At 40.9% G+C, this 288,358-nt stretch overlaps 6 protein-coding genes and 1 long non-coding RNA gene across 22 annotated transcripts; 3 read left to right on the plus strand and 4 right to left on the minus strand.

The window, feature by feature from the left end:
* Positions 1–21,304: 21,304 nt before the first annotated feature.
* rapgef2b (Rap guanine nucleotide exchange factor 2b) lies at positions 21,305–136,349 on the minus strand. 8 transcript variants are annotated; one of them, XM_040119572.1, is made up of 31 exons: positions 135,819–136,349; positions 108,378–108,448; positions 104,972–105,028; positions 93,813–93,896; positions 78,886–78,961; positions 75,106–75,273; positions 68,033–68,050; positions 51,363–51,494; positions 46,260–46,437; positions 44,648–44,784; positions 43,587–43,745; positions 42,692–42,844; positions 42,321–42,485; positions 41,978–42,085; positions 41,686–41,889; positions 39,838–39,946; positions 39,242–39,518; positions 37,994–38,151; positions 37,124–37,138; positions 36,364–36,604; positions 35,510–35,893; positions 35,044–35,255; positions 34,064–34,187; positions 33,563–33,586; positions 31,814–32,037; positions 31,288–31,455; positions 30,783–30,932; positions 28,670–28,871; positions 28,040–28,554; positions 26,912–27,333; positions 21,305–24,379 (listed from the first exon to the last, which is right to left on the minus strand). In XM_040119572.1, exons 1-30 carry the CDS (start codon positions 135,885–135,887, stop codon positions 26,960–26,962), a joined length of 4,956 nt encoding a protein of 1,651 aa, XP_039975506.1. In that variant the 5' UTR covers positions 135,888–136,349; the 3' UTR covers positions 21,305–24,379; positions 26,912–26,959. The 8 variants fall into 8 exon arrangements, with proteins under 8 accessions (XP_039975506.1, XP_039975504.1, XP_039975510.1 ...); XM_040119570.1 differs by having other exon boundaries at positions 28,025–28,554; XM_040119576.1 differs by having other exon boundaries at positions 27,043–27,333; positions 28,025–28,554; positions 135,819–136,348.
* A 2,662-nt stretch (positions 136,350–139,011) lies between these two features.
* On the plus strand, positions 139,012–142,566 carry LOC120785149. The gene is made up of 3 exons (XR_005706558.1): positions 139,012–139,059; positions 139,735–139,795; positions 142,259–142,566. It is a non-coding gene; the product is annotated as an uncharacterized LOC120785149 (long non-coding RNA).
* Positions 142,567–143,743: 1,177 nt separating this feature from the next.
* On the plus strand, positions 143,744–151,345 carry ppid (peptidylprolyl isomerase D). Its single transcript, XM_040119937.1, has 10 exons — positions 143,744–143,945; positions 144,687–144,827; positions 145,397–145,503; positions 145,820–146,008; positions 146,369–146,491; positions 147,070–147,176; positions 148,323–148,464; positions 149,078–149,164; positions 149,292–149,334; positions 150,721–151,345. The coding sequence occupies exons 1-10, from the start codon at positions 143,861–143,863 to the stop codon at positions 150,807–150,809; spliced, it is 1,113 nt and encodes a 370-aa protein (XP_039975871.1). The 5' UTR covers positions 143,744–143,860; the 3' UTR covers positions 150,810–151,345.
* etfdh (electron transfer flavoprotein dehydrogenase) lies at positions 151,229–166,835 on the minus strand. Its single transcript, XM_040119936.1, has 13 exons — positions 166,592–166,835; positions 165,698–165,856; positions 164,569–164,798; positions 164,093–164,174; positions 163,332–163,450; positions 162,546–162,623; positions 161,385–161,531; positions 160,233–160,373; positions 158,620–158,763; positions 156,196–156,364; positions 154,940–155,122; positions 154,175–154,396; positions 151,229–151,964 (listed from the first exon to the last, which is right to left on the minus strand). The coding sequence occupies exons 1-13, from the start codon at positions 166,620–166,622 to the stop codon at positions 151,801–151,803; spliced, it is 1,869 nt and encodes a 622-aa protein (XP_039975870.1). The 5' UTR covers positions 166,623–166,835; the 3' UTR covers positions 151,229–151,800.
* Positions 166,836–168,785: 1,950 nt separating this feature from the next.
* On the minus strand, positions 168,786–232,673 carry rxfp1 (relaxin family peptide receptor 1). 9 transcript variants are annotated; one of them, XM_040119931.1, is made up of 20 exons: positions 228,551–228,600; positions 228,319–228,450; positions 227,728–227,765; positions 226,023–226,160; positions 196,295–196,378; positions 190,948–191,053; positions 188,967–189,038; positions 188,305–188,376; positions 186,579–186,650; positions 186,189–186,260; positions 185,944–186,012; positions 185,759–185,830; positions 185,453–185,524; positions 183,343–183,414; positions 182,174–182,245; positions 181,595–181,666; positions 179,548–179,777; positions 174,566–174,976; positions 174,122–174,340; positions 168,786–172,540 (listed from the first exon to the last, which is right to left on the minus strand). In XM_040119931.1, exons 4-20 carry the CDS (start codon positions 226,093–226,095, stop codon positions 172,128–172,130), a joined length of 2,253 nt encoding a protein of 750 aa, XP_039975865.1. In that variant the 5' UTR covers positions 226,096–226,160; positions 227,728–227,765; positions 228,319–228,450; positions 228,551–228,600; the 3' UTR covers positions 168,786–172,127. The 9 variants fall into 9 exon arrangements, with proteins under 9 accessions (XP_039975865.1, XP_039975864.1, XP_039975860.1 ...); XM_040119930.1 differs by lacking the exons at positions 227,728–227,765; positions 228,319–228,450; positions 228,551–228,600 and adding exons at positions 232,316–232,424; positions 232,578–232,673; XM_040119926.1 differs by lacking the exons at positions 227,728–227,765; positions 228,319–228,450; positions 228,551–228,600 and adding exons at positions 231,801–231,939; positions 232,316–232,331.
* Positions 232,674–269,868: 37,195 nt separating this feature from the next.
* On the minus strand, positions 269,869–277,440 carry tmem144b (transmembrane protein 144b). The gene is made up of 12 exons (XM_040120375.1): positions 277,205–277,440; positions 276,936–277,103; positions 276,675–276,797; positions 275,718–275,817; positions 275,386–275,466; positions 275,217–275,295; positions 274,933–275,012; positions 274,172–274,290; positions 273,669–273,788; positions 272,090–272,187; positions 270,828–270,881; positions 269,869–270,544 (listed from the first exon to the last, which is right to left on the minus strand). The coding sequence occupies exons 1-12, from the start codon at positions 277,293–277,295 to the stop codon at positions 270,461–270,463; spliced, it is 1,197 nt and encodes a 398-aa protein (XP_039976309.1). The 5' UTR covers positions 277,296–277,440; the 3' UTR covers positions 269,869–270,460.
* Positions 277,441–279,518: 2,078 nt separating this feature from the next.
* On the plus strand, positions 279,519–286,764 carry gask1b (golgi associated kinase 1B). The gene is made up of 4 exons (XM_040120373.1): positions 279,519–280,431; positions 281,680–281,897; positions 283,024–283,250; positions 285,509–286,764. Exons 1-4 carry the CDS (start codon positions 279,543–279,545, stop codon positions 285,714–285,716), a joined length of 1,542 nt encoding a protein of 513 aa, XP_039976307.1. The 5' UTR covers positions 279,519–279,542; the 3' UTR covers positions 285,717–286,764.
* Positions 286,765–288,358: the final 1,594 nt, after the last annotated feature.

Genomic DNA, 288,358 nt, shown 5'->3' on the forward strand with positions numbered 1-288,358 from the left:
CAAGTACGTTTAATTTGAAGGAGCATTTGACATTGATCTTAATGCTCATTTAGCAGCCACTCCAAAACACTCCTAGACCAGCATCTGATACCACAGCTTTCAATTACCTATCATCTACTCGCGGCTCGAAACTCTATCATTCCACAACAGATGCACATAAACCTGAATCAAAAGCCACATCTCAGTTTTCTATAGATTCCTTTGTGGTATTGTCGGGCAATTGCTTTGTGAAATGGAAGAGAGACCCTGAATCAATTATATTTCAATCAATACGGTGGAGAGGCTACAAACGAGTTTGCCCAGAATTGATGTAGCTGTAAAGTTTTATTTCATAATCTGTGTTTAAGGCAGCAACACCGGAGAGTTATTTTTAACTTTGAATGGTAAATGACTTTCTATTTAAAAAAAGAGGACCCTGCCACAAACCCTAACCACACTGCTGTGTATTAACGTCAAAACCGAAAAAAGGCTCTTAAATTAAGTACTTGCTTGTCTGCTGAGAGAATGCCACCTTACTTTGAAAACGGAAATCTACCAGCATCAGACAGATTATAACAGTCAAGGCTCAGTTACGCTTATTGCCATCTCAGTGGCCCCTGCAACTGCGGCGCTTGCGCATTTATAGTTGCTGCGGGGCCCCCTGCAAACACTTGAGGTAGATTTAAATTCAGCGTATTTCCCCCTTTCCTCCCACATCACCTTTTGTAACTACATGATACATGATTTTTGCAGTCTCTATAAACCTTAAAAGAAGTAATTCGGCAATTTTGGGAAACGCGTAATTGTTCTCCTGCTAAGCGTGATAGGATTGATATCACTCTAATATCTGCACAGCGGCATCAGCAATCGCCAAACAGCAGAGCCCGACCAATGTTTTTCATCATCGCTGGCAAATTCAATCATGCGAATTTAAAGACTGTGCTGCCGAAATCCCACCAATATGTCAAGTTTGCTACAAGAGGAGAAAATACACCGGACCTTGTTCACATCCAACTTGAGCAACCCTGTCTCTTAGTAATGACATTTCTATACAATTAAAAGCAAATACGTCGCTGTAGGAAATGTGGTCACTGGCTGGATTATGTTCAGGGGGCAAGGCATTTTGTTTAGTCAACGAAGCGCTAAATTTATTAACAGCAGTGGCGTCACTAGGAGGTAGGTCAGAGGCTGGGATTCGGATTCAAAGTCCCTTCTGTGGCTAACAACAAAAGCACTTTAGTTAGGGAAAGATAGTAGTTTTTCTGTTAAATGTAAACAAACACGTTGTGTCTGATATCACCGTGAACTCTTTCTGTATCAAACCAGACCACAATCGCTCCCTTGACGAAAAAAAGTTTATTAATGCCGTAGCCGCAACGAGTGGATACTGTTCTGCAAGATCGCACACTCTGACGGAAATCAAATACGTTGTCTGTGAACATACTACTGATACGTTCAGGTTCAACGTATTTGCGACCTGCCAAACGGGTAAATTAACAATATTTCTTCATCACGTTTGTAGCAAATTTAATCAGGTTCCAATGACGTTTCTTAAAGTTTAGGTGTATAGAAACGTAATTTGTAGGTGATGAGGGAGTTTTTTTTTCTGCACTCTACTAATGAAGCACGATTGCTCTCCTTTATCCAGAAAAACAAACAAACCAGTAAAAACAAAACAAACAAACAAAAAAAAACAAACATGAAAGCTGTGGCCATGGGAAGCTGTCAGCTGGTCAGACTGAGGTAAATGCAAAAAAAAAAAAAACACAATAAGAACTAATGGGCTCTTTTACACACTCCCCCCTTACTGTGCAATTTACCTTTCTTTAATGATCACAACTGACAGCAGCAGTAAAGATTAAATGTGCTTTTTTTTTTTTTTTCCCACATGCCTCCACCCACAACGGCAGAGCGCGGTGTGTTTTTCTGTTGTGGTTTGTACATCATTAGGTTCAGTAGGGGCATGACGGAATCAGAAGCGTGCTGAAAAGGCATCAAATAACATTTAGGTCTGTCTGTCTTTGCGAGTGTGGTGGCAGGATCACATGCTGGTTTCTGCTGCTGCCCTAAAACAAACAGGACCACACTCCCCTGCCACTGTGGCAGAAGCCCAAAAGGATCAAATACATCCCCCGTCTTTGGAACATGGCAATAAATTAAACTTTGCAGATGCTGGCCGCATTTCATTTGTTCACAGGACAACAATGTGTCACTAAAACGTCTACTGAGTTATATATGAGCCCATTGCCTGCGAGCGGTTGTATGGATTGTGACTACGTTTTTAAAATGAGTCACAAATAGAGTTACGTGGACTGCAGAGATACAGCAAATGCCTCCACAGCCTCCCACAAAAGCCCAAGTCACCCCTTCGTCATTTTTAGTAGTTTAAACTTATTCTACAGATGGCAAAGGTCACTAGTCATCTGAGTGTTTTTATCCTGTTCTCTGGAGCAGCATTTCTTTCTGCTAGTATATCTCTGCCATGGTCGTGTTTAGGTATTATGTTCCACCTCTTTAACGCTCCCCTAATTAGATTTTTCTCTACGTTGAAGCTGAACCAATCAGTAGTTTTTATATGAGCAATCGATCAAATGACGGCATGAATTTGACAGGGTAGCTCGTGACGAGCCCAACTTTTCAGTCTTCCTCAGCTCCACGAAGCTTTTGTGCCTTTAAGTTCAATATTTTTGCTTTATGGCGTGCAACTTCACTGTTTCGATTCACTCGTTCTGCTCTGTTACCAGCTGTTTTCAGCGAAAAAAAACAAAAACAAAAAAACAAAAACAAAAAAACCAAAAAAACCTCTGACAAACCCACTGTACATTACGTGCCCCGCTTCAAACTGAAGACAGACTAAAGTAGGAACTAGCTGGTGAACATAGTGGAGCATGAAGCTGTTAAAGAGACCGATTTTATATATATCCATCAGAAGTTGAAGGAGACCGAAAATGGAGCTTACAGGAGAGTGAATATTGGACTTACATTCACCGGCTGTCCAGACACACGAATATGAATGCGAATGTTGCTCTGTGTCTGCTGGTGTGAGAATAGGCAATTGTCTGCTAACAGCCATTGCAACTTTAAAAAGGTGATATGCCAGGATGTGTTTTTCAGCTTGTGGTGGGGGGTACTTCTGCTCCCAAGAGGCCAGATCAAATCAGTTCACGCAGCTTTACATTTTGGAGGCCTGCTAGGATTACAAAACATATTAAGGCATTAGCAATTTAGAAATGTCATTAGCAGGTTAGGGACCCAAAACAACATATGGCCACTAGGATTTGGCAACCCTTGTTGATGACACGGCTGGATCACACTGGTCCTAATAGCCACCGAGTCGGTGCCTTGGAGACCTCGCCAACAGAGTAACCTAGCTGCCAATGTTAACATGTGTCTGTGACTAATGCGGCACATACATGAATACAGAGTGTATGCCCTTCAGACGGGTATAGCTGGACACAGTGAAGATCAGCTTGCAAAAAGGATTAGATATACCTCTGCTGGAAATAAAAGTTCATGGGGGAAAAAAAAGAAAAATCAACCATATATATTAATTTCTTTTCAGACAGTGAAGCTGTGAATTTAGAAATCTAGTCGGCTTTTCACAGCCACTGGTGCTGAGGAGCAGAGCTCCAATATGCCCACCAGACTGCCGATTCATAATGTCTCCTTTGCACATAACCACAGAGTTAGCCAAAGGCATTTCAGTTAAATATCAAGCTACTTGGGGCACAGTAGCCATTAAGGGGAGCACGACAATATGAATCAAAGACTGAAAAACTGAGAAGACATAACACCTGAATCCAAACCAATAATTACGTCATCACCTTTTTTTCACAACCATAATAAACAGGCAACAGCGTTTTACCCTTCAAACACTGTTCAACGTGATCTCAAAATGCCCTATGAATGGAACTGATACTAATTTTAGCATTTCTGACATTTAAAAGCCACATTACTGTGGCGTCTTGCATCTGTGGCTAGTGGCATTAAGGCGGGGGGTTTATAGAGGTGGCAGACGGCAGCACTGGTCATTTACACTTTGATTATGGGCACACAAAACAATTCACACTGAGCACTGAAACCTAATATTAGGACAGAGTCAAGGACCTATGCTCTTTCAGAGGCCCCCTACCATTCGGACTTACAAAATTCCTTTGTTTAGTGTCCACAAACTATCCTTGACTTGGAGAAACCAACAGATGCCAAATGGTATTCCATTTGAAGTCGTCAGTGAAAAAAAAAAAAGAGTTCTGCTTTTCTCAGCTAAAAGCAAAAATGATGATCTACACGACACTAAAATGAGTTCACAGCAGACTGGGGGCCTTCACATATGTTCCATTACCGTAATCACTTCACTGATTTTTATCCATTCCATTATTTGATAAGGAATTTGAGTCACATCACTTCTGTCAATACAGTCTATTTAAACAGCAGCATCCTTTTGACTGTTAATTAGGGTTGGGAACTGAAACTTGGTTCAAAGTTGGAACCGAAGCCATAATGCCAAGTACCAGGTAGCCATAAAAAAAAAAAAAAACATTTTGGTTCCGCTTATGGGTTTCATAACACGACAACACTTTATTACTGCAAACGAAGGCCACATATCTGAAAGGACGTACGTAGCTATCGGCCAGGACCTATGTACGTGACTACATCATAAATCAACGCAACAGCATGCCCATTTGTTTAGATACGAGCCAACGTGCATGGCTAATGTCACTACAGTGTGAAAGACAGACCATGGTCAAAACTTCACTTTCGAAAAGAAAACGACGACAAGGCAAAGTGCAATGCATCCCAAGAAGCTAATCGGCTGCAAGTCGGGTTGCACATCAAATCTGACCAAACATTTTGGGAAGCACGGCATCTGAAAGACTGCAACGAGTTTGAGATGTCTTCCGGTCTCCGAGGCCAGAGTGTGTCATCAGCCAGCGCTGGTAGCACCTCACTAGCACCTCCAGTAGAGGAGGGACAGCTAGCCACGACAAACCTTTCTTCTTGGCAATAAAAGGAAAAGCTGACCAAAGAGAAAAATGAGTCGCAGAGCGGTTATGGCATTTGTGGTGAAAGGGCTACATCCCTTCTCAGTTGTGGAATCTCCTGCTTTTAGGCATTAAAAGGTTAAAAAAAAAAAAAAGTTTGTCCAATCAATCAATAAATCAATAAATAAGGTGATGGTAGGGCACTCGCACAGTAACAGCTAATGTTATGTTTAATCTCTATTTGCAGGGAGGTGACCAAGGCCCTAAATCCAAAGTACGCACCTCCCTCCACAGACAGTCTGACCAATCAGCTGATTCCTGCCTGGTACGAGGTGGAAAAGTCTGAGCTCAGTGATGTTGGCAAACATACCCCAAGACCATTACCTTACAATGACAGCACACTGAGTCATTGGGGAAAAGATAAGACAGAAAGTACTCAAAACAAAAGCAGGCCATACAAGCAGGACCAGTGGGGGCCGGAGAAATTAGTGACATTTTGAATGAATTTGGCACAATTGATAAAATAGTGTCTGTCGCTGTTGACAATGCCACAAACATCGATGTGGCAATAAAAAGGCTGCAATTCACTGAACTAGGCCGTTTAGCGTACACACCTTGATCTCGGGCACAAAATGTCTGTTCTGTGGCTTCAGCGGCAAAACGGACAGACGAGATCAGGGATGCCGTCGTCTGGATGAAGAGGTCATCAATGGCAAAGACTGCGCTCCAGGAGAGGCAACAAGCCCTGGGGAAGCATTCCTCAGCTCACTTCATTTGACCCTTTTTACAGGACAGCTCATTAGAGCAATATGTACATTTTACAGGTCTAAAAATTTGTTGACAAAATGCAAGTGACACAACATAAATCTCACGTCTTACTATGTGACTACAACACACGAAAGCTGGATTTGCTCATATGGATAACTTTTTATTCTGTCACAAAAGCAACAGAGATTCTCCTTTGACAAGGCTCAACAACAAACGAACAATGCACATTTAAGACACACACACACACACACACACACACACACACACACAAGTAGAATAGGACTAATGCTGGCGGACCGACTTGCTCAACTGACAGATGGCGATTTCGGAAAGGCAGAGGAGTTCATCCATCTGATGAGTGTGTCCTACACATCCACACTCTGTGTTCCATCTGAAAAGATGGATGGTCAGATGGGGTCGGATCTCGCACCGTTGCACATACATAGGCTCTACTCGGGTGGCCCGCCCAGTTTAGGTAAATCTTACAGTCAAACACCCTCACTCTTTTCAAACTAACTACGTTTTGGCCAAACACCTGTCTGAGTTGCATGCGCCGCAGTTCCTGAGTGGTGCACAGCCACCTGGCTAGGTGCTACCGATAGCCTGCAGCAGGTGAGGCGTTTAGGGGAAACGAGTCTCCGCGTGCACAATGGTCACACGCCGCGCCACCCACCACCACAAGTACAAATGCTCAACCTGTAGGGTCCTGCCAGTTCTTCAAATGCTTGATTAGCATTTCACTGTTGAAGAGGGAAACACAGTGTGTCTGTGTGTGTGTGTGTGTGTGTGTGTGTGTGTGTGTGTGTGTGTGTGTTTGAAACCTTAAGGAGGCTTTCTGGGTAAACCCGACTAAGCGGCACCACAGGGATGGCATCAGACACTATACTAATACTTGTCTAATACCACTGCATTAGACCCACGTCTCAAACGCAACGTGGAGGACGGCACCGTGTGGGACCGGGGCAAGGAGAAGCCAACAGAGCACGACCGTGGAGAAGATGGCGTAACAACAGCAGTCAGAGGAGGAGAAAAGACAACAAAGAGAGAATGAGGAGGAAGGAGAGTAGAGTGAGGAAGACGAGGTGCAGCCTCCTCCCTACATATATACATACACGCATTTCATCTTGGTTTGATTACAGGCCAACTTAATCACCTGTCAGAAAATCAGACATGACTAATTCAGGTGATGATGCTGTGAATGTGATATTTTCTGAATTTGGCTTAATGTCGTGTGAAAGCGGTCGTCTACATGCTAATGGCTCAAGATAACCCAAGTGGACACCATTTAAATGCACATGTCGACTCCGATATTTGGTGGGCAGCTGGTGAAAATAACACAAGGCATGATACAGGAATACTAATATCAGGGAGCTGATTAGGTGTTCTCCAGAGAGCGCTGCGGGGCGCGGGGGGGGTGGTGGAGATGGTGGGCGGGGGGGTTGCAGTCTGGATGCTGTCATCAGCCTTCCACTTCCCCCTGCTGTATGATAGATCGCATGACATCTGTGAGGAAGTCCCTCGAATTCCAGCCCCAGCACCTACGGCTGAAGACGACTGTGGCGGTGGAGGCATGTGAGAAGAGCCAACAGCTTTTCGGTGCCTTCGGAAAATACGAGAGCTGGCCTCAACCCAAACAGTAATCACAGCCATGACCATGCAATCACCACCATGCTCCCATGTTCCCAGTCTGATAAAAAAAAAAATACCTTGCATCCAAAAGGACTCTCTGCACTGTGGGTACTTTTATGTGTAAGGGCACTACGCTTCTCACCGGCAAAATCTGTCAAAATCCGATTTTCTTTAACAGCTGATGGGGGATAATGGTCTGTTCATTAGATGCTACTTCAGTGGTTCCTACTTGCCCATTCAAGCAGCAAACATGAAAGGAGACAGCAAGAAAGGATAGAGTAAAAAAAAAAAAAAGCAGGGAGCGGATGGGCAGCCTACAATTTCTGTGTTATTACCAAAAGCAGGAATATGTATGAAGGAAGAAGAAAAAAAAAAAAAAAACCTTCACAGAGCATGCTAAAGCAGCAGTAATAGTAGTGAAACCTACTGAAGAAATGATTAAGATGTAGGACAGCCAGTGTAAAGAAAACAGAAAATTATTCATAAAATAGCATTAGATAGAGAAAACCATAGTTGCTCGCATCAATCGAGCTTTTTAAACCACATCTGGCAAACGGGCGAAGATTTGCTTATGTGCATTATTGACTGTCCACTAAAAGTAAAGCTAAGTTTAAAAAAAACTATGTTAATATATATTTTACTTGACTTTAGACTGACCAGACAGCACAGTATGTGTGACAAGTTGCCAAGGATGCGTTTACTTAGTAGAGTTTTAAATACAATTCTGAAGAAGCTCTGCGGTATTTTATACAGGATGTCTGCTCTACTTCGGGGCCCTTCTATAGGTCCAGCATCCAAGCCATTTGATAAGCGTCATGAGATATGAAGCTTTGCTAGAGCTTCCGCTACCCCATATTACATACATTTGGTCAGTTTTCAACATGTCACCCCCACCACCGAGAAGACGTCGCTCACTGCCCCGCTCATTTTCATTCAGCCACCTCACCTCAAGGATCAGGTCTCCACATAAAGTCATACTGCGTACAGAAGCCCGATGACAACTAATTATGTGAAATCTACCACTTAGGCCGGGCTACAGGGCTGGAAGCCGGCTGCCGCGTGGCCGTGGCCCCCACGACACGACACACCTCCGCAGGGACCGGGAATATGTTATCCAGTGAAGAAAGGGGGACCCAGACCTAGAGAGGTCTGGGTCCCCTCGAAGCTGGACGAGACACATCAGCTATGCGGCAGATCATTAATAACTTGCGCATTATAAAAAGCCAAAAATATCCATGGCCCTAAATGTTGGGTAAGAGGATCAGCAGACGACCAGCACACCAGGGCAGTCGTCGTGGTTTAATGTAGCAGCAACTGGAAACCAAGAGCAGCTCAGTATTTTAGATGTAATTATGATGTGCAGAGTAGTGAAGCAGAATCAACTCAGCAGAGTTGATTTTACTGCTGTTATATTAAGCTAAATATGAACTGTGCGGTGAAAATGTGAAGGTGAATGCTTCTGTGTGTGTGTGTGTGTGTGTGTGTGTTACATATGTTATTCTGGGATTTACCAGGACGCCAATATTACATGGAAATGATTATATGAACAGGCTGTGAGCAAGACAGCTGCCATGTTTCCCTAAAAGCCAATACACAGCACAATATTAGTCTCTGCAAGAGACCTAAGCCTGCAATGCACCAGCCGCTCAAAACAATGGCAATAACCTAGAGGGAAATGTGCAAAGTCAATTGTGTTCGTGATACTCAAATATGACTATTCGTATTTCCACTATGTAAACAAACAGCATGCAAAGCATCACAATGCACCTGCCAAACAACCCCCAATGAACAACGAGCTTAGCCACAACAAAGTGTGCTCATTCATAATTAATACCAATGCAAACAAGCACAAATAGCAACAGCAGCAGCATCCAGACAGAAATTAACAGCCAATATATTGACCGAAAAAAAAAACGAAACGAAAGGAAACGGCCGCAGCTTCAGCAGCCATCACAACAGCCCACATGTATGTAGGAGCAAGCAGCCAAGAGAGCAACAGGTGACAATCAGCAACGGCAGCAAACACTTAGCTTGTTGAAGAACAGCGGTGATCCCGGGACAGGACACTCCGGCTGCCGGCTCCCGGCTCCAAGGGCGCCCTTTGTTTGAGGAAGCTCGGCACTCAAGACTGTCGCAGGGCCAAACAATTTCCTCCGCAGTTTCCCCCCGCGAACCGTCCCGAGTTGGTGTTCGAGACGCAGCGGGCGTTTACAGCGGTTGTTGGCCGGAGAGACGAGGCCAAAGTTAAAAAAATAAATAAATAAATGGTTTCAATAAAAACCGCCATCAATAACTGCAAACGGCCTTCAGACAGCCCCCCCAGGCCAGGCCAGGCCAGGCCTCGCTCCACTCACGCCTCAGGTGTTGGAGTTTGGAGACTTCTTATTGCTTTTGAACAGTAGTAGAGTTGTTGTGGGGTTTTTGGAGTTTGACGCGAGAAAACAAACAAAAAATCGTGAATTCATTCACGAATTTGAAACACAGCGCGATAGACCCCGTGCAGAGCTGCTTCAGCCATGGGTGGAGTTCCTGACGCACGCGGAGGTGAGTGGGCGGTGGTCAGGTGCCGGGGGGGGGGGACGCCTACAGGTGCAGCCGGTCGGGTTGACGAGGAGCACGTCTCCGGCGAGGCAGGGCCAGTATGAGTCCCTAGAGGGGGTACGACCGGAGTAACCTGGCCCGCGGCTGAGGTCCCGGATCTTGGACCTCAACCTGTCGGGCCCCAAACCGACCCCCCCACTGTACGTGGTGGTTTCATCATTTCCCCCGGTGCCCAGAAACCGACCAGTCATCCGGAGCCGAAATGTTTAGTGAATTCAATTCGATTCAATTTCGATTGACAGAAAAAATGAATTGGCGAGAATTTTCATGACCGATTAATCATTGAAATCGTTTGCTTAAGTGAGAAAATGCCTCAAAAAATGAATCATAATAATAATAATTCACTGGTACCAGCTTCTTAAATGTGAATATTTGTCAGTTTCCCAGTTTTTCTGTTTCAGGAAACTCAACATCTTTGTTTTTGACTGTTGGGAAGAAAACAGCATTTTTTTTTTTTCACCATTTTTTCTGACATTTCATAAACCGAACAATCAATCGATTATTCAGGAGAGTAATCGTCAGATGAGATTCGATAACAAAAAAAAAAATCACCGGTTGCAGCCTCACAGTTTTCTTGTGGTGGAATGATAGGACCTTGCTCGAGGTTTTCCGGGTGTCGATGACTTGACACGCAGAACACCGTATTTGCATCCCTCTGACCGCAGGAACAGTTCGGCATTTTTCCAAATGCGCTCGATTCATTTCTTGCCGAGAGTTGCCGAGCAATACGAAGCTACGGCCCCCAGCTCGGCGTAAAGTCCGTAAACAAAGGGACAGTGCAACTCTGAAGCTCGTTCATTGACGCATGATGTCTTGTTTGTTCAGCGCGAAAACGACGCACTGCGGTTTAACGGTTTCTATGTCTCGGCCTTGTTTGCACCTCGAGGTGTCACAGCAGGACTGCAGCCTTTGTGCTAAGCTAGGCTAACCGTGTCCCGCCTCCAGCGCGATATTAATCGTACCGATCTGAGAGCGCCGCCGCTCCCGTTATCAAACCCTCTCAGCATGACAGCAAACTGAGGGGACCGTTTGTCGGTCACCGGGACTTTCAGTGGACCGACCGATCGATTAACCGATCGGTCGTCTCGATGCGGCTGCTTGCGGCCTCTCGGGCAGCGACCGCTGCACAGGGAGAGCTTCGCCGCCGCCGTCTTGGACCTTGTGACGCTGACGCACGGGGGCCGCCGTGGGTCTGCGGCCCTCGGCCCACCGCCTGGGGGGTGGGGGGTTGGGAGATGTTGCTGAAGACTGCGTCCGGCTCAGGCCCTGTCCTCCCCGCCGCCGCCCCCGGGCTGTCCAGGGCTGGCTCCCGCCGGCGCAGCAAAGAGAGGGTTTGAGAATGCCAGTCAAATTAAGGAAAGAGATGTAAGACGGTGGGGGTTTTTTTAACCTAATTAATCTGACCACATGCCCGTACGCGGCCAAGTCTTTCTATCTGTCAGGTGGAACAGGACTTTTTTTTTTTTTTAGGAAACGGCCCCAGTAGGAGAGCGGGAAGAAAAATAAGTATGCACATGCTGATGCACAGGTTATACTGAGTCCCGAATCTGCCAGCGGGCAGTGTGAGAAGTTCAGCAGACCATGCATGCTCCTCTACAGGTGCATTACTCTGGAAAAAAAACCGCTCAGCTCCCCTGTGAATATCCAAACCCGCCGCAAGCCCTCTGACCTTCCGAGCCCACTTCTCACCCCGCCGCTTGAGCAGCGAGTCGGCACTCAAGTTATGCGCATCGCATCAACTTGGTTAAGTGGATGAAATTCGGACGGCGCTCCGTCGCCGCGCGCGCCGCTAATGATGAATTATTGACCGCCTGCACGAGGAGCCTTTGAAGTACGAAATGGGCGCATAATGAGAAACTCGGTTCGGAGGCGGTTCCGGCTGCGCCCCTCGCCCCCTCGCGTGGCCGCAGCGGTGAATCAAGATGACCCCTGACCTTTTTATTTATTTTTTTTACCTGATCCGGTCATTGGCACGAAGTGGGCCTGCTGCGTTTCCTGCTCAGCGCGTGTTTTCCAAAGCGTGTTCCGCATGTCTTGAACCCGGGGGGGGTTTAACAAAAACCATTTTACTTGCTAATTTGTGCGATTGCGCCTCAGGTGATTTTTCCAGGCAGCGGTTATTAGAGCGGCGTCGCCGAAGCGCTGGGCGGAGATATCTTCAAAAGCGGGTCATACATGTTTAATTATCAAACCGTCTATGTGTTAAGCTCATTCTGCGCGGAGTGATTCATAATTCTGCTCATTAGCCGGCACATCTATTTATCCCCAGCCCGCTACTTTCCACCTCAAAGGACGACTGGGATAATAAGCCTGTAATTAAACCTGGCTGCAACGGCGTCTTTTTTTTTTTTTTTTTGGCGTCCACGGAGTGAAACCGAAGCGGCGGCGGAACCGACGCCGGCCCTACGTCGCGCAGAGAGAGCCGCGGATGAACGTGGGGCCGCCGACGGACCCTCGGAGACGACGGCTCGCCCGCGGCTACGCGCTCACTCGACCTCGGATCCGAATCCCGCCTTTACCGTGGGCCCCTGTTTATTTAAAGCACTTGAGGAGCGGTTGTGATCACGTGGTCATGCTGTGTATTGAAAACCGTTGACCCAGAGCATAGTAACAGTAGCTGGACAATAATGCAACGACCCCCCCCCCAAAGTGCCTTCATTATTGTAATTACAGTCACGTTTAAACCCACTGGTGATGTCGTAGTAATGGTGAATTTAATCATTCAGTTCATGAACTGCTGTTGTTTATCACATTTATAGTCGACATTCTTATTACATCCCCATTAAATAAATGTTAATCCAGTGCTAGAATGTTTAACGCCACTGGGACTGCGACTAATGATCACTATCATCATTGACTGACCTGTTGGTTCATTTTCAGATTCATCGATTGTTCCTCTAGTCTTTAAACATCCAGAGGACTGTAAGGATGAAACACCCATCACAATTTTCCAGAGGCCAAAATAAAGCCTTCTTTTTTTTTTTTTTTTTGTCCAAACAACAGTTCAAAAGATATTCTGTTAAGAATGAAAAGCTGAAATAAAGCGGCAAATCCTCACATTTGAGAAGTTGCAGCCAGGAAATGCGTTCTGTTTTTTTTTTTTTTTTCCCTTGACAAACAACTTAAATGATTATTTGATTGTCATAATTGCTACCGTTAAATTCTCTGTGGAGCAGCTAATCAATCAGATATACAGGACAGTCACAGAGCAGCAGCAAAACACAAACACAACAGAGGTTTGACAGGTTTCCCCACATATCCCCAAATGACTTGTACTACAAACATTGACGAGCATGACTGTCCCCCCCCCCCCACCACCACCACCCACCCACACACACACACACGTGGGCACTTGCCAGAGCCGTTAGACGGTGTGTAGGTGAGCCGACCTATCAGAGGTCAGACGTGATGTGGGAGCGAAGTGCCTGTGCCCCTTCAAACCCAGTTAGGCCTAATAGCCAATTAGTGGTTCAGAAGGGAGGTGAATGTCAGCTCATTGTTTTCACGACTGTCACAGCAGCTGGATAACACAGTGCCTCAGCCCGGGGGAGGAACACTGAATTCTGGATTTCAGCCGTGGCGTCTAATTGGGATGTTGCCATCAATAAGGCACCGAGGAGGACCTAAAGGAGCCGTTCAAATTTATACACTTATTTGCTCTCTTGCCGAGAGACGGACGTGAAGATCACTGCCGCTCTCGTGTCTGTGCAGTCATTTTTGAAACTACGGCCAGCAGCTGGTCAGCTTAGCCTAGGATAAAGACTGGAAAAACCGGTAAACAGCTAGCCGGGCTTGTCCAAAGGTAACAAAATCCGTTTCCCCAGCATCCCTAAAGCTCACAAACCCAATTTAACCTGTACAAAAAATGATGTGTAAAAAGGATCCAGTGTAGTTCTTATGAGGGTTTTTTTGTGCCGGACTCTCTTGGCTGGGTAACGGCTAACGGACAACGTGCGCTCGCCGAGCACTTCATTAGGAACAGTTGTACAGGTGTTCCTGTGCAGGCATACATGCAGTTTTCCATTTGGCCAAACATGCGGCAGCAGGTCAGTGCATAAAATCATGCAGATAGAAGTCAGGAGCTTCGGTTAATCTTCACATCAGACATCAGAACTAGGGAAAGCATGTGATCTCAGTGACTTTGACCGTGGCATGATTGTTGGTGCCAGACGGAGTCTTTTTGAAACTGCTGATCTCCTGGGAGTTTGACTCACAACGGTGTCTAGACTTCAGTGAGCAGCAGTGATTGGATGGAAACGCCTTTTTGATGATCAGGTCAGAGGAGAAAGGCCAGACTGGTTGGAGCTGACAGAAAGGCTACGGTAACTCAGATAACCGCTCTTTACAACTGTGGTGAGCAGAGAAGCATCTGCGGGCGCACAACACGTCGAACCCTTGAGGCGGACGGTCTACGACAACAGAAGGCCGTGTCGGGTTCGGCTTCAATCAGCCAAGAGCAGAAATGTGGCTCAACAAAACTGGACACCTGACGACTGGAAAAAAACGTAGCCTGGTCTGATGAATCTGGATTTCTGCTGAGGCACACAGAAAGGTAGGGTCAGAATTGGGCATCATCAGCATGAATCCGTGGACCCAACCTGCCTTGTGTCAACAGTCCAGGCTGGTGGTGGCGGTGTAATGGCGAGGGGAATGTTTTCTTGGCACCATTTGAGCCCCTTAATACCAATCAGCTATGGTTTGAATGCCACAGCCTGTCCGAGTGTTGTCCCTTTACGGCCACAGTTTACACATCTTCTAACGGCTACTTCCAGCATGAAGCACGAACATTCTACACGTTTCAGTTGTTTTCGTCAGACTCTTCGATATCCGCCAAGTAGTTTCGTTCCTGGTGGTCCACAGTGAAATCAGGCTGCTCAGGTGTTATTGACTAACTAACAGTACCGTTATTTGTGAGCCTTTACCCCGAACGGTACAGTATCTGCTGGTTCCACCGCCTGTCTTGCCAGTGGCGGTTCAGCCAGGGACATCGTCACATTTAGCTGTTTGAATTCCACTCGGTGCACGCAGAGAGACTTGGACACTGAGTGTCGTTATTAGCCCCCAGTTTTACATCAAACCAAGGTGAAACTCTGAAAGGGCTGTTTTATCACAAAAACTTTGGAACAGTGAAGAATTCAACATCACACTTTTATGACACTTCAGTAAAATATCTGCCAGTAAAACCAACACAAATCCCTGCAAATTTAGTTTTCCGTGTTCCCATCTATAAAAAGGGTGGCTGATGTAAATGTCACTATGGATTATCATTGAAGTCAGTAATAAATTAAAGATTTTTGCATACATTGCAGTAACATTCAAAGAGAAGATGGAGAAAGTGGATATTATGACATTAACTGTTTTACTTTTGACATTTCAGTGTTGATCCCTGGATATTGTTGAAATGTTTTAATATCCATATATTTTAAACAGCTCTAAAACATAGAAAATTCACAACTCAGTAGACTGTTCCCAGCAGTAGGTCAGGGCTTATTACTCTATAATAGACTCCGTGAATCATTTTTTTGCGTTTAAAGATTCTTCAGTAGGTTGAGACCTTTTAATCACATGCTAACACCCCATCGAAATGGAGGGCTAGCCTTCTCCCTCTGCATGCCAACTAGCTTATTGTGAGTCCGGTTTGTGAGCGAGTCCATGGGTGGTGGTTCCCTGGAAAGAACCATTTGAACTCAAAGCATCCCAAGGCACGGCTCTCAGCTGTATTTAAAGCCCCGACGGTGCTCAAATGGGATCTTTCAGGGTCAGTGAAAAGGAGCAAGGCACAGGGTGTGAAAACACGAACGAGTCACTCATTTTCCATTACAGAAAATGTGTATGTTTCCAGCATTTCATTGCTTGGCTAAATGTAAAGCTTTTGTTTTTCTGCTGATATGGAATGTGTTTAGTGGCCGCGCAGGACGCAAATATATGAGGGAACATAGGTGAGGGGGACTTAAGAGCTGCATGTTGTCATGTAATGTGACTGTGACTCAAGTCCAGGTGAATCTAACTTTAAAAATGAATTCATGTCGGCCTCTTCCTTCAACAGATATCCCCAGATCCGATCTGTATGTTTTTATTAATACGGCGACATTCCTTTCTTCACAGTCTTAAAATACAGTCATTAAAGGCATAGTTCTGTGTTTTGTTTTGTTTTGTTTTTTTTTGCCAAATTATGCTTATTTGCTTTCTTGAGGAGAGTTAGATGAGAAGACTGATGCCACTGTCATTTCTGCACAGTAAATATAAAGTTAAAGAGATGGGGAAATGGCCCGTCTGGCTCGATCCTACCAGCACCTCAAAAGCTCACTAGCCATTTTTTTTAGCTTGTTTGTTTAATCCTTCCGAGCGGAAGGTTAGCTTAGCTTAGCATAAAGGCCGGAAACAGAGAAACAGCTAGCCTGGTTTGAGCAAGAAATGTTTGCACCGCCGCCAATGACACAACAAGAGACGAGAGCACACAAATCTGCCAAAAAATAAACCCGCTAAGCAAACCAGCCATTGTACACTTTGGTGTACGTATAGCTTAAACAAACTACATATGACATGCGGATTAGTGAGTTCTAGAGGTGCAGGTAGGTGCTGGATTTTGTTGCCCCCAGACAGAGCCAGGCTAGCTGCCCCCCCCCCGGTTTCCAGTCTTTGCGTTAAGCTTAGCTAAGCTAACAGCCGCTAGCTGTGGCAGACGTGAGAGCAGCATTAATCTGACTCTCAGCAAGAAAGTATTTCCTTTCTATTAGTTTACTTTAGATTTATTTGCTAATTTCTAACTTCTTGGACTAAAACTGTGGTACATCAATCAATCAGTTGAACTTCATTACAGTCTCAAGGTCCAGTTAAAGGAGAAGAAATTACATTGAATAAATTATCATATATATATTTGTATATGAATATTTAATGGTTGGCTCTGCGTCGTCTCCATAGTAATTCCAGACCTTTATTCTGCTCCACAGCAGATGCTGAGAGGACGTTTCCCCGCTCTGTGATTTCTTCTGCAAGCACCATGAATGACAAGAGATTCATTACTACAGGAGGCAACAGGTTCCACCGAGTCACTTCTCAGAGGCAACAGGGAGCAGGGAGGCACAGATTTATTTATGAGACCAGTGTGTGTGAGACGGTGGGAGCATCGGGATAGATAGATAGATAGATAGATAGATAGATCGATAGATAGATAGATAGATAGATAGATAGGTGACTTAAAGACTTCAACACATCTGAACAACTTAAAAGAAGAAACACTGACATAATCCTGTATTATATATTCGCAGAGACAGTCTCAGAGTGATGTAGCTGCTACATGGATGGTTTTATTCCCTGTGTATAGGGTTGCTGCCATTACCTCCGCACACTTTGCAGTTGCTCTGTCAGAGGCAGACCTCACTATCTGCTATTCTACCACAGCAGCAGCAGCAGCACTAGCAGCAGCAGTAGCAGTAGCAGTAGCAGTAGTAGTAGTAGCAGTAGTAGTAGTAGTAGCAGTAGTAGTAGTAGTAGTAGTAGCAGTAGTAGTAGTAGTAGTAGTAGTAGTAGTAGTAGTAGCAGTAGTAGTAGTAGTAGTAGCAGCAGCAGCAGCAGTAGCAGTAGCAGTAGCAGTAGTAGCAGTAGTAGTAGTAGTAGTAGCAGTAGCAGTAGTAGTAGTAGCAGTAGTAGTAGTAGTAGTAGTAGTAGTAGTAGTAGTAGTAGTAGCAGCAGCAGTAGCAGCAGCAGTAGCAGTAGTAGCAGTAGCAGTAGCAGTAGTAGTAGTAGTAGTAGCAGTAGCAGTAGCAGTAGCAGTAGTAGTAGTAGCAGTAGCAGTAGTAGTAGTAGTAGCAGTAGCAGTAGCAGTAGTAGCAGTAGTAGTAGTAGCAGCAGCAGCAGCAGCAGCAGTAGCAGTAGTAGCAGTAGTAGTAGTAGCAGTAGCAGTAGCAGTAGTAGTAGTAGTAGTAGTAGCAGTAGCAGCAGCAGCAGCAGCAGCAGCAGAGCAACAGTAGCAGTAGTAGTAGTAGCAGTAGCAGCAGCAGCAGCAGCAGCAGCAGCAGCAGCAGTAGCAGTAGTAGTAGTAGTAGTAGTAGTAGTAGCAGTAGCAGTAGCAGTAGCAGTAGCAGTAGCAGTAGTAGTAGTAGCAGTAGTAGTAGTAGCAGTAGCAGTAGTAGCAGTAGCAGTAGCAGTAGCAGCAGCAGCAGCAGCAGCAGCAGCAGCAGTAGCAGTAGCAGTAGTAGTAGTAGTAGTAGTAGTAGTAGTAGTAGTAGTAGCAGTAGCAGTAGCATAGTAGCAGTAGTAGTAGTAGTAGTAGTAGTAACAGTAGCAGTAGCAGTAGCAGTAGCAGTAGTAGTAGTAGCAGTAGTAGTAGTAGTAGTAGTAGCAGTAGCAGTAGTAGTAGTAGTAGTAGTAGTAGTAGTAGTAGTAGTAGTAGTAGTAGCAGTAGCAGCAGCAGCAGCAGCAGCAGAGTCGTGGGGAAGAGCAGCCCCGAGAGTGGAACAGAAGAAAACGGTTCCTGTCTGAAAAATAACCAAAGGGTCGATACGAGATAATAACAGGTCCAAATAGTTTGGAGTCTCTTATCTAAAAAAAAAACTGTAGGTATTGTGCTGATTTGTAGTATTGATTTTTGAAGGTGTCATGGGATATAATAAATGTGTTGATGTAGCAAAAAATGTTGGGTTTTTACAGTGGCAATGGCCACTTGGAAATTTGTTTTTGGAGGCTAGGATCCTAGATTGAAAAGCTGAAAAGACAGAGAAAGGGTCATACTGTATGAAGAAACAGGCTTTAATCCATTAGAGGAAAACGTTTGGTGGCAGTAGCTCGTATTGACTATGTCTATGATATGTAGCCGTGGTATAGTAGAGGTTGTTCCTAATGACGCCCCTTTGGTAATTAAAGACCTCCGTGCTGATATCCCATTACAGGCTCTCCTCAGGAGCTTCAAGAGTCCCTTTATGAACCACGTTGAATGGTTTTCTCAACCAAAACAAAAAGGAGGGAAATCTGCCTTAAACCCGGCTCCCAACCTTGACTGGATTTTACCGCAGCAAATTGCACGGGAAAGCACCTGGGCAGAGGAGCGTACAGCTTTTATTAATCTTTCCCATTCTCAGTCCTTTGACTCTGACAGCTTTTAACTGAATTGCCTGCACGGCCCGTGTAGCCCAGTGGAGTCCAGACACAGGCCGGGGAACGCTGTGACATCTCCACTCCCCACAGCTCTAGTGCTGCTGCCTTCATCCAATTTACCATGAAAGGGATCCAGACAGTCCCATAATATGACCCACAGCTGCCTCGATTGAACACGGTCGACAACTCTGCGCCCGGGCTTTACGCACATAACCAGCCGGCTATCTACAGAGGACCACTGGCCGCCTGCTACCCCTTGATAAGGACCATTGCCCAGGGAGAGAGTGGACAGGGCCATGTGGCGGTATTTCAGAGTGAAGAGTGCCCCCTGCTGCCTCTGAAGGAGCAGCACACTTCCAGAGCCAAGTCAGCAGTAAACACTGCCTCTAACTATAATCAGGGGATGGTACAGCAGTGTTTTCCTCTGTAATTTCATGCAGCAGCCTTTCTTGGGGTATTTTTTTTTTTTCTATCTTCTTATCTTTCTAATGCAGGCGACTGCATTGGGAATATTTTTTTTTTTCAGATACTTCATCACAATGAAAACATGAGCTTTGTCAGCGTTAGGGCTGGACCTCCATTTGTTTTTAGGGGAAATTAGTTAATTAATGACACTTTTTTTCTCGCGGTCGTTGTTTTCTTGCAGTGATGCCACACCTCTGAATAATGAAACACTGGTCAATTCCCAATCCGCTGGTTGAGCTACAGGTGTGAAAAATAAGTGTGTTTTACTAACAAATGAAATTAAGTCGGACAAAGACTGAAAGCTTCACTGATTTCATTTTTATCCTTTAAAAGTTCAGACTGAATGTGTCCACAGATTGTCCATAGAAGTCAGAGTTGGGAACATTTAGTCGCCCTTCACCTTCTAGGAGAGGACAAGAGAATGTGTGTCTTTTGTCCTTTCAACATCTGTTCATTTTCTGCTGGTGGGTCCAATAACACAAAGCTGCAAAAAAAAAAAAAAAAAAGAAAAAAGGAGCTTTAGTAAAACTGCAAACCAAATCAAACAAATTTTACAGTTGCATGACAAGGGTTTTTTTTTCTAGTCTTCAAAGATTAACAATAATAAAACAAAAATAAATAAAAATAGTTTTGGCACAAATTTCCTGCAGCTTAAAATTCAAAAATACTCTTTATCTCCCAAATCCTCGTGTTTCTCCCAGAAACAGAAATGGAGAAAGAGACAGTTGAATCGGTATTTTTCCTTGTATTTACTAGGCTGAAAGTCGGTGTATGAGTGTTTGTGTGTCAGTGCAGCGCCTCATTTCTCATGGTAGGGGGCGCGTATCAATTTTTTAGGGATTGTCACGAACTGGGGCCCTCTCGGCTCCGCGATGGAGGAAACCCGGGGCCCGTCTGGCCTGCATTATTCACGAGGACCGGGAGTGTCGAGCAGTGAAACGGTGTCGACCAGCGCAACAAAAGATGCAGTCCGAGTGTCAGATTTTATGGCCAACGGGGAATCTACCCATCTGAACACACACTCTCGTCAACGGGAAAACCAAGGCATTATGGCACCAGCCATTGAGGATGATGTTAAAGCCAGAGATAGAGCGGCTGTGCAACGAGCTTATTCTCTTTTTGTAATGAGAAGAACACAGGTATCGGCAATTTCTGAATATGTTTAGGCCAATTAGAGTGAATTTAACACATTATAATAAACACTTTTAGATGCCGACTTACTGTATTAAAGAGTGTGGAGTTCAGATCTTGACCACTGGCGGAACAGCGCCACCCTGTGGTCTGAAAGCACAGATAGATTTTTCAGAATGTCATTAAAACCACGGTACTGCAGGTCCCTTTTGAAAAACTTACATTATTTATGTAGCATAGAGATTTAAGACATAAAAAAAACGATAACAATTCATTTCAGGCTGCCTGCTCTGATTATGTTGCTTAATCTAATACAAACGTTTCCCTTATGTTTTATTTGCAGTATGTTAATCTCTCTCAAGTTATTAAAAACATCTCGGCAATTATGTTTTAAAAATGAGACACAAATTAAATGTTTTACTTGCAGGAGAAATAACTGTAACAGCATGTATCCCCTAAACACTGGTCAGAAGTAATACGTTTGGTATCACTTCATGTTTCTCATAATGGAGATCCGGTGCACAGCAAGTTGGAAATGTAGAATTTTATTAGAAAATGAAACAGCTAGATGAGCTGGAGAGATGGGAATTGCGCCGTTCGCAAAGTTCTGGGTAACAGGACAATACAAAACAAGTCAATAAAAGCAAGGGGGAGACTCCAATATCTCTTTTTTATTAATTCTGACACACTGTGGTCAGATAGAAAAGTATGAGAGTTACACTTTTCAAGTTGCTTCCATGACTTGTGCAAACACTAGACGGTATCTGGGGGGAAGAAAAAAAACAAAAAACAAAAAGAAAAAAAAACCTCTCAAAGAAAAAACTAATTAGAAAAGAAAGACATGAAAATGCTGAAGAAATGAATAAGTGCATTTAAACCTAGGTGTTGATTCTTTATGCAGTATTTATTGATTCCCAGCTTCATATAAACTGGATGTTGAGGCATAAACATAGTACATTTGAACAAAAATATAACCAATATTTACAATTATTGTATTAAAAATACAAAAACAACTGATACATACTCCACCAATTGTCTTTTTAAAAGACATACAGGTCAAAGTAGTACAAGAAAGAATGAAGAACAGAAGGTCATCACCAGCTAAATGTACATTTCTCACTGACATCACACATCAAACAGAGTAGCAGTTCTACCTACTACACTTATCTTTACGCTTGTACATTTTTGTGCAACTTTTTGTTTTTCGAAATAGGTCTCGGCCCGCTAATATGCACATTATCTTCAGAGTTGAATGAAAGTGAATGATGCATGTCACCACTGGAATACAAACAAATTATTAACAATCTATCCGCAGCCATTACAAAAAAGTTACAATAACAAAAGAAACCAAGGAAATTATTTGTATGTAGTCACAGAACACAGTGGAAAACACTGCACTCATTCATCTTTTTCTCAGTCTGTAGTTTCCAAGACTGATCAATGTGATCAGTGCGAATCAGTGATAGAAGAAAAAAAAAAAAAAAAACAACATTATTTTTCACAATTGGATTTCTAATTGTTCTGAGTGGCAGCCTTGAAAAAAAAAAAAAAAAAGCTTCTTCATATGTCAGCTTCCCCACCGGAATCAAAGGAAAAAAAAACAAACAAAAACAAAATCTTCAGTCACTTCCGTTGATGGCGAAATACGGTGGAGAACTGGATGCAGGCGTTAGCGATATACATACAGCATCCACTGAACTGACATCTGTAAAAGGTGAGAGGTTTTTTTTTTTTTTTTTTTTTTTTTTTTAAAAAGATGAATCTGGTAGCAGTACAGCAGAGGAGGAGGCGCGAGGTCACCGTGTGTAGAGAAAAAGATCTACTACACTGTAACACGTGGTGGCCACAGCCAAAGTCTGATGATGCTGTCTGAAGCCACGTAACAATAAAACAGAAAGAAAAAAGCTCGACTTCATCTTGTACTGAGTCTTAATATATTAATAAAAAGTCAGGGGGAATTCTCTTGAATAAGGCATTTCACTCCACTATCGCTTGATTCAAGACCGCTCTTGAAACAAGGTGATTCACGATGAGAACAACCATGCAAAGAAATGTATGCGATCATGGCATCGTAAGGCGCTTTGGACATTCACAAAATGTGGCATGTGTTCAGGTCGGGAAAAAGCCAAATCTGAATTTGTGGGAACGTTTATTTTGAAGGGAAATATTCATATTATAAGACTCCGTACAAGATCGTTTGTAAAAGTAGATAGTTAGAGGTACACGCACAATTTACACACTGGCAGCTTCTGAAATCTGCTGACGTTTACTACCCTGGTTGGTCTATGTTCCCTTCATAGCAAAATAAAGGGTCAAGAGGCAACTTTTCTAATGTCAGTGAGTGCACGCTTACTGCTCGCTTACCGTTTGTACTTTGATTCATAAATTATAAGACTTCCCGCCAGCGTCCATACCCGACGCGAGCTTTTCATTTGGGCAAACGGGGTGAATCTACAGGCTTCCGTCTTCTCTACTGCTGCTGCACTTTGTGATTCAGTTTAGTTACCTTGCCTCTGATGCACCGCAGAGACCAACGCCCCTTGCCCCGCTTTCAGTGGGTGGTCAATCACCTATGTGCTTCTGGATTTCACCCTACAGGCAACCAACAGAACGGTACGCTCCCGGTGTTGAGGGCAAGCCACGGGGATGAGGAAAAGACTCCGATACAACCAGACACGCTCCGAGGTGGGATGACAGTAAGACATGGTTCACTCATACCCTGGTATCCTGGCCAAATGTCTGGTAACATCTAGGATTGTGCTGAAAGTGCTATTTTTTTATTTAAGAAATGACTTGTGTTTTTTGTGTATGTACTGGTACAAAAGATGTGTGTATGTGTGTGTGCCTGTAGGTATGTTGGTACACTGTGCATGTTGATTCTCCCGACTGAGCTCTCCTCCTAGCTTTGATTTGAACAAACACTTGATAAGCTTTCACATGTGAAACATGAGATAATACTGGATATCGAGTTCAAACACTCAACAACAGATGGGTTGTTTCAGTCCAGACAGAGAAATGATGGGCTGACTTGGTTTTTCTCTTTCCGGCCCCCAGAGTGCAATCAGTCAAAGAAAATTAAAAAAAAAAAAAAAAAAAGGAAAACAAAAAGAGAAAAGAAATCTAGAGGGAAGTTGAAAATTAAGTCAAGTCAACCGTTGTCTCTCTCTGTCTCCAAACAAAAGTCTGTTTTGCTGTTTTTACTTTGTTCGGTTTTTAGAAAGTAGAAAATGAGAAAGTGCAGATGAAGCTCAACACGTCATGATGCTGTTGTGTCAACAGGTGGGTTCGGGGTTCTGTCGCTGGGCAGGGAGCCGGTCTTAAGGATCCGGCCCCGTTTTCTAACAGCAACATCTATGTGGTTTTGTGTGTACGTGACCAGGTCGAGCCCCCCCGGCGCCAGTTAGGTTTTTTCTGAAGTCTTTTTCCAAAGTGCCAGGCATTTTGTCATCGTCTTTGACCTTCTTCCTCTTCTTCTTCACAGTATTTTTTGCATGCAGGGTCATTCAACCCCCCATGATGCTTTAAGGCAGGGGAGGGAGCAGAGACGAGCAGAGGAATCCACCGATCAGGAGGGAGAGCCAAGTGGAGGAGGCAGGCACGTACGTAACTGATGATGAGTCTATTGGTCTGTCGGTCTCTTTAATCCTGCCCACCCCGAACCAGGGGGACTTCAAGTTACTGCAAGAGGACGTCCACTGTTGTCCCTCACACCGCTGACACCTGTTCATCCTCTGTGGAAAGAGAGAGGACAGTCAGAGGTTACCATGAATGTGGACATGCCACATAAACACTTTTTTTTTTTTTTTAAGTTCAAAAAGTAGTGAAAAGTTTACTCCAGTGAAAGCTGAAAAATGATGAGACCAGCTGACACAGTTTTTTAGTGAGAATGAAAACCTGCCTTCTTTTGGGTCACAGACGCATGAATCACCTAAACTTTACTGCCAAACATTTTCCCCGAGCACGCATTCATTTTTCAGATTGATGTCCTGCCTTCCATTCACGTCAGGATAATATGAAAATCAACTTGGAGCCACATGAAACTCGACAGAGACAAAGGACATTTTGTCAGCTTTATTTGTTTATTTGTTAAGTCACTGACACACAATGTCACTGGCGTTTTGAAAGCTCCCTGCTGGTTCACACAAGGATGCTCCGACATCAGATACATTACCCTGAATGTCCACTGCACGCAACCGCACACCCACCGTCGGGTCGTGCCACGGCTCATGTCCGCCGCAGTCCCCGTGTCCACTGGAAGCGGACGTTTGCAATACAGTTTTCAGCTGATTTCGTGTTATACGAGGTTACTGAATACACACTTACAGCTAATTTAGATATGCTTCTGTGGCTGTGCTTTACTGTTGAATTCCGACTCCATCCTGTCTTGTGTCTCAGATTCCTGTATATTAGCAGCAGAATAACTCTGCCCTCCTCCCTCTGCCCCCCTCTTGTCTTTTCCCTTCTCTTTCTCGTTCTCTCTTTCTCATTACTTACTTACAAACAAGAAAAACGTCAGCAACCCTTAGAAGCGAATAGCTTTGTCTCTAGCAACTGTGATGGAGCCAGAACACAACCCCCCAGCATCCAGTGAACATTAAGGGTCAGAATCGGCTGCCCAGCAGCAACCTTTCATTTCAGAAACAGCAACATTTATGAACCTCCTTTTTTTTAAAACAAAATCCATGTTGCTCAGCGTTTGTCTTTGGACAGATAATGAATGTGGCAAAACGTTCACTGTGATGGTTTACGTATCTCCAGGATGTTTCAAGTCTGTTATTTGATTTTCATCTTGTACTGAAGCGAACAGAAATTCATTTGGTAGGAAGGAAAACATTCTAGAAAACGGTAATGGTAATACTTTCTATTGGTCTGCACGCTTGTACCCTCTTTCAATAACTGTTTTATGTTTATGTTCCATTTTTAGGTAACATCTGTCAAGGGACAACAGATGACAAATAGCCCTTTGGCTCAACCTGGTACATTCGCAGTAGTGTTTGTTACAGAGCAAATAGCTGTATTGCGGGGAGGAAACCATTGTAAATACTCATTTTCACGATTGCGTACCTGCCTTGCTAAGAATGTGGAAAAACCTCACTTTAACCACTGAGTTTTCTACATAACACTGACAGGTCTAGACACATTTAAATCTTCCTGTTCAATACCTGGTAACTACAATAATACAGAATTCAACCGGAGTCACTGTAAGCGAGTCAGCTGTGTGTCGGTGCAGGAGAATGGAGGTGCATGTTTTCAGGCATTGAGTTTGATTGCATGGGTGAGAGGATCCTAGCAGCACTGTGCCTGCTGATGGAGGCTGTTCGGCACAGTGTGGGAGACAGTCAGTACGTTTATATGCACGCTATTATTCCACTATCATTCCGAATATTGTCATATTCGGAATTTGATACGGGGCATGTAGACAGCATGGAAAGAGCACTGGATATTCCGAATTCAGCATTTTCCGATCGAGACCTGGGAAATGCTGATATTATTCGGGTTTTGAGAGCATTCTTTGGACATGTATACAGCACATTAGGAATATGCCTCTCAATTTGGGTTTTTAACGGCGGTTTGGGGCAGACGGCCCCTTGCCTGTTAAAGGTCAGCTCTGTCAGTTTGAAAGGTTGAGGTAGAGATGCATGCCCGAAAGAAAAGCCGACATTTCTGGACAGAAGGGGGGAAACACACCTATTTCTTAAACATTATGTAAGACTTGAATATCAACGGGTTTTTGGATATGCGCATACATCCCAAACGCCAGCCTTTTCAATACCGTGGTTGAAGGAATGAAAGAGGGAGGCGTTTTACGTTAATCGGAGTATGCGCGGCTGCACGTAAACGGGAATATTAGTGAAATATTCATTTTTATCAGCCATGTAAACAGCTTATCAGGAATACTGTCTTTTTGGGGCGAAAGCCGGAATTTTTTGTGCACGTAAACGTAGTGAGTGAGAGAGAAGAGCAGAATGTGTGGTGGCAGAGAAGTGGTGAGTTTCTGATCCAACTAGTATGACTCATGCATGATGACATATTGTGAGTTAAAGTTGAGGGTCCAACTCCAAATGAACAATTCCCAGATCATACACACTAAATGCCTGAAATTCAATTGACAGAAAATTGTCATTTGAAATGGGACCGATCCTACTGGTGCTGTGTGAGGTTGTGTGAAGGAATGGTCAGTCTCAGTCCAAGTGTGTGTTCCTGTTCACATGCAGGTTCGTTGGAATGAAGAGGGGGGGGCAACCTGATAAATCAGTTTTTACCTGCCTTGGGGAGAGGGGCCCTGCCTGTTAACCCCCGTACACACACTCTCATGGTCTGGGAGTCTCAGGTGTATGCTGTGCCACTGGCTTTGGCTTCCTCAGAGCGACTAGTTTGGAAGACAAGGACTCACCCTCCTCTTCTTCATCGGGCTCTTGCTCCTCGGCCGGTGAGCGAGTGCGGTGGGGGCCGCCCGCCCGCTGTTTCGCCCCCTGGTGGGCCTGGTGGGAGTCAGGTGACTGGGTCACCATGCGCGAGCGCTGCAGAGCTGTGGTGTAATCTGGTGGCCGGCGGCCTGTGTGGGTCACTGTAGTTGTGGGAACAGACGGGGCCGGGTGTTGTCCTTCGGTGAGGTCTGAGATGGTCAGGGCAGTGTAGCCGGGGGGAGTCGGGGGGGGCTCGCGGTAACGGCCTTCTTTCCGTGCTGAATGGACAAAAAAGTGAAGATAATGATGAAGGCACTTGAAAATTCCTTTAGAGCACCATCCATTGAAGATGTGTTTTTGGGGCATTTTTGATAGCGACGGTAGAGAGATGACACGAAATGAAAATGAGAGGAGCTTGAATTGGATCTAGGACGTTGTAATTACATGGTCAACATCGTGAACTGCTCTACTGAGGAAAAAAAACAAACAAAAAAAACAACACAATTTTGCATCATTAAGCAATTCATGAACGATTCTGTATTTTCAAAAGGAATAATTCAACATCTGGAGAAATGTGTTTATTTGGTTTCTTATGAGAGAAGATCGACAGCACTCTCATGTCTGTCTGTTTAGCTTAGCTTGGCATATAGACCGGAAACGGGGGAAATGTGTTAATCAGCGAGCTTTAGAGCTGCTGGTAGGCGAATTTTGTTGCCTTTGGACAAAGCCAGCCAAACTTATTTTATGGTATGTATGCTAAGCTAAGCTAATGGCTGCTAGCAGTAGCTTCAAATTCGTTGTACAGACACAAGAGTGGTATGGATCTTCTCATGTAACTCCTCTGCTCGTTTTCCCCAAAAGTGTCAAAGTATTCCTTTAAAAATCACAGTATCCGGCTAAATAGGTTTTGTATAAAAACTCAACAAATCAGCCATTAAAGCAACTGGACTGTGAAGCGCAGTCACTCACAATTGAGGCCTTTACCCCCAGCGGTGATGGGTGATGGAGATGGCCGGCTGAGCTGCTTGGCCTCTTCGGACCCGGTCGATGTGATGCTACTTGTTTCTGGGTCGGCACTGACGTCCTTCCCTCCTCTCCTCTTGATGGTGCCGGTGTCGCCCTCTGAGTCCTCTCCCCAGTACGCGGCCGAGGATGAAGAGGAGCTGGCAGACGCCCAGCTCCCCCTGGCCTGTGCTGCCCACAGTGCGGCAGGTCCTCCTAAAAAGGCCTCTGGTCCGCCAGGAGGGAGCCCTCCGATGCCACCTCCGCCTCCACTTCCACCGAATGCCAGAGTCTCCCAGCTACGTCCCTGCTGCATGGTCTGGATGTTGTCATGGGACCCAGAGGAGCAGGAAGTCCAGGAGCCGCGACCGCTATCTGCTGCGTCGAGAGAAACACGATCGCCCTGATCCTGAGTTAGCTCCTCTGAGCTGGGGGAGGAGAGCACTGTAGGGCAGCCGGCGTAAATACCCCGACAGTCCTGCATCGATGAATATGACCTGTGAAATGATTTTAAAAAAGCTTTAAAGTGAGACAAATAAAACAAGACATAAATTCACCACAGAAAAAAAACAAACAAACTGATTTTTCTAATTGAGGTCTTAGTGCTCCTACCCAAGGCTGTACTGGTCAGGGTCAGTAGTGGCTCTTCGTTCCAGCCGCGGTCCCCCGATGTGAGATTCCCCGATTCCTCCGGAGTGACGGAGTCTCCTCTCCTCCTGGGCCATGTCGAAAGAGGAGTTACTGACAAGGCTGGAGCGAGAGGAGATCTCACTGTGACCAGAGTCTGAGTAGGCGTCTCCCATCCTGTTGTAACCTGGATAATGAAAGAAGAGAGCAATTTGAATTTTGATTCTGTAGAAATTTTAAGCTTTGGAGAAGTATTGTGAAAAATGTTCAACTGAGCATGTGTGCCTCAGTCCCACCAGACAAGACTAAAATCACTCAAGTCTCGTAAGTGAATGTACAGTGCTACAGTGAAAAACTGTAGTGACATTTCCAAGTTTGCCAACTAGCTCTGTAGGGACGAGTGCATTAGATTCTTACTGAAAGAGCAGTTTACTATGACATTCAACACAGCACTGAAGAGTGTGGAAGAGTTGAGAGAAATAAGGACGATGGGATCAGGATTTGCACAAAAACGTGTAGAGAAATCACTGGTGCTGACCACTGAGCGATATACACATATTTTCTAGGTATAGGCGACTGTCAGTGTCACCGTCATCTCAGTCTGAAGAAAGGAAGGACTGTTTACACCATCTGAAGGAAGATTTAAATGTAAAGATCTGGAAGAAGAAAATGTGCCGACTGATCAGGTGAGCCCCCTCCAGGTGACATAACTCAGGCCGAAGGGGAGACACATGAACTGACAGGACCTTTGAGGTTTCAGAAATGACAAAAAACAATGAGAAAAAACGGTTGTAAATCCTTTTTGAGATTCAGTTCCAGATTAGCAAAGACAACAGAGGTCTTTCTGTAAAGCCAGATTATTCAGACCCTGAGTCCAGAGTCAGACTCAGAGACCCAGAATGTACAGCCAAACCACCCTGCTACAGACAGCTCTTAGCCAGAGGCAGCTGCATGAAGAAACATTTCAGATGCTTTCAATTGCACATTAACTTTTTTGGATCAAATTACGCCATTTTTACTGTTTTTGTAACAGAAAACAATATTAAAATTATGGATTATTATTTATGGTATTTCTGATATATTCATATGTTTAGCTTTGAATTTTTACTTTAATGTATGTTGTTTTTATCTTTTGTATTCATTGTATTTTAATACGTTTATTGTACATTTATTGTTAGCGTGAATTCAGCTGTTTGATGATTTAATCATACAGATTAAAAGTAGTTACAATCATCACACAAAAAAATCCATCCATTGTGGTCTTCCACACGTAACAAAATAGCAAGACAAGAACAACATAGGACACATACATACCAACAGTTACAAACAATACTTACAATGGCCTACATGTTCTGATCTGTTTACAAATTACTCTGATGTGATCGCCTTTAAGCTAAAAGGAAGGTTGTCTTAAAATTAAATTTGCTGACCACTGAAGATGTTGCCAAAGTCCTAAAACCCAGAATTCTTTGCATTACAACAATACAACGTGGGTTTTAGTGGTAAGACTAATCTTGATCTACATTTAATGCAACTGACTCCAGACCTGCTAATGCCAGAGTTTTCAGACCACCAGACCAGTACTAGTTTACCTGTGGGTGTAGTGGTTTACGAGGGGGGGCACACATTATTGAGTCTGTGGCCTGCTAATGTTCCAACCTGTCATGTTTTTGCCTTGACTGTGATCAAGGCAAAAACATGACAGGTTGGACACTTTGTAGACTGAAGCTGGGTGGGAATTTGGCAGCCTTTGTGTGACTGACAGTTCTGGTTTTTTGTTGTCTCTTTTATGGCGAGGCCCACTGAGCAGGAACTTGCCAACTGCTTCTAATTATTGCATGCTGACATAGTGGCATATTTCTTTCAGTTCTTGATCCGCAACAGTCTCTGAAATAACAAAAAATGACCCTGGGTTGCAATAAGGTGGGAAATAAGGCAGGTCTTATTTTGGAGGAAAAACAGACTATGCAACATAGCTGAAACTTGACGCAATTCACGAAGGTCACCACCAGATGGCATTTGTGGCACATCATGAAAGAGAGAAACAGCCTGGAGATTGGTGTGGGAGGGAGGGAGGGAGGATAATTGGCTTACTTACCCTTCTTGGGTGAGCTCTGGGGGGAGGTGGGCGGGGAGGAGAGCTGGGAGGAGGCGTTGGACACTGTGTCCTCTGGCTGCCTCCGGTGCCTTTCGCTTCCCTCCTCTGACAGAGACAGGATCTTCTTCAGAGACTGCGGGGAACTTGTGCCTGTGGACATTTGCAAGAAGAGGAGCAGAATTAGCATGAGGAGCACTGCCATTCCCCGAGGGTGTTGGGATGCTAAGCTGCTTTGTCTGGGATTTTATTTAATTTATTTATTTATTTCTTGCATGTGCTTGTTACCAGACAGCCTCTAGGTGGCAGCACCGCCCTAAAGAAACTAGGAATAGCGGCGCAGAAACGGGTCTGCTATTGTCTACATGTAGCAGGATGTGGAAGAGAAAACAAGGGAATGGTGGAAGGTAGTCGCACAAGTGAACAGGTGAAATTAATATATTATTATTACTATGGTACCCAAAAGTACTGGTTGCACCAAATTCATAAAGCTTAATTTTAATCTTACCAAAAGGCGGCAGATCCTTGACTGGCACTTTCTTTCGGGATGGGTAAAGGGCCACGGCGGGGACCTGGAGAGCCTGGTTTCCTTTCGCTAACTGGCCCCTCTGTTGACTGGCAGCTCTGGACACAACTGGGGAGGTGTCTGGTCGTTTCCCACCGGCATTCTTGGGCACTGGGTATGGTGGGAGAGAAATATGTATGTCAAAAAGACTCAAGAGAGGGCAGGGATTTGCTGTCTAGTTTAAGAAAATTACATCTGATGAACGGTCAGGTCTGTAACATGGATCAAAACTGCAGGCTGCAAATGGCAAGTAAAGCTGGCATTAACAATGAGAAACTGGCGTAGTGCTTCATACATTTTTTATTCCTTGCCAATGAGTCTTTAAGCAAGACTGTCTTGCTACTACAGTTGTCCTACCCTGTCTGCCGGTGGGCTGTCAATCCTGGGAACACGTGTGTATCGCATCGAGAAAAAAATGCCTTCATCATATTTATGTATTCGTGTGTACAAAGCTGTGTCACAAACTCACGCGTACTGATGGAGGGTTCACACTGCAGCGAGAGTGTCTGCAGACTCTCCTCGTTCGTCTCCAGACTGAGATTGGACAAGTACTGTTTGACCTTCCTGGCCATCTGGGCGTCCTCGTAAAGCTTTTTGGCGTTCAGGAAGGAGCTGCGACGCACCCGCTTTTTGTGCCCGCCTGTCTGGGTGACGTCGAGCACTGCCGCATTGGCACTACCCTGGCTTAGAGACCTGGTTGGACACGAAGGCACCCACACAGACACATGCACATAAGCACACGGAGGAACGTAGATTTGTAGGCACAAGCGGAGACAAAGACACACAAAAACAGAGAAGAGGGTAGAGAAAGACTTCGTAAGATATTGCTTTATATTGTAAATGAAACTATAGTCAAGTATGAATGTATAGATATGCTACTGGGGTGCATGGAGGGCATGGTATTTAAACTAGGACATGCAGAGAGCGGCTTTAGGTATTCCTTTCAACACCAATACATTCCAGACATTCCAGGCAACATGGGGGTGAGGGTGGGAGGGTGGTTTTAGTCAAACAACAGGGGAGTAGAAAAGGGGAGTTCTACTAGTGAAACACGGTCATAGTTTACATTTCTGTGGCTTGAGTCAGAGGTGGTTGTAGTAGTAGTTAAAGCCTTTTTTTTTTTTTTTGCACATGGTTTCAGCCAAATAGTACACAGACAAAAGACTTTAGATTAGTCAATGAGAAGCCATGTTTGTGCTGGTCAGTGGAAAGAAATTGATCAAGTTTCATTTTCCACATGGTGTTTTCGACATGGACTGGTTTTTTTTTTTGTTTTTTTAAAGTGTCATTTAAGTGATATTGACTGTCATGACTCTCAATTTCTGCACACTGCATTCAACAAAGAAAACAAATTCTAATAATCATGACTTCAATGTTTTGTGATTACAACTAAGGATCTCATATTTCCGAGATTAAGGTCCCATTATTATGAGAAGATGATCTCATAATTACAAGATACAGATCTTGTAATTAAAAGACAGTTTTGTCATAATTACAAGATGCTAAATCATAATTATGGGATACAGAAGTGAAAACTTTTCTTTATGGCTCAATGTAATGCGCATCCATATGTTTCCAATCAAATACTCAGTATCCACAATGATGTCCCACATTTGACCACAAGAATGTAAAGCATGATAAAAAAAAAAGGACTTTTTATCCAGAATCTCTGGCTGTTTGGAGGTTTGATATACACATAAAACCTCAAAGAAAAGTTTGTGAAACTGAAGCTGCATGCATATTGTTAGGTAAAACAACATATAACAACGGGTCACGTTTGCAAGATCCCTTAATCAGTAATGATTTGGTGCATGTTTAGGATATACATACATACATACATTACACACACACACACACACACACACACACACATATGTATGTATGTATGTATATGTATATATACACACATATGTATGTATATGTGTGTGTGTGTGTGTATATATATATATATATGTATATATATGTATATATTTATTTATGTGGTAAAAAGCTGTGTTTTCAGGAAACATTTGTTGGTAGAATGTAAAATAGTCCAGCGTAACCTAATTTTAGCATAAGTGACCTTTGTTTAATTCATGCCCTTTGGTCAGGCAGTGTTAGGGGGAGGATTCTAGTCAAACTGGTTAATGGAAACAAAGAAGAAAAGAAGCACACTAATTGGCAGAATAAAGGGTCGTTGTGCAGGGAAGGCAAAAGGTTGCAGGGTTACCAAACTTACCCTAAACTTCTCCATTTCTTCTTCCTAAAGGGTGGGTGCCATGAACAGAGAAGCACGGGGGGCAAAGGGTGGATGAGTAGAGAGAGAAAGAGAGAGGGGGACAAAGCTTAGGACAGGAAAGACCACCGAGATCACCAAAGAGAAGCAATTTCACCAAAGACCCACATGAAAGTCAGCAGAGAGGAAATCAAATGGTGACACTCCACTAGGAACAGACATCATCAGACAAAGACAAACTTTCACAGGAGCACTGTGCACATATTATGCCAACAATGTGTATAGGGAAACAGTTCCCAAAGGAGACAGTTGCCAGAGGAAACAGATGCCAGAGGGAACAGCTGCTTGAAAGAAAAGCGTGATGCAGAAATCTTTACTGAATCTATGTGAACCGGCTAACCCCACAGAGTTTGGTTAGTCAGAGGTGTGCTGACTGGTCCTACAGGGAGGGTGAAGGATCATTAATAATCTGAAATCTGGCTTTGTTTTTGAAAGTTTCCTTACCTTGTTCGGAACATGAGGGCCGGGTCCATGTTGACGGACGCCATACGACCAACGTGGCGAATTTCTTTGGCAATCATCCTCAGCTTCTCAAAGTTCACCAGGCCGTCCACTTTAGAGTCATTGCCTGAGAAATAGAGGGAGAGAGGAAGTGAATACGAGTAACTCAAACATTACACAGCTGACAAAACTAATACCGATCATAAGCACAGCAGGAATAAACACCTAATATTGCCATACAAAGCCACAACTCCAAATATTAGTTCAATTTAAGTTTGGAATTGAATCTGACATTTTCTTTGTTTTGATACAAAAGCCAGTCAACTAACTAGACAGCTAACAATATTATGATTAAAGCTATCTTGATGCTAAAGCTAGCTTGGGAGATAGCCACAGCTAGGGTTAGCTAAATCTACATTTATCTACTCTTTCCTACTTGTTGACCGTATCTAAAAATCAGTTTTCATGGTCCTACATCTTAAAATGGGAATTCACTTTGTTATACGACATAAATAAAACAGTAGGAAGCTCAATTCAACAACAGAGGGAAAAAAAATAAACACAAGCTAAACTTGTCTCACTAAAAAGGCAACTTGCTTAGCTTAGTGGAGTAGCCTGTCTAAAAACAACAGAGTGCAGTATTTTTGTATTATACAGGGTCTATGCTTATGCGTTTTGTGTAAAATTACATACAACTGAAGTATTAAAACTTATTTTTATGTTACACAGTTTCTCTAGCGAGCCTAAGACAATTAAGACATTATAGCTATATACAAATGTGTACCATTACCAAGAAAAGAGTTTAATTCTACAATCTGACATTCATAATTTAACTTATCAAATGGCTATGAAAATTAGAAAATATGAGATACATTTTCAGTCACTGGTTAATTTTACTGCAAGCTTTACAAAATGCTACCGTGTTGGAGATGCAATCAGCTATATATGTTTCTACAAAGACACATGAATTCCATATCATCTACCTTCATGTAGGAAGGTAAGGTCCTTCTTGATGACAGGGAACAGGGGGATGATCGGTGGCTGGAGGTTTTGATTGTTGAGGACATTCCTGTACTTGGCCATATTTCTGGAAGGGTCGAAGAGGTCCTGCAGGTCCCCAAACAGCTTCTCATACTTGCTAGGTAGCTTTTCCCATGTTCCCCTCAGTCTGGAGACTGGAGCTAGGTTCAGACCACTGCAGGGAGAACCACATTTTAAATGAACGGTCACAATTTACCCGTTTCTGGCTTAGTTGATTGCTGTCTTTTATGAGTAGCTATAGCAAAAGACATGATAAAATAAATCATTTTTGCATGTGACAAAACCTGAGGCACTTGGTCTTACCACAAAAAGAAGATGTATATAACAATAAATACATGATTAAAAAAAAATTAAAAGGTAAATCAAATCAAAATTGACTCAGTGAAATGTGGTCCAATGTGGTCTCACCTGATGATGGCAAACATTGAGTTGAAGTTCTTGCACTCGCGGCAGTGCAGGGCGATCTTGATGAAGTGCTTGATGGTCTTCATGCGCTTGAGCTGGTTGGGCTCCCGCGTCACCTCTGTGGCCACCCAGAAGGTCTCGTGATTGATGGCCTCCTCAAAGCGCTTCAGGCTAGCTGAGCCTGTCTTGGAGCGCAGCTTGAACAGGTCATCTATATATTCAGTGGGTTCGATGGCACAGAAAAGTTCAAAGGCCCGCATTGAGAGCTGAGTAGCCACCTCCATCGTACTGAGTTGTAATAGAGAGATCTGGCCTTCTCGAAGGAGGTCCTGGGCATCCTCATCTGAACATAACGTCTCTGTTTCCATGTTGCTCTTTAAGTAGTATCTGACGATGGAGGAAAATGTGATTTTTTAATTTATTTTAGTTCTGAAACGAATATTCAATCACGTAAACAACAGGAAATTAACCATTTCAATAAAAGATTGTTTTAATCAAGCAAAAATAACAAACACTGATTTCAACTTCTCTGATGTGAGTCTTTACAGCTGTTCTTTGTTTTATATCATTCTAGATCAAATAACCTTGGATATTTCAGTGCTGCCCTGACAAAATAAGCAATTTTAAGCCATCACTTTGGGTTCTTGGAAAATGCCATTTCTGACATTTTTACAGACTCATTTATTTTTATTTGACCTTTATTTAGCCAGGATGGTCTCTTGAGGTTAAAAATCTGTCGTACAAGAGGCCTGGCCAAAATGAAATGTAGGATAGAAGGATAAGGAAAGGAAGGAAAAGAATATTCCTAGCAAAAAAAAAAAGGCTGTGTTAGCACATCAGACTAAAGATGTCATTACCTGCCGCTTAGCTGAATCCTGTCGGCTAATTTAGAAAGCTGGTCTGGTAATCGCCTCTGTTTTATGACGCCCTCTGGTGTGACGGACACCTCACACAGTGAATAAGCCTCCGGTGCTGCAGTCAGGGCAAACTCCCTGATAGCCTGGGCCACCACCTCCTTAGCTGTTGTGTCCTTCCCGATCATGATGTACCGAGACTGCTGGTCAGCCTTGAAGACTCGCAATACCTGGTCTGACATGTCTGTGGACAACACATGATGGTAATGAGGATAAATGCTCACTAATTACCATTCTTTTAGTGCGAGGTAAAAGCAGATTAAATTTCATTATCACAAAGTAACACCAATGTTTTTTTGTTGTTTTTTCCAGCCAAGAATTTTACAAGAGTCATTCCGTCTTCCCAGCATTTTCCTTTTAGCAAAACCACACCACCACCTTTGTGATGTCACCCGCAAACCACATTTCCCATCATTCGTTAGTTTGATCAGAAACACACCGCCACAAATCGTATGATCCCAAATCTCCATGAAAAAAATCCCCCCCTATGTGCCCACAGAAAACTGAAAGGTCAGCACTCAGTGCAATGCTGTCAGTACTACTAAGTTAGCGTTCGCAAGCATGAATGCAGATTAACTGAGTTTATGTTACATCTGCAAACTAGAGTATAGCAAGTTATTACGTCTGAGAAAGAGGCTGACAGCACTGACAAAGACTTGGCTGTGCTGGGAGAAGAAGGATCATGGGGAGAGAAGATACTCACTCAGTATGACTGGAACTGGAAAGACATAAACAACGTAATGGACAGGAGTTAATAAAGAAAAGAAAATATAGGGTTTGTAGTTCTACCACTGGCTCGATACAGTTGGTAGAGTAACAAAATGTAGGATTTTTGTTTTTGTTTTTGTTGATTGTAGGACTGGATGATGTGACTAAATCTACTGAGATGAAAGAAATTTGTCAGTCATCACAATTTCTTTCATACCATTTAGGTAGCTATTCCATTAATATCCCTGATTTCATCAGCCAATGTTGTACATCAGTGAATAGGACTTAAATTTACAATTGAAACCATGTGATAAGATATCTTTATCAATCAGGTGTCCAATACAATGGATTACCCCGAACACAGACATTAAACCTGGTTATTTTATCTATAAACCGTGTTTTCAATTGAGTTTCAAAGTTCATTTTTGACCTTGGAAACCTTAACCTTAGCTCGATTATTAGATTGATCATATCAAAATATGGCAGTATCAATATAATGATATAACATAAAATATACCATGACTTAGTGTTTTATCTATATTACCCCCTTACAATATCATGTCTTTTAACATAATGTGGCGCCCAAGCTTAAAAAGACCCACTTTTCAGAGTTCCTCAATATTAAAATCTCAAATTTCTAAACTAAAAAAAAAAAAGTGAAACGCCTATTAATAGAAGGTTTCAACTCATGCTAATGCCAATTAGACATAAAAACTATTTAAATAAAGGACATAATCATAATTTTTTAAATCTTATTTGTAAATTATAATATCAAATGTTTAAAGAAAAAAATAAAAGTGATTTTTGTCTAAAGCTTCCCAGTTTCACATTATATCCACATGACAAATCTGAGTTAAAAACACACCAGGCTGGTTGTTGAAGTCAAGGATGCGGTGGTGAGACTGCAGAAGGTCTGGGTTTGACGACGAGAGGTTTCCACTGACAGGCAGAGCCGGTGGGATCTGTTTGGACTGTTTCATCCCCACAATGCTGTCGTCCTGCGATTGGCCCACGCAAACGTCACTATGGAAACAAGAGGGAGAGCAGAGGAGGGTTGAGACAGCAGTTCTGTCAACAAAATGCAGAGGCTGGTGTTTGTGTTGGCAAAAATTGGGAGGTGTGGACACCCCTTGCTATACAGAATATATTAAACTTGAAATACAGTGTATCCACATTTCACAACTAATACTGGTTGACTGGTGCTATGAAAGGTTCACATTTGGTTCAATGAACAGAAATATCATTTTGAGTCCTGTACCTGGTGCTAAATCCTTAGAATAGCAAACTGGATGACAGACCTATTGCCATTACCCACGTGGGCTTCAATGGCATCAGTATCTCTAATCTTTCTTCTAAAAATTTAAAAATACAACTTCTATTCACCTTTTCTTACAACATGAGAATAAAGACCAACTCTGTTAACGTCAGAAGATTTTATTGTATTGTGACAAAATATAATATTAGGCTTATTAAGCTTCAGGGAAAACAAGAGGTGGGACAATATCACACAGCAGAAGCCACGTTTTATCAGTGAGGTGACTGTTTAAACTATCCTGTAGTAACTACTTTGATAACGATGAGATGCATCATTATCTTTCAGATTCAGCCTAGCAGGTGACTGATTGATCATATCATAAATTTGTTTCGCATAAATTACTCAGAGTAGCACGTTGCAATATCAGAAAAAACAAAACCTTCAGAGATTTTACAAATTTGGGAGAGCGGAGACAAACAGCCCAGGATACCCGAAGATATCCAACTGTTTCCACTCTGCACAAAGAATAGGATCAATCAATACTACGGAGGAAAACGCAAACTGTCCTTCACTAACCCACATGGGATTTTTTTCGCTGTCTCGCATGCTTTCAGTATCTTTTTAATATAAAACAATCACAGACCTGCTAGTCTGGTGAAAAGACATGCTGTGTGCAGTTTACCAGCGCCATCTAACATGATCATTGGGTATCGCAATGAAAAATCTCAAACATTTAGCTCTGATTGCCTTCTAGAACTGTCAACATAGAAAGCTATTCTTGCACAGTTTTTACAAGTAGCCCACTGACTTTTTGTATGGTTAGTTTGGTTTGTAATAAAAGTCAAAAGGTCTTATTACTTGTAGGGTTTAGGAGGCAGGATGCTGGTGAGTGTCTTGTCGAAGATCTTCTTCAGCTTGTTGCGTCCCCCCACCGTGTTGCTCTTGGCTTTCTTGCTGACCTTCTCCAGGCCCATCACCTGCTCCACGTCCACCGCGAGGTCAGGGATGGAGTAGCGGCTGGCCTTCTTGATGTCTCCAATCTTTGGAAGGTGGGGTGCCCCGTTCTTTCTGTCATGTTCCTCCTCACCATCCAAGTCATGGTCTTGTTCAGGCCTCGTTAGAAGCTCTTTAAACACTAGAGAGGAGGAGCAAAGAGACAAAAAACTGGTAAAGGGATGCGGCATATTCTTGGTGTTACTGAAAATACAGCAAACATCATTTAGAGTAATGGCTCCCTTACAACGTCTTGTCAGTCCCTCTCTTTTATTTTAGTTTTTGAGCACTTCTGTGTCTTTCATTAAATAAATGCCAACCAGGCCTCTCTTTGGTTTCCGATCATTGAGCTCAGCTTTATTTATTTTAATAGGCTTTAATTCTCATATTTAAAGGACATATAACAAAGGGTAATAACATCTATAACTAACAAAATGTTTAAAAAAAAGTTAAAACCTTACCTAAGAGGTTTGTTTTCACAGTTATGGACAAGTGGGTGTTGTTCTTCAGAATCTCATTGGCTTTGCTGAGCTGGACATTCTCAAAGTTCTGCCCATTGACCTCCAAGATCTGCAGAGAGAAGAAATCCATCAGATACATTTTCCTACATGCCCATCATACAGGTGCAGATTTCTTAACTTACTAACGATAACATTATTCCGAGCATCAGAGTTGATTATGCAGTGTTTAACTCTGTGGTTCTGACCCCTGAAAACAAAGCAATGTCTGTTAATGGTCTCATACGTATACGTGTTGTGCCCAGTTAGTCAAAGAGTTATTTTTCCCTCTCAGAGTGATTTATTTGAGTAATTTCAGAGGTCTGAGCAGGTAAGATTATCCATGTTATATCCATGCTATCATCCTAAGTCTACAAAAACCATAATTTTGTGTTGCAGAAATATATTTTCTTGTATTTTCCTATCTTGTTGATAGGGATTGACAACCCCCAGAGTCTTACCAGAACATTGACTTCGTATCTTTCCAATACTGTGTTGCACATCTTTTAATCACTTTGTCAGAATAAAGCAACATTCTGAGGTAAGTGGTTATGCACTAATGCAAGAAAGTACTAAACCTTGAAGTAAAGAAAATGGGGATGACCTCTGAAGTATATTTTATCCCATGAACAAAGGCAGGCAATAAACTTCCAAACGCTGCCTTGTTGTACATCGTGACATTTAGTCCAATGCGTTGTTTTGACATTAACATTAGCCATGTCACCTTCAAATTGTCTTGTCTTTGTCTTTACAGCTTGACCTCTATGTAAGGGGCCGGATATTTGCATTTAAACACAATCTGACAACTGGGCTTTGCCACTTCCTCTTTAAGTGGAAGAGGAAGTCACCTTTGACTGTAATGTAAGTACAGGCCATCCTCTGCCGTTGTTCTGTTAGCAGAGACCGACTAACAAGACCAAATGTCCGTTTTGGGATCAGCAGCAATTAGTGAGATGCTGAACTCTGCTATTCAGGGACTACTGCTGATGTCCCACTGACAAAACAATTGAGATTAATACTAAAGCTCTGAAATGATAGGTCCTGAGTAAGTTACGATAGTAACTGAAGCTGAAGCTGTTAAAAAGTGGAAGGTGTGAGCGGGTATGAGAGAGTGAATGCATCCAAGGATGTCAGCTTCTCTGCTTCCTTTTGGGGAAACAGCTGCAGGGGATGTTTGGAGTCAAGAGGGCTTAGCTCGCATCCAGACACTCTCAAGATGGTTTCAAGGATTAAGGGACTTTGCCTAAAGCCCTGAGGCCTGCCGAGTGTTAAAATGGTTGAGAATTCAAGTTGCGAGGAGAATGCCAGCACCGGGTGCCCGCAGATACTGGCAAGTTCAATTTTAGACTTTTTTAAGTTAGAGCTTTTAATTCAAGTTATAGCGAAATGTAAAACCAATTTCACAACAAAAATGAACTTGGACAGAAAAAAAGATCAATTCAAGGGCTGGTCTGTCTGACTGGGGGGATTTCTCCTCACAAATCGTAGCCTAGAGAGAGAAAAATGTTTGTGAGACTGCTTAACTTGGAGGTGATTTGCAGCTGCCTAGTTTTTATCCCTAATATTCATGAGGAAATCCCAAGATTTTAACAAAGTCCATACACTTTCTTATAGCAGAAACAGTAGCAATGTATGCTGTCTGACAAAGGACACTGCATAACCGGGAAAAATCATACCCCAAATACTGTATATAATCACAGATTAGGATGGTGACATAGAGGACGTTATGGAGGATGGTGGGAAAATCCTTGAGTGAGACACAAAACATATCATGCGATGATAGCAAATCTCGTAAAGGTGAACATATCTTACCTGATCTCCACGCTTAAGGCCGGCTTCTGCTGCCTTGCTCCCAGGCTCCACAGCATCAATAAAGATGCGGAAACCTTTCTCCTGCCCTCCGAGAAGGCTGAATGCCAGTGGGGAGTCCCTGGACGGCTTGGTCAGTGTCACCAGCCGCGGCTTGGCTTTAGCAGCACACGCTATATTTAACAGTCTGAGGTGCCCACACATTTTCTGAAAAAAATAAAAACAACACAAAGATGTGAGAAAGGGAAAACAGAGGAACCAAATACAGTTTCGTAAGTGCGCTCAATACACTTACTTCTTTCTCCAGATTGTTTTCAAACTCCTCCAGAAAGTGAGTCATGGCAGGGTCACCCTCAAAGTCATTGAAGTGATTGTTTACCCACAGCAAGACTACCCGTGTAACCTGGAACAATCACATGATCAGCGCAGGTCAACATACAGTTTACTGGTGAACTAGTTGTGTAATAATGTTCTTTACTTCCTGAACAACAGATGTCCAAAGGTGTTTTAAAACCTATATTTTCAAGGGTATGCAGGCAATCTATTCTATTATGAAACTGTCATTAACTGTATCTTCATTAATGTTTGAATTATTTCATCAGTTCATGCAGGTATATAAAACATCCTTCTGCCTGTACCTTGTCCCTGAGACTGGGGTCGTGGAACCACTCCAGGAGCTTCTTGCCCACGACCATGGGGCTGGAGAGGAAAGTCCTGTAGGTCAACAGGAAGTCCTCGATGTAGGTGGGGTCCACCACTGAGTGCTCCTCCACTAGGTGCATGGTGAGACGTTCCGGTGTGCCCTGAGGTTTAACATTGTAATATTATTTTTTATAAAGAAGGGGTAGTATATTATTTGCATAAAATAATTGTTCATGCAATGTGATTTTTTTGAAGAGATCTGTTCAAATATTTCAACATAATAACTAGGCTGTCTGATGCTTTACTTAGCACTCCTGACTCTGTTTTTGGAAGAGAAATGTAGATTGACTGAATGTAGATCTGTCACCTTGATTACGATGTGTCCTTTCCTGGTGCCGGTGCGGTCCAGTTCGCGGTGCTCCTTCACCATAACGATCTCACCTTCCTCCTCGACCTTCTGCATGTTCTTCTCCACCTGGTTGAGGATGCAGCAGTAGTCCTGCTGGGCTATACACACAAACTGGACAAGACCAATCAAAACAATAGTTAGAGACAGATTTGATTAATTCCGACCACAAACTTAGAAAATATATTTATCCTACGTGCTTAACAGTATTGCAGTTAGGTATATTTTAAACATGTATGATATTTCTGTTACTGGATCCCCTTAATTCTTGATCAGTTAGTGTCATCACTTTATCAGAGATCAGCAAATTTCTTACAGAGCAACTGACTGGGACTCAAAAATGAATTGCGAAATGGAAGTTAAAATTAATGCAACTGAGACCAGCTGACTAGAAATAAATTCTGCCTAGCAACTAAACTACTATCCCCAGTGATAAATTATGAAAAATCGGCTTTCACCAATTAGGAGCAAAGATTTTCTCATCCCAGTCACATTGGAGCCCGATGAGCTAAAAACATTTCAATGTCTTTACTTTCACTGTTTGGTACTTCATTCAAAATAAACACATGATGCAAAAGGTGTGATCTTGCTGTTTCTTTATACAAGCTGCCGTATTCTCTTTCAAAATGGTTGTTTCCCACATTTACAGGGATGCTATTGCCAGAAACAACTTTGAGTATCATGAGTGCAAACGCCTTCAGCGTAAGTGGGTCACAGTGGGAGTTAATATCATACGATGGCAGGGTTTGTGCCATGCTTTTCACACTGAAGTGCTGAAGAAATGGACCCGTTAACCCTAGCAGTGGAAGAGCACTGCTAAACTCAATGGTCCTAAGCAAGAACATGATAATCCCACCTGGCAGTCGTCCACCTTGGTCTTCATTATACCCTTCATGTATTCCTTTTCCATGGTCGGTGACACCCCAAAGCTGTTCCCCATACACAGGATCTCTGTCCGGCCGTCTGGATACGTCACTTCCACTGAACCGTTCAGGATCACTGACCAGGAATCCAACTGGCCAAAACACATGATTTTAGTAGTGAGATGTTGGAAAAGGAAAACAGAACGCTAAAAGAAAACGAACAAAAAAAATGGAGACAGAGAAAGGAAAAAAGACTACTACAACAATGATTTGTCGATCACAGTAAGTTCAGGCGATTAATATTCTCAACAGCTGTTGTCCCTAAAAAGTTATTTATGAAAAAGAACCATATGCAGTAACTACAAGAGGACTGCTGCATCTAACAGATGGTTTCTTACTTTCCTCAGAGGGATACAGTAATAGCATGGGAATATTAGAGCTGCCCAGCAAAGCACAACTAAAATAATACCTAATACACCAGACTTATTGTTACAAGTAGTAATTAGTGATTAAAGTAGCGATTAAAATGAAGACAATCTAATTCTTTTTATCTTTTTGAGCGATCAAGTAAAAATAAGGATTTTTCAAGCATTCCTGAAAAGCTGACATTTTGTTGATTTACAGCTTTGAGCCCAACAGCAACAATATGCTCAATGAACCTTTAATTCTCTCTGACTGGACATTTTCTAAAGTAGCCAGGCCTTCAAGGCAAGTTCTTCTCTCTATTGTTTGACTACAATATAGCAAAAAAAACAACAACATAATTGTCTTCATTGAAACTCATGTCATGTCTTGACCAGAGTGAAAGAGAATAAGTGGTGCCTGCTTTAGTTGCCTAAGGGATCCTAGAGAGGCCTGGTGATAAGAAATGTCCGCCATTCAGGTTTAATAGAGCAGAAAAAACATCAAATGGAAAAAGAAAGATTCATTGGTGTGAAAGGGTGAGACTAAGGTTCAGTTTCCTGAGAGACACACACATAGATAAGTATAATTAAAGGCAAGACAAAGTCACAAGACCAGGTTTATGTGTGGATGAATATGGACCAACACACACCTCCTCTCCATCATTGAGAACAATGGTGCCGGCGCGCTCGACCACAGCAAAAACCATGACGGCGCAGAGTTCCCTCCTCACTGACATGGTCATGTTTGCAAATGCTGGCAGTTGATGCATGAACTCCAGTAATTGCTCTGTGTGAGGGATAGAGGAGAGACAGCGAAGGAAGTGGAGGAGGTTGAGAAAAAGAGCAAACAGAGTCTTGACACCCAGAAGAGAGAAAGAGGACATGCAGTGCTCTTGGCAAGCCTGTACTGCCCTCACTTCCAGCCAAGAGGGCACGAGCTGGAGGCTGAGCATCAAAACGGATCATCACTACAATGAATAGCCGACAGTGGAATCATTATCTGGAGAACATAAAGCCAAATATCAATTCCACAGATATAAACTTGCAAGGCGAGCCAAGAATAATCGCTGACACTTCACTCAGTGACCTCTGCGTGAGTTCACTGGAGACGCTGAACCTCAGCTGAGATCATATTGAGTGCTCTGTCAGCGGCGATCAAGTTTAAAGGTTCTATTCACCCAAATTACCAGAAAACATATTTTCTCACACATCTCTGGGAGGTATCTAACAATACAAATAGCTGCATGGAATTCCCTCTGTGCTGCTCAAATCACTGAAAAATGAGCAACATACCTGTTTCCCAGTTACTCTGGATAATCCTCAGACCTTAATGTGAACAGTTTTTACAAGCAGAAAAGACTTCCAGCGATATCCACACATACTAAAACCCATGGATTGTGCAGAATAGTGTTTCTGTTGTTTTTTATTCTTTTAGATTTATTTTCTCTCCCCATCTACCATCCACCTCGCCTTCTCTGCTGGCCAGCCACAGTCTGGAGTTCAGGCTGACCTGTGCCTGGCATGGCAACAGCGTCGTGTGTGAAGCTGCGGAAGCACTGAAAGTTTAATGTGCTGGGAGAGGTGAGGCGAGAGGATGTGCCGGAGTGACCTAGAAAAGCCTGCCGGCAGAGGGAGGGGTGTACAGCGGGGAGATCAGTGAAAGGGGGAAGGGGTTGGCACTGGTTCTTATTCTCTCTACATTCAATGCATCATTCTCCCCCAGTCCACATCTGTGGCTAATCTCTGAGAATATGTACTTTTTAAAAAAAACAAACAAAAAAAAACCTGCCTATCATTATCACTGCAGTTGAGTCATAGCTTTGAGGGATATGATAATGCAAGTCTGATGTGGCTTTGAGAATTACTCGAAAGCTTACATTGTAAATGACAGCAATTCAGACTTCAGACAAATGTAAATTTGCCGTGACCGATTTAAATAAGAAGGGAGGGTGTGGCGTTTATAGAGTACTGAATTAATCTAAAATTGGGGCAAGTACTATCCCAGCTGAGAACAACTCTGTTTTACACTGATATCTTCAAATCTCGCCATTCTCTGAAGTCTTGCAAACACCAGACTCAGGTTTGCGCAAAAATAGATTGTACATATTTAAAGTAAACTGCACTGCACAGTCAGATAACTGCCTCTGAACTAGTGTTATTCATAAGATGCATCGAAATGCAAACACTGTAGCTTATTCAGTTTGCTTTGTTACTTGTAGCACAAACAAAAAGAGACAGCAAAACCCCTGACTGGCTGCTCACCTATGTCATCATCAGTTCTGTCCATCGGGTCCTTCTCCAGGCAGTCGCGCACAATGTCCCGACTCATGAGGGGATCCGACGCTCGCTCGATGTCCTCTTCATCATCGTCCTCCTCAGAGTCAACGGCGGTCTCTGGCAGGCCACTCAGGTCCATGTCACCTGGTTCGTTCTCTGTGGCCTAGAAAGAGGAAACAGACGAGAAATCAGTTATTGCCTAGTGATGATCGTTGGAAAGGACGCGGAGCTCCATCCAACATCAGCGGTTGGCAAAGTACAGCTGGCGGTCCCATAGCCATAAGGTCAGAGTTCGAATCTGTGCAACAGCCAGCGAGTCCATCGAAAGCCTCGTCTTTGAGCAAGACGATAAATCCCCTTCCTGCATGCTCATTATAAACACTGGTAGCTAATGTACAAACCAGTCACCAAACTCATGTTCAACTTTTAAAACTCAAGACAGAGTAGACTCATTTGTGAACAGCCACTGTAAAAATTCAGCAAAAGAAGGATGCAGAGGTGCGAGTGGCACAGCGCATACACACTCCTGAAATCATTTTGCGGTACAAATCAACTGTGACACATTGCATTTCCAACCAAAAGCAAAATACAAATGTAGACCCTCTGTAAAACTGTGTGTAGATTTGACCCATTTCATGAAATGGATTAGAAGGTGTTCAGTACAGTATGAGAAAGACAGGCATCAACGCTGCATACCAAACAGTCTGCTATGCATAGCACCAAGCTAATTAACTCCCAACTTTCCTCTCCTCTCCCCCTCAGCAAACTCAACTGCGTGCCTCGCAGCCAGATCCTGTTCTTTGAAAGCACAAGATGAAATATGTGTGGAGCCAGGAAAATGGACTCAGATGAGGAGCGAAAGTAATCGCTTGTGCATGAGCGACACTAACGGAGTTCCTCTGCTATCATCATCAAAGAAAATATTTCTGCAAATGACAGAGAGGCCACATTGCCTGGTTCAAGCTCGCACAACACGAAGCCTCACAGAATAAACCAAAACAGTCAGAAAAAAGGACTAAAATGCATCAGCCCTTATATATAACCACAGTGCAACAGCGAACCCTCTTACCTCAGTGTGTAGCTCAACCTCAAGCTTCTTTACAGAAAGGGAAGAAAAGGTTGCCTTTGCGAACTGTCCACAAATTCCCAGAGCCAGACGCATCCTCACCTCCCAGACTGTCAGTCTGCTTTTAATTTTTCAAAGCTCAGGGTCCCCGTCTCTGGTCTCTCACCAAAACCCTCTGTCATTTCTCCTCAAATGCCATGTGGAAAAAGCTCATTAATGATTCAGGCCAGTGTCTGAGTGGCCATTTGGGCTTCACTGGCGAACACACCCTGGAGGGTGGGGTCTGCAAAGATGATGTGGGTGTGTGTGTGTGTATGGCCTTTTGACTTTGGAAATTCGCAGATTAAGTAAGGATCAGTAAAAAAAAATACAAGCAGTATTGTATATCTGATCATAAAATAAAACAAATGACCGAGAATACAGGGACAAAAAGATATGTAGTACCAAAATATCTGCAAAAAATACTGTCTTTCCAGAACTGAAAATTGAAAGATTTCATACGTAAATCTGAAACACTCCCTGAGCACTCTTTGTTTTAAAACCACAGAAAGTTGCATATTCCTTGCCCATTTTCAACAAATGGACACACTAGACAGGTTCACCGTTTACCTGCAGACAATATATTAAGGAACAAACATAAATCAGCAAAAGAGAAGTAAGGATGCATATTCCTTTCCAGTTGCCAAAATGGCTTCATTTGATTTCAACAGGGTACAAAATAACGCTCGACACGCCACATGGACACAACTTGTTAAAATCCGTGAGCCAGCATGCTGTATTTAAACAAAGGTTGCCAGTGTGGCTTTGTATACGTGCACAGGCTCATTTTCGTATCGTGTGTGCATCAAAAATCCATAAATGTGCAGTAAGCTTTAAGAGTCAGTGGGGAAGACAGGTGCTGTTAATATTTCATCAGCGCTATTCTTGGATCAATGCTTTCAAAGTTGTTCTGAAGGCCCGATTTCATGATTTATTCAAAAGCAAAACAGTGCGCCATGTTGGCAGTGACGTGAGAGTGATGTGGTACTCTTAATATGGTGCTTCAATTGTAGAGGCCAGCAGGGGTTGTGGAGATCGGAGCAGCAGAGTAGCCCAGCGGTTCAAGTATTCAGTGCTTTCCATCAAAAGTCTGCCCTGCTAATCTGCTCAGAAACTCTTCACACCAGCATCAGCTAAACGTTGAAAAATGTAATGTAGACTTGGTTTAAAATGTAATACCACAATGTTTCTATGTACCATCAACTTCCTGCGGTCGCAGGTGAAGTGTAAAGAACCATGCTTCCCATGATGTGTTTATTCAAAAACAATCCCAGTGAGGACTGAAAACATGACTGGTGATCTGCTATGCTCTATTATTAATTCTGAAACCTGCAGCGGGAAACATTATATAACGATAAAAAAGTAATGTTGCCTAAAACAAACAGTTTGATGAGTCATGGCGGGATGTATTTTTCTCAATTTTGAATGCTTGTAAATTTTAATTAATTTTGTGTGCTGAATCCAAGCGGTCTAAAAGTTAGGGAAGGGGCATTGTGATCAGTTGTTCATCCCTGCAGACTGGTAAAAGACCAGGGATCTTGTTTATTTAACTACTACCACTTTATCCCCGACTGGTTTTAAGATAATTGTGAGGATCCAGGAGGTGATTGAGAGGAGAGGAAAGCAGGCGAGACATATTTCTGCAACATAAAATAATATTGCTTGTTTAGACTTTCTTTTTTCTGTGAATTACTTCGTAGCCTTTCCTCTCCAGGACACTAAAAGTGATTTATATAAAATAAGAAAAAACAGGATTTTGAACTTTTTCAAGACATATGCACAAAGTGACAAAGGGTCACAAGAAGACGCTGTGTTTAACTAGTCACAAGCTAAAAAGGTTGCAAATAACTGCTCAGAAGGATCTTCCTCTTGGCACGTAGACTGTGGTTGAATAGGACTAAGGATGCAACTAATGATTATTTTCAGAATTAAATCGATTAAACCTTTTGTATACAACATGTCAGAAAATACAATTTCCCAGAGCCGAAAGTGACATACTCAAGTAGCTTGTTTTGTCCAACTAACAGTTCAAACCCCAAACATATTCAGTTTACTTTCATTAAAGACAAAGAAAATCAGCAAATCCTCAAATTTGAGGCACTCCCACCAGCAAATGTTTGGCATTTTTGCTTTAAAAATGACTCAAATCATTACTTGACTATAAAAATAATTTCTGATTAATTTTCTTTCAACTGACTAATCTTTTCAGCCCTAAATTGGACAAAATGTAGGCAAGACTGTGAAGCAGAATCCACACAAAAAACAGCTGACATACAGTCCTTGACAAAAACTTTCCAGGTAGAGGTAACACAAGCAGACAAATAAGTAAATCACTAGTGAGCTGAGCAGAGAAGTTTGATCACCTGTGACAAGAGAGAAAGATTAAGACATTGAGACGGAACAAAGTTACAGCAAGGTGTTTGAGTAGATCCGGTAGACAAGGAGAGAGGAGTTTTTGTTATACGTAAGTGAAAAGCTGTATGTGTAGGGATCCAGCATATGAGGATAAAGAAGGTGAAGAAAGAAGAGAAAAAAGGACGGTGTGATTCAGAGAGAGAGAACGAGATATCAAAAGACTGCCAGAGAGCTGCTAGCAGATGGCTCTAAGACCAGGATCACAGACTGGGGACAGTAGAGCCTGTTCAACCTGCCCCAGCCAGCGACAGCATGTCCAAACACACACACACACACACATTAACTCTACAGCGACACTCGCTCATTCCAGGCTCACACACAATTATAAAGCCGCATTCAAACAATTTAATGCCCCTGCACACAGAAACACAAGCCAGGAAGAGTTTGGAACAAAACAAAGAGATTCTGACTGATGCCCCTGAGCACAGTCACAAGCACACTTAGAAACAAACACATATAAATAGGCGCACAGCAGGTGACAGCACCAGGAGCCAATGGGGTGGGTGTGCTATGTTAAGAGGATTAGTTGCACTGTTTGGGGCACGTCCACAGTCACAAGAATTCGTGTATATATATATATATATGAGTGTTCTTTTGAGCTGAATCGTGTTTTTTTTTGTTTGTTTTTTCTTTCCCCTGCGGGGGGGGGGGTGTTGAAGCTGCTGGACTAGTGTCTTTCTCTCTGTCTGTCTTTACTCAGTGTTATTTATTCATTACCACTCCAACGCCACAAAACAAATTCATTATACCATGAAACTGCATGTCAAGAAATTGGTCATCAAGCTCCTTATCACATGATATTAGTATATTAGAGCTCCCCGTGAGTTCTGCTCTTCTGCTTTGAGGTGACGCGAGGCACAGCTGGATTCAGGATGTAGGCCGGACAACCTGGTCACAGCCACCAGCCTGTCTGCTCGTCACCTGCTGAGCAGTTACAGTGTCCTATTAGTGTTTCAGAGCCTCTCCGGCTGCCTAGCATTTACATTCTTTGCTAAAATTTGAGACTAACTCCAAGAATATATATTTGTCATTTCACTTTTACCAGGTAGGAATAGTAGGAGCTGGGCTTACTTAATTTATTATTTATTTATTTATTTGTTTCGCTCACTACATATTCCACATTTGGTTAAAACCCTGTCCTGAATTTTGGTTCTACCTTAACAAGCCAAACATTAACTACTTGTTCAGAGTTTAAAATTTACAAAGGACAAGCTACACCTACTTTCAACCAAGCTAAGATAAGCTAAGATAAGCGAACTGGCTGCTAGTGGTAGCTTCTGATTTGCCTCAGGCATTATTGGTATAAATCGTCTAGTGTAACTTTTAGCAAGAAAACAAATAAGCCTATTTCCCAAAATGCTGACTGATTCCTCTACGTTTTTTTATGTTTAAAGGTGTAAATAAATAAAATCGGAAACGAAACCCTAGCAACACTGTGGGAGGTTTGATCTTAAATCCACAACTTCATGACTTCATCCACTAACTAGTAGTTAACAAACCGCCGCACCTACTCAACTATCCAGGGGAGTCCAAGCTGGGGATCCAGCGCCAAGGTGGGGAGGCCTTACCTGGTAAATGTCTGACAGGCTGCTGCTTCCAGAGTCGCTGGTGATACTACATCCTGAGTGGCTGGAGGAGACGTGGGTCACCTGTGGGTGCAAGCCGTCGGCCAGGTGAAGTCTGCTGAAGTCTGCGGGGAGCTGCACATACACACACACACAACATACACACAGATGGTCAGTATCGGCCAGCCCAGCAGCCACCACTGGTCACTCACACTAACACTCATGCTGACTGCCAGGCGCTTGGAAACACACTTAGCGGCACGTTGTCCTTCAGTTTGTCTGGAAATAAAACGTGTAGACATTGTCTTCTCTGCTTTGATATTATTGCATTTCTTTCCTATTCTATATTTTAAAGTCGACACACAGTAGTCCTTGGCCTTCTTATTATCGGTTGACTATATTTTTTAATGAATCGAGCAGTCAGTCAATGGCTGTTTTAAGACTATGTATTTTTTGCCCTTGATTTATACACCAACTATAAAAAATATGGCCCATTAAGTCTTAATTGGAATATAGCCAAAAAAACGTTAAAATAAATGGTTGAATAAAAGGGATATATCTTTGTCTTTATTCCAAATGGTGTGATTACCCAATGTGAACCTAACAAAAAACATTAATTAGTCCCACTGCAAGAGCTCAACTTTACACATAATCTATTATTCAAGCAAAGTAAAAGGCAGAAAACAGTCATTAGTTAACACGTCCAAATATATGGAATCTGTCAAAAACATTATCAAGTCTAATACAATATGGGACTGAAAAACAGTATCCTCCTCTTCCCCCAAGCTCCATGTGTCACAGTTAAAGAGCTGTTGGGTAAAACCACGTATCAAATTCTGACATTATCCTGCAAGCGCGCAAAGGGGAATCTAAAGGGTCTAAAAATCCTCAGGGTTTCGCTTTATGAGTGACAAAGTAAACGCTTAATTGACATAAGAAAAATGCCAAAACTTTAGTGACATGTATTTTTCACTCTTACACACCAGCTGTTAGCCGTTAAATCAAATGAAACTCCTGTCATGAACTGAACAAAAAAAAAAACAAGAAGAGCTGCATATATCAACTTGGAACCATGCCACTTGGATAATCTACATGAACGCCAGGCAGAGATGGGGGGAAACCCCTCTGAGTAATTTACACTGTATAAAGTACTAGAAAGCCCCACCGTAATTAGCCATATTTTAAATGAGCCAACCCACTTCTCTATGGAGATGACCCTGAAATGTAAAATACATCGGAAACCTCCTGCTGAAGTTTTAGCAGGGAGCTGGATAAAACAAAAACAAGTATAGCTGGCAGTAATTAGTACAGTGACAGTTTTGTGTTGTTTTTTTTTGTTTAGAAAAAAAAAAAAAAAGAGCTGAAATGATTAGTCCAACGACAGAAAAATAGTTGCCAACTATTTTCGATCACAAAATGTGAACTTTGTCTGTTGTTTTCCTGTTTTATGTCATTGTCAAATAATATCTTGGGGTTTTTGTCAAAAGATATCACCTTACACCCTGGAAAATTATACAGGGCATTTTTCACAATTTTCTGACATCAAAACAGATTAACTTTTGGATCATTTACCACCTCTTAATATCAAGCAAATTTTATAGTCAACATTTAATTTCAAATTATATTTTATATATTATTCTAAATGTGTACAATATATAGTGTTTTCAAGTGAAATTCATCACATCTGACTAGAATGCCAGAGGGGTGAATTATGAATTTAATCAGATGCATAAACTGGTTCACGGGGTCCATAGACGTGAATATTTTATGGCAAAATGTTTTATTTACCAATATATATTTGATACTCAGCAGGGAGACCGCTCTGAACCACTTTAAACTCCACTTCTGGCCGTGGCAGATCATCAATATTGAATTTTTACACCTAAAAGTCACATGTGGCTGATTTAACTGGGTTGCTTCATTCATCATACTGTTGGATATTAGAGCCAAATCTAAACATCTTGAGAGTGCGTTTACAATTTTTTATACATACTGATAATTTCAGATGTAGATAATAAACAAGATTTGGAATTTAATTTATGTGCGGTGATTTGAAAGTCTTCCTCTGGATAGTAAAAACTTTTAACCGAGCTTTGATAAATGCCAGTAAATAGAGGTTAGTCTATGAATTTCAGAGAAAAACAAACTTTGCTCCAATAAATCCTGATGTAGTTGTGACATTGGACAGATTTTGCAGTCATTAACCAGGCATTTGGCTCTTTTCATCTGAACTGTAAAAGTTAAAATGGTCTCAGAAGTACCGTAAATTTGGGTGTCAGCATCATCCGCCTAAAAATGCACTCTGGCCTGTGAATAACTACACTGCCTCAGATAGCTTTGGAAATCGCTCTCAACAGCGGAAACAGTGTGAAGTCTTACTTGGATGACAAATGGAATAGACGGGATAGAAATACATCTTGGGAGGTTCATTTGCAAGTAAATGGGTTTGAGCCCTCATCTGCTCTTGAACATGCTCTAAGAAAAAACGTCCATCGTCACAGCCTGTGAAGCACTCCTTTGCATTATGGCTTAATTATACAGTTTGCGAACTGGGAGGGAAAGTGTTTTGCTGCCAGAATTATCAATGTGGAATACTGGAAACTGGTTTTGACTAAAAGACTTCTCAATATTCATGATCCACAATAAAACTGAAAAACTGAAAAAGTATTGAGGCACCGAATTGATTTAGCACAAGGTCTTGCAAGTTATTTGAAGACATTTCTGAGCTGTTTGTGAGTGGAAAATTACAGTATGAGATATATCTATTCACAAACAGCCTTTATGTATCAGTGACAAGAGACTACGAGCCAGACAGTGCAGCTCCTGTGGCACTGAGGTGTGATGTGATTACACTGTCAAAGATTGCCATCCCGTTTAATTATCTGCCTGGCTGCACTAACCAAAATGGTCAACCGGAGGGGCCAGTCAGTCACTAACCCCCCCTCAGGCTACTATTTCCCAGCCCCTTGTCTGGTCGACTTCACCCTGAATGCCTCCAGCTGACTTCCAGGTTATTATTACTGGCTGGACAATACTGTGTGTTAGTGTGATGAATGTCTTTGTTTATGTTTGCAGTGGCAAAGCCTCATCACATTTTCTTTTGATGACTTTTAGGACCAAAACTGATTATGGTTTAGCGCATCATTCTCGTGTAACACGAACCTCAGAAGTGTATATGTATGAAGGACCTGCCACCGCGACCGTTTATATTTACTGAGACATTTGCTGTCAGAGTGCTGTGGCTTTGAGGCTCAACTTCAACTTTACTTTTATGCTGAAGGTAATTTGGTTTGCAATCAGGGCAAAACACTAACTATGAAACGTCTATAAACAGTATATATGTTAAAGAATAATTCTGGTGTCAACAAATCCCATGGAAATCCCATGGAAAGACTTTAACCAACAATGAACCGACCCTACAAACAAGTATCGTAAATGTGTATTAATCTGCAGCTGAAAGTAGTCCCTAAAGAATACACTATTTATCCTCCTGTTTGAGTAATGATTGTTTATATATATTAACAGATATAGATATATTCATGACTTGTTTATAAAGATTTACATCTTCTGTATGAGAGAATAGGCTTGGGCATGTGTGCCACAGACGGTTTGGGAAAATCAAAACTATGGTTTTTTTGGTTTTGGTCTTTTCATAGGTTTGCCGACAATAAGAAAAATATAGAATCTAACTAGCCTTCTCCCTTTAAGAATACATTAGAATATACATTAAAAAAGAAATACCTCTAGCCAGAAACATCACCACTTCATATGAATCCAAATTCATATCAACGTCAAGTAAATCCCTAACTGTTACGTATTCTTAATATTTTGGTTGGATACTCAATAAGTGGGAGTGCACTGGGCGTAAATGAATGGAATATTCTCATTATTGAGAGTACAAGACCAGTCATGTGGAGTTCGTCGATATGGCCTTCCAGCCAGGCACCGGAGTGGTCTACATGTCAATAATAATATTCCCACTGGTTTCCACAACCAGCGACAAAAAGGGTCCCACCTTCTCCCAACAAACCCCCCTACATACAAGCCCCTCCCCCTGGAAAGAGGGAGAAATAAAGGGAGGGCAGGGAAGAGGGATAAAGGGAGAGGATAATAAACACTTAATCCTTTCTCTTCACTCATTTAGGTCATCCGTCTGTTGGTCAATAAGCCAGGGTCCATTCAGTCCATAAGCATGTGGTCCACTGACCTCTTCAGCCCAATGGCATGCAAGAGGTCGGGCCAAGATGGACGCCAGCGCAACAATAATGACACGCACTCATTAAGTTTTTCCTATCAGTGGCACGACAACAGCAGTACATGCACTGTGTGTAGTTAACCCCAAATGATTTGCGGAGTTTTAAATAAAATGCTATTGTTTAAATCTGCTTGAAATATACTCGACAGCAACCACCACGCCAGAGTGTGATTATTCTCCTACCTTATATAGGCCTCTCTGTACGCCTCTGCTCCAAATTCAGTGTTCTATCACAAACAAATGAAGTGAGCTCTGCAGAATCGCGAGCCGAAAATACGTACAATCGGCTGTCACAGGAGGATTAAGCGTCGCCCTAATGCTCGAGCCACAACATTCAGTTCTGCCTACATGTGAGCAGATGTGGCGCTCCTTAAATTACACTGTAGACCTAATGACCTAGATTGCTTGGTGGAAGCCCTGGGTGGAAGCGCTGGCTGGCTCTCAATCTCTTTACCGCCTTTATATGCTGGGGGTGAATCTGTGCTACTACACTAGATCTCCAAAACTCTGCACCGAACACCAACACCCTGCGTGGTGTACGAACCATCAAAGAGTCTTAAAAAGAGTCCTACTTTCACTGAAGACAGTCAAATTTAAATTGGTAGTTTAAGAGGTTTAAATTATTTAGCAAAACACAACAACAAAGATTTTTCTTTCTGAATTCAAGCAGCTTAAACTGCCTAAAGCTGTGCTGTTCCTTTAAACATTTTACATGTGGTTTTAACTTTGTCTGCTTGTTAAATAGAGAGAAGGCATGTCCCTGAGTTTCCCCTGACCATGGTGGCAGCTTCTCGCTTTCCTGAGCCTCATGGATGAAGAGATTAAAACCCTTTCAGCGGGATGTCCGATTAAATGGGCCTGATATGCTCTCTGGGCTTTCCTCTCCCAGTTATAGCTCCACCAATGAGCACCACACAAGCGAGAAGTTAAACAGGGGGAGATGATTACCTATGATGGAGGAATACAGTCCCCTATAATGCTATTAAAATCACAGTTGTTCCAGATGTCAATGACTGTAAAAAGTATACTGGTAGAAGCAACAAATCAATAACTCTTCAAAAAGTATGTTTGTTTGCACAGTGTTCATATTACTGACAGTTTTTAACAAGATTATAAGAGATATAGGTGGTGAACTTTACATTTTCAGGTAAATAATGAAACGGGTTATAATAGCGGCAAAAACGATGCTATCGGTGTAAATTCCCTGACTGCAATTTCCATCTGATTTGCTATCCAAGCCCATCAAAAGCTAAAACATCTAAGCACAGGTCTTGAGTATATGGCCATCAATTTCACAAATGTTCGAAGATAAGGAGACAGCATTCATGGCCAAGCTATCACCAAAAGATGAAGCCATGAAGGTCCATAAACGCCTGATAAATCAAAATGAATTGTACGGTGACGGTGTAAGTCAACATGTGCCTCGTTGCAGTAAAGATAAGATGTAGCTATAAGAATGGAAATCACAGGTCTCCCGAGAAAAGATAAGCAATCTGGGAATTAAACATATTGCAGCAAATGGTCATGAGCCTACTTTGGTGTTGTTACTCTAATAAGATCTACACCCATGGTGGGTTCCCTGTTAGGCTAAATGAATATTTACAAAAGCCTCTATTTATATGCTAAAAACATAAGAAAACGAAAAGGAAAAAAAAGAAATGAAGGGGATGGGAGAAAAGATAGAGAAGTACGAGAGAGATAAGGAGGATGAACATGCAAAGGTCTAAAGTCTCTTTCCCAAGATTGTGACAACATCCAATTAAAAATATCAATGAAAAAAAATGTTAGCCCTGTCTGTCCTGATTGCAAAATATGTAGCCAATTTACACATGCTGAAAGACAGCCAAGTTTAAAATGAGCCAAACTGAGATTGTTCCACTCATGTTTTCCAGTGTTTTACATAATTGCTATTGCGTTAACTTGCTGGCTTCCCTGCTGGCCCAAGTCCAACCTGAGGTGCATGTGTGTTTGACTTTAATTATGTTTTGGCTGTAGAAACTACTGTATTCGACCACTAAGGATTTCTGAATTAGAGTGATGTGCCACTTGAAGGCACATGTGCTGTTGTGCCTTTCCTTGTTAAAAGCAACTATAGTAGCCACGTCATAATTATTTCAAGGATGTGTTAGACGTGTAGAGTGGCTATCACTCACTTGGTTCTGTGCTTTTGAAAAATTCCTGGAAAACCAGCCAAATCAATGTTGAAAGATCTATTGAAGTAAGGAGATTACTCAAATGACACAGCACATCTTTATGTCTATGGATTATAAAGGTCGAAATATATCGGCCATAGAATGCCCCAAAATATTATACGCTATAAAAAGGTACAGTCAGCATCAAAATGCAAATTAGCTGCACACTCTGTGTATGCATATTGAAACCTTAGAGCCTACTAAAACATTTAGTTTTGGCAAGACAAGGCAATGTATGTTTATTTGTATTTCACCTTTAAAAACAAGGCAGGTTCTTAACATAAGACATTAAAAGCAGCAAGACAAGTACACAGCATTACTAGCCTCATTTAGGGAGAGTTGCCTTTGGCTACATATGGCAGGTAAACAAATAGCTTTGTGCTGATAAGCATCCACTTTAGGTAAAAAACTAAAAAATGAGAACATTTTTCATAAAAGATGTTTAAATATAAAAGTATATAGATTAAGAAGTTATAGAAATTGAGGATGCTTCCATCTGCAGAGATTCTTTGTGGCTCATAGTATCCTATAAGGCCTCACTGAGGAAAGCAGATGAAATATGTCATCAACAATGACACATCTATGACTATTATAGGAATATTAAGGTGATTTTTCGTGAGGCATCTGTGCTCTGTGATCCAGGAACCGTCCATCAGTGTGATTTACAACGCCGCCTGCATGCGTGTGTGTGCGTGTGTGTGTCTGTGTGTGCGCGGTCCCGGCGTGTGACTGATGCCAGCGGCGCTGACAGTCGATCAATCCGTTTACCGTTCAAGTGCAGATCGGCCCAGGCCTCCCGAGTGTCTGCTGGAGCTGCCGGCTGCCTCTAGCACCACGGACAGCGCCACCGGCGAGCGGCGGTAAATAAACCGGTGGGTCGAAACTAGTGCTTCAGCTGGTTACCGTCATAAAACAGAAAACAAAAAAACAAAAAAAAAAGCAAAAAACAAACCGAATAGACACTCAAATATATCAAGGCTATTCTTGCAAAGGGTCGATTTCTCGGCTTTAAGATAACTCACCTTGCATAATTTACTGCAATGCTACCAGGGCTGTGACAGCTCCCTGAGGCTAAAAGGTGGGATAACTGAATTTAGGGCAGCTCCATGTCTGCACACATGACATCACCTCCCATCAAACCCATCTGATCTATTGCTTATACTGTTTTTTTTTTTGTTTTTGTTTTGTTTCCCCCACCCCTTCCAATGCAGATGGCACCTGGTGTGGTTGACTGGTCGGGCTGGTTCATTTCACATGCACGTCTTATGGACCTACGATCCAGCATTGTCACCTCAGTGCGCCGTAAAACATAATGAGGGCAGAGACGTCGGTCGTTACACACATACATCTGCACCACCGGGTCTGTGTGTGTGTGTGTGTGTGTGTGTGTGTCTTTAACCAAAGGAAAAATCATTATCTGGGTGGATAATTATAGTGTGTCTTATTTGCAACATGTTGACCTGGTACTTTTAATAGGTTTCACTTCTTTAAAGATATGTTCCGAGGTTTTGTTTTTTTTAACAATCTTGCCTACTGTGTTATTTAAACGCACTGGGCCCGTGAAATCCATAGGGTCCGTAAGATTCACGCGAGCGTGCGCGTGTCCGCGCGCGTGAGTGGCAGCGAGCACATGGCGGCCGTTTCTAGTACAACACACTGACACACATCGGAGGCAATAATCAGCCCCCCGATCAACGCGTTCGGGTTTCTGTCTCGTCCTCGGTCTGCCCTGGCAGTCGTTCATCCTCTGCAGGGCTCGATAGAAATCCGATGCGCGTCCATTAAACGGCCGGTAATCATATCTAGTGGGGCCATAAATGAGGGAGAGAGGGAGGCGAAATAAAAAATAAAAAAAGGATGGAGAGAAAACGTTGCACGTCGATGGGCTACTTACCGGGGTTTTATCTTGCTGGCTCGGGACTCCATTGCTGTCTGACGCTGCTAATGGTTTCATAGTGAAAAAATGTTCGCCGGGCTAAAATCTAGCATCCCGGACCGGCTCTATGCTACAGCACAGACCCCCGTCTTCATACTAGCCACCTGCCCACTCCCCTCCCTCGGCTGCACCGTCTCCCTGGAAGGAGGCGGCGGCTTGACAGTTTGGGGAGTATCCGCTGTTCCCTCGGCCTGATTAGACTCTCCAAAGCGACGCCGGCTCCGGCGTTTATTCCAGCCTCCCCGCTGCTTCCCACGGAAATATCTTAAGAGCTCAGGCGAGAAAAATATCCCTCTATCCCAGGGAAGAAAAAGCCAGCTCCCTCTCTCCGCGCACTTGACAATCGCATCTCTAGACGGAGAGCAGCGGCGCAACCATAATAAAGCGGAAAACGGGGGGAAAAAGATGAGAAAAATGGCTGACAACACTTTCACTCACGTTTGCTCCCTCCGCCTTCCCTCTCTATCTCTCTTTCTCCCCTCCCTCTCCCAAAAGTAAAGCTACAACACACGAAAACACACGCACACACAAACGCCTTTATGCACCATTAGATTATTTGAAGAGAGAGACGCCTGCAGCCTCCGCCGAGGTACTGTACGTTGAACCCAGCGGTTTGTTTGTAACGGGAGCAGTGGGATGTGTGTATGTGTGTCAGGGGGTGGAGGAGGGGAGGGGAAGGGAAGGGAATGGTGGCGATGGTGGGGTGGGGTGGGGTAGTGGGGGGGGGGGGGGGCAGTAAGGACCTCCTCCCTGCCTGACAGTGACGCTGTAAGAGAAGTCACTATGGCCGTGCTCCTCTGGGGGGCTCACAACACCCCCAGCGTGGACAGGGAGGTGGAAAGAGGAGAAGGGCGGACGAGGAATTGGAAGTGAGGAAGAAAGATGGGATGGAGAGGTGAAATGAGACCACACTCAAAGCAAAACGACAAGCAAGAGTTGCAGACAAGTGGTGGGAGGATAAAAAAAAAAAAAAAATGAAAGGGGAGAGAAATGGATGGAGGGGTGATAGAAGGATGGAGGGAGAGAGGGAGGAGAGGAGCACGGTGCGAGTAATGCCATTATCACGCTCACTTCGGCACAAGACAGAGGCTGGAGCCGGTTGGCATAGTAACGGGAGGAAGGAAAGCCATTTCCTGGGCGGTGAGACAGAAACGGAGACAGAAGCACTTCCTCTTCAGAGAGTGAGTAAAAGAGGTGGACAGACAGAAAGACAGAAAGAGAGAAGGAGTAGCATCATTTCTTGGGTAAAGGAGTAAAAGATGGGGCTTCAACGGAGGCAGGGGAAGAAGAAAGTGCTCAAAATGGGCCCACAGCAGCCAAACACAGGGACTGGCAGCAATGATGTCACTCTGTCACCGTCACTCAGCTGGAATAGCCATGGCAACTGGGTGAGCACGAGCACCCCCCCCCCCGCCAATCCCGCACCCAACTAACCAACCACCCACCCACCCACCCACCGAGCCCCTTACACACCCTCCAGGGCCTTCGGTTGCTGTGGCGACGGGAGCAGCGAGACATGGTGAAACGGAGGAGGCAGTGTGTTTGTAAAAAGGGACGGGGACAGGAAAAGTGGCAATACACTCTGCCACTTCACCTTCACTCAGCTGTGGTACGACGAGCAGCAGCAGCGTCACTGACTGAGCCTCAAATAACAAAAACAACTCGACTACACTTCTCTGCTTTGTGAGAGCAAGAGGGAAAACGTGTGTGTGTGTGTGATGCATGTGTGTGTGTTCAGGTGGCAGGCCATGCCTCGGGAGACTCTGGATATTAGATGCATAGAAGGTCCCACACATGGAAGTCGCCTGACAGACAGAGATATGAGGAGGGCGACACTTTAAATGACAATACGAGGCGTCACAGGGAACAATGAGGGTTAAAAGGCCCAGCGAGACAATGACCGACAGACCCGCAACAGTTCATATCCACATCACAAAATAACCAACAATTCAGTTCACAACCAAAGCACAAATAAGGACTTAATATTACCGACTGGAGCTGCGAGAATTCACTCTGGAAGATGAAAATAAAGCAGCGCATCACCAAGAAGTGTCACACCTCAGAATGTACATATGACATTTATTTTTTTATTTTGCTGTCAAACCATTGTCCTTTATTCCTGACAGTGTCAATCATTTCCCATCGCAGTTATTTTCTTGTCATTTTGATGTTTTGAAAAATAACAGAGACAAAACCGTCAGTGCCTTTCAGGACAATACACTAACTGCATAAAAAGCAGCTAAAGCATAATTTTAGCACTAAAGCTACTGGTCAGTTTATCAGTAGGACTATCGACAGAAAATTAAACAACTATTTTGAAGAGTGATGAATTATTTAGGTCATGTATTTTGCAAAAATGCAAAACAAACATTCACTGGTTCCAGGTTCTCAAACTGGAGGATTTGCTGTTCTCCAGTTTAATTTGTTGTATATTGTATATTTGGGTGTTTTGGACTGTCTATTGGACAAAACCACCACTATGAAAGGTTTCACGTGGGGCTTGTGATGGGCAATTTTGAGTGTCTTAAACAATTGATCATACACTTTTTGACAGGTTAATAAAAAAAAAACGAACGTAATCCTCGGTTGCAGTCGTACATTATTTGCATTCATAAACAAGAATCATGATACTATTTCTGAGCTTCATACTTGATAATCAAGTTTAAATTCTGCAAAAAAACCCCAAGACACAGACTCTCAAATATAAAGATAGTTTCTCGATTAATGCACAAATGAAAACAGCAACAGCTAATCCAATAAAAACCATAACACATCTGAAACATGAATTTGTTGTGCTGACAGCCGAGGCTGGAGCTTTGTGTTATGGTGTGTAAAGAGCCTGGCTGCTCTGCCTCAGACAATGCCTAGAAAGCAGCGCACTACTAGCCGGTTTTGGAGCTGCCTCAGTCAAAGCAGTGGGGAGGTGAGTGGGAGGCGTTGGTGGGGGAGGGAAGCTGGAGACCCGCTATGACATCACCTCTCCTGCCCCGAGCCATGATGTAATGTATCCAAACAACAAAAAAGCTCAGGTGCTTTGCTGTGCAGCCCCGTCATTAACGTCGCCGGCAATCGCCCGGGGGTGGGGACGGCCGGGGCATCATTACATCACCGCGGCAACGGGGTCGAGTCTGGGGAATATCAGACCTTCCTGCTCGACCCCCATTGTGCAAAGCTTTCTAGGAACAAACAAGCCTTTTTTTTTTCTACTGACTAATCACATTCTAAATGTAAAGGGAGAGAGGCAGGGGAGCATCAATCTTAGAGGACTGCGACAGTGATGTGAAAAACGCCACTTGAGAATAACATAAATGCACTCATGCTCAATTGCAGGGTGTCCTTAATGGACGAGGTGGAGGGGGGCGGAGCCTCATCTGCCATTTGTAAACAGTCTGTGAACCTGGCATGCCCGTAACTGTTCCATGCATTTAGAGCGTAGGCCATGTGATGGTTTTGTTCGCTGATGTGTAGCATTAGAGCCATAAAAACCTCATTACGCCGCTGGTTGACACACCAGCGCACACACGCACGCACGCACGCGACTGTTTCAAGGGTGATAACAGAAAAAGTGCTCATTACATGGCGACATCTTTAAATGTATGCCACCTTCTTTAACACCTTAATTCAGCTCTTGACATTCATGTTCAGAAAAACAGCAGAAGACACTCACATTTCAATCATTTCAATGGTGATTTTAGTAGGTATGTCTTACAACAAGATGAGCAACATGAGATTTTTCTGCATTTTTTTCTGCAATACAATCATAACATTGCATTGTAAAACATTCACTTAATTACATTTACAATCAGATGCGCACTCACAAGTAGCAAAAGAAAATTAAAAAAAAACAACCAACTTTGTCATATCTGGACTGCATGTCTGAGGCTCAGTTCCTCACCTGATATATCTATACTAGCTCGATGGCAAGAGGGCAGAGACGGAGTGAAAGACTGTAATAGTACACACTGGCCAGAGGAATGCTTTGATTTCTCTCCAACTGAAACATGAAGTTTTTCAGAGAGGAGTTTTGTGTGATTGATTCATGTAAGTGTTTTGAAAGTGAAAGTTTTTTTGTCCACTTCGCTGATATCAAGAAAGCAGAAAGGACACACAAAGCCAGAATATCCCACAGCATATACAGAATCAACCAGCCTGAATCTTAACAAATAAAACTACATCTTGCACCACCAAACACTGAGACTTCAGTTTCCAATCTTATCTGACTTGCAGTGACTGCATGGGTAGCTTTTCAATAAATCGCTCAAGAAAACGTCAACAAGACACATGCATATTCATGGACACGAGCCTGCGATCACAGGGTGAAACCCAACATACTCTCATTTGTCGATCTGTGTCTAACCTTGTTCGCTGACTTTGTATGTAAGCCAACAGAAGGCCACATGTAGAGGAAACACAACGGTACCGACTGCCAGCTCGGTGCATTAATCCTTGACGTCGCTGCCATTACAACACCTCTAAATAGCATTGTTAGAACGAGAAAGATGATCTAATAAAGAGACTACATTTCACTGTTGCCACAGCCCGAGGGATTATTTCATTTATTAGGCCGTTGTCACCTGCCCCCTGCTTTGAAAATAATTTGGCAGAAACACATGCAGCCAGGCACGTTTAAAAGATTATGGTTGTGGGGGCAACACATCTGTCGTACCCCTCCACCTGCTACAAGGTGCATGAATCAAAATTGGGAATGAAAAGAGATGCTTTAGAGAATAAGTGTTAAAGTAAGATTTTTGGTAACTGAGTGAAAAGTTGATAATTAACTAGAGGTTTCCGGATCAGGTTAAAGACTAACTGGAAGGTTATGAACTGGAAGTCTTTAACTTTACAATGCTGGTTGTTTTGTTTTTTTTGGGGGGGGCTGGTCTTACTGTGTCAGTCAGCTACAGGGAGCTAGTTTCTCCTTTTTGTTCCTTGCCCAATTTTTCTGTTTCTCTCCATTCCATATCAAAAAGAAAGGAGGAGAAAGGTAAAGGCAATCTTTAACAGTAAGGTCAAATGCGTGCGGTAAACTAAAAGTACAGCATTAAGAAAAACATATGATGGAAACTGTCAATTCAATTACTTGTCAGTAAAGTCCGAAATTAAAATGCAGCCAATTAAGTACAGGTGGGCTGTATCTATAGCTATAGACTTAAAACTTGACTCGGACATGGTCAACAGACCAACATCGCCATGCATTAAGCCATCTCGCTAGCACTATTGCACTACAGGCCTAAGCAGAGGGGGCTGTTTTTCATTTTTTTTTGCTGATAAATGGCCATATGGAGCCAATTTGATATTACTGAATGATTTGCACCACCTTTCAAAAACCATACGGGATGAAATTCATCACATTAAAAGCCGGAGAGAAACATTTCTGACCAAATAACAGTAGCCCTAATATGATAGACAGTAAACACTATTTTTAGGGCAGCAGCAATCACAGACTCCCTCAAATACCTACAAACTACTCAGCTAACTAGCTGTATTTAAATAAAACCACGAGGGTCAAGGGGTGAAGGTTATACCAAAAAGTAAATAACAATTTTTCATTATGAAATACCTTCCGTAATAATCACTAACTCTGGATGAGTAAGTGGAAAGGATCTAAGGCTGAATATTTCCTCGATGAGACACACAGTCATTATGGCAGGACTTAAAACCGGTTTTATACTCTAACTTGTTGGATGGTGTGACAAGTCAGATATAAATGGATCTCAGGACGAGCATGTGGAGCATGCTCATGTGGAATTTGATGCATTAACTGATACCATCTTTTACAACTTAATAGTTCACACATCACACTGTGTAACTAATGTTAGAAGATATTACTTCGAGCCCCTTTTATTCTCATTTTTACTCTGATATACTAATGGACAATATTAGTACTGACTCAGTACTAATATTGAATACAATATTATACGGAGGTTTGATGAAAACCTCTTTTTTCATGCCTGTATACCAGAGTATTGTCTCAAACTGAACTAAAAACACCAATTCGATCTCAGTCTTTTATCACTCTTATCACGGTCTTTCTCAACATTAAGTTTCGTAAGGGGACTGTGCACCCAACATGAAGCAAGAGAGCTGTATTAAGTTTATTTTAGACTCATGGAAAACATAGTTTAACCAGATCTATCTATCCAGACAAGTAGACTAGGCATTGTAATGAATATCTCAAGTATCTCCTGCTGTATCGAGCATTGTCTCGGCTCAACCCCGGCTCAACGCTGAATAGATCTAACAATTCCGTTATCAATTGTTTAGTGAGGCTCTGATCAAATAAAAAAAAAAACAGTGTACTTTGTTATCCTCGCCATGCAGGCTCATCACCATCTAAATAAATGTCATCTGTCAACCCTTTTGAAAATACTCAACGTTCAAAAAGGTCTTTGAATGTCACAACTGACATGAAAAGCACATCAAATGTCAGTAAGGGTGTTCTTTAACACTGGCTGAAAAAGGAACGACAGCAGGTTGTAAATGAGTAGCTCATTCTCCTCACTGGCACAAGGCACAATTTCAGCTGTATTATCGACTATGAACTCTGCCCAAAAATATCTGTTCTATTTCCGTCAAAGAAAAATGTTTGATATCTTGCTATAAATAACTATAAACGCAGATTCTGGTTGTGGTGTCTGTGCTAAAAAAAGAGATATGTGGGAGCTCAATTCAACGAAACAAAGGAAGACTGGCTTTAACTGCATATTTATTGCGTTAGATACTATAGAAAATAAATGAACCATGCCGTCTTTCATCAATCACAATGACCATGTTTGACAGTCACGTCATCTCACTGTCTTCACTAATGTAAAAAATGATAAAAAAGCTCTAGAGCCGAAACAATTAGTTGATTAATTGGTCAAAAAAACAATTAATCAGCAATGATTTTAATGACTGATTAACATTTAAGTGACTTTTCAAGCAAAAATGCTAGTTATTCACTTGTTCCAGCTTCTCAAATCAGAGTATTTGCTGTTTTTTTAGTCTTTCAGTAAAATGAATATCTTGGGGTTACAGACTGTAGGTGACAAAAAAAGCCATTTAAATATGTCAACTTGGGTGCAGGTAAATTTGTTTTTTATATTTTATGGACCAAAAGATTAATGGATTCACTGAGAAAATAATGATTTGATAATGAAAACAAACATTAGTGGCAGCTCTAAAAAGCTCCTCTGAGTAATTTTGAGCTCGACTCCCCAAAGATGAAGGAATGCAGGAGGCAAGAAGGTGATAAGAAAAGTATACAAACGATCCGTTTCTGCTTTCACCACTACAGTTCCTACACAATGTCTATTCAAAACTGAGGCTTTTGTATCTCCGCACAGCTGAAGCAGAGCAGGTTGTCACAAAGGACAGCTCTAAAAATAGGAGCTCGGCTTTTCCTCGGCCGAGAGTGGCAGGTTTGTTCTCTCCCCCCTCGCATTTCTCAGCAGGTGTGACTGCTCAACACCTTGAGCTCTGATCTTTTCAGCCTCTTCCTTGCTATCCATTTCTGCCTGAACACTGCAGGACACCGTGATGAAGTACTGTGATATGACATACTGGTTCCAGACCTAGCAGGGAATGGTGATACTATGGTGATATGCACTGTAACTGAATTCCATGGTGCACAAATATTAGATATGTCTCGGATAAGCACCTGTCAAAGCCATCACAAAAAAAACGCTTAGCACATCAACATTGCCATCGGGAGATCATAGCGACACTGAGGCGAGACCCACAGGAACCATTCCCATAATAATCAAAAGAGCCTAAAACAGTCAGAACCATTATCAAACACATCAGCAGTGATTCATATACTCTATGCACCTCAATCGGCTAAGCTGTTGCCATCATGTCAGTTTACAGGACCGTAGACTGCACCAGAATTGATGTTTATCATTTCTTTATCGTCACTTGGTAACATGATGAGGTCCGTTGTCAACCAAGCACGCTTATTTCCAGATCCAAGACAGGATAACATATATATGGAAGCAAAAGATGGAGACTTTTTTTTTTTTTTTTTTTAAATCAGGGCTGTTCGATTCATATTGCAGTTGAGGTGATAGAATTGGAGTGTGGTGCAGGCTTCCCTCTTTGCCTTTATCAGTCTCCATGCCAGCACATGGAAGGTATTTATTAAGGAAGTCTACCAGTAGCTACAGACACAACAAACAGACGCAGATAAAACCACTAACAAAAGTACAAACACAGACAGCTAGAAAATGCGGAAAAGCAGACAACACACACACACACACTCGCACTCACATATAGTAAACACAACAGACAACATTGTCAGGAGATACCGTACCTGAGGTTTATTGCATTCCTGGGAGCCAGGTTAAGGAGAGAGCCATGAAAAGAAGAGAAGGAGATGAAAGTTACCAAACATGCCACTTGCCAGTCGAGCACGTGAGATATTGTGGATGAAAAATTCACTGACATGTTAAAATGAAAAATTCTGCACCAAACTGAGAAAAAATGTCCAACTCAAACACAGACTGGTTGCAGCTACATGTGACTGTATCCTAAAATCTTCCTAAAACTTCCTTTTCTCTCAGTCAGACTAAAAAATTTAAACATTTTTCTCTTGTTGTTTATGATGCTTACTGCTTTTTCTGTATCAATAATTTCTATGAAGACAAGTCACTGCCTATGCTAACGTAAGCATTCCACTCTTTTCCCTGTTCAGCAAAAAACTTTATTTGTTTCGAAAACAAAGATTACATCGCCTGGCAATCTTTTTCATTGTTGCAGGACTCAGCAGATTCATGAATATTCAAGGTGAAAATTCAACTTTCTCGGTGCTCTTGGCCAAGGACAGGTAGAGAACAAACAGATACATGCATTATTATCCTGGTTTGTATGCACACCCTTTCATTGCAGCATTGCCGGCAGATTAAGGAACAGATCACTTTAACTTCACAACCTCCTCATTACCACTGCAGGACATTTTCAACCTCCAACCAGAATATAATACTCAATAAAAAATGGTATTGTTGAAGGAAGTGTCCTACAGCTTGGGAAATACATTCAATTGATTTCTTCTTCCGAAAATTGGATGAGAAGATCAACTCCGCTGTCATGTCTATAAGCTAAATATGAAGCTAAAGCTAGCAGCTGATATCTTTCACTAGCTGAAAGATTGGAGATATGGAGAAAGACCTAGCTTGGCACTGTAAAAGCACAAATTGTTGTTTTTACACTTTGGTTTTGTATGAATTAGCCATTCAAGATCTAATGTGTTAATTAGTGAGCTCTAGAGGTGTTGGTAGGCAGATTTTGGTACCTTTTCACCGGAGCGAGTCCGTTTCCCCCTGTTTAAAGTCTCTATGCTAAACTAAGCTAGCTGGCTGCTGCTACAGACAATGATGGATTTTCATCTTCCAGCCCCGACAACCTGGAGGTTCAGAAATCTTCCACATACACTTGTCAAACAAATACTTTTCAGAGAAACTGAAATTAATTTTCAATTAAAAAGTTGTCAGTAGATGAGTGAGCAATTTCAATGTCAAGGACACTCCAACCGAGCACATGATTGCTAGCGGACACATTGGCTGTTGCAGGGATTAAACCTGTGACCTCTGATTACAAGGCGGCCTTGCTAACCACCGGGCTGCCTGGGTGGAGGAAAAGAGTAAAAGGAGTATTGATTTTCTCCCTCCTGCTGCTTGTATAATTATACAACAGCTGTTTGGGGCCTTGGATGCCCTCCTGGCCACTGAGTAAACCCATAGGAGGAATATTACTCATATGGTCGGAGAGTTTGGGGTGGTGTCTGGGGTTGAGGAGGAGTTAAACGAAAGGATAGGGGTGGAGAAAAAAAGGGGACAGTGCATAAAGGAGATAGTGGAAATAATCGTAATCGGTAATGGTTAGAATCAGGAGTGTAGCGTTCAGTAAACATGAGGCCTTAACAGCAGCCACATCGACATTGCATTTCAAGCTGAGTGAAAGAGAATCTGCGCAAAGACTAAGTTTGTGGCTGAGCGAGAGATCAGACAAAAAAATCTTTGTGTGCATGTGGGTGTTTGTGTGCACGTGTGTGTCAGGTTCGACAAAACAAATGGCTGCTGATATTAGAGGAAGAGATAACGTGCTTGAGATAAAGTGAAAAATGGAGATGACAAGCCTTTGCGAGGGATACAAAGATCAAGTGTGTGTGAGTGTGTGTGTGTGAGAGAGAGAGAGAGTGTGTGATGCTGGAAATAACTGGTGTCCACGGTGAACAAGGCACCCAAGTGTTAACCCACTGCTCTGAGCACACAGCGGACGTGTTGAATTCTAAACACTGTCCTCTTTCACTGCCCTGATTTATCCAGGAAAAATTTATGGAAACAGAAATTTATTTTTATAAATCTATCCTTAGCCTTTTAAATCCCTGGATGTCTTCTTTGCTTCTGATGATGACAAACTAGAAATTTAAGCTTAAACCATATCTGTGTTCCTTTTCAGGTATTTAAATGAGAGCTTCAGCTACATTCCTCAAGTCAAATGACATAATACTGAGCTAAATTTAACTGGCGCAAGAGCATAACTTCCTTTAGATATGTAGTGATAAGACTTAGCCCATAGTGACATAGAAGTAAAAAGGAGGAAGAACTTACATCATACCGTATATCAGAAGCTTTTAATGTTACCCAGCAAGGAGAAAAAAATAAGTGCGGTCTTTGACTCTGACAATAAATCTGAACAGAGCATTAGAAGCGCAGCCAAAACTGCCATCTTTCACCTCAGAAATATTGCAAAGGTCAGCCCATTCCTCTCTCTGGAGGAAGCTGAAACACTAATGCACACTCTTATCACAAGTAGCCAACTTTACTGTAAATACACTGCTATCTGTGTGTGTAACCCTAACTTTAATTCCTGCCAAAATCCTCTAATTTTTCAGTGAGTTACATAGGTTGGGAGTTGTGCTCACTGACAGCTGTTGCGAACACAACTGAGTCACAGCTTTGTAGGCAGGATTGAGAATGGGGGGACGTTATCTTCCCGCGCCAGAGCCAGAAAAACAGTGAGAAACAAATGGCAACAAAATTGGCAAACACAATGGCTGAGATGAGCGCTGCCATACAGGCTGTTAAATCCACACATTTCTTTGACTGACACGGCAAATGTTAAGATAAGTGTTCCTAACCCCTGCTAGCCCTCAACCACTTATTCGTCGCCTGTAAAATGCTGACAACAGGACTGCCACTACTGACTGGTTGGGGCAAAACAACATTCTCAGTTGCCACTACCATGAACGCAATTTCAGGCTAAATAATGATGCGAAAACAAAATGGCAATACGGTCTGGTTATAAGGCTTCTTTGTAGATGCATTTCACACAGGCCCCTCGTGTCTTCTGATGACTTTTTCTTATCCATGCCAAAAACTACAACGGAAGTTCATTCTATGGGCTCTGAAACGGTCATACAAGTGACAAGTGACCGGCTGATGCATTAAACTGTTGGCAGATCCCAAAAGATCAAAGGAACATATGTTTTCATTGCCCTACTTAATCTCTGATCTCACATGGTCTGGGTCTGTGTTATAATTTCGCTTAACTGTGAAGCAAGCCATGCTAATTCTCGCTCATCCAAATATTCCAGGTGATAGGAATTGTCCAAACAGATCCAAATGATCCATTTACGGTATATGAGAGGATATTGCAGTTAAGGCCAGATTGCATTTAAAGATTCAAGACGGAACTTGCATTGAGTTTGAACCCAGAGAGCCACATAATCCTCTCTTCATACAGATAATAGCTCTGCTTCAGATCGTGGTGGAGAGTGGGGGCTGCCTGTGTGTGTGTGTGTGTGTGTGTGTGTGTGTGTGTGTGTGTGTGTGTGTGTGTGTGTGTGTGTGTGTGTGTGTGTGTGTGTGTGTGTGTGTATGTATGTTTGTGTGTGTGTGTGTGTGTGTGTGTGAGCACTCCCACTGGGAGTTTCACTACTGGGTTAGAATTACATTTATATTTTAGGTATTAAGCTGGCTCTCTCCAGAGCAACTTACAATGACTGAGCATGTTCAGTCTGTTGCTCTAGGACAACAGCAGCTCGCACATCTGTTCACAGACAGTCTGGTCACTACAGGGGATCGAACCTGAGACCTTGTGGTTAAAACCTGATCTTGTTACATGCGAAGGCCGTTCTGCTAGCAGCAAAGATTACTTATTTCAGGATAATGATTTAATGAAGCACTGAGGACAAAGCCTGGCATTGGTACGTCACATCTCATCATGCTCAAAAAGCCATTAAATTTTAAATGAAGAGGTTCACTCCACTTTTCATAATAAAATAGATCTCTTCTCAAATAATCTCATCCTCACAGAGCTGAACTTCAAATTTGTTTCCTTAATGATTTTTGCTTTTATAGCAGTAATTACATGATCAGAGCAGAAATGCCTTTTATACAAACGGTTGTTAAACCATTTTGAAATGAAACAATGATCAGAGCAGAAATCGCTTTTTACAAACAGCGGTTATACCATTTTGAAATGAAACAATGCAGTTGGTTACTCTGTAAGCTAGGAAAAGCATCATGTTGTGCCAGGATTTTCATATCTGTAACCTGAATTACGGTAAAATCCCGTTTGATACGACCTAAATAAAACAAACGACGAGGTTAGTCTAGGGCTACAACTTACAATTATTTTATGTATGGATCAACTTGCTGATTATTTTGTCAACTGATCGATTACTTGTTTGTCTATAAATCATCAGACAATAGTGAAAAATTAACATAATAGTTTCTAAAATTCCAAAATTTATGTTTTTAAAAAGCTTTTTTTGGTCCGACAAACAGTTACGAAGTTGTGATGGACACGTTTAATTATTTTCTTACATTTTATATACTTAACAAGTGAAAAAATAATCAGTAAGTAAATCAAGTATGACAATAATCATCTCAGCCTTAAATAAATCTGTTTTGTCTACAGAATTCATTAAATTGAAAGAGCTTTGATGCCTTCAAATCAGTGATTCCTCTGATTTTTTCATACCTTGCCTCACATTTGCCTTCACTAGAGTGACTAAGCTGAATAAAAACCTTGCCTGCTGGAGAGATTTCCTTTCTTCAATCCCAAGTTTCTCCTCGGTGCATTTCTCACCTCCTAAATATGCCTCGGGGTAGGAGGGAGGAAAATCTGAGCGGTGCCTGGCATTCTAAACGCTGGAGATTAGCTTGCTATGTCAGCTTAGCATCCGCCCAGATTCATTTCTCTGTCGCTCTGCTCGCCTCCTCCCCTCTGTCAACAGCAGCAGCAGCAGCAGCAGCAGCAGCAGCGGCGGCGGTGTACTGCACTCGCGTTAAGTTAGATCCCTTCCCTACTGTATTTGTAAGATCACTCGAGCAGAGCCCATTTGGGACTGCTGGTTGCCATGGCGCCGCTCCATCCTTCCCACAGGAACGATACTGGAGCGACGAGAGTTGAGTGTGTGACGGAAGCTGTCAGGCCATGAGAAAGTTCAGTGCAGTCTTTTGAATCAAAAAACACAGCCAGTCTAAATTTAGGAAACAGGGTGGGGCTGCGTGGAGGCGGCAGGAAGATGACGTTTGCCGCATTTTTCCTTTTTAAGCCCGATTGTTTCACAGTGTTCCAAGAAGAACCGGCACGCTGACAGAACACCCAAGGGAGCATCAGGAATGAAGGAAATGCAGTGAAATTGTGCAGAACAGGAAAACCTCTGTGCAGCCACTGCATGCTGTGTATTTACATCATTAGTGTGAAAATACTTTGCTTCCTATTCCCAGGGAAAGAAAGCACAGAGGGAAGATGTCCTGGTGCAACGCGACGGGCAGCTAACTCTTCCCTCAGCTGGAGTCAAATCCCTTCACATGAGTAAAGCTAATACTTTATATCGCACTGTGACTGGATCAGACTTCAGAGACAGTCAGAGCACCAAGTCACATTCCTGCTTTCATTTTTCACTTGGCATTGTCTAAACTGTTGTCCAGTCTCCAAAGTTTGTTGATTTGTCTGGCCTCTAACAAGCTGAAACAGCTCTTAATTACAGGAAGTATTGTCTGAGAACTGTCTCAAACATAAAGCATCTGGTGGAGGATTTGTAAAAATGTCCATCATGTAAGAGTAGAAGAGCTGTATGATTCATGAAGAGAGACTCCTGCAACATTCTACTTTTTCCCAAACTCTCGTCTTCTTCCATTTTCTCTCTACACAGCTCTATGACTAACAAACCAGCCACAATAAATTCTCATCTTTAACAGCCATTCTCTGGTGCACTGAATGTATTGCAAAGAAGCCAGTCTTGCAAACAATTAAAGGCGGTGCTTCTTCATAAATGAAATCTGAACTGATGTTGACTACTGTTCATTTTTCACAGATACCCTTTAAGTAAATGACACTTTTATAGTACCAAAATGGCCAAACGTCTTCTAAACTGTGACACGTGTAGAAGTGGAAATAGATGCCTCTTAAAAATGACAAAACTGAAATATTTCCTCATATTTCATTAACGAACAGTCAACTTGGTAAGTGTATTCTGAGCAACCGTTCACGGTGGTCTGCATTATTGGTGCTGAGATGCATCGGGAGACAACATGCTATGCAGTTCTTTAAAACAGTGCTTGCCATCCTTTTTCGGTTGTTGGGGTCTGGACCCCCCAGGTTGGGAACCACCCCTTAAAAAGACACAACTTTCAATCTAATTTAATTCCATTTCCATTAGTTGGATGATCAACACACAGCAACATGCTTTTTGAGAAAAAGATGGATTCTCCAGTGCAAATTTGTAGAGCCAAGAAAACAATGATTGTGTTCACTGCTATCATGCAAGTGTGGTAATTGCTAAAGGATTCATTTGTGTTGAGGGAGTTTAAGTGCATATGTTGGACAAAAAAGTGCAAAAAGACACGGATAACATCTCATTTCACAGAGCTTTTCTAACAACCATAAGCGGCACAGACATTTGGGATGCTCAAAGAATTACAAAATACTTATTAAGGAGGGGACAGAGGGACACACTGAAGCCAACAGGAACTATAAATCACACAAAAGAGCAGGAACTCTAATCTAGCAAGAACAGGTAAAACAACGATTAACGCCAGAGGAAGGATAGCTCAGTGCAAAGATTAGGAAAACAAGCTGCTGGTGGGACAAGAGCGCCCTTCTCCGGGACACGAAACATCACACCACAACAGTGTCCACCAAGGCCACCAAAGAGAGAGAAAACATGAGGTTTGTGTAACAGACGACACAGATTTCTCAGCTACGCTTTCAATCAGGACAGCACAACAGGTTCTGAAGAAGGAGCATGACACACACACACACACACACAGAGCATAAACACGGCAACAGAGCAACACTGAGCTGCCTCTGGAGTGCACAGCGATCCACCGCAGCGAGGGAACACGCAAAAATTTAGCACAGGGTGCCACTCACCGTGTGGTATCCCCGGGCTATGGGTGGCTTTCCGGTGGGGTACGGATCCACGGTGTCGATGATTGTCTGCCTTTCCCCTTTCTGGTTGATCTTCCGAAAACGGCGACGGGACTGTCTGTGCGAGGCTTGTCGCTGAAAGTACTCCTCATTTTCATCCATATAGTCCACCTGGAAATGATAGGGAGGGGGGGCGTGACTGTCTTCATCTTCATTCAAGCCCATCCCACTTCCCCCCAAAACACAAACATATACTCATCCCAAAAAACCCCACCCTCCAATACTCCAATCTCAGATTCCTCCACCCTGCCTTCCGCCCCTCTCATTGCATAAAAATAAAAGTGTGTGTGGGCTGCACGATGCACACCTACGTCAAGGGGTGCTCACAACACAAAAAGAGAGACAGAGAGAGAGAAAGAAACAGAAGCTTGAGTGAGGATTTCGGATGGAAGGAGGGAGAAAGAGGGAGAGGACTGATGGGGAATAGATTAGTAGGCAGAGATAAACAGAGATGAAGCCTGGCGGAGTAAAAGATGAACACAAGATATAAAGACACTCGAAACTGCGTCTCTGTTAAACATATTAACCACAATGAAATTACATGTTAATACAAGATAAAATCCATGTTCCCATTTTTAATGAACTGGGAGGAGGAAAAAACATTTTCCGAGTGGAAACTGGCACAGAAGACCGCTTTAGCATAAAAGTCAGTGAAGTCATGCTCTACAGTCTTCTAAAGTAATTCGGGCTAAATGCTGCTTAAATGAGACCACTCTGTTGCCTGGCGGCTTTGAGTCATGATGGACTGACATATTTAGGGTTTTTCTTTTTCTCCTTCTTGATTTCAGGCCCATTCCTCTCCTCTCCTCTCACTTGTTACTTTCACTGCGGCTTCACATTTCACAGTGCTCAGCCTTTGGGATTACACCACTGAAATATCTCTCTGCTGTACCAACTGCTGCCATGACAACGGCAGGGAAGTTGTATGTGAGCGAGAGCATAAGTGTGATTGTGTCTAATTGCAAATCTCTGAGCAACGTGTGCATGTGCGTGTACAGTACACACACGCGAGCGGCTTATTTATCCTTCTTTTGACGCGCCAGTCTCTTTGCTCACATTCGTAACTGTAGGCCTGCATGTGCGCATCTTTCTGTGTGCGCATCAAACTTGTAGCAGGGGGTTTTATCTGTATGTTTCTATACTGCAGCAGCACAAAACCCTTATCAGTAATTATAGAGGCAGTTTGGCACCTACATTAGCAAAAAGGGTAAGGCCACAAAGTGTGTGCAGTGAGCAGAGGGTGTTATTACTGAGGGTTTGTGTGTGCCTGATCCAGTAGAAGCTGGAGACACGAAAATTACAGTATGCAAAAGGGAGATTACCAAGATGTGGTGTGACTGCAGCAGCTCCAAACAGTTGTTACTTCAAACTGACAAGACATGGGTTATATTTGATGCCTTCCTTTAAAAAAAAAAAAAAATGGCAAAGGGTGGATTTGTAGGTGCTAGAAAACGGTGGAGAGTGTGTAGGTGCATTTTGAGGTGGCAGTATCCAGTATGCTAGAAACCAAATCAAAATCTGCATCCAGGCTGTTTTCAAATGGTCAGTTTGAAGCAAAAATGGTGTGTCATTTTGGCTTCATTACCCACAGTGTGTGCCGTCTGGCTGGCTAAAATTAAAGGTAATCAAAATATTTCCACAGCATTGTTCACAGCTCTCAACACACTGTTGCGCACAATTGGTCAACAACAAAATGATTAATATGTTAATTATTTTTTACGTGTGTACTGAGGTCTGTGTTCTTTCCAGTTTAATAGCTTTTTTTTCCATACCTATGGTCCTATGTCTTCTTTCAGGACAAATCAGTTTAAATGTAATTTGGGGAAGTTATAAGGAGATGTATATCATACTTTCAACCATGAAAATAGACTATAAACACAAAATAAGGCTCCTCTTGTCTTTTACAGGAAGTATTTGAGAGTTCTTCTGAATCTTTAAGGTGGGACGAAGTGTGGATAAAGTTAAATCCAAATCTCTGGTCTGAGGTTTTGATTGAAGACATTGCCCTGTTCATCAGAAGCTCTTCTTCAGTTTTAACTGTTCGCATGGAAAAGTACTAGTATCCAAAAAAAAAAAAACCAAAAACAAAAAAAAACAAAAACCAGGAAGTTATTTTGATAATTAATTGTTAACGTCCCTTTTCAAGTAAAAATGGCAAACATTTTCTAGTTTCGGCTTCTCAGTTGTGAGGATTTGCTGCTTTTCTCTGTCTCCTGTAATAGCAAAACTGAATAATTTTAGGTTTTGAACTGTTGCTTGGACAAAACAGGTTATAGGAAAATGCGATACGCATTTTTCAGTATTTTGAGACATTTTACAGACTAAGCAAAGAATCGGTTAGTGGAGATAATAATCTGCAAATTACTAGATGATAAATAATTATTAGTTGCAGTCCAATTTATTCGCGTGTTTTATTTATCCCTTCTGAATTGACGTCCTTTCTGGTGCACGTTATCGTATCATGGGGTGAAACACCAGTACTATTCCCCATGAAAGTTACAACTGAGGAAGACTTTCAAAATTCAAGTCCAGTTTAGATTCAACTCTCCAGGCCTCCTGTACTGTCATTTTTTAAACGACAATTTTCAAGGTTCTCTCACCAGTGTATTGTTTCATCAAATGTACAGATCTAAGTTGTAGCAAGTTCACGCGCACAGTATCTCATAGCATTGTGATTAACAGCTGTTTGGATTTGCACAAGGCCGATTTTGTTTCGAGTATAGGCTACTGTTGCCCTTTAGTGCAAAAATCATCAGCAGAACTGCATCTGTCGTTATCTTCAGGCCTCAGAGGGCTTCTCTTCAACAGATGACTGTATTGTGCGGCCACCTCTTGCTTCTGTGCCCCACCGAGACAGGGGTGATTTGTTCTCAACAACTTCTGTGAGCCAACATTTGATTTTCCATAAAACTGGGTCAGAGTTTCTACCAGCCTTGGACTCATGCAACCCCATTTGTTGGAAGGACTCCAGCGAAGACACAGTTAAGATACAGCTGTGCTTTAAGGCTGTGATAAAATATCAACAGGAGCTGCTTACACAGATTAGTCTACAGCATCACAGGGCCAATTCTCAAGGACATTATTCCAAATCAACCCGTACTCTGTTGTAGATAATGTAGATTTGGTGATCCACATGGGTACGGTTTGCTCTTACCATATGATGGAATTACAAAATCAACAATTTTTCAGTAGTGTAACATCAGAGAGGGCTGACTGAGTCTCGGTAAGGTCTAGCTTCAGTCTTTTGGACGCTAATTACTGTTTGTTTGCATTCAAACCTAAATTACAGATTTATTAAGATTTGAAATGACAGATGAATTCAGTTAAGTTATTATTATGATAGAAAAGAGAGACTCATAGCAGTAAGTGAATGGCATTATGATTTACATTAAGGTCGGTTTGCAGAAATACAAGACATGTATGATTTGGTTCAAAAGTGACAGAAAAATATAATTTGGAGTTGGAAAATGTGAGTATGTTCTATCCTTTTTACATATTGTTATATTCAACAGATAGTCTGTGGTTGTATACCTGGAAAAATAAAAAATAAAAAAATAATAAATAAAATTGACCATTCTATTTTGTTGATATTTTGTGGTATGTTTGAGAGTGTGTGTGTCTGTGTGTGTGTGTGTGTGTGTGTGTGTGTGTGTGTGTGTGTGTGTGTGTGTGGGGTAATGCCTTTGACACTTGCCAGCTAAAAGTCTGAAAAATGAGACTCACCACAATCATCTCTGAGGGTTCCAGGACGATGCACTCACATCCACGTCGCAGGCTGCCTGCTGATCGCTTCCCGAAACTAGGGGGGAAAAAATAAAATTATGAAAACAAAAAACAAAAATTTAGAAATCAACATTCATCCAAAGAAAGTGGAGAACGTGGTGATACGGTTCTCTTTATGTTGTTTGGCTGTACGATCCGTAAATGAAAGCACCTTGGCATATTTCTTTTGAGTTAGATGTCTGTGTGAGCCAACAGGTACCGCTTTGCCCAACATTTTAAATATGCAGTATGCAATTCTTTTATAAAATGTGAAACAGAGCTGCATTGAATGGACAGTTCCTCCTTTCAGCTTTGACCCCTCCCACCTAAAGGGAAACACCCGCCTCTGGAAAAGTCCACTATCATGACGTCACAGTTTGTACAGTATGCCTCTCTCCTAATTGGGAGGGGGGGGGGGGATATTAAAAGCAGCAGAGACCAAAATGCCTCAAAGGAGGGCAGCAGCCATGGAAATTCTGAGCATGAGGAGATCCAACTTGTGGGTTTGGTAAAGAATGCTGCCTTTGTCCAGCACCCAACCTCAGTGCAGAGGCATAAGGACTTACTTGTTTGTTATTTCTAATATCTTTTGATTAAGAATGTGACCCACATCTTGTTGGTTTGTGGATTGTTTTGTAAGATAAACTCAAGTGACTCCAAAAAAAGAACAGATTGCTGTTGAGTTTGTGTGCCTTTTTCTCATGTTGTGCATTGCAGTTTTTCACTGGTAAAATTTTAACACCAGCAAGTGAAATGTTTTACTTTGAATTTTAATGAAAGCCAAGGTGGCCTTGAAGGCTAAAACATTCATTTATTCAGAATTTTTAGAGCTGGAATAATTAGTCTATTAATCAATTTGTGAAGTACAGAAAATCAATCTACCGTCGATTGACTGATTAATCGATTAAGCGTTTGAGTACTTTTTAAAGCAAAAATCTATCAACCTTCTCAAATGTTAATATTTTCTTGTCTTTTATGATAGAAAACTGAATGACTTTGGGTTTTGGACAGTTGGTCGTATAAAACAATTTGAAGACGTCACCATAGGCACGCGGTCTGAGAACATTTGATGGGCATATTTTTTTTTTTTTTTTTTTAAATCGGTCAAAAATGCATTACTTAATTAAGAAAGCAATCAAACTTAAATTTGATAATTTTTTAAATCTTATTATTCATTTCTCATCTTTATCATTTATTCATATTTTGTATTTTCTTACTTTATTTAATATATTTTTTTACTTCATTGTTTATATTGTTTGGGTTTTTTTAGCGCTGATAATAAATGTACCATTCCTGTAATTTTGCAAGCAAAAATGCAACATTTTTGCAGGTTCCAGCTTCTCAGACATGAGGATTTCCTGCTTGTCATCGTCATATATGATAGTTAATAGTTAATAGATAGTTTTGGCTTTTGGACTGTTGGCTGGCCAAAACAAGCAAATTAAAGACGAGTTGTAATAGACATTTTCACTACTTTTTTTTTACATTTCATAGACCAAGAGATAAGTCAATTCATCAAGAAAATAAACAGCAAATTCATCAAGCAGACTGCCATTCAGTAGAACACATCCCTCCACCAGGGTGAAAAATGTGCTAAATTCTCTCTCTTTTTACGTAATCCTGCCGACAAATAAACAAGCCAACAAACAAACAAACAAACCAACGAACTGACACAGGTGAAAACATAACCTCCTTGACGGAGGTAATAACTGCTAGTTGAGGGCCAAAATGTTTGATTACAATTTTTGTATCATGACACAATCCTTTTTTTTTGGTCTCAATTCATAAACTGTGTCTATCGAGATATCTAGCCAATTCTTCAAAGTTCTCCACAGCACTCACAGATGAAGTGAGCAATGGGTAGCGGAGTGTGGCTACCTGAAACCAAGGCTGTGGAGGTGGCAGCTTTTATCAATCAGGCCGACAGGTGCAGACCTCAGGCACAGCGTGGCCTAAACGCTTTGGAGCCCTAGGCTTGTGGCTACATGTTGTGGGTACAGCTTTGTCAGGCTGCGCAATAAACACCAGCCAGCAGCAAAGAGCTGGTGATACTCTCTCTACCTGCCACTTTGGCAAAGAGCAAATAATGATTTCTGTGGTGCCTTTTATTTTCTAAAAGTCGATTTAGCTGGCTTTGCTTTTCTCTTTCTGCCTCCTTTCACAGAGAAGCCATTGTTAGGTTTTGTTTTCTTCCTCTTTTGTCAGCCAATCTGTTGTTTCCCTGACAGAGCTGCAATTTTACTTGGCTAATTTTTCAACTGTCTGATGCTTTTTGAACATCGGTTTGTCAAAAAAGTCCGCATGATACATAGTTAACTACTGGTGAGAAGGATAAACTGAAATCAAAGACAAGATGAGTGACTAACCAGACCACACTGAGGTGAGAGACTGAGGAAGGCAGTGAGAGGGTTAATGCTGATGGCTGTGGTTTGCTTTGCCTGAGCTTCAGTTTAATGCGTTTTAACTCAGCTTGCATCCCTGACACAGACAAGCCTGAATTCTACCACAGGGCCAAACAGACCTACAATATGGAGAGCTTACTCAGTATTTTCACTCATGTTCCTAAAAGAAGACAATTGCTGTAATTCTTCTGCAACTTATTGCCAGCAAAGATGATTTGTCAGCTGGGCAGCAGCTTCAGAGAAACGAACTAATGCTTTTGATCTTGTTACCGAGACAGTTGGGCTCGGTACCGGCTCCTATCCCGTTGAGCTCCTCTTGGCTTGCTCTCCCGTGGAAAAGGGAGTAGTGATTCCACCCATTACGCATCAGAAAACACGTTGGGCCACCAAATGCAAACACAGAAATGACACGTTCAATCATGTTCCTCCATTACATTCCTGATATTAGTAATCCAATCCTCCATTTTGCAGGAGGCAAATGCCACTGGCAATGTGAGATATTAAAGAGGGGATTATGGAAGTGGAGAGTGGGGGGGGGTTTCCAACACAAAAATGTCTTGTTTGGAGATTAAAACCTCCACTGCTCTATGACTAGTCCTGAGCAAATATAAAGTACCAGACCTGCCGTGCGGTTGAATGTATATTAGACAGCAAATATAATATGTATTGAATAAACTTTCGATTCTCCCAACAGATGCTAGGTTGGACCGGGGTGTGGGAATCTTTGCAGCACACACTGCAAAGTCTGACCTGCAAAAATATTTAATCTTTATTAGCTTTACTAACGATGCCAAAGCGTGTGCACTGTCTACTTGTTATGAGTAATTCACTGCAGAGGAATTCAGGTCCACAAGCCGATGTGAGATTTCTGTTTTCTTTCCTGAGAACTACAGTGTGTGTTGGCTGACAAACTTACGAAACCAGATAAGAGGATGAAAAAGATAACAAAGGTGCCAGACGCTCCATCAGGTATGTAACTCATTTGTGACAGAGCACAGCACTGAGCAAGGATTATCAGTGTCATACTCTCCACACCAAAATGCTGCTACATATTCTGTGTCGATCTGTTAATTTTATATACCCGTGTTGTTCTTATCTTCACTTCACTTCACTTCATTTTATTGTCCTTTCCAGGGGAATTTTCCTTTGCAGAGGTCATCAAAAATACAACAGACAACATGAAGTACATAAATAAATAAAGAGGGTTATGTCGGCCTATATAGACAGACATAACTATCAAAAAACACTCCTCAAAGAGAAGCAAGCCAAAAACAACTTTACAATTACAAAGAAATGGTACAACATGACATGCAATTTTTTTTGTATTTGATGCTTTCTGTCTCTGGGAGCTTAATACCAAACAACTGTTACAACAGTATTGCTATTCCGATATGTAAACGGCATATATGCCAACAGCCAAGTCATGAAAACACAGATTTTTCTAAAAGCGCCGGTATATCCAACATGTCACATAATACTATGCAAGTGCTTGAAAACTAAACAAACAAGGATGCTTCCTGTATGACAAAGTCTCTTCTTCGAGGCAATTGAACCCACGTGAGTTCTCTGAAGTCAGAATGTGGAAAAATCTTTCTCATCACTCATCTCATATGACAAACACATGGTATGAGCCTTCATCTCAAAGGTAAAGCTGAAACTCTTTCTTTAAAGGGTCATTTTGACCTTAATGCATCTGTCTAAGTGTAGCATCTGTTGATCAAAGATGACAAGCAGATGACACCATTGGCCACTAGCAATACTTGATGGTTTCATAACATTTTACAACCTATACATGTCTATAAATCTACACATTTAATGCTCCAAACTAGAAAAATGAAAGAAAAGGAGAGCGTTGATTCAATGAAAGACTCACAATGTTTCTGTCTGCATTAAAAACATTTTAATTTTGCAGGAAAGTGTATTTTTAGAGATTGACTTAGTGTTGCCATTAAAATTTAGTTTTTTACCTACTATCAATCAATCAAACTTAATTTATATAGCTCCTTCATATAGGTTATTGAAATTCAAAGGGCTTCATAGGTGAATGACAAGTTAGCGACAAGGTAGCACAAGTATCAACAGTAACCCAACTGTAGACGTATGTACATGAAAAATACATCCCTTAAAGATCCTGTGCGACTTTTAAAACATTAACAAATTTGCTTCCATTCTGCCATCAGACACCTTGTTATGAGCTGGTTTCAGACTGGTGGCCAGTATTGCATTTTAAAATTAAACCCTGAAGCTCTCTCTCAGTTGACTTGCTGACATCTCCCCTGCCTCAGTGGCCCTGCATTCCCCCCAGTTATACAACAAGCCTGGGCATCTGGAATGTCATTCTGCATGCATCACCAGCCTTTCACTCTGCAGACCCAGCAGCCCCACTGCCAAAGCCCCAGATCCATTCTGCCGTCTGACTGAACCAGTGCAATCCCTATTCTGCACCCCTGGTCTGAGCTGGAGGACGAGGTGAATGGAGAGAGCCGAGGGGGGGGGGGTCTCCTCACTCTGTTAAACTGTTAAACTGAGTAGGTGTTGAGAGACCCTTAACAAGGATGAAGATTAAACTCCCTGGTTACGCAAGAACTTTAGACCCAGCACAGAGAAGGAGAGGTCAGTGGAGGGAGGAGGATGGGATTCTCAGGAGTGACTGGCCATGACAGTGTAGTCAGTAAAACAGCATCCAGGCTTGAAGGGTTTACCAACATCCCTTCAGATCTGCAGCTGACCATCCAACCACCTCTCACCTTGCAAACATAAACAGAATTTCTTGGAGTAACAGCGTGGCCACACCACACGAATACCCGGAACCTTTGCCCCGCCATTTCTGAAATAGAAGCTGACAACGCTGCCAAGAATGTGCGATTGACTCGTGACTTTTGCTTCCCGAAATACAACTTCACTGACATTGTAATGGCAAAGAGAAAAGGGCACTGAAGTAGAGAGCTCAGAGGGAGAGTGACTAAGCTATCCGCTCAAAAGTTTTCCAAAACGTATCAGTCAATCATCGCTGCGTCTATCACCCATTTCTACCACATTCACCCCACAGCGGGAGCTCCATCTTTGTTTGGGATTCAAAGTTGCCAAAAGTCGTGTCTAACCCCCCCCAAACATGAAGAGCATGAACACACCCCTTTTACTGGCAGCGCACACTGCTCACTCACAAATCCAAAATAACATCAAAGCCATGTTTTACATTCCAGGCTCGAAGGTTTTACTACAACCAGCTCCCGGTTAGGAGGCGAGTCAGATTTTTTAATTACAACCAAAAAACACAGGAGTTTCTAGGCAGAGCTTCAGTGAGTCACATACAGGACCTAAATGCTGCTGTAGTCCAGACACTCACCCCTGGCTGTCCAAACTGTTCCTTGAGTGACACCGCCACCTGATAAGATAACAGGATCCTCCTTCTAAAATATCCCCCTGCTGCTAGTCCAGAGTAAGTCCGACAAGCACGTTCCAAGTCCCGAGACTTTGATGTGACTGAGGCATATTGTCCTGTGCACGCACCAGTGGTGCTGCTTGACATCTGTGTGAGAGAATGGGAATGTGTGACTCTGAAAGTGTGTGTGGATCAGCCTGTGTCCAATGGCTCTGCCCCTTCTCTCTCTCTCTCTCTCTCTCTCTCTCTCTCTCTCTCTCTGTCTGTCTGTATGTACTGTGGTGCACTGACTACATTCAGCATTCCAGCATACGACTCACTTCCTGCTACAGAGTTACAAGTGCGTAAAAGAGGGTGTGTGTGTGTGTGTGTGTTCGTGTTATGGAGGTGTGGGTAGCTTTTAACAGTTTTCGTCCTCCCCTTTTGGTAGAAGTTACTCATGAACTCTGACAACACTGTCAAAATTTCATAATCGATGTTAAATACTAGTTAGATTGACAGTATCGTACCATTTTATTTGTGCGTCTTGCATGTGTCTGTGGCCTGTTTAAATTAGTACCTGGCAATGTAGTATAATGTTGTCCTGTATGATGTTTTCTATTAAAACTAAATGTTGTCCTCTATTTTTATTATTGCTCTACAGATGAAAAATAGTCTTGTGGTTACCTCTGACACATTAACAGCAATATTTTAATGTACACTATCCTCGTGACATAAAGCAAAAAAATGATTTTAGAGATAATAATCAAAGGTTCAAGTCTTGTAACTCTATATCTTGATTAGACGAAATGCCCAACTGATTATTCACACAACTGATCAAATTACATTGTTTAGAACCATTGTTCGCTTTTTAAACTTGTTAGCTTTCAAACTTACTTTTTTTTTAAAAAAAAAAAAAGGCTTCTTCTTTTAATTCCTTCTTTTTCTTTACTTTGAAGTTACATCATGTAACAGCTGGGTGTCTTTTTTTCGCATGCCTAAGAGTCACATGACCTTCTCTCTGATCAGAATTAACACAATTTTAAACCATGACCAAAATTAGTGCCCACTACAACCAAACTATAAAAACGTCAACTCTTATTCTTTGGCATAAATAAGGAGCCCAAGATGTTCTGAAAGAGATATTAACTAGTATATTATTACAAACTAAGCTAGTCTGTGAGAAACTCCTGGTAACTTACAATCTTTAGCTGTGATTCATTACAAGTTGAAAAAGTTCTGTTAAAACTCTGTTCTTTAGTTGTGGACACTGCAGTGTATGTGTGATACATGTCTAAATGTCTCTTTCTTTACTTTGATGAAAGTTACATAATGGAGGCTTGTTATGTGTACAGTTTTTTTTGATCTAAGTTAAAACCATGCCAAAAGTGGGTGGGGGGTTGGTTGGCTGCGTTGTGTTGGTATTTTCGGTGGAGTCAGTCTTGCTTGGGTTGTAGTTCTCATTTTTGATGAAGTCTCCCTTTTGTTCCCATTTAGTTTAAATTGAGTTATTGTAGACTGCTGTGGACAAAAGTGTCTGCCAATTGAATCAGTGTTATGAGAAGTATCCACTTCATCCACTTCCCCATACTTTTTCTTTGTAACAAACCTTAGCCACAGACTTCATACGCATCCATTAGCACTGATCCCAGTTTGAATGTGGCTGCTAACAACACAGCTAAGGTTGTAATGATTAGGCGGAGAAGCGCATAAAGGATTAGACTTAAAACTGCTTTACTAGTGAAAAATAAACGTAAGTGGGAGTAGAGTCTAACTAACAACTTTTGTCAATGCTTAACCCTAACCTGCAGCCCCTTTCCTTAATTTCCTAAGTATGTCTTATTTCCTTTAAGTGATTTAGCATTTCACTTTCATAAAGTTTGGGGGACCTGAGAGGACAGATTTAAACAAAATTATGGTCAAAATTGATGTAGCAGTAGCAGAGTTATGTTGAATTCTAGTGTCTACTAGTCAGGATCAAGCAAAAAAAAACAAAAAAAAACAAAACAAAACAAAAACACCCTGATCCTTCAATTCCCATAATGTACAATTCTAATACAAAAAAGAAAAGCCTCTAAAGCCTAGCCAATTTAATTTCAAATTCAAATAAATAAATCAATAGCTTCTCGGTGAGAACCATGTACATTTATTATTAAATGTGTATAATTCTGGCCTCAATCTGGAAGTCCTAACCGTAGGAAGAGGAAATTAGACTTAAAGGGAGGACCTAAAGAACGTTAGCTGTTGTGACGCTAGTAGCCTGAGTCCAACTGCCATCTGCAGGGGAAGGAGAGAAGACTGGACAGGTAACGCAAGCAAAACTGCACAGAAACTAAAGAGATGTGAAGTCACGTTGATAAGTTGACTGTGACAGGAGGGGAAGAGAGAGGCAGGCTGTTAAACGTTGTGAGAGAGAGCGCGCTGCATATCGTTATCTTGTCAGAACCGTTGCCATTCCTGACAGCAATCAGTGAAATTTCTCTTTCCCAGTTTTAAAACTTAAGTTTATCATTAAAACTCCTGGCCGAGGCTTGCAAACCCGTTCCTGTTTAGCTAGATGCTACCTAGCAACACAAATGACAGATATATTCCAAGGCTCAGTAACAAGATTTTATGATGTACACAATAGGAAAGCTAGATCAAAATCAATTTGTATGTGTAAATTAATGAGTAATTAATTTAGTTTGATAATATATAGCATCCATGGTATAAGTGGGATATAATACCCTCCGAGTTTGTACATTCAGTCATGGAACTGACAATTTATCAGGTATTATCCTTCATGTATTTTACATTAGATCAACTTGTTTAAACTTTCAATTCAAGTATAAACAGCATCAAACCTGCAGTTACAGTAACAGTTGATTTTATCCATGTGAGCAGTAAAAATCACACTTAAAGCCCATTAGTGTCCCTCAGCTACCACAGAACGTATACTATATGAGCAATACTAAAACGAGATGAGTAAGATCTGTATTTGCACAATTAGAGAATAACATCAATGGATCAGTTTGTCATCTACAGTCACAGATGAGTCTATCTGGGCTGCTGCCGGCTGCCAAGAAATGCTTTGAGCTCCACTGACCGTTCTCCTGGCAATTCAGACGAACAGCAGTGATGAGGCGGACGCTCCAGTGCTGACTTGAATCCTGGTTACTGATATGAGCTAATTCAGTTTGGAGAAGCGGTTTTGGTTAGCCAATATACAGACTGATGATCAGGAAACGGTTCAGTGGATGACCGGAGGTTAAGTCCTGACAGCAGTCTGCTGATAAGGATATTAAAGGCAAACAGCAGCATGCAGCAGGGGAAGTAAAACCAGTGCGGAGTTAAAGTGTATGCCAGAGTGGAAGTTTAGTGTTTCACACTGTGGGATATTATTAAAACTCTAAGTAAAAACATTTTCAATAGGTTCATTATGCAACATTTAAAGTAGAGACATTATAGCTTCTGCACACTTCAGTATTATTGCTTTTTTGTTAGGCCATTATTTTAATGTTTCTCCTAATTTTTATAGTGTTTGGGTATTTTAAAAGTTCCATTTCTTAAGAGTTGCAGCATCAACACTTCTCGTGTTGAAATAAATCCTTTTAGAACTAACTCCACGTTTGCAACTTTTCTGAAGGAAAATTTAACCCCCTACCACCAACCCCTGTGCCAAAAGTCATTGGATTTTTTAAACCAGAATATCACACTTCTTTTAGATAAAGTTAACAAACAATACCAAGATCAGACTACAGAATGTCAGCCTGGTTTGGCCAACAAACATGGGGCATCTGGAAGGAAAATGAACAACAGGTGGGATAATTACTTGTTTTTATTCCATTATACTGGAAGACAACCAACACAACAAAATGACAAAGACTGCTATTCAATATCTGATACTAGCTGCTGTCACCATTAAATATACATATGCTTTATATTAAAGTGTTTTACTTTAATAAAATTCATTATTATTTTTATAATATAAGACATGTTCCGTAACTTGGGCCCAGAGGAGCACAGAGCACTTTATTTCAGTGAAAACACGTGACTATCGCCCTCACGTCAGGAGCATTATCATACTGGTGGGTGACGTCACCCTCTGCACACACACAGTACACAGTATATGGACGCTGTTCACCCACTCACCCTTTTTCCTTTTCTATCAAGTGGGAAAGAGGAGGACAGTGCTTGCCTTCACCAATTAGTGATGATAAATGGTTTCAGATTCACTTTCATTCATGAAACTGTTATGAATTACTAACACATTTGTTGTTGGTGCTTCCAAGTGGAACAGGTTGACCCCTGATGCTTTACTGGTGTGTGCCATGAAAGATAGAAAGATATTATTGGTCCAAGTCCAATATTTAATCTGTCGTGTGTATCAGTTTATGATCATCTAATTTGACAAAAAGCCTTATTGTGTAACCTGATCCCGGAATTAGAGGGCGTGATATACTAATATCCTTTAATTACATGTTTATACAGCATGTGTCTGTACACGTTTTAAATCTGTGTCACCCATTTATTAAGATTTATTTATTTGGGTTGTATTTGATTTCACACTGGGCTCTGGGTTAAATAAGGCACAGAGCCCTGGCTTCTTGATTTGATGACTGAGTCATTCATCTTCCACTGGATCACATGTCACTACAGGGACCAGCAAGAGGAAGGGAGCAGAGAGAGGGAGAGAAGCACTGAGAGAATGACGGAGGCATATCAGGTTTTCAACCTTGTTGCCAGCGTAGATATGAGCCGCCATTTCTAGGCAGGGCCTGTCTGTAACCCAATTCCACCACATCTTTAAAAGCTTCAGGAAGTCCCGCTGGACTCTGTTCAGTTCCTTGTGTCACAACGAATTTCCCGTCTGAGTCATTTTGCCCTCACCATTTCTCCTCTTTGTAGACTAGCTGATGCAATGTGAACTCTTTCATTTCTTTGTCACTATGGCCATTAAAAAAAAAAGACTGTAATGACAGAAAAAAAACTCCAAGTCTGCCAGAAGCAAATGTGGAAAATATACTGTAAACTGTTAAAACTGTAGTTGTTAATGTGTACTGAGATAACTTGTGGACGTGTTTATGTTTTTACTTTTCTGGGCGAGACCAAGGACAATTTTCCTGCCTCAGCTGGACGATAAGCTTTTTTTCTATCCTATTTTTTTTCTATTCAATTCTATTGGTTTTTCAATGGTTTCGGCTTTAAGAGACTGCTAATGATGAAATTCCTCAACAAATAAACGACCATTCAATATTCAAACGTCACGTCTGTGATAACACTGACATACACAGGATGTGTATTATGCGTCCTCCTTTGACATCTGATGGCTTCCAGTTAGATTGACAGTATCGTACCACGCTGTTAAAAATAATTTCTTTGGTACTGTCGCTGCACATACAGTAATACCAAAGCTGTCATGAGGTTTATTCCTCTCGTTTTCATTCATGAACCGAAAGTTTACACAGTCATTGAAGAACTGAGTGAATTTAATGACCTAGGGTTCCTTGAAATGAAACCTTGAAATTGTAATGTGACACCTGGAATGTGTCATTTTAAAAATGTCCCTGATGAAAATAGGTCTTTCTTCATTCCTCCCAAATGATCATGTTTTTAATACTGCAGCCACACATTATGGTCTGAGGTAGAGGCTAAAACTAAACTAGAGGGCTAACAAAAACCTGAAATTATAAAACTAGTGACATTCTGAATCCCAAGTTGCTCATGTCACCGTTTTCAGTCAATAAATTCTCTGAATCCCATACTTTATATTTAAACTAATTAGAGCTACCACAACCAATAACACAACCAATAACATCAAGTCAGAAGTTTAACCATCTACCCACCATCCAGAATCTTTAACTGGTCGTACAGTAATTAATAAGTTTTCTTATTTCCCACCTTTAAGGTTACGTTTTAATTAAATTTACGCAGCTAAAACTAGCTGTTTACGGGTTAAGGAAAGATGGTGGTCGTGGCTAAAAGAAACCTACATTTACTGTTGGATGGAGATCGGACACGAACCACCGTTTCTGGTATCAAGGTCTCAACCCAATCCCCTACCCGCTAACTGTAACAACATCACACTACTTCCACCCTTGCTTCGAGAAGACAACAGCTATTAATCACGCAACCACTAGAGGCTGTTGTCAAAGAAGTGTAAAAATACGTAATTTTAATTAGAGTGTCAACAAATGACAGATACTGTTGTGTTCCCGGCGAGGGCTATGTCAGAATTTAGGTACGGAGGCCACGCATATCATTGCGTGCAGACAGCATGCACAGTATAGCATAAGGTCCCTAAGCAATTAGTGTCAGTTTGTGTTTGTTATTCTAGCTTTTCATATGATCCTCAACGATATCACCGAGACAAATGTTTGCGCACTTTGTGATTTAAGTGCTTTTGACTGAAACTGCTCAATGTGCAGTTTTGTGCATCAAATGTATAATTTTGTGCAGTTGACAGAAACACGACAGTCCTGTGCAGTGCAGCTGGCATCACTCTAAAACAACGTAAGCTAATTATCAACCCCATACAGTCTCATGCAGCAGAGTAGATCCCTACAGAGGCTTCTTTGCAACATATGCTTAGTAAACATTTTCACAGCCTACTCCTCCCCCAGCGACTGCAGTCGGGCATTAACTTTAATCTGCCAATACCTGCAAATCCCCCTCCAGCATCCCACACACACTTTCACCTTGGCAAAACTGAAAAGGTTATATTTAAGAGGGGAGCAGCCTTTTGGCACATTTCCGATCGAGCCTTCCGTTTAAATGCCTCCCACGTTCATGTGAATCTGGAGAATGACCACTGCCGACCCCCACGTACAGCTCTGCAAAACTCTGCTCCACGGGCTAAAGTGACGGCCTAGAGCTCTTAGTGGCCGTAGGTGTGTTATGCAAGCCTAATGGATGAAAAGCACATTGTATTCAAGACGCCCACAGCAATGGTTCCTGTAACATATCCACTTGTGAAATCACAGCTTTTTAACATTTGGGACTTGGCTTCAGAGGTGGTGCTCGCTGCTGTGAGCTGGAGAGGGGAACATGAATTTTAAGGCCTCTGAAGGCGTAATAGATAATTATTATCCGTGACCACATTTGCTCTCTGCCTCTCTTCTTGCTTTGAATACTCAAATATTTGTTCCTTGGTACAAACTACCTTGTCAGATAAAGTGGATGAAATTATATGTAACAAACAATTAAGGCAAAGCAAGATGGTTATATTTCCTTTTCAAAGTTGCAGGCACTCTTATAATCAAAGTAGCTGGTGGCTGCTCAAAAGTTTCTAGATGGCATGACTTGTGTTAATGTTTAAATGTAGTGGTGTGGTATTGTTGTGCTAAATTACAAATGGGACATTGTGATTTCCTGGGTAACAGTTCACTTTAAGTCCCTCTATTTATCAATTATGAGCAGTAGACAATATTTAACAAGTGGTTTATACGACACTATAAAGTAGCTGTACAGAGCTGTAACGACATTTTAAATTGTTTAATAATGTATAATATTTGTCTGCAATTATAACTTCTCCTATGAAGGCATATTTTACAGTATTACTACTATGATTTACTATATTGTCCTTTATAATCTATTTATAAACTAGCTTTCACTTATGGGTGCCCGCAGGAGGACACTTAAATCTACTTACAACTACATTATAGTGAGCTATAAACCACTTATTCAAGGTTTACATACTGCTTATGAATGCTATACTGGGGTACCTAAATTACCCCTTAAATATAAGTGTTGCCAATTTCGGTAAAATCCATTGTGGATTTGGCAAAGACTTTTATTTTGAAGGGTAGAGTTCAAACCTTCGGGTGTTTTCTAACGCTTCCTAAAGTGCTGGAAACATATTTCTATGGGAGTAAATGTGTTCTAATGTAGAGGGAAAATGTTCTGTGGTTTAATAGGCAGTTTAGTGTCTGTATTATTTTACTAACTGGACGTGTTGTGTTCCCACTTACTTTAATTCCTCTTTTTGTTATAGGCTTTCTCCTGGGGAGGTGCTCATTTACTTTGCTCTTCTTACTTTCTGCGTTTTTCTATACATGTGAGGTTAAGTTAGTTTGAAACCTTCAGCTCCATGGTTTAAATTTTGGACCTGAGTGTTTATTTAATTTCTGCATGGCTGCAGAGTAGCTTCCAGTGCCAGAGTGTACTGTGGAGACCATGTTGGCTAGTGTGAAGCATTTTGTGATTGTGTTTATGGTACTACACAAGCAAAGGAAGCATTTCTGTAAGATAGTCCCTGTGAATGCGTTGTTTGTCTACAATTGCTGGTATGTGGGTTTATGTCTGGGATATTTTTCACTTGTGACATTTTTCAAAATGGTCATTTCTTTTGTGATAATTTTCTGTATCTTTTTACAATACTTTGTGTGTTTGTGTGTCTGTGTGTGTGTGTGTGTGTGTGTGTGTGTGTGTGTGTGTGTGTGTGTGTGTGTGTGTGTGTGTGTGTCATTCAGGACTTTTCCACAGGAGAAAATACAGAACATGTATGCAAGAGAGACCCTAAACGACCGTGAATGCTTTGTTTCTCTAGAATTGCAGGAAAGTTATGATGCCATCTCCGCATCCTTTCTTTAGGTAAGAGAAGCAAATACAGTGTGTACGAGAAACATTGGGATTTTAGGGACTATATCAGCAAGCAGTGGAAATTGAAATCATGTGTACCAATTTACTGCCAAATATCTGCCAAACATTCACATATTTTTCAAGTGGATGGGAAAAAAATTTCACTTTTCTGAAAATGAGTTGGCAGCAGTCGTCACTTTATCCTGACTGATCTTCTTCAGTGACATTATAAATAAAACCTTTGTGATAGGTTAAAACGTTTCCTTTTGAGAAGTCCAACAAGCGTGTGTTTCCTTCGAAATTTGTAGTAGCTACTTTGCACACAGTGTTTAACAAGCCAACTTTGGTAAAATGACTCAACCCCGTTTGCTCCTCTGCATGAGAGCAAGGGAAACCACCTTTTTTCAGATAGAATAAATTAAATTTGGCTCTTTATTTCTTTCAATCGATCTTCCTTTGTGACTGTTCTAAATAGTCCTGAAACGGAGAAAGCTGCTCATATGTTAGCGCCTAGATCAAGCCATCAAACAGCACCCAGACCGAAAATGGCTGGACAATGATCCTACCTGCTTCTGGGCAGAAACATGGACTCCTTGATGAAGACGGAGCCAGACAACAGGATGTACCAGCAGCTTCCAATGTCGTCAGGACTGAAAGAGAGGACAAGAGAGACATTTAGCACAAATTAGCATAGAAAAAAATGAGTTTGAAATTCTGATCAAAACATAATGAATCTGAATAGTGAATAAGGTAAGGAACTGGGTAAAATTGGTAAGATATAGGCCTTTATGAGACATTCAAATCCAAAGTCACATAATTCTACAATTTCAAAGCAATTTCTTCTGTTTCTGATACTGTACTTTACAATACTGAATGATCAACTTCAGGGTATATTTTGTTTTCTTGAAATTACTATACGGTATATTGGAAACAAACCATCCATATGTATAGGTCCTGCTACACTCTGAGGTAAAGCTGTAAGAAGAGCAAGCAAATTAAAATTTCAAGTTCCTTCTTTTAGAGCTGAAATGATTAAGTAAAGTTTATTGCCAGAAAATTAATCTGATAATTGACTAATCGTTAAGGTCAATGTTTGAGCAAAAATGCAAAAACTCAGTGGTTAAGGCTTCTTAAATGTGAATATTTTCTGGCCTTCTTAGTTGTCTGTGATGGTAAACTGAATATCTTTAGGTTTATTTTTAGGATCTTCTGACATTTTACGGACCAAGTGATTAATCTATTAATCTGGGAAATCTTCAACAGATTGATCAATAATAAAAATCTACGCTTATGGCAGCCCTACACTCTTGAATGTTAATATTTTTGCTTTGTCATTTGCTTTAACTACATGTTTCTGTAATGATGCTGTGATTAAATGCATCGGCACTGTAAGACAGCTAAAAAAAAAAAAAAAAAAAAAGTTAAAAGTTAAAGTTAGAGGAAGAAAACACGAGAAAGAGAGAGTGAGGAGAGTGTTAGAGAGGGAGCACTATGAATGAACTGAGCAACCATGTCTCATCCACCCACACCCATGGCCCTGCTGAAACACACAGACGAGGAAAATGGGCATCACAGACAAAGTAAACTCAGGCTGAACCCTGGATGATGCAGCTGGCAGGTCAGGTCTGTACAACATGACTGTTAAACTAATATACAGCAGTACGCACGCACGCACATGCACGCACATGCACGCACACACACACACACACACACACACACACACACACTTAAAAAACACTTTTTTTTCTTCATTTAAAGTATAGACACTTTTTTACGGTTGTAAGAATTACACGGCATTACTAGTGAACCAGAATTTTTCTTTAGATAAACAACTCATTATATATAAATTTCAGATCTTAAATCCAGACTGCCAGTGTTAATAAAGCATGCTGGCAGTTTTTTAGTAAATATCAGTTTTTTTTTTAAATGCATGAATATCTAAGCTTATCCTTGAGCCTTCATGGATAGCAGAGGGATTGCTAACAGATAATCTCACAAGACCGAGATACACTGACTCTTGTATGCTGAGTACATTCAGGATTATCAAAGAGGTCATGTATGATAACCCACTGCTAATGTAAACTAATGCTATAGAGAGAGAGAAAAAAACAAGTTAATGCTTGCTTTCATTTATATGCAACCCGTCAGAAGGCTCAAAGGGCAAACATAACATATGCACTCACTGTGCAGGCCAGCTCAAATATCACAGAGGAAACTGTTGTTGTACCGTCGTGGTTTGTGGTAGACTAACCTGGACTTTGATAAATATAAGATTCCTTGTACCTCTAAATAGATTTTACTGGAGTTGAAAAACAGTTACAGTTTGTGTTTTTTCCAGCGAAGATGAACAGTGATCAAATAATGTTCAAGACAATTAATGATTAACTGTGATTTAAAAAAAAACAAACAATCCTTCTTTGGCGGCCGTTGTCGATCAAATGTGTGACCTAACAGCTCTCTGACAGTAAAAAGGAAGTAGATATCCAGAGAGGAAAGTATTCACATGACATGTAACACTGAAACCATCTCTCTCCAGTGCTCGGAATTTGACATGAACAGTGAAGTTTCAGCAATGGCAGACAAAAATAGGCATGTCAGTAAACAAAAAATGCTTTCATTTTGCTGATGTTAAAAAGTAAAGCCGCATTGTGACGGCAAAAACTATGGTTATTTTGCCAGATATTATGATTTAAGGTCTCAGTTTGGTGCAGTTATTGCTCATTTCTGCTTATTTCATTCTAAGTGTTTCAATGTTTGACTTATTTTGCCTTTTTTTTTTTTTTTTTTGGCTTGTTATTGCATGTCTTATTCAATCCTTTAAAGCGTGGCTAATACTCACAATTATTCTCATTACTCCTTAAAGAAACAGCTTGACATTTTGAGAAATAAGCTTCGTGGCTTTTCGGTAAGAGTTAAATGAGATGATCGATACCACTGTCATGTCTGTATAGCGAATATTAAGCTGCGGCCAGCAGCAAGTTAGCTGAGTTTAGCTGAGCAGAACGACTGGAAAGGGACGAAACAGCTAGCCTGGCCCAGCACCTCCAAAGCTCACTAATTAACACCGCATATCTTGGTTGCTTAATCTGTACAGAAACTTAACTGCAAATACGACATGATCTTAGTCTTTCTGCTAAGCTAAGCTAACCAGCTGCTGGCTGCAGCTTCATATTTACTGTACGGAGAGCAAAGTGGCATTGGTCTTCTCATTTAACTCTCTGCAGGAAAGTGAATAAGTGCATTTCCATAAGTGTCGAACTATACCGTGTAAAGGAACAGTCGTAACATTTTGAAATGTCTAAAACAAATGATACATTTACTGGTTTATAATGAGCCGGTGTCATTTCAGTTATTTATGTTATGCTTCTGAAAGTGCAAACCCTATAATTATCTTCACTATGACTGCACAGCATCAGCTTAACTGGAAATTCAAATGAATGTTTCTCCGCCTGAAGCCTCCACCTTTCTGTTTACCAGTCAGTGCTTTGAAACGTCACCTCATCACAGAAGATGAACGGCTGCTCATCAAGCCGAAATCAAGTCCTGCACTTGAAGTTGCTCTGGTGGTAATAAGACAGCCGCTTGCCTGATTATCGTGGAACATTTTCACCCGGCCTGAGTGAAACTCTTTAATTGAAACCAGAGCGAGAAGGAAACAGACGATCAATGACCAGCCAGACATCAGCAGGGTGGGACTGGTTTTTCTTAGAGAAAGGTAAAGGATGGGTGCCCTTTTTATACGCACAGCCCCACACAGACATATATTCACACCCAGCACCCCTGTGCTGAGAGATTTTTTTTTTTTTTTGAATCACTGAGAACAAAGTCTCACCTCCACCCTCCTCCTCTCCACACTTTCCTTGCAGAACTAATGAGGCTGTAGACAGCACACCCTACTGACACACTGCAAAATCTCCCTTGTTCCCTCCAACAGCATCCCTTTTTCTTCTTCCCTCTACTGATCTCCATCCGCCTCCCTCCAGACTCGTTCCATCCTTTTATGGCTCTGCTTTGCATTCGGAGACGACACGAATGAAACGCTCAATTATTAATTGCTGGCACACAGATGCACCGAGCGAGGGGAGAAACTCACATGGCTGAGGAGGAGGAGGAATAAGAAGAAGAGAAAGTACAACACTAAAAAAGTAGGAGATAGGAGACACTCATGCGTTGCGACAGCTTGACTGAACTGGGTCACGTATACTAGAAGCGATCGTCAAACACTAAACATCATCCAACAAAACCCCAACCGGGAAGCCTTTAACGGTGGGGAATCAGGTTATATGAGGCATGAAGGTGGTGGTCGGGAGTAAAACGACTGGGGAAGGGTGATTATTGCATCAAAACTATTGTGAGATGAGGTTCGAGTCTTACAAAATGCAGAGTTGTATTCACGAATGAAATGCCACTGTTGAAAATGGGAAGCTGAGTCATTTGACAGTCAGAAAAATTATTAGGCCGGCTCAGACGTAACACAGTGTTTCCCATACGCTGATTCATTTGTGGCGGCCTGCCACTATATAAACTTTGGCCACCACATATTGGTTTTTTATTTTATTTTATTTTTTTTACTATTTCAAATGGCTAAAATCTTATTACATTGTAGAGCTGCGGACAGCCCCTCCTGACCCCTCACACTCACACACACACACACACACACACACACACACACACACACACACACACACACACACAAACACTTACTTCTGTGAATAGCCCCTGTGCTCCATGCATGCTCTGAAAAAAAACACGATCATGCGAATAAGGATTGCTGTTGGGTTTTCCTCACAGAGAAGATGGCTAGCATTGCTTGTGCGAGTGGATAACGTTAATGTTCTTTAACCCCGACGCTGAATGTTGGCACCCCCAATTCACAATCCGTCCCGAGGAGGCGGAAAGACAGTCTGGACCAGAGGTACTAGGAAACCAGAGTACCTAGAAACTTAAGAAAACACACATGGGAAAGCTGAACAGTCCGACCAGTGTGGTTAGCTTTCCAATTCATTTGTTTTAAATATTCCCAGGCTTTAACCAGTGCTGGTGTGGCAACTGAAGCACTGAGAGAGGCTCAGGAAGGGATAGCCTTAGCTAACGGAGAGAGAGCTGTGGGAGAAGAGGAGGAGGACAGCGGCCAGAACGCTGCTGTGGGAGAACCAGCTTGGCCAGAAGCGACAGGGGAGATTGACAGCAAACACAGAGATTCAGCTGATTTATATTGTTCGGCTATTCGTTTGTCACAAAGTACTTGGCAATTAAAACATCTGCAGTGGAGCACCTTATATATCAGCTACCACCACAAACAGAATCGAATTCTGTGGGAAACACTGTAACAAGTTTCACTTATAACAGGATGTAACCATTTGCCGTTTATGCATACTAAGCAATCTTGATCAAGTAATTGTCCTATGTTCTGTTGGGAGTCCTGGAGACGCCGGGCCCTGTTTAACAGCTCAGAAAACATACCTAAAACTTTTTTATTGCCTCCATACCTCCAGACTTTTTCTGATTTAATAATAATTGCTCACAAAGATGATTTTGAACTGAGGAAATGTTAGAGAAAATGATGCATTACATTTCATTGGGTTCTCAAGGGAATCCAAAACATGTTTAAACACAATGGATTTTCATAGGTTTTATGTCTGTCATTAGAGTTGACTTTATACACAGTACTATCACTCCCAAATAAGTCTATTTATAAACCTCTCTGCTGCCTAATCTAACTCAAAACATAAGTAAGTCCCAAAGTATGATAATACTTTTGTCTGTAAATACGGATGTAATTAAAGATTATTTTCATTATTGTCAATTAAGTAATTATTTGCCAATCATTTTCCTGATTATTCGATTAATCTTTTGGTCCTTAAAATGACTAAAATAGTTTAAAAAAATGCCAAGAGTCCAAGCGGATGTCTTCAATTTCAGTGTTTTATTCAACCAACAGTCCAAAATCCATATATATTTAGTTATCACGTGACAAGAATCAAACGATTGATTGACTATCAAAACGGCTGCTGATTAATTTTTTTTCCATTTGCCTAAATGATGAATCGACTAATTGTTTCAGCTCGATCTGTGAATGACTTTTTGCCTAACAAAAGGGAAACAAATATTTGCTCATGCATAGCTCATTAAACATACAAAACCTGAAATATTTCCTTACGTGGTGTGATAACAGAAACAGTTATTTCTGTATTTTCTCACCTCCATCAAATGTGCATGCCCAGTCTGTGGCAAAGGAAGGAGATGCAACTTTAATACCTTTCTACATTATGGGTTTTAATATGGTCAGAAAGAAAAAAGAAAACAATTGGTTGATTTTGCAGTTAGTTTTATTTTGCACTGCAGTGGAGTCTGTGGGACCGCTAACAATGAGTAAAGTAAAGCCAATGTCAGCAAAACACAAGGTTTGAAACGGCTGGACTAACAGGATGGTGGGATGTCGGGAGTTTCAAAACAAAAGAGTTTGTCTACAGAGAAGCACACACGGAGGCCAAATATAAATAAGCAACTAAAAATATGACCATTTTAAATTGTTTCTGTTGTGATGCTTTCACCATAAAACCCTCAAGAGACTCTCAACACCACAATGGTGTGGGTGACATTATGAAATAAGGCATTCATACCACCACATACCACATTTATAAAAAAAGCTATAGTGGGGGGGTGGGAGAAGACTGAGAGTCTGCTCTTAAATGTTTATGTTTTACACATTTTGAATACAATTAAAGTTATCGGGCTTGCATACTTGGGAGTTTGCACAATACCAAAATATTCGGGTTGTTGTCTGAAATCTCCTTCTTCTGAGTAATAGATAATATATTGCCCCTCCTCCATTTTTCCCTATTTAATAAGCAGACACTTATCAAATGACTAATGTCTCCATGTCATTGCCCCGCATACCGTACTATGCAGTCTGTATTGTAATGTATCATTATTAGAGCCGACATTGGGATGGTCATTGGGATGTGATGAGTTTTCAGTTCTATCACCCAATCAGTTTTCTCATCTGCCCTGCTGTGACGCTGTGTTTGTAGGCCAGCAAATGCACAGTGTCACAGGGAACAGGAGATGCACGAGAGGGGCGTCGCTCCTTCTGAACCTCGGCCAGGGGATAAGTATGAGTCTGAAATCTATTCTTCTTTAGTGTTGTGATAATTGAAGTTATTACCAGTGCTATTTTTTTCTATATACAAACAATGCATTGACAGTCAGGGAAATACCATCAAGTTAAGTCAAAGAGCAATTGGCTTCATTAAACAAGATGGGTTGCCGCGCACGATCTTAGCACTGGTGTTTCTGAAGCGTTTCTGTTTTTTCTCTCCTGGAAACAGTCTGATCGACCAGTTCAGGCGGTTATTTGACACTGCCGGCGAGCTGACAGCTGTTTTGACTTGGACCGATGCAACCCACTGCCATTAGGCATATTCTACTTCTTCCTCTTTTAATTATTTCATTCAACACTTATAGTTCTCTAACTGTGACTGTGAAATCAGATTTCAGCATGACGATCACACAGGGTGGCAAAATCAGACGTGTGTGGAAGGTAAATTTTATTTTTTCATGACAATACTTCAACCAACAAAAAATAAAGGGCAACTGCGTTCAGCATCAGTTGTTGTTTCCACTACAACAGATAATAAAAAGACATAATACAACTGTTTGATGGAGCTGGTTACATTACCTGCTTTTTTATTAAGTAAAATGTAGGTAGTGTTCAAAGCACTTCCACTTAAGCTGACAAACACTGACATTGTCCCAAATGTAGCCTGACTTCTATATTCATTATCAGACAAATAAAATAAAGGAGACAAAAAAATGGACTGTATTACATGACGGGCTGCAACTAACAATTATTTTCATTAGACTAAGAATATTCACTTTTGTAAGCAAAACTTTTGTAAGACTGGTTTTACGTAATGTAAAACCAGTCATTTTGTGGCATTTTTGCTTCACAAATGATAAACTGAATATCACTGACTCCAATGCCAATGGTTTATCAAAGTTTATTAAAATAAAAAAAAAATAAAAAAATTAGACTCCCAAATGAAAAAAACAAACAAACTGAACCATTCCAACAGAAAAGCAGGATAACCCATTGCATTGCAAATTTTTAGTATGAACTTTCAGTTGGCCCACACAAACCAGTGTGGGTCAGAGGTCAAGGATTGCATTGAAAGGGCTAACACTGAAGAAGTTAAAGGCTGACCAGAAGATACTAAGCCTCTTCACCAGCCACTGTAAAATGTGCCCGGTCAGGCTCCATCTCAGGAAGGCTTTAGCACTATAATCTCTGGATGGTAAATCCTGAGAGGTTCAAGCTCTCACAGTATGGGATGTTTTCATGAGATATTGAGTGTGACTCTGTGTGTGTGTGTGTGTGTGTGTGTGTGTGTGTGTGTGTGTGTGTGTGTGTGTGTGTGTGTGTGTGTGTGTGTGTGTGTGTGTGTGTGTGTGTGTGTGTGTCTGTCTACCAATCTAGAGGCCCAGGCATGAGAAATAAGTGCTTTTTTAACAATTATCTTCCTACCATTACTCGAGGACTGCCAACTGTCATGGATAGTCAGAGTGAGGTTGTGAGTGCGCGGGTCATTAACTAGGCCATTTGAATGAAATTGAATGGTTTTATTATGCATTATGGGTGTTTCGGGGAAAAAAAAAAAAAAAAAAAACAACATACATATGTAGCCAGATTTTTTTCCAAAGAACTACACCGATCATCCACAACGTGGATGCTATGTTAGAGAAATCATCTTCTTAGCTTATTCAAGAATCAAAACAAACAATAAAATCTGCAGCTGAAATGTTTAGCCAACAGACAGAATTTTAAATGGCAACTATTTTTGATAATTGATTATTTGTTTAAGTAAGTGGTTCCAGCTCAGTTGTGAGGATCTGATGTTTGGGTTTTGGTTTCGGTCTTGGTCAGTTATGGACACACCACCTTTGGGAACTGTAATTGAGTTTGTTTGTTTTTGTTTTTTTTTTTTAAACTATTTTCTAACATTTTATGGACCAAATTATTTATTGGTTAATCAACTGACATATGAAAAAAACAATTAGGTCCAGCACTAACAAAATCATTTGTCTAGCTTGGTCATCATATTGTCATTAAAAAATTTTTCCAAAGTACTTCCACAGCACCCAGTGGGTTGCCAACAGTAGTTTGCTGCGTACTTATGAGGTATTTGTTAAGATATCACAATTTTCGAGTTTGTCAGTCACAGCCAGTGCTATCTGATTACTTTATCTATCTATCTGAACTTCCAGAAAACTTACTGCAGTATATCCAATATACAGTATATTGCTTGTGATCATACTCACAAATACTCACATAGAAAATGTCATTCATATTGACCATCATTGGCAATATCGTCATTCATTCTTTTAGTTTTCCTCCCCTCACTTCCAGGATGAAGTGTATCCCACAATTCACCTATAGGTGAATTCACACATAGGTCAGATATTGTACTTGTACTATGGCATCGGATACTTCCCTGCAAATGCAAATGTACATTTAGTTAAAATGCTACGTTAAAGTTTGTGAATGGTCTCCATCCCTCTGCCACTTATGATTACTGAAGGCTGGTGCAAAATGGGATCTCTAAAAAGTAGCTCTTACTCTTTGGTTGCAAGAGACTCAAAACAAAACCAGTGACATTTGTCAGTGAGGTGTCAGCCTGCTGAAAATGTTCCTTTAACAAAAGTCATTATAGTATTGCTAAAAATATCTTCCATCTGAAGGTGGCTTTTTCCTTTAAGGAAATGAACTCTCTTTACAACCATCTGAGAAATGTCTCAATGTACAAGCCATACAATTTTTACAACTTAATTGAGATACTATCACATTTAATTCCCCCACGGACTTTTAAAGCCCTCATTCCCCAGCAGATTATTGCCGTTGTTATAAACAGACAAGGAAATGAAGACAGGCTGTTAGAGGCTTGTATTTTCAGAAGAGAAGATTACGATCCTGCAGCGGAGGAGACTCAATCTGATCTGCTGCTGTTTAACACCCAGCTCCTATCAGGAAGAGCCCTGACCGACTTTTATAGGGTAATGCATGCAAGCACGAAAACATTCTTGTACAGATAAACAATTGGATGCAAGCAAACAGCTGTGCTGACACAACATAAAAAAAATTTCAAAGTGTACACACTTGTGCAAATTAAATGAACCAATAAACCAAAAAGAAAATAACCTGCTGCGTTTCTGTGCTTTCCCAGGGTTAAACACTAAATGGCACATGGACTGCACTTATATAGGCTTTTCTAGACTTACTGACCACGCAAGGCGCTTTCCTTCCCATTCAGAAACACACATTCATACTGCACTTTCTATACATACACACACACACACACTCATATACACCGATGATACACTCAGGGGAATTCAGTATCTTACCCAAGGACACACAACATGCGGATTGGAGGAGCCGGGAAACCACGTACCTTCCGGTTGGTGGTCAACCCGCCCTACCTCCTGGGCACAGCCGCCACACTAAGGCAGCTAAATCTGAAAATGCTGTATACATTTGAAACTGAAATGTGTCCATACAAGTGTTTCTATTTTTGTAAAGATATCTGTCCAGACTGAGTGAAGGCTCAATTTCTTCTTCTTTGTCCCTTTTCTCTCAGGAAACAATAAACATGTGTATCACAGCTGACATCTGGTAGAGTGGGTCACACAACCTGGTTACTCTGTCTGTTGGTTAAATGTCTGTTCTGTGAGCCTCTGCTCTCTGTGATCACCTATACTTAGTGTTATTATTCACCCAAATTCAGGATTTAGTAGCTATCCTTAATATGTTTGGGTGTGTGTGTTCATGTTTAAGTGGCTGGTGTGAGGGTCCTGAGGGAATCATGTTGAAACTGGAGTCTATTATGCAACCGCCGCTTAATCTGCATTCCTATGAGGTGTTAACTTCTCCACATCATTCCCCAACACACACACACACACACACACACACACACACACACACACACACACACACACACACACACACACACACACACACACACACACACACACACACACAGGATCGGGAGGTAGAGAAGGGACAATTAACTGTCTTAATTCTCACCGTGGGTCTTTGGAAGACGTCGACATGTGACGGCAGTGCGAGTTTTCTGCAAGCTGCAGCTGTGGCAGCCTTTCAAAATGGATCCAAAGACACTCAGAAGCTGTCTGGAAACTGTCAATACAGCTTTCTGATCATATTAACCCTCCACGACACATGGCTCAAAGAGGGAAGCACATAAACATTACCACTGGTGACTGGCCAGCTTTCTCCCCGTTGAAGGAAATGCTTATAGGAGTACAGTTTTTCTTGGTTGATTCCATACAAAGTGACTCACTGAATGAAGCTGAAATTTGACTGGAAATCCCTTCTCAGTCCTGTAGAATGGTTTGGTGTGACATTGAAACACACGCGCCTTCATAAAGGCATCCTCTGACTGATTCTGTGCTTTATGGACATTTGTTTTCATTGAAGTCACCCAGGTCGCCCTGCTCTATGGAGCCGGTACGCCTCTGAACTCATCGATAACAGCCTGGGCCAGAGTGTGTTTTGATCAAACTGAATTGAAATACTGTTACATTTGCTGCCTCCAGTTTTTATTTATGTTCTCTTACGCTGGTACAGATTAAACATTTGACCAAATGTCATCGATATCCATTCAAACACAGGCATCCACACCCACGCAACACAAGACATTGTAGTACTTACTAGTATAGCACTTCATTGGCCTCGTGTCTCTCATAACGCACCGTCTCACACATTATCCTGCAGAGACAGAGAGGAGAGGGAAGGGAAAGTCAGAAAACAATGGGAGGAAATCGTAACTTTACGTAATTAAAGGCTGGTTAACACTGTTACAAAACAGGCAAAAATGAGAGGAATAAATATATAAAAAAAAAAAAAACAGCTTTAATAAAAAGGCACAGCTTGCTTTGCTGATTCCCGTAAAAGTATAAATTCAGCATCCGGTGAGTTATGTTTTTAAGATGAATGTTATTTCTTTTTTGGCAAACCTCAGTGACACATTTTGTACCTCTTGCTGGTAATTAAAGATGGAAGTACTGTATGGAAATATAAAAGGTTATATGGAGGTGTTATCCAGATGCACGTTTTACTCTGTGTGTTTATGGAGAGGACAATGGCAACACCATATTAAGAACAAGAGTATGAGAGTCTTGTGGCTCATTGTATTATCATCTATTAAGGGACCGGCTCGTAGGGAAGGCTGTTGTTATGGCTCTTTTACAATGGATTTCTTGTAGTGGTTTTGTAAGTCTGTTACAATGAAGCCTTTGGATTTTTATTCTGAGGGCCAACGCCAGAATGTGACATTTAATGCTACAGTTTTAGATGCATTTTGTGTTTTTTTTCCCATATATTTCTGCAAACTGTACTGTAGTTAAATTGAAAATATTCCGATATAACATGTCATCTATCTGGTGATTATTTTATGGGAATACTAAAAATATGACATGGTTAGATCACCAAGCATCTGTTTGTTTATGTTTTTGACATTTCTATATGCATTTCACACTCAAATAACAAACAAATAATTCACCATTAGACATTTCACAGTTGAATAATCAGATGTACTAGTGTTACAAAGCTCACTTTAATTCGCCGCAACACACTCATAGTTGCACTCGTGAACTGCAATGCACCCAGTTTAAGTCTTGTATATTTGAACACAAGCTGAGGGTTTAGTGCCTTGCTTAGGGGCAGCAGAGATTTTTAGTTATGTTTTTGGATTTCAACAATTAACCTAATAGTAACAAGACTAATTATGCCTCTGCTCCCAAAGCAAGTTTCAGGCTGATTGAGCGTACTTCATAAATTAGGCACAGACTCATTTTATGCTCCCATTGCTCCCATTAGAGGCTGTTTTGTTTTCCTTAGTTGCAGAGTTAATGGATTTTTATGTATTTTTATTTTGCACTCAGTTTTTTCATAGGGATAAATAGAGGGTCACATTTTTCAGATGGCAGCTCTCCGATTTTGGAATCAAACCCCTTTTTCATCCACATAAAAGTGTGAAAAACTCATCCATACAAGGCTCTCCCAAGATGCCTCCAGAGGAGACAAGAACACCTCAACATTACAGGCAGGCAACCATAGTAAACAGTAGCTGATCAAAACACAAAGGGCTTCAAAAACATCTGGGGGCGGCTGTCATGTTGTAGCCCCTTGCACAAGGACGGAAAAACAATCCTGGCTCTAAAAAACAAGTTGCTGTGAAACAGAACCACAGAAGAAAAACAACACATTCCTCCCAGATAAAATGAAGAGAAGACAGAACTGTATCATCATCCCATGGTTAGTGTGATATCTGGCTGGCTGGGAGTTTTTGGGTTTTTTTTGTTTTTTCTTAAGTTGGGAAAACCAGAGTTGGCAGGACTAGTGGGTTGGGGTCTGTGGGACCACAGGGACATTCCTCAGGATCCAAACAGGGAGGAGGGAGAGGGGTTACTGTGGGGTGGGAGGCCTCTGAGGGGTCACACAGAGGAATGTTCCAGCTCATGGGTCCTGTACTGCTACATTGTTCCCTCGCCAGTGTAATTCACATGTATGCACACAAGGCACGCTGGGAACAGACTTCTGACATGCACTGTTTGGAAAGTCTATGGCGGGCATAAAAGACTGGAAAGCTAACGTGGTGACAGGAAAGCAAAAGGCAAAATCACATATGGGAATCAGAATGGCGTGTTTACGTCAGTTTAGGTTTGGATGTTGGCACAGGTTTGTGTTAAAAGCAATAAAAACAAATGGACACGGATTCCAGCAGAAACAAAGAAAAACGCGAGAGCTGAAATTAGGGCTGCAACTAATAACTAATTATTTTTTATGAACGATTATGCTCCCAATTTTTTTTTTAATTATATATAATGTCAGGGAAATAGTGGGAAAAGCCCATCACAATTTCCTTAAGTGCTAGGCCAAAAGACGCAGGGTTGTCCAGTTAAAAAAAAAAAAAAAGGAAAAAAAAAAGCAAATCTCACCCATTCCTGGTGGATTACTTTGTAACTTGAACACTGTATTTCTGCTGTTTACCTCATGATATGTGCAACTAAAGATGAAATGACTGCCACCATGATAACTTTATAGAGTTGTAAAATCCTGTTTCGGAGTGTTATAATCTGCTGATCCTGCAAGTACTGAGACCCTTACAAGTCAAAACCTACAATTCAGTAATTTAGCATGACATTGTCAGACTCACAATGGACACTTAGAAGAAAAAAAAGGATCAAAATCGATGCAACAGTACCAGAGATATCGTCTTTTTCATTCTAAAAATTAATCTTTCTTGTCAAAACCTGGTGCCTCTATTACCCATAATGCAACTTCACTACTGAGAGTTAAATGCGAGATTTGGGTGTGTTATGCTGGAAGCGGCTTATGTCGCCTCAAGTCACTAGCTTCAAGCAGGGATGAGGAGCGGGGTGCAGAGTTCTTATGAGCCCCCTTCTTTCTAACCCCAAACCCCCAGCTTTCCTCCATTTTCAAGCGTGTAGTCTTCGATTTGGGCATTTCTCTCTGGAGCCACAAAACAAATTCATACAACTGTTTTTCTCTGTTGATGTCAATCCACTAATAACAAAAGAACCCTTGCTTTAAAGAGCTTTTGGGGAATTCAGAGGTCAATGTGAAACAACAGTGCACCTGTCAGTGAACAACCCACTGTTGCTGAATACTTTTGCTTAAAGCCAAATGAAATGACCCTTTCAGAAGAGTTGGAGGCTGGTAAATTTCATGTTAGTGTGTACACACCTACAAGAACCAACAGATCTTATCACTTTGTTATCTAGAAAAGTGATAAGCCAAACAAATACTAAAAAAAAAAAAAATTTTTAGTACACTTTTGCTTTTTATAGAGTAAAATAATTCCAGCCAACAAGTGGTTTGAGGGCAGAGTGGCCGCCGGATTAAAAAACCAGACAAATTTCACTAACGTTTGTCTAGCGGCTAAGTGTTCATTTCCTCCCCAGCCTGTAACTGTTACGGAGCAGACACAGAGGAGTTGTCACTGCTTTTCAATTTGCATCTGAAATTCTTGTGACTGGGATATCAAGCTTTACGTTATGTTAATCAAGTACCGGGATTGTGCACACACACCCACCTCAATTGGTGCTCTCGAAGGTTGGACAGGGCCTCCATCCCGTGGAGGTAAGAGTAGACGATTTCCAGGTCCTGAGGAAGAAAAGCAAAGTTGTTTTCAGACACAGGATTTAGATTGAAAAGTAAACATCCAAACAAATATTGGTGTGTTGATTATTCAGTTAGTTAATGGACAGAAAATTAACCTGCAACTATTTTCGATAAGTGATTGAAAATTGTTTTTTTTTTCCCCTGGTGTCAGCTTCTCAAATTAAACTATTTGTTGCATTTCACTGTTTTATATCACTGTAAACTATATTTGTTTGGGTTTTGGGCTGTTAGTCATGATGTCACCTTGGACACCTTGATAAATTTGTAATGGGCATTTTTCACTTTTTTCTGACATTAAACTAAGAAATTAATCAATTAATCAGGAAAATAATCAGCAGATGTTCACTAATGACCGCAATCGTTAGTTTCGGCCCTACTTTCAACGTGATGGCACAAAACGGTTATTAATTAAACTGGTCAACTTTGACATTTTTCCTTACTAAATGACTTTAAAGTCAATCCTTTAGAAGAATTATTGATTCATTTTTAGTCAATTAATCTATTGCTTAAATCAACTGAGCATTTCAACACTGCTCCTAAAAAAAACCCACATTAAAACACAGCCAAGTTATGAATATGTATTCACATCGACACTTAAATACTAATCATTCATTCGTCGGTAACAAACTGGCTTCTCACACGACAGAAAACATTTTACAAGGACAGTGACATTGATTTGTGTGACCCAACATTGAAAATGAAAGCAATAAAGCACCACACATGGGGAAAAAAAAAAAAGGGAACTACATCGCACAACTATAAACTCCCCATTCAATTACTTCATCAAGTGACCCAGTGAGCGACTCTCAGATTGTTTGGCCTGAATCCAAGTCGGCGGTGAAACAAAGTGGCCCTCTCTGAGAGCTGGCAACCCACACAGCCACCTCACTGTCTATTGGTACACACTGGGGCACTGACAGCGTGTGAGCGTGTGAGTGTGAGTGCGAGTGTGAGTGTGAGTGAGTGTGTTTGTATGTTTGGGTGCTGGTTGCAGCAACTGTGATGCCTTTGTCGGCGGCAACCCGAGGTAGATGTGGCGATGGCGGAGTGGAAGGGCAACAGAGACTCTGTGTGTTAGGACCTTGCCAGACACACAACCACACACATGAAATGGCCAGAGTTGCCACCCTGTCTTTGGGTTATGTTTCTGAGGCGACAACCATAAGCTTATTGAAAATTTGATGAAATGTTGCCCGCAAAAGCTAAATAAGACTTTGCTTGTGCTGTTTTGGTGTCACAAAATGTCTGTGTGAGAAGAGGATATATTGTCAGAAGTTTAAACTGACGTGAGAAATAGAAAATACACAGCAAAAATAACAGGAACAAAAATCTTATTTTCAGTCCCATTTTCAGTCACAGCAAAAAAAAAAAAAAAAAAAAAACTATCTGATGTGATTTTCAATCGAAGACCACTTCTCATAACCACAATAACAAAGTGTACCGGTCTGATTTAAAGACGGGGTGCCAGTCAAAGTCGAAAGTGATCATATTTTTATATGAATCAAAACCTACAAAAGGATGCATGTGAAACTCATGACATTGGATTAAGAAAATATGCCAGGAAAAAAGGTACGAGACAAAGAAAACACATCCAAAATGTTCTGCCAAGGTCAAGGTTAAATTCGCAGGTTCCCATTACAAACAACAAAATGAAAACCACCACACTCAACAGCTGACAAAAGCGTTGTGGAATTCGTCATCACCACCTGTTACAAATAACCATGTGAATGTAACCGTCAACAAATATGTGACACATTACTACAGACTATGAATTCATATCAAAACTGTGTCATGAAACTACATAACCGAGCGCTGGTCCCCTGAGATCAGCCATAAACTCTTGCAGTTTTGTTGTATTTGGGTTTGGCCTCTAAGAAGTGGACACGGAGAGAAAACCGTACTGTCCTGAGGGCTGCCTGGCCCTGTTACATCACTCAGTGATATCTTCACTAACCAAATCCTTATGTTCAAACTGTTTGTGGTAAGTGAAACACTATGAACAGGAACAGTCATTTCACAGAGGCAATGTTCTGACATCTACCGCCACCTATTGGGGGACTGAGAAACTACAGCCCTGACTAAAACACAAATTTCTGCTGCGCTGCAAATGCAAATTAAAACGTCCTCTTAATTTTATGAAAAAAAAAAAAATGGACGCAGTGCTGAGTTGATGAAGATGAAGGTGACCATTCGGGGAGCCAAGTCTAAAGAGTCAGTGCAGTGGCCCCCTTGATTTACATGTTTTTGTGGGTGCCAAAACCTATGAAAAACAGTGACATACACTAGCTCCTTCCCATTTAAGCAATCATTTACAATAACCTCCCCCATATTAACTTTAAACACTGAGAATCATTACAAACACATTCATGGTTTTTAAACTAATGTCTGTGAAAGACTAATTCTGATGTTACATTTTCAACTGAAAATTCAACTCAAGAGTCGCAATACAGGATGTCTTTTTATTTACTGGCAGGGTGGCAGAGTAATGTTGTTGAAAAGGATGTCGTTCTGTATCTATAAACCTGACCTCTGAACTCCCTGGAGGAACGTTCACTTCAAAACCTTCAAACGCGTTTTTGTATCTTATGCAGTAATGATCAAATGTATTATATCTCTGATTTTTCACTGCTAACCACTGACTCCGAGGTGGCGTTGTGGCCCAGTGGTCAAAAGCACAAACCGTGTAAATGCATTGTCCCCACTTCTGTAACCTTGTGTAATCACAAAGGTCATCAGCCAGGACCTTTGTTTGCACCCTCCCCTCCCCCAATTTCTTCTCATGTTTTGTGCCACTCAGTGCTGTGCAATGCAGACATAAGGCAACCAACTATTTCAATAACACAAAAGGTTTCATCTAATACCAGCTATCAATTTCTCATAAATTTGATTTGGGATTTGGTCACAGAATTTGCACAAAAACCACAAGAGAACAGAACAGTGTTACTTTATGTTGAAGGTCACTGAGAGTCATTGTGAATAACTCTCAGTGACCTACAACATAGAGATCAATTTTGACTCTGTTGACTGTAAAAGGAAAGAAGAAATTACTTTTAACTTTGGTCGGACTAAGCATTGAATAACCCAGGTAGAAAGCCGCCACTAGGTGGCAGTGGTGCCGGTTTCTTTTCCCCCCATCCCACAGTGACATCACTGTGAATAAAACAGCACCGCTCAAATGCAGCCTCACAGGGAGAAATATGCAAAACCATCAATTGTGGCTTCAGTCTCAAATATTTCAGATTGACTGTATGGAAAGAATGTAAAGGACCCCATCTTTTCCACCCTCTGGGCCCTACATTTTCCGGTCTGATTTTCTCTCTTTTTTCTTACTGGTCTCCTTTTAGACAGAGCCAAACACAATCACCACAAAGTGCAGAGAGAGAGGATACACGAAAGCTTTAGCAGACGGACAGTGGCATCAAATCTGAAGCAACCTTCGTAATTTCAATTGCTTTATTTCAAACAATTTAACATTTGAATTATAAAAGACCTTGCATGGCCTTTAATTATTCTAACAGCTGGTTTTTAAGCTTTTTCCTCTTATGACTGAGATAAAAAGCGCTTACCTACTTCATGTTCATTTCCATCTTTGGCTGAAAACAGGACCAACAGTCTCTCATAGAACAGAAACAGGAAGGAAGGAGATCAGACCGAGAGTAGTGGGTAGCTGAAACTAGGACATGTCGATGAAGGCTGTATCTAGCCAAAATTCTGCTCATTGTGTGTGCTGAATAACGACATAGCTTGTACGTGTTCATTTTTTTTCTTTTTTTAAAGACTGCTGTCTTTTGGGCATTTGGGGGGGTAGCTAAAACTCACAGGCTACACCGGTAACACCATCTAATCCCTCCCCCTTCATTTTCCAAAGTAATCCTTCCAGGAACACAGGTGGCCCCCACAAGAGGAAAAACATACCGAGGTGCTGTTCTTGATAAAAACCTTGGGGACACTTCACAGCTGGTTGTGCACAACTACTCGTGGCGTTCCTTGCATACCAGCTACATACTGTCAATCAAACCTCTTTGTAAACATCCCTGGTTATTTCCTTGGTGCAGCAGAACATGCCATCACCTTGCACCTAAATTTGTAAGACAGATGGTAACAGTGCAATGCAGCCAAACAAGTGGAGGCATTTCCTTTGCAGAATACAAATTAAACAATAGCAGGCCTTGTCTTCCCTGTTTGGGGCCTGAATACACATGCACACTGACCACGACATCCTCCATTTTCCACCCATTATGTTAGGCCCCAGAGGGAGAGGGTGCAGTGTCGGGCCTGTTGCCAGCCTGTTGACTGGCAAAGCATTCAGTGGGCAAAGGGAGGTCAAGGAAGTTGTGATGTTTTTCCCACATTGCGTTCATTGAGACTTAGGAGAAAATAAAAGAGCCTAAGGAGGCAGTGAAAACGAATGGTTTCCAATGAAAATATATTACTATAAAAGGCCAGATCAATGACTGGGAATGATTAAACAAAAAAAAGAAAAAGAAAAAAAAAAGGGTCTGTTTTGCCGGCTAGCAAGTTTATTGATGTGAATAGTGACACAGAGAAACAGAATTTTTTTTCAAATTTAAAATGTCAAAAAGAACTGTACATGGTACAGTACGTTCATTTTCTTTATGAACCAACTAATTGTTTAACCTATAAAAAGGTATAAAGAAAAATAGTGATAAATATGGCATTCACCATTTCTCAGGGGCTACAGTTCAATTTGTTTGTTCTGTCTGACTGACTAAAACCTTAAAATACTCCATTTACAGTCAAAGATAACAAAATGATTAATTGATTATCAAAATAGTTGCCAGTTTCGTTTTCTGTCAGTTGACTAAATCTAAATAAAATAAAGAATGATGAAATTTCCTCTGACAGAATGAATCTTTCCTGAAATGTGACATGATTCGCAAGTCGGTGATTTGGATATCATACGCTGTTTGGGTTGCTGCCTGACTTTGCTTCACCTCTAAGATATGGCTGCAAATAATTATTCTCATAATTTCTCGAATAATCAATTAATTGCTTTGGCAAAATTTCCCAGAGCCTAAGCTCACATGTTCAACTTGCTATAAAATACGTATGGAGGATAAGTAGCAAAATTCTCACATTTAATAAGCTGTGACAAGAAAATGCTTGATAAATGACTCAAAATTAATTGATCAATTTCCTGTCGAAAATATAGAGATGCATTACTGTATCTCAGCTTTTCTTATAGTCAATAATGTAATTTTAGTGCTTGTTTCAATTAATTCAACAGTGTGGGGTCATCCTACACTTGGATTAGAAAACACTTTTGCTTTTTTTTTTATCTCTTAACAAAACAGTGTCTGCTTGTCAGATAGGAAGCCTTTCTGTGGTCGGGCCCTTTCACTGTGACACAAATGGTCAATCCATTTATTCATTTGGCCCTGGCGGAGAGCAGATAGCAGAGCCACGCATGCATCTATCACCCACTGTAGACAAACATCAAAGAAAGGGGCTGCAACCTTTCAAAAACAATGGGACACTGTGGGAGAGATACACAAAAGGGTCTCAGATAGAGAGGCGAAGGACATTTCTGATGACGCCGGCATCTGATGGCTGTTCAGACACCAAATTTTCAACATGTGCATAAGTCTAAGAATACATGTGTCACTAACACATCTTCTTTGTAAATTGATATCAGTGTCTCTCGTCCAAAAAACAGAATGTCAATTATCTGGATACAAACGAGCTTTTTTGAAGCAGTAACTCAAAGACTGACCTGTTAACGAGAGTCGAGGGACTGAGGTAGCAAACCGCAGGTGGTGATGTTATGTTTTTATATCTTGAAGGAATGACAGTTTAAGTGTTATAAAAACATGACTGCTGTTTCAGGTATGTGCTGCCCTCACTGAGTCACCCAGCAGTAAATCAATGATCGTGTCATGTTTGATGACAATATTAACATCTCCAGCTGCATTACCGCATGCAAGCCAACCTCCTATCTAACCAATATCGAGGAAATCCAAGTGAGCTCAATTACATGTTTGATTCTATCTGGCTGAGCTGCAGAACATCTTACTTTCACTTGAAAAATTTAGTATCAGTGGAGTTTCATTTTTCTCGTTTTCTTTTTCTTCAATGAACAAGAGTTAGAGAAAAATGAGATTACAATTTTCTGAAATTATTCTTAAAATAACTCTTTTCTTAATCAAATATTTGACAGCTTTTCGAGATTAACAGCTTCAACAATTAATCATTTGTTGTCATGTGGTATAAATCAAAATCGTGGTTTTAATCCAATTTATTTAGGGCTGCAATATACCATTATTTTCATTATAGATTAATCTCTTGTCTATAAAATGCCCATAACCAGTCGATAATGCTCATCACGAACCATTTGTTTCCCATTTGTATGTGTAAAACCAGAGAGTTTGCCTGCCAGATCTAGTTGAGGAGACTGCTATTCTTATCAAGCCAAGAGAGAGAGAGAGGAACACAGAAAGGCAAAGTGAGAGAGGGAAACCAGGTTGGCCACCTACTGTGAGGCATATGTGCTTTTGTCAGCACTGCCAGGCAACTTGTAAAGAACTTGTCAGAATGAGTTTTCGCACTGAGTAACATCTCACTGGCATGTTGTGAAATCTGGCAAATTGTAATCATTCCCTATGCCCCCGGTGTCGGTCGGAGGAGCAGGCTTGTGTACCAAATTTCGTTGGTTCAAATCTGACAAACCGTGGAGCATGACACACTCAGCTACGTTTTCAATCCTTCGGAGTTACAGAACTTTCTGGGGTTCGTAACTACATGAGAACATGGGCAGTGGAAAAGAGAAGTGCTGACCAAGTGCACAAAACCTCTTGAAATCTTGAGTCGTGATTGAAAATAATAATTTAAAAAAATAATCACTTTCCAACTGCAGTATTGTACTGCCGCAGTTTCTAGTTTGCGAGAGGCTGCATCTTTCTACCAGTCGGCTCATTACGCCACCCCCGTCTAAGATGCTCACGACCTTGATCCCTGGCAGCCAAAGAGGGAATGGCCGTTCTAATCGTGGCACTTTGCGCAGGGAGGATTTGTTGTCGTTCTGTTTCAGAAAATAGCTGTGAAAACCACAAATTAATCCCCTGCGACTTGGGAGCGAGGACGACCTAGTTTCATAACAATTGCTCACTTGTCACTGCAGGGTGAGCTGTTTGCTCCATAACTTCACCCTCTGAACTTTAGTGGGGCTGCTTCGGGGTTGGAATCAAACAACGAGGATATGATATACAAAAACATCTCATTAGGGCAACGTAACGCTGATAAAAGAAATCAAATGATAATTTCTGTTTGAACTGCAAAACATATGGACTTTGCATTTTCCATATTACTTTCTTTTTCAGTGTTTAGCAGAGACGGAGATACTAATGCCTAAGATTTTTTCATTTTAAGCAAATTGCAACACCCTTCTACTTTTAAAAAAATGTAGTCTCCTGTCTTTCGGAAATGTGTTTATTCATCAATTCGTTCATTCATTCAACAATTTTGTACAGCCACACACCAAGTCATGATGCACGGCATTCCTTTGATGTTTTGACCTTTTCCAGGTTCGTCTTTCTGTTCCAACGAGCCCTCATTCAGAGATGTGCTGGTATTCCTGGATCCTGTTACTGTGACAGCAGAGGGGCCGTCTTGTGTGTCAGGCCGGGGTGAGGCTTGCATTCCTCAGATGACACTGGCTAGATAATGTCTCACCGTCCACACCACTATTACACACACACACACACACACACACACACACACACACACACACGGAGACACACATAAGGCCTAAAGAGGCCATCTCGGTCGTGCCTCCTACCCCCTTTCTGCTCACAAACCTATGGAAGGTACTATATAGCATGCCAAGTGGAGGAGCCGTCTGGGTCAACTATTAAGACTTCTCAACTGGATTCCTGCTGGGACACTACAAGTCTTGAAACATACTAGGGCGGCAACTAACCACTATTTTAGTTATCAGTTAATCTGTCAATCAAATTTATTGATTGATTCAATTATTGTTTGGTGTAGAAAAGCTCAGAAAATAATGAAAAAAAAAAAAGAAAACACCCCACTATTTCTTACAATCACAATTTCTTAAAGCCCAACCAGATGCCTTCAAAAAAATGGTACAAAATGATAAAGCCTAAGCTTAAAGATGAAGACAAAAACATTTTAAGTGACTGAACTAGCTGAGAGTATCTTTTATTAGAGACCTTTAAATAAAAATCAACCGTTATTATTACAGAAAATGAATAAATGAAGACATTTTGCTTCTTGTCATTTAGTACTTGCAGCGATTCATTAAATTTTTACATAATTTTTCAAACAAAAATGCCACACCTCCTCTTCACAGCTTCTCAGTTGTGACGACTTGATGCTTTTTCTTGCCTTATGTGATCGTAAATTTAATATCTTTACGTTTCAGAGTGTTGGTTGGACATCAGACATCTGAAGATGTTACCTTGGGCTTCAGAAAATAGCAGAGGGCATTTTTACTATGATTTTGACATCTTGTAGACCTCAATAATGAAACATCAATCATGAAAATAATCATTAGTTGCAGCCCTAATTTACAAAACAACACTCCAAAACACACGGTCCCTCTGGTCCAAACTGCTAAATATCATTTCCATTGAAAAACAAACAAACAAAAAAAAAAAACAACAACAACAGAGCTGCTGTGTGAGGAGGTAAAAAGCCTGTAGCCCTGTAACGAGGTAAATAGACCACTGGGAGTCAGACAGCCAGTGTTGAAGGTTGGAAGGTCATGTTGCCTGCGATGCAGTATCTGCTAATGGCAATATATTGCATTATATTGTCTGCTCAGCACAAATGCCGCAGCATGTCTGTGTCAGTGTGCCAAGTGGGACTGAGGAGGACCGCCCCCCCCTGAAGCAGACAAAACAGCAGCGACGGCACTTTATTCCCAAAATGTGGACAACGTTCATCGTAAACCTCGGGGGCAGTGATATGATGCTCCAGTGGGTGCTGCTGTGTGCACGTCTGTCTCCGTGTTAATAAGTGTGAGTGCGTCTGTGTATTCCCTCGCCTTTGTTTGTACATTCCCTGCGTTAACAGGGTGGCCGGCAGCTGTCCTTGAATCTCTATTGACAGAGAGTGTGAGATCTGCTGGGTATTTTTATCCATTAGCCTGTGTGAGAGAGCAGGTGGAGGCTTTGTGGGCTACAACAAGGTCACACGGTGACGAGAGACGCTACGCCACTATCTGTGGCTGTTTTGGCCAAAAGTCGAGGTCGAGTGTCCATTTTACAAAGACACAGCATGTGATGATAGCAGAGAGAGTCACTGGCGGAATAGAGGAGCTGATTGCTAAAACACTACATTCATTCCTTGGGGAAAAAAAAAAAAAAACATGAATTAAACATGAATTAACACTTCTCAAATTCTTTAAATGTCCTTCATGTTATGCCACTAGGACCACATTAAAACCATGTGCCACCTGAATAAAGTTGGCACATAGCACACAAAGCTAATTAGCAGTCTTATTATCATTAAGCACTTGGTGTTAACTCAACAGGTTAAGCTAGCAGAGCACATGGCCCTCTCCTTCTTCCTTTCTGCCTTGGATGCTGTATTAAGTACTGGACAAACAATTACACTTCCATTGCCACCTGGTTCAGACATGATTAAGAAGAAAATAGGACTCTTCTTTGTCTATAGCAAGGTGTCTAATACATCCAGCCATTCTCTACTTTCACTTGTACACCAGCTTGATGGAATTTATTGAATAGAATTAAACCTGTGAATGATGGTGGTTGGCTGAAGTGGCTGCTGGAGCAGAACAACTTTGCAGTGGCAGAAAAAAATTCAAAAGCACTTGGGAGCTGCTGTTTATTTCCCACCATGGTCAGGCAGCTGGTGGACATGGTGACTGGCTGGAACAGGAATCAGGAAGGCATGTGAATGAGCTTAACAGCACCTACTTGAGCTGCCTGCCAGTGTAAAACCTTAAGGACCTAAAATGTACTCCGTCTCTTGAGGCATGCAAATCAGATGCATGCTGGACTGCACAAGTAGGAGCTGATAGTGGAGGTAATATTGGATTTGTTGCACGTTTTTTGTAAGAATTGTGCAGCGGTGCAAGAAGATGTTTGCTAAAAAATAAAATGTGTGCACGTTTCATAGAAAGCCAGCAAATTTGTCTTAGCACTACGCACGTCAAGATGAATACTAAGGGCTCACTGACCTCTCGAACCCATCTGCTTTGATCAGTGCTGCAGCCATCTGACACAGATGTTGGGTTAGAAGTGTCTGCGAATGTCGCAGCATGTCCAAAAATAGAATTGTGCAGCCAAAGCTCTAGCAATGTCTTTCTAAAGATAAAGATTATGTTATACAAAGCATCCGCTTGAGTATCGTTGGTGCGTGTCAAAAAATATTTTACAATGAAAAGAATGTGTTAAGAGTACTTGCTGCTGCAGCTCATTATCCCAATCTGATGGCTCCATGACAGCAAGCCAGCACAAGCTAACGACAAAAACAACCTTCAGGTGAAAAATTACAGGATATTCCATGATGTTCTTGTTTAACTACTTTTAGTAGTTAGAACAGCAATAAAAAAAAACCTGAAATATTCAAAATACCAGATATCAGCAATCTGGAAAGGAAGTTATTTCAGTGGATGAGCTGCCAACACAGCTGTATGATCCTTAAGAACAACAGTGGAGTCCAAGAAAATTCAGATTAATTAACCAACCATCCAACTGAGACTCATATGTGACAGTTAAAAACTCATTCTTAAATGTAATTATTGAGACACTGTGGCCCGATGCTTTAACACAAACACCTTTTTTGTCACTGACAATGTGAAGAGACCTACTTAACAAGGAAATAATTTATGAGGAAAATGTGGAAGTAGCTTCTGGTCATCATTAAATAAGAGCTGCATTGTTCACAATACAAGGGGAGAACATTTTATTAATTTACTAACGATTATCAGTATGATTTATACAAAGAACTGTACAAACACTGTAAGGACACAATACTATACTGTTGTCCCTTGAGGTTAAGGACAAGACAAGCTGTACTATAACATTGAACTTCCCTGTATCAGTCTGGTTGTGTTTTATGATTATCCACATAGCAGACAGTGAAATAACAGTGATACGGGATCTCACAGCAATCTAATTAGCACTGAATGATATTTGATGACCAGTCACACCCCCATAATACCAGAGTATTTTCACACAAAGGAAGAAGCCAAAGCTATCAACGGCATCACAAGAATAAATTAAAGATCTGTGATGGGACTAAACACGCACATAGAGTGCTTGATGAGAAAAACAAAGTTAAATACATGCTCAGATAGAACTGGTCTTGAACCATTAGGACTTCCGGCTTGCACTTGTTACAACTGGTCAAAAATTACTAAGTAAAGTTTATGCTAATCATTTTTTTTAACTGCCACTATTATTTTGCAGAACAATGCAGTTTTGCACCACTTCGTGAGAACAACTGTTTCTAAAAAAAAAAAAAAAAAAAAAGTTAACAGTACATGTAGAATTGTAGGATCCACCCTGAGGAAATCCTGAGGTGAAAAGTTCAGCTATCGAGTTTCTTTTCTTCACATTTCATCTCCATATCAAAAAACAGGAAGGCATCATGTTAGAACCTGTTCTCTCCAGCTCCTTTATGCAACTCAATATGTTGTCAAGCTTTTCTGTCTCCAAAGGTTTTAAGCCTTTTTATAAATTCTTCTCCATCTGGACTGACCAGGAGTCAAGATTTTACACCAAAATCAGGACTATCTTTGTTGCTGATGCTAACTCAATATAAGCAAACAGCAACATCCAATCTGCAGCCTCTTGACACAGTCTTTGACCACAGTGTTGTGCCAGGAGCACTACTCTGACCACAGCCTTGTTCAGGGTCAACCACTATACCAAACTGTAAACACAACCTCAGCACACATACTGCATCTACTCACTGTAGGTCTGCACATTTAATAATAATAATAATAATAATAATAATGATAAATGTGTTGGCAAAAAAAAAGACAAAACATGGCTGTAAAAAGTAAAAAGTGTTGTACAGTATGCACAGCCACAACTATTTTCATTATGGATTCATCGTGAAAGTCATCTTTCAAGCAAAAATGCCAAACATTTGATGTCGCAAGGTTCTCAAATGTTGTTTTTCCCTTGTCACTTACATTATAGTAAAATAAACATGCGGCCCTAACCACAACAATGGCTCAATGTGGGTTCAACGGTGGACTCTGACCAATACTTGACACAAAGGGATCTCTCAGCTCTGTCATTGAACCTCATCGTAGAAGGTCCATACCTGGGAACAAAGCCAACTGTCTGGCCAAATGAAACCCGCTCCATCTCGCTCAAACAAAGGCCTCAAAGAGGAGCCGCGCAATCATCACAAAGTTACGCAACATCATATAAAGATCAATTCATGAGAGCTCAAAGAGAAAGCAAGGAGAGATGCGGTACGGTGGATAAAATGGGATGGGGATGTGCTTTAATCTTCCCAGGGCAAATGGCTTACTTGGTGGCCTAAATGATCCAAAAACACTGGGTTCCAGCTTTCACCCTTTTCTTCTGTCCAATTAACTTGACACAAATAGAAGCCAAAGGCTTGAGGAGAGTTACTAATGAAATCCCCACCGAGTTCCACAATGGGAGAAAAATAACATAATTCCAACTCTGCCTAGGTTCAATACATTGCAGTTACTGCTTCCATTTGGTTCGTTTTCTAAACTGTAGAGCCACTAATCCCAAACCTCTTCCCAGCTGCATATGAAATATTTCTGGAATTCAATAATCAAGCTTTTAAATCTCTGATGCTTTCTATTATGGCCTTCTGCATAAAGTAATTCCAGCATTACAATGCTTCTCTGGCTACTGGTTGCTAGGGAACAACCGGTGATACTCTTTCACTGCAAGTACTGCTTTCACACAACCAGATTTCTCTTTGTGGGCCCAAGGTCACAAACACACCCTGGTCACCGGCGGAACATTAGCGGGGGTGTTTGTTTGTAAGAAATCTTACATAAAATCTCATATGCTGATGTTGTAGATGTTGTTGCAGCATAAGAGGATGTGTCTTTGTAGCTATCACTTTAAAACAATACCCATGTAAGAGAAAGGGCATTCAAATAAAGCTAACAATACTGCTGATGGGGCTTTGGCTTTGAATACTTTTGTCATCATTCAAGTAAACATGTTGTAATCAAATGGCCTTCGGAGTTTTCCCCTTTTTAGAGCACGGGTTGCTTAAATCTGGTTTAGTTCCACGTTTTTGGAACGAAACACCTGGACTTCCCATTTTTCTAACTACACTTCAACCAAATAATTGAAAATTACAACAACAAAAAAAGTTTCCCAATACTACCAGCTATTTACTATTGAAATACTCATTATTGAAAGTCCTTTATGAAATAAAGTCACACTGCATTACAAATGCACTAAGTACCTGCAAGTGCCAGATGGTACAAAAAAGAAACACTGAAACAAGAGGGACTGTGGCTCAGAACAAATCAACCGAAATCCATAGGAGACATAATACGTCACATGAAAACGTGCATGATACTAAATACTAATTACTTTCATAAATATGACTTACTGGTGCACTAAATTCCTAAATTAATTTTAAATGCAACCTTGGCAGTGCCAGTGGTCTCATGTTTGGAGTTTTTCCACAGGGTCTCTGGGCTGCAGGACTAGAACAGCATGTTCCCTCTGAGCTGGGAGCGAGCCAGCAGCGTCGCCTTTGTTAGTCGCTAGACGACATTGTCATCTATGCTCTTTCATGGTTTGTCATCACAATGGAGTGGGGTCTAGCGCCTGCCTGTGTTAGGTGTGACTCCTCACCTTTTTATCTCAAAGGCTGTCATTGTCACACTGCAAACCTTCAATGCAGAGGAGACAATGACAGTGTTGTTTCTAAAAGCCGGTAAAAAAAAAAACTAAAACAAAAAACAAAACAGCACTTTAGTTAATTTGAGTTGATGATGTATATGGTCTGCTGACAGCTCAAAGAGACAGTGGTGCTGCGAGAGCCACTTAAGCAGATCCGGCCAACTATGTCTCCTGTGTGAAAATCATGTATGATCAGTAACTACAAGCTTGAACCATACATTAAGGTCAATTCTTGAAACCCTGCTCAGGATTGAAGAGTTGCACTACTCAGTAACTGATCATATTTCCTTGTGTTTATCATCTGCACTACATTGGTGCAGCCAGCTTGCCTAGTCTTGAATGGAAGTTTCCTGTTTACAGAGTTGCCTTATGATCCCACCCAAGGCCTTTCACTTCACTCAGACTAAAATAGGCCTCAGCTCTAGATGGAAGGGGATTTCAGGCAATATCCTGAGGATGTTTTACAAAAGAAACATGGTGAACCATTGTGATCTTTTAGGACTTTAGTCACACATTAAGGTTTTCCCTTTCCTTGGCATCACTTAAGCTAGTTCAAAAATCATAGAATAGAATACTTCAGATCTCACCTTTTTCCATTTAATTTCATTTTCTAAGGATCGTCTCTTCTATCCATGTATTGTTTTCATTTTATGATGTTGCATATAATTGCATGTGTATGGTGATTTGAATTTTTCAGATAAATAAACCGGTTAAAACCCATTTTATTTCCTTGAAAATGTACTATCACAAAGCTGAAAATAGGGCTGTATTAGTTAGCCCTTGGAAAGCTGGCATTTTGGTAATATATGGTTTAAACAGGTAAGCGATTATATGTATTTTTTATTGAATCAAGTATGTATCCTTTCAATAAAAGTGTTGAAAATTGACTTACACTGTAAATGCTCTAATATCTGAAATTAGTCAATTCAGTGAATAATATATATATATAGCTTATGTATTTCTCCTTTCTCCTTTCCTGGTTCTCTTATTGTAATTATTACCACCTTTTTCATATACTGTTCTATAAAATTAAGATCGATGTTAAATTAAAACATGTGCTTCTGGGCTATAATACAAGCCTTTGTAAAAGTCTACTTGGCATGTCTACAAGCGCAGTTGGTACAGTTTAGCTAAAACAGCTATTCCCAGCACAGTGACAATATAATTGGTTTGATTTTAACCGTTTTTGACAAGCAGAAGCTGGTTGTAACAGGGAGTCATTGTGCTGGGTCCACACCACACTTGCTGGTGGATTCAAAGTGCCCGAGCCTATAGGGAAGCATGCCTGAGTGGCCTGCATCTTTCCCTCCAATTACAATCAAATACAGTCTTCATTTGGTGCAACAATAACACTGCCGCAGGCAGTCAGACCTACACAGGCCTGCAGTGCAACTAAAGTATCATATGAGAACACCATCCTGAGTTGAGTCGCACACTTCATGACACCAACACAACACCAAGTGCTTACAGCGCAGACGTACTGTAAATATAGACTAGAACATGGCACAATGCACATGGTCAAATTTGAATCGCGAAGTCATCTTTTCAGATGACATGAATTAAACTAATTAGTCAAACTGCTTAATAACCATTGAAATTTGTTTGAACAACCATGTCAATAGAATATATATTTTATAAATGACGGAATGACAAAAGTATTGGCTTACAAAACAAATACAAACCAGGAACAACAAAACCTATTGAACACCTCTCAGGTCACTGTTAAACACGTGTTTGTTTTACAGTGTTGTAGTGGTGTTTTTCTCCTTATCCCTGACTGCAAACTGAATTTCCTCCTCATATATGGAGGATTTGAATTAAATTTGACTAGTTAACTGAGTATCTAAAATCCGAGTTTTACAAACAAATAAATAGGGAGCTATACATATAGATGTGACATTATTTTTATTCCTCACATTGCCAATTAAGAGTCTGTTTAAATATAAAAGAAAAAAGGTTAAGAAAAGTCACCCTAATAATAAGTCACATTTCTGTCACTTAAACTAGAAAAGGTTTTTAAAACAGCTTATATTTAAGTATTTCGGTTTGATGTCAAGAAATAATATGAGAAAGGCATGTATGAATTTTGGAACTTTTGTGATTTACAAAGGACTATACCACTCTACACTACATAAATACATTTATTTTTTCCAGGTGGCAGAAGTGCTGTATGCTCGAAGCCTCAACCATTACTCTCTGTCCTTGGTCGGATCATTTCTCATCGTCTCGAATTTTCACTTCACACAGATGCAGCAGTGTCAGTGACACTGCTGCTCAATCAATCGCTGAGCAGTGATTGATCGGTGCCCACTGTGTTGTGTTGTACAGTTCAGACTAAAGCCCCTCGGTTCAACATTATTTTCCTTCCAGACTGCAGCCTTGTCCTGTGAAAAGGAAAAGGCTGTTTTCTTACAAACAGAACAGAGGAACTAAGCAAATGTCACAACCACAAATAAGCAAATACTGCTTTAAGAAGATTGTACAAGCATTAGCCTCCCAGAATCCTGCCAATGTGGCATTATGTCAGCCTATTTTTGACACTTGGTCTTTGTTATATTAAGGCTGCATAACACTTAAGGAGATCTGTATGCTAGTCATGGCAAGAATGATTAACGAAAAGGGTTTGGTCTCAGCAGGAGTGGGTTAAGCATGAAGAAAATATAGTTCCATATGGGAAAACGTCTGGCAGTGGATGGCTGTTTGAGGTCAACTGAGGCAAGCGTCAATTAGGCTGGTCAAGGTCTGAGGTGCAGATGAGCTAATGCCGTTCAATAAATAATGCTAAGATGTAACTGGCATTACAACATTTACTGAAAAAATATTGCTGGAATAGTGCAAGAAAAGCATACCACAGTGACACCAGAGTGAAATCAATGTCAACTGGGCTGCAAGGGGAATATTGCATCACAGCAGTAAATGTGTTTCCACAAACCTGTTTCAGAGGGAAGATCCTAAAAAATCTGGGCACACACAAAGTCACTGGTCCTGATAATCTCATGACTGGCAACCAAGCGATCTGGACTTGGAGCCATTAGAAAGAGAATGTAATTGGTGGTTCAGTTCCAGCAAGCTAAGATAATTATCCCCTTCTTCCCAAAAGCAGGAAGCAGGGAGAAGCTGTCAAACATTCCAGTGACAATCAGATTACGTTGAGACCTTGGTTATGAACGGACATTTTCCCTGATGCGCAACGAAGGAACATAGGGCTGAAGAGCTGGAAACGTGACCAACCACAGGTTTGACAAACCCTCAGGGACCAATTGCAAAGATAAGGTTTCAACAAGACAGATATCATACACCGCTCCACTGCACACGGGGAGTGGAACAAGAGTATTCCCAATAACTGATTTATAAATGGGGAAAACAATGTTATGAGGAGGCTTTTTCCCTCCTTTCCTCTTTGGTTTCTTTTGAGGCCATCCACTACCCCTCATATTCCCGCTGGCATAAACTCAAGGACCGCTGCTGCAGCAGTTTTCACTTCTGACTACAGCTCCATTAGCAGAGACAGCTGTTTTTGCTCATACTAGCGTTGTAATGAATCGCTTCCATGAGCTCACATGGCAAGTAATCACCTGCCTGCCACCAGCAGAGCTATTAATAAACCACAGTTTGCATGAGGCATGACAGGCCACATTAGGAACAAAGGCACATCCAGCAAACAGTGTAATGACTCAACATTCAAGCTTGACACTGACTAGAGAGTCTTTACAAAAGAATGTAATATTAGCCTTTAGGTCAAAGAAGTCTTGGCTGAACGATGCGACTGATCATCACATAAAAAAATTCTCTCTCTTTGCTGTCCTGATCTGCTATCTTCACACACTTTCACTTTACACTCTTCCTGCCCTCATCTACACTGCACTGTGTATCTGTTTACACTAGACGGGGGGGGGGGGAATTTTTTTGCATGCACACGCAAAATCTGCTGGTGGAAGATGATTAACTTTATTGGTTACGTGTGATTGTCTTTAAGAGTGGCAGTTGTAAACAGTGTAAATTCTGTTGTATTTTTTATTAAAAAAAAACAAAAAACAAAAAAACACTGATTTTATTTCATCATCTACATAAAGAAATTAAGATAAATATCATTATCATCTCCCATCACTGTAGAAAAAGCACTAAGATTAGCAAACAGGCTTAGCAGGTTACATACTGGTGAAACAGTGAGTGCAATACAAGTTATGGACATTTAGTAAACATTGCATCTTAAAAAAAATTGCCAAAAGGAGCAGTCATCCGATTAAATTTACTTAAGCGATACTACAATATGTTTTGACATGAAACAAACAGCTCTAAAATATTTGGTTTCCAGTATAATCAGACTATACGTAGAGCTGAAACGATTAGTCAATTAATCCATCAGTCAATCAACAGAAAATGTATCTGCGACAATGTTGATAATCGAATAACTGTAAGGAGGATTTGAGGATTTGCTGATTTTCTTCATCAAATGCGATCGTAAATTGAATATCTTTGGGATTTAGACGGTTGGACAAAACAAGAAATTTGAAAACATCGCCTTTGGCTTTAAGAAATTGCAACTTACATTTTTCATTATTTTCTTCAGTTCAGTAGACCAAACGGTCAATTGATTACTTGGGAAAGCAATCGTCAGCTTAACTGAAAATTAAAATACTTCTTAGTTTCAGCCCTAATTGTATAGTTATTAGTCTGTGGTTGCAACACATGTGGCCTACCCTTCGCTATATCTTCATAAACGTTACACAGACCGCTCCTGTGTCCTTCTTGAATCCAACTCAGATTCTTTACCAAACGTTCCTTGAACATAATTACCCTAGTACATAATTACTGCCTGCCATTCCCCATGACTAACTGCATGTAATGTGGGAGACTGGTCTTGATAAGGGAAAAGCAAAATACTAAGAAGCTTAGCAAATATGAGAAACAACATGTTAGTCCTGAGGGGACAAGGAGTGCAGCATTTTAGAGTGTCATGTTCCTTTAAAATATCTATTATCATCGGTAAACCATGTCAAATCTGCTGAAAAAATATTAATATCATAAAAGCAAAGCAGAAAACCAATAAAACCGTGTTTATCAATCTCTCTAAAAGGGCTTATAGCAAGGAATATATTACAGATTGATATATGTGCTACCAAAGATTTCTGGAAAAACCCAGTGCAGTGAGAAAAGCTAGCTGGGCCTAGCTGCTAAATATTTAAAACCTTACATTTTAGCAACAGAGCAATCCACTAAAGGCATAGTGTTAATGAAACTGACTTTGGTTCCTACAAGTGTACAAGCACAAACTGTAGAGCCATAATGCTACAGAAGTTGGCTTTGGTTCCACAGCAGACTGGTGGGATGCCAATAAGGTGCCAATGACTTGGCCTTTTTTTTCTAAGGATGAAAAATGACACTTATGAAGGTAAACAGGTCTGCAGAATAAATTTAATTACACAAGAAAATGCTTTACTGACTGCCAAATAAGTACGTAAACATCAAAGCATTCATTTCACCCTCTTTCCTCCCAATTGTTAAGGATTGAAAAAATAAATTATGCGGAAAAGCTTTGAGGACATGAAGCCTGACTCATACACTTATCTCCAAATTAAAATCTCAAAAGACAATAGCATTATAAACTTGTTTATAAAAAGGTTGCCTTGGTCTTGACCTGTTTTGTGCAACAGCATCCATCTTTAAGTGCCATTGTTACAAATACTGTAAACAAGTATTAGCTGCACGGTGAACCCGTATACTGGGATTTAGAGATCTCTAATCACACAAATTAATCAGCTCTCCATCTGATCCACATCATGTCTGAGCAGTTCACCGAGAAACAGGATTATACAGCAGATTATACACCAGAGCGAGGCTAAAAAGCAAACTCACTACAAGAAGTATGGTAGTTGTTTACATTAATTAGATTAAAGATTAATTTCTTAGAACATATATCTTTAGCTTCAGTAAAGTAGCATTCAGTGTCACTACAATAAAGAGATCTTGTCTGTTGAAGTGACAGTTTTGTGTCAGCTAAGGATTTACTGACATTTAAAAAAGTAGCAAAATATGTTTCACTTATTCTATCAATCCTCTCTGTAATGTAGGTGTCATTTTTTCCAAATGCTGAAATTTCCAAAATCTCATTTAGGAATGAAGCTCTTAATGACAGCCTCAGCAAGTAGCGTAATTTAATAGCAGTCATGTAAATAGTGCACGCCAGGAACGGTTTATTCTTTAAGCTCTCCAAGCAGCCAAGTGGGTCTCGGGCTAAGTTATGTAAAGATTGTGGTCGCGCAGTGGCATGAGGTCTACTGCCTTCTGCCTTGGAAGCCAATGGAATTTCTGGAGCCTTGTCTCCAGAGCTGTTTTTCTTTGCTTCAAAAATATCTCTAGGAATGCGAACATAAGAAACTGAAACATGCCTTTGACATTAGCATCTGTGTAATTCAGTTGCAACAAATGTACGGTGTGACCCTGAAGGCAACATTCCAACCTGTGTGACAAAATAAAATGAGATTTAGAATCAAAAACAGTATATAACCTAAGAACTTAATATAACCTAACACGAGGCATGTTTTTTTTTTCCATTTTTTAAAGTTTTGCATAGATATTAAAAAAAGAAATGTGCAACCCAATAGATCAAAGCAACAACTGTATGACCTGGAGTGGGCCCTCAGTGAGCCAGAACTCAAGACCAGAACATAAAAGTACAGCAGAGAGAAAACTGCAGAATAAGCAACTCAGAAGGCAGCATGGGGTCTCTCGATAAACATTTTAGAAATAGTTACTTTAACTTCCTCTCACCCTCTATTGTTGTAAAAGGAACACTGATATGATTCTGCTGAGGGATATCGAGGATACTTTTGCAACCTCTGCAAAATCAACTCTTTTTTTTTTTTTTTTTTTTTAAAAACATGCACCTCCTGAGGAAGAATCTACTTCAAACACTGTCAAGTCTTTTCTTGGTACTAAAAAGTGAGTCGGGCTGCTGACTCAGATTTTAGTACCACAGTGACCTCATGTTACTACTCTGCAAAAAGAGAGCACCGGTATCAGATTTATACTGTATTGTACCTTGAGTTGATTGAGACAAAATGTTGGATGCGGATCTTCTTTCGACCGCTGGCAGGTATTTTACAATCGTCTTAAAAACTGACAGTAAATTGTAGGTTCTGGTTTCAGCCGCTCGGAGTTTCTCTGGACTCATCATATGCCGCATCACCACTCATTCAATCATGCAGAGAGAAATCTGCTGCACAAGAGACAAAGTTGTCTGCTTTCTTAGTGGCCTCAATGGACCAGAATGCAATGTAACCACATATCACATCCTTGCATATCTGTCTTCGGACAACAACCAAGCAGGGCGCATAATCTCTATCAAATTCCTCCGACACTGGAAAAACTTTCGACTTCTTCACAGAAAATCACTGACTAAAGCAAAAGTACACAAAACCAGTTGAGGGAACACAATAAAGTCAATCACTTCACATATTATCACACCTAGATTGCAAATATCATCCTTGATTAATATCATACATTCATAAGGAGTATCTCAGGATTTAATTTTACTTGAGGTTTCAATTTATATCTATACTTGAAGACATTAGTATCGACCTACTTTAGTCATAGGTAAATGAATAAATATATATATATGAATGCAACCATAAAAGTAGATACACCGTTATCTAATGATAAAAAGCTCTTGCTTGGTTTTGTGCTCCACTAGTACTAAATGATGCCTCATGGGGTGAAAACCATGGTGTGTTTAACAACTTCTATCTCAGTGGAGCATTCAAACAAAAAACTACACTGGATTGGTCTTTTCATTATTAGATTTTATGGAGTGACGGGACAGGAAAGGACTACACAAACACCCTGGTGTATTCCAGTAAGGAACAGTTTCTGGAATGCAAATGTTTTCTGGCTCTTAATCAACCATGATATCAGACATTTATTTGCGCAGTTTGACTGTAAAACTGCCCTAAAGGCCATATTCCAGCAGTGACGACATCATACGTCGGATTTAAAATTTAGACCTTTTCATCACCTGCTCCCTGTACAGTCATAACACTGAAGAATCAATATTTTTAATACAATAATCAATAGCTTTTATGAGTCCACTGATGAGTGGTCTGTACTGTGTTTTGTTACTATCACAATATAAGGGGAAAAAAACTGACCTGAAACTGACTTAAAAGCATGATTCAAATCAGCCAATCGGAAGCTGTACTGGTACTCTGCGTGGGCATTGTACGTTGGTGCGTTTGTTTCTTTCTTCCCTTCCTGAAATCATCCCCTGTATTTAAACTGGGAGGAATACGTCACTGTGACCGCCGTGTGTGTAACCACTTCAGCCTGCTCTCAGCCTCCACTTTCAACACAAGAATAACATGTGACATCACTTTGCTTCTACAGGGTTAGCGCTGCAGAGCGCAGGAAAACACCAAGGCAAGCGCTGCCTGAACTTGCAGGATGGATGGGAGTTTTGGAGAATTGGAAGACCCTGTGTTACCTGGGGAAATTACATCGTTACAACTCCAGCAGAAAAAAAAAAAGAAGTTGCTACAGAAGTCTTTCCTACTTTCTGAGCCAGTGATCAGAAGGGGGGGTTTTAAATAGACGTTCACATGCTTCTGACGCCCTGACAAAAATAGGAAGACACTTACGAAACAACACCCAGTTTCAGAAAATAAAAACAGCTTTGGGGGAAAGGGGTTTTGTTGTGAAGACAGTCTTCCTGCTGAAGTTTAAAAAGCATCCTGACGCATTTCCTCTCCTCGATTGTACTGAGCAGGATGCCGGGAGACAGGGCTTTGTGCTCATCAGTCATTTCACAATTTGGAGTAACTGCTGTCTGTACAGGTTGATTACCAGCTACACTTTATTTTGTTAGGGCTCTAAAAGTTTGGCTGAAATAGTATAGTAATCCAAAAGTATCTCTGCAAGTGAAAATGTTTGCATCTACAGCCAACATTTTTAACAAAATATGTTGCATAAATATTGTGAATAGGCTGATATACTCTACTTTCTACAATTTAAAATGTGATATTCATGTTTGTGTATAAATCGAGCATTTATTTCTTTAAAATCACAGGGCTGAATGCATTAAGCAAACAGCCCTGCACCATTTATATGCTGCAATTTCTTTGCTGTAGTATAAACTGCTGGTCTATACTATTTCTTGACCCTTTTACTTTTTGTACGTAGCATGTTTCTATCATGTCATAATCTTTCTACAAACATAGGAATATTTAGCAGGATTTTTAAACTCCTTACTGTTGGTTCCTTTGAGTAATTACCAGCTAATCATCTATATATTAAAATGTATTTATTCATGACAAGTCATAGGGGTCATAAATGTCCACTAAATGCCCAAATGCATTTGTTTTCTCCATTGTCTGCGTATACACGCTGCAAGCCAGTGTTGGTCTCCTGCCTGGGTCCAGAATATGTGGAAACAATGTAAAGTAGGCAGCTTATCCTTCCAGCTATGAAACTGTAAAGCACGGTCACGGCAGAGGGAGACTGTTGTTTGTGACCTTTAGCTTTGCCACCTGGCTAAACACGAGGAGAGATGTCTGTCCTGAGTCCAGCTACTTGCTGAAAATAAACAGAGCAGCGAAACCAGAAGTATTCATCTGTGCACCATGGAGGGCCAGGTGCATGCTGTTTTTTGTTCCTGTAAGACTACAGAAAGTGATTTCACTCATTATTTCCTGATTTGTTGGTGCAGTCTTGGGTTTCATACTCTTGGGCCTTCATGTTACACACTTGAACGACTAGATAAAGAGATGGATGCTGCATCAAAATACACACTTAAACTCAGTTCAGTTCAGTTCAGTGCCTTTGCAGTCAAAAGTAATGACATTAAATATGCAACAACAGGAACAAACAATTCTAAATGCACACACAGCACTCATCATTCCAAGTTAAAAGCTATTTATAGAGTGAAGACCTGAGCATGAAAAAGGCTCTGGATATGAAATACTGTAGCTTACCCCACTACTAAAAGGAATTTGTTAAGATGAAAAACAATACAAGCACTTTGACTTGATGATTGACAATCTATAACTAGATGAGAGAAGCTAGATCTCAGGGTTTAGCAATGCATGACAGATACAGCTAAAGATAGTCCATCTTCCACCTAGTGACCAGACAAACAAACATGTCATTGACACCACTTTCACAAACAAAGCCTGAGCTTGACGTTTGATGATTAACACACATTCTAGGGAAGTTACTACTGTTAGTGTTAGATACTAATTAATAGAATGGAAACAGGCTATAAATGGATTTGTTATAAATAGTTAAATGTCAAAAAATTATGAGAAAGGTCCATAACAGGTTACCCGAACCCAAAGAGGCGTCTTACAACTACTTATTTTGCCTGACCAACAGTGAAAATGCAAGGTATATTATTTACCTGACTGATTCTATATGTTGAAATTCACCATACAAACCAAAATTAAGATTAAATTAAGAATGGCTACGAGGCGAAAATGGGTGAAATGTTTGGCCTGAAAGTTGGCAAAATCATCACATAAATGGAGGATCACAAATCCAAACTCTGGAAAACATCTTCTAGCATGTCCAGTCCAGTGCTACTGAGAACCACATTGCATGTTAGAGAAATACTTCTGTTTCATTCAAAGGGATGTAATTTTCTCCCCAATACATTATTGAATTTGAAAATGAAAAAGTAATTACAGATGAAATAGCCATGTTTTGATATCTTAATTCATATCACAACTGCAGAAATATGCAGCAGTGCTTTATAAAATAATTGTGCCATCCTCCTCCCTCTGCATCCTTGATTATCAGACTGCCGACTTAGTCCAGTGTCAAAAATTCTGTGCACTTCCAGTTACAGTTCCAAAAGAAGCAAACTGACAAAGCCACTGTGAACACTAGCTGTCAAGTGGTCGGCTATTTAACCTGCCATGTGACAATACGGTGAGGCAGAGGGTCAAATCCCACTGTGGTCAGTCTTGAACGATAAAGACAGATCCCTCTAACCGTTAGTTAATCCTGACGGAGAGGCCCTGCCAAGACCATTAGGCTAAACTGCGTCAGCCACCACATTCGCTAGTGACTTGAAAAGAACGCCGGGAAAGGTGCTGCTATTGAAAAGCACCGAAGAGGAGACCAACAGAGGCACACAGTCACATGATATTCAATACTATGAAGATTAGTGTCAAAAAGACTTCTCACTTATCATAGACATGTCTTCTAGACTTTCTACAGAACAACAAAAGACCTTCTGGGGGATTTATTGCTGTGAAAAAAGGTGTGGCCTTTTCTGTGATGTTAACTATAAATGAGCAAGGATGCAGCATTTCTACAGACTTTCAAGTCCTGTTAGAGTATCACTCTCTCCCCTATGACTAAATCATTTTTAAACATTGTAAATTAGTCATTGTTCAAACGGTTTTTGTTTGACTCTCCATTCATTTTTTATCATTTCAAAAGACCTCGCGAATGAAATGTTTGTATACTGGCACAGCACGGGTTCGTACCATGGCTCTGAGTGTTAAAGGACCACGGTAATCAAACAAACCTTTTTTTTCCCTCCCAGTAGGACCTATTTTATCGAAGCCTCGTTATCTTTTGATCGGACTATTTTCCAGCTCAGAAATTCCAAGTAAATTTCCCCTCACATATTCTTGACACATTTGGAAAGTCTCAAGAACAGCATTCAGACATCGATATGATGCTGAAAGCCACGCTGACGTGTCAAATTCTTTCAGGTGTTTGCAAGATGAAGCAGGTTATATCACATGTATCTCTGAATCATATTCTCACTTCCTTATCAACAGTGGGGAAGACTGCAGGGCACTTTCCTGTTATTATCTAACGGATCATATTGTCAGAACTACGAGCAACTATTTCCTAATAAGAAATATCGCCTGTTTTGTCGGAGAAGAAACAAAATGTTAGCCAACCACATCGGGAAAATTACAAGCAATTTGACAATTTACGTTCAGCCAACGTTATGAGCTACTGAACAGTTTCCGGATTACTCAATCCAGAAATCCACAGAATTTAACTGGTAATTGTTTTGATAAAAGATTAACCGTTTAAGTAATTTTTTTTATATCATGTCATATATAGTCACATTGGTCATATAATTCTTTCTCAAATTTAGTAGTTATATGATAGCTGATTGAATATTTTATTTTAAGACTGTTGGTCAGACAAAACAAGCAATTTGTAGATGTCACTATAGGCTCTAAGAAATTTTAAACAAGCATTTTTTTCGATTTTGTACAAAAAAAACAACAAAACATTAATCAAACAATGCTTTGTCCCGTCTTAGATGGTCACTGCTGCTGCTGATGCGAGCCAAACCCATGTTTATTTCCTTAACCATGATGGCGTCTGTCACCCTTGCAAATTATAGCATGCACAGAGCTGTAAGGAGCATGGGCCTAGTACAGTTAACGACCCATCAATGACACCATAATTGTTTCCTCGGTGTCAGATAAACAGGCGGACGGCTGTGCCACTAACTGTAGCCCACTGGTTTAAGTGGTGGCCTATTGATTGTCCATTGTCTGTAAAGCCGTTGCTAACGCAGCAACCATGTGCAGCGGAGGCAGTGCTCAAATGAAATAATACAATCTTTAGAGCCAAACTGGATTTTTTTTTTTTTATGCTTATCTGTAAAGCATAACTGCTAGTATCTCAAGCCATGCAAGATTGGGTGCGTGCGTGCGTGCGGCTCAAGGGCGATAAACAAAGTCCACAGCCCGCAGGATTTGCATGTTCAGAAGAAATCTAACTCGCACTTAAAAACTTCCCAGAGGAAACCATTGGGATTTATCAGGTGATACGGAGGTGGTATATAGTACAGTGACAGTACTGAGCTGTGGAAAGAAATATTAAAACTCTACAGGATCCCTGGTAATGTAAACCTAGGGGAGGTGGGGTGATATCAACAGTAGACCAAACTCTGAAGAATATAATCTTGAGATTGTACCTTGGTCGAGCATAAATGGTTGTGGGGTAACGTCTGTTTTGGTGGGCCACCATGGGCTGGTGGCCGAGTTAGGATTAGCCCCCAGTCAGTGCCTCTTTTACACTCATCTTTGCAGCCTTTTATATGTTTTTTTTGTTTGTTTTTTGTTTTTGTTTTTTAAAGCAAAATGCATAAATCGGCCGTACCCAAGACAATTTAATGCTAAATGCACAATTCCCAAACGTAAAAACCAAAAAACACACGAGGCACACACTGATACTATAGGCTTGGTTAGATTCCCACCATGGCTGCGGCTCCTGTTATGTTAAGTGGCCTTGATTATCTCCGCTGATAGAGGGCTTAGCGGGATGTAGCCATACGTAACACTAGTACTAGCTGAATGGCAACAGTTGCACGCAGAAACACTTGCAGTTTGGGACACTGGGTAGCGGACGTCGCGGTGCTATAACGCGGCGACCGAGTGGCAAAACACAGCAGTAAGACACCCTCGAACACGGAGTCCGTTAATAGTTAAATACAATTAGTCATTTCTTCTGACCTGTTGCGTCCTTTCAGCCGGATTCATCATCACAGCCTGCCGAAAGCTGTTATCCACATAAGACGCCATTGTTTTGGAAGATGCCGTCTGGAGGATATTGAATTCCTTATCCTAGAGAAAAGCGTTTATAAATATCCAGGGGCACGGATATATATGATATAAAAGTGCCCCAGCTGTCTTGCTTTATTCTTGTCGTCTGTGCTCCGATGCTAGCGGATAAGCTGGGAGTGCCCGGAGCCAGGCCACGACCGGAGCCAGACAACCGAGCGGTCTCCTCGGGGTGTCTGTCTTTCTGTTGCCGGAGCCGAAACCGGCTGCCAACCCGAGTCCCACCGAGAGGAAACTTCTTTTAAAAGCGCGGCTGAAACTGTCTCTTACAACTATTTTCTCAATGTGAAAAATGTCCCTTTATTCAAGCCAACGTTCATCAAAGCCATTCCTTGTCTCTTCAGCATTCTGCTAGCGACGAAAAGAAATTCCATGTAGGATCCACCAAACCAAAAAAAAAAAAAAAAAGTAAGCTAAAGGCTAACAGTTATCCCGTCAACAACAACCTGGCGTCCATTGTGAGACGTAGACCCGGACACACTCACTGAGAAAATTCATTACATTAGCATTTTTAATGGGTCTAAAAGTGAAGATAGGTCCGCCGCCGCTGGGCTCTGTTGTATGCCACCATGGTGACTGACACGCCAGTGTCGAGTCGGGCAGAATTAAATGTAGCACTTCCTTTCATTTTGTTTCAAAAATAAAACTCAGAGGAGCGCAACGTGCTCTTTGTAAATACAAAGAGACAATGAGACATACAGTGTATTTAGGGCGGCGTCTGTGGTAAATGAATATAAGGTGGATGCCCCCCCCCCCAAAAAAAGAAAAACAAAATGTCATTTTCATTGCACCTATTTATAGGCTGTGGGTAAAAACCTGTCATAGCACAACGGGGTCTTTTAAAAACACAAAACATTGCCTATTTTCAAATAATGTACCAGATTAATTTAGCTATGCATTACAATGAAAGAGGCATTTAAACCCAAGGACGAATGAGAATTACACAATATACATGGCATGCAATGGACTGTACCATTGTCTAGCATGCACCATAATACAACATAATAATTTAAAATCTGTTTAGTGTATTCCAAAATATAATCCGCGTAGTGTTTCTCGTTGAGCGCTCCGCGGTGGTTCGTTGTTTATTTATTTATTTTTGCTCACAATTATGGTCGTTCAGTCCGAGCAATTGTACCATCTTATTTTGAAGGGCAAAATCATCTGCATTTCCTGTCAGGCTGTTGTTCCCTGCGTTTGACTTGACAGAGATTTAGTCACAAGAGGCGGCTCATGGGCGAGTCCATTTAACAAAAAAGAAAAAAAAAAATTGGGTAATGGGGGGGTGTGGGGGGGGGGGGGTGCAACGTCGCAAAGTGATGCTTTGGTGCCACCTAGTGATTTATTAAGGGAATACTTATGTAGGTGGATTCGTACAGTAAAATGCATGTTGTATTACAACAACCTAGTTCCCCTTAAACACGTAATCCCTATAGGATAAAATAAGCTTAGGAAATACGCAATGTCCTGTAGCAATATATAGCAGGTTATGGAAAATAACCTGGAGAATTGCAGAGGAAAGTTCATGTAAATCGATTATTATGTGCCACAGACATGAAAGGTTCCCAGCAGTAGCTCTACATTGTGAGAATCCGCTATAAAGCAACACTGAATTCACTAAAAAAAAAAACTGAAAACTTTCCAGTCGATGTAAATCCCTATCCATGCGCCGTTCTGGTAGAACGTTTTCTGGAAAAGCCACCCCGAATGTATTTATTTTGGCCCCGCAGTCATCGCTATAAAACTCCGCAAGACTCTGCACCGGACTGACTTATGCAGCCAGTGTCTGCACAGGGTTTTCAAAGGTAAAATAAGATCGGCTAGGACCGGACGTTATTGATCCCCGAGGGGGGAAATGTTACAGCGGCACGGAGAGAGGCTCAGAGGATAAGAAAACAGATGGAGAGTTCTTCACTGAAATAAATAAGAAAATAACATAAGACATTAGAGAGGCGACATGAAGAAAGCCAGATACAGTATATACATCAAAATACCTTGGAATGTGCAAGTGAATTATTTAAATATTTGTGCAAAAGAAGTTCAATAGTTCAACGGTATAAAAATATTTGCAGTATAAATATATAGGTTAAAGTAGGAATGGTATGTACAATATACAAAATAATCCAAAAATATAAATGTTATGCTGTTAAAACTTGTTACTGAATTTATTATGCAGTTAGTAAAGTGGGATTTTTAACATTAGCACTATAAGAAGATTATTTTTATGGAAATTCTGCTGTCATGTCGATTTGTTTCATTAAGTAACCGGGGACAGATTGAGATCAAATGTGAAGTGGACATGTTTCAATGGCAGAAATACCCCCCCCCCCGCTTTTAGACTGTAACTGGGCCACGAGCACCGGCGCCATGACAACCAGTCCGTTGCGTGACAACCAAACCATGACCCCCCCCCCCCCGGTGACAGAGCAGACCGCCCAAGGGGTGCCCATTACTCAGGTGTATCTTGCCTTCAACCAACCCGAGCCCAACAGTGCGGAGAAAATGGTGCGGGACGGCGAGGCAGCTGCAGGGGGGGGCGGCGGCGTGGACAAAGGATGATTTCTACAGGTAGGAGACGCATGGAGAGGGCGTGCCTCCGTTGCGTTGCCCCCCCCCGAGCGTAATCAAATTTGTCCCGGAAACGTCGACGCGTTCAATATGCACCTGCCGTCGAGCGACATAGCTGACGGTCGGGAGCTCGTGTGTTGTGACACTGCTACCAACCCACGCGGTTTCCCGTGAGGCTGCGCCGAGGACCCCGAGGCGTCGGTGCAGCGACAGTTCCAACATATGGTCCGTGTCCCGGCCAATTTGAATGTGGCTGCGACTGGACACATGATGGCACTGTAAGCGGGGCCAAAGGCGAGCCGACGCACTCTGTGTATGCGTGAGTGGGTAATTGTACAGTATGTCATTGTGTTTGCGTTATAGGGTATGAAACACATTGATCCTTTTGACTGATAACTAGTTGTAACAAATGGCTTTATACACCTGTGTCTCTAGAATCTAAGTTGTAATGAAAGTTTTCATCTTTTTTTTTCTTTTAACCTTCTTCTCTCAAATGTCCGCTGTTTCTATAACAAGGCCCAGGTGGAATCGGAGACTACGGGCCGAGACCCAATTATTTCACCCGGTACGTCGGCGTGGTGGGCGCCTCATCGCCTGAGGGCCACGGGCGACCCTCGTGCCGAGCCGCGCCGCACCGCACCGCACCGCACGCGCCCCCTCCTATGCCCGAGGCCGTCCGGGGCTGGCAGTATAACCGGCTGTGGAACAGTGGGACGCCGCTCGGCGATATGCAAACGGAGGGTAGAGCTGAAATCCGCCATGTGTTGCTCATTTAAATGAGCGCGTAGAAGCGTCACCCGTCAGTGAACGTGCCACAGAGTTACACTGAGCATGACTTTGAGAAATGGTTGGATGTGATCCGATATGCAGGAATTTCATCCGCGATGGGATTAACAGCAGTGCAGCAGCAGCAGCGAATGAATGATTAATCAGATTTATTGGTTTTTGTTTATCTTATATGTTATATATATGTTTATCTTTGTTAAGCAAACATGCGTGTAAATAATTGATTATGTATTAGTTCCGTTAGATTATGCCTGTTTACTTGGGACATCATAAATGCTGATTTTTACATGCTGCGGGTTAGAGAAATGTCACACATTCTTAACCAGGAATGTGAATTTTCATTGTTCCTTGTCAGGAAAACCAGATTTATCATCATGTAACGTAGCGTATAAATGAAAGACAAATAGCATTTCAGGGACGCATTAAACTTAAATCGGTCCTCCTTTTCTGACAGAAAGCTGAGTTACGGACGGGGGGTTGGAGGACAGAGTGACTCACAGGTTTCAGAACAAGCAGTAAGCCAGAATTTGTAACCCTCACTTATGTCATGTTGAATGTCTTTTGTTTCCATTGCTCAGAAGCGTATTACGTGTGTGTGTGTGTGTGTGTGTGTGTCGAATGGATCAGTGACAACATCTCGGGTTTGCACAGTGTTGGCTGACTGCATTGTAGGTTATCCGCTTGCCAATTCACAATGCAGACATACACACACTCAGTCACGCCACTGACACAAATACTAACCAAAACAAACACTCCGGAAGATGTATCCTGCACCTTTTTATTAATTTTCTTAAAAAGCACAGTGCCTACAATCAACTACATTTCATTTACTCAGTAAATACGAGATCCCCGTTTCCATCCCATTGGCACAATTCTGGCATTTAAACCGAGTTAAAATGCCAGAATTATATTATATGCCAGAACAGGCCTCAAAAACCCAAAATGTGGACTCTGTGTGTAATTGTAGAATGTAAACTCCTCCTCACGTCATTATAACTCCCAAATTCCCAGAAGTATGACACGGCGCTGTGGAGATGCGAGACTACCGAGGACATGACCTCAGTGTCCTCAGCGGTACAGTAGTTACAGCCCTGGTTCTACCAGTCCAGCAGAGTCCCGGAAACTTAAAGAATCCATACTGAAGAACCTAACACCTGACAAAGACATTTTATGATGCTTTTTTTCCTTTTAATTTGTCACCCTGGATGTTTCCCCACTTTTTAATTCATTCAGCGATTTCGTTCTCCTGTCTCTAGTGAGCATTACAGCCTAATGGACCAAGACTGTGGGGTTATAGACTTTTATTCTTTTGCACAGGCAGCACACATTGATCCAAGTCACTGCCTCAGTGTGAGCAACACGGCCCATTTTCAACCGCTGCTCTTGAAATTACCTGTGACAAAAACAAGAAAATGATCATATGATATATATATATATATATATATGATTTTTTCAACCACATTTTAATACTGAATGATCCAGTTTTTTTGTGACTTCAGTGACTTTGTGATTCAGTCACAAAGAAACTGGAATATGTGAGTGCGAATTTGTCATTATACTCATCAAATGGGCACATTTGTTCTAATGCTCTGCTGTTAGGCACCAGAATCCTTCGGGAGTGTTCAACGACCGGTTTTGTGGAATCAGCCCCTTCTACAAAGGCAATAACATATAACAATACACGAATCAATACTGCGCATCTGTCCGGGGGAACAGGACGCAGTGAGAGCCTCTGACATAAACACAAAAGAGCACAGATTCTTAAAGGGGCATCCAATGAGCAGAGAATATTTGTACGGTGTATAGTACCAGGTAAATGTTTCAAAAATAGTATATAGTTTTAACAAACCTCATAACTACACATCAGTAAAAAAAACAGACAGGCAATAAAAACAGATCACGCAAAGGTAGCATGTATTAGGAAGTAATAACAAGGCTAAGAGAGAGAGATGTGGCCTGATGGATTAGGCCAGAAAACAAGGAAAAAACACACTGTCAAGGAGAATTTGATGATGTCCCACATGATGCGCAAACACAACAAATAATATGTTAAAATGCACATGGCAAAACACAGAAAATCAGTGAGGAGAAAGTGTTTCAAGGCAACTTGACACAGCTTGGCTCCTAGTCACCTCTGCGTAGTGTCCCTTCCACAAAAGGACAACTAGATGGTGTATTCGGCGTCATACACAGCTGGTAAATTGCCAGCAACAGGCTGCTCCACGAAAGCAACAGTCAGCCACTCAACAAATGGTCGGAGCAATTTTTTTCCTCAGTCTGACATTCTGGGAACCAGCAGCAATCCGCTTGTGTCTCAACACAGATCCATCAGCTGGGTCACCAATAATACAGGAAATACTGTGAGTGACCTTCACTAAATTCCCAAGCTCTCAGGCCTCCCAGCCATTACATCTTAAAAGAAAGTGTATCCCTGGGGGAGGACAAATTCAAACTCGTTAGCATCCATTAAATGTCAAACCGATTGTTTGTTTACAACTGTGGGATGTGTGAGACATTATAAAGGAAACAAGTAAGCGACTCTCTGAAAAGTGACTAGTTGAACACATGTTGAACATGTCGACATTCTGACCCATCAGTAATCACCAGTCATTACTACATTATTACATGACTAATCAGTACTCATGGTTTGGACCACCCCCCATCTTCTTTTTGACCTCAACTACACACCTGTAAAGTTTCGCAACTCGCGGTGACAACATCTGTCCACAGACCGACAGACAGACAGACACCCGCCCAAATACTCCAAGCCGCCTCTGTGGTAGTTCCCGCTACAGTAAGTGTCTCCAGGACCACATTTTCCATGATGGCGCGCACACACACACGCGCGCGCACACACACACCCTGTAGGCATAACCTAAAGTATGTGTGGGTCAGTGACGTCAGTTGAATCTTGCCTGATTTATTTCCTTCACCATCTCTCTGCGGCCTCTAATGGCTTCGTGTTTGTTCCCTCCCAGGAAGAACATGACAGATGACTCACACCAAGTTAACACCACGTTTCAGTCTGCGTTGCCCTCGGCGGCTGGAGGACCCGACTGTTAATGAGATGTGTCAAGTTTGATTAAACGTCTTTTAATTCCTGTAACATGTTGACTTTCCAGCGGTGCTATTTTTCACGCCCTCCAGCCTGAATGATTAAGGAGAACGTCACGTGACCTAGCTTTTGTTGTGCTGCACAATTCTACACACACCTCTGAAAGTTCACGGAAAGTTTATGCCTCCACTTTATCTGTTGTAGGCTAATCATTGTAATCCACAATGGAATTCTGTGCCAGTGCCGCAGATTTGACAATAAAAACTGGGCAAAAAAGGTTTGAATGAGTCTTTGTCAACATTCTGAGAATTTCTGCGAAGTGGTGTAACGCGTCAGATATACAGTAGTATTGATTCCTTAAACTGAAGATTAGGATCCAAAAATAACAGCAATAACCAAGTTGGTATTGGTCGCTGAAGGTTCCTGTCCCCTCTAACAATGTCACAGACATGGACTTTTGATTCCTATATAAGAAGCACCTGGTAATCCATCCCCACGGCCAAGGGAATCATATCCACTTACGTCTGGTGTAGATAACCGTGCAGATTGTTTGCCACAACAGAGAGCACCAGTTTTCGTAAATGAGCCACACAGACATCCGTTCCATGGGATCAGCTGCCCTCAACGAGGACCTGAAGGAATGTGATGGCTGAATGTTGTTGAGACAGAACATACAGTGTATGTACATATAAATACATACATATATATACACACACACAAGACACACACATATATATATATATATTTATAAATATGTGTTTGTGTGTAGACTTACACACCAGCATTTTGATACTGTTCATACTGATGTATTTATCCCTTTAATATCTCTGGAATAACAATGTTGCAAACCAAGCACGAATGCTATTCTGATAAATATTGGATTTTTATATGATAAGCAATGTGACAAAGTACCTAATTTACTGGTTTAGCCAAAAAAAAAAAAAAAAAACTGTTTCCTTTCTGGTTATTTAATCCACAAAACCGTTCCTCAATTGATTTCCCAGACCGTTTACTATATCACAGTGTACCGTACTGGGCTATACTGTATTGTGATATAAAATTGAGAGGCTAGAGGATTTTATCCACGCTGTTCACTCCTTTACTTACACTGGTAAATGTGTGCTGTGAAAAGAACCCCCCCCCCCCTATTTCAACTAATCATCCTTTAATGACGTTCATCAATGTAAGTTTTAGTTTGAAAATCTTGACCGGAAGTTTCGCTTAAGTGCACTGTCTCATGTTTATAATTACGCTCTAGAAAAGGTGTAAAAGAGAGAAATAGCGAACAGCTGTACTGCATGTTTCTTGGTTGTTGTTTTTTTTTATTTGAAACCCTAATATATGCCTATTTATTGTGTATTCCTCCCTTATCCGTAGCTGCATTCTAATCGGTTGGGTTTTATTCTGAAGATTTGTGACCGGAAGTCATCGAGTTGCTTCTTCGTCGTTTGACCCGCACCAGCGCACCGGCCCGTGTTTAGCTAGGCTAACTGAAACAAGTGTCTTAAATCGCCTTGTTCTTAAAATGTCTCACCCAACACCGTCTGACAAGCCTTCAAACCCCGAGAACCCCCGCGTCTTCTTCGATGTAGACATCGACGGAGAAACAGGTCAGGGCGTTTTAGATTAATTGTCAGCTCGCAGCTCTTTGCGGTCAGTTTAACCGTTAGCCTTGTTAGCCTTGTTAGCCTAGCACCGTCCTAGTGACTCCTAGAAAACGGATTAATTTATCGCTGCCAGAAAAGTTACAAGTTGGAAATAAGCCAATTTGTGAAATGTAGATATCTGTATTGGTAAGACCTTACTAGTGTTAATTGTGACTCGCTTGGACTTAGATAAATGTTCATTTATCGCTGGACTCTTGTCCTGTGAATGCTTGAACCACGTGTGGTTGTGTTGTCTTGTAAGACCGGCACATGTAGCTATGTTCAACCTCAACTTTGCTACACCACTGTAACCTAGTTAGTAACTGTTACTCGTATGTGTAAGTTACTTAGGGTTAATTATTGATCATTTAACCTCCTGTAGCCAATACATTAAACCATCATAAAAAGGCGTTATGATATTTTACTGTAGCTTGGTAAGGCCTATTCTCTAAATTAAGTTTGGCTTTGTTTGGTTATTCATAATGCTTCTTGAACACCTCAATATCCTTCTCCACTTTATCTTTAATTTAGTGATTATAACAATAATGTAGTAGTAATAACAATAATAATTTGTTCTACTTGAAGGCATGTGGTAACTTGGTCCAGACTATTCTCAGGTAGACTCTGCTGTAGGTGGTTTAGTTAGTCAGATTCTCTGACTGAACTTGTACAGTAACGTTACACTGAACCGTTTTCTGTCCGCAGCTGGCCGTATAGTTTTTGAGCTGTTTGCTGACATCACCCCCAAGACTGCTGAAAACTTCCGGGCGCTCTGCACCGGAGAGAAAGGCACTGGCAAATCGACCGGGAAGCCGCTGCACTTCAAGGGATGCCCGTTCCACAGAAGTAAGTGGCCCTCTCGTCTGCATATAATGTGACACTTCAGTTTGGAAAGACATCTTGAAGTTTTAGTACACACACACACACACACACACGTGTGTGCAGAAGGACGTCTGTTGCATTGATGCCATTTGGAGAATCAGTAGCTTTTGGGATCCTGAAGTCCTTTTTAATAATCATTTATGAAAGGCGTCAGCTCCCAGATCTGTGACAAAACTATATGCATGGCTAAATTTTACAAGGGGCGAGTGAAAAAATGTTTAGGTGATCTGCCCCTTTTCATTTTAGGTCAAGTTGGGACCCCAAAGGATAGAAAAAGCATTGAGCTGCACCTGAACATAAATATATGCGAGTATTTCCTAACAATATATTAGATTTCAGTAATGGAAATTTGGCTTGTAGACATGTCAACCATTAAAATACACAATATAAAGATACACTTAAGTAAGCTGATCTAAATAGGCCAGTTGAGCTTTTGGTTCTTTAACATAAGTGTTTAGGGAGCCTAAATCACGACTGACACTCGGTCTGTTTGATCTGGAAAAGTAATTTGGTTGTAAATTTATTTTTGGCAGTCATCAAGAAGTTCATGATCCAAGGAGGTGACTTCTCCAACCATAATGGCACCGGTGGAGAGAGCATCTATGGGGAGAAGTTTGAGGATGAAAACTTCCACTACAAGGTAAAACTACCTATCACCAGAATCCCCATTGTATGACTCCACTACAGGACATTTTGAGGAGCTTCCGGGGTTTCTTCATCTATCATGTTATCCTTTAGGATCTCTTAGTTATTTATGATGCTTAAGAGTATACTGGGATTTTTGTTATTGTCTAAAAAAGCCCCCCCCCCCCAAAAAGCCCCCAGTCCTCTTCTTTTTGGCTTACATTGAAAAGATCAGTCTTTTCATCAACAAGCGTTTATTATACTTCTTATACATGTGTACTATCAGTGCTGTCTTTTCTATCCGGTAACGATTTATTTTCTTCCCCGTGTAGCATGACAGAGTGGGTCTGCTAAGCATGGCCAACGCAGGGCCCAACACCAACGGCTCGCAATTCTTCATCACCACTGTCCCCACGCCCCACTTAGATGGGAAGCACGTGGTCTTTGGACAAGTGATGAAAGGGATGGGGGTCATAAAAATGCTGGAGTCGATTGACACTAATGATGATGCCCCTGTGAAGGTAAATATTTCCAGTTTGAATGTGTTGTTTAATTCCAAAATATTACCTTTACAGTTTCAATAAGCTGGCACCTAGCCTTCCAAAAGTGTCAATATAGCCTTTAATGGTACTTGTTTTACCACTATGGTGACTATGGTGTAGCTTTCAGATGTTTTATTGCCCTTTTTATTTTCTTTCTTTCTCATGTAAAGATCAAAACATCTTTGCACAGTTCATTCAAAGTCTGCAGTACTGGGTAACTGGGTGTGGGGTGAATCAGGATGATGTTTTAGAGACCAGTTAAATGGAACATAGATTTTTCTGTGCTATAAATGACTTTTTTTCTGTCCAAAATGTCTGCTCATATCTACCTTTTTGCAGCCATGTATCATAGCGGACTGTGGTGAGCATAAGGACGGGGACAGCTGGGGTGTTGCACCAAACGATGGATCAGGGGACACCCACCCAGACTTCCCCGAGGACTCAGACATCGACTTTAAAGATGTAAGCATCAGTGAGGTCTTCAATCTTCAAGGACATGGGCGAACTTTTGCAGATAGCATCAGGCTGCTCCGCGGGGCTCAATTAAAGGGGCACTCTGGCTTTTGGGAAAAAGTGAACGTTTGTCAACTTATCCAAAGTCAGATGAGAGAATCGATATAAATTTCAATTTCAAGATCCAGGACGTGTTTAATGTAGCAAGCATTGGAGGAAAACAGTTGATAAACAAACTCAAGGGCTTGTCCTCAAAATGAGGGCTGATGGATCACTACTGACATTTCGGGTGTGATCATTCTCGATTTTACCTTTTAAATAGAGTGGTTTAGATGGTCTGGCTAAATGTTGTGATTACAACCCGTCTGACTGTCTAAACGATTGAGTTTCTTGCCCAGCGATGTCTCCATGTTCTCAGACCTCAGCCTGTACTCTGAACACAGTGTTGTCATAACCAATGGACATGATGGCCGAAACTGCAAAAAGGACTGAATTATTTTTTTATTTTTTTATCTTTCATGCCAGCAACCATTTTTTCAAAGTAAAGGGAATGGAATTTAAGTGTCCAGTTGCATTTTTACTTTCAGGTTGAAAAGGTTCTGTCTGTTGCTGAGGATGTGAAGAATATTGGAAACAAACTTTTTAAGGATCAAAACTGGAAAGCTGCTGTCAGCAAATATAGCAAAGCCCTCAGGTAATGTATAGTCTCACTGTCTGCTTGCTTTCAGTCACAATCACTTTTTACAAGTACAAATTTGAGAGGTGCGCTTTCCTTAGAACCATCCAAATGAAATAAATAATCTCAAATCATCTAGACATTTTATAAATACTACACCCAATATCTGAAATTAAGTTTGTGGCTTATGTGGTAAGGACTGCTACTTATGAGCCTCATATTCAGGCAGGTATACTTCAGTAATGCAGTTCATGGAAATGTACCGCTTTAAAGCCCTGCTCCAAAACATGAACACATTTAAATGACAAAGGTTTCTTAATTCTGTATTTTTCTTATTATTAGAAGCCAAATGAAAAGACCAAAACCATCTTCCTCAGCCTGTCTGTTGCTCTCAGCTCCAAACCAATTCGTTCCTATTGAAGATAGGAATGTGTCACACTTAAATAGTTTTATTTTAAATAATAGTCTAAATCATTTTCTAAAACAGATAAAAAATTTTAGCAAATGTTACTCAAACAGTAGTAAATGCATTTGTTTGGGAATATTTCCTGCAGCGGATTAATATGCGCTAATGAGTATTTCAGGCATCAGGGTGGTGTGACTAAAAATAAATTACAGTTCCCATATTCATTGAATGTCACCCAGTGAAACAGTGTGGTTCATTTTTCTAATTTTAATAGTTTTACACAACAATGGAGGTCTATGGCACAGAGGAATAAGGCAATACTTGTTAGCGGGATCAATGCGTTGTTTTCTTTGGTCTTTTCATGGGATTTGTTGACTATAAAAAATGTAGAATATCACGAGCATCATCTTTTAAAACAGAACTGGGGAACCCGCACTCGTTTCCACTGCTAGTTCAATAAATGACGTGTGCCTGTCCGGAAGAAGACTTATTTACAAATGGTCACCCATCTAAAATTAAGTTCATAAAGCAAACCACCTTTTAAAACACTGACGCAGCAGCAGATCGATGGAGTTGCGCTATCTTACGACTTCAGGCACAACAGCATCCTTTCATCCTCCCACTGCAGTTTCACCTGTTGTTCAGTTCAGATTTAATAGTGCACAGCAACATTTTTCCAGTGATATTAATCGTTGCTGTCACTAGAAAGGAGCCAAATTTTTTTTTCTTTTCTTTTCTTTTCTTTTCTACCTCTGCAGGTACTTGGAGGTGAGTGGAGATCAGCTGGAGGAGGAGGTGCAGCAGAAGCTGGAACCCACGGCCCTGAGCTGCTTCCTCAACACAGCAGCCTGCAATTTGAAGATGCAGCTGTGGCAGGATGCTCTGGACAGCTGCAATGAGGTAACATAGGCCAGAACATAACATTAACAACACACACACACACACACACACACACACACACACACACACACAGGTTTACAGCTCAACTGCCACTCGGGATCCCCATGCTAAGAATTTGCTCCTTCCCACTACTAGAAGGGAAGATCAGTACCTCTCAGTGTTGGTAAATATGAAGCTACTGTCGGCAGCCAGTTAGCTTGGCTTCACATAAAGACTGGAAAAAAGGGGGACAGCTAGCATAGTCTAGCTCTGTCCAAAGGTAACAAAATCCTCCAACCAGCAGCTTTAAAGCTAATAGAGCAATGACCTCCTGGATCCTTGTTTTCAGTGTGAGGTTGCCAGGAAGCCAGTGGAGATTAAAGCAAATAAGTGCATTTCTGACTCACTGGCAGTTTACAGTCTATCTTGTTCTTATATTCACTATCTTTAACATGGACGTGGCGCACTTAAATAAATTCTTGGTTGAACCCATCCTCCCTAGTCAGTGATAGAGGGGGATATAATTGGCACTTAGAAGAACATACTTCCAAAATTATATTGCAGACTTAAATAAATGAACATGCGAAGAGGAGGGAAATTCATTTCTGATGTTTATTTCTGTTGTGTTTTACAGGCTCTGGAGCTGAACCAAGCGAACACTAAGGCACTTTTCCGGAGGGCCCAGGCCTGGCAGGGGTTAAAGGAATACAGCAAAGCCATGGTAATGTCCATAACAGCACCTCTGTAGTTTAGCAGTTGACAGCTGGAAGTCCTACCTATTTATTAATTTCAAGCCTTAACAGAATCCGGGCGCATTGAAATTGTTTTCTGTGCTTCTCACTTGACAGACTGATCTGAAGAAAGCTCAGGAAATAGCTCCAGAAGACAAAGGTGGGGAATTTATCTTCAACATTTTCTGCCTTACTGTGATTTGTTATCATGACAGAAGGATACAGCTTTCTCCTTCTCCCACATTAGCACATTTAGTTTAACATTTCATGCATATTCACAGGCATATGAGTCCAGGACTGCCCCCCCAAAAATCATAGTGTTAGTTCTTCCTCCTAATTGAACTTTATGGGGGAAACTTAGTAAAAGTTAAGTTATTAATGAAAGGACAATTGCAGGACATCAATGCTGCTTTGCTTGGTTACTAGGGTTTTATTACAGAGAGCCAAGTGTACTCATAGTTTACATGGGGGGGCAATTCGACCTTAACAGAGAGCATGGTTTTAAATTAACCATTAAAAAAAAATCAAATTCTCATGAATATTGTCTGTCAGTAATTGGTAGTGTTAAGTGTTAAAGGTAGATATTTTAATGCCAGGTCTAGAACAAGTAAGACCCGGTCATAGAAAAACTGGCCCATTATGCTGCTAGAGGTCAAAAACTCCACAGGGCACCTTTTTATAAGGACAACACGGCTTTAATGCTAAAACTCCTACAGATAGCAGTGGGTGAAATCTGCTGTAAATGACAGAAAAGCATATTAGATTAAATTTGTGTTTCAGGTCTTTAAATGAACAGACACTCTTATCTAGCTACGTTGTTGAGAGTGACTCAGTTATAAAGTTATTCAGTTATATGCTCCATAGTGCCTGGTGTATTCAAGTATTTAAGCATAAAAAAATGACAAACTCTCACTGTCAAGTAAGCATTTGAACATCAAAGTAAATAAAAAGACCTTAAAAAGGTCACACACAGATTTACAGCAGTTGAAAAGCTAAGGAGCCAAAGTTATTTATATGACCAGAGCGTCACTTGATACGTGTTGTTAGTCCTGTGACATCATTGAACAATCAGCTGACGCACCTAGTATTTATTAGCTGTCGTTTGCTTGCCACTTCTAGTTATATCATACGGTTTTGTCTGATTGCAAGCTTTTACTACACCTGCACTGGTCGTTTAGAGAAACAGTTTAGAAGTAATACACCCCTCCTCCCCCCCTACAGATTTGTTTTCTGCAAATCTGGAGCTCTTCTGTTTTCTGACAGTGTAAGCTGCAGGTTATAGGCTGCTGGTAAGGAGATAACAGCTATCAGTACGCTTCATGCTCTCCTCGTGCCTTCAGGAGCAGGCTGGCCGTAAAATGAAATTGACAGTGTGCAGGAAGACAGACAAAATGTGCTCAAGTGGACACATGGGGACCGAAAACAGTGTTTGAAACCTCAGCATTCAAGTTGAAAAATTCTGTACAAATTAGAAATAATTAGTTTCATTGATTCACTTTGAGTTTCTTGTTTGACAAACTATGTGAAACCGATTTCTTTTTGACAGCTATCAGCAACGAGATGAAGAGAGTGCAGCTTAAAATCCAGGAGGAGAAAGAGAAAGAGAAGAAAATCTATGCCAAAATGTTTGCATGAAAATTTCAAGAAGGGATGCAATGAATCGTTATCAATATTTGAAGTCATCTCTACGGGGGAAGCTGCCCTTACAAAGGAGTCTGAAAGCAGTTGAAAATGTACAGTATTTTCACTGGACCGGTTCTTTCGTGTTTTCCAGCCAGCACCATTCTCACTGTCTGTATTCTTATGAGGGAATAACTGTTGTACATTTTGACTCGTCTTCATTCCGGCAAGTGTGTTCACTGTAATGAATAGTTTGAACGTTAGTCTGATGCATGTCTGACTCCACTGCTCTGAAAAACTGGGTTAACACTTGGCACTGATCTTTGTTCTGGGGCTTTCAAGCAGCAAAGCAAAGTTATTTGTGTTGTATCGCATACAGTTCATCGATTTGTTTTTATTTATGTTTTTTACAGAGGTGAATAAATCAAAAAGGACAGCATTCAAGTGTTCTTTATTCATTACGGTGATACACCTAATATTATCTACAATACTGTCAAAAGCTGTCAAATTGTACCTGCAGTAATGCTAAAATAAACCTTAATTTAAGAACAGCCTGTTTGCTTGTTCCGTTACAGATTTTGAAGGAAATATATTAATTATAGTTGGTCAAGTTCTTTAAAAAAAAAAAAAATACAAAAATAAGAGCCACATTACTTTTAAACTGTTTCAAATGCCCACATTGTGAATATTACGGCAATAATGCAAAAACTGCCGATTTTGACTTCAGTTTTATTATGGTCCTGACTTCTGAATGGGTTTCATAACCCCTCTGCCTCATCTTTAAATGTAATACCCCACTGTATAATTTAAGAATTAATCTCTATGACAAATTGCAGTTCTCTTTCCAATATCATTACTTTTTATGCCCCCAAAAACAGCTACATAGTTATTTTAAGTTCCGTACTTAGGCACATTTGCCATCAGCTGGCCAGTCAGGTAACCCTGAATATGTCGTTGTACTATACAGTCATCTTTGAAGACAAAAGCTTAAAAGACCCCCTGAGGTTCACATTCCATTGTAGGCTGGTCCGCCGCCACCTTCAGGCACCACCCAGTTGATGTTTTGGCTCGGGTCCTTGATATCACAGGTCTTACAGTGGACACAGTTCTGAGCGTTAATCTGCAATCTCATCCCATCTCCCGTTTCCACGGGAACGTACTCGTACACACCTGGGACGGTTGTTGGACAGAGAAAGTAAACTAGTTAGACCGCGGCACAAGGAGACTGGTGATGTGGGGGGAAAAAAAAAAAAAGTAAGGAGAACTACAGAGTTTACCAATGGGGATGGAAAACATTTTTTCAGTAGCAGATTAATGTCAACAGGTTAGTTTTTTTTAAAAAGTTTTTTCATGGTTTAAATGAGCACCTCATTGCTTTATGTTTTAAAGATGAAATGTAGACTTGACTGCTGCCACCCACTACAGTGGCCGGAGGTCTGCACGAGAGATGGTGCAGTTGATGGTGGAAGGCTTTGGAAAATCCCACTGTTTGAAACTGTCCTATTTGAACAGACATGTTGACCGATCACAGTTGGCGAGCAGAAACGAAGGTAGCCAATGTGAATGTGGATGATATTTAGTCTGAAATTGCAAATGACAGGGGCTATGGGAGGAAGCTGAAGTTTACTGTTGGACCCTGAAAACCTGATGCATTTTGCAGGTATAGAGATATCTTGGTATCTATAAGAACTGAAGAGTTTTTACAATTCTACAGTTTCAATTGCTGTCCTGCTTTATCCAGTCTCCGCCACTCTTTGTCATGGCTCGCCTCTGTGGGCCACAAAGATATAGCCACTTCACACATCAGTAAGTTTCAAAGTTTCCAGAGAATTCAAAGAGTTCCAGTGTCCGAGACAGTAGCAGGAGTTTAGCTTTGCAATCACAACTGCTGCACTGGAAATGAGAGCCAATAACCTGAGACTGCAAAGTCTGCCTGTGTTAATGAACACACTCTCTCTTATTCTATTGATAAAAAGACTTGGTAAAACCTAGTATATACCTGGACCACTAATTATTTTTTTGCTTCTTTCCTACTCTCTGTGCTCACACATACAGCATTTTAATTCAGCCGAATTCAAAATAAAGCTGTTCTCATTTACATGTTTTTCAGTTTCAGTTGTCAGACAACGGAACAAGTCTGAAATAGCGACTGAAACGTGGCCCACTAAGACCACATGTCAACCAGCAGTCACTTCCAAGCTGCTGCTCTGCACTGCTAAAGCCCTGATTTTATAACTGCGACGACGACAATGACAAAAATCACCGTACACGTTAAAGACAACGGCTGTGCTGGGATTTCGGCCAGATTTACTTTTAAATTGATCATTCAGAGAGAAATACCAAGCTCATTTACGTCAATTGAATGAGATGCATATAGAGGTGAGCCTGCTGAGGGAAAACCCCGGCCTCACGCTAGAAGGGCGATATTGGCGACTCTTCTATGGATCGTAGCTAAGGTTTGTGCAAAAAGTCGCTAGATTTGTCGCTAGTTGCTTTTGTGAAGAAAAGTCGCTAAAGGAGTCTGAAAAGTTGGCAACACTGCCCGTAAACGCCCCCACCCCCACTGACGCAATAGAAACTGTTTGTGCCAATTCATTTTGAAAAAGCAATGGCCAATGGGGAAACTCCAACACTTGGCCGGCCGACCAATGGTGTAACTTCAGCACTAAGTCACGTGGCATTCAGCTGAGCAGTGATTTAACTTCATCACTCACTCACTCAGTCAGTCAGTCAGTCAGCCACATTTCGATCATTGGGCCTGCCCCACTGTTGTGGGGGTTTTCTGCTTAACTCTGTTCTACATCATAGTATATTGAATACTGTTTGGTTTTGGACTGTTGGTTGGACAAAGGAAGCAATATGACAATTTTACCATGAGCTCCGGGAGATTAGATAAGATTTGGGCTTTTTTTATTTTTATTTCCATCATCGATTAATCTGACAAGATAATTTTCTTGATTAATTGATTGGTCTATAGGATAGTAGAAAATAGCGAAAAATGCCTAAAAAATTCCTATTAATCAAAGTTGACATTTTCAAATGGCTTGGTTTTGTCTGAAACAGTCCAAATATCTAAGATAGACAGTTCACTATCATAGGAAACAAATGCAAGAAATCTTTACACTTGAGATGAAATTTAAGTCATTTTTACTTGGAAAAATGACTCTAAAGACTAGTTCACTTTCAAAATTGTGGCAGATTCATTTTCTGTACATTGACAGTCAGCTCAAACAAAATTAGACCTATGCTTACAAGCCCTGATTCACTTGTAACTTAGATATTGGTTTGAGACCCTATGCAACAAAACAGAAAAACAGAACAACTTATCTACACTCACACATTGTATGTGTGATGCTTTTCAAAAGCCATGATGCCGTTACCTGCGGGACAGAAGCGCTGCTCGGGCCCATCGTATATGGCCAAGTTCCTGGCGACTGGTACGCTGTCGTCCTTGAGGGTCAGATGCGGGGGCTGGTCCCCCTCATGATTGGTGCCACTCAGGGCCACAGAGGAGAGCAGGTCAAAGCTTATCTTGCCATCGGGCTTGGGATACTCAATCGGTGTGCAATCTTTAGCCGGTTTCAGCTGGTTTGCATCAAGGCCTGAGGCAGATCGAGTACAGCCGGTTATGAAATGGCGATTTTCGATGCTGAGATGAGATGACACCTCACCTTAAGAGAACCCGCTGGCATTTTGCCGTTATTGTCGATCTCCGGCAGCACAGCTAAACACAGTGAAAATCTATACTGTTCCCCTTTACATGTAAAATGCTCTCCACATTTAGCTAGGGTCATGGAAACTACACGCAATGCTATATTCTTTTTATACTATGTTCAGAGCTGCATAGCTGTTTTTGTTAAAATCAGCAACGTAAGAGGGTGAAATCAGGTTCTTTGCAATTAGGTTTTATCAATGTAGAAAATCCCACCTTTCACTATTTAAAAAAACTTCCATTTTCTCTCTTTTTTTCCAAATTGCCTCATTTCTCCTGCCTGCCTGTTAGAAATGAGCTTTGTTGTAAACCGTTCATTCTTTGTGTCTAATATTGATCTTTTTGTCTTTCGTTTCCTTCAGCTCTTTAAAAATACATAAAAATGTTCATGTTACCTCCAAGCTGTAAAAGGATTCTGCTCCATTATACTCACCACAGTGTTTAAGTGTCCATGGCTCCTTTCCTCTGAAGATCCAGTAAAAAAGCCCAGTATAGACCATGCCACCGTACAGGCCAAAGTAATTGTGGAACGATGGCCTGATGTTTCTCACTGCATACAGCTCTTTCCACACCCACGAGTTCTTCAAGGTCTCAGCGTACTCAGGTACATGGAGCCCTGGGGGGGGGATTGAAATGAATTTCTGCTCTGCTGTTGTCATGTTTACCATTCTGCACATTTGCGGCACAATGCCTTCAGTAATCTTGACCTCGCTAGGTAAACATTTATAAAACAATGACTGGATTTCAACACATTTCCAGGAATTCGAATAGTTAAACTTTTCCACTGGGAGAAATAATTCCTTTGAAAACATGTCACAGTCAGTTCTGTAGACTTTGCTTATCAGCTAGGACACCGTTTCGGTTAAAACACTCTGCTGTCACATTTTCAAATGTAATTTTTCCAGTGTTTTGAGCAGCACAAATGAAACTGTATTAACCTCAATCAAATTGGAGTGGTGGCACAAGTTTCAGAGATGGATGTCTTCAAACCCTGGCACATAAAAACGAAGGTATCTGCATAATACCACTTGGAGTATCAAAGAAATTTGGGTGAGCTAACCCTTTAAGAAAGCAATGTCTGTATGTTTTTCTTTTCCATACTACAGACAATTTGTATTGAAATAGTCCATTGTTATTTTGCCATTATGCTATAGAGAATTACCAAATTTATGTTAACACCAAGTAATCAAGTCACAACAATCACAGAAAGACGGATCATATTCTGTTTGCCACTCCAAGTATTTGTCAATACCCAATACTCCCTTTGCGTTGGGTCCAACCTGTGATTGTTTTTTCTCAAAGCAGTCTGTCTTTTCTGAAAGTTTGTCATGATTCTGGAAACCGTTCCCACTGACATTTTTACTGACACTGCAGCTTTCTGATTGATGCAACTAGAGGTTTAGTACAAAGTATTTGTCCCCACTGGACCTCTGAAGTTTTCTGATGTTACTTTAAAAAATAATTTTAAAAGAGTTTACTGACTGACCTTTCATGGCTGTATAATAATGCTACCTGACAGCTTTGTAGCACTGTTTATGATTATGTAACTTTAAAGTTAATCCCCCCCCCCCCCGCTTTGCGTTATCTCCTTTAGTGAGGTTTTGGAATTTAACAGAGTAATGGAGTAAATAAAACGAAATGTAAAACGGCTACTGATGCTACTATCGTGATCTTTAAAAGGCTCTGTACCTGCTGTCTCTGAATCCAGGCTCTCTGCTGTGAGTTTGGGGAAAATGGCCTCTGCGGCCAGCATGCCGCTCTTCATCGCTGTGTGGGTGCCTTTGATCTTTGGGACGTTCATGAAACCGGGGCTGCAGCCAATCAACAACCCTCCAGGGAAGGTCAGCTTTGGGACGGACTGGAGAGGAAGAGGAGAGAGTTCAAGCCCACTGTCAACTTTCTTGTGTTCTACTTTCTGAGACCTTAAACCTCCTAACTGGATTTCAGGAATGTGGTGGCTGTTCATTTTGCTGTATCCTGGGCTAATACAATCATCGAGCGCTTTATCAGGAACACCACGCTAATACTATGCAGGGCCCCCCTTTTGCTCGCGAAAAAGCCTCAGTTCTTCGTGGCATGGATACCACAAGATGTTGGAAACATTCCTTTGAGATTGTGATTCCTGCTGACATGACTGCGTCACATAATTTCTGGAGATTCGTCAGCTGCACATTCACGCTGCCAATCTCCCGTCCCAAAGGTGTTTTATTGGATTCAGTTTTGGTGACTAGGGAGGCAACCGAAGAACACTGAACTCACTGTCATGTTCATGAAATCGAAACGGAGGTCCAGATTCATCAGGCCAGGCTACATTTTTCCGGTCTTCAGCTGTCCAGTTTTGTTGAGCCTGTGGCCACTGCAGCCTCAGATTTCTGTTCTTGGCTGATTGAAGCCGAACAAGACATATTCTTCTGTTGTTGTAGCCCGTCCGCCTCAATGATCAATGTGTTGTGCATTCTGAGTTGCTTTTCTGCTCACTACAGTTGTAAAAAGTGGTTATCTGAGTTACCGTAGCCTTTCTGTCAGCTCCAACCAGTCCGGCCATTCTCCTCTGACCTCTCGCCTCAAAAAGACGTTTCCGTCCACAGACTGCTGCTCACTGGATGTTTTTTGCTTTACACACCATTCTGATTAAACTCTAGAGATTGTTTTGAGTTAAAATCCCAGGAGATCAGCAGTTTTTCAAAAACACTCAAACCAGCCCATCTGGCACCCATAATCACACAAACTCACACGATACAGTTTTTCCCCATTCCAGTGTTTGATGTGACCATTAACTGAAGCTCCTGACCTGTATCTGCATGACTTTATGCATTGTGTACTGATGCCACGTTATTGACTGACTGGATTACTGCATGAATAAGGCAAGTGCACAGGTCTTCCTAATAAAGAGCTCGGTCAGTGTATGCCATTAGTATGTCCATTTATGCAAGTCCATTAATTCTGGATATTATCAACTATAAAACAATTACCACGTGAAAACGTAAGGCCTATTATATATGCCTTTAAATAAAAAAAATGTGGTTACTGTGTATCAGCAACCAGTTGGTATTTTGTTGTATTAAATGTACACGTGTCACGTGTAAGGAGAACTAAGTGAGCCTTTATCTATATGCACACATCAATTTTCTGCCGCTTATCCAAGTCCAGGTAACAGTGGCAGTGGGTTGAGTAACTTCTTTTACATAAGTATATACATTTGTTATAATTAAGAGAGATATTTCGTATATCATAACATCTTATTGCAGTTTTGTTTTAGTTTAATTTCATTTTCAAAATGAAACATTTCCTTTTTCTTAATTCTAATAATGACACTTTAAGATAATGGCACTTCATTAGCACCAGGTAACACCTATTCTGGGCTTGAAATGATTTTTATTGCCCGTTTGTCAACTTTGTCATTGGTGGAGATAATGTTTTAATTTGATCATATTTTCCATCATATTCTAATCTATAATTTATGCCCAATAGGAATGACACAGCATATCTGACAGAGTAGAACATGTTATCTATCCTCGTGGGAGAATTTTTAAAATCAAAATAAACAGATAGCTGAGGAAGCACCAGAAACAAACACAGATTAGGAAAATCAAACAAACCACGTTACAGCCTCGCAAACGTATTTTATGCGTGCAATATTAAGACCAAACACAGTAATGTATCAGTAGTAGTGAAAATATTTACATAAACTGATGTAAATAGTAGGCTGTTTCTGTTCTCAGTCCAATGTAACAGCATTGATTTGTTTGCTAAGTAAATTAGACTCTAAATTTAGAATGCTGCTGATGGCTTTACTTTAAAATAAAAGGAGGAATCAATTTAAGCAAGCCTTCAGGAAAACTGGCTAGTTAAATGGAGTCCTCTCTGTATTACACAAACAAAGAAAATTCAGTGATTACATCTTTGTTATTTCCCCAGTGACACAGCTGCACTCACACTCAATCTTGTGACATTTAGATTACTTCAGTGTTATGGCGCTGTGTGTTTTCTATGACAAAGCAAGGGCTGTTTCACTGCTCATGGTTTTATGTTGTAAAACAGCAAGTTAACAACAGACAAATTTGATAAACACATTTTACGCCATACCGTCATCCTCCAGCCAATTGATAATACCTGTAATCCTCCCTCGTTCAGGGCCCTGGCTCCATATGCAATCCTGTGGCCTCCCTCCAGAGTGGGAGCTACAAAGGGATGGTGCTTCCAACGCTGGAATTCTCTGAAGGGGCTGAGGTAAGGGTTGGTGTAGTCTAGACCTATCTGGAGTGGGAGGAGATTTGCTGGTTTAATGTGAGTCGTTTCAAAACAACAAGTATAAACAGAACAAGTAGACAAATACGTGGAAAGGCATTTCTGACATTTTTTGACATTCACCGTGGCTATGGACAGAATTCAAATACATTTATTTTTTCACATCTTCTTGTGTTGCAGTGTTAAATTGAAATTGATCAACGATTGCTCTATCTATGCACGCTTAGAATGTGCAGCCTGTTCAAAAACAGAAATATCTAATTCAAATATTTATTCAGACTCTTGGTTATGACACTACAAATCAAACTTTAATCATCTGTGATGTCTCTAAAACTTGTTTGAAGGTTGCCCACAGGAAAATAAAACTGTCTTTTTATAGGTTTCAATGTTCAAAGTGAATGTCAGAGTAAGAAAAAATAAAACCAAACCAGGTTTCTGTTGTGCTCTGAGGTCAACTTGTCCCAAGTTATAGGTCTAAGGACACATGTAAAAAAAAAAAAAAAATCTATGAAGTGTGGAACCATCAAGACTCTTCTGTGCTTTATGTTTGGCCAGAGTCACTGACTGGACAAGTAAGGCCTTGGTCAGGGGGGAGAAACCTGCCAGGGATTTATTGTGGTGTCTCTGTAAGGTGCCATTTAATGAGTCTGAATTGACTGGTCTAATTGATAGACTTTATATACAGTTTATGATTTATGTCTGGTGAAAACTGCATATTGCTCATCACCTGGTTAATACTAAACTGTTTGGTATGGTCAAATAATATAATGATATGGGGATGTTTCTTAGTGGAATGGGGAAATTTGTCAGGATGGAGAGAATACTAAAAACGTTCGATAAAGTGCATGTGCCCTAAAAACTGGGAATCTCTTTATAGCACAACAATCCAAGGCACGCAATCAGGACAAAGCTGGCTTAGCCTCAAGTCAAAGCACTGACTTAAAAATCAGTGCTAAAAGTGCTGAACTGAACTCAATTAATGATCAGTGGAAAATGTATTTGACCAATGTTGGCCCATCAAATCTGGCAGAGGTCGAGATTCTCTGCAAAAATCAGCAGTCCACATGCGCAGAGTGGCAGATGTACAAGTGAGAAGATTTAAAGCTGTAATGACTGTTATCAGTGCTTCTGAATTTACCTAAATGCCTTAAAAAAAAAAATAAAAATCTAAAATTCATACTTTTAATAAGTAACTCTGTAACAGATAACACACACACACATTTTGCAATCATATAATATAAATATGATTATGTTTCACTTCCACTTCACCGTTAAATGCAAAGCATAAATTCAACTTTTTATTTATTTTTCCTCCGCTGGATAAATGATATACAGTAATGTAAGACTGTAAAACTGCCCACGGCTTCACTGTTTATTCAGAAGCTTAAGAATTATCCTTGGATTATTTACTGCATGCATGACATCCAGCTCTCACATCTGCATGTACCATTGTCAAGAACGAATACAAAGCCACTCACCACAAAGCCCAATGCCACTAGTGGTTCTCCTTCATTCAGGTGATACAGGAAGGATCCTCCATATGTGTTCCTGTTCAGAGGCCAACCCACAGAATGCTCCACTCTGCCTGGCCTCCACTTCTTCTCATCAATCATCCAAAGCTTAAAAAAGAAACAAAGGGGGGACAAAAGTTATTAACAGGCAGAAGATTTCTTTAATTACACTCGTTTATACCTCTTCAAGATCCGGATTGACTATGTTTGGCTTTGCTATGAAAAGACTGAGTTCGTGTTTCCATCAAGGATGGGAATTTTTTTTCCTCGACACCAAAACAAGACGAGGTCAAAACCTAGTATATGGCTGGACCGCCCTTTACAGTTTGCTTCTTTCCTAGTCTCTGTGCTCACATACATCTAATTTAATACAGCCAAATTACCAATAAAGCTGATCTCATTTACATGTTTTTCAGTTTCTTTTGTCAGACGATGTAACAAATATGAAATAGTGACTGAAATGCTTCCCATTACGGACCACATGTTAACCAGCAGTCACTTTCCAAGCTGCTGCTCTGCACTGCTAAAAATCCCGATTTTATGACTGCAACGTCATCTGACAAAATCACCAAACACATACGCTAAAGACAACGGCTGTGCTGTGATTTCGGCCAGATTTACTGGTAAAATGATCACTCAGAGAGAAAGTTAGAAGCTCATTCGCGTCTGTGCCAGCTGCCGTGCGGTCAACTGAATGACACGCACAGAGGGGTGTGCCTGCAGAGGGAGAGCTCGACCTCGCCCTACGTAGACAGCAGGGCAACATAGATTACTTTAGAGTAAAAGTAAAATTACTGTAACGTTACTAAAGGGCTACTATGAATACTCTATAGACCTTACTATTGTAGATATTGGTGGCAGCTTTCTGCCCGTTAGCCATAAATCCTGTTTCATACTGTGACTGAAGTTAAATTGCCTCTTTACAGCAGATGCTGTACACAATTCTGAATCTCCAGTGCACAAACAAAATTACAGCAACCGCTTTTTATCAGACTCCTCAGGACGGACATTTCTCATTAGGAATGATCAGATAAACCAGTTTAAGGGGAAACGAAATGTAAGCACCCAACAGAGTTTCTTTCTGAAACTAGCTTGATGTGGGCGGTACATGTTATTTACCTCCTTCAGGCCGATGGCGTAGGTCTGGGGTTCACAGTTCTCGCGCAGGTTGAATTGCTTGTAAAGCTGCTTGGCCAAGTGGCCGTGACAGCCCTCTCCAAACAGTGTGACTTTAGCATGGAGCTCCATTCCCCTCTCAAAAACATCCTGAAGCAAGAGAGAAACAGGATTCATAATTATGTTTCAGAAGTAATTTCATAAATAGTTGCTTTTTATATATTGGACAACAAAATCTGGTATATAAACAAGACAGAAAGGGAAAAAAAATAGCTGTACAAAAACATCAGATCCCACCCTCTTATGCCGGGTTCAGACTACACGATACTTTTGTCTGATAAGATGGTAACCGTGTCAAATTAGGCGATAATAGAGTCGTAAATTCTTGCCGTGGCTTGACCGAGAGATATGACCGACTACACATCGGTATCCGACATATCACAGTTTGCCATCTTTCACGACTTGCATGGTGTCATTGAACGGAGGTGCCAGGGACCGATTTCCAAGAACTAGAATGTGAACACCGAATGGAGTTGGAAGCGGTGTGTATGATACTGGCTGTCTTGTGTCTCGAGGACACATAAAGAAGGCAATGATGCACTGAAAATGCTGTAACCAGTGGTGCCCACATGACATTGCCCCAACACACTATTAATTGTTTATTGCATATTACCGTTTACTATACTATTTCGTGAATTGATTAAACAATACATTTTTTCAAAACACTGTGCATTTTTGAGGGACAAATAAATATTTGAATTAGATATTTCTGTTTTTGACAAGGCCTCAGGACAAGGCCTGATGTATTCAAGCTATTCATGTGTACGGTCGCTTTGTAAAGTATTCAGACCTCTTCACTTTTTGCACACATTATTGTGTCGTAGACTTCATTTTAAAATGATATTTCTAAAAACATGTTTTCACTTTCTTATTATGGGTTATTGGGTGTACTATGATGGGCAAAAATGGGGATTTTATTCATAGAGAAAATTACATTCACACTACAATAAAGTGTGCAAACAATGAAGGGATCTGAATAGTTTCCAAAGTCTTGTAAAGAATGGCCTGCATTTCTAAATCCCATGAAGCTATGACGTAGGCTCAGGAGCTCAGAGACAACAGTGGGACACTAGTATTAAATTAACTTTTTTAACTGTACAGTACCTTCGGCGAGCCATCCTTGGCGATGCCTACATCATTGGTGGCAATTCCTTTTACACTTCCGTCTTCATGAAACAAAACCTTGACAAAAGTAATACAGATTAAGGATAACATCTGAAGATGAGCGGGTTAACATGATAAACATGTTAACATGATAAACGTGTTAATTTAAAATGACTGAACAAGAACAATCAGGGGCACTAATTCTGACTGCGGTACTATAACTTCTTTAGCTAAACAATCAACATGTCCACTCATAAAGGTAAACCTATGATCGGCCAGTAACAGTAGATCCAATACATTATTTAGGCTGTAAAAATGAAAAATATATTTGTACACTGATAATAATTATGGTCTTTTTGTTTAGCTCAGGTTGAAAATGGAATGTAATGCAGTGACGTTTATAGAAAAAAAGTGGGCTGTACTGTTTGTTTGGGAAGTTGCTGACTGCACTGCAATTACAGAAAAAGGAAGACATTAATGAAGGTTTAAAGCAACTTCCCATCATTCTTTGATAAACTCAGACCAGTGGTGTAAGCACTCATTTTCATTATAGCACCTAAATCAGACCAAACAGTACAAGTTAAAAAAAAAAAAAAAAAATCTTGCCTGGCTTTGTTAAAAATCAGAACGGTGGTGACTGAGATACTGTGTTTCATTGACAACTGATCTACAAAACCATAGCCAACCTAACAACAAACGGTATATTTTTTTAGAGATGAAGGAAGGAGGCGAAACAAAAGCGGAAAAAATATGCAGTACATCAAAGAAATTTAAAAGAGGTCTCACCTCAGCTGCGGCGTAACCAGGGTACAGCTCCACTCCAAGCTCCTCAGCCTGCTCCCCCAGCCAGCGTACAAAGTTCCCCAGCCTCACAATGTAGTTACCATGGTTCCTCATGGGCAGACCTACAGACGGCAAGAAAAATCATACACATGAACTCAGCCCTGCTGAGGTCACAGTGTTATATGAAGTTGTAACAAGCTGACCTAGAGTTTGAGAGTTGTGTTTCTGCATTAGCAGTTCTCTTTTATTTAAAAACAAGAAAAAAAAACAAAAAAACCCCCAAAAAGGATCATTCTGTGATTTTTCACCATGTAAATTACAGATATGTTCCAAATTGCTTTTAACTTCAAACAATCTACGCTGTTTGAAATTTTGGTGGCGTGACAACCCTTACGATTACACGTGGATTTTGATTTCAAAGACTGAGGCATCTTTCTCTCATATCAGTTCAGTTAAAAAAAAATATCTCTTCAGTCTACTCACCACATAATTTGCACTGAAATGCAGGCACATCCCGTCTGTTAATTTTTAAAATCCCCTACATTCTCACCTGTTTGGAGCCTCTTTACTCCCAGTAGTAAATAACACACACTAATGATTACAAATGCAACTGTGATCTCTGACTGAAACCATGAAGTTATCAATTAAAACAACCTCTCTGTGGGGCAGAACCTGTTTACACCTTGTCAGAACGATAGTGCGGCCTTAAAAAGTGAGACAGCCTTATACCATTTTTATTCAAAGAGAATATCAGAGGCTTTTACCTGGCAACATGGGGACAGGGATTCTGTGTTTCTCTGTTAAAATGCTGAATATGTCTTCAGTCACTGGAGTGTTCAGAGGTGCCTGAGGTAAGAACACAATATGCAATTGTTGAGAGTTTGACTTCATAAGGATTTGTGTGTATTCATAAATAATTTTACAATTTAAATAGCATTGTTTTATTATTTAAAGCTATATTTGCTAATATTTACACATATACATGCATATCCATTCATATATCCAGGGTAGGAGTTTGCAAATAATGATGAATAAACTGTACTATATACCAGTATGTACAGTATGTGTAACTATGGTATATATAGCATTGCTGACGTACTGTACAGTCGCAAAATACAATGTGTTGCACAACATTCAACAACAACATGGATCACCTGATGTAACCATTCCTTATGCTCTAAAGGAAGGACATCTTTGTAGACACAAGTCTATGCACCGAACCCCCAAAGAAGTCACTCACCCCTCGGTCCATCCAATCAGGAAAGAGCTCGTGGAGTGCAGTGGGCTCCAGACAGGCTCCCGACAGAGTGTGCGCCCCAATCTGAGAGGCCTTCTCCACAAGGCACACTCGCAGCTCCTTCTCATGTTCGTTAGCTAGCTGCTTCAGACGAATGGCTGCTGAAAGACCGGCGGGGCCCCCGCCTACTATCACCACATCTGCCTCATCAGCAAACCTCTCCATTTCGATCCCTGGGAGAGAACCAAAAGATAAGAAACAAATACTAAAGGAGAAATACCATCACCCATGAAAGAGAGAGGCACTGCATTTAGACTCAATTTGCAATATTTCAGGAGGATAACTGCAGGTCTACGTGGCAAAGTTGGCAAAGTGTTAAACCAAAACTAACAGGATTTGGCAGGAGAGCCACCGAAAATTAATGACTAACTATGAATACTCTATCCTCTCAAACCTAATTTCAAAGTTGAACTCAACAGGCAAAGAAAACACTTTTCTGATCTATTCCAACTGACGACTCATTATGTGGAACACACAATTTCCTCACAGGTCTACTGAGAATACGCATTAGAACTATTTACTAAATAGCAAAGGAAGAACTAACAACCTTAAATGTCGAATAATGCTATAAGCTGGATCAGATTTCACAGGACAAAAAGACTCTTGCACATTCTCTTGGGTTTAGGAGCTTGGATCATTCCTGTCTATCTTTCCCACCACACCAAATGCAAACTGACTATTCTATTTTTATGGATATTATACAATTATACTATAGACCACAATACAAAATATTGTAGGAAGTCGTCAAAAGAAAGTTATGATGCAGGTTATACTTTCTTGATACTATCAGTTGTCAGTATCAAACACGTCTAAACAGATTTACTAATTTGATCGCAGGCATATTATAAGTTGCCCTGTATACTTTATTATGTAGGAAACAGTAACCAAAAATAAAATTAATACTCCTGTACATGCATATCAGGAACCCGGATGAGACTGGACTGATAGAAAAACATCAGTCCCCTCAAGGGTGCCAGTACATGTCTGGCCTCGGTCACCTAAATGACGAGAAAACCAGCCCGAGAGTGGGTCTTCATAATGACATGTGATTCCAAACAGTGCGGGGTCCTACCTTCCCATCTGGGATCTTTATCCCGAGGGTGGATGGTGTAGTGTGTCGTGATGCGGGGTGCCGACACCGAGGAGCACGTTCTTCTGTGTAGTGTTGTGTACAGCTGAGGGGCCGCATGCTCCGTCTGTACCGCCTTCAACGCCCTGATGCACCTGTGGGCTGCAAGAGGGAGAACAGCTCCCAGTCAGGACCAGTCCGAACTGACGGGGAATGTGGGCTGTATACTTTTTAATAGTGTGCTCAGTGGCGGAGCCCGTCCTGGTCCTTGAACGATAAAATAATCATGTAATCCAATAAGATGACAACAAATAAAACCCTGCCGGTCTAGACACGTGACATCATATATAAAAAAAAAAGGGACTTGTGAAAATATGACACCTCAACAAAGACATGGCAGAGACAAACACAAAGCTATTTTAGTAGCTAAATTAGCCAAAATGCCAAGCAGCTGTTTAGCTGCAGCCGCAGCACCATGCTAGCAAGCAGAGTTATGTGTGTGTGACTACTGCTAAGCCATATTCAAAGTCCAGCCGGCGTATAAACATCCTTCTTAGATCGGAAATACTTTCAAAAACCACGACAAGTCAGTAACAACATCAGTACATTTCTGAAAAGGCGCAAATGGATCGTATATAACCAAGGACAAGGGATGTGTAAGTGACCTATATATTGGTTCAACTTTCACCTACATTTTAGCAGGATGCTAACACAAATTAGCATGTTTGGACTAGCCAGACGAGTAAACATATTGAAACGCGGGGAAATATAATTCAGCACTTAACCCTTTGTAAAATGCAAAACACCGACAGCGATGCTGGTAAAGTGAAGTTGGCAGCTGAGCCCAGCACAGAAAAACTCGCAATACTTTAGCTAACTTGCTATTAGCTGACGTACCTTGACTTGAGTATCTGCTGGCTGGAAACATTGTGTGTCGGCTAGCGTACGCTCACTAGCGGACAGCGGCTTTTCGTTTTCCGACGAGCCGAAGTGAAGTGTGATGTGTCCCGACCTCGTCGCCAGCGCAGGTCTTGTGTAACCCGCCCGCTCTGCAAACAAATGTTGAGCCCTTACAAAACACGTCTCGTAACGCGGACACACGAGAGCGTCGTAGAAGCTGCGCTGCTGCGGCGGCGGCTGCGGCGGCGGCGGCGCACATCCGTCTGCGCCAGCGTAGATCTCCACACTTCACGCTGCAGCGCATCTGTGGTAAATCCCGGATAGAAACGTTTAGGAGACGGGCATTGTACGACAGGAGTCATCCCGCGCCGCTGTCCGCCGCTTGTAAGGGGAGACTGGGGAAATTGTGTTGTCCACAGATGGGACTGAAAGTTGAGCTATCCAAATTAACTTTTTTTTTTTTTTTTTTCTCCTGAATATTTTATTTTCAAAAATTAAATTTAACCAAACATGTACACAGAAAAAGAAACATACCTAAAGGGAGTCAGTATATAAAAGATAAAAGATAAATAAATAAAACTGTAGAGAGAATGCAGATAGTCATCTTGAGTTACCTATAGACGACTTAGAGCTAATCAGTAGTAATTATATATATATATATTTAAATCAAATCAGCAACCAACACTGGCTACGTGTCCATGTAGTTGAAATATGGACACATAGGCACATCTTTAGAAATATGTTACTTTATATCTCTTTCTGAGAGAGTATGTGATCTTTTCAAGTGGAAATATAACTGTTAATTTCCAAAAACCATCTATCCATGAGGATATGGGATTGTGACTTCACCGCTATGGCCTACACTTTCTGGCGTGAATAGTTAGGCTATTTTTATAAACCTTTTTCTCCTGTAATTTTAGGCATAGTGCCACAGAAGTCAGAGCAAACACAAAGAGAAATTCTTTTAATTTTCTAGCGGCCTAATAATTTCCCCAAGTGTTTTAACTGACACAAACTATTTAAAAACTGGGGAATTTTAAAGAGAGAAATGATATAACCTACCTCTTTGTTTATCAGTGGTTAAGTGTAACTAAGTACATCTAAGTACTTCAGTAAAATTATGAGGTTGAATATTTAAATTTCATGCAACTTTATGCTTCTACTTTGCAAGTCATAAATAAGTCAACAAGCTGATTTCACCCAAGAAAGTCAGAAATACAAAAACTTACTTCATAAGTAATTTTATTGTAGGGCACAGGTCGATAAACAAATGAACCGTTAACACGTTTTTGAAACAACGTTTCCCATCAATAACAAATGTAAGCCTGCAGAAATTATCAAAAAAAAACTGCTAGCTTTCCCATCTTTTCAGCATGTATGTAGGGATTTTAATGTAAACACAAACTGCCACACACAATGTACTCACAAATCATTGTTATAACAGCTAATTTATGCTCCTCTGTGTTATAGCATGTTTGCTATACATTTATACATTTACAGTGTCTAAAACAATTTCCACAGGAACCAGTCCTTCACTGAACAAAGTATGCACAGAAGAGTTTATGATCATCATACAAATGTCTTCACTGTACAGATCACACTGTAAAAAAATGTGCAGTGTGGTGTAGTTTTTGGTGAGTCGAGGTTGAGTCCATGATCAGACCCCCAGACCAGCTGGGGGGGGTGGGTTTTCTAGACAGGATTTATAAAAGACAATTTAAAATTTCCGCCATGTAGCTGCAACCCACTTATACCTTATACCAAGTTATACCTATCAAAATTAAAAACATTCTTTGTTGAACAAGTTGGACCTATTTCATACATTACATTCAGTATTTCCCTAAAAATCATTTATGATGGCAAAGGCAACACAAAATGGACTAAAGACAAAATACAGAATAAAAAAGGTTGCATCTTATCCCTCCCCAGCAGACTGGATAATCCTAAAACCTAGAAAGTTAACATGAAGTAAAAACAGAAAAGGTCTTTGCTGCAAGAGCGTTGCATGTACAGTATTTCTGGCAATATGAGATTAAAGTAGCAATGTACAGCTTGAAATGTATTCGGATGTGTCTATTAACTCTTGCAAAGGGAACGGTGAAAAACAGGGGTTGATTCACCCACCAAAGTTCTTCAGTGGAACTGCCCAGTGACTGATCGTACAAAAAAGAAACAAGTTGAGCATAAAATGTTTTTTTTTTTAAAGACATAGTTTCAAAAGCACATGGAAGATGTAGTCCTTTCCACTGCACTGCTAAAGGGTTTGACTTTTGTGTTTAATGTAATTTAGCTCAATCATGAGCACCATTATGAGCTCCAAATAGTCAATTTTTTTTTATTTCCTCTTGCACTGCCTATTTGAGTACTCCCCATTTTGATGTTTACAGTTAAAATATATATATTTTTTAGAAATATGTAGGAACATCTTAGGTGATAAATGGTCATTGCTGTGATGTTTTGCTGTGCGTTTCCCATGAGATCCTTTTGCATTAGTTGTATCAGTACCATTTAATGTCGCTGCCTTTACATCATCTGCCATGCCACTGAACATGTAACAGGTATGAATAAACCTAGACATTAGCCCAACAGAAAATGATCAGTTATGACTGCAGAGAAAAAAACATTAGCAAAACCAGATTAAAGGAAGATTAAACAATTTTGAAAAATTTTCTTCTTTAAAAAACATTCTACAATTGACGGTTGCATAACGCATGCCCTTGTGTGAGTAAAAGATCATTATTATCTTTTTTATGTGCAGCAATTCAAGGAACTGGCTTGTGACTCAAAGTCACATTTAGCAGGTTTCAGATTCTCCACAAAGGAGATTTGTTCAATTGTTAGTAGACCGGTTCGAAAGCATGCCAACCTGCCCTGCCTGCAGGAGAGGAGCTGAATTGTAGACCTGGAGACGTAGATACTGCCTCCTACAGGCCTCCTACATAACTTCATCGTTCTTGCATTTAATTTTAACACTTGCACCACCTGCAGGCAATGAGTGTTACAACTTTAGCAATATTATCTTAAACTATGTTCTGTGTGTGATGTTATACATTTAACATTTTACACTTGTACTGCCTGTTACATTTTACACCTGTACTGCCTGTTACCTAAAAACAACAATCAATAAAATGAAACATCACTGTGACACTAATCTCCAGTGGACATTATATATATACGCACACCATAATTTTTATCTTTTGGAAAATAAAAATGTTTGGTGAGGACCACCCCTAATGTGTACACGCTTCCCATTTTAATAAGCAGAAAATATGCTCTAGTTAAAAAGTACTTGTATATTTTGCAGGTTTAAAATGTAAGATGTATACCCAAAAGCACATAATCAACTCATCTAGGCTGGTCTAAATACTGATGTCAGCATGTTAACATGCTCACAGCGACAATGCTGACATGCTAATGTTAGGCAGATATAACATTTACCATTTTCACCATCTAAGTTTAGCTTGTTTGCATGCTAGATTTTGCTAACTGGCATTTAACCCAAAACTGCAGCTGAGGCTGATGGCATTGTCATTAGTTTTGTAAGGATTTAGTCATAAACCACAGTATTGGACAAACTGAAATTTTGACCTGCTGATGGCGCTAGTTGAAAAGACAGAGAACGAACCAAAGTTATTAGGATTCACTCCTCTGTGGACCATGTATATGGACCAAATTTCACAGCAATCCATCCAATAGTTAATAAAATATTACACCAAAAGACAAAAATGTCAACCTGCTGGTGGCTCTAAAGGAAAAGTCAGGGGATCACCAAAGTCAGTAGGCTTCATCCTTTTGGGAACCCTGAATGTTTCTACAAAATTTCATGGCAATCCAACCAATTGTTGTTGAGCTATTTCAGTACGGACAAAAGTGGTGGACTGACCGACATTGGATGGCGTTAATGGATACGGCTGGTAATACTCCAGCACTAGACTTTTACTTTTGAAACTGTCAAAATACCAACAGTGTGTTAATCCATCTCAACATCTTTCCATCCTCCCCCAGTTCGATGCTCGCAGCCCCCAGGTCCATTCGTCCCCACAGAACATAAATCTTTAAAACCCAATCAACAGTACATAGTTTCATTTTATAAAGAAGGCTTAGTTATTAACTTAAGCAAATGCTACGTAGTGTGTTTGTTTGGGAGTATTTCCAGCTGTGGTGTACTAGTGAGTATTTATGACAGCAGGATAGTGTATGTGGGATCCACTCAAAATAAACTACAGTGGCGGTATTTGTAATAATGAAGAAACATCGTTACCAGTGTAACGGTGTGGCTCAATAATGTGTGTGTCATTTTTTGGGACATCAATGGAGCTCTATGGCACAGAGGAATAAGCTATATAAGGCTTTTGATACAACCAATCATACAGTAATTTTTAGGAAGATAAATTGGTTTAAGTCTTCTGATGGGATCTGTTGACAATAAGAACAATATGGAGTCATAGACTGAGACATGTCATTCAAGAATATATGCTCAAAAACATACTTTCCTTTAAACTTTGATACACAGTAATATGGTAATGACTCAAAAAAATGATTTACATCAGTGAAATTTATATTTGCCCTATTCAAGTGCCACAGTCCCAGTAACTTTCTAAGCTAGCCTTTTCTCCATTTGCCTAAGCCAGAAACTATTTCCATAGTAGGCTACTTTCAACAGTCTTCCTAAAAAGCTAGACGCTGTTTCATTTTTGTCCATATTCCAAAAAACAATAACAAAAAGCCTAGTACTGTACTGGCTGGTAAAATTTGAGCATCCCATTCTTTTAACAAAGATACAGACTGGTTATTTTTTGAGTAACCTTCATTGAAGACTGCAGGATGCAGGTCGAAAGCTCTGGAAAAAACTGGTGAGCGAGTCATAAGTTAAGATATTTTATGTTAAACCACTTTTTCCAAGGTCAAGAATGAATTTCCACACTCACCAATTATTTACAAAATTGTTAATGAATCTTAGCCATAAAAGCGCAGTCAAATGGTTAAGGGGAGCTGCAGTCGTTGGATCTGAACAACATATTCTGTCTCTTATCTTTGTTGAAATGATAAATTGTCCAAATTTTAATTGCTAATATGGTACTCGATTAATATTCAGCTCAGGACCTGGACAGACTACTCCTCTATCCTGTTTTAGCTTTCAGAGAGAATGATGCAAGTGAGAAATAAAACCGAGCAATGAAAGCTAGTTTAGCAAAAGCTAAACCAGAAGTGAGGCTTCTGTTCTGTATTGACAGAGATATTTTTTGGAGCCAGCATGTATTCTGCATGAGGGGAACTGTACTGATGTTTAAGGGATTTCTGCACTGACTTGACCCTTCTGCCGTGCTGGCTGCTGCTTGGGCAAAAACAGTCACACAGTGGAATTTCTAAAAACACTAATGAATACTAATGATTTTCAACCACAGAGGAGAAATCTGGGCACAAATCAAGCAGTATCCTTTTAAAACGTGTATTTTTAAACTGGTTAAACACTCTTAATTACAGAGATCAATGAACCTGAAACACGTTATTGGTGTTAGACACCTAGGTGAGTTCATTTGTTTGTGTGTGCGTGACTGTGCGAGAGTGTGTGCAGCATTGTTTGCGTCTGTGAGCGCACTGAGAGGACTGCATGTTGCCTCTGTTGTTCCTGTGAGCACGCGGTAATGTCACTGTATCCCTCGTTGGTATTTTCCACAGGGGTGAGCTTGGCTAGTGTGCCTGTCATTTCCAGAGGGTGCCCCAGGGTGAGGCCGTGGCTGTTCTCCTGCAGGGGCCACATTTCCTGCCATGTGAGCGACGGATGATGGGCTGGGTGACCGCTGAGCAGTGGCCTCCTCTGCCTGTAGTTAGCCCACACCTGCAGGATGGTCTCTTTGAAAGGTCGAGTGGTCAGCGTGTAAAGGATGGGGTTAAGAGCGCTGTTGATGGGGAGGATAAATATGACCACCCACGAGCTGATGGTACCTGCCGGTGCAGAGGGAAAAGACAGGGAGAGGAAAAAATAAAACAACAGTACTGGTATACAGTCTGTGTTTAAATATGATTAAGTTTAACATAAAAGCCTTTTTTTAAAAGCCATTAACAGTATGTATAATAAATCAAAATCCCTTTTATTTGACAGGGAGCCTAGTTAGGGAGCTACAGCTCACGATGCTATGTATGTAATGGATTCTGCACAACACTAAATGGTCATCTGAGCATACAGTGCAAACCTCAGTAAGCTACAGTTAAATGATCTTTAAACAGTAACAGAGGTATTCTGAAAAAAAACAAACATCTAATACTTACAGATTTACAGATTAAATGATACACAGCAAATGAAATACTTCAAGGAATAATCCACAGAAAATATATATTACGAGTTCTTTCCTCCTTGTAAGCTTGAAGGGTGGCTCTAAAAAGCTTGCAGCTTTGCAGAGGACAGTACCTGGAGTCAGCTTGGATTCACAACAGGTATAATGGATTCCGATGGAAGCCCAAAGTCACAGTAAAAAAAAAAGTGTCAAAACATATCAAACAGAAACTAATCATAACTCATTTCAGTGCATATCATTCAAATGCTCAGTATCTTTCAAACAATCACAGTTTCTTCTGAACAAGTTTACTCTTCTGTAAAGCTATCTCGTCCAACGCTTCTTGCAATGCTATCACGCCCTCAAAGCTCAAAGCTTTGCCAGAAGTAGCCAATTTGAAAATGTATTACCAAGCAGGAGGATACGGAACAATAATTGAGAAATTGATTATGCTGTGAAGAAATTTCTATAGGCACTTTGATGTTTTTTGCTTTAACTCTGGTTGGCCATTGGAATAGTAATAATGAAATGGTTCATTTATATGGCAGTCTCAAAACCAAAGTGACCAAGTGCTTTACGCTAAATAACCAATATAAACAAAGATACAGGAATAAACTAAACAATGAAAGAAGAAAATTAAACTGACAGTAAACGAAGATAAAAATTTAAGACACACAGTGTATCAAATATAATGAGGTATCAAGCACAAGAAGAAATGGTTTTTAAATGGTTTTAAGTAGTGACTTAAAGGAAGATAATGATTTTGTGAACCCAAGCTCTTCAGACAGGTGAGTTCAGAGCTTAGGTGACAGCAAAGGCATTATCTCCTCTAGTCCTAAATCTACACACAGGAACAGCCAGCAGTTTTTTGTCTGAGAACCCCAGGTTGCGCCCCTTGGAGCCTGGCCATGAAGTGAAATCGATAAAATCGTAAAATGAATCCTAAAACAAATTGATTACATGTGTTGTGAAGCTAAAAGCTAAGTAAAATGGTCTCTTTTCCTGTTTTCAGTTGAAACTCAAGCAGCTTGCTTTCTGTACTAGCTGGTGCCTGTTGAGTGTTTTCTGTTAAAAGACCATCGAAGTCCAGTCGTGAAGAAACTAAGGCATGTATGACAACTTCTGCATCATCCCCAAGCTAGAAACTTTTTAGAGCCACACTACAGGCATACTGAGGGGGCATATTTGATACTCAAAATGTAGACTTTCAGTGGATTATTCTTTTAAATGGGTTCTTGCACTTCTACTATACCGGGAATCTCCACCTGCAGCAGTGACAGGATCTTGAGGATGAAAATTGGAATCCAGCAAAGGGAGTCAGTTATGACGATAGAGAAGAACCTTTTGGCGATGGTCACCTCTTTCTTGATGTGGTTGCTGTATTTTGTGGTCTGAGTGCCTGTTCTCTGGATGTTATAGAACATGCTTGCATAGGATAGGACAATGATGAGGAATGCCACCAGGTTCAGACCTACAGAGAGATATTTGGTTAGATTCTGGATTACCATACAACTGCAATTGCGTATATTTGCACTGAGGATTTGCATTTTTAACAAAGCAGTGCGTCCACATGCAAATAAATACAAATACACTCACTAAATAATTAGACAAATAGCTTTAGAAGGTAACTTTATAAAAAAAACAAAAAGTAAACAACAAAAAAGTTCAGTGGACTATTGAAAGTACAAATCCCTACCCAGGAAAATAACGATGGAGTAAACATGAGCCCATAGCGTCTCAGGCTGCTCTGAATGCAGCGGAAAGCAAACACCATTGGTCCCGTAGAAGTTGCGAAACAGCCCCTTGCAGGCCAGCGGCAGGAAGGCAATAATAAAGCCAAACACCCAAATCCCGAGAAGGATGGTGAGAGTTCGTCGCCAGCCTGGTGTCAAGTACTGGAAAGGGTAGACGATGCAGATGTATTTCTCCAGAGTGAGATAAGTGAGGAGCAGGACGGATACTTCGGTGGAGAGCATTGCCAAAGAGCCGATGACCTGACACTGACTGCTGTCCATCCAGGCCTGAGCGTGCCGGTTGTACTCGCCCCGAAACTTCAGGTCATACGCACCAATCATGAAGAGGTAGATGCCCATCAGCCCATCTGCACCTGCAAGCAAGGAGAGATGTATTTTACAGCTTATTTGGAGGATTTATATACTTTTATAGACGTCTGTGCAATAAGATTAAACGCCTGACTTCACAGCTGCATTCAGGCCCAGTGTGCTATGAAAGGTTTAAACAAACTTTCGAGTGTTTACTCCTTGAGCTTGGTTCTTTCACACAAGGCATTGTACTGAGGCCTCTTGTGTACTCCCTCTTCACCCACGCCTGCATTCCTGTGGATGCCTCTAACACCATAATCAAGTTTGCAGACGACACCATGGTGGTAGGCCTGATCAGAGGGGACAACGAGATGGCCCACAGGGACGAGGTCCAGCACCTGGCTGTGTGGTGTGCTGACAACAACCAGGCGCTTAACACCCAGTAGAACAAGTAGATCATTGTGGACTTCAGATGAGATGGGGACACATGCCCCCATCTACATCAATGGAGCTGTAGTGGAGCATGTATCAAGCTTCAAATTCCTTGGAGTCCACATCTCTGGCGATCTCACCTGGTGTCTGTCACCTGTGTCCCAGGATACCGGTGGACTTTTACTGATGTACCATTGAGAGCATACTCACCAACTGCATCTCAGTGTGGCATGGCAATCGCTCCGCATCAGACCGTAAAGCTCTCCAGCTGGTGGTGAAAACTGCCCAATGGATCACCAGCACCTATCTGCCAACCATTGAGAACATTTACCAAAACGCTACCTGCGAAAAGTATTATCAAGGACGCATCCCACCCTAACCATGGACTCTTTACTCTCCCTCCATCCGGCAAACGTTACAGGAGCCTCCGCTCCGACACCAGCAGGCTCAGGAAGAGCTTCTTCCCTAAGGCTGTGACCCTACTGAACTCCACATCACATCACAGCGCCGAGAATTATTGCACTCATTACTGCTCTGTCAGTACTTTTATATTTGTACTGCTCATTCTTGCACAGGCTGAACCCCTAACACTGTTAGACACAGATTACTATTATTTATATTGTACATGTAACCAACTGTAGTATTTTGTCTATACTGTACATATACACTCCCCTTTCCAGCTTTATCCACTTCAACTCTATGTATAACACAGTTAATATATTATACAGATATAATAACCTGCATATATATTGCTCTCTACAGCACATGAGCACAAAAAGTTATTTGAACACCAAATAAACACACAGAGACTGCCTGCCAATACTAAGTACAACTCTGTGCGTAATGTGGATTCAGCATTTTCTTTCACCAGATCTGGGTGATTGTCTGGATCTGCACCAAGCTGTATTGAGTTGCCTTTTTTCCCAGCTGAATATATAGAATATAAATGCATACAAATTGTATAGTATACATTCTGACACAACACAGGTCTGATCAATGAATGATGACGTACAGAAAGATTGAATCTGCAGCTTTGCACACAAATGCGATATGTATTTATAAAAGCAGACACAATATTGTGAGTATACTGTGGGTGCGCCTCCAAACATGATTTACTCCAAACATATACAGAGTTTTATAAGTGGAAGTTCATATAGCAATGAGGAAAAGAGTAGTAGAAGACAAGGGGAATTCAAGCCACATTATATTTGGATTATCCATCTTTGTAGCACACCAACAGTCTCAGTGGGTTCTCTATAGAATTTCTTATGAAAACATTTATAGAGATTTGCTTCAAAGTAATAGAAAAGTAAAACACCTACCTACTCTGCCCTTGGCGAATTCATCGCAATGTTTTGCTGACACTTTGTCAAAGCAGAGAACAAATTCACAACTTATTGTATATCCTCTGGAGAATTTCGCCACTGTTTCATCAGTCACTGCTTAAAGTTTAGTTCTTTGATAACACTGTACATTTCCCAAACCCTCCTGAAACTCATTCCTTTCATATGGAAACATACCATAATACACGATGATCATCAAAAAGCATTTTGATTTTACACACAGTTTATATCATAATTTATAATTAAAGGCTCCCTGTATTTTTCAATGTCAGTGTATGTCATGTGAAAATTGAGACAGCTGTGATGAAGCTTTGTTGTTGTTGTGTGATTTCTCACCACTTCTTTTTAGCATTTTACTGTATTTATATATATATTTGTATATAAGATGCACAGGAAATGATACTCTGTACTTTAATGTGAAACTCCCACCAGTAAATAAAGTCTAGAAAGAAGAAAAAAGACCTCTACTAACTCACTCTGCTCATAGTCCTCTCTAAAATAGTGCAGAGAGGACACAGGGGGCCCTTGGGCTCAGTTGCATGTATACTGAGAGAAGTGTTCTGAGAAATAACCAATAGAAAAGGTGTTAGGAAAGAAAAGGTTAGCTACAGAGAGGCAGAGAATAATGGGGGTTAGATGTATGAAATGACACTGGAGGCAAGCGATAGAAGTGTATTGAATGACCACGCTCAAGTTCTTTGAAAACAACAGGATGAGACCAGTTGCCTTCATGTAGCACTTAGAAATACCATGACCTGGATGACTGAGAATCTTCACTGACAACAGGAGGAGTCATTCTTTCAAGTTGACTCTAGGTCCAGCTCAACACCACAATACCAGTGATTCAATCTCTATCCGCATGTCTCTCATTTATTTAAGCCTCCTCTTTCTTTCCAGGCTCCACTCTGCCCCCCTCATTTAATAACAGGATTAAAAGCAACAATGCATGAAGGAATATAATCCAAAAAAGAAGCAAAGAATGAAGAATATCTAGACTGTTTCGCTTGGGTTAATTACCTTAAGCTCTGTTTTTTGTCTGGTCTCAGCCACCAGAAATGAGTGTGCTACGTAAAACAGACCCCTACTGACATTCTAGTAATGAACCGTAAAATAAGAAAATTAATAACAACCGCCATCCTCCGCATGGCTGTCATTGCAGGCGCAGCAGGAAAGAGAGCAGATATCCACTATAACTTAGATTTTCTGCTTTGCATATTCTGGGCTCTTTGATTTCAGCCGCTCTGAGACATACAGTATAGTAAGTCCATATGGGATCCTTAATATTTGACTTACAGACGTGAACTGCCATCATAAGCATATGATGATGTGTTATTGAGAACTTTTCTTTTTCTTTTATGTTTGTCAAATCAAATTCTCTCTCGGTAATCACAGTCATAAAGGTGATCTACATTACCTTGTTTTATATCTGCATGTATTAAATTAATTCATCTGCGGTAGAGGCACATTTTAATGACTTCCACCACCAGGGAGGTCCTTTAAAATTGAGTTTGTCTGCTTTATATTCTCTTTAACAAAGTGATGAATTCATTTCCCTCCTGTAACTTATATCAACACGTTGGGATTCATAGTGTATGTTAATCAGAAGCCAACGTGCCAGAATGTGAAGGAAAATGCATTAGATGTTTGTTTGTTTTTTAGCATGAGTGGCTCCATCTTATACCAAACCTTTATCTGTTCAGCATCAGTGCTATCTCTCTTCTTTAAAAAAAAATCTGCTGTCTCTCCATGATTATACACACATCTTATTTATCAACCATCCATTTTAACCCAACAAACATCAGAACTTCCTCTTTAATGCTACTCTGTTTCCTACAGACCTCTCTCCTAGCAAATAAAGCAATTTGCTGCAGAGCAGTTTTCAAAAAACTCTCATAACCTTATCTGAATGAAATCTCATATCAAAGGAATGGATAGGGCTGCATATCCAAAAATAAGGCTGATGTATTTCCACTGTAAGCTAATAAATTCACGTGGAGTCGTTTTTGCAACCTGGTTTTGCATTTACAGCACAAAAATAACATAAAAGGAAGAGGCTACATTCCAAAACTATATATAAATTTAGGGAATATACTGTATACAAGTCAAAGCGATATAAAGATGCTGTAAGTGTACAAATTATCTCAAAGGTATCTTCTATTATCTTGGTAAATGAGTCATTGACATGTAATTATCTAATCAACCATTATCTAATCGATGTCACCGGACGTTTACCCTTGAGCAGTTGCCATTGTGTGAATTTTGTTTTATGAATCATTTCATGGAGTATGTGAATCTTTGCATTCAGATGGCAGAAATTAACTTTTTGGAATGAGATTTTGTTATTTTTACATTCAGTATTTAAGAGGGTGTCTCTCAGTTTGTGTAACATGAAACCAGTGCTGATGAAACACACTGACGATCACACTGGGCACTAATTTCAAATTTGCTTGCTGAGTTCGGAGCCCTGTTTACTTCACAAGCGCGGAACTTAAATATTTCGCGGAATTGGTCATTTCCGCCTCTGTAGTTGTATCAGGCATAATTCCCGGGACTATAGTCAGGTCTATAAACATAATGAAGTGGTAAATATACTGTAAATCTGGGTAAACTGGGAATTAGTGTTCATTTGGCAAACAGTCACCAATTTATCCTATTTTTTTTACAAATATGCATTATTGGACAGTAACTACTATGCCCTCTATCCCTGTGTGACTCACAGAAATGGGATTATATGTGTTATGTATAGACTGTAATGAATGTGCTTTGATGGTAAAGGATATTCTACAAATACAAAGCTAGTTAAAGTGATAGTATGTGTGTTCCCCTTCCAATACAGCCCTCCTTTGAAGCCAGTGACTTACAGCAGAGGGAGATGATGCACATAGCGTGTAGTTTGTTCTCTGAGCGGATGTACGAGCGCATGCAGATGACGAAGATGTTGCCAAAGCAGGTGGTGGCAGACACCACCCAGACAAAGACCCTCAGCACGATGTTGGCCAGCAGATCCTCGAAGGATGAGATGCCATCAGTGTTTGGCTTGCAGCTGCGCACATGAGGAGCATAGCCACAGTACTGGAACTTCTTGAAGTAGCTGTGATAGTAGATTAAAGCAGAGTATCATGTTAAGCAAAAGAGAGGGGAGTCGATTTATTTATACCTATGAAATTGTGGGTAGTTCACACACTGTGTAGTATTTTTCTTTTTCTAAATTGAGACAGATGGAGAGCAGAGAAGGTGACAGTTTCTGTTGTCAGACAACGGAACAAGTATGAAATAGTAGCTGAAATGCGGACCATTAATACCACGTTAACCAGCAGTCACTTCCAAGCCATTTCCAAGCTGATGATCTGCACAGCTAAAATCCTGATTTTATAACTGTGACGTCTGAAAAAAATCCACGTACACGTGTTAAAGACAACGGCTGTGCTGGGATTTCAGCAATATTTACTTGTAAAACGATGACTCAGAGAGAAAGTTAGAAGCTGGTGAATGAAACGCATAGAGAGGTGAGAGAAAGCCCGACCTCCTAGGGCAATACTGGCGACTGTCTTCTACAAAAAGTAGCTATGTTTTGTCCAAAAAGTCGCTAGATTTGTCGGTAGTTTCTTTCGTGAGGAAAAGTGGCTAAAGGGGTCTGAAAAGTCAGTAAATCTAGCGACAAAGTTGCGAATTTAGCAACACTGCCTGTAAACAGCCCCTGATATGCAGTACAAACTATTTCTGTTGAAAAAAAAAAAAAGACAATACATTTTGAAAGAGCAAATGGCGATGGGGAAATTCCAACACTCAGCCGGCCAACCAATGGTGTAACTTCAGCACTTAGTCACGCGGCATTCTGGTGACCAATGGTGTAACTTTATCACACACTCAGTCAGTCAGTCAGTCAATTAGTGAAGGACATTCAAGTTTATAGGGCTGGCCCTGCTGTTGTGGTCAAGCCAAAAACCAAGAAACCAAAAAATATTCTCTCACATCTGGTGGTATCTATGTAGCCTGCAGACAGACATCTGCCCACTGTTTTGAGATATCAAAAATGTATGCCTCCACCCCAGAACAGCAGAAATGTGTGAAATGCCATTTCTGGTGCTCACAGCATTTAAAAATTACATTTAAACAAGACTCAGAGTCTAGCTCTGTGATTTGAGCTAAATGCTAATGTGAACATGCTAATACTCTCGACTGACTGACATTGCCTTCCCTAGAGCCTCGTTATTAGTGTTGCTATAAACTCAACAGCAATATCTTTCCAAAAACATTTTTCAGGTTTCTCTGGTAAACCCACACTCCTCACAGTTTTCATGGAACCGCTTTCTACCAAAAAACTGTCCCTGTGGAAATAATTACATCTGTGTATTATCCATAGTAACATGAACACTGCTTCTGTAAAGAAATGTTGCTTTTGAAAACTTTAAATGTTGAAAATATTTTAATGTGAGCACCACACAAAAAAAAATTTGGTTAATCTCTAACGTTTTCAGGCAGAGGCAGAGACGGATATTTCAAAACTTGTACAAATACAGTGTCCATAGGGTGAACTGCCCCTTGAAGATGAGAGAAGTTTTACTTTAACAAAGCAGTACCTCCATCTAACTGTATCTTATTGGAACTTGAATTTAACTTCCTTGGAATAAAGAGCCTTGAAGAGGTTCTGCGATTGTATCCAAGGCTGAAAAGGCATTTATTTTCTCCCCGCTGCACGAACTGCATGGATGTGTCTGTAGCTGTTTTACCTACAGAGCAAAACCGATTACACTGAACCAGACTCAATCATCTCCCAGTTGGAAGAGACACCTGACAGTCTTGATAAGGCGAGCTTGGGACTCACCACTAGAAATACGTGTGAAAGGCCTGTGGTCTACATGACATTCCGGACCAAATGATAAGGGAGCATAACAATGGGGCACTTACATATGAGTCAAGTATTTGAGAGGTTCAAACATCCGTCGTTGTATGCTTCCTATTTCTATCCCCTCTATGCTCCTAGAAGATATAGAGACACATTGATTTTTTTTTAGTCAGGCGACGCACACACACAGAGACACATTACAGAATGATGATTTTCCAATTGTACCCTATTACAAAAGTTTTCAAAAGCACACAAACTGTTTTCACCAAAGGTTCTCTTACAAGCTGAAATACATATCTTTCATTCATTGATTCTAACTTTTGTCTAAAATCACGCTTGTGTCCCAAAAGTAAGAGTACATTAACCACATCATATCCAAATAACACAAAAGCTGCGATCCGCACAAACTGGGACAGTGCTGACAGAATAATGGCCTCGTTCTTGCTTTTCATGGCCTTTTTCATTATCCAGGTTCATCTTACTCACTGTTTGTATGTTTGCTGCTCTTCTGCACTGATAACATGACAGGGGAGAGCTTAAAATGCCTCTTAACACACAACAGGCCTAGTTTTCCTATGTGCAACAGGGAGGTTTTTAATTAGTTTGCAGGAGTCTTTCAGCGTGAAGCAAGGAATACTTACAATGACTTCAGTTTATGCAACTTGTGAAAGTGGTCAACTTGGAGCTCCGTGATGGGATTGTATGATATATTCCTAGAAAATTAAGATAATAAACCAAGTAGTGAAAATCAATCCACATCACATCATCAATCCCACTTACTATTTACGTAACAGTACATTACTTTTAGTAGGACAAGGACCTAGTAAAACAACTTTCATTGCTGCACTTCATTAAAAATAGATATAACATTGGTGACATTTCTGTATGTTTCTTTCAAATCCCACAAGTTTACCTTCCTGTCACATACTACCTTCTGCTTAATGTTTTGAAGATGTGTCCTTGCATTGTTCCTCTTTACATGAGATCAACCGCAATGCTTGTTTATTGCTAGAGACTGAATGCGTTGTCTTCCTGCTACTCAAAGTTACAGTCCTAAAGATTTTCATGAAATCACACTGCATTTCTGATCCTGTTTACGGTCTGTATTATTTCCGCAATCACCATTCAATATATTTACTATCACAAATCATCTCTTTCTACATGGTAGCTTTTATTGGTAGTGGCTGAGTCTGATTTCCCGTGCAGGATTCAGATTGTCTTCATTAAAAACAAGGGATTCACAAGAAAACGATACATGCGTGTGATCCACCACGAGTGGACACCTTGTCAGAGCTCTACTGAGTTACTGCTAATAGAAATGGAACCTCCTGCTGCTGTTGCTTCACATTGAAAGCGTTCCACTGGGGAAGCACAGGGTGGCTTTTATTGTGAAGCAGCCAAAGGGAACGTAATATATTTGTCATCAAGGTTAGCGCTGACCGCGATCAAAAGTGGTTCTACGAAACAAGACACGGGGGATTGGGGTTGATCTTTACTGTGCTCTGCCGTAGTGTGACTAAAACCTCAAGGATTGCAACTTTAAAGGATATTTCCTGAAAGATAACTCACCAGGTGCATATCTAGCTTAGTGCACAAGTCAGTTTGGTCAAAGTTCACCCAAAATCTAAGGGAGCTGTGTTTTGTATTTAGTAATTTCACCGGAATTATCTGTGCAGCAAAAGTAGCTAGTATTCTGCAAAATGATCAACACTGATAGAATCAAAAAATAAACCCTACTAAATATTCATGGAACAGGTGTGCTTGAATACATAACTGTATATCCCAGTGTGTCTGTGTAAAAAGAACTCACAGCTGGAGCAAATCCCCCAGTAGGACAAAGAGATTGGGAGGGATTGCCACCAGTCTGTTGTTGGATAGATCCCTGTGCGCCAAGACAAATCCACATGGGTTACCCAAAAATACAACACAACAAACAAATACTGATGTACAGTATACACACTCAGTATCTGACAAATGTACACAGATCCTTAAAGAAATATCCACCCTCTGTACAGGGGCCGGCTTGCATAAAAGGCACACTGTCCTAAATCGATGCCCCCCCTTTTCATTATGCCCAGTAGTCCTAGTCACAATGTAAATGCATCAATGAATGTTTTGTATTGGAAAGAGAAAAGCTACGGTGCATACGATGCAGAATGTGGGAATGTTTGAGGTGGAAATGAGAGAAAATGAGAAGTACAAGTCTGAGCTCCAAAACGTGCACAAAGGTCTACTCGAGGATACTACGTGCAGTGTAAGTGGTCATCGAAAGGCGAAGGATAAGAGAGGAGGATGAGATCAACATATCACTTTTTCATTTTTTTATTCATTGTCATATTATACATTACACATATAATATACATGTCATTTTTATGATACACATCAAATAACAAAAAAGTGCTCTTCTGATAGTGTTGATGTACTGATCTCATTCTCATATTATTGATCTGAGAAAAATGAGATGAAATGATACAGACATACATACAGACATGCAGTTATTCTGTTACTTTTCTTCTTAAGACCCAAACTGAAACCAACAATTGTCCTGTCCTTCTCTTTCTCCTTCACTACGTATGAGTCCCCTGGCCTCTCCCCCACCCCAGTCCTTCTGATGATCTGAAACGAACTAAAAAATTTGGTGACAAATAGTTTCTTTTTTTTTTTTTTTTTTTTTAAATTAGGAAATTAAATTCCTGAAAGACCGGGGTACTGTAGTTCTTAGCTAATTTTACTTGAAAAAAAAAAAAAATAATGCATTTTTGGGGACTATTTTCTCCTGCGGAAGTAAGTAAATATTTACAGCAGCGGGACAGTGTATGTTGGATTGATTTCAATTACAATGTGTGTGTTCCATAGTCATACGGGAACATGTCAGCCAGTGGAACAGTGTGGCTCATTGATGTGTTTTTAAATGTTTTTTGGATGACAAAGAAGCAGGGAAGAATAAGCAACATCAGGCATTAGGCACTACAACTCTTAGCAGAACAATTCATTGTCGGTTTTGTTCTTTTCATGGGATTCGCTGTCAATAAGAAAAATACATAATATTCAGCCTTACCCTTTAACGATACTATACATATATATTTGTAAGAAAAAAGTTTATTAATTACACTACATGACATTATCTGGATCCTCGTAAAAATCTCTTTTTCTCATTCTAGACGATTTACGAAGAGAACTGAATTTTTTCACGAGCTTCTTAAGGAGCCTGAAGCATTCACAGCATAGGCAAAGTATGTGAGCCATTAAGGTATTCGTTCATGTTAAAAAAAGGATCCACGGAGGCAAAAAGGTTAAATCAATATAGATTTCAGAAGACCTTAAAAGAATAGTTGTTAGGACACATGAGGCTTTGAACGGCTACAAAAGTGTTTTGTTAAGACGGAAGAACTCTGTCAGACAACAGTAAAGCACATAAAATAAAAGAAACACACACTGGGTATTGTGAAAAGATCACAGCAATACTCAAGAGGGCGAAGACGAAATCAAAGGTAAAGAGTAAAGAGTTGCCGGCATCTTGTGCTGCTCTGCAGCCTCTGTGTCTATGAATCGGTAACCGAAGGAGAGCGGTGTCCATTGAAGTACACCAGAAGAAGTACAACCGCCGGTTGTTGCTTGCAGCTATAATATGTTAGAGATTTTTACTGCTTAAACAGGAAGTTACTCCATCTTAAGGTTCACATAGTTTTTCAGGCAAAGACTGTGAATGTCACAATGATGCCATTTTTTTTTCCTGGCTGAAATTAAAGCAGAAATCAGGTTATTCCAAAGGGTTTGCAAATTTGCAAACCTGTATTTTTCCATGATGTTTTTCATCTTCAATTGCATCACTTCACCTTCTTTTTTGGCACAATCCTGATAGCTGGGAAACTTTTTTTCCCCGTAGAGTTTGTTTGTGCAATCAAACGAAATGGACTTACAATTCTCCTAACTTCTGGAGGACCGAGAAAGCTTGTTCGTGTATACGGCTGATCCTGTTTCGCTGTAAAACCCTGGAGAAAGGCAATAAATACAAAAAAGAATCATATTAGTACTTTTTGACCTTCTAAATCCCAGGTTATGAACTGCCATGCATAGGCTAGTAGCTGCAAATGAAATTTCACGAAACCGAGGCGGATTTGCAAGCCTCGCACAGAAACTCACACAAAAGTGTAATTTCAAAATCAGAAACTTTGCCTAGAGATTTAACTTTGGCCTTAGATTAAATTATGTAAATTTATACTTACAGAACTGTCAGCATACTGCATGAGCAGAATGAAATGTTTCCGATGGTTGCTATGAGATTTCCCTCCAAATCCCTGCAAAAACACGTTATGAAATGCACGCATGCAGTACACACGGAATAAATGACTCAAACGACGTGTAATTTTCATGACAAGAAAAGCCTTTGACTTCTTCACGTCCCACTTACAGCCAGTTCAGTTTTGGCATTTCCTGACAAATGTCATCCAGCTCTGTCAAAGAGTTGTTCAACAGAACCCTGTCAATCAGTGAGACACAATGTTAAAAAGGTTTCAGTGCACTGTCATTCAGTGTTTGAAGGAGGAACGCTCACTCAGCCTAAACAGATCAACACAGGCTTTTAATGGCTGGGCTTTTGATGATCTGAGAGGACATCACAGCAAAGCAAATAAGACGTAGGAAGTAAAAACTCACAGCAAAACAAGGGAGTTCAGTCCTGAAAAGGTCATGGAGGATATTTGATGGATATTGTTATTTTCTAGGATCCTACAACGACAAAAACAACAACAAAAACAGGATACAGTTTCAGCCCTAATTTGCAGAATGATGATTCAGAAGAAAATGCATCAATAGAGATGTCTGTGATATATTACATGTATGGAATTAAAAAAAGAAAAAAAAAATTATTCAAGTAAAAGAAAACACATCTGCTTTATCAGTAGGAATTATTTCTTACCAAACAGGACTTCTCTGCCAATGGCAAACCAATATTTACACAAAGCAAAACATCCTAATATACTATGCATGCAAAATTTTTTATAATCTTCTGCTGTGGAACTTTCTGCCTGGATAAAATAAACATACAACCACTCCAGCTTGTGCAGGTCCTGGAACACCCCCGGCATCAGGACAGATATCTTGTTGTAGCTGAGATATCTGAGAGAGGAAATATCAAGTTTGGAAGGTTACCTGAAGAGGATGCTCTCTGACCATGACGAATTAACTGGGAGAACTTGCTACCTGTTGCATTTAACACGTAGCAAATGACTCTGGAGTTTTAACCAAGCGTTTTTTTTTTTTTTAATAGCATTTTGTAATTCATGCTCGTCTCTCAGTTACTGTTTGCACTCCGCCCTCTTATAACATATCAAGCTTTGACAATGGCACCAACAGGTTTTTCCAAAAGTATGTGGATGCCGAAATATAACATCTGTATGCGATTGCTTAACATTCCACTTTTAAACCATAGGGAATAGTATGAAGCCAAGATTATGAAGCTATATTCCTCAAAATGTTCAGCCCCGAGTTGAGGTCAGGGCTCCATGCAGGCCCTTCCAAATCGATGTAGCTCTGCTTTGGCTTCCTCCACGGGGGCCAGTGCCATGATGAAACAGACGCATTCCCAAAACTGTTGCCACAAAGTTGGAAGCACACCATTGTTCATAATATCACTGTATTCTGCAGCATTACGATTTCCCTTAATTGAAACTAAGGGGTCCAGACCAGACCATGACAGGCCGTTTCAAAGTATATCCACATACTTCTGGCGATATGCTGTAATACAACAGCCTACCACTGAGTTCTTCATCTGTTAGTTTGTTGCATTAGCTGCAATATGGCCATAGGTGCAGTTACAATGATATGTATTTATAACATGTCTATAACCACACTCTGCTGCCAGTACATTAGGTACACTTAGCTAAAACTAATGAAGTCAAATAATATACTAATGCTGAGGGGTGTTTTGATTATTTTGTCCACCCCCATTTTTATCAACGAGCATAGGCAAAATAACAGAAACACCTCCCTGTATGACGCAATACAGTTCAACGGCCCCACAAACTGCATCCTCCAAAATGATCATACAGTTGAATCTACACCACAGACTGAACGTCGCAACCCTCACGAAGGGAGGATTTACCGCAGGACTGGTGCGTTAGACTGCATTTGTTTTAGCCAAAAAACTGGCAAATTGGAAGCGCTTCACTCAGCAATCATTACAATCTTTAAAAAAAAAAAAAAAATGAAGACGACACATATTGAACAGGAATATATATACTAATGCACAGGGAAGTTGGAGAAAATGTTGAGCTCAGGGCTTTCTGGTTAATGCTGAGTTGTGGGCTCATGTACTTGGGCTGACCAGGTTGTGATGATAGGTTCCCATGGTAATATATATATATATATTATAAAAAGGGCTCTGCTCTTTGAGGGAGCTCTCAAAGAGTCTGAGCTAATCCCCCTTAATAACCACATGCATGAACTTTAAATTGTAGTCAAATCAGCAATACCAGCCCAATATAGGAATTAAGGTGGGGGTTAAATTTGGTGTATCAGCAGAGTAAAAGTGACAAGTGTCAGGTTATCGTGGCCACATTTCATGAATGCGTTTGGATATTTCTAGTCATTTGAGCCACGCAGCTGTGAATAAGCCGGTGATTCTGAAGCGCGAATGAAACAGCTGATGCCAATGCCATTTCAGTGGTCTGAATGAACCCTTTGCTTCACTCCGGGTACGTAGAGGTACGGCCCTTACAAGTTCTTGCTTCGTTACTGAATGGTACGCGTTACAAAAATGAGCAAAACTTACAGTCTTGTTAGGTTATACAGCCCTCTGAATGCGTCAGGACTCACATCTTGAATTCTATTGTGCTGAAGGTATCTATAGAAACAAAGCACAAAACGGTAAGTGAATCTTTTGAATGTATAAGGAGCAATGAGAGAAAAACTCAATAAATCCTTAGCTTGTTGATTTAATGATAAAACAAAAACAAAAAGAAAAAAAACCACACACAACCATGCTAGATTTGTTTGTCTGAGCAAGAAATACATGAGAACAGATTTTTAAAGTGAGGTTATTTGACCAGTTTGAAGAGTGGTCATCTTTTGATATCTAACAAACTGCAGCCACTGAAGGCTGGCAGGAGGACACAGCCAAACGGTTTTTCCTGGTGCAGGATCAGACCGACTCTCCTGCCAAGTGGCACTGTGTGAGGCTGATTAAAGACAATGTAGTCCGGGAATGAATGGCTCTGTATCCAGAACGGAACAATCGCTTCTGCCGGCGTTGCCGCCAGTCCTCTTAGCCTTGCGCATCAGATCAGCTTTGTAGCTGTGAAGCTTTGTTGTATTTGTTAGGAAAGACGTTAATAAAAAAAATGGATAAATTACATGATGTAAAATAAAATAAAATAAAATGAAAACAGTACATATTTGAATAGCAAGAAATCCAACATTTTTTGGGAAACTCACAGTTTCTGTAAGCTCTGGTACTTAAAGAATGTGTTTGCTCTCAGTTTCTGAAGCCGGTTCCTTTGTAGAGACCTGAGGGATAGCGAGAGAAGCTCGAGATCAGAAGACAGGGTGCAGCGTAACCATGAACAACGCTCATCATGATTCAGTACCGCAGCGGTTGAACCGTTGACCAGTTCACCCCTTCAGATTGTCAAGGTTGTAATTTTAAAAAGTGGTAAAATTTCTGAATAACGGGGTTTTCGAGCCTGGGGATCACAAGGCCTATTCAACATTATAATGACCATCTCAACATTCAAATTATTAAAAAAAAAAAATAACCCCAATGTAGCAGTACACTTTCCCCTCTGTCAGCAGTGAATATGATCTGAATTTTAAAACAACAAATGTGGTTACACTGACTCTAAAATAGACTAAAAACAGACAATAAATTGTATTCCTCAATCTTATTTTCAAATCTCATTGTATTCTCATTTTCTGTTGCATCAAACGTTTAAAATACCAACCATCTATACTTCTTCACCTGTAATAACATTTCCATAGACCTATTGGCAAAAGACAAACACTTATACTGGGGTCCTAACCCCCTTTTCAGTTTTTATGTCAGGACTTTTTTAAGGTAGAACACTTTGAATTAAGGATATGCAGGACAAAGTCCTACAGTATTTCACAACTTTAACTAAATTAAAACACACAGAACACTGACTCAATTACCAGGAAATGAAATCCGTACACCTGGCAGACAGTGGCCTGTTAATTCTGTTTTATCATCTCACAGAAGCTCAGAATTAACATTTTGATTCAGCTGCTGATTCCAAAGCTTTTAAACGGATTAACAGGTGATTAAAGGCTAATCCACTCACACGCGCTCATGTCAAGCTGTTGGAAGTGGTCAGTTTTGGGACTATGTAAGATCTCCTCACTGTTGACATCGTCTCCTCGGGCTCGCTGTTCTCTAACAACCTTCTTGGCCCACTAACACTGAAGGTACTCTCCGGAGCGTTCCTGTAGACGAACAAGCTTTCCTACCAAAACAGACGGGAGCCCGTGAACATCTTCCTATTCTCATGCTAAATCCCTCCTCCTTTTTTCTTTGAGGTTTGCTTGCAGAAGTACTCCAAGTTGGAGTCATAACTGCACAAACTTGTAATAAATTGCCCCGTGACCGAAATAAAGAGGGAGTGGTTCGACGTGAAATTAGATGCTACGAAAAACATCTGTCCCTGGTCTATGACTAATAGGAGCAGTGGTCAAGGGGATGTGACAGTCGCTGATGTGTCAAATGTAGAGCATTACAGCCTCCAGTGGGTGATGTTACACTGTTGAATGAAAACACAGAGTGATAATGGTCAGACACCTGCTCTCTTGTTCTTAATTGAAATTTAGATGCATTGAAAAAGTCTCTTGGTGTGCCAATGACAGTTCGGACACTTTGTGAAAGATAATGAAGGCAGGCCAGTCTGCTTGGTAACTGCGTTAATCTTCCAGGACATATAAAAACTAAAGTGATGCATAAAGATTGAAAAAGGGAAATGTACTACACACACACAACTTTATATGTCCTTGTAAAGAAGACAAAAACTATTTGGCGCTAATTTCTCCAAAGAAATAAAACTTGAGTTTTGACAGAAGACTCCCCAGATGTGACAAACAAAGTGTGAGACGCTGGGTCTTACAACACTTTCAAAGACATACGCTGCTCATCAGCTCAATGTGAAGGGGTTGCATTAAAAGGCATTTCACTCCCACCAGAGATTCATCTTTAGTTCCGGCTGCCAGTAAGTTCCTCACCCACCTCGTGGCGATGACAGGTACTCACCGTGGCAGGGTGGGGTTTTTCTGAGAGGGGAGACTATGCTACGACACCTCTCGCATGCTGTGAGAGTCACAGTCAGGGGTGAAGGCTTTCCCGGGGGATCGCTTGACCTTTAAGATACTGAAAAAAATGAGGTCTTTTTTTTTTTTTTTTTTCCCTACTCACATCATGGTTACATTCATCGCCACCACTGGGATATCTTGAAGCTGTGTGCTGTCACAGTCCAGCTCCAGGTCTCGGCACTGGCAGAGTTCAGGAATGACACCCAGCACTGGAGGGATGGAGGGCAGACGGAAGGATATCAGAGGATACATCAGTAAACTGGTCATCCTAGCAAGGGCCAGAGTGTCAGGGCTGGGGCTGTTTGGAAGAACAGCAACCTAGTCCTGCTGGAGGAGGGTGTACGGCCTGAGATTGACGCAGTGAAGGAAAAATGAAAGCAGAATTTTGTAATTTAGTGATTTATAGGACTAACACAGGTTGGGATTAGATAATAACCCTGGTTTCTCGGGACTGCTTTTTAAATATTCCTGGGTTAAGACACCTTTTATTATCTTTGATTAAATCCCAGTTTGTATACGCAAGGTGTGATGAACGGGAGCAGATAAGATTATTTAACCGGGCTTTCTTGGCTCCAATAAAAGCAGATTATAGGCTGATAGGCTTCCCTTTGGCAAACACATTTTCCTTTGTGGAGATAATTACACATTTGAGACAAGTCATATTAAACGCCCATTTTATGCAAACTGAATGTTTTCAGAATTACTATTGATTGAGGCCAATAATGAAAAAATATACGTCTGATTAGTTGGACGGATCTCAGCAGTACCAGTTTCCAGGAGGATAGATTCAGGTATCTTTTATTACTATTTATAAGAATAGTGGCTATACAAAGCAGAATTCATTATTAGTCCTCTTTATTTGCCCACCATTTTTCACTCCGTAGAAAAAACACTGGAAGCATCTCCTAACACACAGAGTTGTAAGTGGATGATCAGAAACTGAACTGCAGAGTGCACAAAGTAAATAAACATAATCCATCTGTTTCCGGCAGTCATAAAGTATGTCAGTGCGTGGCAGTGACAATTACAAGCAGAACTGTTTCAGTCAATAGAGGTGAAATTTCCTTTTATTTCTGCAGGGATTTGTAGGTGTACCACACCTCTGAAGTGCCGATAGGATTGAACTTGGGGATGAAGAGAGGACCAGAGAACGGGTCCAGGTCTGCACTTCGAAAAAAAACCCAACTGAATATGTTCCTTTCGGTTGCTCCTTTGGTTCACCTTCCTAATAATATATTACCAACATGTCACTTCCCATAAAACAGCTCTATTGCTATGATTTAGAATAGGATCCTTTGAACTGACTGAAAGGTCATTTAACATTGAGGGTTAGAGGTCAGCAAGAACTAGACAAAAACAAGTCAAACAACATGTAAGTCTATGCTCTGTGTTATGTATCTGCTGATGCGAATACTAGCTTGCTGTAGTAAATCTGAATGAGTGTATGAAAATAAGATATGCCATTTGGTTGACAGTAATTTTATTTTATGGGAAAACCCTAAAGAAATAAATCTTTCACTCCAGCTCCAACATCAGCATTCAGTGCTGAGTTCCTGGAAATAGTAATAAAAGAAGTGGATGTCCTTGTGACTAAATAATGTTGCCGTTGTCAGTTCGAAGCCGTTTGAAATGCCGCAAATTAATCTTAATGGAACTAAATCACAGTAGTGCATGTAACTGCCAGTAGGAAATGCCTGTCTTTTATAATGACTATTTTCAGTGTTTCATGGCGTTATCAAGCGTTGTTCAAGCCACAAAAATACCAAAAACGTGGGGAAAAAAATGTAATGGTCTAGAAAATAGTGACATGTCTTTGTACAATTCTGTGTATTGCCGTGAAAATATAGCTTTGTAGTATCTATCTGACATATTTATGGACCCTCTGGCTTAGAGGCTGATAAACTTGGAGGGTTGCTGTGATTCCCACACTGATCAGTTTGGTAAATAAACAAACCTTAAAAAAAATAACTATAACAATGTTGTTTTTAATAGTAATTTTTCATTACTTTGAAGTAATCATCAGCTTCGTTGACGTGACTGCAGTAATCATGGTGATCATCGTGAATGTAATCAGAATAAAGGGGGCCTATTTCATTAAAGCGACAGACTGGGCCTTCTTTTGATTTTAAAAGAATAAAACAGTGTTTATTGCGGTGGAATTCTGCATGCAGTCACGTCAACACAGCTGATTAGAGAAGGCAGGGCAATTTACAGCCCTGAGTGCAACTGGCTGCCACATCAAATCTCACACAGCGGAAAATACTTCTTAAAGTACAAAAATACACAGAGGCCTGTTTTGAAAGTCTGAGGTTGAGAGATGAGGAAATGGCAGCCCCAAAACAGTCAACTGGGGATATTTCTTTATTTTTAATCTGTAACTTGCTGAATAAAGAAAACTGACTTCTAAAGAGCATTTGACTTTTAAAAGATTTCTTTTCAGGTTTGAGCACTGGAAAAAAAACACACAACTGCAGTTAAAATATTGCCAATTGCAGTGCAAGGAGAAAGGAAATTGAGGAAAAAAATTTTCAGAAAGCAATGTGCATTCCAGCCTGGGTCTGGAACTCTTTACCTGTTCAATGTCACGTGGAGATACTTAAGGGGTTGCGGTAGTTTGGTCATCCAGTCCAGATGTGTTTTGTGGATTTGGAGAAGGCTTATGACTGTGTCCCTCAGGGGTCGCGGGGGCTGTTACTACAAGCCATCCAGTCCTTCTCTAACTGGAGTGAGAGTTGTATTCATATTCTCGGCATGACGTCAAGCACGTTTCCAGTTTCTGCTATCTCCCGCCTAGGTTTTCCCTTCTCACCGATCCTGTGTATGATTTTCATGGATTTTCATCTCAAGGTGCAGCTGGGAGGAGGACCGTGTTTGGTTTGGGGACCTCAGAATTGCCTTGCTACTTTTTTTCTAGACAACGGGGCTACATCAGCCCGTGACCTCAAGCATGCACTGGGACAGTTGGCAGCCAATTGTGAAGTGGCTGGGATGAGAGTCTGCACGTACAAGTCTGAGGCCATGGTTCTTTGTTGGCAAATGGTAGAATGCGAAATGCTGCCTCAAGTGAGGGAGTTAAGTATCTCCGGTTCTTGTTCACGAGTGATGGTAAACTGGAGTGTGAGATGGACTGGGGGATTGGTGCAGTGTCAGCAGTAATGCAGGCATTGTAATGGACCGTCGTGGTGGAGAAGGAAACAATGACATTGCGAATTCAACCGGCCGAAATGGGTTTCATCTGTAAGGTGGCCGGGTTCATTCTTATAGATAGGGGAAGGAGCTCAGACATCTGTAGGAAGCTTGCAACGCTGCTCCTTCACATTGAAAGGAGCCATTTGAGGTGGTTCGGGCATCTGGGGCGCCTTCCACTGAAGGTTTTCTGGGCACATCCAACTGGGTAGGATGCCCCAGTGTAGACCCAGAACACGCTGGAGAGACTATATATCACATCTGGCATGGGAACGCCCCAAGGTCCCCCAGGAGGAACTGGAAACCGTTGCTGTGGAGAGGGGCATCGACTACCTGGCTTAACTTGCTGCCTCCGTGACCCAACTCGGGATAAGCAGCAGAAAATGGATAAACAGCTGGATGGATTATTCGGAAACCCCTCCATGAACAGGTAAATTATTGTTGCGGAGGGGCTTGTATGAAAAATGGCACAAGCTGAATGACCTGACTAAATGTGCTTGAAAGACCACTATAAAGGTTTGATGATGGTTTCCCTGGTGAAGGCAAACTAAGACCCTCTCTTGAAACCAGATCTATAGATGAAACAGGGCTGTATGTGGAAGTAGACCAGCCTCCATTATAGCAGTGGCACCTCAATTGTAAAATATAACACTGGATGTAGAGAATTTTACTTTTTTGTGCTTTTGCCAAGAAGGAGATACTGGACAGATTTTGAGGATTTATGGGTAAGTGATATTATATGCTAAAAAATATGGTAATCAAATTCTATTAAAATGAAGGTTATAAAATATAAACCTTAACCTTTTCAACAAAACATGGTCCAGTTTTAAAGATGGCTAGATGTACTTTCTGACTTAACACTGGTTTAGCATCTGCAGTGATGTGGTTTTTGTACTGGACCGTCGTCATGCTGAGGAAGGAACAAACCCCGAAGACAAAGTTCCAAGTAGTGAAAAAGCCCCTGTTCCCACCTGACATTAACATGCGTCTTGGGTGATCCAATTACAAGTGGACAGCTCCAAGTACGTCAGTTCATGTCTGGCATCAGAATGCGTCTCAACATGCATCATGAGTGCCCACTTGTGATTGGATCTCACCTCCCCGCTCTATATGCAAATAAACACTTGCCAAATGACTGGCAAGATGCAGTGATGCATTTCCAGTGCCTGTTTATATCAATGGGACTACTTATTATACTTAGGTACTTGTGTTCTTTTAAAGCTGTGGAATTGGCATTTGAATCTTTTTATCTTCATAAACAAGTAGAGCTCCACTGCCTATTGTGTATTCTCTTGTGTAAAAGACTATGTTGGCACAGCAGGTAAACGTCAGCAAGTCAGCAGCGAATGTGATTGACGGTTTTGCTAATTTTCTCTCTTTGTTTTTTGCTCATGTCCTCTTACATTGTAATATCACTGTTGTGCTTCACAAGGCATATGCTATATTTCCTCCGTCTTGGTTATACAGTAGCTGCTGTTAGTGCCTGTTGGTTTATCTGACGAATGACTGGGCTTTGATTTCCAGAGAGTGAGTCCTAACTGACAATGACTTTTAAGTTTTAATTTTCAGGGGAAAATAATTTTTAGCTTTGATATCTTTACAAGCAGAATAGAGAAGCAGAGAGCCCCCTCCTGTCCTGTCAAAAGGTTATTCCCTGACATTGTTGTGATGTATCTCTGATGCAAAATGTGATTGTTGGCTCCTTATTCACAGTGACGAATAACCTATATGCTGCACGACTGTGATGTCAACACTGCCTGAAACTGAATGAGAGGGGGTTAACCTGAAAGAGTTTTGGAATTGCTCAGCAATTAAATGTTTACTCTGCTGTCCGCTTGTCTGTCAGGGAAAGACTTCACTGGTAGGGCATAACACATCCAGGACATCAAGACCTCACCCCACCTCCACAAAGGCATCCCAACAATGCAATCATAGTCACGGGGACAGGATCCCTCACCGGCTTCCAAGCCACAGCTGATTTTGCACTAGGCTGAACTACAGCTGCAGATGGTGATTCAAACCAGGTTACTGTGTGGAGTGTTTTTTTTTGCACTTTTCAGTTTTTAAACAGTTCTGCACCCCAGTTTTTTTTAATAGAAAATTCCGAAACACAGCAATGACTCAAAATTAGCCTGGTTCATGAACAACTCTCTCTTTGCTGCCCTAAAGTGTCATTGCTGATACAAAGACAGCCATAAGTTATTTTCAAGTGAAGTAACAGAAAGTTATATTTTATATGTATATATATATATAACAGTACTTACAGCATATATTGGACTTGGTCCCAGTGTTATGGCTCGGCATTCCAAAATATTTGTCAAAAAGATGGGGCCATCCATTATTGTCTCCTAGAAAAGAAAATAAGACAGACAAAGACAGAGATTACAACCAAACATTTGTTGTTCAAAACCAGACATATTAAGTATGATTTGAGGTAAATCAAATGCTCCTTTCTGTCAGACAACAGGGCAGATAGGAAGGACTATGTATAAAAATGTCTGTAATTCCTGAACGGTTAATGTGATATTTTCGTTAAACCCCTTGAATTAAGGCTGAAATACTACAATTCAAATGCATCTTGATGGCTTAGTTTCAAATCCATTGTGGTGATGTACAGAGGCAAAATTACGAAAATTGCGTCACTGTCCAAATACTTATGTACCTAACTGTATGTACTAGATCAAAGCCGTATCAAAGTGAAATACAGGAGAGCATTTTCTAGGTGAGTCGTAGACAAACAAATCCACAAGTTCCTCTTTGCCCTTTGCGTCTGGAATAAAAGGTTCATGTGCAAATTCCTGCCAAGATGAGTAACAAAACTGCTTGCACGACCTCATTTGTGCCACTCCAGCCCCTTTGGCAGAAGAAAGTGGCCAGTGTGATTGCTCTACCAATAGCTTCGCAGAGGTGTGAAATTATAGGCTGGAAACATCCGTCTTCAATTATTTGCTCGAACCTCTCCCTCTTCCTCTTACCTATTAGCCATGGACAGGTCACATTACAGCAAAATGTTTGTGCTCTCAATACAGTTACTGTACGTGTATCCTCTAATGTTTAACCTAGAACATCTCAGTTAAATGCTTGTCATGACCTGCTCGGCCTGCTGTGACTCTGGAAACAGAATAATCATAATCATAATTTGCTGTCACATCCTCCTGGGGAAAGTTAGTGCCAAACTGGCACAAACACATAAATGGTAATTTAATAGTGTTGTTTGTAGGTGTAGGTGATGTAGACAGCTGCCAAGTTAATGTCAGATCTTAATAGAGCAATATGACCCCAATCTTCCAACAAGTAACCAAGGAAAGCAACCAGACTTCCTGCAAAACAAATAGAGGACTGCAATGATAGAACCAATAACAGATGACAAGTTAAATTTAAATGCCACAACAATGTGCTTTGGCCATCCACACGCAAAAAACTGAGCATTCATAGTCAGTGACACCCCACTCACTAATACACATCAACAGAGATTAAAAACAAAGAATTTCATATACTTTTATTAAGATTTATTGAAAATGTTCTGGTACAGGATTTAAATCGTCTACACCAGAATTTCAAACTACAACACACAAACAAAACAACGAAACAATAACACAATATATACGCTATACAGACTATATTCTCTACTTGGCCATATATTATACATTCAATTGTAGTATTCGTATTATTCCACATGGCAATTGTAGTTGTATGTTGTATGTACAGCAACAGTGAGCTTCTGTTTAGGTGTATTTTTATTACATTATGAAAAGCCAGGCACCATACAATCACAACTATTCCTTCAGTTTTGGAACCATTAACATCAAATTTAGGGATGCATCTAACAGGTACGTTCATTGTTAATTAATTTGCTAATTATTTCCTTAATCCTGTAATCATTTGGTTTGTAAAATATCAGAAAATGGTTAAATATTAACTGGAGTTCTGGAGGCAGACGACCATGCACCAACCATCATATGAGAACACCAACTACTGCATGTTCTTTTACCAAAACAAACATGGACGGCACCCAGCAGCTTGTTTATATGCACTGACATTTGTGCTGAAAAGGCCAAAATAGGAGGAAAAAAAGCACCTCACCTCAACTTGAACCTCCATGTTGGAAGTTTTTGACTGAAAAAAGGAATTAAATGTTTACTCAAATGTTGAGTAATTAACTTAAATGATTACTTTTCCTCAACACGTTAGACCCTGATCTGAACTATACAAAACCTATGCAGATGTTATGAGAACAATATCCTGCGGAGAAATAACAATTTCAAATGTGAGTCGTAATACTCCCAGGACAGTAGAGACGTAACTCAGCTTCCGCATCAATCCTTGTGAAGCTTTGATGCAGTGTTTGAGGTAGACAGACCAAGTTCCTATAACAACCATTTATCCTGCTCTGGCAGACTGACTCGACACATATCCAAGTCCATATGCTAGAGAAGACTCCTCACAAGTGTTTTTCCAACTATCCGTCAACTTTTTTGAAACCCTGATGCTTATCGGTAACTTGCAACTTCAGCCAGGAATTAATATTTAAGTCACTGTGCTGTTGCCATTTCTCAGGTAGCGGTTGCTTCATCTCTGTGTGCCTAGCATTTCATAAATCCAAAGCCTCTGATATTCCATCATATCCATCATGAATAAGCAACATAAATCAGCCTTTTTGGATTTCGTAGAAAAAAATTCAAATTCATAGTGACTGATCAAGACCTGCCCCAAAATTGAATGGGTCCTTCAATGGCCCAAGCCCCATCCCTCCACCGAGTTTGGTGCAGATTGGTTAAATACTTTTTGTGTGATCCTACAAAAAACACAGATACGTGGGAAAACGTAACCTCCTCGGTGGAGGTAATGACAATAATCACGCCATTAGACCATGGCACCAGTAATAAGACTCTCATGTGTGGTCTTCAAGAGGGCAGACCTCTTTATTATCAGCAAGGCTCATGGTGTATTTACTCACTGGATAAATATTTCCTTATTGAAGATATGTATTTTTAAAAGTTTATTAAAAAATATAAATAAATAAAATAATTTATCATAATTAATTTATACTCACATTACCATTACAGTTTGAATTCCTACAGTACTTACATCTGTCAGACTCATGAAACAATCATATTCAGTGCTCAGGTGAAGTACAAAGAAACCCCCCGTCAACCATGTGAAAAAATGAATAATGAGAGAGTATTGATTTAAAGTCACAGTCCTTGCCAAAAACTCAATCCCTCTCTAGACAGAGTCCACATGATCTGCATACCAATTGTCCACATAGTGTGAGGTTCAAATGGTTCGCACAAAGTAAGGCCATGGTTTTATTTATTGATTTTACACCAGTATTGTGGACAATGAACAGTGACACAGTCAACAGGGGGGTGCTTCTACTAAAATAAAACAAGGCGTCTAGCTAGTAGATTTGTAAAGGCCAGAACATGCTGTTTAATCAATGGGAAACTGGGTGTCGCAAGTTGGGGCCATAAGAGATTCAGGGTTAAGGTTCATACCAAAAACTGTGCCCAGTGGGTTCAATAATGGGTGTCAGAAATCTGCTAAAATTTGGACAGGACCAGAACATGCGGGCAATTTTTATAATGCACTCTGAAAAGAACCTTACACTGCATTATAAGCAATGCCTAGCACAAAAAGAAGAAGAATGGACAAGATCAAGGTTACGGATAAGGTTGTCGTGTATTGGCACACCAATTTTTTGCTCCTAAATCTGCTTCAGATGGGTTGTCGGATCAGAGTTAAGGGAGTCGATAGGGGTGTAAATTATGGAGGTGGGGCATTTCTGGACAGGATCCAAAGCGAGAAAAGAATCAATTAGGGACCCAGGAGGGTGCTTACAGAAATGCAGATATTGGGATTTAATGAAATGTCTACTGTGAAGAAAACGAACAAAGTGGGATTTGGGCAGATCAAACCTAGCTGAGAGCACTGTGAAGTCAGTGAAGATTCCTTCCATACAGATATCTTTGATATAAAGTAAGCCCTTATCAGACCAGATTCAAAAAGTGGGGTTGGAGAAAGAAGGTGGAGAAAAATGATTTTTAAAAACTGGGACTAAGGTAAAGGGTTTTTTCCAGTCCTAAATGTTTATGGAATTGTATCCAGACCACAATCAAATCCGTTACAACTGGTTTTTGGGAAATGTCGGGGATTTTAAGGGGACGTTGTGCAATAATGAGAGATTTGAGGGAGAACTTTGAAGACAGTAGTTCCATTTGGGCCCATGAAGGACATATGTTGGCCCCGCTATCGATCCAGTAACATGGTGTGTCTGTTGAGGCATTTCACTCCAAACCATAAATGCCAGCCTTTTGGTGACACAAGAGAAAAAGTCAGGGTATGTCCACATACATTAAGATTTCAATGTCAAAGAACTGTGAACGTGTGTACATAATTTCACGCCAAATCGTCCATTAGCTGTCAAGATATTTTGGTCTGGACGAAAGTGGTAGACTAACTTAACGACCATCATCGTCATCCCTATAAATACATTTTTCAATGCTTTTTTTTTTTTTTTTTTTTTTTAAACAAAAGATTATTGTGTTAAGGAACAACAAAGCATTAAGCATAGATACAGAAAGACAGGAAATTACAGAGTGAAGGCAAGAAAACTGGGACAGAAGCAACTGACATGTTGTCGATGACCTGAATTCTATTTCTAGTCCAACTAAACAGCTCATCCTGACTGTTTTAGTTGGTTGTGAACTAAACAGGGCCAGATTTAGGTTGGTACATGTATTATATAACATTAAAATTATGATGCAGTTTCGAACAAGATCGCCAACAGCTTTCAGCTTCACTGTGAAACTGTCGCACACAAAAAAAAAAGATACATTCTTCTTTCACTGGTGAGTGCACAGTATTTTAGTACCAGCAGTGGGCAGCTCATCCGAAAGGGGCTTTGGTATTATTAGTTATCTAGCACCAATGTAAGGTTATTTAGGTTTCCAATTGTTCTGCTGTCCAGCACAGTTCAGTGGTTACTATATATTGCTGTCTATGGCAAACAGTTAATATGTCTAACCTGAATAAATCAGTAAAATGATGACCCTGTTGAACAGCACATTTTTAAAACTTTCCTGTGGCTTCTGACTCTACCGTGTAGTTTTACAACACAATTTGTCATCCACATCTGTGTGTATAGCTGCATAGTCATAGGATTGGTTGCATGATTCTATCTAAAGCCAAATTTGCATTTAAGTAGAATTACCTGGGGGGTGTTTTAGGGATTTACCCCCCAAATCTGTGCGATTTGTATGAAATAAACAGTCTGTTTCTGTGAAATTTACTGAGATACTATTTGGAACTTGGTCCTTCTGTACATGGGTGTCCATGTTGAGTAGCTGGAGGACCTTCTTGAAATTGCTGCCAAAAATGCCATTGAAGTTGTTAATAATTTGCACTGCAGCTTGATAAAAAAAATACAAAAAAGACCCCAAATTAGTGAGATGCTGATTTACACTGGACAAATTTATCAGATGCCCTCTTTGTTCGCTATAAAAGAAAAATTCCATTGGAAATAACTCAAACACAAAGAGCTGCCAAAGGCGAGGATTACCAACACCAAGGACTTTTGCAATTATTACAAATCACAGTAGGACTCATGGCTACACTAGCCCCATATGATTAAGGCTACAAGCGGGCTGAGTTACAAAGTTAGAGCAATGTTTTGATGCGTGGATCCCTATATTGTTTCTTTTTAATCAGGTGTTCTAGAAATACACACAAGGATGCAGATGTACTCTACAAGCTCGAGGCAAAAAAGGCGGTGGTCACACTGCGTCTCTGCGCTCTCTTGTTCCCTCCTCTCGACCTGCCATTCCCTCCTGCCTTGTTTCCCTCAAGTAAAGTCACCCGACCTTCCCCACCCCTGCATTCTTGCCTGCACTGCCTATAAGTCTGAGGTCTCACTATTAAAGTACTTGACTGTACCTGCCTGCCTATTTCTGTGCCTGCATTTGGGTGCTCCTGCCTGCCGCTGCCACCCCTGGAACGTGACATTGGTAACCATTGGTCGAACTAGCAATTAGCCGATAAAAGAGGAGAATAAAAGTATGGTGATGTAAACAAAGCAGGTTTCAAAATATACAAACAAAGGCTTGTCAAATGTTTAATGGGGTAAAAAAACGCATTTAGTGTGTTTGATGGGCCCTGTTGTTTTTGTTGATAAATGAAAAAACCACATGGAACCTTTGTGCATATAATGTGCACATATTCGTGGTACCCAGAGAATTTGTAAGACCTTTGATCCTTTGATACCTGCAAAACCAATGACATTCCCATTAACCTCAGCTGTACTTTGTGTTTAGTGCTAATTAGCAAAAGTTAACATGCTGATGATAGCATTTCGTTCAAAGCATAGCTGGGTCCAGGCTATGCTTTGGGTCCAATTAGTGTTGCTGTAGATTCTTGTTCTAATATTGAAAAAAAAAAAAAAAAAACACTTGAAAACACTGACCCTTTGTTTTGTAAAACCCATTTTATTTTATGATTTACTGCCTTCAAAGATGAAGGCCTTTCTTCATGTGGTGTTTCTATAATTTTTTTCCAGCACTCGAATACATAGATGGAGACCACATATCACTCAGTGAATCTATTCATGTTCAGAATTCACCGTAGAAACACACCAACAATATCTAGCAGGGCTGAACAGTTTGCTTGAGTTTGGGATCAAAGCCACTGCAGTAAGAGCGCTAGGGCAGTGAAACCTTGCCTTTCCTCTGTCACTTAGATTTATGTTTGGCATTTTCCCGTTCAGTGGATAACAGTACTTCAAAGGCAGGGGGAGGTCGCTCACGCATTCGCTGCAGTTTGGGCGTGAAATACGAATCTCACAGGGTGCCGTTGCTGTGACTTCGTCAGCTGTGATAAAAAGACACCTCTCCTGGCATTAATTGATAAGCTTCCCATGAGTGCGAGTGTGTTTGGATATAGCACAAACAACTTTCAAACACTGAGCAAGATACTGAGAACACTTTCTAGTTCGTCAGACAGATTGAAAATGAAAAACAGAGAAACCTAATTTTCAGATACCGGTTTATTATCCTTTCAGAGACACTGTCCAAAACCAAAGTATTCAGTGGCAACTTTTATAGCTAATGCTGTCAGTGCCTGTGCATCATCATTTACATGCCTTGCTGGGACTGTACTCTGCTATTTTTCTGTTGGTTTTCTCTGTTGTCTCTCCCTTTTACTATTAGAGACATCACTGTCTTCACAGTTAAACCTGTTATGCAGTGACTGAAAATTAAGTAATGGGGATTTGGTTGTATGTTGTTCCATTTTCTATTGCTATGCTAAGATAGCAGTTTGTTTACCATGTGAAATCTACATTTTCACAGTGCAAAGATGAGGAAACCAGACAAAGAGACTGTGGCAGCTACTTATTATGTTCCTCTGTGTCGTTTGCATTTTATTAAGTAAACTGAATCAAAATTAGGCAAATCATTTGTGGTTTGCACACATTTATTTAACCTTTTTCAATGTTTGCCAATAGATTATTTCTTCAGGCTAGCTAAAGCCAGAAATAAGCCAAACACTAACTTTAAAAGTGCCTATTAACATTTGGATTAATTACCATTCTAAAAGAGAGCTATCCAAGTGTCTGTTATTAGAGAGAGTTTAATCGTTAATTTTCCGTCTGAATTCCCTTCACTCTCTAAAACATTCAGTAGGGAACCTCTGAAAGACTGGTGGTGTGCATTCTCCTTTAAAACTGACCACTTACAATCCTTAACAGTGTTGAAACAACGTTGAAGTTCCAACCTAAATGATGGTTCAAAGACCCTTTGACGGAAAACGGAGCTGGTGATGGTCACACACTGGCCGATCCAGGGATCAAACATATGACCTTTCTGGTTTTGCTTACAGGCATCTCATTTACTCATCTATTCACATTCACTCACATTTTTCATCTACAGCTATTAGACCTTTTGAGATTTTCTTATCGAAGGAATAGGCCAGAAATACAAATTATTTATTGCTGAAATAACTAAGTGATTAATCAATCAACAATTTGATGTATTTGTTGTGCCCTAGTCCTCTCTCTCCCCTCATTTCTTGTCATCTCTCTACCGACTACTCTGCTCTCCTGACTTTCCAATAAAGGGGAAAAATGCAATGAAATGTGTTGCTGATTCCCACATCTCAAATGTGAAAGTTTTCCGCTTTTTCTTGTTGAATGGAATATGTTTGGATTTTGGACCGTTTGCAGTAGAAAAAAAAAAAAAAAATTGTGGGGTTGTCATGTTAGGCTCTTTGTGAGGGACATTTTTCATTATTTTCTGATATTCTTTTAACTACAAAATTAATCAGTTAATTGAAAAAAAATACTGCAGATTAATTGACATTGAAAATAACTGGCTGTTGCCTTCCTAATGCTGCTCTACACTGACTATGTTTTGTCTACTCTATAGTGGATTTATTAGAGAGCAATAGATCGTGCTGGTGGATGATTTTTATGGGCCAAATTTGACCCTTTGGATTCACATTGGATTGACATGGTCTAAGTTTAGGTTTTTGTTACTTATCCACTTTCTTTGGACAACATGCACACCATACAATTATGAAATCAATAAAGGAATAGTTCAGCAAAACAAGTAAAAACTGCTCGGTGCTGGTAGGCCATGGTTTTCCCTTTGGACAGAGCCCGGCTAACTGTTTGCCCCTGTTCCAGTTTTTTGGCGAAGATAAGATAAACTGCTGTTGGGGATAGTTTCATATTTAGTGCAGAAACACGAGAGTGGCATCGATAGTCTCATCTAACTCTTGTTTTTTCCAAAAATGTAAAAACTATTCCTTTAAAAAGGTGAAACGTTGCTTGTAAAAAATTACTTTCTTCCCCAGGATGTGGTCAATACTCCCTCTATTTAAACCTGTGAACAACTTTATTACAATGATTAATAACCCCCTGTATAATTAAACAAGTTCTCAACAACCACTGTGGCCCTGTGGATATGAGTATCTGATTTGAGATTACGTTTAATCCATTTCCCACTTGAGTTGTAGCTCGGCTATCGGCACTATAACGCTGCTGCAGAAAATTGACGCTCCAGTGTATCAGTAGCTTGTCTGGCAGCTGAAAGACACTACCACAAGAAGAGTGAAGGCAGACAGCATGCAGTACTCATTGGCCAGGCTCACAGATTCATGAGCACAGTGTTAGGATGCTAATATTATGTATATTTGTTATTCAACCTAATAGGCTCTAAGAAGCCGCCTGGGATTCAGGAGTGAGTATGCTGTTGATTGGTGAAGTCATGTTACTCTTCCGTCCCTTTTTCCCTCACCTGATGGGCTGGTTTTTAATCATGTAGGACTTTGCACTGTCAAGGCTAATTGGACTCTGTTACTTGCTGTGTTTGTGATGATGTGTTTGAAGCATCTCTCCCCTTAATAGTTAGCTTTTGATTTTCACATTGATCGGTGTTATCATTAATGGCTCTCAATTTGTTTCCATTGATGGAAAGCTATGACGGAAACTGCTGTGATAAATGGATCCTCATGCTGCAGGAAAAACACCTTACTATATGATGCAATCCAGTGTAGAACCCTTCAAAAAGTCCAGCAGCTGTTGTATGAGAGATCGAACAGCATCACAGAGGCAAAAAGAGTAAACAGAAATGTTTTCAGACAGCGCTGCAGCATAACAGTTCTCAATTTTTATCATATGAATAAATTATTTTAAATATTCATGTAGCATGTCACGATTAGATAAGCGCTAATATTATTTTGTGTTAATAAATCAAGTGCTAAAGCAAAATGACACAAACAATGAAAATATCAGTTTTCTCTCAGTGCAGACAGACAAAAGTTTTAATAAAGTAAGTAGATTCGTGTTTGTTCTAACTGATATTATGTGAAAACAGTGGAGGTCTCTCGTAGTGATGAACCTAGAGAGAAATTATAGAGAATTATCACCTGAGTCTGTAGCTCCCCTCGGCTTTACGAAACTTTAGAGCGAGTTCCTGGCAGCTGTTTTCAGAAAAAAAAGCTCAAAAAACCCATTTTACACTACCTGCTCAGCACCAAACAGCAGAAAGACACAGTTAGCTGGTGAACATATTGGAGCATTTAGCAGCTAAAGAGCCAGAAATTTCCCTCAGGATCTGGCAGATACCAAAAGTGGAGCTAAAAGACAGCGAATACTGGACTTGGACTTTCGCCAGGTGAGCAGAAACCCGACTCTAAATGAATGATAATGTGGCTCCGCATCTGCTTGATGTGTAAATGAGCAACTCTTGGCAAACAATTTCACTAAATCAACTTAATAGGTGATGATATGTCAATGTTGTATTCATAACTTATTTCTGCATATAAAGACATACCTAGAATTTTATTTGATGTTTTTTATTCTTTTTGAACATGGGAATTGTTTACATCAGTATACACATTGGTCAGCTGTTGCACTTACTGAAAGGAGTGCTGGGCGGGAGCCAAGGGATGCATCATATATGACTGATCAGTGGGTTAATCAACTTGAAAACAAAAGTTCCTTTTGTTGTCCATTTTAAGATGCTCACCACTCCAGTTACATCAGTCATTGCCTTGTGTTTTGTGTCTACTATCCTGGTTCTGTCAGAGCCTGAAAAGTTATTTGTAAAATATAATGAGGATTCGTGGTCCACCAGTATTCTTGGTCATCTAGGTCATGTTTAGACATGCTAGATCAGTACAGAAGTTCCATTTAATCCTCACTGGGTTGTTTTTACACCTTGATGCCACACAAGAGTCACTGAGCAGACCTGTGAGTTGTTAAAGCGCCCATGAGATGGTATAAGTACTTCCTAAGTGTGATGTATTTCCTGTTGGAATACAGGACAGTGAGAGGTCAATCTCAAAATGTAAAAGCCAATGTTTACATTTAAGTTATAGAGAAGAGGGTATTTTGATTTGATTTGAGTTCAAATGACTGGCATGACTGACTTGTAATGACCGTTACTTTGGTTGGACTTGTTTTTTTACATCCACTACAATATGATAGAACAGAACAGAATAGGACTTTATTGTCCACAAAAGAGGAAAGTTGTCATTTGCTGTTGGATAAATGACCTCTTGTTCCTCATAGCTAGAGGCAAAGCAGCATGAGGTCACCCTTGAAGACACACTATTTTCCACAAAGTTCAAGTGCCCATTCAAAGGGATCTTTAAGGTCACATAACATGGCAAGTTCCTTTTTTGGTAATGGCACCAAACCATCGGTACAGATATGTAATTGACACTTAGGTCACCATCAGCTTAGTCTAGCTCGGAAGTGCAAGTCCTCACGGGACAAATTAACTCAGTGGACACTTTTATGACTCTGATCGCAGACAGAAAGCAAGCTGAGGGTTACCGGAAGCCTTCACCATCGGGCTGAGAATGTGCTGAGAAGCACTAAGGAAATAGGAAAAGAGGGCAACATCTCAGGAAAGGTCTACTAAAAGATCGTAGCAGCTCAAAGTGAGCGAAAAGATACACCTGAATAATAACAGGCAGAGAGGAGCAAAGCAGCAAACAGCATACATGCAGTCTCTAATGCAATCAGACAAAACACAGAAAACAACTGCCGAACAAGTGCATCAGAACTCGCCCTGACTCACTTCTCAGGTCTCTGCTTCTTTGGATCGATAGCACTACAGCTACACAGTACAAACTGTAGAAAGGCTGAAAAAAAAAAATACACGCTACATTACTAACAATATAACTATGATGTTTGCTTTTGGTATAATTATGGCATGACGATGCTGAGCGTAACTTAACTATCAAGCTGACAAATGACCGCCAATAATAATGGTGGCAGATTTACCACACAGAATTCTAAGAAATGAAACAATGTGTCCTTGATTTCAGACAGAAGTCGACAAAAGTATGCCTCTTATTTCTATGTTCACAGGTCAATATTCTGTTAACAAAGAATACAGTATCCCCATCTAATGTGTTCAGGTCAAACCAGTTTCAAGTCAAAATTTTATTTATTTTTTTAATTTAAATTGGAACAAGGCTTCAAAACATAAATATAACAAAATCAATGGTTAGGGACATGGCAGTTGAAAAACTCTGATGAATGTCTGTCGTCCCAGGGCCCACATGGGAAGTTTCCCCTTCCTGCTGCCTTCCCTACGGCCCTGGGGCAGCCTCTAACCTGCTGCCTAGCCCAAGACCTGGCTCTAACCCCCTAACCTTAACCCCAGGCCCCCAACCCTGGCCACCAGCTCTCGGGCCAGTCCCCGACCTGCCGCCTGGCCCCAAGCCTTGGTTCTCACCCTCTAACCCTAACCACCTGACTCCTTGACTCAAACCATTTGGTAAGTTCCCTATAGTGTGTTAAATGATAAACCAACTTTTCCTTCACAAGTGTAGGCTCATTATATTAAGAGCGATACAGCAGTGCTGGGAAACAGAAAACCCCTTTTAACGAGTTCAAACAATAGTCCATGTCATATTAAGCGAATGCAGAGTTGGGGAACATCTTTTTGGTTCCCATTATGTGCTATATGCTCTTTGGCCTTGGATATAACATTGTTACTGTAAGTTACTAAGCTAGTTACCCAGACATACTAATAATTGCAGATTAAATTTGAGCAGATAAACACACTGTTCATTATATTTTTACCCATGTGTTTTGGGTTTTGAAAGGCTTTCAATATGCACCACCTTCAGCATTTGGACAAAGCTCGACAGACCTGCAGTGGCTAGTTATGGTTGCTTAGCTATGATTGGACAATCGCTGCACGGGAAAAGGGTTTAGCTAACAGTCAACTGCATCAGGAAAAAGCAAAGTCAAAACATGCTCAATCTTTCACTATTTTCTTTTGAGTTGTGTTTCTATGTGATTGTGAATTTTCAAAGTTGTTGAATGGAAATAATCATTACATCTACGATAGCCATGCATGATTAAGACCCCATACTTCTTAAAACTAGCCACATCCAAGGGGAAATTTAGGTTTTATAATTGGTCATTGTTGACTCGGATTGATAAACCATGGAAGTGAAATGATCCGAATTTCAGTGAATCACTTTGAACTTTGTCTTCAAAGGCAGATTCATTTATGACTCATTATGTTATCATGATGATAGACATAAGAAGTTAAATAGCACAAACAGACTCATGCTTAATCAAACCAATAATTGAAAAAAAGGATGGCGTCATTGTGGTTGTGCTGGTTGTATCAGCAGCCACACTGATACAAAAGAAGATTGAGGTAGAGAAACAATCTCTGATGTGGTGTAGCCTGCACACCATTTGAAGTCCAACTCAGAGGGATACACGACACACCTACAGATACAGTACATCAGAGAAAAAATTTATTCAATTCCTTTCTCATAACAAACCCCCCTACAAACATTTGTCAGTGGCAGCATGCTCTTCTGTGGTCTGGGGCACTTCGGATCTATCAAAAGAATACTGAAATATGACCGCAAGCAATAAGTCTGACCTACATTGCACCTGGCAGCATTTCACAGACAGACATTGGCCCTGAATTACAATTACAAGGTAAAGCAGTGGCTCTCAATCTTCAGTTCATTTTCTCTCATCCTGGAGCCCCTGCTGGGTTTCATTTTGGTCATCTAATCAGGTGCTACCTGGGAAGCCAAGTAAATATAATTAGGTAGTTGGTAGGGCAGAAAAGCAGCAGTACCACAGTGTGTGTCCTATGGCTTGGTCTAATACTGCTGCTACTGAGCATGCATGTGACCGTTTCTCATCATAACTGCACACTCCTAAAATTTCTAGCATCCAGCGAATAGCTTTGGTTGTCTCAAGGGACGCAGCCATAGCGCAAACAGACGATACATCCGGCTTTAAAGAGTAGAAATATGTAAAATTTTTTTTGGCAGAGGGGTAATCTATATGCAATAATCCGCTCTTGTCTGCCAGGGGCGAATGGGAGGACTTACATCTTTGATTAACCTACTTCTATACTTATCTGGCAAGAGCATTTGCTTCTCTCCACGCACTAGTGGATGTGCATGTACTCCATAACATGCAAACGGTCATTGCTGCTGGACAAAGAATTCGTGACTGCTACACTGGAACAAAGTGCCCTGCAACAGTTGGATGGATCAATTCTCACAAAATATATGTCATCCACTGAAAGTCATTTTCATTTCAAAATGATCACCACCGCCCAATGGGCTTGAGATAATGCAACTGTGTTCAGGCATACAGACAGAAATGGTGCACAACACGCAGTCGACTCGGTATGGCTTTCCTTATACTTCACCGAGACCTGATCTTCTCCAGGAGGATTAACCCTCTAAGACCGGTGTCACATCAGCAAACTGAGCCACCAGCATTAAGGTTTGGCACAAAAAAGGGATAAAATCCATTTTGGATCATCAACGAATGAACAGCGAGTGTCTGGAGAGATTGACTCTTTCACACCTACAGCTTCATTCAGAAATGATCCTGAAATTCACCATGTCGGGCTGATGTTTACACTGGAGCTGATATGCCACAAAATGCTCCAGTATACATTAGTGAAAAAAAGCTCTTAAACTACTGATTCAAGAGAACCCTAACGTGGCACACTCCAAATACTTGTTTCAATTAAAAAAATATATATATAAAACCTTTCCTTTATTTATATGATAACAGCAGTTTACACGGTCAACTTTAGGTAGATGCCTTTACAGAGTGATCCATCTTTTCAGCTTTTTACAGTGTCTGTAATTATAGAGCACAAAAATACACCATGGGGTGGTTTTTCATTTGAGATTTAAAAAAAAAATTGTAATTGCTTTTCTAGCAGCTACACTCAGTATTCCAAAAAATTTTGTTTGAATATTTGTGGATGCTGTATGTAGAAGCCCAACAAGGAGTTTGTCCCAATTAAAAATAACTTTTGACCCCAAAATAGTCACTAATTCTGTATAAATCTTGAGCCAAAAAGTAATTACTTTTGGACAGGCCCAAAACAAGTGGCAGTGTTTGGCCTCCTGGGAGCCACAGTTCCTCCAGCAGCTGGACGACCCTGAGTGGCTAGACTTCTGAGCATGTGTGATAAAATAACTGCTAAGACTCTTCCAACCAAACGCTGCCCATGAGGCTGAGCTTGACACGCTATTTTGAATTTCACATAATTTTGTCCAGACTTCCTCTGGAATAAAACAAACAGTTAGTTTCCCTTTACCAGTTTTGTTTTATCTAGGCGGTACTTGCTATTCTAACCTCCTGAAGTCCCCTATATAGTCTTGAAATTCCTTTAACCCCCAAATCTGTCCTATAGGCACTAATAAAATTTCCAATAGATTGTTTTCAAATGCCTTTTTAACGTGGAAACTGTTTAGGTGATGATGTACCTGAAGAAATCTAAAAAAGTCGCTATTATTTATCCTGTGCAGCCTCTTCAATGTCTGAAAATTGCTTCCTGAAAAACTGTAAAATTTATAATTGTCCCCTGATTAAACAAGGTATCGTATGAGGATAGGTCCCAATCAGCCTATCCCTTATAGCTCGCATCCAGTATGTTTGGGTTAAAGTCAAGGTCATGAGAGCGCCATCTCAGAATCTTTATCTCTTTAAAACAAGCCACACTTGGTGATAGTATTTTACCATGTTATCAGAGATAAGTTGATCCACTTATTCACTGTTTCCTGTTTAAGTTTTTAATTGCATTATTAGTTGGTAATTAGAATTGCACCGACAAAACAAGATCCTCAATATAATAGTTCTTTACGCAGGGAAGTGCAAGTCCTCCGTTGTTCTTTACCAACTATTATTAACTAATTATTACGGACTCAGTTCGTGGCTCAAATCTTAACAATGGAATTAAATTCCATCTTTCTGAATTAAGATTCAAATTTAAGGCATACAAATTTGTCAATTCTTTTGGTTTGTTTACTCCTAGATATCTCATGTGATCCAACTCCTAATTTAGTTGAATGTAAGAGCTTATGATCTGCCAAGGCCTGTGATTGAAACCTATTAAATTTATGACCTGAGATGGAACTAAAAACATCTAGGAATGACAATAATTTCAAAACCGGACTCTTGACAAGTAAATTCAAATGTCATCCATGAATAAAGAAAGTTTATGTTCTTGACCTTGACTTAATTCTTCACTAAACTTTGCAGACAGGAATGAACTTACTGGACAGCCCTGTCTGGTCCCTCTTTCCAGGTCGAAAGGGATTGGTATGGATCCATTTGACTATTATGCAATGCTTGAACAGTTTTAATAAAGGTCTGGTGAAATCCAAATTTCTGTAATACTCTATATAAAAACTCCCAATTGACTTGAACAAAACGTTTTTCTGCTTCAAGGCTCAATAATAGTGCCTGGGGTTTATTAATTACTATACGTTTAATCACATGTAGTGTTTGGTGAATGTTGTCTCGTGTCTGTATTTGCTGAATAAAACTTGTCTGATCTCGACTTATTACCTGGGGGAGGATTTTCTCAATTTTCTTCTGCCAGAATGTAGGTAAAGATCTGATAATCTTGCTTCAATACATTGACCAGCCGATAACTCCATCATTCAAGTTTGTCCTCACTCTCTTTGGTGTCAAAGAAATCCCCGCTCCTCTCTAAGAGGGAGCGGTTGTGCCAGTCTTGAGGATATGGTTGTATGTGACCTTCATTGTAGGGGTCAGCAGTTCTTTAATTTCCATATACCACCCAGAAGGAAAACCACCCAGTCCTGCTGCCCTATTGGGTTTTAAATTTGATTTTTACCCTTTTAATTTCTTCATCCCTAATCACCAATTACAAGCTTATTTTTTTTGTTCCTCACTTTTATCAGCTTAAAAAAAAAAAGGCTTCCATCTTTGTTTCATCTATTTTGGGCTGAGTAAATAAATTTTGTCATAAAGTTTCAAATAAATATTGTATATTATGTAATTTGCAGTATATGGAATTTGTTGTAGGGTTCTTTATTTTATAACTTGTGTTCTCTGCTTGTTTTAAATTGTAAGCCAGCAGTTTTAGTCGATTTTCCTCCCACTTCATAATATCTTTGTTTCACAAAGATCAGCTTTCTTTTTATGTCATTTGAGTAGATTTCATTTAATTCGTTCTTTTTCATGTCTATTTCCATTTTTATTTCATTATTCATTGTCTTTTGATGTACGTATTTATTATGTGTCATTTTTTTAAATTCTGTTTGTAACCAATCCAATTTTTCTTCTCTCTGTTTTTTGAAATTAGAACAATAGCCTATAATTTTCCCCCCAGGAACAGCTTTGCATGCATCCTAAAGAATCGGTGGGGACACTTCATCAAGATAATCTTTTATATCCACCCCTTTAGAATCCTTGCGTTTAGCCTCCAGATAGTGCTGTTCTTTTCAGAACCTAATGTTGAATCCTTAGAAATTGAGGTGTGATCTGACAAGTCCATGGTCCCAATATTGCGATTTATCACCACATTTAAATCTTTTTGAAGAAAAAAATATAACACAAAGAATGCAGGCGAGAAAAAAGGTATAGTCCCAGTTTGTCGGATTCAGATCCCTCAATATGTCTGAGAGTCCCAACTCTGCCATCATCAATATCATATTTTTTGACGTTTTCTTCTCTCCTGTGTAGTAAGGTTTTGATGTATCCAGGATCGGTGAAGTCTGACATTAAAGTCTCCCTGAACCTCTGAGATGAATCATTCAAAGATTTGTTTATAGAATTTCCATTCGGATCCCAGAGCAGCACGAACATAATGCTATTATGAACTAACCAAAACACTGTGCAGACATTCCCGGGCCAGTACAAATCTCCCATCAGTATCTTTCATTTTTATATGTGCACTCAAAGTTTATTTTACCAGAGATTAAAGTTGCTACCCCACTTTTAGAACCTTGACTAAATAAAGATGAACACTGCTCCTTAAATCTCCACCTCTTAAGTTTTTCATGCTCCACTTCTTCTGTTGAAGGAGAGCTACCTCTACTCCCTCCTTCAAATTTTGCAAGAACTTTGCTCCTCTCGACTGGATTAACCATTTACCAGTCCATTTACGTTACAAGCAGTTACTTTAATTGACTTGATACTTTGCATAGTGGGTCTTGAGTGAGTATATTTTAACCAGTAACAACACTAAAGAAATAATTAACCCATTTTTTTCAGGATGTTTCATTCTGGAATTCAATCAGTGCACTTTTCATTTGGCACAACGACAGCATCTCATCTCAGCACAATATTAGATCACACTGAGCCACAGTCATTATTTAGAGACTGGCTGTGTAAGCATACCATCAAGTCCAATTACAGACTGCACATTCTTAACATGGGATAATGAAGGTTTTATGAAAATCAAGGACCAAATTCAGAGGCTGTTTTTGTTTGCACCATTTGTTTTCCTTGTTTTGCAGTGTTAGAACAAAAGCACGCTTAATTAAGCAACACCAGAAGTGTCTTCAATTAGAATATTTTTTTTAGACTTTGTGATGTTTGACTCCATGGAGAAGGCCACTCTGTAGTTATAACACGAAACAAATACATGCTACTGAGACTATCAGGGCGCTTCAACTGATCAGTCGCTTCACAACCGTTTGTAAAATAATTGTCAAGTAACATTTCACTTGTTAGAGACTGCACTTCTGATATAGAAATGAATTTATGATTATATCCTCTCGAGTGATTTTGTCTGTGATGGAGAGGCTGTATTCTGGATCAAATCTGGGAAAACCATGTACTCTTGCGTCTTGTGTTATGTTATATTATATATACACAGTATGTTTTCCTAATAGCAGTGGTGAGTGGACAGGGGTGCAATATTTTTAAACAGGGAACATCCTGTTTGCTGCGATCAAACCAAGGAGCCTCTCTGTGGCAAGATTTTGCCAGCTTTTTTTTCCTTCAACAATGCTTCACTCTCGGCCCTCAAAAGTATAAAAAACAACGGCGCAACCTTGTTTCGATCCTCTTCACCTTGGGCCTATATGTGAAGTACTCTTTACTCAGCAATTGTCTGGATAGAACCGACATTTCACCCTTCAGATATCTGAGTCTACTGGCTTCGATATCCCCCAAACTTTGATCAACAGCCGATGTTGATACAGTGTTTGGAACCCCTTCAAATCCAGGGCCACAATGGAAATTGAGACTAAATATGTTGTCAGCCACGGCAACTAAACAGCAGTGTTTGGTGAAAACGGGAGCAAAAGATCTATACTAAGTTTCTGATAGCAGAAGAGACATTTACAATGCTGTTGTTAGACAGCCATGAGATCATACAGTGAAAATGAAGAGCACATTCAAACAGACATTGAACGTAAATGTCATTTAAACCCACAGGGCTGGAAATGGCCGCCTCATTCATGATGTTGTCATTCAGTCTTTGTCAGAGCTTGTATGATTAATTACATTTTTCTACAACCTTAACTTTTTTCAAAAATCAATTTGTTTGGGGCCTACATGGTTATTTACTATGTTTTCATTACTTTCTTTTGGGGCATGTGCAATATTCTTTGCCGAAACATATCTCATTATAGACCACACAAACTAACATTAATCTTTAGAAAAGGCACCGATGAATGATGAGAAACAAGAAACAAAAGGCCTTTGAAAATAAAACACATTAATCAAAATTTGTTATATGTCCAAACAAGTTATACATATAAGTAATTGCCGGAGTCATGGTCGTGGTAATCAAACCAGTTGTAGTACTATGAGAATTCATATGAACACAGAATACAATATATGCTGTTCTTTATGAAAATATATGAAAAGCCTTCACAAAACTTTTCAAAGTCACTCTAAGGCCACACTGAAAGGATGACTCAGAAGGAACGTGCACAACCGCAATACACCGGGAACAAAAGACTCTGCACACATTCTTGGAGAGATCATTATATTGCTCAGATAAGTCATACGTTTTCAAGAATGCGTGCTATATTGCATTTTGCTGCTATGCAGAATATAATTTTTTTCTGCGGTTGTTGTTTGCGTTGGTATTGCTGAGGACATATAAAAGCCAAGAGGCTGGAGAGATCCTACAGCTTGTTGACCATTTAATGATGTGTATGGCAGAGATGATTCCAATTATTGGCTTTATTTCAAGGCATTTGAGAGGGCATCTCAGATAGTGTTAAAGTAGTAGGCTGTTTGGTCTTAAGGATCGGGGTTATATTGAAGACTCCTCTGAACATTGTGTTTACTCAGAAATTGAATGGGAAATTGATTTTCGAGCATGATGATGGAAACAAATAGGTTCGGACAAATGATTAATTCTCTCTGTAAGTAACCAAAGCTCTAGGTCTGTGCATCCGTCAAACAAAACTCTGCACTGATGTTCATGGTATGGGATTTTAAAAAAGTACCGCAAACTCCTCCGAGCAATTTTCTCCAACCAACCCGATGTCCACATCACAGTGACTGAACAGCTGCTACCTTTTAAAATTATGGAACCCCTTCACCCAATTCACCAGCCAAACCTGATGATTAGGAGTAAAGTTTTGGCTGGCAACTGAGGCAGAGACCAAAGCCAATCTTGTGAGCTATGAAGCCAATCCACTGCCAATGACACACAAGAGACTGCTGCTATGTTTGACGAAACCCTGGACGGCAAGAAGCAAATATGTAATAAGTGACAACCTTTTCCCCATCTCTTCACCTTGCTAACAAGCATCTCGAGAGAAACTCCATCCAGTAAGGGCTTGTAAAAGAACAGAGAGAAGAGGGTGGAAACTCCCTAGTTGTGCGCAGGAGTCAGGAGCCGTTCAGCACCGAGATCATTTCTGTCAGTGTTGCCCTCACTTACATCAGTGCAGTGAAAGCCACTGGCAGAAAGCCAAAGAAAGGGCTGTCACTCTGTGCACAGATTGCGACTCGGTGGTGGTCGTGGGGGCAGAGAGGAAGAGTAAGCCAAAGACTGTCCCATATTACCGTTCCACATGATGGGGAGGCTGCCCAGGCCAGGAAGTGGTCTGTAAGAGTGCAGTCAGTGATGGACGGTTGCAGTATTTTACAGTTTCCTGTCCCTGGCAGCCATCTATGCATGCTTTGTCTGTAACATTTTGACATGTGTGTTTTGCGATTTATTGTTCCTATGAAGTTTACAGTGTTCACCAACTTCTTTTAGTGTGTTTGCATACTAACATTTGCTAAGTAACATTAAATGCTATACAGTTGCTTTTTTCCCCAATTGTATAGTCCCATTGCAATTTTTTCCTCACCAGTTTTAAGTATTTCACCTTTGTTTCTGAAAAAAATCATATCCTGTCTGTCATCATGGCATGGCGGATGGGTCTAAATACTACAGCACCCATGAGCCTTAGGTCTTGTTACTATGGCGAGGAGGCCAGTCAGAAGCAAGACTTTCAGCGTAGGGAGTTCAGAACGCCTTGTCGTTGCAGTTGTTAACAAATGTGGGACAATTCTATTAAAACTGAGAAAGAATTCGACAGTGAACTGATTTCAGCTGCAGATTGGGTTTTCACAGCGTAATCTTAAGATCCCGCCTACTATTAGCAGCACATGTGAAAGGATTTTAAGCTCAGTGATTGGATGTTTTTTGTCGATATTGCATCTTGGAAGTTGTAGTTAACTCCTCCCCCAAATATTTTATGTATACAAGCTTGTACCTTGTACCTTTCCATCAAAGAACCACATATTTTGTGACCCAGCTGTTCATCATTTGGACTAATGATTTAACCAGGAGAGTTTCATGCTGATAGAAGTGCTCCAAAACTGAGTCATATAACACTGTCTATGGGAAAAATGAATGAGACTTTTAGGCCTGGAACCAGGGGTGCCCGAAATAGCTCGTCCCACTTCGCAACTCTATGTACAGCAGAGGCTGATGGGAATGCCATTAGTTTTGCAGGTATTTGGTCATAAACCAAAGTGCTGGATGACTGAAAATTCTGACCTGATGATGGCGCTCGATGAAAAGTCAGATGATCACTGTAGTCCTGTAGTCCCCCCCCCCCCCCTTTATGCTGGAAGGTCAAAAGGCCACATTGGAAGTCTTAATGTTTGCATATACACATCCCTCATCTGAATGTTGCGTGGTAAATCCTTCGCTTAGTTTATTAAACTGTTCGCTCGGTTTAGTAATCTGTGCACACGGATTCACGCACAACATTTTTTTTGGTTCCTTTTGAACCTGGAGCAACTCCAGGTTTATTCAAGGTTTACCCAAAGTTCTGGGTCACTTTGACAGCGTGACTGTTAAATTATTCAAAAAGTTCAGGGGAGTAGAAAAAAAAATACCAGGATCATTAGGATTTACAGGATTTTTTTACATTAGACAGAAGCTGCAGTTGTTTAATTAATATGTAAAGGTCAGACCTCTCTTTTTCACAGTCATTTGTACTAATAGTGTATCCTTGAGCAACACATCTGAAACTCTGTTTAATTGCCGCGGGTTTCTCTGAATTAAAAGGATTTGGGGAACGGATTTCGGTCACTGGAAGCTCACACAAACTCACAGATGTTGTGTTACCGGTGTTACCAACACGACGTTGTTGATATTTTTACAAATGATTCTGTTATCAAACTTCACCACAACAACAAAACCACTATACAACAAAATGGGTAATGCAAGGTACAATGATGATGTCAACAGACTTTGATGTAAGTTAAAAAAAATTTTTTTTTAGTGTGTTCTGCTTTGCGATGGAAAACCGTACTACATTATTAAGAAAGCAGCTACTATTAATAAGTTAGCAATGTCATAAAACAAAGATCCGCTATGTATCTTGAACACTTACATTTCCATTAACAATCATCAAACTGCACTGATGAATTGGATTTTATTTATGAATCCCTCCGAAGTCATTAAAGCGCTTGGAGGTATTTTCGTTCCTTATCTCTTCTTGTGAAACTTTATTCTCTTTTATACACTCCATCAAAGCAAGGAAATGATCCCCCTTCATCCCTTTACACACGCACCACTTCCGTACACTCAAAGCTGACACAAACACACACACACACACACACACACACACGTTTTAAACCTTCCGTTCAAGTGACATATGCCACACCAGCCCCCCTGCAGCTCTGACATTCTGTGACGTTTAGAGAGATATTTGTGCTTCTGATTTGTGCATCTGCACAAACTTCCAGGTCACTTGGTTTTGCAGTCATTCATCATCTGGAGGGCTGCCGAAACGGCACAGTGAAAATAGCAGAAGTCAAGGTAATATGATTGAAATTTAGATTTAATGCAAATCTAATGGACAATAAAAGGTTTATATTATCTTATCTAAGGAAAGTTGTTGGCAAAAAGGTGCACATTAATATTGGTATGCTTTCAAAAACGTTCAACATCGTTAAATTAGTTATTTTAATAAAAGCAAGTCAGATTTGACGCAGATAAATGGACTGTTCTTTATGTGAAATAAAGATGATGATGAATCACTCATTTCGTGTATCTCAGCATGTTTTGCCAAGTTCTAGGTAGTTGCCCCGCTCTCATCAATTGTGATAACATCTGACTCAATATCTTGTCAGCTTAACTGGCGATGGCGATACAGACGCTTTCTGTGAACTCCTTGGTTGATGAAGCCACGATGTTGGGAGGCACTCGGTGTCAGGTTTTACATTTGAAGAAGCTATAGCATCGTATAGCTACATACACTGCGAGTTTACCATGCTTTTTCAAACATGCTGATTCCAGGAATTACACCCTCAGGTTGAAATTTAAAGAACTGCTGTGAAAATACTGTGTATTGATTAAATGTAATCCTGTTATGCTGGATCCTCCACTGGGATAAAACAATGTCAGCTAGTTTTACGCCAACACAGGGGAGAGTAAAATTCGATATAGAAGGACAATGATGAAGTCAGAGGATAGTATCCAATATCATAACCGGAGCTCTGTGTTTAATCAGTTTTGTGTCATAGGTCAAAATTTGCAAGGCAATCTTCAGAAATACCATCACGCAACTACTAGTGACTCTATCGCTGAACATCAAAAAAACCAAAGAACTCATCATAGGCTTTAGGAGACACCATGAGGACCTCTCTCCTCTAAACATCAAAGGAAAAGAAGCTTCAACTTTCTACTCCACTGCTCTGGTCAAAAAGTCTCAACAGCGGCTTCACTTTCCAAGGACATTTAGGAAAACTAAAGAGTCATAAACACAGCCCAGGAAATAACTGGACTCCCCCTGCGCTCACTGGAAGACCCCTTCAGATCAGGCTGCCTCCGCAGAGCCAGCAGCTTTCTTTAGGTTGCAAATCACCTCTGTCATCATCATCTCCTCTCTCGGCTGCCATCTGGAAGGCGCTGCAGGGCCTCAAAGACCCACATTTCAAGGCTAAAACAGCTTTAACCCCTGAGCCATCACTGAACTGAACTCCACAAAACACTGTACCCCCCCCCCAACATCATCATTACTCTCCACACCAAAGGACTAACAACTGGAACAGCCATTCCATTCAGTGAGGAAATGTGCAAATGTAAATATCTTTGATATTAAAAGGCATTCAATTCTATTCTATTTTTCCACTCAATTTACCTTTTTAACCTTTTCTCAAAAGGTTAAAAATAGCAGTTCCAAACAGTACTCTTCTTTGGCTCGTAATTGATTTTCAGCCTGTCTCTTCTGCCCTATGCATGTAGGTGCTGTGTGGCAAGTGTGTGTGTGTGTGTATATATTATATATATTCATACACACTGAAAATCAATGACGAACCATACAAGAGTACTGTTTGGCCTTTTCTCAAAGGTTAAAAAGCATGTTCACCATTTTAGCACTAAACACAAAGAAATGTCATTGCTTTTGCTAGTATCTGGTCCTAAACCAAAGAACTGGACAAAATGTAATTTTGACTCGATGGTGACAGTAGAGGTAAAAGTCACGGTGTCACCAAAGTGATTACAATTTATCCTCTGGGTACCGTGAATGTCTGTGCAAAATTTCATGGCAATAAATCCAATATTTGTCGAGGTGTTTCAATAAGAAAAAAAAAGTCAACCTCACCACAGTTCAATTTTTCCAGCTGTTATTTAAAGTAACATAATTGTTTCTGAAATTAAATTATAGAACAAATAAACAATTGGAGATTTTAAAAACATAGAATCACAGAATCTTCTTGTTGAACTACATTTTATCTAAATTTTTGACTCATTTAGCAGCCCAACACACTCGTGATTTTCTTTCTAAAATGGAATCCATCAATCATGGTTTGGAAAATTCATCCCAACACTGTTGCAGAAGTTCCCAAGAATGTGTTGCACTTGTAGGTCACTTTGCTTTCACCTTCTGTCCAGTTCATCCCAAACCAGCTCCACGGGGTTCAGGTCTGGAGGCTGTGCTGGTCTTCTATCCTGTGAAGCCACCGTCTAGTTCTGTTCCTCTACTGTTTTGGGTCATTATCTTGCTGTAGGATGAACCTCTGACCAGCCAGTCTGTCTTCCTATGTTCCTTGCCTTTTCCTCACCATTCTGAAACCAATGTACAGTCCTACTTCCTGCGGTACAGTATTGTCCTAATAGTGCATCAGAGGGTGTATTAACACAGTTTGTTCCGACACTGCCTTTGTACAGACAGAGGGTTTGAAAGTAAATCAACAAAAGTTGGGGCACCTGTAGGAATTGTTTGCATTAACTTTCAGGGCTTAATTTACTTCCTGCAGAAAAGCTTAAAGTTAACCAATGTTTTAATCCCTGAAAAAGGCCTGTTTTATATGAAACTGTACATGATTTTTCAGTTTCTGGTGACCAAACCCTTTTATTATTTGGGGGTGTTCTGAAACTTTTTAGCGGGAGTGTATAAAGGGTACCGGGGTGAGTCAATGTCTGAATTTAAGCTTATTTTCACTGTCGTGGACAAGTATTTCAGTCATAAACACTGCAACACGCTTTAAGTCAGAGTGCACACGGAAGGCTCTCTGAGGGCGAGGCTCTGAATGCAGCAAAAGGAGGATTTGCCAAAATTTCTGATATGATGCCCCGGTGCTCAACATGTAAAACACATTTCACTGAGGATGACCTCTCGTTGTTCACCTGGTTCTAGACCTCTGAGTCACTATCCACCTCTCAAAGTAGGGAGCTGAAGTGAAACCAGAACTTTTACGGAGTAAAAAACCTAACACAAATCACACTGACGCTTGCAAGAACTCAAACTTTAAAACATCCCAACCAAACAACATACCCTGGTTAACCGCATGTAGTGTGGTTCACTCCATTTGTCTGGACAGGTATAAACGTTATGGGATGGGTTAAACTGAGGCCATACAGCAGTTTACTGCACCATCACAGGAGGAGACAGTCGAAATTACAGCTAAAAAAGTTGGAAGGATGACATCTGAAGGGGCATGGGGTGGATATCATTGAGGGAAGGGAAAGACCACTGATTATCATGACATATTCTTGTACATATGCTGTGCGCCTGGTGCACCTTCACAGGAGCTGCAGATTTTTGAATGCTAACAAATCGATTATTATCTAACTATTAAATTCATGAAGGGTTCAAATTAGTAACTACTACAGCAAGCGCTGTAGTAGTTCTGATCTTACCCCTTCTCTTTTTTTTTATTTATTTATTTATTTTTTGCAATGTCCTGTTATGTATTGAACATTGTGATTTATAATGAAGAAAAAAAATGCCTATTTTCCAAAAAAAAGATTTTTTTTTTTTTTTTAATAACAGATTTCCCCCCTTTTAATGTTTGTTGACTGCAAGTGACATCAGATCAGCTGCATACACAATCTTCCCCCTTGAGGCTAGGAAGAGGGCAATGCCAGACTGAATACCGCGGCGGTAATGAAATAGCGATTCAGTGCGAATATCAGGCTCTCCCATCGTGCTTGTTCTGTCTAAACTACTCACCAGATGCATGCAGCTGATCACAGTCTTCAAGTGCCTCTCACACCCCCGAGGCAGGCTGCTATTTTCAGCAGGAGTGCATGACAGAGAGGCAGTTGGAGAAATTTCCACCTTTTCAATCTTTAAAACACTTCCAAAATTAAGGAACCAAGAAACCGTTAAAGTCTTGTGTCAAAAGCCCATAACGACAGAATAATGCTGTTTGTGTTTTTTAAAATGGGCTGGCTCAATCAGTCACCAACACGGAGTTTGACGGATTTGTCTGCATTAAGGAACAAAGGCTAACTCAACAACTTATTTAATGTCCAGCATTTACAAAATAATCCCACTTAGTTATGTAGTAGGAGTAAAAGCAAAACGGATAAGACCGACAAAACCCCAAAAGAGAATGTGGGACAAGAATGTAACTGCAAAAGTAGAAAAGAAAGATCCCCACCCTCCACTAAATATGGTTTAAAAGGAAAAGATTTGCCTGAAAAAGATTTTCAAATCTGTTTGTGACGTGCACGCCAAGATAAGTAAAACTATTCTGAACAACCTTAAATGCTAAGTTACCTAGAGGGAAATTTTTTCCGGCCCCTTTAAGGGACACCAGTTCGCTCTTACTGAGGCTCAGTTTACACTCTGATAAGTGACCGAAGTCTTTCCTAAAAAGTCTGTTTTTTACAGTGTAGTAAAATGTTACTACACCGCTGCGATGTTCGCTTTGCTATGTGTGAGCGTACTGTGCCGCGGAAACTAGGAGAGGGGGACTGCGCGCGTTTGTAAAACGGGGATTTGAAACTTTATTCAAAGATAAACAAGCGCAGAGAAATGGCTACTTAATGAGTAAACGTGTCTGTGATCTAACACTGTTAGACAGCAATGCACTAATATGGTATTTGTGATGGAATACTGCTGAATACGGCTGGAGACAGGAAACTGCACTTTTTCTGTTAATATAAAAGGGCAGTGAATTGGCTCCAGCACTTATGGGCCAAACAGCTGCCATCAGATCATAATTCTTCCTGTGGGACGACTAAACGAGAGCCTGGGGAATGGACAGAAGTCAGGGGGATTTCACTGTATAAATGCCACTCATTGTAATTTGACAGCTATTTCACAAGCTGCACTTGTTTTCAGGACACAGGAGTCGTCACTGATGTGTGGTCTGCTCAAGACAAATTCAGGAAATCAGTCATGCGTAATCTTGTTTTCACAAACTGGAGCTGCAGATCAGCAGAGGTGAGGTTACCATTTTGAAGTGGTGCCATACTGTTGCCATAGTATATAGTTTTTACCGTAATTTTTTGTTTTCCCCCTCGCAGTGAAATTGTATTTTATTTTGTTAACAATAGCTCCGCTGTTATTGGCACAATATCCCTTAGAGTCGTGCAGTTGCACACACACACACACACACACACACACACACACACACACACACAGGATAATTTCTTTCAGGAATTGAACAAGTCAAGGTTTTTTACTTTGGGGTAAAAACTGATTAAGTCATGGGCGAAATTAACAGGAGAGACAAAAGAAAAGCAGAAATAGAAATGAAAAAAAAATGTACAGTGATGCATTCTTTTATATTTATCATTACCCACATAATTGGATTTTTAAAGAGCGTTTAGGAAAGCTCACAGCCTGCCTATGGCACCAGCACAGCTCTGGGCCTATTTAAACTCGGGCATGGGTCAAGTCAGGTACTGTGCTGCGCTTTGCAGTTGCAGGACTGGTGCGGGTTTGTAAAACTGGACCCATGCAGACCTCTGAGGTGCGTGACAGAAAAGCAAACTAGCGGATTTCAAAAGCAATAGCTGAATTTGTTTTGGTAACTCTTAATATGTAAATTTATGCATTTTTAAAAATACACTGCGTATATATATATATTTACGTCTACTGTGGTTTTAAACCGACTTAAGGAGCAACTTCACACCCCATTCAAATGCCCGCTTAACAAATTAAAAAAGAAAAGCATTAACACCCTGACCCAGACCTCCACCCCATGGTTACTGCAAGACCACTGACACTCCGCCCACCCTCGCAACTCTGTCAGATTGCCCCACTGTCCCCCTGTCCTTCCCTGACTGTCTACACCAGATGCGTCTCAGTCCTGTACATCTGGTGGACTCAGAGTTCACAGGACCCTAGTTACATCCTTACTCTTGCTTTGATGTCGACACCGGCCTTGTGGCGGCTCAAGTCTCACTCGCACGACCCGAGACGTCTCACTAGTACCCGACACTGAAAGCAGTGGCAAGTGACTTGAGTCTCCCCGAGTCTCCGCCTACGCAGCGGGCTAAGATGGTGGTCCAGAGCCTAGCTTAGCGAGGCTTCAGCAGATGCATTAGACACAACGGGGAGTGACAGACTGCTTGTATGGGATGTTAATAAGCGGTAAAGTACTAAATCCGCTGCATTGTACTTCAGGGATGCGGAGCACGAGACAACATCATTTTTCACAGATGTGTTTTGTCTACATGGTGGATTACTTGAGTTTCTATGGAAATAGGCAAATAACAACCACTGGAATGGACATAGACAGGGACCAGAATCAAGGGATAGTATAATAAAATGAACGTACATATAATGTATTAACTCAAAAAAGTGGATTTAGTGTAAATGGTCTGTGTATGTTTTAGTCATTTGATTTTCCTTTCAGAAACGGGTGTTAAAAAGCAAAAAAAAAAAAATTAAAATGGCATTAATAAAAAAGACTTTTTTTTCATGGTCAAAAGGATGCGGGAAATTTAAAAAATGGTCTATTTTGCATAAAATTTTTTTTTTTTTAAATGACCAGAAAACAGAAAAGAAAAAGGGTCTGTCTTTCATACAGCTGAATATAGCTGTCGCCGCTGTCAGACCAAGTGAGTGATAGATGTTTGAAATTCACGCTGTCAAGCTAAAATGGGCAAAAACATGTAGCCTACTCATTACCGCTTTTGATTCCTGTGGGGACGCATTATTCGGCAGAGCCGAATAACGTTCTCCTCATCCAAGTGGCAGAGCCGAATAATGCGTCCCTAGATTTGCATCCCCCCCCCCCCCCAAGATGAGTGTTACACATTTAGGAAATTCACATTGTTAATGCAGCCCGTGCTTGTATTTCACTGCAGACATTATAAAGGATCAAATGGTCTGTTTTAGCTCAATAATGGGAACAATTACTCTTTAAAATGATTGTAGAGAGTCCATTTTCAGCGCGCATGCCAACTATTATGCCGCGCAGAGCTGGTACGTTGCAGATGTAGGCACGAGGTTATACAGCACGTGGTCATATTAACCTTTGTTCGAGTGGAAACGGTGACTCACCACAGTTCTCCTCATCCGCTTGATTTCCACAGTCATCGATGCCGTTGCAGTGCAGGAGCTGAGGGAGACACATGGTCAAGTTGCCACAGGGGAAATACCCAAGGGGGCATGCCGCCTTCTCCTCTGTGATATTGAGTGCTGTAAACAAAGCATAAAATCCAAGAATATGATTACGGCATGTAACACTTCTGCCACTCGTCTTTGCGAGGGACACATCGAGAGCCCTTGTTAAACATTTCGGCAAATATGCAGAGTCTGTGCGTCTCATCAGGGAAGCTTCTGTATGCTTTTGTCCACACCCGTGTCAGTGGGCTCCATCAGTGCTTCAGGGAGCGGCTCTTTGCGCATGGCGAGCTGCTGGGTTTCTTTAAATCAACAGTCTTTTATGGCTACTGTTGTACTTAACTTCAGAGTCTGAATTATGCAGAGACGTAGCAACAAACAGTACAGACTGACGAATGTGGTAAATGTAAAAGAGACTTCATTTGCTATGCAAGCCGGAAGAGAAAATTACTCATTCCCTCATCCCTCAAGTGAAATTCCTTATTCATGTGCCGTCGTGAATCTGCCCTATCACGCCTCTGGTTCAAAATAAAGCAGACAGGCTAATGACAAGCCAGCTGTAGATTACTACAGTAGTGTTAGGCCTATACTGGCATGGTTGCCCTGGTATTCAAGAAGAAGAACAGGATTTATGATTCGCCTAATCATGTACGAGGCATTTAATAGTCTGGCTTCATGTTGAATCACTGATCAGGTTACGTCCCAATCCTAGTTCTCTCATCTTTTGTACTCAACTATGTGCGACTGTGTCATATCCCCGCCAGCCCCTGTTTTTCGTAACGCTTCCTGGACCCTTACGAAGTACTCTGCGACTGTCATGTCCAACTTCGAAAAATACAAGTCTCCACTAAAGTCTCGTAGTTGTGCATCACACTGTAACCATCGTTTTGGACAGTGGAATGTAAATACCCTTACAATTATTTTGTGGGAGATAAACTAAACGCGTCACGTCACATACGCACGTGACACGCTGTATCGCTTCATTACAAGCCGAGCAAGTTACTGACATATTTTAGAGTTGATGACATTACAGAATCAATTATTTCGTTAGAATCAAAAAGGCATAACTTTACTGCCTATAGTAAAACACCAGATGAAATTGTAAGGTAAAACTGCTTGCAGTTTAATCATTTGTAATGACTCATCGTTTTGCACATATTTATGTTCTTTGTACAACAAGTATTCGGCCTTGATAAACAATTCATCATCCTGCCAGGTCCTCAAAGCCCTTTGACCTGCTTCTGACTAGAAAAATACGATAGCTGAATTTTAACTCTGAATTTTTAACTCAGCTCTTTCCGGCGAAGGTGCGAGTAAAATTCCTGTTGGAAGTTGAGTTCAGGCTCCCATTACATCAAATATATCTTTTCCTGTATCGTTTGTGTCTCCAGGCATACGTTGTGCCGTGTATAAATATATGATATACTGTATGTGTGAGAAACATGCATTTTGAAGTATTTTCATATCAAAATGTCACACTTTCATTTCCTGTAAAATGATACAATTTCCTCCAACGGCACATCTTATTCTTGGGGGCATACATACAGATTCCCCCCCTGATAAAAACACTCACTCCAATAAAATTGCAGATTTTTAAGAGAACGAAATGACTGCTTTTACCATAAAAAACCTGCATATCTACCTTAATATTTTAGTCATCCGGTCTTAACATCCTGTATACTGCAAAAATACAAACAAACAAACATCGAGAAATAATTTCACTCTCACGGTTCTTTCAAAGAAAACATCTGGTGATGTGCCTCGATTTCCTTGGTGGGTTGTTATAATAATATGTCAAACATCAGTGACATCAGGTGGGAATATATTCAAGCATCAACAATAATTTAGGCAATTTGTTGGGCATTTCATGAACCTTTTTAGTGAGTCAACAGGGAAGAGGTGGCATGAAATGAGGGAAGAGATGCTGAAAGACATGCAACAGAGGTCCCTGACTGGAGTCAAACTGCGGATGTTGTGTTTTATGGTCCGCAACTTAAACCACCAGCCACCAGGGGGTGAACAATAAAACTCCCCTGCCTTTCCTGTCGCTCTCCACTGTCGCCGTCAATAATAAATAAAGGCAGAAATGCCCCTCAAAAAACAAAACAAAAGAGCACAAACAAACAAACAAAAATAAATAAATAAATAAACACTAGATTTTGGAGGTAGAGAAGAGGCAAGGACCAAGGACTGCACGCTTAACTCACTAATTTTGAAAAAGACAGTCATTTACCTAAGTAGAAACCAATCGTAGAGGAGGCACCTCCAGCTGCAGTAATAATCCATAATCCATTGGAGACAGCCAATGGAAATTAAAGTGCCGTCGAGGCGTTACACAATTAACAGTCAGCATGATCAGCCATGCCTGGAAGCACAGTAGGTCACAAACTTAACGCTGTGCAATTTTTGTGATGCCACTTCATGCATTTTTCCATCCACCCATGGACGACAGCACAAGCTCTCACTTTAGATGTAGGACGTTTCCTTTACTCCGCCCGTTGTTAGTCGGGCCAATACTGAACTTCTACTGCTGCTTACCTAAAATCAGGCGGCACAGTATTTATGAGTGGGCGTGATTTTAAAATAATTTCCAAGTTTGCAAAAAAAAAAAAAGAAAAAAGAAAAAGTGCAAGCAGATGATCTGAGGCACTATTCCACATTTACAAATGTCAAAATCAGCATCATCCACTGCAACTGCATTTATAGGTGAGCTTTGCGACTGACTATGTTACATTTTTCAGGAATGAACATGACTGATGGTCTTTCTTGACTGGCAGCAAAAGTGAAAACTGCCGCTACAAATGTCTCCACCTACACTTAAAACTGGTGACACCTTTTAACATTTGTCACAAAGGTAATAATTCACCTGTAAGATAGTATATCTAGGTCTATTCTGATAGCAGGTCGTGCACTCTTCTTCTAAAGTAATATGGCTTCAAATAAAGCCCGGGAGATCGCCATCCATTACCGGCTGTGCTTAGACAGGCATCATATTTACAGTGGTGAGGTCACAGTTAAGTGCCGGCACTTAACTGTGAAATACCCAGCGGTCAGGAGCCGAACTAATGAATAACACTAATTTTGCCTCCAAGCCAGATGGGAGGATGTTTCAAGGCATCTATCTTCTAAAACAGATGCCAAATAAATCACCATTGCCTGGAGTACAAACCGGTGAATTACTGGCAAAGGATGAATTGTTTTAGAGGCAGACATCCCTAGTGTGTGGGATGGACAATGCGCGTGACCAGGGTCGGATTAAAGTACCGAGGGCCCCACTTTTTCATGCCCCCCCCTCCCAATCACAACTCAACTATTGCCCCATCCAACCTGCACAAACGTCAGCCACACATAATTTGACCACAAATACAAGTCATATAATCATCATAAGACCATAGTGAAGCATAGATATACGATAAAGGAACCTGAATCACCAAAAGTTCAAGGGCGGCTCACTGTATGCCAATACCAATCGCTCTCACACATAATGCACGCATATGTGTGCAAACACATATACATACATATATATATATATATATATACATATATATATATATATATATATATATATATATATATATATATATATATATATATATATTCATTTCCTGCTTTACAGTATGTTAAAAAAACAAAAAAACAAAAAAAATAACCTAACAAATTTCACTAATTAAAAGTTACTAGTGCAGTAGAGATTACAGCGAGCTCAAATTTGACTGTTGGGCCACTGCTGGGCCACCAGCTTCATAATCCAAGGGCCCACACTGTAGGGTCTGTGCTGACTGATGCTGAAAAAGACGGGCTACTGAAATGCTCTGTTAAAAAGTTGAACTTGGACACACTGCAAAGGCCACGGCCGACGTGCATGTATGTTGTGTCTTGCGTAAAGGGGAAATATCTCATCATCATCTGTATTCATGATCCAAAAATACTTCCTGAAAAGACAGACAAAACAAACTTTTCTGATGAACTTTCGTTATCCCCACGGGAAAACGTTCCCTGACTTCAAGGCACTGGGATTCAGCCATAAATATTCAGTATTTTTTGCCACTCGTTATCAGTCTTGCCTGGAGTATGAAATACAAATATGGTAAGTCTGAGGAAAAAAGGAAAATGCCACAGAGAGTGTAAATACAAGTGGTAACCACGATTCGCCAGGTTGGGCAGACAGATATCTCCTCTATCTCTGAGTCAGTGAAAGAGAGGCCGATAAGGGGTGACTAGAGCCAGCAGTGCCAGGCGTGTGGCAAAGGTCACGGGCGATGGTCGGCCACGGACGCTCAGCAGTAGGCGGACTGCAGACTGACTGTGAATCGGGGTCCTACAGATCTCCAGGGCGTCCCTCTGTGAGCTTCTGAAGAGCAGCCTAGGGTCTGTTATACTGAGACATCACCAGAAAGCAGAATCTCTCTGGGCTGCTTCCTCCTGCAGGAGATCCACTTTTCACGAGGGCAGCACACAGTAGGGCAAGTTTCTGTTTTTAATTGTTCTTTCCTCCTCAGATCCTGGACGCAGGGTTCTGGCTAAAAACGCAAGCGAACACCAGCTGTGCATCAGATTCCTGTCTTGACCCGTGCAGTATACACCATGGGTGTGCGATTGAATGTGTCGACTAGGAAAAAATAGCCCCATTTGATACCAAAGTTTTAAAGTTTGAGAAAATGCAATAAAGTTGGTCTTCGGCCAAACTGATGAATACAATTATCGCTGAAGACCTCCAAAGTACACATCAGTCTCCAGACTCCATTGCTCAGAACCTTCTCTAGTCTGTTGCAACTTCATCTTTACGGCGCATGTGATTAGAATTTCTATTATATCTTGCAGAGCTGTGCATAATTTTGACTTCCAGCGTAAACCGATTGATTTTTTCAAATTTGGTCTGCGAGGACGCAATCATGCACCGGCCGAATCGAGGCTCCTGTTCCCTGTGGACCCCAGGCACCATTTTTGTTCAGCTCCGGCAGTGACACGTCGCTGGCGGAGGAGACGCGGCGGTGTTTGTGCACCATCCCTTCGGGGCTTCGCGCGGAGCTTCCTGCCCCGCACTTGCCCCTCAGAAGGGGGATGCAGCTCACACGATTTACTGCTGCAGGGGCGACTGATGCAGCGCTGCCACGGACCTTGAAGAAGCTGCAAGGGGAGGATCTAGGGCTGATATAATGAGATGTAGCCACATCACGCCAAAACGCCGAAATTACAGGGCCCCATATTGCTACGCATTAGTGTGACACGGGAGCGCATTCTGTGTTTGGATCAGATTTTCCACAGTTTAACAGTCTGCAGCTGAAGATATCTCAGAGCAGAATGACAAAGCCACCTGTGAGATGCCTCCCCCACCGACAAGAATCTCTTCCAAACATATTACTAACAATATTCAGGCATTTACCAGATAGCAGGTGGCACAAGTGTTGCCTTGAAAACGTTAGGACGGCTCCCCGGCGTTTCCGCGCCGGTACACAGATTTTTACTGAGCAAATTACAGAGGTAATCGTCCCGGTGCAGCGGCACCGTTTCGGCACAAACAAGCTCAGAAGTGTCTCACATCCCCGTCGATTTCAGATTAAACAGAGATCCGGCCTTGGAGTCACCGTCGAGGCCACTTCTTATGTGTAGGGAAATTCAATGTTAAATTTGAAAAAAGAAAAAAAAAAAAAAGGCAAAAGGTAGAGCTGCAACGAGTCCATAATGTGATCACAAAAGGGGAGTTGCTGAACTTACCCGACACTCCAAAGGCGAATATCACGGCCACGAAAACTTGCATCGTACCTCTCGAAGTTTCAGTGAAAAATCGCGCGGCTTGTGTCAATGGAGAGGGAGCGGAGGTATCCTCGGCTGCTCGTCCAGACCTGGAGGGAAACTGTGCGCAAATAAGTGAATAAATTATATATTACGCGTATATTTAGTCACCAAAAGTTTGTTCGCGTGTGGTGCAGAGCGCGGAGAAAACGCGCGGCTGCAGCCTCGCCGGGTCGGTTCGGACTGCGGGCAGCTCGGCGGGGTGGCGGGTCTAAATAATCAGCTGCCATCGTCTGACGCACGAGCAGCGGTTCGGCAGCGGCGGCGGCGGCAGGAGCAGCATAGGTGCAGCGCGCGCAGAGAGGGGTGAGAGCGAGGGGCAGACGGGGGGAGAGGGGCGGTGTGTGTGTGTGTGTGTGTGTGTGTGTGTGTGTGTGTGTGTGTGTGCTGACGAAGAGGGAAAACCTGGGCTATAACGTAAGGACGGCGAAACTCACCTGACCGCTGCTGGCCATCGAGTGCTCCGCTGATTCGCGTTCATCAGGTGCCCATTGTCACTGGCGAAACGCTCCAGGTGCCGTGCATCAGCCCCCCCCCTGCGTGATGCTACACAAAAGCACAATCAACATGTAAACCCCTTTCACCGCGCGTGTTTCCGAGAGTCAGAGGAGCATTGCAAAAACAAGCTCTTCAGTTTCAGTAAGCCTGGGGCAGCGTTCATGTTTTATTCTCCAAGAGGATGCAACAATCCGTGATCACCTGAGAGAACGTTGTTCCTGTGCTCCTCAGAGCAATCAGCGGCAGAACAGGTTCAGAGGGTGAACTCGGTTCACTTAGGGGTTTTTCCTCGTTACCGTTTACAGGTGTTCACATAAAAAGACTTCTAACAGGCAGGGGTGATCCGTGCCTGAAATCCCATTCCCGGGGTTTAGTGCTTGCTGGCTCTTCCTACTCCTTCCCCAACAATAACTTTACTCAGTCTTTTTGCCTGTATTCCAGCTTCTCAAGCTCTCAGTCCTGGTTTAGAAGAACTTTTACCAGAAGTCCGTTAAAGCAAAGGACAGAAAGTGAAAATGCCTGAAGACTTTTAATCTGTGCTATTCAATAATTTAGTTTTAACAATGAATCATAGGAGCACTTGATAGTATTAGTCCATTCACAGTAGAGAACCCGCAGAGAATTATCGCACAATTCTGCAATTCTCCCCGGCTCCGCGAAACATTTTACTGTCTTTCGGCTCATTGTTTCGGTTTCGTGGCTCGTAGCTTCGCCGTTTTGGTTCGGTCTCGTTTTCAGCCGAAGCAGGCGCCTTCACAGATGGCTCAGATAAACCCACTGTATATCGTCTGCACATCGCCAGACAGCAGACAGACAAAGTGGACATAGCGGAGCATGTAGCTGCTAAAGAGCCGGCTATTCCATGGCAGTTGGTGGAGAGTAAAAACAGAGCTAAAAGAAAGAATGAATGTTGGAACACAACTCAAATAAAAGCTAATGTTGCTCCAGGTCTGCTGGGTGTGTAAAAAGCAACCCTCTGCTAACAAGTTTGCCACAGCCACTACTTTATTTGGTAATAAAATGTCAATGTCGTGTTCACAGCTTGTTCTGCTGCCAACAAGTGTCCAAAAAACAAATTGTTACTGTTTGAAAGAGGAGCCCCATTGCTGTCTTTACTCAGTGCACACACACCTTCACTCATTTATTTGAAACGCTAGTACGACCTTGCAGTATCCCCTATATGCAACATATATGCAGTGAAACTGGAAAAAACAGCTTCACCAACTCTCACTTTTCAGCACAAAAAACCCCCCCCACGTTTGTTCAGATATAGTGGACCTTTTGATAATTACTATCTAAAAAAGAAGGTTGAAACATTTTCAAGGGCTTGTTTGAGGTTGTATAAGAAAATACCACAGCGCTTGGCCTTCAGTACATTACATGGGTTTGCTTGTGGCAGTTTCGAGTATCTGACAAGCCTCGGATTGTCAGATCATCAGATACAGACGAGCACTGAGGGTGCTTGGCAAGCTAGAGTAGCTTGTAATGTTTCGGCAGTCAGTGAATTACTTGAAATGCACCACTGAAGGCATCCTCAAACACATCTTCACATCTTTTCACTGTTCTTGTAAAAGGGGATTGCATATTTATTTTTAGGCTTTGCTGCTTTAGTATGTAAAATAGGTTGTTTTTGGTTGCTGCACGTTAGAACTCTTGTTTTACAGATTCAAATCCGAAGAGATAAATTAGAAGATTAAAAAGCCAAGCACGTCTTCTTAGTGGAAGGGGTGAGAGTAGTCTCTCAGAGCTGAGATTTCTCGATCAGTGTCCGCCTAATTAGGTTTGACTTTGGACTTAAAAAGCACCTACTCGTGTTATAACCAAGGCCGCAGCTACCTTGGAGGACGGTGAGGTCAGGTCTTTATTTACCGATCAGCCACAGCATTTAAAAGGGGTGGCTGGTTTTAATGTTGTGGCTGATCTGGGTCTGGGGTAGGCACGGAGGAAAAAAAACTCTCCGTTAGAAATGCAATAATATCGTGAGAGTGATGATTGACGTCCAGCTTCTTCGATCCAGCAAAGAGCAACAGCTTTTGGCAATCTGTGAATGGATTTACTGGACCAGCCAGGATATAATGATGTAGACACGTATTTGCCTCTCAGAGCAACATACATTGTGTCAAAGCAGACACACATCTTCCCATTTCTGATGCATATAGAGCACATTATTGCTGTGTCCCAATCCTGTATAAGACTATACAGTACAATGTGCCAATCTGCATAACAAATGCGCTTTACCATTTGTATTAAAAGGGAAAGATGTGCTCCAACAGACAATAATCACGCTAGGAAAGATACTGCCATCTCTTGTTTTCTGCGATGTTCCCGGAGCTGTCTCAGACCGTCACAACAATATGTTTTAACTTCTTCCGGCTGTCAAAGGTTCCTCCGTTCCCGTTGGGCACTGCATTGCGGGGTAACAGAGACCATCAACATCTTACTCTAAAATCACCTTTTCACCTGTTCACTGTGAAAGCACAACGTACTCTAAACCTACTTAGAATTAGCATGTATGGAAACGAGATACAGCTTATTTAAATGCATGTAAACCTTTTTGTCACAAAGCATTTCAAACATAAAAAAACAAAAAACCTTTTAAACTCATCATCTCTCCACCGACCAAATGGTGTATTTTCCGTCTAAACTTTGCCCATGTCCTGTTACGCCTGAAGATTTACAGCACAAATGTTGGCTGGGACCTTGGCTGTTTTTTAAGAGTCATGCTTTGAACTGAGGGTAAACAACTTTGAAATATTCTGTATGCAAGGGGTTCAAAATAAAAGACAGAAACAGCCAGCTAAAGTAACGTCCACCATAGCTATTCAGCGGAAAACAGGTCAGCTACATGTTGCCAGTGGGTGACAGCCATTCCCATATTCACCCTCTGGAACTGACCTGATCTGTTTGGCATTTTGCCTTGCTGCAATGAAAAACTTGAAACTGGCTTGTAACTCACAAACTCGCTCCTTTATGTTTAGCAGGCTGCAGATTTCCACATCGGCCAGCTATTCAGTCATGATCAAACCAGTTTCACGCATGCAACGATGCCCTACTGGCAATGAAATAGAAGCTGCAGTTTAGACCAATGACTATATAAAAAGATGGACGACATGACAGCTCCCCAAGGCCTCTGGCAGCCTCTGGCTCCACATGACGTCACCAGCGTAGGATGGCAGGGCCTGTATCCGGGAATATTTTGGCTTTGTTTCTGTGCAGTGGGAGGAAGTGGAGACGTGTCGTCCATCTTTATATACAGTCATTGGTTTAGACCTGCAACTGTAAAAACGTGTGTTTCACCACCTGCAGGCGAAGAAAGTAAAAGCTGCCGCAGTTTTAACTTGTGCATGACCTGCAGACAGGGAGTGTTAGAACTAACTGTTTTCGTGACTACTTTCTACTCTGTGTTTGAGTACTTAAGAGGGTTTGAATTTAACTTGGCATTAAACAATCAAATGGAAATCCAATTCAGTTTGTGTCTGAAAAACAAAGAAATTATTGGCTTTTAAAGATTTAGGGGTGGACGGTGAATGTGGCAACAAAAGCTCTCTGGTGTGAGGTTCGGGAAAGACTGTGATTTTTGTTAAATGTAAATAAAAAAGTCACTGGGGGCTTTTTCTGTATTAAACCAGACCACAGTCTTTTACGAACCTTAACCATGTGTTGTGAGTGCATAAACACAACCGTGAAAAAGGCTTAATAATGCTGTAGTCACTACAAGTGGATATTGTACAGCAACAGAAACCGAATATGTTGCGTGTGAACATTTTACTGACACGTGTAGCCCAAGCGTATTCGTGATTTGTCAAATACGTAAATTAACAACGTATCCTCATTATGTTGATAGAATACGTGATGTGGTGGCGATAACCTCTTGTGGAAAATACATTGGCTGTTGCGATGTAGTTGTGTGGGAATGTCACGTCTAAGAGACAGGGCTGCCATTTTTCTTTCTTCTGGCTCTAAAATAAGGTTTTTGACAATCACACAAGTGATCTTCAGTACTGCTTGTGGAGTCATTAACTATTCTACCAGTGAACAGCAGCAATACAGTATTAGTTGACTCCCTCTCTCTCTCCAGAGTAACCAAGAGTGTCACTACTCTGCCTAGTATTAATCAGGAAATATGTTCAATTTGTAAAAAAGTGTTATACTTTGCATATTAAAAAATAAATATCAAACCTCAAACAAGCAGCAGCTATGAAATCACACAGACCGGCAGTTCTAACAGTTGTTGCCTGCGTGTATTACAAGTGTTAAGAATTGCCAAAGTTATCACTTTCTTTGCCTGAAGATGGCGCTCATCAGCATAGCTACTGCTGCAGCTGCTGTTGCTTTTCTTGACTGTGGGCGGCGCAAAGCTGAACGGAAAAACGAGCCCAAAACTGAAGGTCTGAAAGTGACACCGCTTTTTAAAAGCCCTCAAAGCAAGACAATCCCTATATCGTGACTTATTTTGTTCCCAATTCCTTCTTTCATGCGTTTTATTAGCAATTCATAAGAATTTTTGAAAATGTTGGATAAAAGAAACAAAACATACTATTTACTCTATGTACACTTAAATTAATATGTACAAGAACTCATGAGAAGCCTGCTAAAGGTAACAATTTATTACTATTATGGTCACTATTAAAAGGAAATATGTTATTTCATGAGTCACATTTATAGATTCTTTTATGTTGAGCACCTGCCCAGAGTGTGTCACTAGCTTTTGCTGATTATACATTCGTGTGAGATATTGGGTGCATTGGTCTGCATGCTTTCCTTATTTTCTTAGAACTGCAAAGTATTGGCTCATAAAATGTTCAATTTAAACACAAACCGTTTTCGTCAGTATCTGAAGCTTCCACTACGCAACACCCTGGGAAGGTTTTCAACCTTGGCCTAATTTAACAGGTGCTAGCAGAACAACAGGCTCAAAGTAAATAATAACTATTACAAATTCTACTGATATTAGTACTCTCTTTATCCTCAACGTAATGATTTAACCAAGAGAAGGGAAGGAATATGAGCCAGCAAAAGACTTACTGCACAATACATACTTCCTTTTAGAGTGGTACTTTATCTTGCAAACTGTCTTCTGCTTTTCTGTAAACACAGTTCAGCTTTTCAGTTTAACAAAAGGTAACAGAAAGAGCTGAATTGGCTGCGCAGGGGGACAATTTAAGGCGCGGTATCAGCAGCATTCAACCCCACTGATTTGTGTCTTTATGTTGTTTAAATGACTATCTTTTCGCTTTTGCCTGCTGTGTGATGGACAAGAATTCATAATAGTCAAAAAAAATGAGCGACAACAAAGGACACTGCTGCCGATAACCATAGCTTTTCACCACGTTAAATACTGGAAACAATGGCAAGGCAAAAGCACGCGCCCAGTAATCTGCAGCTCTATCTTAATTCCTTGAAACAATATGGTGTCATTAGTGGCAGAAACAGACAAATGACATTATCAGCAAACCACAATGCATACTGAGAGTGAGTTTTCTAAATAGCCAGTAGATAAATTGACATTTTCTTTTCTTTCTTTATCGACAGACCACCCACTCTTTGTTTATTTGCTCTCTATTTAGCCACCTTAGCCCGTATATCCCAGGTATTGTTGTCTTTCTGATTAAACAACAGATGTAAGTGTCCTATGGAATTTGGGGAGGGTATTATTGGTCATATGTTACAGTTCTGCGTAGGTATTTTTCCTCCCAGGCGGGAATTTTCCCCGTAGTGTTGGAATAGAGACAAATCGGGAAATGTTTTCCAGGGATTTGAGAGCATTTCCACATTATAGCTCTATACTCCAGACATGCGTCTGGTTGATCCAGGCCTGTGCTATTTTGATCCCGACTGGATTGTTTGGTTATTACATATCATCCAACACGCACTTGAACAGTGTGCATGGTCAGATTTTCATTTACGTTGTAAGCTACGGTTCATGACTATATTTACATGCAAACAGAGAAACAGAGTAAGGCATGAAATCAGAGAAACGGTTTACATGCACTGTTGTAACCTGATATTCTACTTAGCCATTTTCATACATCTGGTTGTTTTTTTTCAGATCAGTTGGATTATTTTGCTGTTCCCCAGAATTTGATAATTTTCAAATTGTAATTATATTAGCCTTGTAGAGTTAAACACTGCTAACTAAAGGCTTCTTCACTGGACAGACACTACACTGAGAGAACAGGCTCTCTGGTGAGACACTGCACTATTTTTTCTTATAGTGCCAGAATTTGTTCTAATTTTGCAAAAAGTCATCATAATTACTTCTTTACAATTGTATACATTCTACTTTTTTCCTATTTTTGTATCATTTTCAGATTTAATTTAATTTTGTATTTAATTATTTTTGAGTAAAGCCTCTGTCATGCACATGCACTATTGTAAAAACCCAATTGGTGACCAGATTTCATGTATACGCGGCCAGGAAATCTGGTTTCTACAGCAGAAATGTATTTGTTTCTCTCTAATCTAGTAAACCAATTACAGAAATCTGGTTTTCTGATCGTACGATGTTTAATATATGAAAGCTGTGATATTTTACAATTCCCTATTAACGAATCCATTATAAAAACCAACAATTAATACATCCTGCTACGAGTATTGCCTGTGTACCGTAGTATGAGAAACATATCAGTGAGCCACACTACTGCACGGGTTGACATGTTCCCTAGTTATGGACACGGGCACCGAAGTCAGCCATTGTTTCCCACCTGCGCAACAAATTTGCCACTGAGGACAGTTCGCAACAAATGCACAATTCACTTCTGTTTGAGTAATGTTGGCTCAAACTACAGTGCCCAGTTGTAGCTTTTTTTTTTTTAAATAATAGAAGAATATATCCAGTACCTATTTTTAAAAACTTTTTTTTGTAGAAATGAATGGGCTTGTGGCTGAGAGCCACACGCTGTTGATCCTGGTCTTTTTATGGGATTTGTTAACGGTATGAAAAACGCAAAATATTGCCAGTCTTATCCTTAAAGCATTGTTAAACACGTGTTATTGTCAATTTTCTGCCCTTTACAAGAGAATTTCTATAATGGAAAACTAATATGTTTATTTTTATTTCCCATTTTGAAAAATATGATGACTGTGAGGTCATGTGTCAGCTTTAGATCCCTGGTTTGGTATTTTCTTATTCAAGGACACTTCAGGAGGGAATGAGGGTGCCACAGAAGCCTCAGCCCACGTCTTCCAGTTGACAGATGACTTTGACCCTTCACGGCAATTTTGCTGTTTGTTCCCACTCTTCATTTTTTTCAGTGTTCTGTTTCACATTATGTTGCACATTGGCCAAAGCTTATCAGGTCAAACTTTTTCTTCTTCACTGCATCGGTTTCTCATTTAAAGACATTTTAAATGAACCCTAGAGATGTTATGAACACAGTTGTTGGGTTTGCACCCATATCCTCTTCCAGCAGTCATGAATTTCAAAGGTTTTTATTTCTGTTCTGTTTTCTGTTTTGTAATTTATATCTTATTAAACTACACTTGGAGTTCTGTGGTTCAGATTTACCATAATGAGATTATTTCAGAGCTGAAAGAGCTGCCTCCCCTTTGAGGAATGTTTATGTAACATAAACTAAAATCTTACATGAAGGGTTACTGATCTGTAAGTCCAGCACAGGCATTAGTAAAATGTAATTACTTACCAGTTTTCATGTGGATGAAAAACCCCTCTTCAAATGAAAAATAAGCAGATGACAGACAGTTTCGTCTCTTGGCTTCGTTGTGTGTGTGTGTGTGTGTGTGTGAGATTCAAGAAATTACTAATTTGCTTCGAAATGATTGGTTGGTTAACAGTATTTGCTGAGAAACTGATGCAAAAAGGTTTTTCTCTTTTCTTTGTGGGGGCGAATTATACCTTCATGACCTGCATACACCATCAACAACAACAGCTTTGCAGGAAAGATCCACCCTGAAACATTTAACAACGATTACAAACAGCTGTTTGTTCCGTGTCAGAGGCCGTTTTCTTGTCTGCTGGTGTATTTCATCCTATTCCTGTGGATATCTGTCAAAATATCAACAATATGACCATTGAGCGATTTCCAAACACTAAACATCGGCTTTTGTGTCCAATGATAATGACGACACGAGGGAAAATTAATAGTAGAAGACAGTTGCTCTAACAATAGCCCTTGTGACCTTGAAAATGATCAAGACTTCTTCAGACTTCAGACTCAGTTGTATCCAACAAGTTCACACCTGTTGGGGTTGTGCAAAATTACTAAGACGATAACTTACTAATGCAGAGGTTCTTGTGGGAATTGAAGATGAAGTGGGCACACCCAAAAAACGCAAATTGCTTCACAGAATCTTCAATCACAGAATGATTTAACCAAAAATGTAAAAAAAAAAGTTATCATTTTTAATTTTGAATGAAAACAGATGTTGACGAATGCAGTGTACCCAAATCGCATGACATGCTGGCAAAGACGGCCTGATATGGAGGTTGACCGCAGGAGACGTCTTTGCTTCCAGCTTGTTCTTCGTTGCTGTCTTGTCCATCACGTGCATCTCCCGTTTGTGACTGATTCTCTTCTGCAGCTTTTCTTTTGAAGTGCCTTACATAACCAAAACCACCCACTTTGCTTTTTCTGCTTGACTGTCACCGTGGGAAGTCAGATGGAAGAGCGGGACTCAGAGATATAATAGGCGAGCACAAACAGAAATTCAGAGAATGTGAAATGTGAAACAAGGTGAAATTGCAGAGGGACATGAGAACTAAGTTATTGTCTGAGCTTCACCTGCCCAGTATTTGTCAGCCTTAAACACTTCCCTTCGATCATGCACTTGTACTAACTTTATCTGCGATTACTTGTACTCCTGTCTATAACGATACTTTCACACCCAACCTTTCTGGTTTGGTTCAGTTGAACTATGGTGCATTCGGCTGGTGGGTTCGGTTCATCTAGGTTTGTGAGAAAGCTGCCGATCGAACTCTGGTACGGACTAGACAACCAGACTCAGACCGCCTGAAAAGGGGGGGTCAAACCGCAGGATTCTGCGATAGGAGAAATATAATTTTTGAATAAATTCAAAAGCTAAACTACTGTTAAATCCACATGCTGATCATGACCTGCCAAGAACACAGTTCATGTGTAACCATGGTGACGCATAGAGTACTTTATTATACCTGTAGATTATACCCCCCCCCCACTCACATCGGCATGTGAGTGGGGGGGGGTAAAGGTATAATATGTAACTTTTCTGCATTAAAATGTCTAATAATGAATAGACCTATGTTATATATATGTGTTTTGAGTTGTGTACTTACATTATCCCAAATGCTTCAAACAATTTTCGAACCTAGAGAAATCCTTAAATTTAATCAAGCTAATGGTCCGTTTCATTTGGTAACCCGTCAATGGCGTCACGTCCCCTTTGCGCATGCATCAGCATTGTGGTTATGTGCCAGAAGTGGACGAAACTGACTTTTTCCAGTTTCAAGTTTCCAGTTTTTTACGATACACTTTTAAGATTTTTGATAATTTATAACTATATATTTTGACCAAATTAAAGATTTTACTCATTGGACGTCTGGATCTTAAGATATCAGAGGCACAAGCTGAGCAAAGGTTGGTGCCACCTTGGCTCGCAGCCCCTTCGAGACATCCTGTGTCCACCGAACAGTGTCGGAGAAATGCTGATTTTTAACGTGAAACAGCTTTAGTCAGTGATTTTACCAAATTCAGTCAACGGGTCCGTTTGTTTTGGAGAGGAAGAGACCCCTGCAGATAATTTATCACCGGGTGAGAACCTCCCGAACGACTGACACTAAAGGAATCCTAACTGGGAGAAGCTGAATGCAATGACAGCAGTTATCCCATGTTCCCACGCTACTTCACGATGTCATCTAACTCCGTATTGTGCAATAGTTTTGATTGAGAGACCCCTTGCGGCTGAAATTACATACTATGCCTTTAAGGCTGAGAGTAAGAGTATTGATAATCCTGCACCTCTATCAGAAGGCTGCTGCTGCATTAACATTAGATGAATATTCTGTGTGGAACGGTTGCCTGGTTTCAAATTATCTCTGGACAATTAAACTTTAAAATTGACAATTGGTGTATTAATGTTTGCATGTAAACATCATGCACAGAACAGTGTTGACTGGGAATTTCACAATTTGGAGTATTTTGCATGTATCATAGGCCCATTTTGCCTCTAGACATGAGGAAAAGTTTTCTGTACAGCCGTTTGCTCCGTCAATGCAGTTAGAGGGAATCTTTTCCTTAATTTGTTATTAATAATCCCGAGCGTAAATTCCGGCCTGTAAATTCAAAAAAGAACGTGTTGTCTCTTTGAATTGTGCCCTGCTGTGATAGAAGTTAGGATGTGCTTTTCTGTAGCTGAGTGCACTTTCATATGAAATGGGCATGATTTGGTTTAGTAATTCACGAGATTGAGCCAGTTCAATAATCTTCTCCGGTATTGCATTCTAACGTTTCCTTTCCTAAATAGATACGGGTTAGGCAAAAGATGTTGCAAGTATCCTGCCAAGAATCATTTTGCAAAGTGCTCGTGCAGAGCTCGCACAGATTAGTTATTACATAAGAATATGCAGGTTTATACATCCGCCCAAAGCTGTCAGAGAATACACCCGAGCCCCCACCTTCTCAGTTATTGTAAGTTGCCCCGCATAAGACCGTCAGCTAAATTCCAAGAGAGGCTTCGGCTCCTGTCTTTTTGAGCGACCTTCGTTGCTGTCTGTTTCTGTACGTGGGTGGCCTCCAAAAGAGTCAAACCACAAAGTGTGGGTAGTGTTAGTGTCACTATTGATCCATGTAGAACCATCTAGGAAACATCAGTGGGACTGAACCGCAGCAGGTCTTGATCAATAGCTGCGATGATTTTTTTTTTTTGTTTTTTGTTTTTTTTCTTTCTATCTCAGCAGGTTATCACTAATCAAATCATTAGGTGTGGCAGCCAGCTGGAGCCCATTTCCAGGCTCATTTCAGCAGAAGACCGAATGTTATTCTTTCAGATTGAGACCTTACTTTTTCTGTTGTTGTGTCCCATGGCGGTTTGTGGATAACCCAAATTCAGGTCAGGTAGGTTGTTAGCTCTCCTTTTTTTAGGCAGTTCTCTTGCACTTAAGCAGTCTCTGTCTTTTTAGCATGAGCATTTCAATATAAGATGCGTTCATGAATTACACTACGTTCTTACATCTGAGTCAGATGTGAGTTAAACATCAGTAAAAGCTAAACTGTTTGCTAGCCAATTCGTCAAATGTCTAACCTACCGTCAGCTGAAAATCTCAAGCTCCCTGAACACTAATATAATTTAAATAAAGTAAGCGAGTCATCAAGCAGCATATAGTAATATAAACACAGCACCACAAGTGTGCCTATTCCTAGTTTTTTCTATAAATATTTTATTTCAGAAAAGTAGTCATTTCCTGGGGGAATGAAAAATGCTCAAGAATTAAAAAACACGCCAAACTACAGTTAAGGCTAACTTGTGAGATAAACTATGCTAAACCTAATTTACCCACTTTTTCCTATTTCATGGAATTGAAAAATCAATTTTGATGTTCCAACAACTTAATAATTGAGTTTGCTGCATCGCATAAACAAGACAGTACCTACATCTTAAATTACAGTGGAGAAAAAAGTAACAAAACTTCTAATGCTACAAGCTAAGTAGCTAAAAGCTAACAGGTCTAGCTTGGCAGAGTAACCTTTGACTCTAGTTGAATTCATTTGATTTCATGTGGTTCAGCTACCTTTAAATTGCATACTTTAATGTATTTAACTCAAGATTAATTTAATTAAACTAATATACAAACACATTTATATACTACATTTTCCTCCAAGTGCAGCATCTGAATGTTTTGATTTTCTTAGTTTCTATGTAATTTACTATAAGTTACTGCTCTTTGCTTTTGTAAAGCAGTATTTCAGAGGTTGACAATAAATGTGGCTCTGTTTTAGCTTAGATTTCCGTTCTTTTTATCAGTGACTGTGTTCTTAAATTAATTGCTTTGCAGAGAAACGACCCACAGCTCTTCAAACACTTTTTAGGGCTGTGAGTGTCATGCCTTATGCATTTCTGCTGCATACCGAAGTTGTGCACTGTGCAAATTAGGTATCGTCCAATATAGAAACTCTGAATTTCTGACTGTTTCTGTACTTCAAGGATTTTCAGCTATTCAACAACAAGCAATGAGACCTAAAATGATATTTTTAACTATTTCTTTGAACCTTTATTTATATACAGCACATTCAGCAGGAACAGCCCCTTTTTCAAGTGTGCTGCATATTAAACAAAAGCAACAAGAAAAGAACGAACGTGAGCAAATACTGCAAATAATGTGCATTAATATGCAAAGAACTATGTTTTCCAAATCATAAAATCCATGAGTAAGACATCCTCTGTGGCTCGTCCCTAATCTTGTCCAAACAATAAAGAGAGAGCGTATAGAAAAGTTAACTCAGACAACCTCGGACACCTGTGACAACAAGTGTGTGAAGTTCATTACCACAATTAAAAATGTGACAAGAAAATATAACAGACCGCCAAGCTTTGCTAGTCTGAGGATGTGCATGACATGTCTGGACAACCTCCCCCACACACTGCTGCTCTCTCACAACACTTACAAACTAGTAAAATTGAGTTTTATTTTCAGTCCGCATCAATTTAATCTTTACATGTCTTGAAAATATTGATCTTTTTTTTTTTTCAAATTCATGGGTTTAAAGTAAGCATCAACACAGAATGTATAATTTATTAGCAATACTGACAAGAGACAACAGACAAGGCCTGACAAGCACCTCTTTCTCCCGCAGTGGATCAATGCAGCGAGCCGGAAAAACAACTTCAGTGACTAAATTCACAGCGAGAATGACAGCCTGCCAAATGTCCTCTCAGCATAAAAACTGCATTAATTCAAATTCTGTAGAAGTAGAAGTAGTAGAAGTTTTAAAGTCATTTTGTGTAAGATGCTTGAGCCCTCTGATAACTAATATTTCTTATCTTTAACTACAGGATCCAAGCTCATTTTTATACTCATTTTGACAGCTTTTGAAAAGTCCACATGTGATTAATAGCTTAGAAAATAGGCAAATCAAATTGTAAAGAACTTTTTCAGCCGATATGAGGGCATGCTTTTAATTCAGTATCACACTCTGCTATAATTCCACTTTGCTATCAGTAGAGTGAAGCAGGTAACGTGACTGAGAAAATTAACCTGCTCTGACTGCACTGCCCTCAGCTGCTACAGTTACAGTTAATTTGAAGTAGGGTTTATACTGTCAAAACTGCGGCGTGTTCTGAAAAATAAGCATTATTAAAATGCTTAATGTCCACAGCAAGTAGAAGAAAAGGCCTACACAAAGTATGTATTTAGCGTAGTGGCAGTTCCATCGAAATTATAAGCGCAATTATTATGTCAAGAATTAGGGTGGGCTGTAGGATAATGTTGCAGTCCTAATATAAAGTAGCCATATGGAAGCGGGTGTGGTAGGATGCGGGCTCTTTCTCTCTCTCTCTCTCTCTCGTGAAGAGGAGCACAAAAGCAGAGGGGGAAAAAAAGAAAGTGTTGCAGCAGCACCACAAAGGCCTGGTCAGAGATTAACAGGCCTTGGAGCAAAAGTAGTCTCCTTGAATACTCTTGAATACCAGTTGTTTTTTTTTCTGTTCTCACTTGTTATTTTTCAAATTAAACAATTCTTTGTGCTGCAAATTGAGTGTTTGTTTGACAGTGTAATGTAATAATTATTTCATGTGTCATGTTTCCGCTGAAAACCCAAGAGCGTTGACGGCCTGTTGTGTGACACTGTCAATGCAGTGTCAAAGCATAGGGCGAATTTGGAGCACAAGATTGGCAGCTTCCATTGACAGAACTGTGAAAGCTGTCTGGCAACAGTACCCTGCCCTATACAAGCACTTTTCAGAAGCATCTGTGGTGCCAAAGTGAAGCTCTACAAAAACGCCATCAGCTCTGCAGTCCAGCCTCTGTGCTCAACCTAGGACTCATTTTTGATGCCCTGGAGGAACAGTGTGATTTCTCCCTCCCCCTGCACGATAGAAGTATGGCTCTTCACGGGGCACATGTGTCACTCAGCTGACCGATTTGGGTACTGAAATCAACGGCTGCCTCCCTGTGGGCTGACGACACCAGAGGCACAGCAGGCAGTGGAGTCAAACATCTTTAAAACAGTTGGACCAGAAGAAACAAATGCAAGACGTGACTGTGCAATTAACCAGGAGTCGTTTTTTTTAATATCCTGGCTGGAAGTCTTGAGCAAACAATGGGATGTCTCCCAGGCAAGCTGCACAACAGAGACAAATATCAGCGATTCCCCTCCAAAACCCTGCAGCCTTCCAAATGGCCAGAGGAGTGTGGGCTGAGATATGATATGCTGAAGCAGAAGTGCTGGAGCTCTGTATTTTCTACAAGCCTGAGAGTGCAGAGGCACAGATGGGCATGAGGGAACACACGGACATGATCAAGGCCAGTGGTGAGAAAAGTAGGCCTTCAAAGCAACCGAGGCCTCTGCTACAGGCAGTCAGCACACTTGCCGTCTCCACTGCGGAATCCGAACGGGGCCACCCTGGGACTCGAAAACGTTTCAGCTTTGAATTTCAGTAAATGTGCTGGTCCTCCTGTAAAAACGTTTTTCCCCAAGACGTTATGTGAAGTCATAGCTTCAGAAAACCCACGTCTTGGCAGGCAACCTCCAGGCAAGTGCATGTGGGAACAAACCGCAAAAGCACGACCATGAGCCAATATGGAGTCTGTTATGAGCGGCTAAATGATCGTGGCGATAGTGAAGATAGGAGTCAGAATCTTGTTCTATCCTCAAGTTGCTAAATCACCCCAATTCGTACACCGATCAGCTTCAATATTAAAACCAGTTACTGGTTTCAGTGAGGTGGCTGAACTGTGTATATATACAGTATACATATCTATATATATCTATAATGCCCATGCAGAATGCCCATGCAATGCAACAGAACAGCCCTGCAACATACTCTTTGAAGCTTTGTATGTTCAGTTTTTGTTTCAGAGATGTGTTGATTCAGTTCTATGGCATGTTTGTGGTGGCATTATGTGAAAAGGCATTTTTAATACTTCATAAAACAAATTCTAACATAAAGGTTGAATCAAAACCTCTCACTATGACATCCACATCCCCTTCACCCCCTCCTGCCTCAGATTCAGTATCCTATTTTACAGACAGTGTGGTTGTCTTCCGTTCCGCTAATTACGCTCCCTCCCATCGTCGCCTCTTTGCCCTCCGGCCAGTGGCCCCTGAAATCGATCAAAATCTAGAACATTCCAATCCCTTAAATTCATGCCGGAGAAACCTGTGGCGGAGCTTAGAGAGAGGAAACATAGGTGCATCTGACACATTGCCTTTTACTGGATGGCAATACCCCTTCAGTGGGTGTCTGTGTATATTGAGACTGCTCAAGCATCAGGCAGCTTTAAACAGCATCACTACGATATTAATCATTTTATCATTACTGCAATACCGTACATTGGGACAGTTATTTTTAGGAATAGCACCAACAACAACGGCTGTAATATTATTGGTGTTCAGTTACAAAGTCATTAAAAATCATTTAAAAAAACTTCTGCAACTTTATCTAGTGTTTCTTCATTAAGGCTTATGATAACTTTCTTTTATTCTTAGTCTTTTCTCTCATTTGTCTTCCCGAGTTCATCTTGGCTCATTCAGCGAAAGTCAAAGAGTCCAAAGATTATCACTCCACAGTTCCAGTGTTGCAGCCAAAATTAGTGCTCTAATATCTTACTTTAAAAGAACAGATTTATTTTATCTAGCCTTTCACAACCTTCAAAAAAACTGCATGTATTTACAACAATAATTGCAGATTTTTTTTTTTCTGGCTCATTTGTTCTTTCAGTGATCAGACAATTTTTGTCACCTCTCTGCGTCATTTCCATCCAGTCACAGTCTATGATGACAGTAATGGATTTGTAATTGTATTGCAGCAGTGGACATACTCGGTCAGCCTGCGTCAGGCAGAAAAGCCTTAACTGTCATATATTTCCCTATATAACGGGTGTTTTTCTTTGAAATTGTTATTAAATCATTTCTACAGATAATGGAGCATTCTTACCATACACAGGATGGAGGAATCACATTCCTCCGTAGAACAGACTGATCTGTCCTCTAGCCCACAGTGACTGTGTTTACATGCTCACTAGTGTCCCAGTTATGATCTGGTCTGTGAAGTATCCCGGTTATGTTGTGTGCTTGTCAACATCCTATCCTGGTTCAAGAAACCTGGATAAGGTCTTGTCCTTGTTTTGAGAAACCTGGATATGGTTCCCGGAGTACTCTGATGGAAACCAGGATACTGTAGCACCTCTGACAGCTCTTTTCGTCCAGAACGCCAGGACTGGGAGTCCTTGGAGGACAATACCAATTGCAATAACTCAAGTCAAGTTATGTGCCAATACCAATACGAATCTGATATCAGTGCTCTCTTTTTCCGAAACCTTAATTACCTCACCGTCTGGAAGTTATTTGGATCATTTTTATGAAAGGTTACATGAGGTTTTTGTAACCTGTTGGGACAGAATGATTGTAAGAGTTTTTTAAGGGACTGTATTTACTGTGGATCAGTGATGTCCCGGCCGATACCCTGTCTGGTATATGAGGTCAGCGTCGCCTCCGCGATCAATCTGATGGGTTGGATCGCTGCAACTCTACGTAGAACATAAGGTTCTCTTATACGGCTTAGGCAACAACGGTTCATCTTCACCTTCGCCTTCACTCCGCTTTTTTTTCCTAATCTGCAACTAAGATCCGTAGAACTGAGTGATTCCACTTATGAAATGGTTATAAGGCCCCACAGAGACTAAATGGTACACCTTAAATGATCTACGCTACAAAACTGAAAATTATAATGGGTAGAAATGTATAAATAGTATCATATTACACATCTTAATATCATATTTTCAAGTCCATTTTCTTCCCACTTTTACGAGATCTTAACTACTGATTAATTTGGCTTTTGCACTATCCGGTTTTATCTCTCTCTCTCTCTCTTTTATCTTTAGTTTTCCACTTTATGACCGGTTGGCCTGTAAAGTAGCATTATTACTTACCTACTCCAAGTGTTAATTATCCGCCCAGACGGGAGAATTTTTTTTTTTTTACCTTTCACAGCACGGTGAGGTGCTTGAGTCAAATCTTCTTAATTTCTAACCCTTCAAAAGAGCTTTATGAAAGCAGGTCCTTGGTGGGGGTCCTTGGTATTATGCTTAGTGAAAGTTGTGGGCATATGCTGGCCAATTAAAAATTACATGCCTCAAGGTAAGAGCACCACTAATTTTCCATATCTGTTCCTGCGCACATGTCATTTCTATGCACAACCTAATGTGTGACTACATTCAGCTCTTACCCTGGAACACATGCACAGGTAGAAGATGAATGTTTTACCGGTATCTCTGCAAATGCGACGGCGATAGGAGAACATTTTGAATTTAGGAGATTGCGGGTAGGAACCGGGGTCGCGACCAGTGAAACAACCTCAACCTTTTCAGTTGCACATTTATCTTTACGCAGTGATCTGTATCATTGCTTCATAAAGGCTGAGAGAGAATGTATTCTCCAATTAGGGTTGCAGGATTAGTTTTTGAATTGAATGGTTTTGGTGAGACCAGGCTCGGTTTCGTTGTGTCTGATGCCACTGTGAACTTTTTCTGTATTAACCCAGACCACAATCTCTCCCTAACCTTGACCAAGTGCTGTGAGTGTCTAAACATAACAATAAATAAGTGATATTATGCTGTGGTCACTACAAGTGGATACTGTACTGCAAGATCAGATATTGTGGCAGAAAACAAATACAAAAACAAATTAAGAACATTTCCTTATTGTGCTGATAGGAAACGTAATTGGTTGCAGTTAAACGTCTTACAGAACGTATTTGCTGTTGCAGTTTATCTCTAAACGTAATTTCTAGGGGACAGGGATGGATTTTGGGGAGTTCAGATAAAACGTGTGTTCCATCATGACAGTATAAGATCCTGACAGCAATTTTTTAACTAATCAATTACGTTACATGGCATTTTGAAATGAAAACAATTCAGATGCGTATCTACATCAAGTCCCATTTTTTTCATATTGAACCTAAAGTTAAATTGTTACATGAATAACTACAGGTGATTTATCTAAAGAGAAGGATAAAAAAAAGACAAAATATCTCAACTGTGCAATGCATGTTAGCAGATCATTTGACACACGCACAGGTGCACGGATGTTAATGATGATGAATTACGGAAATGTTTCCTTTCATCCGCTGTCTGAATCATGTTCCAAACCCCCTTGAAGAGATCTGATGGCAATTAAGATTTACAGTGTGGGAAAAAAAACAATTTCATACTTTTTCCCCTGTCATTCTCTTTTTGCGTGCCCCTCTTCCAACAGGGCCAGTGGTTGACAACAAGCATTGAGGTCTGAACCAAGGTGTTCTGGTTTAAGGGGCTGACCTGAAATGGGATTTCATGTAAGATCGAGGTTGCTGTTTGCTGAGTGACTTCCATTATGCTACACAGGAAAAAAAAAAAGTCCTATATTTGGTTGTGTTGTTATTCTGTGTTTATTTAGTTCACATGCCAAACTAGTTTTCTGATAATGATTAATTATACCATACGCAGGACAGAGGAAAAAACAGACAGTGATGGTGTGTTTGTTTATTTATTACCTGTACAGATGAACAGTCAGATTTTTCCAAGTTAAATGACTGTTTTATTTCTATAGTAATGTCTTTAAGTTCATCTGAACAAAATCTTGGTTTTTTCTGCCTAGCCAGCACAATAATTTAACCAAGCATTTGTGGCATAGACAGTCCCAATTCCAAGCAGCACTGGCTCATTTTCCCACCCATTACGCTGTAAGGAAACCTTATCTACCTCAAAGTAGGTTTATATTCTACTAGTTTGCTTTGGAATATACGATTTGGGGGAAACTCAATTGCTGCTCAATAATCGATTCGATGCTTTTATCACTGGTATTCCAAGAAATATCGCAATAATGCCCAAATCAAGAAGAAAGTTGGGTTGGTTGAGTCTGCAAAAGTTCAGGACTTTGGCATTTGGTTAAAGCTAGGGAGATATCCTGGTTGTGACTTAATATCTAAAATGTCAACTTGCTGGCAGTAAACAGTTTGAATATGCGGTCATGTTTCCTTATTGTGTTTTAATCATCGTACTTCAGAGGACCTTCAGCCTTTCTGGCCTATTTTATGTATTTGTCTTTATAGAGCTTCTAAAGCTTCAACACAGAAAAAGCCCTGACCCATGCACACAAACATTTAGAGTGAGAACAATCATGATGATGGTAAAGGATACAAAAATAAATAAATAAAGCCAAATATAAACCTCCTCAAACAGTTCATTTCACATGGTTTCAAATTACACTGCCTTCTAATAATAAAGCTGGCATGAGCACCATCAAGTGTGATCTACTGTTACACAAGAAGAGTCTCAAATGTATCAGGTTTACCTGCAGCGGCTCTGCTTTAGCCTGTGGTATAAAACCCTCTACGAGACAGCCTCAAGCCGACCGGAGAGACGTGGCGAGAGCCCACATCGGTGGCAATACGCTTTGCTTTGGAGCTACACAGTAACACGTCCAGTAAAGCTTCCTTTGATATTCAGATACTTCCTCTCAGTGTCTGGAAATGGTGTGGCCCCTTGGAGCCAGTGGTGTAGCACTTCACTGTTGCTCAACACTCTCCACTGGGTCAAATCTGAAATAAAACAGTGGCTATGAGGATAAAGTGCTGACTTTGAACCATAATTTACTGTAATTTGAGGGCGTTTACATTCATGTCTGGTGACCTGTGCAGAAACTGTGCCCTATTCTATACATGCCCACCAGAGGTGAAAAGGACAACAAGTCCTATTCACCCAGCGTAGATGGGATCAACTCCTGAACACCCTTAGAGCTGAAAGTTGGGACTTCCACTCTATAGTCACTATTTCACTGAAGTCAGGCGTGCACTGAATGGCCATCGATACAACCTTTCTGGTTACAGCCCTTCACAAGAAGATTGACCTCTGTGTCAGACTCCCACGTCTGATTCAAACTGTGCAGGGAAAACTGTGTGCAGGCAGATGGTTGATTGAGGCAGGATATCTTTGACATTTTTCAAACTGAAGTAGACCATGCTATTCTTGTTGTTTTAAATATAATTTGTGGAACTCGTCCAACCCTTTTAGAGCGGTAGAAATGCTCAGCATGCAGCTACCCACAACACAACTGTTGCAGATCTACAATAAAAAAAAGGGCAAAAGGTAAATGCTCATAAAAAGAATCAGCTGATTGAATTTTGTCTTTTTGTTGTTTTCCTTTTGTCTTCCTATTAGCTCAGACTTAATTTCCAAAAAATAAAAAAGCAGATTCTTAATCTTAATTGTGATCTTTTTCTGCAGTCAGGCTCAACCCAGTCTCCTACAAATTACGTTGATATAAAACTGATTTGCATAAGCAAATACGCTTTGAAGGGAACATAATGCTGGCCAGATTCTTTTTTCTATTAACATAATGAGGAAATATTGTTAATTAACGTATTTTGCATGTCGCTGTAAAATGTTAATTCACAGCGTATTTGAATTGTTTTCTGCTAAAAAATTTGAAAGTCCCGAGTCCGCACCGTCTCCGGCGTGGGTCATAAATGTAGTCGTTCATTCACTCAAAAAAAAGAAAAGGAAAATAAAGAGTTACCTTTGAAAATACAGTAATCTAGGCAGAGATTACGTTTATCAGCACAACGTACTTGGAAAAACAATTTAGTAATGTAAAAATGTAATTTCTAGGGGTGAGGGTTGGTCCGGCTGTAAGAACACAACTTTATCCACTAACAGATTTAGTGTCCATGCTCTTTTTCTGAAATAGAAATACTCCAAATGGGCACATACAGTACATTAATAAATGAACCTGTACGTGTTTAGAAGGATCAAACCAACATCACTAATGTAAATCCATCAAAAACCACTCAGTCCTTCTGAAGTGTCGGTCCTTGAACAAGGCACTACTGTATGTGTTTCAGCGTGGGTTGATCACTAAAAACAGTGGGCAGCTGCGGTTTGCTTGGCTTAATGTTACTTATGAATGGAGCGCACACTTGGCGTCAATAGACCTGGGACACTGAATTAGTTGTGGCAAATGCGACAGCAGTGTGTGGGATCATTTTGAGAACCAACCACGCAAATAAAGGATGCTTAGGCCCATCTGGCAGCTTGGTTTTTTCAGACTTGAACAGGAAGGGAACCCCCCCCACGCTCAAAAAATCTCAAAATGCACCTGAAGTGCTTACATATCTGTTCTGAGATGATAAAAGACACACAAATGGATAGCTGACAATACAAACCTGCCTTATACGCCACGTACAGGCAACACGTAATCTTTGCCGTTGCTTGTGCACACGTTATTGGCAATTTACAAATTTCTCCTCAGGAAAAGACTGGCTTCATTTCCCACTCAAAAATAACTATGATGCAGTTGACAGGCATTTGTGACTGCTAGTGATATGTTCTCTCTGATCTGACACTGGGGGTTTTCCACATTTAAATATCTGAACCCTCGTAAAAAGGAAGAGTCCACAAGCAAACTGCAAGTTGCAGGGTAATTTGTCATTGCTAACCCAGGGTTCAGCGTAGGTGGTAAGTCACCCACAGACTGTCAAAGCTCATTTTCTGTAAATTTAGCGATCAATTGATAAAAGCGTAAACTCGGCCAATAACTATATGACATCCGCCGTGTGAAATAGCATCTCTGCATTTTTCCTCCTAAAAATTAAGGTTTAATTTCAGAAGTTAATTCTTTTTTTCTGACGTTTCGGGGGGGGTGGTCTCTTGTCCAGGCAAGGTGGCTCACGCCTGCTTACCTCTGATATAAAACAGTGTAAAAAGTTGAATAGACCCTCTGCAGAATTCCCGGTCATTTGTATTTTCAACAGACCTTTCCAGTTCCTTAAATTATGTACATTTTCTGGTGAGATAGATACATGTGAACAGATAGACAGACGTATATATCTTTATGTGTTGAGCTAATTTCACTGAGCTACTTTGTCTTATTGTTTGGGCTTTGCTTCCTATTTCCTTATGATACAAATCATTGGGTCACATCAGATTTAAACAACTGTCACATTATTTTGGGCCCGTTTTTAAAACAGAAACACTGCTATTAAAATGCACAATGATTTGATATTCAGTTGTCACCTATTGGGTAAACCACTCCTTTTAACCCAGTTCTGCGATTATTAGTTTGTGTTTTGTTTTGACTGGATTCGTTTTCAGCCTTAGCCTTTTCGAGCCTTAGTTTTTAGTTCAGGTCATGTCCAGAACTGACAAGGCTAGGACTCTTTTTAGATGTTCCTCCAAGAGGACACTCAAAAAGAAACGTTTTAAAAATTGGAGCAGCTATGCCTCCTCTTATCATCTGTTCGTGGTACGGGTGTACCCCGCATTATCTGTTAGTTTATGGCTTTGCTCCGAGCGCCTGGTGTCTGGTCTATCACTCAGCAAAAGATCAAATGTGTTGAACTTTGTGTCTGTCAAAACAGATGAAAATCCGATGGAGACGCTTGTGTCATCATTGCTGTCAGACAATAGAATCTGAATTGAAATGAATGTAAACAGACAGGCCCAATACATCACTGTGGGTACCTAGTAACACACACACGCACACACACACACACACACACACACACACACACACACACACTGGACCTGTAGAATTCTATAATCTAATCTAATTGTGAGCAAGGGAGTTTCTATAAAAACAAATAAAATGTAAAACAAATAAAATGTGTCTATCAGTGTCTACCAAAAAGTGGGCAAACTAAAGTCACGTGGCTGCTTAAATTAAAAAGGATGATGTTTTAATTAATATGATTTCAATGATATCCGACTGCCAAAAGGCACGTGCTTGATAAGTTCAGTTGGACTTTGAGACTTCACAGCTCAGTTCTGGTGAGTGGAAATTTAAATTTTGTTGATGATACAGTGGAACCGAACTATTCAAATCCAACTCTTTTGAACCTTCAAGGGGCTGAGAGCAGTTAGTAATCGTTTTATACCCAGTCAGGGTTAAATTGATAAAACAACGGAGGGGGACAGATCTCTCTCCAGCTTTTTACCAAAGCCCAGCATTTTGAGATTTTTTCCATCCGTCTCTGTGATTATTTATTTTGGGCAGGCCGTCCGTCTCTCTCCTACTGCTTGTTGTGTATGTGCTCCCTCTCCGTCTGCATCCGCTCGACATGAGGGAAGCTTGGGAGCTGAGCTGACTTTGGACTAAAGCTGTCTCTTTGTTGAGGACAAGGACTCAAAATAATGTTGAAAAATGTGCGAAATAAGCAGGTGCCCCAGCTGGCTGAAGCCCTCGGTGTTACTGGGGAAGTGATAGTGATGGTGGGCCGGTAGAAATTGGGTAGCAAGTAGCTATAAAGCAGAGTTGGATGCATTTCAAAAAACCTTATCATAATGCATTGACATGAATATTTATCACAATGAATAATTACATAATTCTGCCTTAGTGTTTGAACAGTATCCTAATGAAGACTGAGGCCTGAAGAAACTCAAAAAGTTATTATTAGTCAAACTTCTTTCAAAAAAACTGCAAACTGTACACACCTGAAAAATATTTTCTTTGTGTAGGTTTGTACTGTGAGGACTTAGATTTTCTTTCTCGCTACTTTTAAAATCTTTTTTTTCTCCCAAGTGTAGTAATAGCCAAATCAGATTTCTCTTAGTGCTCTTGGTGCTGCTGACGATCAAAGAACTGCCAATATTCGCATTAGTGTTCATTTTGTTGATGAAAAAAAATTGTCATGAAATGCAATCCTCGGCGGCACCTTTTTTCCCATGACAGAGATGACACGTTGATGGGACGGAAAAATGACATCAATAAACAATAACTGTGACTAAACCTCCATATAATATCATGGACGAAAAAAGAGGCGACTAAAATCGAGTGCAAAAATTAAAATGGTTATTTTGGATTGTTAAACATTCTATCAATGCCAAAGCACGCACTACTTAATGGCCATGCGCATTTGATAGTCAGGTGCTTGTTTCAATTGAATGGGTCCTTGACAGCTAAATGTGGTCCATATACAACATGTACCGGTTATTAAAATGCAGAGAATATTAGGTAAAAAAAAAAAATTGGTTTTGGGCCTGGATAAAGTCTGTAAGGTAGTAGCCCGCTGTCTAGTCCTTAGCTTGCGTTGTGTGGAAAGAGTGTCAGTTTAAGTTAGTTACAGTACAACCAATTATAAACACTTTTTTGTATGCGTATAACACAGTTAGAAAACATTTGCTGTCATTTGCAACGGTTGACATTCAACCTACTTGCATTGGGGACATATGATTTATATGATGAGGATATGATGCAAATAACTTGCAATGACTGACTGCAAACATTTGCTGTTATTATGCCTCAACATCATGGATATTCCCTTAAATATATTTGTGAAGCCTTTGAAGGAGCTCATCCGGAGGACTCAGATGGATTGATTTGCGCTGAATTTTACATTTTTAATCATTTGCATTTGAGTTTTTCCTCTGTTTACATCCTCTTCACATCTGCTTAACGGTCTTTCATAGAGGAAATGCCGCTATGTAATGTTGTTACATTGCACTTAATCAAGGAATGACAAACAAATTACGCATATTTTTTTCCAGTATTTTCTCAAAGGGTGACTGAGAGGCCAGAGGGCAAAACTTTATGAAAGAGAAGTTTAAAAAAATGTACTAATATATAAAACATGAGTGAGAGTAATGCTCAGGGCAACTAATGAATGAGGTATTTAAATACTTTTTCTTTATGATTAACAAATAATTCACAATTCTTTATACTGTGTATGTGTGAAACCTTGAATTCTACCAGTGCTGTAATAGCAAGTCTTGATTTTGAAGTCTTTATTATTTGGTTTTGCTGCGTATTTGCTCAGCAAGAAGTCCTTGAAAAAGAGTTTTAGAAGGTTCAAACTTACAAACTAAATATAAAGAAGTGACCATAAGGATTTGCTTTTAGTTGAGTTCAGAAATCAGTAGGGTACAAAGAAGAAACATTCCGTCCTCCCCGAGCACATCTTCCAGGTTTGATGGTCTTCTTTGGCAATTTCTTCAGGCAATTTAGAGAAAATACAATTGACCCAATCTGTCCATCACTAGAGCTGAAAGAAAGAATTATAAGGTAGACATATATTGTCAAAATGCCAGATGTTGATTAACTGTGTCCAAAGAGTAACAAAGATTTCTGCTACTTCGACTGAAGAGAAAATTGCCTTTAACTGGCTCTAGAAATGAATTACGGTCTGGTCGTAGTTTGCCCTGTGTCAAAATGAAAGGGCTGCCTGTAGCGTCACAGTAGTGTACTGAAGCAGCATATAGCTGTCAAACAAATGTCAAAAACCCACAAAGTACAGCTGGAGTGCTTTTCACAGAGGCTGCTGTACACACTGTCAAATGGAGGCTTGATGCTAGAGTACAAAAAAAGACATCCAGACAAAGCGAAGCATGTTTAATGGTAAAAATGTTAATCAAAGAAGTCACATCAAACTGGCCGGAACAGCTTTCCCCCAAAATGGTTTGCAGAGATTGAAGACATAAATAAAAGCTAAATGTAAAAATGATGCATGCCAACTGGACCCCACTTTATTTGTAATCTTAAGAGAAAGCAAACCTTCTCAATCGCTTCCCAGCGCATACAGACAAATACTGACTATGTATCCGGACGTTTCCATTACAGAAGCAGAATGCAAGAATATTCAGTTTTCAGCGTAACGGATAATGGCAGTAAGCCACTGTGATGTCACAGTCACTGTTGATGACTGAGATTTGTTTTTGCTGAACTGACAGAGAGAAATGCGCCACCATCGCTATCTATTTTTTGGACTGCCAACTCCCAAATGAGGACAGAAAAACGATTTGCTGATGTATGTGAATATGAGTCTTCACGCCTGTTTTTCCAAGAGGATGAAGGTGTTTAAATCCTCACAAGGCAATATGTTTATACAAGACAGGCCTAAGGCATGTGCCACCAAGTGGGACTACATATGTGTTATGTATCATGATTGCCCTGCTTTATGTTGTGTTGTTGTTATTCAAATTTTTTATTTGTTATTTGTTATTTGGCTGTTGGATGTCGTTGTTGATGGAGAACCCACTTGTTGGTAAGGATGTAATGGATCGAAGCTTGAAAGTGAAATAAAAAACCTCACAGCAGCATGTGAGTGCTTCAGTGAGAAAAAAAAAAAAAAAAGCAGGCAATTATTAATCCAACCAAAGCACCGTTCACAGTTTTGCTTTATGGGATTTCTAGGTAATGCAGCCCTCAAAATTCAAACATACTGTCCGCCTTTTGAAGCCACCAACATTTGAATTTACTCAGAGCCGCTTTGGAGCTAAAATACACTGGATCTTTCACATTCAAATAAGTGAATAAAAATCACAGACAGGCAACCATAATGGCAGAAACACGTCAGAAACAAAAGAACATTCAGTAGACAAGACTTGCTCAAAGCACTGGTGCTAACAGCATTGGATTTCTTATTTTATTGAAGATTCCCTGCATTCACCGTTGGCTCTTTCAGCTCCTCACATGCTATTTTTATTACAAGATAACATCTCCTCCCAAGGTGAAAAGATACGTATTTTATATCTTTCTATATTTATATATGTAAGATGAGGGCAAAGGGGAACATGGCGGATGGCAGGGCTGAGCTGAGAGGGGAGAGAGGGTGGAGGAGCTGGCAGGCGAGGCAGGGGCTTGAGGGGAGCTGGAGGTCCAGTGGAGATGAGCAGGTCTTCGGGTGGAGGGCTGAGTGGCAGGTGGAGAGTGGAGCAGGCAGATAAAAGCTAAACAGGGGGATGATCCTGAGGCCCAGGGAAATAAAGGTTAGTTCAAGCAAATACACGAGGAGAAAAGCTTGGTATGCACTGCACTGAGCAGCCAAGAGACCTCCGTACCAAACTGGCCGAAGCAACAATCTGGCAAAGAGTGGAGGAAGAACCGGGGTTTAAATACTGCTGGGCTGACGACTTGATGGTTGGCAGGTGTACAGACAGAGAGAGACAGACAGGGGAAGACAGAAGACACAAGGGAAGGGGAAAAACAATGGAAGCACAAGGGAAAAACTGGAGTCAAGCCATTTACAATGACATGTCCAACTTCTGAAAGTGTTGCTGTTTTATTGTAACTTCCCACTTTTCATTAGGAACAGCAATCTAGGTTTTTATTGTGATAAACATCTGTGGCGTCGACTTTAGACGAACACCCTTCGTACTATATTTATTGTGATTTTCATAGTTATCGCTTCGACGTGGTTACTGTGGCTGGTGTTCAGGTATAGTATGTATACGTGCAGACCACATGCAGTGTGTATGTCTCGGTGAAGCTATGACGTCTGATACTATGACACAGAGAGGACAAAGCTATAAATGAAATGAATGGAGGGAGAATTTCAGTAACATTTGGGTACACTAGTCAGAGATAAAACGTTCGATACAGGCCTCGTCCACTACCTGGAAACTCATTGTCCTCCACAATTTTCTGCAATATACGAAGTTGGGAATTTTAAAACCTATTTCAGCACTTCTTAACTGCCTTTTTGGCAACTGTCTGTATTGAAATTGTAATACTCTGGTATCATGTTCTTTTTCAGGTCAGTTTTGCTTTTAGCAGACTGCTGAAAGAAACCCTTTCCTCAAAAGAGGAGGCACACAGTGTAAAGATAATGAGCTGGTGGTAAAACTCTTAGCCCCCTCAGAAAAAAAATGTGTGAATTAGGGTTATGTTGTTACAGCGGTGTCTGATAGCAGCCACAAATCACATATAACTATGTATTCTGTTGGAGGCTGAAAAGCAGTTCGACACGACGAGAGGAAAGACCGTACGATAAGGAAAAAGAAATAGCAGGGGAAAATTGTGCTCCCTTGCTCTCTCAAGCAGAGAGTTGTGATAGGTCATGCTTATGTTTTGGACTGCCGGATAGAAGAACTTTTACTTAGTGATCCTGCACTTTTGTAGAAACATTCCTCATATTAATTTGATTCTGGGAAAAATATATAATGGTCTTATAACCGCATTCATTGTGCCCAGTGCTGTGAATCGTTTTTCTGTGAATTTTCTGGCAGTGTTTGATATCAAAAAAAATTTTTTTCCCCCCGAATGAGCTGACTGACTCATACTTGGAGCTGAAAAAATTTAGAAGCTTTTATTACATCTAAATTGGACTGTCCTACCTAGCCCAGCAGATCTCCACGTCTGGGGCGAGAGTGATTCTCCAGCAGTGCCCCGGGACAGGTTCCCCTTGGGCACGTCCTCAGCACCTGCCCAGCGGCCCTGGGGGAGGCCCGCCACTGCTGGCAACACGACCAGGTGGTGAGGACGGTTGCAGAGACCATCTCCAAAGATGCGGGCAACAACAAGCATGAAGCTTTCAGTTGGAGATGGATTCATGCCTCACAGAGTATGTATTCAGTCCCTGTTCATCTCCTAGATATGGATTTTCACTACCCACAGACATTTGTATACCAGCAAGTGACATTAACATTGCATGGCTTTGACTGACTTGTTGTGACTTCAGATCTTTGTTTCTCTCTTTTTTTTCTCTTATTCTTTTTTTTCCTCTTGTTACTGCTGAACGTGTTTACCAGTATTCTATTTATAACCAGACACATTGCTCCTATTTTCGGCAGGTTTGTCTTGGTAAAGAGATGATTGGATTCTTTTTTGGATTGTACCCAGGTTAACAACACAGTTCAGTGACATTCGATATCTGAACTGAGTTCCACACAAGCAGACTCACTATGTGGTGGAAAGCCTCGGGGCTTGTACCCTCAGGGTCATAGCCAGAGGCCACAGCAACAGAACGCAAGTTCCAGGAGGATGACTGACCCTTCCAGGCACCTCCATGTCAGTCACTGTGACTGTGCTAAACAACCCCACAGTGCAGAAGACACTGCACCGCTCCAGTCTAACTTTTTACACTAGCGCCACCATGTTTTTTCAGTTATTGGTGAGACACAAAATGACGCTCCACTTTGATGGCACGCACCTGAATCAGGACAGTCATAAAAGGTATATATCCTTTGTATCCTGGATTGCTGTACAACTGATATAACACATATTTCTTGCATGTGATGCTCATTAAGTTCCCTCACAAAATAATTTTGAAAAGACAAAACCAGCGCCTGTTGGGGGATGGCCTTTGTGAAAGTTCAGGAGGAAGGACGTCGGTGTCAGACAGGTGTTAACAGACATTGCTGGAGTTAGCTTCTGATTCGCAACTTCCGATTTGGCAGTTAAGGGAAAAGTAAATGGAAACTTAACTTACAATGATGAACGACCGATTCTCCATTCTTTGCACCTTTTACTGTTGTTAAGCGGTGTTACACATTGAAGTTAAAGACATAACGCTGTCTGAAACCCACTTTAAAATTTGTGAAACTTTTATACCATCTGTGAAAATGCAAGAAAGGGAGATTTTGCTGCTTTTTTCACATCTAGACCTAATCTAGATCTAGATCACATCTAGATCTAGATTATTCCAGAGAAGCTGAAGACAGTTTCTGATTCCTGCTCTGGTGGGACCGCACTCCATGCTGCCCCTGGCGGCCGCAAGATATACTGTGACAACGCAGACAAATATTCAAGGGTGCGAGCTATGTGTTCATGCATAGACTGTACATGAAGTTCATCCTCAACAGGAATCTTTTCCATTTTGTAGATGCTAAGTATAGGACTATGATTACACTGTTCTGTGATAAATTGTGACACAGCCAGAAAGTAGAAATATCAACAAAGTCCAACACGTTGGTCCAGAGTTAAACATCTCCAGCACTACTGCCATGACATTTAGTGTTGACATCCATGTTCCCTAGCAGATGAATCTTTATTACCTTTGGTGATGTTTTTTCATCTATAGCACCTCTAACAGGTTTCCCCCCCCCCATTCTGTTTTGGACATTTTATGTCTTTATTAAATAGTGGCACTAGAGAGATGTCATGAAACGAGGGGGAGGAGATGCAGCAAAGGATTTAAACCAGTTCACCATGACAGAATACCTCTCTAACCATTGGCCAAATACCCATTAGCCTTAGCCTTACTTTGAGATTATTAGCGTACACTGCCTACATGCATACATACATGTCTACTGCAAATGCAACGCTAGCACAGTATCATTGCATGCTCTACACATGTTAACATGCTAATGTGGGCATGACGAGCTAACATGCTAGGTGCTGCATTTCACATGCGTGGCGGCCGTTAATTTATAAATAAATGGTGATTAACGTGTTAGCATTCAGCTGACAGCGCCGCTGAGGCTGACGAGGCAGCCTGAGGCAGGCTGACTAAATAGAGAATAAACCATTTCGTTTTAGCAAACAGCATGGTCTTGGTTGTTCCCCTCAGAACAAAATTTAGTGTTTTCTGTCCCATTAATGAGAGGAATCTAAGAACGTTAAAACTGTCTTTTCATTTTAAATAATCCAACACTTTGTTCCCTATTGTGTGACAACACATACAACCTCATGGGGTTGCTCCTGTTCATTTCTGACAAGCTGCCAATTCCTCCGGACCAACCACAGGATCTGACATATAACCTGATCTTGGGTCCATGCATCAGTATCACCAGTGAGTAACTCATATCCCCTTATCTCTCTCACACACACACAAAATAAACAGTAACGGCAACAGTAAGATCCTGGAGCAAAAAAAAACACCAAACAGACAAACTGGCCTGTCAGTCTGAGATGTATCACAACACAAACACACTCACAAACAGCATACAACAGATAAACAAATGTATACCTGACTGCTATGTTGACAGTAGGGACGTCCTATAAATGGAGCTTCTGAACTGGTAAACCACGGTGCAGGACACCCAAGGACGATGAGGGGAGCCAGCAAGACAAGACGAGGAGCCAGGGGGCTGGAGTCAGGGGCCGGAGACAGAGAGGACGGAACTGTAAAGGAGGAAACAGGTGATGGGCTGAAGCAGAATAGCAACTTGCAAAGAAAACAAAGAGGCTCAAGGCGTAGACTGACTGAAGCAGAGGCTAAGATCTAGCAGGGTTGTAGCAGCAGAGCTGGGTATCTGTAGAGGCCTTGATTGCGGTGAGGAGGTGCAGATGGTGTGGCTCTTCTCTAACCCCAGCACACCTGCTTCCACTCCAACAGGCACAGACGCAGGGAGCGAGCGGGAGGGAGCCACCGGGGAAGTGACGACAGGTCAGGGAGACACAGAGTGAGATGTGGAGGGAGTGTCAGGGGAGGTTCCTGGTGCAGATGTGACAAAGTCACATAGAAAAGAACACACCAAAAATACACACAAAATATTTCCTTGCTTGGTGGTTGATAGCTTGATGTGGCATTCTGTTGGTTTTATAGGGCTAACGGATTCAAAAAGTATGGTTGCTGCAAATCTTGGATGTTGTAACTTTTTTATTAGTGTGTAACGCACCTCAAGTTTAGCATTACACTTGGATGTATTGATGAACGAAAATTTCGTGGAAAAAGAAGCACAAACTGGGGCTAGAATGGACCTTATTTAAGGCAACACTCCATATTCTAAATCTGCACGAGTGAATGTAAGTAAATCAGTGTTTTTTTTACACGGAAAACTCTACAGGTGAACTTTAAAAAAACCCGTCAGAGTAAAGGCCCCATGTCAACTCCATCCTGCCACATCTCTATACGCTCTTCATACATAACTGATTTCCTGAGTGTTACTGTGTTCATCCCTGGTCTGACTGCAGTCAGCTTGTCTGGGTGTTATGTACCCCACTGCTTCCGCGCTTGGGAAGCTTAACATTCATCCGAGGAAGCACAAAGCTGCGACAACACATTAAGGAATGTCAGACCTTCATTCAAATGGTTGTTAAATACATTAAGCAGTTCCGAGCCCAGTTTTAAACTAAAATCACAAAGTTACTTTTGGGTATCTGAATGTACAGCATCACAAATTTGGAATTGGGTCATGCTTGTGTGACTTCCACCTTTATTGTCTGGCGCTGTAATAGTCCTCCATAGAGCACAATGCAAAAAGCATTGTATTGTTGCATTTAAATCAGCACCCAATGCCAGTGTTGGGATGTAGTTATTTTAGTCCAGTCCACGTGTTCAATTCCGATTTTCATCCCATCCTAACGAGACATTTTATGCAAAAGCAAAAAAAAATGGGGCACTCGGTGAATTGAGGCCACTGTTAGCTTCTGCGTCACCGTCATTTGTAATCATTCCGGTTACGAAAACTGACTCAAATGACCATTGGCTGTGCAAAAAACGTGTCTACGTGGACTCGCATACTACGACTCCAGTTTCAGATATAAAGTCCTACCCACTCTAAGGGCCTAATTTGAAGTGTGTCCTCGAATCTCCGCAGGAGCTCGGCAGGGGACTGGGTTCTGGTCTTATCTGAGAAATTAAGGAGGAGAGCATGAGATGAGGGGAGATGAGTATAACCATAACCATTTTAATGAAACCCAGGATTCAGTAGCTGTTTCTACTGAGACACAATCAGCAACAGATTTGGCAACAGCTTGAAGTCCCGTGGTGACTTGAAAAGAACTGCTACGGTTTGCCATGAAACAAACGAAGGAGAACCAAGCTGTGCCCTCTCTGTGTTAAAATGAACTGCCGTATATAAGTATGCTAAGAGTGCTGTAAAATAACTAAAGTCTTCATAGAGTAAATATTCAAATCTTGGAGTTAATACAGGGGCAGGAGTTTTGCTTTTTATTGAAGCCTCTGAAAACATCAGTAGCACAGTCATTTGCAGTGTTTCTCTAAACGACACGTTTTTGAAGTTTGCTCAAATGTGACCCAGAAGAAGACCGTTTGCAGGCCTACTGCGATGTGCTATTTACACGGTCCAGGGGAGAACTGGCCTCGCATGCCGAATGACTTTCACCAGCTCACACCGCAAGGAATTTCAGGCCTCCCTCCCCAGTACAGGCCTTGGTAGAGATGACAGGTAAATCATGGCTAGGGAGGTCGTTTCAAAAGGATGTGACGCAAGAGAGAAGAAACAACATACGACGTAGCAGGAATGTCAACAAAAATGGCTTTATTTACTTATTTACTTATTTATTTATTTGCTTATTCTTTGAATAAGAAGTGCAAGATGCTTGAAAGTAACAAGTGGGGGCAGTGGAGCGGAGATTTTGTGTCCTGTTTGATTTAGGGCTACTTGAAATATTAAAACCCATTGCTGCACTGCCTTTGTCTGATTTTGTTTGACACACTGCTGCGAAGTACATTGCCGTCTCCCAATGTGTGTTTTTAAATACTGCCACTGGTGGGCGCCAAAGACATAAATCCTAGCTGAGGCTTTTAAAGGATTGGTTCACATTTTTTTTCAGGTCTATCTTAATACAGTTGCTCACAAGCCCATATCTACATTGGAAGAGTTACTTGTCTCTTGAAATTTCCATACTGACCATGCTGGCTGTGAAAAGATCCCCACCTATCATTCTCCAGTGTAAGTTATACGACACAAGTCCCCCTTCACAATTACAGTGATTTTAATCAGTAGTAGGGGTTCCCACACTGTTGGCCCCCTGTGTAAAAAAAAGAAAAAAGAAAGAGAGACAACTGCCTGGACGTTTATGCGTGATGGCTAAATAATTATATCCTTGGCAAGTTAAAATCACACTGAATCTGTATTCAGATTTTACAGAGTTATGACTTAGAGAAGGAAAGTGACTGAGGATAGATCATGACAATTTAGGATATTAGCTGCACACTGAATAGCTTTTTTCTTACATTTAATCAGAAAAGGCAAATACAACGTTTTTTTGAAACGGGTCTTCCTTCTCACGTGTTTTACTTTTCAGCCCAAAACCTTACCTTGCAGTGTAAATGAATATCCAAATGTAGGCAAACACAGAAATTTTGCCAGTCTTTCAAACAGTTAGAGAAGCAGTCTGACAAAATGTAGTTTTTGTCGCCAGATGTCCGTATTGCAGCTTTAATGTGGATTAGAAGAAGCTTAATATGCAGATTCTAGTAGTATCACTTAGAGATTCGGACAGACCGTTGCAATGGTTTGGATGAAACCCTAAAAACACTCACAATTACTTCAGACACGCTGCAATGGATGGACGGTGTCAAGTCAAAGGTCTCTTACGACTGTTAAACATGGCTTCTCACCTTAATTTTGATGACATGAGTCACGTAATTCTGCTCTATCGGGTTTGTGTACTGGGTTAGTGTGGTTGATTGGTTTGGGGGACTCAGCGTTATACAGTGCAGCCTTTCACACTAATTCAACTCCGAGCCTTTCATCTTTAAAAAAAAAAACAAAAAAAACCCCCACTCCATCTAAATTGTACCTTTGGTCTCATGTTGGCTTTAATCTGCCTATAAAGAGATTTTGCCCAAAGCAGACAGGTTTCCGGACAGAGAGATGGAGGTGGTAGGACCATAACGTTTTTCACCGAATTGCATTGATCCTGAACTCGGTTTTTCACGCATTAAGCTCGTCTCTCACACTGCTGGATTTCTGAATCTGCACTTGGCTTGTTATCCAGTAAGAGCCAGTAGTCTGTCTGATGGGATGACAGATGGGGGAAAAAGGACTCGGAACATGTTTATGTTAGGTGTGAATTAGCTGACTGGTCTTGACTGACGGTTTATGTTCAAATGTCCTCATGCTGGAGCTAGACTGCATAATCCTCCCATTGATTTTTAATTTTTCAGTGGCACTTATGCAAGCGTAAGATCCTCAGTTTCACATTACAAAGAAAGAACAAAGAACAGTTTAATTATACTCCAGGTACACGCAGTCCCTAGCAACACAGGTGGTGATATATATAATTTTGCTTCGACCTGTCATTTGTCTGGCTCCCACCTGTTCAAATCAACAGACCCTTTGGTTGATTAACGTTCAAGATCTGAAGGGGTCAAGATTATAAGACTCTTAGGGAGAACATGCACAAAGACTCTGTTCTATCGCAAACCAAGGCACAAGTATAAAGTGGAAAAAATAAACCACATGCTATCAGAAAGGCTCTTTTATGGTGAGGAATAGTTTGACATTTTGGGAAATAAGTTGATATGCTTTCATGGTGAAAGTGGATGAGGAGATTGATACAACACTCACAAACATAAATACTGGGCTGGCCCTGTCCATAGGACACAACGTTTGTCCACCGGCACCTCTAAAGCTCACCAGTTAACATGTTGTATCTTGTTTAATCTGTATAAACACCAAAGAAAAAAAAGTACAAAGTATTTTTTTAATCATTATAATAGTGATCTCAATATTTTAGACTTAATTCAAAAAACGCTCAAAACCAACTGAATATTTTCTCTAAATGCTGTATCCAGTTTGATTACAGTGGAAAAATAAGTATAATGTTAATGTTAATCAAAAGTATATAGTACAACATGTTGCAGGCAGGGTAGTTTTGCAAATATAATTTTAAATAGGACCCAAACTGATGTTTTGAAAACATTAAAGCCTCTACTGGCAAGTTTCTACCCACTTAACAGATCTTTACTCTACGGTGCCTAATTTAGAAACATCTGATCCTCTTGCATCATGTGTACATACACTGCACACTATAATTGTTTGTGGAAATGGAGGTGCCTTAAAAAGCCGACAAAGCATGTTACCGCCAGTGTGTGTATCAGAGATATCGTCACTAAAGGGACAGGATTATCTCTGTGTGATAATCCTCTTTAGGAGCATAAAACCATTAAGACAACATTTTTCTTTTCAACCCAAAGCTTCATTAAGAGGTCACGGAGTGCGGCAAACACTGCACCAGTTTTAACGACAGTCGGTTTTAATTTCATGCCTTACGGTCCTTAGGAGGAGCAGAACTCGGCTTTAAAGTCGAACGCACATTGCAAGCCATTTGTGCCATGTGAGCCATCAACGGCCACGCATGACGACCCCATTTTTTAATTGCCTGTCTTAGGATATATTGATCTTCACTTGTGTTAAGAGTACAGAGAGGGCACAGTGAGAAAAACCGTAAACATTTCTGCACTTGAAAACTTTCAAAATCAAGTCCAATTTCCCACTTTTGTGTTTTGGGTTTTAACTTCGCCTAATTTCAATGACACTCTGAAACAGTCGAGGATAGTCAAGTCAGCCTGTCAATTCTGGAGATTAAGTATGTTTTGCAATGACTTACACACGCTGCTCAGAAAATCTTAATGTGTTCATTTGGATTCTGGATTCATTCTGATAAATGAAAGTGAAAATAACATCTCAGAACTCAAGTCCTTGTCTGCAAAAATTCGGCTCTTCAAATGAAAGCATCTTGCATCGCTGAACTTGTCAGCTCACATCATCTTGTTGGATCAAAAAAAAAAAAAAAACTGGAGCTGAAGGGGCCTGTGCTTTTAGTCAGTCTTTGATTAGCTTCCCCATGTTTCAGAGCAGGTGGTTAAGTGTTGCTTCCAAAAGTTGAGGACACAGCTGTCTGCCAAGTTCAGCATATTTGCAGGTTTCCGGCTACACTGGATATTAAAATCTAATGAACACAAATGATTTAAATCAGTGAGATACAGGAATGGTTCATGAATTGTAAAATATCCTCCGTTTTGCAATTTCTGATATAAGTTTGAATATTTCCATTTCAGATGATCCTATTTTCTATTCCCTACAGGCCTACCTGAGTGGAGGTACAGTGGATTTAAAATTAAAAAACATACATGGTGTGCAGACAAGTTTGTTCAAACCCACTGGACCTTTAAACCGGCACAAAATTTTTATATTTCATGCTTAACTTCGTGAAAATGTGCACAAGAGTAAGCACAAGACACGTAGAACATTTCCATTTAGTAGAGCCATAAAAAAAAAAATTAGAGTGAGCCTTGGAATTCAATATTTCACTCAATTTAGGCATCAGGAACCAAGCAGTACTCTCTTAGGGCCCAATATTTTAGACATTTTACCAGCAGATCTACTCTGTATGACAAAAAGGAATGACGAAGACAAATAAAGGCAGACAAATAATGTTTGGGTAAAATGTTCCAGCCCAATGTTGTCTCTTTCTGTGACAACCCGTCCTATCCAGGTGACCCGTGTCATCTCTCATTTCTCTTGTCACCATCATCTGTCTACTGAAGCATAAATGCCAAAACATTCTACATAAAAAGGGCACTTCCTCAGAAATAGTAGGGGAGTCTGGGGGCACTGTGCTGTCACGTCGTCACTGACGCAACCTCAATCCACCTCCTATATGGTCTAGGATCTCAATTACCACCAGATAGTTGCTTCAGAAATGACACTCCTGCCAACTTGGTGTGATATCATTTCTATTCCGCCGTATGGAACCGAACTTTCCAAAAATCAATCAGAGCACACTGCTTCAATGTTAAAGCACTACATACAGGCTAAGCTCTATAGGGGAAAGACAGGAGGAGGAGAAAAGTGTAGCAATCTGTCAGTCTTGTAGAGGTTTTGATAGAATGTGTGAAAAATATTAAAATCACTTGACAGTTACCCTGCCGAAAAAGCAAAATAGTGACAACTGGCAACAATGTCATCGAATATTTTTAATAGCTGAATCTTGCAACAATACAAATAAATGTCGAGTGTTGACACACGCGCACGGGTACACACACACACACACACACACACACACACACACACACACACACACACCATCTGTATAGTATAAATAGAAGTGCACAGTATCTCTGTATGACAATCCCTCTGAAACAACTTAAGTAGTGAGCAATGTGCTAAACATGTTGTATGGGCATTTTGTTACCAACACCTGAACAAAGCACAAGTGACAGAACATTTTCAATTACAAATACATATTGTAACAAAAACAAAAAAAACAAAAAAAAAAACGCAAACTTCCTCTCCTCCAACCAGAAAGCATGATGAGGGGTTCCTGTGAGACACTGCCACCCAATGTTAGCTCAGAGTATAAACCCTGTTGGTTCAAAATGACATTTTGCAAGTCACATTGAGCTCATCTATCATGCATTTGGGTTTTAATCTGATGGGACTCAAATAGTTTAATAAAACCGAGGACAATATTTTCTGAGTCGATCGGGGGAGCTGGAGGAAAATGACAAATCGCTAGATGTTTTCCCATCGATAGGCGCCTGCATTATCAGAGCTTTGAGATGGCAGTCAGCAAGGAGCCGGTCAGGACGACACAGGAGGCCAAGGAGAAGATAAAGCAGTTGGCGAACCCCTGAGGGAAAAACAGGTGTTTAACATAAGCACCAAAAATACTCACTTTCTAAAGTGTTCCGTTTTAGTCTAATGAAATGATCAAAGCTTCTCAATTTCAAATTCGTAATAAATGCAGCTTGTCGTAGTTTTGCCCGTGGACTGTTATCTGGAAATCCACTTAGTAAGTCTACAGCCATAGTTGACCAAGTGAGTACAGCTTGTGTTGGAGCTGGTGCAATACACAGACCAATGAATGAGGAGATCTAGATTATTGAGCATGATCAGTGTTGTGTGATCCTCACTTTAATCTCTCTGAACACCAAGGATCCCCACAGTGCTGCAACCAGACCGTATCCCTACAGGAGAAAACAAACAAAAAAAGCAAGCTCTTTGAGCACACAGCACTGATTTAAAATCGTTTACCTTAAAATCCGTAGAATTTTGAAGGTCTTGCCAAGGAGAGGTTTTTGAATTACACACTTTCTACACTGAACCAACATCATCTCAAAAAGCCAAACGTGAAGCAGTGTGTGAATGTACCCGAAGCAATGCTGGCTATTTGTTCTGAAACCTCTGACTTCAAGGGATGAGGAAAAGAGGGATAGAGAGGCCATTTGTCGCATGTTAGATTAACCATTTTCTTTAAGCCTATTTTAAGAAGTAGATTTTAACTGGTCCAGTGTCAGCATATTTGACTATAGTTACATTGCTTTTTGCTGGGGATTCAAATGACTGAACAAACATGTAAAGTCCTGTTAGTAGACTACAGAGGCAGCAATGAAAAAGCTTAATGTAAACCTTAACAGTTTTGGGGAATATGAGCTGTAGGATGGCTGTTTCTCTCGCCAGTGCGAGAATGACAATATATGTTCATCCATTCAACTGGGGCAAGATGTCTCAACAGCTGTTGGCTAAATTGCCATCAAAAATGGCCCCAGAGAATAACTACCGATGATTTTGGGCACCCTGTCATCTTTTGTTTAGGTCAGAATTTCTCCTCGATGAATACATTCCTCAATGAAAACTAATGGCTTAATTTCTGAGGTCCCCCGAGGATTCATCCTAATGCCGTTTGTGATTGATAGACATTTTCTTTACGTCACCATCAGGCCAAAAACTGAACCTGCCAACAAAAAAAATGTCAAAAATGTAATGTAGAGTTTGCCATGGCCTTTACCGAGCAGGCGTGCTCTTCAGGGAAACGAACCCTTTGCATTTTAGACACACTGTGAGCTTTCCCCTTAGTCTCACGGGACAAAAATCACAAATCAGAGGCAGGCTCATGTCAACAGAAAAATCCAAAACTGTGTGTAGCCATATACCACTAACAGACATCTGAGTGCCTCTAAAGTGTTAACTACACAGGGATGCAGACACTAAACATTACTCAGATCTCTAAATAAAAACACCTGACGGAGATCCTTCTGCAAGTGCTTGTTGTCTCTCTCTCCCCCTCAACACTGAGCTGTGTGAATCTTCAGACTCAATCTGACAGACAAATTGGTGGTACATGGACAGTATTCATTTCCCTTACCACTCAACGGTGAGGACGTGATTTACTTACTGCAGTCACAATGGGAAAGGTAATGACTGCGCTCAGGTAGTTATTGGCCAGGAACCAGCAGTATGTAGCTAATGCCCACATCAGTCCAGAGAGTAGACCTGCAGAGCAGAACGAGATGACAGGACGTACTTACGGTCGAGTCAAAAACAGTGCCGAAAACACAGCAGACGGGCAAGCGTAAGAGTTCACAGTGCAGATAGGTACATTCAAGTAGGAAAAAAAAAAAACTCAAGATGAGGCAGTGTCAGGAATAAAATGTGAGACAAATTTGTTTTTATATGCTCACAAATCAAACAGCTACAGGAGCTGGTAACTCTTTCACAAACTGAAGTGTGGATCCCGGATACCGACACATCCCCCCATGTCAATTTTCAGTCAGTGGCTGTACAGCAAGGGAGAGGACCTGGTGGGTCAAGCACAGCGTGGTCCCCATTAAAGGTCCATGGGGAGGGCCCATCCACCAAGCTGTATAACCAGATGGCAGATCTAAACTCAAACATCACACTGCATGCCAGGTTCGGGGCCCACAGTGGACATGTTTGCACCCAGCAGTTTTCCCCTGAATCAACACATCCAACCATTCCCCGAGTGGATGTGCTTGCACAAACAGCTTGTTATTGGAAGCTGAAGCTCCTGCACAGCAGCTGATTCTCCCTATCTTGGCGAGAGTCATACTGACGCTATTATTAGACACTAAAAAATAGCTTCAGTGGTTCACAGAAATAAATAAGCTGGTAGAAAATGATGTTACAGCCAGGCCTGCTGGCCAGCCTCAGTTTTTTTAAACTTCCTGTCTGGGCAAAGAACTGTTCTAGTCTGGAGTCTAGTTCTGAGGCAGCAGTGGTGTAAACGAGTGGTTTCCAACCTTTTCGGGAGCCCTTTCTGAAACCCGCTTGTGGCCACTAGTCCCAGGTTAGAGCCTTGGTGTGAACATGAGTTACTGGTTTGCCACTAACCATTTTTAGAGGCCTGAATAGGTGAAAGTATCCAGTACTTGACAAGGAAGAAAAGGGGGAAAAAAAAAAAAAAAAAAAAAAAAAAATCCTAAAGTCTGGCTCTGTTCAAAATTAACTAAAAGTTAACCTGAAGTTTTAAATATCTATTATATATGTGCTGAAAAACAAAAAAAAAAAAATATGCTCATTCACTGCACTGACATTTCTCACTTTAGGAAAATTAAGATTTAAGAAAAAAAAAAGGACTGAAGTTACAGGAAAACAAGACTTGATAAATTCTGCAGTGGTGTTCTGACCCCTCAGACCACCACTGGTGTAGACTGTCTAGAGCAGGCCAGGCTCAGGTCACAGTCAATGCCTACAGGGTGAAACGGCCGAGGGCATTCTGTAGAGCCGATTCAACACCTTAATTCCAGTGTCACCAAAAACTGAATGTGATAAACCTCCAAGATGGTTTTCATTGCAAAGCTATTGTGTCTCGAATGGATTAGATTGCACAGGAGCACCTGTACAACTGGTTACCTTGATGTACGTAAAGCTGTTTCATTTTCAAATCAATAATGACTCAAAAGACCACGGTCATGCCACAGAGCTTGAGCAAAACTTGCGTGAAACTGTGTTACCTGGTAGGATGGCTCTGGAGTAAATCCTGGGCCTGTTATTCATAGCAGCACAGTAGATGGCAAAGTACACGGTGCTCGCGACAAAAATCCCCGAGCACTGCGCAAAGACATAGTCGAGGTCTGTGAAGAAGTTGACAAGAATTGAAAAGTTTTCCATCATTTGCATTTATCTCTGGGTTTGCAATTAAAAAAAAAAAAAAAAAAAAAAAAAAAGGTAGTATCAGTTGTATTCTTTCAGTAAATAAAAACAACATCAAAGTTAGAGCTGAAGTGATACAAAAGAGCAGCAAAACATTTTATTGTTAAAAAAATTTCTTAGTCCCACTCAGTGACTTTAGAGAGTCAAATCTAGTCCTCTGGAGGGTCCCGTGTACAGATGGACATTTTAATCATTTGTTTTTTACCATCTTTTCTTCAAGTTGTTTTTTTTTTTTTAAAAATATCATCATCATCATCATCGTCATCATCAGCTTAAAGCCAGTTATCAAACACTGACTCCCTACCGTAGACGCTGGCTCCATGGAACATGCTGTCATGGCATGATGAATGGCTCTTGATGTAGAGGATCGGCGTAAAGGAGGAACCATAGAGCAGGCCCGACACAACAGCAAGCAGGCAGCCTCTGAGGAAGAGGGTGAGATACAGAGTGAAGAACAGCATAACGGCTGATTTTCAATGTCCGCCGACGCGTTGTTCGGTTTCTTAAGTTCAGCATCAATTACTCAACTGATAAAAATGGACCGTCGCGATTGAATGTGCATGGTAAACAGGGATGTAACTGTACATACACACCTATTTATATAGCATTTCATTTCTAAACTTATCAGTAAGTTGGCAACATTGTTTTCTTGCATTTAATGATTTTTACAGTTTGATTGCTTCATTTATATTGTGTTAGAGCGCTTACCTTCTCCCCTGCCTAGGTTGCAGCGATAGAATACACCCCCCCAGTGAGACTATTACGCTCCCTTAATCACAAAATAGTTTTGGTGAGTCGTTCATAAAAGTTTGGAAAGTCTCACGGGATCTCACCTCAAAAAAAAGTGACATTTGCTGAGACAGATCGAATAACTAGGGCCTCTGGTGAAAGGGCTTCATGTAAAATATTTAAATGTATAGTTCTATCCTTGAGAAACATATCAAAATCGATTTTTTTTTTTAAAAAAAAAACCCAAAAAACAAAACAAAACAAAACCTTATCTTGGTTTTTAGTTTGCAAGCACATTATTTGTGCACACAGCCCACTGACTGCTAATGAGCTCACATGAACCGCCGGGTCTTCGGTCCGATGACGTCTATCCAGAACTCAGAGGGACTTGGTCCATAACAGTCTGAGTTTGTTCTCTGCAGACAGAAACAGCATCCCGATATTTAGTCGTGTCGTCTTTCACAACAGTGACAGGACATCAAGCCATCACCACTCTCTTCGGGAAACCGAGTAGCGAGAATTGACTACTCTTCACATTTTACTTGAGAGAATATTGGGAAACTTAAATTCCTGAAAATAGGTGAGAAAAATAAAAACGAGCACCCAATCGGTGCACTCACCCTGTCGATAAGTAATGGAATCGATTCTGAATTGGGATGCAGCTCCACGTCTGCTTTCACAAAGAGAAAGATCAGCCCACTGGAACAAACACAAAATTGATATCCGTCATCCAAAAGCTGCGCACTGGCAATGGAGGTGGGAGACTTTCCTTCCAGATTCACTGTTTACCTGAGCAGACATAAGCCAGCTCCACAGTAATTTAATATTGGCCTGGAAACATCCTGGGCAGCGATCCCAAACCAGCCAAATCTGTGAAAGACAGTCAAATTGTTCCTTCTGAACACATTGCCAAATTTAGATGACAGCATTTTGCTGATGACACTGGGTGACATCTCTTTAAAAAAAAAAAAAAAAAAAAATGAGGATCCAACAATTGCCGTCACACCTGGTGTCTCAAAGTGTCCTTTTCAAGGCTACAATTTAATTGAAAAAAGTCACCAAAAAAGAAAGGAACTTTATTTTCCATTCTGGCCGGAAGGCCATACATTACTCGGACTCACCTTGAAGTGGCCCAGCCCATCAGCAAACTAGAGGATCCCCACATTAAAATCCCAAGACCGAGGCCAATGGCTTTTACAACTGGAACCACCGTTATGTTTCCTGTGGACGACGAGGACGGAGAATTTAGCAACATGTGTACTTTAGGAGTGTGAACTCCCCGTGCATTTTTGCCCTCCTGGTGATGTGACGACGCCCAGTGTGACTGCCTACGCTATTTCCACATCCATAGCAGAGACCACAGTGACATCACATGCACAAGGTTGGGGGAATTTCAAACTGGGGGAGGGAAAAATGTTTTAACATTGGACACTCTGCAGTTGAATGCTAGGTTTAAAACATGAAAAGTACGTCTGTGCGAAGCCTGTTTTCTGACGAGGAGCCAGTGTGCTTTAGATTTCCACACTATTACAGGTTTTAATGGAACGTGGGAGAAATAGACGCTTGGCTCTGTCGAGCAACGTTCACTGAAGATTGTATATATAGAGGCTGCTTGTCCTTCACAGGACGTTTGTCTAATGGTGCTGATGGTCGGAGTGTTGCGCGACCCCCTTGGTGTTGTCTCGCAATGACAGGGACGGTAGAGTCTACTCGCAGCCGGGGGAAAATGTGAGTAAATGGGAGACAGCCCGAGAACAGTACAAGGGATTGATGTCAAAAATGGTGCCATTTCAACTGCAGCCGGTGCGCTTGATAGCAGCGGTGCATAGTATGAACCCGGGTCACAGAGTGGCCTCATAGCTGGTCTCGTCTGTCACAGAAGCGTACCAACATCATCATTTCAAGATGGACTGCAGAAGATGGACTCCCTAAAGGCGGACGCTTTAAAAAAAAGGTCCATCTGCTGCTGCCCGGCCTCCAGCTGGACGCTCCAAGACCTGGTCCTATGAGACCGACTGCACTCAACCACACAGGCGAAAACCAAAAAGCGTGAAAGCTTGGCTTTTATGATACAATACCTGTAGCCCAGATCGCACCGCCAAGCATTGCAAAAGGGTGGAATTTGGGCGACTGAAGCATCAAGTCTCCAACCATGGCTACAACCCATATGGCCGCACAGTTTACCCACTGAAAAAACATTCCTGTAAACAGAGCACAGGCAAGTCAACAGCTTGTGGATCTTCCCTCTAGAAAAGTCTTAAAAGAAAGATTTAATATTTTATTTAGATGAACATATGTAATGATAGTAGGTCTTTGAAAAGCAGGGGCTGCGTGCTTACCATCTCCTGTCTCGATCCTTTTGACGGGAACGAAGTTGCTTCCATACAACAGTAGAGCAACTACATTTGCAGCAATTCCATAGGCGAAATGAGTCATATTGGTCGAGTTGAGGGTGAAATCAAATGCTTCCAGTTTGACAATCGCGGCCTTCTCACCGCCTCCGGCACCTGGAAGAGTTTGAGAGCACAGCCATCATCCCAGAATGCGGATTTCAGACAACACAGGCACCAGCCCCACGCTCGTCCCGGGCCACTTCTGGCTCCCGTACCTTGCGCAGCGGCGTGCTCGGTGCCACGGCAGCTCACCGCCAGCGGCGCGGCAACGAGTAGAAGCAAAAGCGGGCTTTCTGCTCGGAGCATGTTAAAACGACGTGCGTGCCCTCCGTGTGATCGCGCCAGGCCACAAAGACGGAAAAAAAAACAAAAACCCGCCGAGGCCGCTCGTGTTCCGCAGTGGTGAGGACGCGGCGTCGGCCAGGTGCTGCCAGTTATCTAATCAACCCAATCTGGCACCTGACGGCCGCAGAGGAAGAAGCCTCCCCCCATCCCACTTTACGACTCGCTACTTTATTTATTTTATCTTCCCGTAACCTGGAAATTCTTGGCACCGTGGAACTCGATGAGTCAAATGAAGTTAAGAAAAAACAAACAAACGAGTCATTAATCGATCGATCGTTTTATTCTCCAGTTCTTCGTGGGACACTTGAAATATTACAGGTGCTGAATTTTACTGCAACGTGAACATGAATGCATAGTTTCGGTGCGGTTGTTCAGGGTTCCCGTGTCAGGGTGGGTTATCCAGCTCTCCCTGGGCTCAACTCGGGTTTCGCCGGTGTCGAGAAGATGGCTCACTGTCATCACCATGGTAACCTATGCCGCACGGCTGACCCGCTCCGGGGCAGGTTATGCTCGGAGGATTTCGGTCAAAATCCTGCAAACTACCCGATCACTGACCAGTCTGATCACTGGAGAAAAAAAAAAGAAAAGAAAAAAAAAATCAGTCATCATTCCTACGGGGTCCTCACAGAAGATCCTGAAATAAAAAACAATAAAATGTCTATCTATATATATGTGTGTGTGTGTGTGTGTGTGTGTGTGTGTGTGTGTGTATATATATGTGTGTGTGTGTGTGTGTGTGTGTGTGTGTGTGTGTGTGTGTGTTTGTGTGTATATATGTATATATATGTGTGTATGTGTGTGTGTGTATATATATATGTGTGTGTGTGTGTGTATATATGTATGTTTTTTTTGTTTTTTTGTTTTTGTTTTTTGAACCCTCTGTCCTCTCCGCATGTGCATCACACATTCAAAATAGCTTTGTTCATCACCAGACAGAAAAGAGCAAATAAATACACGAATAAAACAAACTCTCTCTACAATAAAGACCCTTATGTCGATTCCAGCACTTATTTCCAGCATATTTCCAACCTTACTGTAATATTTTACAATTATTTCTAGTGTTTCTCCAGCTTCTAATTACATCCTAGTTATGTGATCAGGCTGTTTACATTTCACCCGGTGGAATCTCGCACATTCTTCTTTTTTTTTTTTTTCCACCTGTCTCTATGAGTGAATTTACCTGCCGGCAACACTGTTTCCTCTCACTTCACCTTCATTCGTGTAGCCGGACAGGTAATCAGAGAGTCAAGGGACCCAGTCGGTTGCCAGCCTCGCGATGCCGGTTGTCCGGGAGGCCCGGTGTCAGTTCTCGGCGAAGCCAGAGAAAAAACCCCAAGAGAGCCGGGCTACGTTGGACTCGCGTCGTGGTACGGGCCCCTCGAGTTTGAAGACTCGTCGGCCTGGCACGGCGAGGTTGACAGCGCTTATCTGGACATCAGTCGCCTGTGTAGGCCACGGCACAATAGTTCTATATTTAAGCCTGTGTTTATTCGGGTCCGGAAATCCTGTAAAATGGGATCCTGCGCCCAGGCCCCCGTTTCGCTACTACAAGAGGAAATATATGTTTCCTGTTGGTAACCGTTTCCCTTTTCACGTGTCTGTCCTCTTCTAATCTGTTGCATCTCCACAATTAAGAATCAGGGGAACGGACCAGCAGAGGTCGCCTGAAACGCATGGCTGTATAATGGATCGACACGCTCTTGGCTCACCAGTGCAAAGAATGTGAAACTTGTCCAACCTCTGTATTTGAATTCAATCAAACAATAATGTCCCCATGGAGTCCACAATATCCTGGTAGAAGATTGACACGTGTCAACCAGTAATTCCCGTGAAACTTTAGCACCGATTGCAATGAAGCGAACTGGATTATACAACACATCTGTACGGTGCCCCCAAGAGCATATTATGCATTTTTTTTTTTTTTTTTTAACCATTGGTCCAGTTCGTATCTGAAAGAAGACGAAAAAAAAACACAACCCAAAACAAAACAAAACCTTGGGAAGTTCGAGTTGCTTTTGGTTTGGGCTGGACGGTGGTTTCCCAGTGCCTCCATCCACTGCGGTGGTTTGTCTCCTTACCCTATGTGGACACAAATCCCCCCCCCCATTCCAAAATGGGTTTCGGAAGTTGAGCGCTCCTCCCTCGTTTGAGTTTAGCGCAAAAAAAAAAAAAAAAAGACGCTCAACCATGATAATAACATAAGTTCTAATGGGGAAATCTCGCTTTCACTGTCTGTGCTTCCCGTTTTTAAGACTGACAAGCAGCTTTCGGAGGTGCCCTCTTTCAAAAAGGAGTTTGTTAATTGCGACCGCATGCGTAGTCTATTTGGTTTTTGCGGTTTCCCACGTTGGATACCCGCAGCAGCACCGGGACAGAAGGACTGATAAAGACAAGTACCGACACACCCGCGGACTGTACAATATAGAGACTAATGGTGCCCATCCGCACTCCGAGGACTCTGAGACCGGTGCGAGCCTTGTGGTCCCCACCCGGTCCAACGTGGTGTACATAACGCTGAAGTCCAAGCGCCTGAAGCCAGCAAATATTCGGGGCACAGTCAGACCAAAGCTGAGGAAGAAAGTGAGAAGGAATAAAACATCCAATTCAGCTTTTACGCAGAACAAATTTAGCACTTGGGAGCGGGGCGCGGGTCAGATTGAGCCCAACTTTGCCCCCAAGGCTTCCTGGAGAGAAACCAGGGATGTTGATTATACATCTTTAGATACAATCCAGAAACCTCCTAAAGATTTTGCGGCAGAATCTCACAGTAGTTCTATCCGAATTTACAGCCAAAGGGCACCGCCATGGTTCAGCCCACAGGACGTGAGAGCCATGCGCTTTCTTGCGGATGCCAGGGTTTTGCGCATCAGAGAAGTTTCGCACGGAGACTCTCCATCACTTCTGATATTTGAGGGGGAGACGGGGGTCTCACCGACCCGCCGAAACCACACAAAGCGGAGCAATGCGTGCGCGGGGCAGTGTGGAGTCATCAACAGTCCCGTGGACACCGCCGAGGTCTTTGCTTTCCATTTGGACAGGGTGCTGGGGCTGAACAGGACGTTACCAGCTGTGAGCAGAAAATTCAGATTCTTGCACGGTAGGTCACCAGTCACCCGAATGGTGATGGGGTACCTTTTTAAAACTTAGCTGGTGAAGCAGTGAACGGAATATATTAATCAGTGAGCATGAATGCAAATCAGTGAGGAAAAGAGAAGAGGGAGCGGTGAGGTTGGAGAGAGACAGAGAGAGAGATATATCAGTTGAGAGGTGGGGAAGGTTCTGTCTGAGGGAGATAAATCACTTTTTCTAACTTGACTGGTTTCCTCACTTGGAGTGGCACTCCTCTCTCTATGTGCTCGGGATCCAAATTGCAAATTGCATCATTAACATCACATCAGTGTGTGAGGAAACAGATTGAAAACATGAATAATACTAACCCCCCTTCAGCGAATCCTGCGAAGCTTTGTCAGAGATTTGGTGGTTTTGAAGGTAAAACCGATAGAATTTTGTGCTGTAAGTACCCCAGCACAATAACTTACTTATAGCAATTATCTGTAACCTACAACCTAATCATACTGTACAAACCTTTTGTATATGTTGTGTTAACCACTGAGTCACTGGACTCCCAGTAAACGAGGTGCCCTGAAGTTGTGGTCTAGTGGTGGGAGAAATGGGCACTGATAATCGACCATGTGCCTTTGAGCTGCCCACTGAAACCTTGCCTGCACATTTTTCTTGATAAAAGATTGACGGCAGGACTTTGGTCAAAACCATGAGACTGCACTCGTTCCTACTGTAGGAGACCAGAGCTGTCCATTCCTATTCAAGGCCAAAACTGGCGAAGAGGCCACCGCGCCTCAGATAGAACACTGAGAGTTATTAGCGCTTTGATGAAACGCTGATTTGAAATGAACACTGCAAAATGAGAGAGAAGCATTTTATAAAAATACTTCTTTGAGCCACTCTTTCTGTTCTTTAGTTCTCCAGCTTCATTGTGCCAAAGAAAATATTGCAATAATAACATTCTCTGATAAATTGCATAACCAAAAATCACCACATTTTCCATTAACGGCCTGGTCACCATTTGCATTCTTGGACATTCTGGGGAAACAAAAAACCCACTCTAACTTTCTGCTGTCTTGATTTGCTCAGTTACCCAAGGTAGATACTGTGCAGCCTCCAGGCCTGTATGTGTTGAAGTGAATAAATGCCGATGAGGGCGCCACCGATGAAGTGTGCGCGTTGCTCAGTAAGCTTTTTCCTGGATAAAAATAGGTTAAAAACTCCATGAGACTGAACAGTTGCTGAAACCTGACCATGTCATCCGTCTATACCCCCTCTGTAGATGGCCAGCCCTGTCCAGTGGTGTCATGGGATGCGTCACTGTACCCAGAGGGCCTTGCTGCAGGCCGGGCCTCCGTGAGGTTAACATGGGGGGACTACCAGAGCTCCCTGAAGCAAAGGTGCTGGCATAAAAACCTCAGCCCAAAGCCCGATTCTGGCTGCTCCACTATTCATCACTATGAGTGGAGCAAACTAGCTCTGTTTGACTTCTTGCTACAGGTAACAAAGGCTGTATGAAAAACGTACTGTGACAATTAAAAACACTGAGATTTGATGAATTCCACATTTCTCTGTAACTTATCCGTTCTTGTGTTTTTGCTTTTATGCAGTTAAAGCCTCCTCAGCCTTCTTTGAATTCCAAAAATACTTCACAGAGGACTTTTGCTTTTTCGTCTGACATGAGCAATATGCTCCAACAGCTGTTGCTGCTGAAAAAAAAAAATGTTTAAACATCCTCAGAGATATTGTCCTCTGGTTGAATAAATGCCCCGTTTCCTGTGTGGGAGGCCTCGCTAGATCACATCTTGGCATTGAGAGCACATCCCCTGAGAATTTCTTTAATTCGTCCCTTCATGACAAAACAAAGACTGCAGAGTGAGGAATTTTAAAATATATTCAGTGGGGTCCAAAAAGTCTGTGACCCCTTTCACATGAATGGGAAAAGACAAACAGATTCCACAGGGAACGTAAAACATCTTTGCCAAAGACATGAGTGAAGTGAATGTAATGAAGTTACTACATTGTTTTTTTTGGTACTGAATAACAGACAGATCCCATCTATTCACATGGTAGAAAGATACTGTATTTGCTTGTCCTGCACTGACCCCCAAGTGAGAACAACCGTGGCTGAATACCAATGGGGAACTCCTGTGGCTCCTCCAATAGCCACTGTCATTTATCGGTCAGGCCAAAGTCAAATTTTGAAACTCCACATTTTCCTTATATGAGACTGTGACACCTGACATCTCAGATGCTGCATCCTTGGGGGTCCTCCCTATTTGCTAGCGCCATCTGAAACCTCCACCTATCCAATGGTTTAGCATATCGAGAATGAATGAATTGATGACAATTACTGGAGGAGAGATTTGCATTCGCTGTCATTGTGGAGGAATCAGGAGTAATATGAGAAGAGGCTCTGGATGACAGGCTTAAGAAAGTGCCCTGTGCAATCATGTCACTCGGCCTCATCTATTACAGAATAAGCATCTTCAGGGAAATAAAAAAACCCTTCGCTCGCCAGGAACACCGATGTGGAAATCCACAAATGCCACTTGCAACTTTGACCGTATTCTCACAACATCAAGGACAAATATTCTCTGAAGAAATTGTGAACTTTCTTTTTCAGATCCACAGCCGTCTGGATCAGAGCTGCTGTGGGTTCAGGCCCCGGAAGGAAGATGTGTGCGTGGTGCTCGGCCACCATGCTGAATGTGGGCGCCAGGACCGCGTACAACTGGCAGACATCGTCCACAGGGGACACGACCCCAGACACTTGGTCTTCACCAACAACAAGGGATTCTTTGATCGCAATGAGGACAACTTGGACTTCAGACTGCTGGAGGGAATCAAGGAGTAAGTTCGGGTCACGTCACTGACAAGACCCAAAAAACATCTGTTATGTGATTGCCACTGATGATTTCAGTGATTTTGTTTCTATTGCATGATTAAATTAATATATGAAATAGATTATATTTCAATCAGATTTTGTTTGTTGTACTAGAAAATGGATGTATTGTTGAAAATGTGAACAGCAACGGGTACTTCCGCTCCATAGGCCTCATTCATGAAACGTTCATACACAGATTTGATATTCACTTGTGCGAATGAGCGTAATTTTTGCCAGATTCATCAGTGTTTTCCTATTTCCAAAATGTTTATAGGTTAAGATTGTCATTTATGAGCGGTCAGTACCACAGCAGGACCATTTATTAATAATAATTTGTGGGCAGTCTGTCTTGGGAGCTTTTTTCCAGAGTTTCTGACCCCCCCCCCCCTTGAAACACAGTTGAAAAACTCTAGTATGCAAAGCTGAAAAAGCAGATCTGAATCTCTGCCAGGCCTCTTCAGAAACTCTGGATTTAATGTTTTGCACACAATAATCTGCCAACACAAGTACAAAGTGCCCATTATAGACAATAAAATGCCATTTTTTAAACTTTCAAATCCTGTTTTGAACTTTTTAAACCAAAGTTTAAACTTTAAAACCTTACTTTAACCGTGTGCTAAAAGAATTTGAAGTAATATTTAGATGTTGTTCAACAAAGTAAATATGCATTTTGGATGAATTTTGGGGGCAAGTGTGCACCATGATAATGTGTTATTTCTGTTTATTCCCCTCTTATCTGTGTGGATATGTAATTCCAAACCACACTGCCGAGACATTGCTTTCATTGCTTTCATCCATCTTGTGATCACTAAATCGGCGAGTGAGAAACTGTGGTTTGGCAAGAATGCTTGCGTCTCCTCTCCAAACATGGATCCTTGTGATACTCATGGAACCTGTAGCTTCTATTCTGGCATTCAAGTCTGAAAGGGCAACGTAAACCTAAATCTAGCTGCTATCAGATGACGTTAAACTGCAAGATCGCCGGACGTCATTAATACCTCATCTTTTTCTGATCTTATGTTGGATTCTTTGTAGATTTCAGAGGGTTTTATCTCTAAATTTTATCAAAGCTAAATAAACTGATGTTTGACATTTTGTTCCAGCCACACTCCAAACAGATGTTTACATCATACCGTATTACAGTTTATTGGAAAAGCTGAGTTGCTTAAAACGCTGAACTTTCTCAGTAAATATTTTGCAGTCTCTTCGTGGCTCTTCTCCACTCGTCTTCAAAGTCCACATGCTCAAGTCCCAATCTTGCTCTCTTGTGTTGTCATTTAAGTTTATAGGCCTACAAGCATTTCAATGAGGCTTAACTCCACTGCAGGCAGTAATAGGATCCATTTCAATCTCCGTCGGGCAAGCCTTAAAAAAAAATGATCTCAGAGTCGAAGCAGCAAATAGCATTTTTAGTTTTGTAACCATTTTACAACCATGTTCCAGCCCTACTAAGTACATAGGCTAGTAGTCAAGCTTCAGCCTATGCAGATTTGACACGTTCTTGTTGGAGACATATGAGGTGTCAATCGCCCACATTCATTCTTCAGAGAGAGAAGAAAACAAAGGTTAAGCCTAGGACCAACTCCAAACCTGACTGCTGCACAGCTTCACGTGATATACTGATCTCATTTTTAATCTCTTCTATTTCATGTGTATTAGTGCAGCCTTTTTATATCTGCTGGAAAGCTGTTAAAGCGTCAAAAAATACCAGTAGTAGTTACTCTCCGCCTGTACTCGTACGAGAATTCTGAGTAACCTTTCATTTCACTCAAGCTGTTTTAGTTATACAAACAGGGGAAAGCAACGCTGAATACATGATTTTTGCAAGTGTAATTTCAACTGTCAAAAGAGCCACTGTTTTTCTGATTTCAAGTTAGCTAACGCAAGTGGCAAGCCACTGGTGGAGAGTAACTAATTTGAAGATATAAGGTTATGTCTGACTATCGATCAGTCGCTTTCTTTCCTCCTTGTTCTTTCACTCCAGCTGTTGTTATTTTTACTGTAAAGAAACGGCCGAGATAAAGTTGCAGCGACGACAAATTTGGTTGCAGCACGTTCACGTTTAGCTGCTTCTGGTTTTGGCAACTTTCTCTTTGCTGTTGGTACACCGCCTCTAAAACAGGATACTATAGCTTCACCTATTGATCAGATAATCAGATAACTCCTGAGCTGTGTCTGAAACTACAGCTTCAATTTACCCTCTCACACTTCCATGTCTATCCAGGCTTCCTGAGCAGGCGGTATCGGTGCTGAGGAGCAGGAGGCTGAGGGAAAAACTCCTCCAGTCTCTGTTCCTGGACCAGACCTACTGGGAGAGCCAGGGCGGCCGACAGGGCATCGACAAGCTGATCGATGTTATTGAGAAGCGGGCAAAGGTCCTCCTCACCTACATCAACGCCCACGGGATCAAAGTCATCCCAATGAATGTGTGATGAGGTTCACACCAGTCAAGTACCTAATTGCTGCGGCAAAGACAAAGTAAATGAGTGGTTTGACCCCTGTGACTTCAGTATGTCCTGTCAGAGTGTCCAAGACACTGGAGCTTTATCCACTTACATTTTCTAAGGGGCTCTGGGTAAAAACATCAGCTTATGCCTAAAATTGTCCCATATGATGTCATTTTTGCACATTCTTTAATATTAATTTGTATCACTAGAGTGTAAGAGCAAATGCTGTCAAGTACAAGTGGCACTAATCCTCAGGTGCATATCATTTTACAGTGAAATATTTGGAAAAATAAAACATAATTAAAGAGAAAACAACATGTTGCTAATGAGGGTCTTATTATAACTTGCCCACTAACCTTTCAGAATAGCACAAGTTGTTTTTGTTGATAACTCTGTAACAGCAAACCAGTCAAGTAAGTTTGCGGTTAAGGAGGCACCTTTAAACCCGGTATTTGCATGAGATACTGAGAATTTATTTAATTTAACATGGACATTTACAGTGAGCCTAACTTTTACTTAAGGAAATGAGCTGGGCTCACTTCCTTCGTTTTGAGTCTTCATTTCTTTCCTCCCCCGAGGCCAATACGCTCTCAGCATTATGTAGAGAAAATGCTGCAGTTATAACTTTTTTTCTCCTCCTTAGGCCTTTTCAGCAGGTGGGATTTGCACTGCGTTTGCTAGGGATGCACACGTACGATAAGTTATTTTCTTCTCCACTTCTCAAGCGTGTGGCAGGAATTATGAGATCAGTGAAGCCTCTTGGTGTGGTTAACAGGCCACAGCCCACATCCACTTGACTTGACTGGCGTCAGACATTATCCGCTGAGAAAAAAAGATTTCGACCTTGTCTATCTTTTGTACAGTCTTGTTCTTTTTTAACAAAACCCTGGCAGCGCCGAAGAAGCTTCACTTGCTTTCAGTAACGCCTCGCCTCTATAGATTTATGTTTTTAAGATCCAATACAAAATCACCTTAGAGCTATATTCCGAAAAGTGTTTGGAAAGAACCGGGGACGGTGACTGTACATTATAAACTGAAGTATGAAAAGTCAGACAGTTCCATTCTCTTTTACATGCACGCATTATTTCAGTTTAACTACAAAAACTCCTTTTTGTCACAACCATTTTCACTTTATTTATTTTTGTACTTTCCTTTCAAATTATTTAACATGTTTGAGCGTCAGATGGTCAATAAAATTAATTGATAGTGATCTTTAGCTTTTCATTTTAACTTACTTATATTGAATTTTGGCTTGAAACTTGACAACATGTGATTTCAGGTATTTGTCAGTCACAGACAGCTTGCAATCTAATTCGCATCAACTTTATTGTGTTTGCATAAAAAGTGTGACACTCATATCTTGTTTGAACTGACAAAGGAATACGTAATCTGTAAAGATGTATTACCAAAGACATTTTTTCTCATGTCTGCCTACTCACAGCATGGTCAGAAATAGTCTGTGGCTTTGAAATCTGAGCCGGAGCATGGTGTCTGCTTTTCGTGCCGCTGTAAACGGTGTGCTTCGGGCTCTCAGAGCTGGAATCGATGGGGCTTTCAGGCTTATTTTCTTGTGTCCATGCCAGGCATTCACTCGGCTGTTGTTTTAACCCCTCTGCACCCGCATTAATGTGTCAGTGGGGTGCGTGCCCCTGTGTGCTTGTGTTAGTAAAAAAAAAAACCCCTCTAGTTCCCAGAGTGCTCGGCAGCGGAAACTTACCTCCTTTACACGTATATGTGTGCGCGTATTCTCACATACACACAGACAAAAGGCGACTTTTGACCAATGCCTGTGTGCAACAATATGCGTAAAGAGACTCACAGTCACATAGACAAGCATTAGGACCTGCCCCCCCCCCTGAAAGCTTCCCCGCGTCCCCACATTCAGTCCCACTCAGTGAAATTAGACCACTGTAAAAGCAGTGTGTACAGTTATGCAGGTCAAGTGCTGCACTCCAAACTGACAAGACTTTACAAGTAGCTACTTAGTCAGTCAACTCAGACACACCCAGCCGAGCATTAGTGTGCACTGGTATTTAATATTAGCAGAAAATAAGCACTGCAGGGATTGAAAACAGCCATTCCAAAGACGATTTTCTTAATATTATCCTTAAAATCAATGAAATCTTTTCCGCATTTTGTTGGGGAGAGGCAAATAACATGGTGTTCAACCTCCTGCAAAAAAAGCAGAGACAACAACAGATGCACGTGTGACCTTTTCTAGTGCGATGTTGTGTGTAAACAGCTACCTGGGTAACTGAATAAAAACGTCCTGAATGACCAAGTAAAGTCTTTGATGTTTTTTTTATTTGCTAAAGTGGTGAAATTACACACGTAGGTAACCTCTACGGTACTGAAATCATTTCACATTACTACAATTATCATATGGTTTGAACAGCTTTTTGGTATTGTCAGCCAGTAAGGTAGCCATAACAACCACAAAAGCTGTTGTCGGTGTAAATGGAAAAAAGGTTGTTTTAACAAGGTTAGGTTTTACTGTCCCACCCCTGGGTAGGTTAAATTCAGTAAAACAATCTATCGGATATGAGCTTATTATGCTATCACGTTATATATGTGTGTTTTGCAAACCAGACATAAAAGAACGAATAACGTCACCTGCCAGAGATATA

Source organism: Xiphias gladius, chromosome 23 (genome assembly GCF_016859285.1).
Source record: "Xiphias gladius isolate SHS-SW01 ecotype Sanya breed wild chromosome 23, ASM1685928v1, whole genome shotgun sequence".
NCBI classification, from domain to species: Eukaryota; Metazoa; Chordata; class Actinopteri; order Istiophoriformes; family Xiphiidae; genus Xiphias; species Xiphias gladius.

Excerpts from the sequence above, each read along its gene's own strand:
- ppid (XM_040119937.1), top strand. The coding sequence starts at position 143,861 with ATGTCTCACCCAACACCGTCTGACAAGCCTTCAAACCCCGAGAACCCC. Across the intron at positions 147,177-148,322 it reads AAATATAGCAAAGCCCTCAG|GTACTTGGAGGTGAGTGGAG; the intron begins GTAATGTATAGT and ends CTACCTCTGCAG. Across the intron at positions 149,335-150,720 it reads AATAGCTCCAGAAGACAAAG|CTATCAGCAACGAGATGAAG; the intron begins GTGGGGAATTTA and ends TCTTTTTGACAG.
- gask1b (XM_040120373.1), top strand. The coding sequence starts at position 279,543 with ATGGGGAAATCTCGCTTTCACTGTCTGTGCTTCCCGTTTTTAAGACTG. Across the intron at positions 280,432-281,679 it reads AAAATTCAGATTCTTGCACG|ATGGCCAGCCCTGTCCAGTG; the intron begins GTAGGTCACCAG and ends CCCCCTCTGTAG. Across the intron at positions 283,251-285,508 it reads CTGCTGGAGGGAATCAAGGA|GCTTCCTGAGCAGGCGGTAT; the intron begins GTAAGTTCGGGT and ends ATGTCTATCCAG.
- rapgef2b (XM_040119570.1), bottom strand. The coding sequence starts at position 135,887 with ATGGCGTCTTATGTGGATAACAGCTTTCGGCAGGCTGTGATGATGAAT. Across the intron at positions 42,486-42,691 it reads AAGGACACATCGTAATCAAG|GGCACACCGGAACGTCTCAC; the intron begins GTGACAGATCTA and ends GTTAAACCTCAG. Across the intron at positions 28,555-28,669 it reads CCTGACCAGTACAGCCTTGG|GTCATATTCATCGATGCAGG; the intron begins GTAGGAGCACTA and ends ATCATTTCACAG.
- tmem144b (XM_040120375.1), bottom strand. The coding sequence starts at position 277,295 with ATGCTCCGAGCAGAAAGCCCGCTTTTGCTTCTACTCGTTGCCGCGCCG. Across the intron at positions 275,818-276,674 it reads CGGTGCGATCTGGGCTACAG|GAAACATAACGGTGGTTCCA; the intron begins GTATTGTATCAT and ends CGTCGTCCACAG. Across the intron at positions 273,789-274,171 it reads CCATGGAGCCAGCGTCTACG|ACCTCGACTATGTCTTTGCG; the intron begins GTAGGGAGTCAG and ends ACTTCTTCACAG.
- rxfp1 (XM_040119926.1), bottom strand. The coding sequence starts at position 231,843 with ATGCAAGTTTTCGTGGCCGTGATATTCGCCTTTGGAGTGTCGG. Across the intron at positions 181,667-182,173 it reads TTGCATAAACTGAAGTCATT|GAGCATAGAGGGGATAGAAA; the intron begins GTAAGTATTCCT and ends TATATCTTCTAG. Across the intron at positions 172,541-174,121 it reads GCTGCAGGTGGAGATTCCCG|GTACCATCAGCTCGTGGGTG; the intron begins GTATAGTAGAAG and ends CTGCACCGGCAG.
- etfdh (XM_040119936.1), bottom strand. The coding sequence starts at position 166,622 with ATGTTTCCAGCCAGCAGATACTCAAGTCAAG. Across the intron at positions 160,374-161,384 it reads ACGCCATCGGCCTGAAGGAG|CTTTGGATGATTGATGAGAA; the intron begins GTAAATAACATG and ends TTCTTTTTTAAG. Across the intron at positions 156,365-158,619 it reads TGAACGAGGGAGGATTACAG|TCCGTCCCAAAGCTGACCTT; the intron begins GTATTATCAATT and ends CTTCCTCTCCAG.